Source organism: Ochotona curzoniae, unplaced genomic scaffold (assembly GCF_017591425.1).
Source record: "Ochotona curzoniae isolate NIBS_2020 unplaced genomic scaffold, NIBS_Ocur_1.0 scaffold_3835, whole genome shotgun sequence".
Taxonomy (NCBI): Eukaryota; Metazoa; Chordata; class Mammalia; order Lagomorpha; family Ochotonidae; genus Ochotona; species Ochotona curzoniae.
In genome coordinates this window covers 9,040,678-9,329,035 of record NW_024467114.1, presented here as the reverse complement: position 1 = coordinate 9,329,035, position 288,358 = coordinate 9,040,678, and the positions used below count along the sequence as shown (strand labels likewise).

Genomic DNA, 288,358 nt, shown 5'->3' with positions numbered 1-288,358 from the left:
GGTGGGCGGATGCACCTGCTTTGCTACAAAAGAGGATTTGCAGCAGTGCCTGGAGCTGGACTGGAGCCAGCGAAAAGCAAGAATGAGAACAGGTGTGTGTTTCCCAGAAGTGACAGAACCCTTGGCCATCCTAGACTGGGCTATGCGGAAGGGGTCAAGAGTGTCAGAAGTCCTGCCCACTGCCAGGAAGGCTGCGCTGGGTCTATGCTCTGTTCTCCTGAGACTGACCTTCTGGCTCTAGTCAAACATACCCAGTGTGATTCTGCCTCTGTATATTTCTGGCCAGTCTTGGCTCTGCTACCACTTGTCCATGACTCTCTCAGGTGCCGCTCCCAAGGCACCTTATCCAAGAGTGGTACCTGGTGGCCTGGCCCTCCCTTTCCTCTTCCAACAGGGTTTTCTAAAATATACACCTGATATACTATATTGCGCATCAACTTATTCTTTGGTTGTTTGTCTCTATCTGCTAGGAGGTAAACTTCAAGAAGTCAGGATTTCTTATTCCTGCCATCGTGTCCTTACTGTTTTGTTCACTGCTGTGTTTCTACAACCTGGAACAATGCATACTTACAGTGTTGACTGAGTGTGCGAATGAATGAGCACACAGGCTATGCAGAATTCCCGCTCCTTGGACAGGACAGAGAAAGAGGAGCAGGGAACAGTCAAGGTGATTGAAGAAGGCTCTGAATCTGTCAACTTCTCCCTGAACTGACTCGGAGGAAGCTTGTGTCATTAGGCAGAAAGGAAGCACGACACTCAATTTAAGAGTAAGAAAAACTCAGTACTTTGCACTTAGGTTTGGAGCATGTGAAGAAACTTGCCTGTTACCAAAATGTTAATGTTTACATATGCGTATTTTTTTAGAAAGGTTTTTTTTTTTTTAAAGATTTTTAAATTTTATACAGAGAGGAAGATCTTCTGTCAGATGGCTCACTCCCCAAGCATGCGCAATGGCTGGAGCTGAGCCAACCTGAAGCCGGGAGCCAGGAGCTTCTTTCCAGGTCTCCCACGTGCGTGCAGGGTCCTAAAACTTTGGGCCATCCTCGACTGCTTTCCCAGGCCACAAGCAGGGAGCTGGATGGGAAGTGGGGCAGTCAGGATTAGAACCAGGACTCATATGGGATCCCGGTGCGTTCAAGGTGAGGACTTTAACCACTATGCTACTGCGCCGGGCCCTATATATGTGTATTTTATTGTACTTTTAAAGATTGAGTTTATTTCTTCACCTAATCTGTTTCATTTGCTAATAATGTGTGTCTCTCCATGTCATCAGATTAGTTAATCTAGCAGGGAGTAACCTCATTCTTTTTTACTGGTTCTGTAACATCCTATTTGTCTGAAAGCACCATAATTTATTTAGTTAAAACCCTTAGAGAGGGAACGTTTAGCTCTAATTTTTTACTATGTCTCAGAAGACATCAATGAACATCTTCTATTCCACACAGCAAAATTCCCGCAAGCAGAGTTTCTCCGCGAGGGCTGCACTTCATGATAAGTCGCACAAAAGACAGCTTGTCTCACGTGAGATGCAAGCATGTTGACATGTTGACATGCTCAAGAGAAGGAGGCCACAGAGATGAACTGGATGTACCGAGGCGGGAAGAGACCCTTGAACTGAGGGCTGGGACCCAAGTGTCATCAGAAAAGTTCAACTTTTGTCTGGGAGGACAGGGAGAAGCTACCTCAAGAATGACGAGGACAATAAGCATCACGCAGAATGAGCTGGGTTGTCCCGGTGGAGTCCCCGCAGGTGCCTTCTCTCTTTGCATGCAGAGAGGCTCGAACAGACATTTACATGGCGAGTTCTTAGCGTGTGGTTTTCTTGGGAGGGGGTGGGGATCAGCCATCAAGCATAACAAAGAAAAAGAAAAGGCTTGTGTGTGTCCAGGGCGAAGTCTGGTCAGGACTAGAGAAGCAAGACACTGGAAAGAAGCAAGGTCATTGGCCAGGGAGTCACTGAAGCAACAGGGAGATCCAGACTGATTAGAAAAGAAGCCAGACAGAGTGGAAGGAAGAGAAGGGACAAGGGAATGGGCTCCTGAGATGGAAAAGGGGGAGTAGGGAGGAAGTGTGGGAGCTGGGAGAACAAGTCTGAGGTCAGACGTGGGGGCTGAGGGTGTCACGGCTCTCAGTGAGTGACCCACATGAGAACCAAGGACAGCTGGCAGACACTGGCTTTTTTCCCTATCCATTTGATGATGTAAAAACCAAGCTTAACTTGCAGGCTGTGCATAAACTAGTGTTAATCCAGATTGGCCCCTTAAACAGCTTGCCAGCACCTACACTAGGTTTGTGCTCAGAAAACAAAAGCATTTTCTATAGAGATGCCACTATTTGAACAAACCAGTTCGTTCTAGCCCATTGGAGCCAAATTGTCTCAGACTTCTCCATTTTAAAGATGACCTTTGGCCTAGTTGGAAATGGTGCCCCAGAATAAAGAGACACTGTACTTATAAGATAAACCGAGTCTCCACCCCTTACCAAACCAGGTCTGCAGTTTAAAAATGGATACATTTTTTTTTTTTCAGTTCCTTCTCCTAAAAGTCTTAGAAGTGCTAGAGTTTGGTCTTTCTCAAGACCATCTGTCACACAAGCAGGTCTTCCCATCATGGGAATTCCAGTGACACCACTCTGTTGAATGGATCCCAGCCTTCACTTGCTGTTCTTTCCCGGAAGGCCACACAGGGTTCATGCCTACACTAAAAGGGAATGTCAAGCTAAGGGCCCTTGTCACTCAGACTAGACAAGTGTGGTCTAGAAGTACCATCCGCTGCCACCTGCATTGTTTTAAAGTTCCCAATGTCCACTTTTCAGGCTGTTGCTGTCTTTCACTTTCAACTCTCTCATCCTAAGGAACAGTTGAATTGCAACGTTCAAAGTGACCTACGGGTTATCTTGTCTAACTCCTGGCAGTCTGGCTTTAGAAGACGGAAGTTCCTGGATCCCAACCCAGGATGACAGTCCAAGGAACTTGTGTTATTTAAGGTCGTAGTCAGCTCCGGCTGCTGTAACCACGTCCCACAGACGGGATGGTCCACGAACACCAGCAACGTATTTAACACAACTCAGAGACTGGCAAGTCCCAGGTTAGAGCACTGATAAACTGAATGTCTGCTGAGGGCCTGCATGGCCCAAAAGAGTGCATTCTCACTGTGTAGTCTTGTGGTAGAACACAAGATCAAAGTCCCTTGGACCTGTCTTATAAGGACGTTATATTAGTTCATTTTGCATCATTATAGCAAAATGCCTGATGTTGATTATTTTCAAAAGAAACAGACTCTGTATCATCCAGAACCCTGAAGTCTCAAGCACGAGGTCCCTGCCTCCTCTCAGCCCCACTGAGTGCCTCATGCCAGATGACGTCACGATGGAACTGGAAAGGGGACTTCAGGGAGGTGTTGACCTCCCTCTGAACAACCCCCGCCCGCCAAGGCCTGGTGTAGCCCCTCCCACCGGCAGTGCCCCTGTGACACAGTGACATAGCAAAGACCTGGCCTCCAACCACCTGTGCCTTAGGGGTTAGGGTTTCCACAAGGGAATGCTGGGTAAGCACACACATTCAGACAGCATTTAATACACAGCAGCAGTACTCAGGGTCCAGTCAGGTGAACACATCACAGGAGGTGTTTCACCAAACAGAATTTAATCCTGGGAACTGATTACACACATGTGGGAGGGCCAAAGAGGAAGATGGAGAGACCCAGACACAGCACCAGCAAACAGCAGTTCCCGCGTCAGTGCGAAGACACACACCACCTCCCACCGATGTGGGGTGGGAACGCCCTTAACTCTCCCAAGACGCGTACATATGTAAACTCCAGTACGCTTCCAAACATTCTGGATTTCAAAATCAACCAGAGTTTCACCCTTCTCCTTTCATCACTCTTAGGAGTTAGCCCTTGCCGCAGGTTTGGGATAGTGGGTCTGTGGGGTAGCTGCCCCCACCTTCACTTCCTTCCTCCTTTCTCTTCCTCTCTGTCTTCTTGTCGCTCTTTTACACATAGATTTCCTTTTTTTTTTTTGTTTTTAAGTTAAAACCACGTGTGTGGGGGGGTGGGGAGAGGGTACACGTTAAGGGGTTTTCCAGTATTTACTTTATTAAAAAAAAGGATTCAAGTTTTTCTCTAACTTTTAATGAAAGCCAAATGTTAGAAATGGTAATTAAATATTTACATTGAAGTGGATTGCGAGCTCTGCAGTGTAGCCAAGCTTGGCAACTTCTAAGAAATTAGAATGAGCCACACACACTGACTTTTGCTCTCCCCTCCTCGCTAAAATGCCATAGTGGCCAGAAAGCAAATCCATTCCACATGCCACCCTGGTTTCAGATCAAATCAATTCAGCACACAAAGTACTGCCCGACAGCACAGGACCACTGCCACAGGACACTGGCCGTGGTCAGTGGCACAGGAGGGCTTTGGACAATAGGAAAGTGGTTGGTGTTTAGGCAGTGTCTGTTCCCTGAGCTTGCACCAAGCTCTCCTTCATGTGGGGACACACCACACAAGTACACCATGACACAGGCTCAGTCCCCGTGTCACTGATGTGTTTCCAAAACTAAACAGAGAGGGAAAGGGGTCAGCAGTGTTGTGGGCTTTCTTTCTTGTTGTTGTTATTGTTGTTGTTGCTTTTTATGTTTTTGCTATGCTGGTGCCCATCTTGGAGCACCAGTTTTGGTCCTGGCTGCTCTGCTTCCCGTTCAGCTCCCTGCTAATATACCTGGTACTGCAGGGGATGCCACAAGTACTGGGGCCTTGGCCATCCACATGGGAGATGGAGCATCACACCCCTGCCCCGGCCTCGCCCCAGGATGCAGCAGCCATCTGGGTAGTGTACCAGCAGATCCACTCTTCCTTTCAAATAATTAACTCCTAACAAAAGGAGGATGGGCCCGGCGGCATGGCCTAGCAGCTAAAGTCCTCACCTTGAATGCACCGGGATCCCATATGGGTACCGGTTCTAACCCCGACAGCTCCACTTCCCATCCAGCTCCCTGCTTGTGGCCCGGGAAAGCAGTCGAGGATGGCCCAAAGCTTTGGGACCCTGCACGCACCTGTGTGGGATACCTGGAAGAAGTTCCTGGATCCTGGCTTCGGATCGGCATAGCATTGACTGTTGCGCTCACTTGGGGAGTGAATCATCGGACGGAAGATCTTTCTCTCTGTCTCTCCTCCTCTATGTATATCTGACTTTCCAATAAATAAATAAATCTTTTTTAAAAAAACAAATTTAAAAAAAAGGAGGAGAAGATACTTCTGTAGCTCATTTCTTGCTAAATGACTTTGTGTGAAAAATGCTCCCAGAGCACAGAAGCACTGTTTCCTACTGTCCCAAGGGAGTGAACCACTCTGCTCCAGACCTCTATCATGTTGGAAAGTTTCCATGCCCACTGATAACACAAATGTCTGGAAAAATATCCTTGGAACCTTCAGACAACCCTTTGCAATCCTGTAATGTCTTCTAAAGCAGATGGAGAAACGGCCAATGAGCAAGCCTTGCAGTGTTCCCCTGCCCACCCTGCTATGTTTAAGAGAGACCTGTGCCAAGAAATAAGTCTTCTCCAGAACTCACAAGGTGTTTGGAAACTGCCAAGCGCAGCAGCACAGAGAACAATGATGCATCATGGGGGAGCCATCTGCGTGGTGCGAGTGAAGTTTCTGATCCACGCCAGGGGCCTTGGAGTGGTGCTGGGCTGCAGTGTTGGTCAACGGCTTTCACACACGCTCTGTCCCAGGGACGCTAAAGGACAGCATCATTAGGAATCACTGGCTTTTGAGAACTAAATGACTGGTCTTCAAAACTCTAAGTTTCCACTGTTAGGGAATTATCTTTGTAGCTCACTAACTTTTAGTACCTTCCTTCGCCAAACAACTTTCATATTGTGTGGCAGAGTCAGACACCCAGGACTGCTACTTATTTCCTTTGTAAAGATTTATTTGGTTTATTTGAAAGGGAAAGTGACAGAAAAAGGGGGAGAAACAGAGCTCTCTCCTCCACTGGTTCATTTCCTAAGTGGCTGCAATGGCCAGAGCTAGGCCAGGCCAAAGCCAGGAGCTGGCAATTCCATCCAGGTCTCCCATGTGGGCGGCAGGTGTTCATCTTTGAGCCATCACCTGGTGCTTTCCCAGGCACATTGGTAGAATACTGCATCAGAAGCAAGGCAAGGGGGACTCACAGTGAGGTTTCAATATGCTAGCCTCAGTGGTTTATCCCACTGTGCCACAATCCTGGCCCCTAGCTTTAGTTTTCAATCTTCAAATATGATTTCCATCATGGTTGTCATTTATACTCATGATAGGAAGGACAGCCAAACCTCAAAATATCATCACTGTAGTAAATCCTGAAATTCCCACAGCAATTCATGGCCGGAGCTAGGACTCAAGGCTAGAGCTAGGTTAACTAACAAGTTGACAAAGAGATGCTTTAATCATACAATGAAAACGGCTGTGTTGTAGGTCAACATTTAATTAACATAACCTAGTGTGAAAGAGTGACTTCTGCAGCCAGAAGTCTGTGGTTCAATCTTGCTTTCACAGGTGACTATCTATGCAGCAGTGCAAATCCTGCTATATTTACAACCATTTCATTTGACTCGGAAAAAATGGGCATAATGATAACCCACCTTGCAGAAATTATAAATCCTTTGCAGGATTAGGATAATTCATATAACCTGTCTAGCACACATCCGGTGCTCAACCAACAGTAACTATTTTTTCAAATAACTCCTGTGAAACAAGGAACCTGGTGCATACAAAAGATACTTAATAAAATCAATCAACTGCTTCTTAATACTATTTGAACTACTTGCTTACATCTTGTTGGATTCTACCATTTAAATGTAGTTAAACTTATGATGAATTGCAAGGATAAGCCATATTAAAAGGAACAGAGTATCACGTAAATGCAGAAAAATACAACAAGAAAAATACAACATGAGCTCTGAGCAAACTGAGTTTGTGACAGAGCTTAAACCAGTTGTCCCCTTGCTTGTGACAAGCCAGGAGGCACAGCTCATCACCTAAACCAACAAGCTGGCAAAAGCTTTCATCTGGATGTAAAGGAACCACAAGAGAGGACCAAAGGCTGTGGTTCCCAGGAGACAGAGGGCCAGGAGGGAGACCTAGAATGAGAGAGAGGTGGGCACCAGCACTGCAACACCCATTGCTGAGCTGTGGCTTGTGACGCCAGCAGCCCGCATCAAACAGCTGCTAGCTGTTTGAGTCCTGGCTGATTTGCTTTTGAGCAAGCTTTCTCTCGCCCCCTCCCACACATTAAAGAATAAAAATTAAAATCACACAAATGAATGCAGTTTCTTGGATTATTAAGAACTGAACAGCCCAAGTCAAGAAATGGGCCATGTCCTACATTCATGAAGCATCTCCACAGGCCCCATACCAATTTCAGCATCCTCGCTCTTCCCAAAAGTAACCTCAAACGCACCTAGCACAGACAGTCCTCCTGTCTCCCCAGCTTTATCAGATAACAATGCATCTTGGCCCACTCTGGGTGAGACTTTCCCTTGCAAAAAGTATTGCTATATCTTAGTCACTTTTATTCTAGAGACTTCATCTGTTCATTCCTTTGCAGTTTGACTCTTGAGGACCTCCACGCATTTAGCCTGCAGAGTTCCCCATAGTCTAGGTTTGTTAACTGCATACCCATGAAGCAGTTCCATACTTCCTCTGTGTCCTGCACACTGACAGGTGGATCTAGAAGATGAATCAAACCCAAATTCACTGCCTTTTTCTAAGTCTACAGGGGGTGTCTATTCTTTCATCAAGAGATGCAGGACACACCTCTTGTAATGATGATGGTGCTTGGTATCTGTAGCTGTACATTGATTAGGATTACAAAAGTGTGGTGTTCTAGTTCTGTAACATTTCTTGGCTAAGATACTTTTTGAAAAATAGACTTCTTTTTGTACACTACTTAGCTGTGTGATTCACTCAGGAAGACAGAATTGGTTGATTCTTTCCATTTACCTACCAGTTTTCACATTAAATTGATTTTCTATCTCCAAATGTGACTGATTAGCTTACTTATTGTATATTACTATTTACGCATATTTGGTGGTCCTGACTGCGTTATCTATCAGGCTTTTCCTAGGTACATAGAGTGACTCAGATGGTCTTGTAGATGCCACATGTTACCAGGCAGGTACAAATGGAGCAACACTTTATTGGTTCTATCAGAAATTTGGAGCTACCTACAGTTGCTAACCCTTGATGATATTACCTTAACAAAAACCTCGAATCACAAACCTGGCCTTCAACTTTACACCACACAAAATGGCAATTATTTTAGATCCTGGAAAACACATAAAACCATTCAACCTGTAAATCTCCCCTCCCCCAGCCTGTGAGTTGTGGCAATCTCTCGTGTTTCTAACACAAGCCATGCAGCCAGCAGAGGGAGTATGAGTTAACTGACAAATTCAGCTGTCCAAGTTCTGTTTTCCTACTGGGGAAGTTCCTGACAATGTTTTGGAGAAAAGGATGATACCAAGAATAACACAGGACATATCTCTGCTATTTGATTGTCTCTGAGCTGCAAAGAACTTCCCTGATTCTTAACAGCAGTTAGGAGAATGGGCCCCGGTTCTCCTGGATTCTTCAGATTCTTCTTTGCTCAGAATTCCATATGTGGTTGTCCACAGCCTGATTGCTTGCTCACATGAAGGACTGGGAAGGAGGAAGATTTGATTATCGCCCTTTATAAAAAAGAAATCTTAAATAAAGATTTGTAGAGATGTACGAATTCCCCAATGTCACATCAGTTCAAGGGTGGAGTCAAAATTCAACATTCATGGTCCAACTCCCATTCATATGGGACCTTCATCAACAACAACTTTTTTCAAAGGAGCCGACATCACAAAAGCATTTTGTGTTCTTTCTACTTGTCTTTCCCTAAAAGGTCCAGCCAAGGCCAGGACAAGAGCTTGGGAATACAGCACCCCTGAGCAGGCCCTGGTTCCTTTGCAAATTTTCCTCTGGGGTCGGTGCTTTAATTTCCAATCAGTCTGAGTCAATAACGTATGGTTGTCAATGCCATTGTTGACTCTCACAATTTCTTGTCTCGACCCCACAGCTCTTCCAGCCCAGGGCTTGAGGTCAGTGGCAGGGGTTTTGATTTGAGTCTTTCTCTGTTTCCACAATAGGGCAAGTCAATATCTGTCCTGTATCAGTGAATTCTGGACTAAAGCTGATCTATCAAGGGATGCAGACAAATGAAGACCTTGAAGGATGGAAAGCAGGCTCTCTGGAAGTCTCCACTGCTTTTCCATTTCATTGAATCCACAGACTCCCGCTCGCTCCCCACAGAGCTCCCAGTTGAGCTGAATAAGAAAGAAAAGTCACATGCGAAGAATGGAATGCCCTGACAATATTTTTAGGCTGCGAATATACCAGATTCCATTCACGGAGTCCTGCAGGAGGTTTGGCCCATCTTTAGAGAGCATGCCACAACTCCTGCTTCTTGCAACAGATATGCGAATTTCTCAAGGACCGACAGTGATTAAAGTCAAAACAAACCAAGAGCTCTTTGCAAAGGACCTCTAAGGCGGGCTTTCCCTTGGACTTTTGTTGATACCTACTTTGGGAGACAGGATGAAAAACCACTGTTGAAAGTTCAAACCTTCCTCCATTTGAATTCTGCTCTATTTTGGAGATCACAGGACTACCACCATCTTCCCGAGGAGATAAGGGGGCACTTAAGAAACATTTTTTAACAGTTCATCATCATTTTTTAAAGAAATAAAGTTAATGCAAAGAGGAAATATTGTTTATGAAAATTTTCCCATGGAGACAAAGGTTGAATAAGTGAGGTAATGCGAATTTCCTGATGAGGATTCTTTTAGTGGTGGAGCTTGCTTTCATCAACCCCAAAGGGTGCAGATTTCCATTCGCCTTTTTATGCTGCCAGTCTAATCTCTGTGTACTGCATTAACAGACAGAGGTCTGCCTGGCCTCACACTGCTCTTCCCCAGGCCAGCAGCCTTCACCTCAGAAGGGATTTGACATACCCATTCCTGCTGGACTCATTTAGCTGAGTACAGAGTTAATGAAGTCAAAATCATTACTTCAGTCTTAATCTCAACTTGCCCTCCTATGTGTTTACTGAGCACACTGTGATTGCATTATAAATCCAATAGCCAGTAGGAGAAAAGGTAGGTTAGTATCTGGATGGAGACAGACTCAGTGCCCTAAAATCCTATCTCAGGAGTCAAGTAGGAGGATGACTGACTTTTCTTGGTCCATTTTGTCACAGTAAAATAGGGATAGTTGTTGCATCACTCCATAAGGTTCTTATAAGGACTTCATTTAATTTTGAGAACCCACTCTTCCTGACTCAATCCCTGCGGTGGGTAAGGCCGATTCCATCACCAGTTTTCTGGGAATGGAAGGCTGTTTGGGTGTGAATATTCATGTCACTCTAAAATCATATGTTAACATCTAATACAATATCAATGCTATGGTTTCAATAGCTGGGCCTTGGGAAGGTGAGTAAGTCAGCAGACTAAAGTACCTTGTGAATGGAACTGGTGACCAGGGAACTTGTTGACCCCGTTTGCCATGGGAGAATGGAGCGAAGGAACGACCTTCGAGGCGGAGCGAAGGAACGAACCCTCACGAGACACAAAGTCTACGAGAGCCTTGGTCTTGGTCTTCTCAGCCTCTAGCACTGGAACAATATATCCCCTTGTTGGTAAGACACTTGCTCTCAAGTATTGACACAGTAGCCTGAACAGACAGGGCATCTGGCTTCCATGTAAGTCCAAGCAAGCAGTTGACAGAGTGGCACACAAGACAGAACAATGATTCTGCCAAGAACAATGAGAAAATCAAGAATTCTTAAAAATAAAATTTGAAGTCCCGGCATGGTAGCCTAGCAGCTAAACACCTGGCCTTGTACACACAGGATCACATCAAGGTGCCAGTTACCTGCTTGTGGCCTGGGAAAGCAGTCAATAATGGCTCAAAGCCTTGGGACCCTGCACCCACATGGGAGACCTGGCAGAAGATCTGGGTTCCTGGGTTTGGATTGGCTCAGCTCCGGCCATTGCAGCCACTTGGGGAGTGAATCAATGGATGGAAGATCTTCCTCTCTGTCTCTCCTCCTCTTTGTATATCTTACTTTCCAATTAAAAATAAACTTTACAAAAAAATTGAATACATCTTAGTCACAAATGCACTTGAGATCTAGAAAACAGAGAAATGGCACATAGACTTGAGTCCATATGGCAATTCCTCAAAAATTCTATAGAAAACACACATGTTGGAAAAACTGCATGCACTTTAAAAATATTCTGCACAGAAGGACAAGAGGAGGCTTGTATCCCAATCCTGGAGACTCCCGGATCCTCACCAAGGACTATCAGGACAGGCACCAAGGGCTATATCCCACTGCCAAGGAGACCACAGGGAATTGGGCTGCCCTTGTAGGCCAAGAACTCTGAGGTCATCTACACCGTCTCAGATTTCCCACATGGGATGGAAGAAGCCCAGGTTCTTCTTCACAGGATCTAATGTCATCGGAACAACAGCCAGGAGCCTCGAGCAGACCTCTGAAACAGAAGAACAGTAAACTTCCTTCTGGACTTGGGAAGGGAGCTTTCTCTGGTCCTTACTGAGTTCCAACTTTGGATCCCCACCCTCTCTTGCAATCACCATCAGGGTCGCTCCGAGCCCTCCCACCAAAAAAATTATATTAGATAGACAGAGACCAATAAAGAAAGCTTAGAACCAGACAGGAAAAAGTCAGCTTGAACTCACATATACCTTATTAGGTAGGACACAAAGATTAGTTACTCCCCACTAAGGTATTGAAGATTTCTCTGCCTAAAACTGTTCTGTGCCTCAACTATTAACATATGCCTTGTTAGAGTTATGCACCAGTTCAGACTAGCCTAAAATGCACCAAGTTCAGTAAAAACAATGCTTCAATACTATAAACTGCTAAATATAAAAATGAAAATAGACATGAGACAGCTGAATAGTACCCTATAGCCATTTTAAAGTATACAGCAGCAGGTTGTGTATAAACTAAAATTGAAATGTCAATGAAGTAGTCACAGGATGTGGTTAAGAACTTGTATTTTCTAACATATTTGTTAGTCAATACCATGTCAATTATTTCCATAATGTTGTAAAATGTCGTTGATGTTATGTTGGGGCTTTTAATTGATCGGGATGATATTCTGCCAGCTCTGCCTTCCGACCAGAGATGGTCTCCCCGAGAAACCATTGAATTTACCTGGACAATAAGATGCTGGACTCTATGCATGACACATGCTTGCAATGAAAGAATCTTGACTGAATTTGAAATGTAATACAACAACAAGGTGGAAGAATCCACCATGGAGGAAGGGTATGGGGAGGGGTTGGGGAATCCCAGAGCCTATGAAACTGTGTCACATAATGCAATGTAATTAATAAAAAATAGGATATTTTCTAACAACAACTTGGTCCCTGCATCAGCAAGGTCTAACAATAAAGGCATGTATGTAAATAGACATGCAGCTAATAACCAGGCAGCAAAACAAAGCTGAACAGAACAACGGAAGTACCCAATGGCAGATGGAACCAGCAAACAGAAGATCAACAAGCAAAGAGAAATACTGGTAGCTCATAAGACTTACCAAACATTTGCAAGCATTCCACACAACCACAGGGTACACAATTATTTTTCTCAAGTGCTCACAGATCATTGTCCAGGATATGGTAAATCTTTAAAAGTTTAAATAAATTTTAAATGGTTTAAATAATGCAAAGTATGATCTCTAGCCACAGTTGATTGACCTTAGAAATCAGTAACAGAAGGAATTTTAGAAATTTCATAAATATGTGGTAATTAAGTAACACATTCCGAAATAATGAACAAGTCAAAGTAGAAATCAAGAAGGACAATTAGAAAGTACTTTGAGATGAACTGAAACAAAAATGCAACATACCAAAACACATGAAATGCGTCTAAACTAATGCATAGAGAGACGTCTACTATAGTAAATGCCTTTGTCAAACAAGAAAACTGTGGTAAACATACTTATTAAGATGGCGGTTCAGGGGCTGGCACGGTGGCTCTACAGGATAATTCACTGCCTTGCAGCACCAGTATCCCGTATAGGCACTGATTCTAGTGCTGTCTGTTCCACTTCTGATCCAGAGCTCTGGGGAAAAAATGCAGGATGGCCCAAGTGCTTGGGATCCTGCCCTGCATGGAAGACTTGGCAGAGGCTCCTGGCTCCCAGTTTCAGGTCAGCTCATCTCTGGCCATTGCGGCCATCTGGAGAGTGAACCAGCAGGTAGAAGACCTTCTCCTCTGTAAAATCTGCCTTTCCAATAAAAATAAATAAATCTGCAAAAAAAGATAGATGCTGGTTGGGAGGTTGATGTGCCCTGTCATTGTGTGCCCTGACATCTCAGCTCCACTGTCAAGGTCAGCTTCCTGCTAGTGCACTCCCTGAGAGCCAGCAGGTGTGGGGAGCTGGAGACCTGACCCGGTTCCCAGATCCTGACTTCAGCATAACTCCACCTCAGCTGACACACACAACAGGGCGTGAGCCAGTAATGTTCTCTCAATCTCCCTCACTCTTACTCCTACTGCCCACCACTGCCTTTCAAACTGAATAATTAAATAATATAAAAAGAAAAGCATCGATAACCTAACAAACTAGAAAAGCCAAATGAAGCCACACCCACAGGAAGCAGAGAAAATAAAATTAAGCACACACTAGAAAATTAACAGATACAACTGTTTAGCTAAACTAACCAAGAAAAAAAGACTGAAGACTCCAATTATTAAAACAAATAATTAAATAGTGGTTATTATTACCAATTTGAAAGAAATGAGAATGATTACAAGGGAATACTAGGAGTTACTGTATGAAAATAGATTAGATAACTGGATTGAGATAGATAAATGTTTGAAAGGGCACCAACTACTGAAACTGCTTTAAAAAGAAATAAGAAATCTGAAGGGGAAACATGTAAGTTTAAAAAAAAAGAAGAAAGAAAGAAAAAAGGATTAACAAACAAAAGACCCACCAGGAAAAGCCCAGATCTAGTTTTCTTTGCTTAAAAGTTCTATCAACTAGGGGCCCGGCACCATAGTGTAGTGGTTAAAGTCCTAACCCTGAACACACTGGGATCCCATATGGACACCAGTTCTAATCCCGGCAGCTCCACTTCCCATCCAGCTCCCTGCTTGTGGCCTGGGAAAGCAATCGAGAAGCTTTGGAACCCTGCGCCCATGTGGAAGACCTGGAAAGAGGTTTCTGGCTCCTGGCTTCGGATTGGCATAGCATCAGCCGTTGCGGCCACTTGGGGAGTGAATCATCGGATGGAAGATCTTCCTCTCTGCCCACCCCTCTATACATCTGCCTTTCCAATAAAAATAAATAAATCTTAAAAAAAAAGTTTTATCAACTATAAAGAAGACTTAATAGTAATCTTTTATAAAATAATCCAAAAACAGGTACAGGAAAGAGTATCTCCTAACTCATTCTGTGAGGCCGGTGTTAACCTGGCACCACACCAGACGGAGAAATTCCTGAATAAAGCACCAGAAAACCAAACTCAATAACATAGAAAGGATTATACTACATAACCCAGTGGGATTTATCAGAGGCATGCAAGGTTGGTTCAATATGCAAAAAAAACAATACAATACAGCATATCAAATCCATGTCATCATCTCAAATAACACAGAAACTCTATTTGGCAGAATTCAACACTCACAAGCGAAATACTCCAAAGACTGAAAATAAACCCAACCTGATAAAAGGTAAATACGAAAAATCTACAGCTAAGGCCATATTTAATGGTAAAATAGCTTGGGGGGCACAAGTCTCTTTCTATTCACATTTGAAAGGCTGTAAGACCTAGAACTGTTGAAGTCATGACTCTGGATTTTACTCTATCCTGATGAGACATTACTAGGTAAATTAGAAGGTCATAATTCGATTTATAATTTTTAAAAATCTATCTAGCTACCACTGAGACGAGGGCATGGTGGACCAGGGGAGGTGGACAGTTGAGAACTCTGGTACAATTAGATGTTCAAGGGAGACACTTGAGGAGAAAGACTATGGCATCCTACGAAAGTAGCAGTAGTAGTAGTAATAATTATAGTAGTCGTAATTTTAATAAAATAAGCTGAAAGCAGTAAAAGTTTTCAAAATAGCTTTGAGGGAAAAGCGAGTCGTAGGAGATTGAATGAGGAAAGGAGAAGAATCATAGGGGACTCCAAAGGTTTGGCAAATACAGCTGCATCAATAGTGATGACCTGCACTGAGAACAAAGTGGGATTGGAGTTGAGGGAGACAACAGTTCTATTCAGGGCACAATGCGTTAGATATCTATTTAATATTCATGTTGGATTGCCAAAAAGGGATTCATTTATAGACCAGAGGAGATGGACACGGAGATTTGAAAACTGGCAGCACGCAAGGAGTGTTCAAAGTCATGGGACTCAATGAGATTGACTGGGAAATCTATGTACAGAAAAGGGAGACGAGGACAAAGTCCCAGGGCACTCACACCTTCAAGCATTCAGGTGCAGAACAAAGTACAGATCACCAGGGAGACAAAGAAACGGGAAATCAAGAGTGTGGTAGCACCTCCTCAAGAAGGCAGTAGTGATCATGCTAAGTAGCAGTACTGAAAAGGAAAGCATGAGCACGCTGGGAGATCGGTCACCTTAGATGGCAGAGGGCTGCTGCCTCCTTGTCTTCACCCGTGGCCTCGTCTCGGTGTAAGGACAGACAGACCGCTGGTGCCTTTGCCTCTTCCTAGAAGCACCCAAGTGCTGTGAGACTGTGGCTCCCCTCTTGTGACCTCATTTTGCCTTAATCACCTGCTCCAGTTCTCTAAACCGAAGACATTGGAGGATTGGCTTCAACATATAAATTTGAGTGAGACACAAATCCTTCCAAAACATCAAGCAACTTCAGGTAACTCCTGGAAGACAATTTTTATATAGGGTAGTTGAGAAACAAGACAGCAATTCAAACCACATGTGGGCTTGAGAGAGCTAGGGTAATTACAGGACCCACGTCCCTGTGATATAAGGGTAACCTTTGACCAGGCTGTCTTTTTGACATGGGCCAACGAAGTAGGTCATGGGAAGGAAAAATCCAAGAAGAGAAGTCATGTTATGGATAGGCTGGCAGTTTCCATGGGTGAGGGAGAACTGAGAGTCTGCCTAATGGGACTGATTTCTGCTAACTAAAAACAAACTCCAAGCGATCAGCGAGCCAAGTGGAGAAGCTAGGTAACGAAGGGGTTCCTAAAAGGATACGTGAAGCAGTCGTTTGGAAAGGCTGACTAATAATACAGTTAGATTTCAGAGGTGTTGAAGTTCAGATCTGTGAAACTTAAAAGAGATTGGACCACATGGCTGTGGATCTTGTCCCAGCCATATCAGACATTGGCATAGGAGAAGCAGATGGGTTGACCAAGGCCGTGACCTTGGATGCCAAGTCCATCCAAGAAAGGGAACAAAGAACCAAGGCTATTCACAAAATAGAGGAGACAAAAATACAAGATACCTTGGACCATGTTTATGAAAGGGTGTGTGGAATGTTAAATTTATTGCCATGTCAACTAATGCCACTATAAGTGGTAGTACCTTAATTTTAAGCAACTGGTAGTGCACTAGTTTTAAGCAATCATTGATGTATTCCATATGTATTTTACACTGCAAAGTTTAAGGTGAACTGGAGATTCCAAAGACAAGAATCATGTGCAAGAGACTCTAGAATGCAATTTATGGTAACTCTCTTCCCTCACTCGTCAGCCGTTTTCATTTTGAAAGACTATTTTCCCCTCAGAGTTTAATATGTTGGATTCCAGACTGGCCCCAGTATACATAAGAGGAAGTGGGATTCTACAGATGAAATTTTGCCTTGGAAATTAAACTATGTCCAGTCCAAATTATGAGCTAAAATCCTGAAAATGAAAACCATTTCTAGCTTCCATGAATGCCCTAATCCTAAATTCTTCCTGAATTGTGAAGTGGAAAGTTAAATCATTTTGGTTGGAAACCTCCCTGTTCAATGGGTCCAGATTAGTACTCAGATGATGTCAGCAAATGTTACATTTTTTTCCAATTATGAAATGAATTATGGGGCGCTAGCATAACCACAGTCAGTCATTAAATAAAACTATTTTGGCTGATACATTGTTGTTCTGCCAGAAAACACAGGTGTTTTGTTTTTAAAGAATTTTTTTAAACATTGCTCTAAGAAAAGATTGCATTGAAAATCCTTCGGCACAAGCTGTAAAGGAGCATAAATTAAAGTGTGGTATTTGTAGATAGCTTGTGGGGCTGGGGGACGGATTCTGTTTGCACATGTGAAATCAACAGTTGCTTTATGCCCGAGGAACTGGAACATTTGGGCCAGGATGTAGAAGACATTGATATATCATCATGTATATTTAAACACTTCTATACGAGGAGTCTTGAGTTGAATGAAAGGCACCTTTTAAAAAACCAATTTTTTTTTTAATCAAGAGCAAGCTTTCTGGCACTCGTAATGTTAGTCCATTTTTTTTTTCCTATGATCATTCCCCACAGTTTCAAGTTCTTGGTCTGAAAAAGGTGGCCTTTGTGTCCGTCCATATCCAAAAAGCCCTGTGCCTGCAGAGCAGAGCTGGAGCACTGCTTTCAAGTGGAAGTCATTTTCAAGGGTGAAAGAACATGCAATTTTTTTTTCTTTACCTTGTCTAATAATCACAACGATAATCTCTAAACATTTTGCAATTTTTTGGTAATTAATTTACAGTTCTTTTTTTCCCCCTTCAATCTACTATATTCAATTGACATGTCGCTAAGTCGTTCCTAAATGTTGAAGCAGCTGCTTTCAACCGATTCATCCGAGGAATTCGATGATCTCACCCGTTCGATGACATCTTGAATCATGCATTAATGGCATGCTTCCGGAATGAAGCACTTTTCTGTTTCAAAATGACTTTTTGCCTCTACATGTGCAAGGGAATATGAATGTCACATATCTATAACCCTCAGAGCTCAAAAAATAATGCAATAATTAGCTTCTCCTCTTGGCTACAACTATGTTATAGATGAATAACACTATTGACAAGGATATCTTAACAAATTGTGCTTAAGAATGCATGAAGTTTTCAAGAAGTTCATAGAAAATGCACAGAATGAGAAACTCTGCCTGGATTTCAAACATTGGGTACTAAAATAAACTTATCTTTTAATTCCATTTTTCACAAACTTTTTGAACTCCTCTCAAATTCAACAGGGCTAAAGAACATGTTTAATGTGCTCTGAACTGGAGTCTCAGTGTGTGAACTGCCCAGGTTTTATTGCAGAGTTTCTGAATGCTCTCATTGAAGGCTGGACACAGAAATGGAGTTCTCTGGAAAGTTTCCCCTCACCAAAAATAATTTTGGATATCTCATTTTCAAAGGCAGACACATATGGAGATTGTGCTTTGAATTCCCCAGTGTCTTAAGAACATGTTTTAATCAATAGCATATTCAGATTGTCACATTATTTATTCACAATGTATGGAACCCATATGTGGAACAAAACTATTTTTTAAATACTGAAAGAACTTAAATTATTTGTAAAAAAAACTATTGTCTAGACAAAAGTAAAGTGTTCTGCCATGGTGTGGTACAGGAAGCTATGAATTAACCTATTAATAAGCTATGCATTAATTAGTGCTCAACTAAGTATTAGGAACAATTATATTTTTATTTTATTTAACTTTTTTATTATGATTATCAATTTATGATACAGTTCCATAGGCCCTAGGAGCTCCCTTATCCCCTCCCAAAATGCCCTCCCCACCTCACTAAGTTCCCATGTATTATTACTATACTATAGTTCTTCATAAACAGTCATATTTCCATCATGGTAGGCATGGACAACAGCATAGAATCTAGCATCCTATTGTCAAGATAGGGTAAACAGTTTCATTGGGAATCCATCTTTGATCTGGAAGTAGAGATGCATACTTCATTGTATCCTCACATCTGGATATGATAGTCTCCATCACACAGTTATTATACATCCCCTTAAATGAAAAGCCACAAAATAAACTCAACAACAGGAAAAAAAAGGGATTAAAAACTACATGAAAGTTAAATAACATGCTACTGAATGACTAATGAGTCACTGAAGAAATGAAAATCAAGAATTTCCTTGAAGAAAATTATGCTGCTGTATGATCTATGAGTCTGTGAAGAATTTAATGAAAAAGTGTTTTGAAGAGATGAAAATTAAAAAAAAATAAAACCCATGAGATATAGTTTCCACTGATCTTTGTTGGTGAGATGTGTCTCCTGTAGGCATCAAATAGATGGGTTTTGCTTTGTTTTTAACCCAGTCTACTTATATCTATGACATTTGATTGATGAGTTTAATCCTTTTATATTCAAGGTTAATATGAACGGGTGGTAATTTGGTCCTGTCATTTTAACAATGGGTTGTTAATTTATCTAGCCTTCTATTGTTATTTTACTGGGATGTTCTTCATATTTGCCTTTCATTTGGGTGGTGCTATTCCTTTCTCTGTCAAGAGTACATCGTGAAGTATCATTTGCAGGGCAAGTTTGGAAGAGCCATATTCTTTTAACTTTTCTTTACTGTGGAAGAATTTTATTTTATCGTCAAAGACAAAGGAAAGCTTTGCTGGGTACGCTACCCTGGGCCGACATTTTTATTGCTTTTAGGATCTGGGATATGTCACTCCATTCTCTTCTTGCCTATAGATTTTCCTGTGAGAGATCTTCTGTGAGTTTAATTGGCATTCCTTTATATGTCAATTGATTTTTTTTTCATGTGCACATTTAAGGATCTTTTCCTTATGTTCAATTGAAGAGAGCTTGATTATCATGTGTCATGGTAAAGATCGCTTTTGGTCAAGCCTGTTGGGAGTTCTGAGCCCCTCCTGGAGGTTGTTTTCCAATTTTTTCTCTAGATTAGGGAAATTTTCCTTTAATATTTCATTAAATATATTTGGGGGTTTTTGGTTTTTTTTTTCATTAAATACATTTGTAAAACCAGTTTCTCTTTCTGTGCCTTCTGGGACTCCCATAACTCTTATATTTGGCCTATTAATAGTGTCTTTCAATTCTTGAATACTATTTTTTAGCTTGACCCATCTCTGCTTCCAGCTTTTTGTTTGTTTCCCCCTGGTGACAGAAATATCTTCGAATTCTTTTTTCTGCTTCATGCATTCTATTTTGGAGACTATGCACTGTACTTTTAATTTGCTCCACTGTATTCCTCATTTCTAATGTATCAGCTTTAATTTGACTCATTTCCTGTGTGACATATTCCTTAAATTCCTTGAATGCCTGCTTTCCGTGCCTCTCATTGTTGATAAGAAGTTTTAAAGTAAGTGTTTTGAATTCTGTATCCCCCATTTTCTCGAGGTATTCTTCAGTTAACTCTGAGGTTGGCAAAGGGTTTTGCTCCTTTGGAGGAGAGTCTTCAGTAATACTTATAGTGCCTTTGTCTCTTTTGCTCTTGGTCATTGTACTTCTGGTTAGCAGATTCTTCTCCTTGGGGCAGGATTCTAAGCTCTGTCACTCACAGGTCTACATTTCTATTTTACTTATGGTGGTTGCAGTTTACTTGTGCCACTTCCTCCAGCGAGTTCCATGTCTGGGTTCTTATGTTAGATTTCCACCATGTGCCACAGCACCTGGTTCACCACTCTCTACCTCCTGTAATTCTGTGTTGAGGCTGCACCATTGTCTATACAATGTTTCTCCCTTTTCCAGTTCGAGCAGTTCACAGGATTAGGGGGACACCAGGTATGTTACATAGCTAGGTTATTGGTGGTGTTGATCTTGCCAGAACCTGATAGCTGTTAGGTCTGAGGGTCACATGGACCTATTCTGACTTGTCCAATGTCTAAGTTGGTATTATTTTCCTGTGGGACCAGGACACTGCACTGACCTCAGTGAGTTCGCTCCCAGATCAGTACATGCACAGCTCACTGTTGTCCCTGCAGTCTTAACACCTTTGCCACACTGTACAAAATGGTGCCTGATGTACCATTATAGAGTTCTTGGTCTGCTGGCCATCAGGTCTGAGAGCTACCCAGACATATCTTGGTGGAACTTGTAGAATGTCACATTCTTGCAGTTCACTGAGCCAGAAATGAGTTCACTCCCAGCTCAGTGCATGCTCAGTCCTGTCCCATAGCCTTTGTTTCTTTAGACAAAATGGCATCCGATTCAGCTCTAGGGGGCAGACTGGGCTATGAAATCCACCCTGTTCCCATATCACCAGTCTGGGACCTGCCACCCTGTCTCTGTTCCTGGTCAAATTAAACAGACCAGGATAGACAGTTCTTTGTTTGGGTTCACCTCCTGAGCTCCCGGCGAACGTCCCTTCCCACCTTGTTGCTGATGGAGTTCTGGCTGCTGGTGCAATCACATCACTGCTCACTGAATGACACTGGGGTATGGGTCACTGCAGCACCACACAGTTGTCTGTCAGTCTCCTGCTGTCATTCTGTCCTCTGCTATTTCCTGGAATGTGCCTTCTCTGCTTCACACTGGCTAATGTTTCTCTGTTTGAATGTGTCCTTTCCCTATTCTGCCATCTTGATTTCTTGAACAATTCTATTTAAATAAGAGGACTCAGGCCAGTGATCAGCCTTTATTCAACATTGAAAGAAAATACAGCTTTATAGAATAGTTCTACACAGAAGGAAATAAAGACATACACCAGTTATTAAGCATAAATATGTTGGTTAATATATTTCAAGATTCATGTTAAATAAATGATTAAGAAAAACCATTTATATAGGCACTTAATATAATATATACAAACACATATATGTCAGCTTTAAAAACTTTCAGTGTCCCCAAAGCTGCTTATTCACAAATGCATTGAATGCTACTGTCTTAGTATTCTAGAACATTCTTCGTGTATGATGACATTCTTGATGGAATGTCTTTTATTCTGATATGTGTTTCCAGATAATATACTTCGTTATTCTCCACTCAGGGAGGCAGGCTGTAGGGACTACATTCCCTTGGTTCCTACTGAGCAGGGACCGTCTCAACAGCCTTAGGGTTTTGTTGAGGAGCTACAAAGAAACAAAGTCCAGAAGGCTAAAGAGCTGTGATGGTGTGAACAGATGCCCTCAACATTCTAGGAAATTGGAGCTGGTATTTGGCACAGTGGTTAAGTCAGTCACCCCTAAGGATGGCTGCATCAGTAACAGAATGCCGGGTTCTAGTCCCAGCAACACTCGCTTCCCAACCAGTTTCTTGCTAATACACACTCTGCGTGGCTGCAGGTGATGCTCAAGTGTTCAGATGCCGGCACTCACCTGGGAGATCTGGCTGGAGTTCCAGGCTCTCGGCTTTAGCCTGACCGGGAATGTTGTAGGCATTTGCAAAGTGAGTTTTAAAAAAAAAAGGGTGTGTGTGTGTCTGCCTTTCAAATAAAAATGAAAATGAATCATTTTTAATCCTGGGAAATCTGGGGGAGGTGAGCACACATACCTGAGGATCTGATTTGCAACTGATAAGTTCAAGGATGAGAATATTTTCACAGAAAAAAGGTACAACAGGTCTCCAGGATATGTCACCAGTGTGCTAATAATCCCTTAAACAACCTACAGAAGAGGAAATCAGGCCTTAAAATGCCATAAGCTACCAGGTGAATTCTCAATGTGCGAGCTCACCTGTCTGATCCAGTCCTACAACACAGTCCCAGATGTGACGTCTCCTCCGTGCCCCAGCTCCGCAGCGCTCCATTCACACACAGTCACTTCCACAAAGGCGGAAAATCTGAATGGGACTCGGGCCAACAACCCCTTGGGGGCAGTGCTGCAGCCACACCACGGGAGCACATCCTCCTGACTCCTCAACCCCCTCAACTGTCACTTTCACAAAAAAAGATTTTCTTCTTTGTTCTAACCTCACAGGCCTACTTCTACCCTGGTCTCCTTTTAATTTCACTCAACAAGAAAAAAACTTCAAAAATGCCTTTCCAATGAAAAATAAATAAATAAATCCTTATAAGAAAAGAACATGTTTGATGAATTTTTTTAATTTTAATTTTAATTTTGAAGGCAGATTTTACAGAAAGAAGCAGAGACAGAAAGATCTTCCATCTACTGATTCACTCGCCAAATGGCCACAATGGCCAGAACTGAGTGGATTCAAACCCAGGAACCAGCAGCCTGTTCCATGTCTCCCATGCAGGTACAGGGCCTCAAGAACATAAGCCATCCTCCACTGTCCATGCCATAGTCAGGGAGCCGGCTGAGAAGTGAAGCAACTGGGACATGAACTTTTAAAAAAATTTTAAAACAGATACATCATGCTTAAAATTGTACATTCTCTCTTTTTTTTAATTGTTGTTAACATTGTATTATGTAATACAGTTTTATAGGCGCTGGGGATTCCCCCCACCCCTCCCATACCCCTCCCCCCATGGTGGATTCCTCCACCTTGATGCATAACCACAGTTCAAGTTCAGTTGAGATTCGTTCCTTGCAAACACATATCTAGCATAAAGTCCAGCGTCTTATTGTCCAGATAAGTTCAGTGGCCTCTTGGGGAGACCTTCTCTAGTCTGAAGATAGGGCTAACAGAGTAAAGATCCGGTCAGTTAAAAGCCCCAACAAAACCTCAGTATCAATATACAACATTATGGAATTAATTGACATAGTATTGGGTAAACAATATGTTAAAAATAATGCAAGGGTCTAATTCTTGAGTGTGCAGCTTTTCTTCCCTTGTAGTAGTTTACTAAAGTATAATAAACAGCATCTAATGGCAGTGTAAGTGGGGAGGTTGACCTTGAACATGGGCGATGTATCACCCACACGAGCTTCCTTTTGTAATCCCCTTTCCCTGCCCTTCCTTACCCCTTCATCTCCAGAAAACTTCTAATTTTTTTCTGTCGCTAAAGATTAGTTTAGATTTTCTGGACTATTTAACAAATAGCACATCAAGTATTCTCTCTCTCTTTTTTTTTAAGATTTATTTTATTTTTATCGGAAAGGCGGATATACAGAGAGGAGAGACAGAGGAAGATCTTCCCTCCGATGACTCACTCCCCAAGTGAGCGCAACGGCCGATACTATGCGGATCCGAAGCCAGGAGCCTCTTCCAGGTCTCCCACGCGGGTGCAGGGTCCCAAAGCTTTGGGCCATCCTCTACTGCTTTCCCGGGCCACAGGCAGGGAGCTGGATGGGAAGCAGGGCTGCTGGGATTAGAACTGGCGCCCATATGGGATCCCGGGCGTGCGAGGCGAGGACCTTAACCACTGCGCCACCGCGCCAGGCCCAAGTACACTCTCTCACACAGATTCTTTGGCCCATCACAATTATTCTGTAATTCACGCACGTTGCAGCCCCTGTGCATCAGCAGCTTGGTGCCTTTTATTGCAGACTGGCAACGCACTGTATGGATAAACCACAATTTGTTTATCCACTCACTTATTGATGCATATCATTTCCATTTTTCATTATTATAAATAAAACTGCAATCAATACCACATGTGTGTTTGTATACCAAGCAATTCCTTTTCTTTCAGGCAATTTTTTAAAAAAACTTTTGACCTCCAAATGCTATATCTCAGGATAGAATCACTAAGTGTATGAGTTGTGTCAATATTTCTAATTACTAAGTTGTTCTTCATAAAACTAAAAACTCATCAACATTTCCCATTTCTTTTCTGAAAGATTTGCTCATTTATTTGAAAGTCAGAGTTACAAAGAGAACTCATGTTTGTAGGTTCATGCCCAGCCGGCTCTAACAGCCGGGGACCAGCCAGGCAGAAGCCTGGAGCCAGGGGCTTCGTCAGGGTCAACCACGGGGGTGCTGCAATTCCCGACACCTGGCCATCTTCCACTGCTCTCCCCTGCCCACTAGCAGGGAGCACTGAGGCAGAGGTGGAGCTGCCAGGACATGAAGTGGTGCCCATAAGGGATGCCAGCAATACAGGCAGCAATTTTGCTTGCCAGCCCCAACATTTCCCATTTTTCAATTTCTCACCCCCACTCCATGCTCGCTGTCCTTCCCACAAACCAGTGTCACCTATACTAAACCAGGATATTGAAAAGCATCATTTCCTTCACTCCCGTTTCCAAACGTGCCTACAGTGTTGCCTCACAAAGAGCATTACATCTGCACTGTCCTGTCCACCGTCCCTATTTCAGTCCTGCCGCCTTATTTTCCTGTACTTCTGTAATAGTGAACTTGGCAACTGTTCCAATCTGTAACTGGCGTGCCTTCCTGTGCAACAGAATTTGGAGAGCTAAAGAATTCTCTTCTCTGACCCAGTGCAGTGGCCTAGTGGCTAAGTCCTTGCCATGTAAGTGTCAGGATCCCACGTGGGCACCTGTTCCTGTATAAGTGATCCCACTTCCCATCCAGCGCCCTGCTTGTGGCCTGGGAAAGCAGTCGAGGACAGCCTGAAACCTTGGGTTTTGGTACCTGTGTGGGATCTGTGTGGGAGGCCCAGAGGAGACTCCAGGCTCCTGGCTTCAGAATGGTTCAGTTCAGGCCATTGCAGCCACTTGGGGAGTAAACCAAGGATCTTTCTATTTATCCTTCTCTTTGTAGATCTGTTTTTCCAATGAAAATAAATGGATCTTTGGGGGGGAGGGGATGTGTTGTATTTGTAATCATTACAAAAAAGAATCAACTTCCCAAAGTACCCTGAATTTAAGATCTCTTGAATGATCTGGAATCCCTCAATCTATTGTACTCTTCTAACACATCACTTTACAATTGATGTCAGTGGCAGGACAGGCAGGATATTGAGGCTGGACTTGGTTAGAGAGGAGGCAGCAGGTGCAGCTCGGCCGTCTCCGGGTTGCTTGCACCGCCTCTGAACACCACACTGCCACATCTCCCTCTCTGCTTCGTGATTTTACTTCCTAGAAAGACTGTTTCTCCGTATTTGTCCATATGACTTTAATGAGGTGGGAAGTTTTGCATCTATGTGAATTATCAAGTAACTCTGGTATGCCAATATGCCAACCTCTGGATTTGCCAAGGTGACTATGTTGTGAATATGTTGTTGTATGTTCTTAGCCTGTTGGTAGCCAACTTCTGCTGCTATTGATCTCTCTCAAAGTCCTAGAAGCAAATCAAAAAGAAAAGCCTATGGAAATGTCTATGCACTGGTTTTCCCCAGGAATCCATCAGTTGTGGTGTCCACAGATACCTATTACAGAACAAGGAGAAATAGACATGACCAGAAGATTTTTTGGAACATAAAAAATTGATTCTTCCATCCAACTCTCTGTGACAATGAACTTGGCTCTTTTCTTCCTGTGGGAAGCTAAATCTCTTAAAATCCGGATACAGCGTCTGTTGCTTGTGGAATAAAAATTCATTTTCCACTGAAGAGTAGACAGTGTGTGTATATATGATATATATCTATATATATACATCATATATATGCACACATATAGTAGGAATATTTATGTATACATATATATGTGTGTATATATATATGTGTATAGATACACACACACACACACATATAGTAGGAATATTTAAAACCACCTACAATCCTTTTCAAATGAGAAGCCAGGAACCTCCAAAGCAGAAAAGACAATCCTACGGTGTTCTAGCACATTCATGACAATGTCTGTCCCCTACAAGCAACTAAGTCACTATTTTCACAATGTCTGAATTTCTTTCTTTTCCAACATTTTCAATCCTGGTAAATGATCTACAAGATCCAATTTTTAATTTGCTAATTTCAAAGCAACTGGATAATGGAGAGATATGGACGGTGTAAGCAAGAGCAAAACCCACATCGGCCAAATTTGGGAACCACATTAATCTTCTTAAATAACCACAATCTTAGGTTGGAGGGAACAAAGTCTAAGAAATTATTACAGAACAATGTAATTCATCTTTTCTTCTCTTTCCGCTGGGACTAAAGGACAGATCTGCTGGTTACTACTCAATGTATCTCACATGCAGAAAAGGGCAAATCTAAGACTTCTCTCATTTCACATATTCCTTGGAGCTTTCCACAAGGATTTCCAAGTATGTACTATTTCCTAACATTAGGACATAAAGTCTCTTGCTTAATCAAATAGGAAGTAAATCTGGGAAAGCAGTCATACCTGGTTTTATTATCTTGTTTTGTTTTCTACCATTCTCACTACCTGATTTTGGAGCTTTCTAATTACACAATTATAAAGACAAAATTTTTGATTAGTAAATCTCTCCAAATGGAGGAATTGGCACATCAGCAAGGCTGGTGGCTTGGAACTGTAATCCATGCAATCTATGTTCCATCGATCCCTTCCAAGTCAGGCTGGCATCCACTTCCAAGGACTGATGGACAAGGCACCATCAGACCCAGGTCAGATAGCAGTTTTTAACAGATATAACTACTGTTGATCAACTGGGTGTCCATGGAGACCGAGAAATCGGTTTGTTGCCTAGAGAAGTGGAAATAAAACCAAGTCATTTGGTGTCTATGTGGTTTCTATGAAGCTAAGGGAATTTTTTTGGCACCTGATAAAAATAAAAATGGCTAAAGCTACAGGACTCCCTTTGTTGATTATTGATCTTATCAAAAATAAGCTCTATGCACATTACTTCTAGAACATGAAAATATTCTAAGTGGAAGCATATCAAATTCTTGGGTTGTCTGATATATTTGGTTAGATTGGAAACCATTTTTAAAAGAGCGACCAGTTTATGTAACAAAACCTAATAGGTTAACAAGCACTTGGATTCATTACATATGGAAAATGTTCCTCATCTGCAAATGCAGTGGAGTTCCAAGTATGAAAGAAAAAGCTAGTCTTTAATAAGGGTGGAGCAAAATGAAACACCTATTCATTAATTCTATGGAAATATTTGTCACTCATATGTGGTTTAGGGAATTGGGTAAAAATAGCACCTTTAGAAGATTTTCTTCATCTGAGTATAAACCTTTATCTATCTGAGAAAATAAATATGAGGTAATAGTAGACAGGGTCCTGATAAACAGGGGATGCAGAGGTGACAGCTTGGCACACGTCAGCATTATTTCATAGCATCTGTTGGCCCACCATCAGACAGAAAACAGCTCCTGGCAGAGCTCCTTTCCCAATGAATGCACAAAATCAGGCAGGCCAAGAAAGGTGGCATGCATGAGTTACTACCGAAAGCTGGCCTGACCTCAGCTGTTCAGTGTTTAGGACAACGAATGCTGCTTTTCAGCTGCTCTTAGAATACTTAAAAGAAGTGCCTCTAAGTAAGGGACACAGTTCTTCAAAGTGAGTAATCACTGCTCCAGGCCACCAACTCAACACCACATCTTCAAGCATTGCAAAGTAGGCTAAACGGGGTTTGTCCACAAACTTGCTGGAGAACCCACAACGATCCATTGATTTTAGGTAAGAATAGTAAGAGGATGTGGACACAACTGACTGTAATAAATTCATAAATCACCAAAATTGCTCTGTAATTTTGTAGAAATCACAAGTTTTCTTGAAGAAATGCAATTTCATGCCTATTTATACATTACTAAAAACACAAGTGCATGTAGTTGGGGTGCACAGCCCAGTGATAAAAGAAAAGCTGACTCGACCAGAAACTGAGTCTCGGCCGTGAGTCCAGTGGAGCGAGAGGAAGAGGTCTTCCCCCCGTCTGTGTCTTCCTTCATTCTCCTAGACTGTTTCTGAGCTGTTTGTTTTGGCTTTGTGTCTGGAGTTTCAGTAAGCAAGAGGTCACAGTGAGGGAGAACACGGAGTGATCACTCACTCAGTTCTCTTCGTCTCCCACTCCATTCTCAGTCTTGCACTGCTAATGGGAATGCAAAGTGGTGCAGCATTAGACAAAAACAATCTGACACCGCCTCTAACAATTCAACATTTTACCATTTGATCACACAACTTTACCCCTGACTATATTATCTGCAACCAAACTTGTACACAAGTGTCTACAGCAGCGTGATTCATAATAGCAAGAGGCACAAACAGCTCAAATTTTCATCAACTGAAAGATAAACTATGGCAAATCATGCAATGGAATATTATTTAGTCATAAAAATGAAAAAAGGAGACAAGCCTCTGTTTATCATTAAGGTGGTGTAGCACAGTGGACCACCTCTTGTGGTGCCTACTTCCAATATCTGAGGACAAGTTAGCATCTGAGCTGCTCTGCTTCTGATCCACCTTCCCGCTGAGGTGCCTGGGGAGGCAACAGAAGATGTTGTAAGAATCTGGCCCCCTGCCACTCATGTGGGAGACCAGAGTGGAATTCCTGGCTCCTGGCTTCAGCCTAGCCCAGCCTTGGTTATTGTGATCAATTGATAGTGACCCAGCAGATGAAAGAGCCATCTCTCTTGCTCTCTGTCTAAAATGTAGATTTTAAATCAGTGAATTGCACAGTATGTGAATTCTATCCTAAAAAAATTACATTTGAATGTTTCTTAAAACTCAATCTCTATGAAATCTTAAAATCAAAAATTCTTAAGTCAGGAAAAACTGGAAAAATGTGTCATGAGTGTACTTCAAAAAGCTTGTGGGAAAGTTTCCTTATCTTTGCATTCTGTTTCTCCAGGAGTTTTTTGAAGTACCCACAGAAGCACTTGTTGAGATTATCTGGAAGACCACCACCAGATAGAAGAAACACCCATGCCTACCTCTGCTTATAATCTCATTCCTACCACATACAAAAGACAGACATAAACATAAGACAGCAAGAGTTATCTAAAACCCTGGCAGCACACTGGGTAATAAAAGGCAGACACACTCAGAGAGACTGTTCACAGCAGTCCGACCTGCATATGCCTCGGGAAGGGACGTCGTGTGGATCCAGCATACCACCCTGCTCCCTCCCCGCCATCAATACACAACATCACAGTCGATCCACAGGCACAACTTGCTATAGAACAACTCGTTGGAGCTTTTTACTCCTGCTGTGGGGCAATACTGTTCAAGCGATAGCTTCACAAAGGCTCGGTGCTAAACACAAAGTCATTAATTAAATGAAAACTAATGACACTGATCATAACAGTGATCCAGGCAATAGTTCAAAGTCTTCAAAGAATTAAGTCAACATAAATCTTTCCTGTATTGAACCCAAAGTTCGAACAAGACCATCCATCACATCAGGCACATATTGTTCATCTGACTGCTTTGTATTTGATTCCTCATTTGTCTCCATTTTGTTGTTTTAATAAGAATTTTAGGTACCAATAGTTAAAAATCTACTTTTATCACTATATATATATATCTATATTAGCATGACATTAATGATGGACCTCAGCACCAGAAGTCCATGTGAATTATTTTCCTTAAAAGCTTCTGCTTCTTTGTTAGAAAATTATATAGACAAGAGATGCAGCTTCTAGGTTTTGGCAAATATAATTAAAATGCTTATAATCTGAAACCATAGTGAAGCTAGATTTCAGAGGAAATAAGCAAACCTTCGTTAAATTGAATATTTGAGACTCATGAGTTTTTAAATAAGCAGAAATTAAGCTTTCAGGTTTAAGTTTTGCTTAAAAATATTCTTAAAGTGATTTTTCTTTGTTTATCATTAAGGAAGATAACCTAACATTTGTTTTATGACCTAGAATTTTTAAATATTTCAGGTTCATTTTGTAATATTATCAATCCATAAGTCCAAAAGAAACTAATAAGAAAGCATTCTTTGAAAAACATAAAGATTTAAGGATTTTTTTCCGATGCAGTATCTCTCCTTTCGCAACAATAGAATGTATAGCATTATTTAATTCATAGAAATTTTGTAGCCATTGGAAGTTAGTCCAGGTTTTGTCGTGCTCTTTTGGGAAGAAGTGAAAGATGGAGGAAGGAGAGGGGCCAACCACCTTATGTCCCAAGGTGGGATCCAGCCAGGTAAACTCAACGCTGGATTCCCACATTTTCAGCGAGTCACTGCTTTAGACAAATGACCGGTGCAGTGATGAGGGGAGACGAGAAAATGGGCGTGCTTCTAGTGCCAGACTGCCACAAATTCATAGCCAGTGGGAAACTGAAATGATGGGATCCTGTGAGTACACAGCCACAGTGAGCAGCGCCAAAGCCATGGGAGCCTCTAGGTAGTGGGAACTCCAAAAACACCCACAGTACCAGGGCCAGCTCTATCTGCCCAGGGAGTCATCCTGGAAGCCCATCTCATTGACTGGTAGATGTCAAGTGAGGACCAGTACCTGCAGGAGCCCCATCTCGGGCTCTGGGCAGAGCCTTGTCTGCTAACACTATCGTGAAAGATGAGAATGAAATGACATTTCAGATAATCACCAGATCTGCAGTGAAAAACCAACCAGAAAGGACAGCAGACACAGGATGAGGGACTCTGGATCCAAAAGCTAAAGCATTCGGCAGCATTGAATAAAGAAAACTGCAATGGGGAAACCATGAGTTCCTACATTACAACCCATAAAAACACTATGTACAAATACAGCATGGGAAAAGGGTGGAACAGTGTAGGGTGTGTGTGTGTGAGAGAGAAAGAGAGGGAGAGAGAGAGAAAGAGAAAGACAGAGAGAGTCAGGCTTAAACTGGCAACGACACAAAGAAGAAATAGAAGCAATGAATAAACCAAAGTGGCTGCCCTCACCATTAATCAAATCAGTCAAATAGGACAGTAATCTGCCAATCCACCAAGCTGATAAAATGATAAGCCACAGTCATCCTCAGTACCAACCCAAGTGTAGAGAAACAGGCATTCCCACATACGTCAGGTGAAAGAGTCAACTGGTAAGTCTTTCTGGAACAACTTGTATATTGGGAATCACAATGCAACACAAACTTCTAAAGCTGATAACTTTACTTTAAGGCCTTTTCTCCATTAAACAACTAAATAAATACTGAGATACCAGGGTGTTAATCACAACAGTGCAATAATACCAAAACGCGCACACACACAAGTAGAAAATGGACATACAAACAGTTTTTTATATCATGCTGCAATTTAAAAGATATTGTAAGAATCAATTAATTGAAACTAGTACAATGCAAATCAGGCGTATGGTCAGTTAACAGTGTTATGCTAATATCCCTATTCTGGCTTATAGAAAGTACTACAGTCGTGCAGCATATTGCCACTTGGGGAAGTTAACAGAAGAGTATACACAACTTTTTTGCAGTAATTTTTTCAAATTTTTGTCAATCTACAATGCTTTCAAAATAAAAAAGAGACCCAAAGGATTTACTGAAATGGGTTTTTGACTCAAAGAGGGTTCATTTGAAATCAGAAAATAAAACCCTAACTTTTATAAAAGATACATGTAATTCATGTGATCATGAAGATAGCAGCTCTGTTTTTGAAAATCTTGCTTTTTGGTTTACACATAGGAGCTCATTTAATTCTCACCACAACTAATAAGACAGATGTCATTTCCAATTCAGCAACGAAGAAGGGGAGTAGGAGAGATTAGACAGCTGTTCAGGTGACACACAGCTGGCCGGGACATGAGCCTATGCTGTGGGCTCAGTGCCCAAAACATCCACTGCCCAACATCATATTGTTTTAGTCTAAAAAGGTACGTCACCAAACCTTAACCACAGTTAGCTCTGTAGTGGAGACTGCTGGCTTTCTTGCTTACTGGACATAACAACAATACTTATTTTTAAAAAGATGTCAGTATTTTAGCTGAAAACAAGGTCAGCGCAAGTTCACAGGATGAAACAACCATTAATATCATGAAGTTTGGCCCAATGACAGAAGAACAGTATTTCAAATACAGAGATCATAGGAGTATTCAACTCTGCAAAGATCTACTACAACCTGAAATCAGATATTCCTTCCACTGGGGAGTCCCACGTTGTAGGTAAGGGACCCTGACATAAATATGGAAGGGCATTTACAGAAAACAATTCACAATGGTGGGATGATGAAGAGACACCCCAATATCGGCAGTGGAGAGAGCCATGGCCATCTGGCTGGACAGAAATACACTCAGAGGGACAACAGGACGGCTGTCTTAACAGTTTATCTTCCGGCACCGTTATGTGCTATGTCTATGCTTTATCTCAATTAACCTGCACCACAACCCAAAAGGAAGACCCCAGGACTATCGTCCCATTACAGAGTAAGAAACCGAAGCTGAGGGAGGTCACGCACACGTTAAAGATAGAGTGCAAGTCACACCTACCTGTGTGTCTGTCCAGCAAGCAAGGTGTCTCACAACGCCAACAGGAAAAGGGCCCCGGCTCATCTGTAGCTTCTCAGCTCCTAACGAGCAGAAGGAGACGCAGAAGGAAGAGCAGGTCAGCATTCAGATCTATCTCAGCAAAAGTCAAGGCTGCCCACGCACAGAGTGGGTCTGTCTGGAAGGTGACGAGCGTACCTCCACACATGCCTAAGCACAGTCGCCAGCACCCGGCAATGGGGTCCGGGAGAACAAGCAAGCAGGCCACCTCCCACGCCCTCCGGAGAAATTCTGTCGCAGGTGTCCTGGGGAAGGGTGATGTGGAGTGTGCGATTCCTTAGGCTCCAGGTGCTATCAGTGCCGCTGGGCCCCCAGCACCTGAGCCGCAAACTTGTGCCCCTCCGCAGACTCCCTGCCTCTCACAACCTCCATGAAGCGATAGGCAGAAAAAGCTGCCAAGCCGGGACTCCAGGCTCGTCTTTTGCTCGGTGTTTCCCATTCAAGCTCTCAGTCAACAGAGTTGTCTCTGAGTTTGCTCCATATTTTCAAGCAACCTTTGGAGGCTGGTTGTTTCCAAACTCCAGAGTTCACTAAGTCATTACCCACAGATCTTGTCGTGTTTGTTTTTAAGAAATCCATCTAAATGTTTGATTAAGAAAAATGGATAAAAACAGAGCACATTAAGTTATGAGATAAGAGTCTGATAAACCTCAGGATGTTCAGATTATTAGAGAGGAAATGTACTTTTCTCATTATGATTTACTTTTCAGCTGGCGAGCCCAATTTGGAAGGGGAAGTGGAAACGCTATTGTTTGCCAAGAACGGAGGCCCACACGTTAGGAGGTGGGCTTTGTTATTTTCTACAGTGGCTAAACTGTGTTTTAAGAGCTTTCAAATTCTGCTTAGGTTTACCTTAAAGGTGATTTGATTTATATTTTTCTTCTACTTTTTTTTTTTGAGAACGTCACAGTTGCTAAGTGCCATCAAAGTGGGGGAAAAACACCCAAAAATTGAAAACCAAGGAGGAACGCTGCTCCCGTGGCGTGCGCGCTTGCCCTCGGGCCCTGCAGTGCGCACAGCTGCAGCTGCTCAACCCGCAGCACGCCGGCCCCAACCTGAGTCGCCAACATGCTCAGCCAGGAAACCCAAGTGGCTTTTAAGGTGATAAGATAGAGTTCAGCTGCCGTGTTTTATGGCCTGATTCAGTCGGTGCCCCTTTACAGAGTGCCACTGGCTGGCCAACTCGAAACAGCCATAAACATTTGATTACGGAGTAATTTAATTTAATGATTTATTTAATCTTCAAATCACAAGAGACTGTTCTCAAAACACGTTGTTACCATGTTGACCCTTTACTAACTACAGGAATAATTGACATTGAAATACGGTTGGGAAAAAAATTGACAATGAGTTTCTTTATATAGGAAAAAGCACCTGGATGGAATTTTGGATTCATATTTTGACCACCCCAGACAACTGATATTTTTAAATATGTATATATTTCACAAAATGTTAAAAACAGGCAGCCAGCATTTCTATTTTCTTATCTTTCCTTGGTGTTTAGAGCCGACCAGCTCCTTTCTTCCATATCTTTATGTGGAATGTAGTACATCATTGTGAAAAGCAGTCACTTCACTCGGCTATCAGACAGTAGAATCTGTGACCTCCGTCTATATTTCGTCCCATTCAGCCTCTCATCTCCCTGTTACCCCCCACCTCCAAGACTCTATTTTAAGTTCAGATTGGCTCTCTAAAAAAACTTGTAGACATGAAAGAGGATACATAATGGTTGTCCTTCTGTGACTGGCTTATTTCACTGAATATAGTGACCTCCAATTCAACCATTCTTCTACAATGGCCAAGGTTTTGTCTTTGTATGACGTTAATATGCCGTTGTGCAGGTGTGCGTTTTCTTCATTCACTCACTGATTCTGTCTTGACCAATGTGAACAGTGTTGCATTGAACTTGCCAGTACACCTATACTAATAAAGTGATTTATCTGATTTATTTTATAAGCTGATTTCCTTTCATTTGGATACAGACCCAAAAGTGGGATACCTGCTTCATATTATAGAATTGTTTTTAGTTTTTTGACAAACTGCCCACCACTTTTCATAAGGGCTGAACTAGTTTGCATTTCCACCAAGCTGTACAGTTTCTTTTCTCCACATCCTTATTGGCATCTGTTATTATCGCTTCTCGGCCTTTGGACTAAGATCAAGTGTAGCATCTGCTATTATTATTTTTTTTGTCTTTTTGATAATAGTTATTCTAACAATTCTATGAAGAATGTCATTGATATTTCAGCAGGATTTGCACTGAATCTGTTAACAGCTTTGGACAATATGGTCATTTAAAAAAATATTAATTCTTCCAGCTTATGAACAAGAGACGTATTTCCATTTTGCATGTACATATCTTCCTCAATTTCATTCACCTGTGTTTTCTAACGTTCCTTGTTAAGGCCTTTGATGTTGTATAAGTTTATCCCAGGTTCTTTTTTTGTAACTACCAAGAATGGGATTTTTAAAAAGAATTTTTCAGCATATTTGTTTTTAGTGTATTAAAATGCCACTGATTTTTAAAAAATTCATGAATGGATATTGAATTTTACCCAAGGCTTTCTCAGCATCTATTGAGAAGAGTCACATGATTTTATCTTTCATTATGTTGATGTGAAATATTACATTTACTGACCTGCTTATATTGCTCCCTCCTTGTATCCCATTTGATCATGAGGTTCCTTTTGATTTGTTGTTGGATTTGATGAATCTGTATTAATCAAGGATATTAGCCTGATTTAGATCCAAGGCAAGGCTAATAGCGTATGAGATTTGAAATTTCTTGGAATAGTTTAATTATAATTAGTTATTCTTTACAAGTTTGGTGAAATTCAGCAGTAAAGCCTTTTGGTTCTGGACTTTTTTGTAGGGGTGGATGTGGAGAATGGCTCATGCCCAGTAATTAGCCTGTTCAGCTTTTCTGTGCTCCCATAGTTCAACATTTTTAAGCTATATGTATTCAGAAATCTATTCATTTATTCTAGATACTTTGAATTGTTGTTCTTTTTTATAATAGCGCCTAATCATTCTTTGCATTTCTGTGATATCAATTATTATTTATTTTTGCAAAAATGTATTTCTTAAATATTTAAATATTTATTTGAGGCAGAGTTACAAAGAGAAAAGGAGAGAGAAAAAAGAAAGAGATCAACTCTCCCTCCATCCACCTTCTCACGCCCCAGCCGTAGCATCCAGGACTGCTGCAGAGCAAGGCAGGAGCAGTCTCGGATGTAGGTGGCATAAAAGCTGCCCTGTACTTGAGCCATCTTTCACTGTTTTTCCAGATGTGCTGGTAGGGAATTGAATAAGAAGCAGACCAACCAGGAATTCAAACAGGTACCTGTGGGATTTCAGAATTGAGTTGGAGGCTTGACCCACTGTGCCAAAAGGCCATCTCCAAAAAATCAGCTCTTCATTTCATTGATCTTTTGTGCTATTTGTTCAGTTTCTCGTTTATCATCTCTCCTTCCTTCATGAAAGTTCTATGCTCTTAACATGCATTGTTACCTTGTTTCTTTGATATCTTTGCATTTTTTTGTAGCTACTTATAGCTATAAACTTTCCTTGTAGCACTGCTTTTGATGTAACTCATAAATTTTGACGTATTCTATTTTCATTCATTTCAAGGAATTTTTAAATTTCTCTTTTAATTTTTTTTTCAGAGACCCATTATACATTCAGGACCATGTTACTCAGTTCCATGTATTTAATTTCTAGAGGTTATTTTCTTGTTGACTTCTAGTTCTACTTTATTGTGGTTGGAAAAAATATTTTGTATGATTTTCATTTTCTAGAATTTTTGTGACTTGTTTTGGGACTTAGTATAGAGGCTATCCTACTATACAGTCTAAAGAATGTTCCACATGCAGATGAAATCTGCGGTTCTTTGATGGAACATTCTGTATGTATCTATTGATTCTGTTTGGTATGTGGCATAGTTTAACTGTTGCTCTTGTTTGATTTTTTTTTTTTAGGTCTGGATGATTTTTGGTAAAAGTAGTGTTGAAGTCTCCCACTGTTGCTTTTGTGGTATTGAGTACATTCATGTTAGATACATATATTTATAATTGTCATATATTCTTGCTGAATTAATCCTTCGGTCATTATGTAGCAGCCTTCTTTGTCTCTTTCAACAGTTTTTGAGTGAAAGTATCTTATCTGATAAGAGTATAGCCACTCCCTCTTGCTTTTGGTTTCTAATCACCTGGAATATTTTTTTTTTCACTTTCAATTTGTGTGTAGCTTTACTAGTGAAGTGAGATGAGTCCTATTTTTTAATTGACATAGACCATATCTTCTCATGGAGAAAGTAGTTCATCGACAATGCCATTATTTGTAAGAATTGACTTTGTCATATTGTTTGGAATGTGTTTTTCTGTTTATTTTCAACATCCTTTGCTTACACTTTGATGGGTCTTTGTGATGGTTGTTGTCTTTGTTTTGTGAGACACGTCTGGTGGCAGTGAACTCTCTCCGGCTTTGACACTTTTAGAAAAGTTTTATGTCATCAAACAGGTTTTCTTAAGCCTATAATCTACTCTTCAGCCCCAGGTATCCATGTAATTCCATTACCTGGTCACTTAATGATATCCCATGCATGTTGGAGGCTATATCCTAAATTATTTTGAATCATTTTTTTTTTATCTGACTGGACTGTTTTATATGATCTGTCTTTAAGTCCAAATATTGTTTCTTCTGATTGATCTAGTGTGTTATTGAAGTTTTCAACTGCATTTTAAATTTGAATGATTGGATTCTGCATTTTCAAGAATTTGGGGGGCTTCCTTCTTGTGATCTCTACCCGTTGGCTGAATATTTCATTTATATCATGCATTGTTTTCCTGATTTTACTCAATTATCTGTCTATAGTCTCTTGACCCTCTTTGATCATCCTTATCAACATTCTTGTGAATTCTTTATCAGGCATTTCATCAATTCTCTTTTCCTTGACATCTCTAAGAATGATGATGTTCCTCAGGAGACATCATGTTACCTAGTCATTTCCTACTTCGTTGTCCTCAAGCTGCTATTTGCTCATCTGAAACATCAATTAATTCTATCATTCTTAATGAAAGACTTTGGGGTACATGGATACAGATACTCGTTTGAAAGGCTATTCTGCTTTTACTTCCAGCTGGACGCTTTAATATAATTTCCTTGGATCTTCCTGGCCAGCAACTGACAAGAGTGACCATGGAGGCCGGGGTGCTGCAAGTCCTGGTAGTAGCCCGTGTGGCAGGATTGAGGGTCCCAGGATATCAGCCTTCACTTTCCTGTGTCTGGAGTTTGGGGATATCAGCCCAGATATCTCAGTTTTAGGGGCATGGTTGCAGTTGAAGCAGTGACTTGGTTGGGATTAAAGTAGCACCAATCGGAAGGTTGGCATGCTACAACACGGAGTTCTGTTGGAGATGATGAAAAGGTTCTGGAAAGAGATTGTGTTATTTTTATACAACATTGTGAATACCTTTTAACACATACCGTTATTCATTCATTCATCCATCCATTCACTAAAGAGGCAGAAAGAGATTGAGAGTTCTCCCATCTGCTGGTTCACAATGATGGGTCTGACCCAGGCCAAAGCTTTGAACTGAGCCCTTGATCCAGGTATCCCCCATGGGCAGCAGGAAATCAAGGACTTGAGCCAACACTACTGGCTCTTAGGACGTGCAATAGCAGGCAGGTGGGTCAGGGAGAGGAGCTGGAAATCAAACTCAGGCCCCTCCAAGATGGGAGGCAGGTGTCCAAGTGGCTTCTTATTTCCAGGCCAAATGTGCCCCACCCAGAACATTGATAATGCCACTAAACTGTACATTTAGGAATGCTTAACAAGGTCAGGTTTACATTGCAAGCAAAAGAAGGAAGGCCAAGTATGAAAATCCCTGGAATGAAAAACATCCATAGTAAATGGAACCAACCCAGCCTCCTGCTCAAAAAGGACCCCACTGCAGGGGGAAACTGGAGAAGGGCAGTTCCCATAAAATGTGGGTGTCCTCTGCAAGCACTTTGTGAAGAGCTCGCTGCTCTCTCTCAAGCCTTATGGTTACACAGCCACACCTCATGTGCCCAGGGTAGGGTCTCTGCAGCGAAATAGCTTCCATCAGGTCTTCCCCATACAAACCTGCTCTTCAAGTGCTATACATGTTTTCCCTCCGGCCTCTCCAGCCCCTTCCTAGCCCACCCCCATGATCTCGTTCGTCTGTGTGGTGTATGATGGGGGAGGGGGGGTTGTAGAGAAGAGGCCATCCAGTCCTGTAGGAACAGATTAAATCTTCCACTGAACATTAAGTTGTCAGTGCTCCAATTTCCTGCCTGGGGTGTATTCTATAGTCGGCAAACATTCTGTTGGTGACAAATGGCCGACTCCCTGTGGCCAGAGCCTTAGAGACAGCAGGAACCTCAATCAATAGGTGATTTCCCCAACTTCTCAGACTGGTCACGTTGCCTTTACCCGACAAGTGAATCCTTATCCCAAAGCCTCACACTTCTCACACCCCAAGGAAAGCCTCTTGCCCTTCAGAATCTCTCGCAAGAGGCAGTGTTCCCAGCGGTGAGCCTTTATTTGGCTTGGTGGTGCTCAGGAGTGCCTTGTAAAATTCTCACTCAAAGGAGAAGTGATGTTCAGAATCCTGCCTGGGGTGGTTTTACTGTTGTGAATTTGTTAGATTTAAGGGTGGATAGATTAAAGCCACAAGACTTTTTGGTACACAGAGTTATTAAGCCCCAAACATGGGCTGTGGCTGTGGAAAAATGAATGATCCCCAAATTATTACAAACACAAGAAAAGGAGGACATTTGGCGTGGTCGCATTTGTGTCATTCCTCCGGTTGCAGATGGCAGAGGGGAGAGAGCGCATGTGCTGCCCATGGAAGGGAAGTAATAGGAAACTTCTCTCTGGCTCCTTTTCTCCCGATTTACACAAGTTATTTGCCACAGGAGATCTTCATGTCCGTGGAATTCCAAGGTGATCTCAGGAAACTGTGTGAATTGCTCCTTCCCCAAAGACACTCCCTCCCACACAGGACGCCGGCCCTGATGCTGTAACTGTGTTTATGACTGATTTACGGAACTTTTCCTTGGCAGCCCTCACTGTTACTGTTAGCCGGTTACTATGGATCTTTCCACATGCCACTCTGGCATGTTGCATTAAAAATAACCTCCCAAGACTGTACAGAAGATGTAGAACAACGAGTTACAGTCACGGCTGCAGACTCCAGGCCCTGCCTTGGTGCCTGTATGCTCACACGCTCTCCCAAATGGGACCACAGCAGGGATTAAAAAAAAAAAAAAAAAACCTAGCCAAACACCTTCTCAAATGTCATCAAATGGCATCGTCATCTTTGTAAGTTTCCCCAATCAGAAGCTCTCAGAGGTCAACAGTGTGCCCAAAAGCGGTGGGCCAGAAGGAAGATGAAGGACACGTTAGGAGAGTTTATTCAAGGTACAGATCAAAGGCAGATGGATTTGAGCCCTGGCCCCTGCACTCAGCAGCCCGGTGGTCCTGGCAAGGTTCATCCATGATGACGCCAGCTCATCTGTACCAGACTCAGGGCAACATCCCTCCCAAGGGAGTTCGCTGAAGAGGAGGGAAAGTTAGGGGAAGACTCTTGGTTTAATACTCACACCTAAGAGAAGTTCAGTGAAGCGTTATCCCTCCAACACTTCTGAATATACTGAATAATAGATATTTGTTCACAGAGCGAGCTATGCTCAGCTACTTATGTACACGACTGGGGTGCTGCTCTTTATTATATACTTCCTTTTAAAAGAAAAAAGGTTTTATTTAGTGATTTTATTTAAGTTCAAACAAAAGAGACTGAGTGGTGACAAGAGAGAGGGAGATCTTCCATCTACTGGTTCACTCCTCAGATGTCCACAGCAGCCAGGGCTGAGCCTGGCGCCCCATCCGGGTCTCCTGTGTGGGTGGCAGGGACCCAGCCACTTGAGCCATCACCTCCAGCCTTCCATTAGCAGGCAGCTGGATCAAAAGCCAAGCGAGCACTAAACCCAGGAATCCTGACCTGGGCTCAGGACATCCAAGAGATCTTCTGCCACAACACCTGCCCCTAGACTATGCTTCTCAAGATCAGAGTTTCAGCTGATTCCTCTTTGTATTTTCCGCAGCTCCTTAGCAGGTGATACATTTTTATTGAATTACATGGAAAGGGAAACTATTATTACGTTAGGGGCAACAATTAGGGTGCATACCGATAACGAAAAGAAAAGAAATTAAAGAATTCAAGAGCAAATGAGATCCAGTGCCATGAAAACGCTGATGTTCCCCAAAACTAAATGAATCTACTGAATTCCGTATGAATTTAGAACTGGAACACTGGCTCAGGCTCCGTGAATTTACCACTAATGGTTCTCACCTCTGGCCTCACCCACGAGCCAGGCCTGCCCACTGCTCTTCAGAGTCTCTCCTCCAGGGCCAGGCATCAACCTCACGCCACAAGCAAGGGGTCTCCTGCCACCTCTGTGCCGAGTGACGCCAGTACCAGCGGGTGTGTGCAGGGCTGTAACATGAGGGAAGGTGAGTAGCTGTGTGAGTTCCATCTTAGTGTTTGGACAGGTGTGAACAGACCGGAGCTAGACGGGAGGGAGGGAGCTGCTTTTCCTCTCTCCTGTCACAAAGTCGGGAGTCGTCCTGGATCCTTCCGGGAGAATGGGATAACGTGCCAACAGGGTCCTGTGGCTCTGGGCTCCAGTCTGACCCCTAGGAGCCGAAGTGAGCATAGTACATCTGTGTGAGTGCGAGGGTGTGTGTGTCCACGTAGAACGCAGTTCCTGCTCTTCGAACGATGTCACCCAGCCAGTGTCACCCAGCCAGAGGTCACCAGGCACGCCCGTGGTGGAGCCAGATGGGCTGACCTGCAGTAAGAAATGACGCTCACTGGGGCAAAGCCACGAGGTATCTCAGCCGGAAGGAGTAAGAAAGGAGAGTCCGGGCTTCGTTGGGTGAATGACGGGGGGCCGGGGCGGGGGGAACAGCTCCAAACAGGAGGGACTTCATTTCAGATCAGATGTTATCAAAAAAGTGGGGAGGACTCCATGGTGAGGGAGTCAGGGCATTTTATCCAGGAAGGGAAGAATCGAGCCCGGATAAGGCTGTCGCTGGCCAAGCAACAGCGTCCCTCCGTCAGCAGGGAGAGAGGAAGTTGACAGTTTGTGGCTTAGACAATATTTATGTTTTGTCTGTGTCCAGACACGATTACAGAGTCGTCGTCTTGACCCATCTCAGTCACAGAGTGGGCTTGTCTGATGGTCATGTTCTGTAAGACTGTTTATGTTCTACAGGAGCAAAGCTGGACCTAGCTGTGCCAGCCAGGCCAGCTGGCACCAAGGAGGCTCACTGATTATGCTTGGCAGGGAGCGGGAGGCCAGGGCCTGCATGTCTTTCTCAAGTGTTACCAAGGTAATAAAAAAGTTGTAGACCAAATGGAAATAGATTCAGAAATCCTGACAAAGTCTGTTAAAGCTTCCAACAACCTCGGGGTATTCTGCCACTAAGGGTACTTCAACCTGGCATGGGTGAATGCCAGGTTCAAGACCCCCAGCACCACCCGTGGATGTGCCATACAGCCACATCCTTCAGCTCTGTCTGCTCAGCTTGCTCTCCATTGGAGGCATATGGCCAAAATCCAACCACACAGCAAATCCACGAGGTGGCAGGTCTGAATTCAAGAAGTCATCACCCAAGGCGTTAACAGCAGCATTGCATCGCATAAGATGAACTTCAGCAAAAATTTTTGTAACTCTTTAGACATAAATTTGAGAAAATCAGTACACTAGGATAAGACAGGTCTGGAGGAAAAAAGCAAAAGAAGAGGGGAAAATACCAATTTTGCTGACTCCGTTTTAGGGTCAGCAATTGTGCCCATCTGAACAAAAGGAATGTCACTCCGAACTGCCTGATTGGGAATGTAGAAGGTTTAATGATGAAACTGAAAATCTTGCCCATTTTGCCTTGATGTGACAATGTCTAAAATGTTGTGTTCACATCTGGGCATTGAGCTTTTATTCCCAAGGAATACTTTTATGGAAATAAAATTGTCCATCTGGTGGAGGTATCCTGTGACACTTTGATGCATGTGGGTAAGGCGTAATGACCAAATCCAGGCACAGAAGCTATGGAATTCTGGAGAGAGAAGAAATCACCCAATCACAGCCTTTTTCTCTCCGTTTCTTCTGCAGAAATAGACACTCAGTTTCAGTTGCCAGGCCCAGGTCAAACACCTCCAGCTGCTATGCTCTGGGTGACTGCTTTCCATTTTCTGCAGAAATCCTGAAATTAAACCAGGGGGGACCCATGTGCTCCTGTCTTCGGGGTTCTGTTGGCCTTATAAACTGTCACCACCTCTCTCAAGAAACAGATCCCAAGGAAATACAGCAATGAGGCATATATGTACAGAGTTCAAAGAGCTCATACAAAAAGGAAAATCAAAAGTATTTTGGTGCTCAAAATCAACATTCCTGGGTAGTTTTTGCCTAATTAAGTATTTTATGAACTTTTAGAAGACTTTATATGCGATGATTATAAAAATTATTTTCATCAAAATAGATTTTATTTATTTACTTTTATTGGAAAGACAGATATGCATAGAGGAGGAGATACACAAAGATCTTCGTCCACTGGTTCACCCCACTAGCAACCACAAAGGTCAGAGCTAAGCTGATCCAAAGCCAGGAGCCAGGAGCTTCTTCTGGGTCACCCATATGGGTGCAGGGGCCCAAGGCTTTGGGATGTCCTCTACTGCTTTCCCAAGTCACAGGCAGGGAGCTGGATGGGAAATGGAGCAGCTGGGATTAGAACCAGCACCCATATGGGATCCTGGCACGTGCAAAGACTTTAGCTACAGACCTATTGTGCCAAGCCCTGAGATTTATTTTTAAATGAAATTTCCCATGAACTTTTTAGTAAACCCTTCTGGTTTGGGGGAAATCACCAGAGAAAACTTTTTTTTTTCACGAGTTTTCAAAGCTCCTCCTTGCTGCCAGAACAAAATGCTGATATACATAGACCACAACCTGACCAGGTTAACAGCTCTCGGATTTTTATTTTTAAACCTATTACTTGTATTGGTTTCTAAGTTAAGAGAGAGACGTCCCATCCACTGGTTCATTTCTTAGATGCTTGCAGCTTCTGCCATCTGAGCCTGGGCTGGGACAAAGCTGGGAATCAGGAACTCCGTCTGTCTGGCTCTCCCACCCGGGTGGATCCAGCTCCATGAGCCACCACTGCTGCCTCCCACAGAGTTCATTAACAGAGAGCTGGAACGCGAAGCAGAGCTGGGAGCCAAAGCCGAGCACTTTGCTATGGAATGCACATGTCCCAACCAGAGTGCTCACACAAGGCCAAAGGCCCCCACTGTCCTAAGCTATGGAAGGGGCAATTATACCCTCACAGTTTGAGAAAGTTGTTCTGCTCATTTAGACAGAATGAACCGAAACAAGATGGGTGGATGGAAGCAGGAAAGACCGAGAGGCAGGCTGTAGAAATTAAAGGAGGGAAGCATAAACCCAGGAAAATTCTAATGTACACTTTAATAGATGAGTGTAGTCACCTATTAATAGCTGATACTACTCAGAGAGCTTTGGATGGGCAAATATTCCATCCCCTGTTTTAGAACGCATAGTGAGATCCTGAGGGCTTTGGCCGTAATTCATAGGGCAACAGTCAATGGCAACGCTCCCCTTTTTTTTTTGCTACAGTCATAGCCATCACTGATGGATCACAGCAATGAGAGCCACTAGATGTCGGACACAACAGCACCACAGGATGTGCAGAATTTTGGCAGATGAAGAACTGAAGTCCAGAAAGGTCCTTGTATTTTTTCAGGATGATCAGCAAATGCACAGCAGGGCCAGAAATGGAATTCAAGGCTGCCCGGTGCCAACATGCACACTCAAACGCAGATTAACTCAGCACAGGTGCAGAGGAGCATGGCCCCTGGACAGCACTCACCTTTTCCTTCACCATGGGAGTGCTGTGCCTCCCTGGGCTTCCCTTTCCACTCAACCATCCACATCCCAATCTGATGCTCAGTCACAGAACCAGTTAATCCATAGATCAGAACATGGCTGCCTCTCCTTTAAAAAAAAAATTTAATTAATGAATCATAATTATACATTTTCCTGGGGAACAATGCAAGACTGTAGTACATATATATAATGTATCTGGTCACATCAAGGTCATTAGCATTTTCGTTTTTAAAAACATTTGCCATTTGTATGTACTGGGAACCTTCAAACCACGCCCCCACCCTCACCCCATCCCCACTGTTTCTCCGTTCTTTCTGTAATTCTCTCAAATAAACAAAGCTTTTTAAATAAGATTTATTTATTTTAAGGACAGACTTAAAGAGAGGAATAGAAATAAGCCAAAAGATCTCCCACTGATTTACTACCTAAAAGGCCACAAGTGCCATGGCTGGGCCAGACAGAGCCTAGCTGTTTAAAAATTAGTAGAATTCATCAACAGTATAGCTAACTGATCTTACAGGGAAATGTTTCATTATGATCCAGTTTAGTAACTCATTACTGCTCTGTTCAGATTTTCTATGTCTCCATGATTCAATTTAATAATCTAGATGCGTCTGGAAATGTATCCATCTCCTCCAGTTTTCCAGTTTGCGACGTGCAGTTGCTCAGAACATTCCCTACCAATCCTTTGCATTGTTGCGATGTAATTTTATAATGACTCCTTCTTTTAGCTTTGGTTTTATTTATGTGAATCTTCTCTGTTTTTCCCTTGATTATTCTAGCTAGAGATTTGTCAGTTTTATATATATATTTTTTGAAAGTTTTATTTTTTTAAGGTTTTATATTTTAGTCCCTATTTTGTTTTTGACACCATTTGTTCTTTCTTTCCCACCACTAATTTTGGGTTTTACTTGTTCTTGTTTTAATAATTCCTTGACTTGCATTCCTAGATTTTTTATTTAAAACACTTTAGTTGTTTTCTTTTTATGTGGACAATGATGATTACAAACTTCTTCTTAGCACTGATTTTTCTATATCCCCTAGTTTTTGGTGTGCTGTACTTTAATTTTTAATTTAATCTTTAACTTTTCTTTTTTTTTAAAGATTTATTTTTATTATTTTTGTTATTGGAAAGGTGGATGTACAGAGAGGAGAGACAAAGAGGAAGATCTTCCATCCGATGATTCACTCCCCAAGTGAGCCGCAACGGCCGATACTATGCCGATCCGAAGCCAGGAGCCTCTTCCAGGTCTCCCACGCAGGTGCAGGGTCCCAAAGCTTTGGGCCGTCCTCGACTGCTTTCCCAGGCCACAAGCAGGGAGCTGGAAGGGAAGCGGGGCTGCCGGGATTAGAACCGGCGCCCATATGGGATCCCGGGCGTGCAAGGCGAGGACCTTTAACCACTTGCGCCACCGCGCCGGGCCCAATCTTTAACTTTTCTTTTGCTTTCTTCATTGACTCATTTGTTATGAAAGAACATTTTTTAAATTCCATATGTTTGTACAATTTCTAGAGACCCTTGGTTGCTTTTTACTTTATTTGTGATTAGAGAAGATACATGATATGGTTTCAGATTTGTTTTTTTTTTTACTAAGACTTGTTCTATACCTCTTCTGATGAATATTTCACATATAGATGAAAAGAATATATTCTATAAATGCCCGTCAGGTGAATTTGGTCCATACTATAATTTAACACTGATAGTTCTTTATTACTTTTCTTCCTCAAAAATATGTCCATTGCTGAAATTAGAATATGGAAGACCCCAACTACTGCAGCCTGCATTCTTTTGCTCCCTTTAAAGCTAACAATATTTGGATGCTCCATCAATGGGTACATAAATATTTATAACTAATATAGCTTGTTACTGAATTTATCCAATGATCATTCATTATGTAGCAACCCTTTTCATCTCTTTTTTTATAGTTTTGACTTCAAGCTTATTTTATCTTTTATAACTCTTCCTCCTTACTTTTGGTTCCTGTTTGTATGGGATGTCTTTTTCATATCTTTATTTCAATTTATACATGCATCTAAACTCATGAAGCGAGTTTCTTATTGGGTCTTGTTCTTTCAATTAATTTAGCCTTTTTAATTGAATCTTTTTGTTATTGCTGTTAAAGATTCACTTATTTTTATTTACTGAGAGGAGAGAGAGATCTTTCATCTGCTGCTCCACTCCCCAACTGGCTGCAACAGCTGATCCTCTGCTCCTTTCCAGGCCATCAGCAGGGAGCTGACTGGAAGTGGAGCAGCTATGGCTAGAAGCAGTACTCACACGGGATGCTGGCTCCACAGGCAGAGGATTGGTCTGCAGAGCCAATGTATCAGCTCCTCACTAAATCTTTTCCATGAAGATTTAAATTTGTTTATTTTCTACTTTATTACTGATATCCTCTATAGTTACTATTAAGCTAAAAACTTAATTTTGTTAATTTTTTTTCCGATTGTTCTGTGGCTTCCTTATTCCTTTCTTTCTGTCACATTGCCTGTTTTTGTAGCTTGGTGCTTTTCTGTAAGGATATTTTTGCTGCAAGCAGTATTCTGGATTCGTGGTGTTGTTTGGGCTCGTTTCAGGACTTTGAATATGCCATCCTGTTCTTTCCCGATCTTTAAGCCTTCTACTAAGAAATCTGCTGGTAGTCAAATGGGGCTTCCCTTACCTGTGAAGTGATGCTTCTCTCTTGCTGTGCTCAGAGTTGTCATTTTGCCTAAGACATTTGGCAGGTTGATTACAGTAAGCTTTTTGGTCAAATCTGTTTGGGGTCCTTCGGACTTGCTGGATCAGAATGTTCATATTCCATTTAAAGATTTTTCAACTACCGTTCCATTAAATAGGTATGTGATGTCTATTCTTCAGGAATGCACATAATGCAGATACGTGTTCACTTAATGATGTCCTCTAAGTTTTATGGGCTTCTTCATCCCTTTTTTTTTTTCTTCCTTTATTTTGTTTATCTGACTGGCATGTTTCGAAAGACCTATCTTCCATCTCAGAAATTATTTCTTCTGCTTAATCTAGTGCTATTTCAGTTCTCACATGGATTTTTTTATGACCCTTATTAAGTTCTGCAGCTCCGAGATTACTCTTTTTTTTTTTTTTTGTCTTTAGGATTTCGATCTCTGCTGATTTTCTCATCCCAAATTATTCTGTTTTCATTATATTGTTCTGTTTTCATTATACATGTTCTTTTGTGTATGGTTGAATTTCCTTAGAATCATTGCTTGAATTATTTTTCAGGCATTTCATGAGTTACTCTTTGTTGGTAGATGTTGTTATGGAACTGAGTTATTTCTGTGAATTCATGTTGTTTGGTTTTTCGTGCTTCTTAAGTCCCTACATTAATACCAAATTCATAGTGCAGCTCTCCGAGTGAAAGGTCCCTACAACTGTCTCACGATGCAGTAGGGTAGGTTAGGCTGCCCTGGTCCCGGGCTGCAGTACGGTCATGGATGTCAGGTAGTCAGCTGTAACCAACCTCGAGGGAGGCCCGGTGTGCGGACCAGTTCTCTGTAGGTGCTGCACTCCGGTACACGAGCAGAACCTTCCTCAGTCCCTGCACATCATGCGGGGTAGGGTCGCTCCGCAGGCTGGTGAAGACCAGCACAGCGCAGCAGCGGCAGGTGGCTCACCAGGTTTCACTGGCCCCGTGGAAGAGAGTCCCCAGAAGGCTCCACAAGTGCAGCGGAGGGACACTAAGCCATGGAGCAAAGGTTATCCCTGAGTCTCCAGCCGCCAAGCAGTGGGCTCACAGCCCGTGTCCTTATAGCGTTGTCTCACAAGCTTTAGGGGGGTTTAGTCTCACAATGCCCCACAGAAAGCACCAGTTGGAGGGAGGCGGGGTGCAATGCAGACTGGACTTGCCCTCTCAAGCAGTTCCTGCTTTCTGGAAGCTCCTCCATCTGAGCCCAGAGCCTGTAGACCGGGGCACTCCCCAGGAGCAAACCCTCAGATGTCTACAGCATTCATGGGCGCACTGAGGCCTCATGTCTACCTTCTGCTGGTTGGGAGAAGATTCTGTCTCACAGCTGACCCTGAGTAGGGCCCCAGGATGGTTGCCGCAAGGCCATTCCCTTGGGTCTAAGATTATCCCGTGTTTCCGTGTTGGGCAGTTTCTCCATTTCCTGTGCCCTCATGCCAACAGCCTCCCCAAAACCAGCTGAACAAGCAGGAGCCTGGACTTTTGGGAGGGTTGGGGCAGGGAAACATGACTGGCACCTCTAGTCAACCTTCTCAGCAGATATCTTGCATGTGCTTGATCCTTTCTTCTACTTAATAATTCATTTATTCAGTAACTGCCTCAGTATCTGATACACACGTACTTCAAAAGATTCATGGCAATGGAGTCAGACAAGCTTATGTGGATGATTCATTAGTAACAATTCATTCTGTATCTCAGAATAACTGATGTGAGTCTGAATGTCTCCAACACAAAGAAATGATAACAGAGTTGATGGATTGTGCTGGGTAATCTAATTTGGTAGTGATACATTTAATGGCTGTATTGAAATATCACAGTGCACCAATATTAAGTCTCAATTAAAAATATTAATTATTTTTAGGTACTACTTTACATCCTAAATTATTTACAATCCTTTCATATGTGGATTCATTAAAAAGTTCATAAAAAATGTATATAAGGAAGAAACTATACTGAATTAATGCTTGTTTTTAAAAATTTGTTTTAGGAATTTATTGGAATTGCAAAGAGACAGCTTTTTCATCTCCTCTTTCACTCTCCAAATGCCTGCAGCAACCAGTGCTGGGCCAGACCTAATACGTGAACCAAAACTCAACCCACATCTTCCACATGGGACAGGAACTCAGCTCCTGGAACTATCTCTGCTGCTTCCCACAGTGTGGATTGGCAGGAAGATGGATCAGCAGGGGGGCCAAACGCCACCCCAGGCATTCTAACGTGGAATGTGGGCATCACAATATCTTAAACAACAAGGTGCCAAATGCTTGCTCATATATTTATCTTCTACTTCCAGTTTTTTCATGAATTTTTTGAAGTGCCTTCTTGCATGCCAAACACTGCTCAAAATTAACTTCCCAAACCTGATGGCATGGCTCAATGGCTAATCTTCCTCTTGCAAGTGCCAGACTCCCATGAGGGCGCTGGTTTGTATCCCAGTTGCTCTGCTTCCCTTCCAGCTCCCTGCCTGTGGCCTGGGAAGGCAGTGAGGACAGCCCAAAGCCTTGGGACCCTGCACCTGCATGGGAGACCAAAAAGAAGCTCTTAGCTCCTGGCTTCAGATCAGCTCAGCTTTGGCCACTGCAACCACTTGGGGAGTGAACCAGCAGATGGAAGATCTTTCTCTCTGTCTCTCCTTCTCTCTGTAAATCTGACTTTCTAATAAAAAATAAACAAATCTTTAAAAAAAAAAGTTTACGCATTCTTCTGGAAGAGAGGTGGGAGGTGAATACATGGCTGTAGATGGATTGATGAATGGGTAAATGATAGAGATAAACTGACTTTCATGCCCATGGAACTTTTGGATTGGAGGATGGGGAGGTGAGATGGGAAGACAGCAAAAGCTGCTTGCATTGTAACGTAAGAATGAAAGGTGCCTTTACTTGCAGGCGCGGAGATTTGCAAAGTTCACTTCTTGAGGAATTTGGAAGCATGTCCTAGTCATCCTCCTCACTGCTCGTCTCCCACGTCCTAACATGTCTTCCTGCTCTCTCACTGCTATCCAGGATGTTGGCTGGCATTTGTCTCAACAGGCTTTTCTTTTATTTCCTAGTGATAAATGCAATCCATTTCAGTCATTTCACATCCTGGCAGTGTCTCTAATAGCTTTTTCATACAAGGAAATGTATTCCCCTAGATACCAGGGTAGTTGCATTTACTGTTGCTAAGGATATACAGTTAAGCTGTGCTCTAACCCTCACATCTATTCCTCATTCTTCAAAGGTCTCTGCACCCTGAGGGAAGCACAAAGGAAACAGCATGAACTTTTGCAGGCAAGCTGTCCTTGTACTCATGTTCATCTGCGTACTGACTACCTCAGTTTATCCAACCTCTCCGAACCTTGGTTTCCACGCGTGCAAAGTGACAACACTAAAGCCAGAAGCAGGCAAGGGTTTGGCTCAGTGGTTAAGACGCCACTGGAGATGTCTGCATTATCCACAGTTCTTAGTCTGAGTCCCAGCTCCACTCATGACTCCAGCTTCCTACGAATGTGCATCTTAGGAAGTAGCAGGTGATGGCTCATATACTTGGGTCCCTGACACCCACATGGGGGACCTCGGGCTGGCTCAGCCCTGGCCATTGTACATATGTGGCAACTGAAGCAACAGTTGTGAAGTCTCTCTCTCTCTCTCTCTCTCTCTCTCTCTCTCTCTCTCTCTCAGTGTATGTGTCCATGGTTTACAAAAAAAAAAGCAAGTTATTAAAAATCAGGCTTTCAGAATTGGGGAAACAAAATATTCAAGCACATATTCATGCATCACTGTCTGCCAGGTGAAGCTGCTAAAGTACTGGTGCCACACTGCTGATGTCATTTTGTCACCACCAGATGTTTTCTCTTCATCTTGTCCACTGCTCTTAAATTATCTTTCCAAGAGCATTGGGCCAACTGCACACAATACTTTTTTGAAAGGATGCCTTTAAAAAGGGTTCTGTTCCATCTTTATTCCCTCCTTATCCTTCCAGAGATTTCCTCCCCTCCTGCCTGACCTGTCTTCTTCCTACCTGACAAGTCTTTTCCTAAGTCCAGGTCCTACCTTTTCCTTTCCGTTCTATTTGCTTGCATGGGAACATAAGCTCCCCAGGGCAGGAAACTTGTCTTTCTACATATTTGCCAAGTACCGTGTGCATTTATAGACCTAAATAAATAACACATATTACATAGTCAGAAAGAACTCTCTCAACAAATTCCTCTGGCATTATCTCCAGGCTTTAATTGCATCAAATCTATGGACATGAGATGTGTAAACAGAGGGCTAACTACAAAATCATAAAATTGTCTTTTGTGGCTGCTCAACACTGGAAATAGGCCATCAGCATGGATGGATTACCAAAGGTGCTTCTTGTCCCCCAGTGCTTAAACGCTGAGTCTCCACTGCCACTCACATGAATAACCATAGTCAAAGGGGCAACCACAGGTCAGAGATGAACCCATACATTGATCTTCCCGCTGTGACATACACCACTGCCAAGCTACTAAAATCCTGCAACAGCTGTGTATGTTGTATCCTGGTTCTCATATGGGCCTCCCTTTGGAATCTTAACTAACATATATGCCCCTTGCAAGGAAATTTTCTTTCTATCATTACTTTCCTGCATCACTGGACACTTGTCTGGGGTATCATTTACTTTGACTTGAAAAGTCATAAAAACGATAGCTCCTCCCTGTTCCAGCCTGTACCCCCAAATCCATGTTTTGAAGCTCAGTGGCCAGTGTGATAGTCTTCAGGAGTGGACTCCAGGAAGGTTGTCCTCCAGAAATGAAAGTAATATAAAATCATAGACAAGCAGAAGCAAAGAAATTCATCACCAATAGAATTGCCTTTCAAAAAATGCTTAAGAGATAACTCATTAAGAGGAAATAATAGCTTACTAATTTGCAGTGTGAAAATAAATTTAAAGGACCCAGCACAATAGCCTACCTAGTGGCTCAAGTCTTTGCCTTGCATGCACCAGGATCCCATATGGGCACCGGTTCGTGTCCCAGCTGCTCCACTTCCTTCCAGCTTCCTGCTTGTGACCTGGGAAAGCAGTAGAGGATGGCCTAAAGCCTTGGGAATATGCACCTGCATGGGAGACCTGCATGGGAAGAAGCTCCTGGTTCCTGGCTTCAGATTAGCTCAGCTCCAGCCATTAGGGCCATTTGGGGAGTGAACTAGTTGATGAAAGATCTTTCTGTCTCTCCTCTCTGTAAATCTGCTTTTCCAATAAATATATATATATCTTTGACTTGAAAAAAGTTTTAAAAAGTTTTAAAAAGTTGTAAATTGTGCTCATTTCAGCGGCACTCTATATACATATATTTGTTTATTATATATATTTGTTTGTTTCTCTAGGGATCTAGGGATCTTCATACTGTTTTCCATAACGGTTACAACAGTGTATATTTGCATCAACAGTATATGAGACATCCCTTTTTTTCCCAAAGCCATGTTAACTGATGTTATCTTGTCTTTGTGAGTGTCTGGGCAAGCAGGTTGGAGGGGTTTCTCGTGGAGGTTTTGAGGTTTGGAGATGCTCAGCAGCCATCCCTGCATCAGCAATCTTTACATATCTGGAGAAATACTGGTCACTTTCCTTGTCCACTATTTATTGTATTGTATGTGCTCCTATATAAGTTCTTTATAAGTCTTAGATATTTATCCCTTATCTGACATATGGCTTGAAAATATTTTTCTCTATCCTTCAACTTTACTGAATTCATTGTAACAGCTTTTTTGTGTGTGTATCTTTAGAATTTTCTAAGATATGAGCGCATCATCAATATAGGCTATTATATTTCCTTCTTTCCTATTAGAATGTCTTTTCTTTCTGTTGATTCATTTCCCTGGTACTACATGCTGTTACTGAGTAAGCAGAAGTGGTGGACGCTCTGGGTCTCGCTCTCCCTGTCTGTCAGATAAGGGACTTGACTGGAACAAAGAAGCAGTAAAAACTGGAATCCTTGTTCTGATATGACAGAAAAAACTTCCAGTTTTTTCTAATTGAATGTGATATCAGCTTCGGGATGTTTGCTGTCTGCTCTCTCTGCCTTTTTTTTTTTTTTAACTAGATGATAATTTAACTTATGGCCTTCATTCTGTTTTCATGGCTTGATATATAAGAATTTCCCAATTTCCATTAGGCTAATATTAAACATATACCAGGCCTGGTAAGATGTAGAAGAATTAGAATATGAAACATGAAGATGTGGAAATTAGGATAAAACTCATGTTCAAGACAAAAAATATATCTATGAGCCATGAAGGATAATGTAAATGACAAAATCATGTGGGAAATTAGTAAAGAGGCAGAAAAATAGTGAACACACCCACATTCCACACTATATGACCTAGGTTTGGTACCCAGCTACTTCTAATTATACTTTCTTGCTAGTACAGGCCTTGGGAGCAGTGACAGGGGCTCAAGTGATTGGGTTCCAGCAACTGGTGTGGGAGGCCTGGCTTGAGGCTCCAGGGTTCAGCTCAGCTTAGCACCACGTGGCAGGCATTTGGGGAGCAAACCAGCAGATGGAAGCCATCCCTCAGCCTCTCCTCTCTGTAACTCTGGCTTCCTAACAACCACCACAAAGAGGCAGAGATAGAGATGAGCAACAGTCTGGACCACGGCTTCTTGTGTTTCCTTCTGTCATGGCTCTACCATCCTTCCTTCTGATACAACTTGTTACGGCTGTTGGGCAGGCTTGCCTGCGTTCAGAGGTCGTGAGCATGTTCTGCAGGTGATGATCGCATCCGTCATACACTCGCGCATCTGTGGTGGTACTTGGCATTTTATGAAAAGATGCAAAGGCTCCTGGTCATATTCACTTTCCAAAATGTAATGAATCTCTTGTCAGAAAAGAGGACTGCAATAGCCATGGTGCAGGGACACCGAGAACGTCCCACTCTGGGGAAGCTAGAAGCAAGTGTTTCTATTCAGGCACAGTTAAATGGGTGCCCAGCACAACAACATATGAACAAACGTAAGGGCCTATAGTGCTGTGTGTGTCCCCAGCAGAGAGAAGGCAGTTGAGAAGGAATTAGGCCAAAGATTCCCAGACTGAAGTCAATCAAGAAGATGAACCTGGTTTCAAGGTGGAAGAAGGACAGAAATTCTAGCTTTGACAATGTCATGCAAAGGGAAGCAAATACCTTCTGATAAAGTATATATGATTATGACTGGCTTCAAGATTTCTATTTGATCATGGGAAATGGCTGGATATTTAAATTCCTTTGCCTCAAGTCATATAGTGAGTTACTGCTACAGCCAAAATGCTGTGTTATTTTAGGAACAGTTTACATCATGAATCCCTGAAAGTATATACATTTTTTCAATCTGAGCAAGTACTCCTGGTTAGTTCTTAAACAACAGCACCAAAATTAAAATAGTCTTAAGAATCGTGGGGACTCTTGGGTGCAATGTTTAAGATGTTGCATCTCAGAGAACGTGGGTCACATTTCTGCTTCACACGTGACCCAACTTCCTGCTAATGTGCACATGGAAAGGCAACAGATGACAGCCCCAAGGACTGGGTCCCTGCCACTCACATGGGAACCCAAAATAGAGTCCCTGGCTCCTGGCTTCAGCCTGGCTCAGCCCTGCCTCTTGTGGGCATTTGGGGAGTGAACCAGCTAACGAAGGAGTTCTCTCTGTCTCCTCTCTCTCTGTCGTTCTTTCAAATAGCTAACTTTCACAAATAAAATCCTTGCTTCACAAATCTGTCAAAAGACAAAGCAAGCGGACTTGTTACTCCCTTACTCTATGCAAGGGAATCAGAGAGCATTTATTAAAAAAAAAAGAAGAAGAAGAAAGAAAGAAAGAAAAGAACCATGAACAGTATTTCCTGAGAAAGCATACAGACTTCCTGGCTGCACCAGAATTCTGCAGTTCTGGCCCAATTTAACTATGAAGGGTGTATGTATTTTGCCCATACCCTGAAATTGCAGGAACACAGGCCCTTCCATTACAAAGGGGGAGGAGGAGACTGCTTGTTCTGGTCTGTTGTCTGTCTAGAATGGCAGATGGTAGGTAGGTGAGTGGGCACATAGACATAGATGCCCAGACAGGTGCTCGGAGGTACGGCCACCGGCAAAGCCCCCCGAATGTGTCAGCCAAGCTGACAGATTATCACCTTGGCCGTCACACATCTGTTTCTCCCCATCCTGCCAGCTCCTGTAAATGGTAGCATTTACACAACACAGAAACATCCCCATGGGATGGCCAATGCATCCCTCTGCAGCGCCACAAAATGAGAAGGATCCAGAACAGAGAGAGGGGTAGCTGGTTTCAAACACTATTTAATTTGCCTTCCAGATCGCCGCCGAGAGCTCAGCAAACTCCTGTGTAGTACAGGCCTGTGTGGAGGCTTATATTTCCCACCTGTATTTCTTTTTCTTTTTCCAGCAACAGTCTGCTTTTGTGCCAACTCCTAAATAACCATAAATTTTGTTCTTATAAACCTTAATGAATGCTTGGCCAAGATGCTGTAACTATTGGCTTCTACATTGGAGCATAAATGGAAAGAGGGGAGGGGATAGAAATATGCACTGTGAAAACTGGATAAAATGGAAAAAAGATCACAGCAAACCCAAAGTCGCAATTTGCCTTTAATGTGAAGGAGGCCTTGTTTTCACGGTGTGGCAGCTTTCAGGGGTTTTAACCTCAAAGTGGCTGATCAATTTAAGGTAAGTGGCAGGCATTTGGCTCGGTTCCCAGGCTTTGCTTTGCGGCTCTGAGAAAAGAAAGGCTTCAGTCAGACGCACAGACAACAGGCATCAGCAGCAGCTCCCACATTCCAGGCATTTTAACACAGATTAGGTTGGCATGATTCTACTGTTTACTGAAATCTCCTAGGTGTTGCATTTTTCCCTTTCCTCGTCGCGCGCTTCTCCAAGATGGTTTTCTCAGGTCAGGCCCTTCCTATGCCAGATAGCTTGCAGGAGCGGGAGGGGAAGGGATGAGCAGGGTCAAGGCTTGGGAGGAAATTTTCCGCCTGAGGCGGATATAGGCACAGGAACTGTTTTACATGCATGCCTGGGGTGGGGGGAGGGAGGAGAAGATAATTTCCTTAACAAGGACAAACTTAATGCAGCTAGGAATGCCTCGGTGGGTTAACGGGTGGTTTGTAGTTATTCTTACTTCAGATTTTATAAGCATGAGCCTTACACATCTATTGAACAAGATTATAACCAGTATCCTACTTTTATTACAATTTTTCCTTTAATGCCTTTTTTTTTTTTTCCCAGAAGTGTTCATACGAAGTCTGGGGACCTTTGCCACTATTCCGTGTTCTCAGCAAAAGTCAATTTTCTTAATCCCTTGGACTCATATGCTAAGTGAAATAAAATTCATATTCTATGGACTAGACCTTCCGCCCCTAAATGTATCAGCTGCACAAAGTTGGCTATTTCAAACTTTATGGAAAATTTTGGTTTTAAAATATATTTTCAGGGTTTTTTTTTAAACTTTTTAATGTGTATTTAACTATTTGAGAAGCAGAGGAATAGATGGAGCTCCCATTCACTGACGCACTTCGCAAATGCCCATAACAGCCAGGACAATGGTGGAGGCCAGGAGCTCAAACCCTGCCACTGGAGCCTCTCTGCTGGTGGCCAGCGTCTGCATGTGCAGGAAGGGGCATCAGGAGCCAGCCACTCTGACGGGGATGCACCTGTTTTCTCAGCATCTCAAATGCCAGGATAGCTGGCCACCAGCATTTTTATAATATTTGAACATATGTTGACTTACTTTAACACACATATATTCAAGGATGCCTTTCTTTTGAATTATTTTCATAGCAGATTTCATCATTTTTTTCCTTTTTAAGAGTTGTATCGATATGAGAAACTAATACAGATTTTTAGAAGTTTTTTTTAATCTATGAAACTTTTCAAAGGTAATATTCAAATTTCTATAATCAGAAATACTTTCTTAAAATTTTATCAGTTGCGGTGTTTGGAGTGTGTCTGCTGCTAGTTGCACCTCTGTTTTCTCTCATCTCACTGAGTTGGAACACACCTTCCAGGATGGACTATTGCCCTAACAGTGAAGATGTTGCCTGGAAGACCTTCGTCCCGTGGGTATCAGAATGTCTAAGCTCAAATCTTGGCAGTTTGCTCACTCCTGCTTTCTGCCAGTGTGCACCCAGGGGTCACAGGGGACCGTCGCTCAGGTCTTGGGTCCCTGCCACCTCTAACCAAGGCCTGCATTGCGTTCCTGCCTCCCAGTTGCGGCTGGGCCAGCCTTGTTGTGGGCATTTAGGCAAAGAACCAGTGATAGCAGATCTTTGTCTCTGAAAGAAGAAAGAAAGTGAACTCTTTCATTTGCTTACATTTGAGCTGAGTCCCTGCCACTAGCCGCTAAAAAGAAAACAGGTTCGTAAATTTTCTGTCATAAATAAGCTACCTGTGGTTCCAGGGACAAGCAAGTCTGAACAGTCACTGGGCTACAATTTCATTTTCTATGTAAAGAGTTTTATTCTCTGACACCAGGAAATGCCCAGATGCCAAAAAACCCAGAGATTTTCCGATTGGGGTTGGTGCTGTGACATGATGGGTAAATGTTCCATTTGTAGTGACTGTGACCTACACAGGCCCCGGTTCAAGTCCTAGCTATTCCACTTCCAATCCAACTCTCGCCTAGCATATCAGGCAAAACACCAGAGGATGGCCCAAGTCCTAGGGTCCCTGCACCTGGAAGGGAACCCCAGAGGAAATTCCTGGCTCTTAGCACTCCACTCTGGTCTTTGGGGCCATTCAAGGGTTGAGCCAGTGGTTGAAGGATTTTTCTCTCTTCCCTTCCCTCTCTCTGTAACTTTGCCTTTCAAATAAATAAAATAAATCTTTTTAATTTTTTTAAAAGATTTTCAGCTTTAGAAATGCAATAGGAAGATGCTCAAAATTGGGGTGGAGCTAAGAGAAGCCCTATATTGGCAATGGTAATAAAAGCAGATGGATATATTCCACGGCCAGAGAGAAGAAATAAGTAACAGGTGTGAGGAAGTGGACAACTTGAAAATGTAAACTGTGCCTAGAAAGTAGACACAGGAAATACTGGCTAGACGCAATCCCATGTATCACATCTATCTATTCCACTTATCTTTTACAAGTTCTACAATGCACTATTTATACATACAACAAGATCTTAATGCATTGTCACCATGTCACTGGCTCCTCGATGAAGAAAGATGACACTCATTTGCATTACCTACAAGCCCAGCTACGCAAACACCTACATACCTACCCCAATGCTAGAGGCCTCACAGAGCAGAATATAGGATATAGTCTGGTTTCCAATTTCCAATGGATAGATAGTGCAAGTCCACACACCATGGTTGGCATGGGGTAATCTCTCTGTGCCTTTGTTCTCTTGTGATGGACATAGTAAAAATATCCCTATGGAAGGCTCTCACAGAGGCTGGGTGCTTGGCCTGACGCTCAAGATACCAGTTATGACACCCACGCCCTACATTGGAGTGCCTGGGTCTGACATCCAGCTCTGCTTCCAATTCCAGCTCCCTGCCAATGCAGAGCCTCGGAGGCAGCAGTGATGACCCAAGTAGTGAGGACTCTGCCACTCCCTGCACAACCTAAATGGAGTTCCTGGCTCCTGTTTTTGGCTTGAGTTGCCCTTGGCCACTTAGGCATTTAGAGATTAAACCAGCAGGTACAAGCTTGCTCTTCTTCTTTCTCTCTGTGCCTCTGAAATATTTTTTTAAAGAATTTCACAGGATTATTGTGATTAAATTACATGATGTGTACAAAAAACTTACCAAGCATGCTATCACTGTTAATGTTGGCTATATGCCCGTACTACATCTGTTTGCATTTGATCCTCACTGGGAGGCTTATTGCGTGAGTTCATTTCACATCACCGGTGCAGGAATATGGGATGTATATGTTGTATGATATTGTATTTAGCTGCTACTAAAAAAACCTCTCTGGGTAATTTACAAACAGAAATTTTTTTGCTGATAATCCTAAAGGCTGGTAAGTCCAAGATGAGGATGTTAACAGATGCAGTGTCTGCTTCATAATTGGTGCCCTTTTGCTATTTCTCTCCAAGGCAGAAGAGCCCAGTTAGGTCCCTTAAACATCCTTGGATATACATATATGTATAACATAAAAGGCACAAATTCCATGCATAAAAGCAAAAATCTCATGACTTAATTCCCCTATGATTCCATTTCTTAGCACTTTATCACATTGGGTATTGGGTTCCAACATAGATATTTGGGAGACACCCTGATTTAGACCATAAGAATGGGAAAGACTGGGTGTGTGAGTATATGTGTGTGTGTGTTCTTGTATGTGCATGTGTCAACATGCACACATGCCAACTTTATCATGTTTTTGGCATTCTCTCAATTTCCCAACTAGGAGATCTATCACCATCTTGGCTCTCCTCTCATCTTCCCACACTATGTACTCTACGAAGCGAAGGCAGAAAGCTGATGTACCATTCAAAACCATAACTGGTATGGGAATGAGAACTCCAGGGGTCAGTCTGTTCCTGCTTTTGTGCCACTAAGTAAATCTCTTCATCTCTCACAGCTTCAGCTTCTTCTCTTCTAATCAGCAGGATGTCACACAGGCCCTCCCACCCAGCAGGTAACACATGGCAGGTGCTCAGCACCTGTTGCTGGGCCCAATCACTTTTCAGGATATCATCGGCATATGCTTTCCTCTGGTCCCCTGGCCACCGGGGCCAGGCTCTCGTCCACTCTCTGCTGAGGGCCACACCACCGCCCCAATGTGAGCATCTAGTTTTCCTTGATCGAATCAGAATTGCACACTGTTATCAGACTGAAAGATAACCTCTCATTGTGTTTCAGTTCACTTGCTGGTACATTTGAAGCAAACTAACAAGAAACAGCAAACTCTGCTATTTCCTTTACATACTTCCAGATGTTGGTGCTGTCATTTCTGGCACCCTACACTAAAGCTAACTTAAATATTCTTCATTATTTTGTTAATTCACTCTCTCTCGACCCAGTATTTTATGTATCTTCCTTGAATTTTTTGAAGACCCTTATATTGTATTAGTCTTTTAAAATAAGTGAATGCAACAATGGTCCAAGATATCAGAGTTCAAATTCACAGGAAAAGGAGTAACTCAACTTTCTCATGCGATCATCAAATGCAGCAGTCCCTGATCTCTAAGATGAGCAAATGTGGTGCAACATGGCAAAACACCAAGCAGAAGCAGCTCCTCACACGCTAAAAAGCTAAGTAGATATAAGGTTAGGCAACCTCATGGTGCCAAGGAAGTAAAGCTGAAATTCAGGGACCAGCAAGGAAAAGAGGCACTAAACAGCATGCACCCCCTAAGTAGCAAGCGTCCAGAAACAGAAAAGCCACCACAAAGCACTGAGCATGGCTTCCGTGGGCACGCCAGAAAAAAATTCCCTATGCCCTGGGAAAGATGACATCACCCTCCCATAAAATTCTGGTAGTAGAAAGTGACCCAATCCTCGAGGAATCGGGGAGAAATAAACAAAACCTGAGGGAGACACTCAAGGAACAAACTGGACAAATGCACCAAGCCCTCGCTGAGACAGACAACAGAGTTGGTCTAATTTTACATGTATCCAATATTACAGCTGATCTATAAAACTACCAGTTTTTTTTTCACTGTCATAGAGGAGAATATTTACTATATTTTGGAAAGTCCATGAAAGACACTTTCCTTTGTGCTTGCCTGTATGTCATAGACCAGACTTTCATCACATACCCCAAGCAAAACAATAGAATGCAAACGATGAGAACTCAGGAACTGCTGTGAAGCTGGACATCAAAAAAGATTTATAAAGACTTAAAACAAGATTACTCGCTAATCCATTTTGCCTTATGCTTACAAAATATTATGTATGTATCACTTGGAATTAGTTTATCACTTCTTAATTAATTGGTAGATATTTTCAAATATCCTCAACTTTCAATTCCAGTATGATAAATATCAATAAATTTACCTCGTTAACCAGTTTCTTTGAAGTTCTCAATAATTTTTAAGAGTGCAGAGGGATTCTGAAACCAAAAAGTTTGACAACTGATGATTTGTACATTTAAAACATTCACAATTAAGTTTTCAGCAAACGCATTTGTTGATATGTCTATCACTATGTAACAAAATTGGTCAACTGTTTTTAAGTTTTATATCAAAATACAAATGATGAATTCTAATCACAGGGCAGGATGTTAGCCCAACAGTTAATTTGCACATGTACCACCATCTCAGACGGCAGGATTCAATTCCCAGCTCAGGCTCTGAGTCTAGCCCGGCGCCCCAACAGCCCCTGGAAGCAGCAATGATGTTTCAAGCAGGTGGGGTTCTGCCACCCACGTGGGATATCTGAACTGGGTTCCTGGTTCTGGATCCATCCAGGTTTGGCCTAGCCTCAGCCTATGGATAGAGAACCCACAGGTACAAGGCAGCTCACTTCATCCTTCTCCCTCTCCATCTTAAATTAAAAAAAAAAATCAAAGAATATCCAAAAACATTTTGAAAATTAGCTAACAGTCATCCAAAGTTTATTTTAAAATGACAGCAGCTTAAAGAATAGTGTCAGTTTACTGGCACTTCATCACATGGGGACCAGCCGGGCTTTTCTATAAGTCACGTTGGATGAACTATCCCACACCCTGCATGGCATTTGGTGCTCTGAGTATGTTGGATGTCGATCATTCTAACAGATGTGTAGCGGTATCTTGCTGTAATGTAAGAATCTCCAATGCCACATGCTGTTAGATGTTTTTCATACATTGCCATCTGCATATCCTCTTTGGTGAAGTGTGTACCTAGATTCTACCCATTTTGTAATTCATGTTTTTTTTTTCCTGTTGTGTTTTCAGAGTTCTTTGCAAACAAATTTTTTCATTAAATGTGTTTCACAAATACTTCCTCCTAGCCTGTGGGTTCTGTTCACTTTCTTAAGCTAGTGCTTTGAAAGGGTTTTTGAAGCAGGTTATTCTATGGTATTTTCTGGAAGCTTTATTGATTTATCTTGCAATCCATCTAGTACTGGTTTTTACATAGGTGTGAAGTAGGTGTGTTTTTGTGTATGTATCTACTACTATTCAGAACTCTCACTCATTGCTGGTTAGAATGCAAAATGGGACAACAACTTTGGAAGACAGTTGAAATTTTATTACAAAACTAAACATTGTTTTACCATATAAACCAGCAATCACATGCCTTAGTATTTGCCCAGATTAGTCATAAACTTCAGTACACATGAAAACCTGCACATAAATATTTGCAGCAGCTTTATTCATAATTATCCCATATTGGAAGCAACCAAGATGTTGTGCATCCTTGCAATGGAATATTTTTGGGCAGTATCAAGAAATGAACCACAAACACATGTGGAAGAATCTCACATACATACTGCCTAGAAGAAGTCAGTTTGAAAAGGACACGTACTGTTTATTTCCTACTATATGACACTGAAAAAAAAAAGGAAAACCACAGACACTATTAAGAGCCATGGTTGCCAGGTGTATGCATTGGAGAGACAGAATCAACAGGACATGTGCAGACACACAGGAGGTTTTATTGTGGCAATTGGCTCACATGATGACGGAGGCTGTGACGTCCTAGGAGCTGCAGTCTAGAACCAAGGGAGCTGAAAGTGTAACTACCAGGCCAAGACCCAAGTCCTGGGACACAGAGGGTCTTTATGCAGGAAAGACCCTAAAGTTTAAAGACCTAAGAATCAGGAACATCAGTACCCAGGAGCGTAAGAGGGATGCTCCAATTCAGGAGGAAATGGAAGCCCCCTCTTCATCTGCCTTTGAATTCTATTGGCCCCTCATCAGGTTCGATAACATTGGTGAGGGCTGATCTCCTTTACCAGGCCTACTGACTCACACACTCATCTTTTGCTCAGACACCCACCTGACCCCCAGACATAATGTCCTGTCGGCTATTGGGTGTTCATAAATCCAATCAAGCTGACACTTGAAAATAACTACCTGGGAAGTGGGAGGATGAATACGTAGAGCAAAAAGATTTTAGGGCCATGAAACTGTTCTCTTTGATAGTGGCAGATACACATTATGTAATAGTCAAAAATCTCCTAAAAATGACAAAGTAAGCCCAAATGCAAACTATGCATATTATTTCATAGCAATGTATCAATTGTTCATCAATTGTAACCAATGATTACTATTAATAGGACAGGAAATAGAAGGGTGAGGAAAGCATATGGGGAACTTCTGTTACTTCTGCCCAATGTTCCCCAAATACATAAGACTGCTTTTAAAAAATGAAGTCAACTAGCAAAAACAAAATATACTAGCCATAATAAGAATGATCAATCACTTGACTGACTAAAATTGAAAATTTGTGGGAGAAGATAGTTGACATATTTAAAGCCCACACACATAGACTTTAAACAATTTCTTACAAATCAGTAAACAGTGACAATGACTCATTTTTCCCTTAAAAGAGCAAAAAAAAATTGAGTATGCTTTTCATAAAAGAAGCAATCCAAAGGACTGATAACCTCAGAACAGTGTTGCGCATTGTTAGCTATCAGGAAAACACAGGATGAAATTCAGGTATCTTGAAATTATGCAAACCCTGGAGTGGCTACAATTGAGCAGATTGACAATAGCAACTCCTGATGAGGATACAGAACAATAGAAGCTCATCAGATGCTCTGGAAGCATAAAAGGTCCAAATCCTGTTGGAAATGTTGTTAACAATAAAGCTGAACCTATGCCCACCTAATGGCTCAGCTGCTCCACTCATAGGTGTAAGACACACACTCAATTGTGTGTACAAAGCAGTTTCAAGAATATTCTTAGCAGATCATGCTTCATAGCACTATATTAAGTGTAACGCAAATGTCCCTTGACAATACAACAGTTACAGTGTGGTATGTATTACAGTAGCACACTTTATACCAACAAAAAATATATTTCTACATGTATGTGAATGAATCAAAGAGATACATGTAGCAACAAGAATACATGCTATATAATCTCATTTATGAAAGCTTACAGTTTATGAGACAGTTAATTTGGGAAGAAGTAAGGATAGGTACTAGAGCAGAAGGTAAGCGTCTGTGGTATTAGCAGTATTCAGGTCTTTACTTTGTGTGATAATAAAACTAAACTTGGGATTTATGTCCTTTTGGGCCATATATTAAATTTAAGTACATCAGGGACAGGCGCTTGACCCAACAGGTAAAATGCCAGTTGGGACCTCTACATCCTATCAGAGTGCGTGGGTTCAAGCCCTGGCTCTGCTGCTGACCCTGGGAGGCACCTGAATGACTTGGTGGTTGGATCCTTGCCACTCACGTGAGAGACGTGGGCTGGGCTCTTGGCTCCTGGCTTCAGCCTGGCCTAGTCCCCGTTCTTGCAGGGTGAGTAGGAACTGTCTCTCTTCTCTCCTCTCCTTTGTGTTCCCCTCCCCTCTCTCTTACTGTGTCTCCCTCCCTCCCTCCTTTTCTCTTGCTCTCAAATTTTTTAAATGGGAAGAAAAAGATATTTGGTTGCTTTCATTAAAAAGTCATAAATTAAAGTCATGAGTCATAAAAGTCATAAAATTTCTAAATCACTCCTAACCCTGCCATTGCATTAAAGTATATGTGAATCTTGGAGCTGAGAGCTACTAATTCCTGATCCCTAAGATTCTAAGCTATCATTCCTAAGATAAATGGAAAGACCCTCCTGAACTAAAGACTCAACGCTACTACACACAATCCAATCTGCTTCTTATGTCCAACAAATTATTAACAGCAATAGATAATATCTTCAGAATACTTATTATATGCCAGACACCATCCTCAGTGCTTACATGAATTAACATAGGTAAGATCTCCCAGGAACCCTTCCAGACAGCCAAGTTACCTTATAGATGAGAAACTAAATTTTCCCAAGGTCTCCGAATCCATCAATATCATCAGCTACAATGGAAATAAACCAACATTTTGGCTAAAGCAAAAGGAAGTTGTCAGGACAGCCAGGGCACCCTGAATCTAATCATGGAGCTGGCCTTGTATTCCCAGCACCACAGCGTGCTCTACTGTACCACACCACTCTTCTCTGGAAGGCAAATGCAGGGGCCAATAGAATGGCCACAGCTCAGCTGGTGCTTGCAGAACGTCTAGCCTCAGCTTCAAGGTGCTCCTGAGCTCCCACCACAGCAGTTGCATCATGAAGCACAATTCATTCCCCCAACGGATGGAACAACATAAAGTGATGCACACACCTGCCAAATCCCAGGTCTAGAAAGTGGCAAGCAGAAGTTTGAAACCAGATGGCTGGGTTAGAACACCTAACACCTCAACAACTGTGTTGGCCATCTCCAAGTGTATCTCATTCCTTTTACCATTTTGCAGACCCAGTGAGGCCAAGGAGGGCAACTCCATCTCGTGGCACGATGCCATTTATCAGAAGATGGTGTGACTGGGAGACAGAACAAACCAATTTCCTGGGCCAGATGGGGCTTCCTAAAAAATCACCGGGTGCTTTCTGGCAGGGAGGACCTGATGTGACAGCTCAGCCGGGAGCCATAACTGCACCCTATGGGGCCATGTGGCTACATGCTGACTCAGAAGAGCAGGGTGGGGGCGGGGGAAGGCCTTGTTGAGTCACCAAGACCACATCCTGCCCCTCCCTTGTCTTTTCCCCTGGAAGCTGCCCATCCGTCTTGACTGTGAGCTCTCTGCCCCGAGAACAGGGCTCAGCTCTTTGCAGCCAATGTCTGCAAACCGAGGTCCTATTTTCCAGGAACATTTGGCTCTGCTTCTCTCGGTGGTGTGTATGTGTGAAGTCGACTATGACTAAGTGTGAAACTGAGTCTGTGCATGAAGCTGGGGGCTTCGCCCCGGTGTTGGTTGGTTTCTTTTTCACTGTTTGGCTGGCCCCACTCCATCCCTCACCGACCCAGGCCTTTAACAGATGGTCTTGGCTGATTTAAATCAGAAAGAAATTCCTCTTCTAAACGCGTAGGCACACCACACCACGTCAGGTAGATAAAGTCTTGGGGAAAAAATGGGTTCCTTCTGCAAGCTGCATTTGAGACATCAGCAGCAAAGATTGGGCAAGGGTTTCACCCCGCTGTGATTCATCTTTGAAAAATGTGTGGTAGGCGACTCAAAATCCACTCCTGCCCCCTCTTACCTTCAAATAAAGAATAAAAGGAAAGGTCAAGGGTTTTTGTTTGTTTTTGTTTTTTAGTTAAAGGCAATGGTAAAATAAGTATCTGCTGGGATTTTAAAAAAAAATTTGTTTGATTTCCATAGAAGATATATATGTGTATTTCAAAAGGCAATGGTTCTTGGTGCAGGAGATTTAAGGATTTAACACTTCAGATCAAATAGCCTTGATTAGCCTCGATCTTCTGTTGGCAAGGAGTGAATTGTAAATATTTTGATCTAATTTATTTCTAACAATTTTGATGTCAAGTTCTACAGGAAAGTATTAGAAATATTAATAAAAAATACAGAAAGCAAAATTATGCAATCACATTTATGTCAAGAAACAGAATGTTGCCAACACGTCAGAAGTCTCTCTAGTGGTGTTTTAAATGCAACCAATAACCAGATGGAAATAAAGCAGCAAACACACATGTTCGGTTTAACAGTGGTTCTCATCAAAGTCAACAACACTTCAGAAACCCCCAGAGCTCTGTCAGCACGGTCCTGCCTCCCCGGACCCTCACTCCTATCCACATATTTAAGATAATCATGTCCTGGGTATTCTCTAGGGCTTAACACACAGGTATGCAAACCTCTCCCCAAAAGTAGTTTAGTTTGCCACTATCGGAATTTTGCTGAAATGCAAAGCCAATACCTCTGCTGGTGTTCAGCTTCTTTGCCCAGCAGCACTGTTTAAAAGTCATCTGTGTTTATGCTTGTAGGGAACAGTCCACTCATTTCCTTTATTGCAGCTATTCTATTGCACAAATATATTATAAGCTATTTATCCATGTCATGCTTGTTAGACAATTGGGTTTCCATTTTGAGGTTGTTCTACGCAATGCTCAAGTATAGTGTGATGGGGTGGTGTATACAAGAGGACTCTTAAAAGTTCATGAGAAATGAAATGAAAAGGTAAAGTTCATTTTGGCATAAAAATTTTGAAGCCTATGTCATGAGGGAGGGGCCTTTGAAAAGTCCCTCAGAATGTATATCATGGGAAAAAAAAACCACAGGATTCCAAACATTTTTACACCAAAATTAAATTATCTGTAAGTTCCAGCTTTCCTTAAACTTTTTGAAGTACCCTCATATATGTGTAAGACAAAAAGAGAGAGAAACAAATCTTTCTAGCCAGAAGATCCAAGTTGAACTCAGGGAGTAAAAAAGCAGGAAATTTAGTTGGGAAACTTGGTGACTAACAGAAGTCAGAGAGAATTGATCTGTAACAATAGTTTACAAGAAATCTTGTTTAAAATATCCATAGAAACTACTAGGTTTCTAAATGAACATCTGAATATATATTCTCACCAAGGTTCATATGCACAACTGAAAATGTCCATTCCTCCATAGTTTGGCTAAATTTGATCTTATTTATCTTTTCAAATGTTTGCCAAAGTGATGAGTGCCCCACAGGAAGCAGCAGCTGTGATGGCGAGTGGTTGGGCTCTCATGTGGGAGACTCAGGTTGGGTTCTGAGCTCCTGGTTTTGCCATTGTGCTTTTGAAAGCTCTTAAAGTGCATAAAAGTTGAGACTTCTAACGAAAGTTCTGACATAACTTGGTAAAGATGCATTCATTCTGACAGATATGTTATGGCACACATTTGTGTTGTATTTAAGAATATCATCCCATTCTGACTCAATTTGGATAGAATAGTTGAGTCCATTCAACATCCTCTTCATCCACTTTCTTAAAAAAAAAATCAGAATTACAGAGAGAGAGGGAGATATAGAAAAAAACATCTGCCAACCACTGGTTCACTCCCAATGTCTGTAACAGCCAGAAATGGACTGGTCTGAAGCTGGAAACCAGGAATTTCCGAGTCTCCCACACTGGTGCAGGGTTCTAAGGCCTTGTTTTGTCCTCAGCTGTTTTCCTAGTCCATAATGAGGGAGCTGGATTGGAATTGGAGTAGCTGAGACCATATTGATAGGTTATGTGAAAAAAAATACCTGAAATAATCTACTAAGACTAGTTGAACTTGTAAAAGATCTCTGTCACATTGCAGGATAAAAGATCAATATACAAGCATCTATTCAAACAGCCACTGGCATTGCATCTAATTAAAAACTTTTAAACTGGGGCTGGCATTGTTACACAGCAGGTTAAGCTTTCACTTGCGGTGTGAGCATTCCATATCAACGTGCCAGTTTGAGTCCTGGCTGCTCTGCTTCCAAGCCACCTCCCGTGCTAGAGCTCCTGCCTCCCAAGGAACCACCGGGTTCCTGCCTCTCAGCTTCAGCCTGGCCGAGATATGGCAAGCTCAACCATCTGCAGAGCGAACAAACAAATGGAAGATCTCTCTCTTTCTCTCTCTCTCAATCCCTGACTCCCTTTCAAAACATAGCAAGTAATAATAGCAACATTTTATGGGCCCAATGTGGCTAAAAGTCCTCGCCTTGGACATGCCGGGATCCCATATGGGCACTGGTTCTAATCCCGGCAGCTCCACTTCCTATCCAGCTCCCTGCTTGTGGCCTGGGAAAGCAGTCGAGGACGGCCCAAAGCCTTGGGACCCTGCACCCACATGGGAGACCTGGAAGAAGCTTCTGGCTCCTGGCTTCAGACTGGCTCAGCTCCATCCATTGTGGCCACTTGGGGAGTAAATCAATGGACAGAATGGATGGAAGATCTTCCTCTCTGTCTCTCCTCCTCTCTGTATATCTGATTTTCCAATAAAAATAAATCTTAAAAAAATTATTTTATATATTACAAATGTTACCATGAATAAAGTGAAAACATAGGCTACAAAGTATATACAACTCAGTAATAAAAGGCATCCCAATTTTAAAATTTTAAATATCTAAATAGAAATTTCTGCAAAAATAAAAGTGAGCAAATGCCAAAAAGTGATACGAAAAAATGGTCAATATTATTAGCCCTTGCAGAATATACCTAAAATATATAATGAGTTAAACCACATTGCACCCACTAGAGTGTCTAAGATGTAAAAAGCAAACATAGGCAGGGTACTGTGCTGCAGCAAATTAAGCCCCACTTGGGATGCCTGCACCCATATCAGAGTACCTGAGATCCCGTCTCTGCTTCCAATCCAGCTTCCTGCCAATGTGCCGATGGGTCATGGTTCTGAGTCTGTTACCAACATGAGGGACCCACATGAATTCCTGACTCGCAGCTTTGACCTAGCCCTCTTTCTCTCTTTCTCTCTCTCTTTTTCTCATTCTCTCTCTTCCTGATTTCAATGAATTTTTCACATGACTGAATCAAGAGTTTTATTTAAAATATAGGATCTCTATTGCTATCAAAAAAGTGACCAACAGTGGAAGTGGGTATTTGGCCTAGCCATTAAGATGTTTCCTCCACACTGGAATGTGAATTAAATCCCTACCTCCAGTTGCTGATTGCAGCTCTCTGTCAGTGCAGCTCTGGCAAGCAGCAGAGATGGCCCAAGTGACTGTGTCCCTGCCATTCATGTGGGAGACCCGGACTGAATGTCCAACTCCTGGCTCTGGCCCTGTCCCAGTCGTGGTAGGCACCAAAGGTCAGCCTTGCATTTCCATCTTAGTTTCTTTCAGATAATTGTTTATTTCCCTTTTGGTTTTGTTCTGCAAACCACTATTTGTTCAGGAGCATGTTTTTAAATTTTGTATTTGTGAAATTTCCACAATTTTTCCTATCCTGATTTGTAATTTCTTACTCTTGTGATAAGAAATGATACTTGATAAAACTTTAACATTCTTAAATTTGTCCAGATTTTTCTGCTTGCCTAAGAGTGTGTATTCTGCTTCTATCAGATAGGATGCTCTATAACTGCCAGGCATATAGTTCAAGTCCAGCATTTCTGTATTAATTTTCTACCTGAGTAACTTGTCTATTGTTGAAAGAAATGAAGTTTCCTGCTATTGTTATACTGAAATTTCTCCTTCCACCAGCTAACATATACATTTTGCTTACATATTTATAGCTACTGTATCTTCTCGGTGAATAGTCTCCTTTATCATTACATGACTTTCTCTGTTTTATTTCACAGTTGGTGACTTGAAGTCCATGTTGACTTTAAAGTCTTGTAAGTCCATGTGACTTACAGTCCGTATGAGCATAGCTACTGCTCTCTCCTTTGGTTCCCATCTGCATTTTAATATTTGGAATCCATCTTTCCATTCTTTCACTTTGAGACCCTGTGGGCCTCCATCGCCTTGCTGTGCATTATTGAAGCTTCATTAGCTTCTTTTGGTTGCTGTTACAAGTCCATGACTCTTTGGAATCCTGTGTCTTCGCAGTGATATCTGTGTGTTTGACGAAGCAGCTACCTCCTCTGACGCTCACAGGTGTATTGCGCAGGGAGGGACTTCACTATTTCAGTCTGGCTTAAGACCTAGCTGGTGAGAGCCGTGTGCAGGGCGGCACTTACTGCCAGGTTCTCCAGTTGTGCTGGCTTGCTGTCTTTGCTCAGAAGTTGAATGGGGCTGCTGTTAGGATGGCACTGTTCAGTGAACCCATGGGCTGGAGTCAGCAAAGCTGCTGGCAAGGTGCCCCAGGTGCCTCTGAGTGTATAGACTCATACGCTGGATTCCCTGGCTAGGCAGTACCACAATCTGGATTCTGCAGCTGAAGAAGACTAGGCTACGTTCCCAGTTTAGGTACAATGCTTGCTGCAGGGCAGGTGGGTGCAGAGGTTGGGCCACGTGGAGATGCCCAAGTGATTCCCTGCCTAGGGGGAAGCTTTCAGATGAGTTCTGCAGCAGGGTGTAGTTGCTGTTCAGAGACCCGGTCAGGCAGGGTGAGCATCTGTGCTTTGTAGAACCATGTGAAGGCTGCCCCCTCCAACCTGGGTAGAGCCTGGAGACTATGGCATAAGGGAGGGTGGGCAGGTAGCTGGCCAGGAACTTAATACAGGTAGAACTTCCATCAAGGCTCTCCTTTCCTACAACAGAAACCATGGACCCGAGGACTCCTCTCTGCATGACACTGTGCCAGCCCTAAGGAAGGGCTGCTGCAGTCGGAAGATGCCCTTTCCTCCTACTCGCGTGGATGTGTGATGTGCTTTCTCTCCCCTAGTTCTGTAGGTTCACACCAATCCTCAGGCTAAGCTCCAGTTTGGGGATTTTTCACAAAGATGTTATCTGTGAATAGTTGCTAATTGGCCTCTGTGGGAAGAACTGAAGTATGGGACCACCTAAATCACCATGTCCCCAACTGAGGCCACTGAGCCTTTATATAAAGCCCAATTCGCTATTGCTTAGTCTTCAGCCCCAACTTCAATTCACTGAAACTAAAGCTCTATTCTCTGGGAGTTTGGGGAAAACTAGAAAACATCATACATTGAAATTCAGAATGGATTGACTTTCTAAACAACACTATAGCAAGTAGGCTAAGGACGAGCAGCCCCAATCTCCTTTGCAGCTGTACCATACTTCCCTCTGGATAGATTCTCAAGAAACAGTAACTGCTGCGTGCCCACTGCATGCCATGCACTGCCCTAGGTGCTGCAGACAAGAGGGCTACCACAGGGTCTCTGCTTCTGTGAAGTTCCCAGCTTGAAGGAAATCAAAGGTTGACAAGAAAGACTGTGTGCTGCGAGAGCAGGGAGGAGACACCGGGGTAAAGCTGAGAAAGCCTTGCGTGAAGGTGACCTTGAAGCTGGCTCTTGGAGAATGAGTAGAAAATGCCTGCAATGCTCTCTGGGCATTTTTCCCCTACATATGTAAAATTCCTGTTATGCTCTTCAGCCAGCGTTTATAAACATCCTTATCTACAAATAAAGCAGAATCAAATGAATGCCAAAAAAGGCAAAATATGCTATAAAGCCGTGCAGAGAATTATAAACACGAGTATGTAGTTGGAGATTTCTACAGGCATTCTTCAATGTGAATTTTTAAATAATACCAATAACCAGGAAAATCAGATATTGTTGGTCCTAATTTATCTGACAATACTATGGTTTTTCTGGTTTTTTTTTTTTTTGCTCCATCACATAGCAGGTTCACATCTGTGCTTCAGATTGGGCTGTTCCACAGGATCATTTCATTGAAATGACCCCCAAAATAGTTTATGCACCCTGATTTTAGGTCTAGCCAGATCTGATGACTCCTGAGTTATGTTTTTCTTCTCCTGAGAGAGTTTAGGAAGATGTCCCTAACTTCCTTTGGTAATCTGTCTTTTATCATCCATGGTCTTAGAAGTCATCTGGTAAGTGGAACAAAGTGGTATTTTCCTGTGTAATTACTAAGTACAAGCAAACTGGAAACCCCAAAGAGCAGGAGGAGATGTCTCAGAAGCTGGAATGCCTCTGAAGGAAGAGCTTCTCAGCAAATGGTCTGTGAGCCAGTTGTGGCCCCCAAACATCTCACTCCATCTCCGGATAAAGTGTTTTCATCTCCGTATGACTTGTCAAGCTATCACAATAGCCTGACCATTCACACCTGTGATAAACTGAAATTTCTTGTCATCTGAGTGGGAGAGGGCTGGAACCAAGACCATAGGAAGAAAAGTTTAAGTTTGAAGAAAAAAATTAAGAAACTCATAGAAGAGCAAATTTTCTACCCTTCCTCCTTGGACTTTATTTGCCAATATCTTCTTACACCTTCTGTCTGAATTAGCCAAGTACATTTAGTCCTTCTATATGTATTTAAGTGTGTGTGAATAACTATATGACTCTATTTAAAGTGTGTTTGCTAATCAATAAATATAATTTTAATTTCAACCCTACTTTGTAGACTTAGTTCTTAAGATTCTTGCTTTATTCCTTTACATTAAATGGGCCACTCCCCTCCAATACACATACACACCACACACACAAATACACAAACAAGAATTGGCTCTGTTATGCTAAATTTCATATAATTGAAGTACAGGTTGAATTCTGATAGCTGCTGCTGCTACTTTGTCTTCTTTGTCATCACCTTCATCTTCTTTGTTGATTTGAAAAGTAGAACAAGAGAGAGAGTGCGAGCGAGAGAGAAGCATCAAGATCTTCCCTCTGCTAGTTAACTCCACAAATGCTCATGACGGCCAGGGTTGGGCCACGTTAAAACCAGAAACCTTGAAATCAATCCAGGTCTCCTACACTGTAACAGGGGCCCAAATACTTGAGCCATGACTTGTGTCTGTGAGGGAGTGCATTACAGGAAGCTGGATCAGAGGCAGAGAAGCTGACACTGGATTCCAGGCATTCCATGATGGGATGCAGGAGTCCCAATCAACAGCGTAACCTGATGTATCATGATACCGAGCCCTACCGAATTCTCAGAGTGACATGGTAGTAGCTTTACTGGAGCCAGTCAAGTCACTAATCTCATAAAGTACTTTCCTGAAAGGCAGAAAACTCATCAGGTTAAGTTCACCCAGATTATTAGGTTTTAAGAATGCTTATCACACACAGAAGAAGAAAGGGAACTACATTTGATAATACATGACTGTGATAATCCCTTCACTGTGTACAAGTATAGAAAAACACTTGATTTATCACTTAAATATATAGAACCTTTAAAATCTACTTTGTTATTTGCAATTTGTCATTTTTGCCTTGAATCAGAAGAAATTCTATTGACCTATTATTTATTTTTCACTGATGTATTCCACAGCACATGGCATTTCTCATGTTCACCCTTTCAGATCTGATTTATCTCGAAAAAGACTGACTCTCTGGTCTTGGTTCTGAAGGTCTGGATCATTCTCACACTCTTCAGCCTTGCCAGCTTGAATGTTTCCTTCTTGGTCAAACCTCTCTGTGGAGTGAACCAGCAGATGAAAAATTTTATCTTTCCCTAGCTCAAGTGAAATAAAAATTTTAAAAATATTTCTCTCCTCTCATATCTTCCATTCACTGGTTCAATCACCAAATGGCTCCAATGGCCAAAGCTAAGCCAATCTGAAGCCAAGGGCCAGGAACCTACTCTGAATCTTCAATATGGGTGTAGAAACCCAAGGGCTTGAGCTATTCTTAATTGCTTTCCCAGTAAGCAGGGAGCGGGGGGTCAAAAATGGAGTAGCCGGGACTTGAACTGGTGCCCATAAGAGATGTCAGCGCATTAGGTAGGGAGTTAGCCTGATGCATCACATCCCAGCCTCTCCCCTCCCCTCCCAGGAAATGAACATATTTTAGAAAACAAAGCTCTCTTTTAGCAACTCTTTTGCCTTTTTCATTATACGGTGTTCCCTGCCTTCCCCTACTTACATTCTTGACTTTTACTTGACAAATCTGTTTTAAGTCCTGACTTCAACACAGCAACTTGCCACTGATCTTCCATCTTTCCTTGATTCTCCCATTCTTGTTTCTATGTGACCCTGCTCACTTCACCTTGGATCTCTGTGACTCAGGAGAGGGTGATAAGCCCTCCCCTGCTCCATATCCACACAGTGAAGCAGCCCTCCCATAAAAACAACCTGCTGTATGAATAAGACCAAATTTGGGGAGAGATGAGTGCAAAGTCTTTTATTCTCTCACTTTCTATTGAGGTCAGTGTCACATCCATGATAAAAAAAAAAGAAGAAGAAGAAGAAAAAAACCTCCATAAGAACTGCATTTATGAAAAGTAGGCATTTGAGAAGATGCTTTATTCGAAAAACACAATGCCTTGTTTCTTAGCCAAGCACACTTATTCTAAAGAGCTGGTATGCAATTAATGTATTTGGAACACATGACTGATTAAAAATAGCAGCGCTGTTAAGTTCTAACTTTGTTCTTTTGCCAGTTTTGAAGTTCCATGAGAGCAAAGGATTTAACGACCATGGTAGCTAGATAAAACCAAAGCTTACGTCTGCTCGCCTGCTTTGTCTCACTGAGTATGACCAGGTCTATATATGGATCAAACCAGGGGCCGCTACAAGCAAACAATTGTCAACTCACGTGATCCTTTAGGCCACCTTACACCACTTTCGATCTCTAATGCTCTTGGCACATTAGCTCATTTTACTAAAGACACTTATAAATAACAAAATTGGATTTGATAATAACAATAAAACATAATTCAGAGGATTCATTTTTTTAAGTTCTTTTTAAAGTTTACTTTAACCAAAACCCTATGCTTTCCCAAATTTCTTTTCAATTTTATTCTCTTGAATAGGCTTCCCTCCAAAGCAAATCTTGATCTGTGACATTTTATTATTTATTTGTTTAAATTTTCTGCCCATTCTTTTTTGTTGATTTTTATTTTTCATGATACCATCCCATAGGCTCAGGGGTTTCCCCTTCTAGCCTCCCCCATTCCTCTTCCTGTCTCTCTCCCTGCTGATTGCCCCTGTATTATTACAATAGTGATAGTCCATCAGCAAGAGGCACGAGTCCATCATTCTGCTATTAAGTGTATCCTGACATTGTGGATATAGACAATGGTAAAAAGCATCCTATTGTCAAGATATATTTACAGTTCCATTGTGAGTCCATCTTTTATTTGGGAGTAGAGATGCATGCTACTACACTGTATCTTCACTTCACTTGCCGTCTTATGTTGTCAAATTTGCACATGTAGTCCCAACTTTCACTATTCTCATGTTTGAGGAGCACTACCTTGCTGGTTTTCATACCTTCCCACTCCAACATAATTATATTATTATTATATCTTTGACTCAATGTCTCTGTAATGCACAAAACCATTCATTAGGGCCAAGCATCTGGCACGGTAGCAGGTTTGGGATGTCTACCTACATCCCATGTCAGAATGCCTGGCCTCAAGTCCCAGCTCTACTTCTGATTCTAGGCTCCTATTCATGCAGATCTTAGGGAGCAGCAGATGGCCACTCAGGGAATTAAACTCCTCCCTACATGGACCACCAGGATTGGGCTTCTGGCTTCTGGCTTTAACCTGGTCCAGCTCTGACTGTGTGAGCAACCAGTAAATGAACCAGGAGATAGGCCTTAAAAATGTCTGTCATCTTGGAGGCACCCTGAACTTCAATTGGACATCATCCCGTTTTTAGGAAAAGAAGTGTCTTGAGCGTTAAAAGCTTGCATTCCATATCTGTAAAATGCCAGTTTGAGTTCCAGCTTCTCTGCTTCCAATCCAGCTTCCTGCCAAAGTGCCTGAAAAGGCAGCAGATGCTGTCCCAAGGACTTGGGTCTCTAACATAGATGCAGGAGACCTAGATGGAGCTCCTGGTTCCTGGCTTCAGCCTGGCTCAACCCTGGCTGCTGCCGTCATTTAGGAAGGGATAGAATGGATGGGAGAGCTCTCTCCCTCTGTTGCTCTGCCTTTCAAGTAAATTAATATCTCTCCTTTAATATAAAATATACAAATCTTAAAGCCTGGGGAACTTGCACCATGGAGTTTACACCACAGAGATGAAAGTACTATCTCCTGCTGAAGAGTGAATTTTCTGCTCCTGTAAGGAGGTCTCCATGGCCCTGGAAGACAGATGAGAAGAACGCTAAGAAGGAACCTTTCTCCATCCTTCCCAGGACCCAAGCCAGAGCAGTAAAGAACAGAGGCTGAGGGAGCAGGGTCAGCAGCTTCAGGCAGTCTCACTATGGGTCAAAGCACAGCCGAGAGTTCAGGCAATCAGAAAGAGGTGTGCATGCTGCGACTGAAGGGAGGCCAGTGAGTCCCAGCATCCTCTTGTGGAAGTCCTCTCTCAGGACCTGCCTGCAGGGCATCAAGGACACTCCGGGGGCACACGTCTCTGCCACACACCTCCAAAAATCCAGCCCACCAAATCTCAATAGCTGAGCACCATCAAAACCAGTGAGATTAGGCTTTTGATCATGTTGAAAAACAGACTTTCAAAGAGGGAGTAAAATGAGAAGAAAGGGCTATCAACTTCTAGAATTAAGTGCAGCATATAATGTATTCAATCCACTTCAGAAAATAGTTAAGTATATGATGTTAAATATGTATATTATGTATGTAATAAGTATATACTTATGTTGCATATTTAATATTAATGAATTTTAATAATACCACAAAGCATGATTTGAGACCAAGAGAGTATGTATGTATATATATACATATATATAATACACTCACATACACACAGTTGGTGATGATTTATGTTACTGTGAGAAGATGGTGTTCATTCAGTAATGCACCTTACACTGGATGCTGTCTCAGGATCAAGGAGCATGGAGTCTCCCCTGTACCTCACTTGCCACAACCAGATCTCTTGGGCAGGTAGAGGCAGTGATGCAGGGCTGACTTGAGTCCCAATGTCATCAATTCTGTGCCAGTGAGATCAAATTCTACAACCTCTCAGGCTTATAATAAAAGCTCCTAATTTCTCGGGTTGATGGAAAGATTAAGTACACACACACAAACTGATTTAGACCATGCACTCCCTTCATGACGAATATGAAATACATGTTAGTTGTCAGCATCCCTAGACCTTTTCAAGGTATACTTATCTACTTAGCTTTTCTGTTCCAGATGTCTGATGATTTTTATAAATGTGCATGATCTATTAGAAAAGTTACCAACAAGGTCTTGCTTTTAATGTTAGTTATTGATTTACATACGAAAGTCTCTAGAGGACAAGAAAACATCTTCACAATGAATTTTGAACTCTCTATTTCAGAATGATTCAATAAAGTTTGTTCAAACTGAGCAGCGCAGCTGTGACCAAGGGTCTTTGAAAATAAGAAATTCCAAACTGTGCCTGACACACATCCACCTAATACCACATACACTGGTGCAAGGGGAGAAAATGAATGATTTGATGGGCAGCAATTATTGTAAAAGAAACACGAAGAGGAAAAAGTGGAATATTTAGGTACCTAGCAAGGATCGATGGAATCCAGCTGTGGAAAAAGATTCTAGAAGGGCGAGTTTCTGCACCAGAAAGAAAAAAGCTGCACATTTTCAACAAGGGAATGAGTGAGCGGCAAAGCCAGGAAGCCACCACCATCAATGGCCCATTCAGGGCAGTGGGAATTGCACAAAAACAGCATCTTCCCGCGGGGTCATAGTTGAGAATCCACGTTAAGGCTGCTACGAATTTACCGTCAAACCTCAGTGACTATCCTCTTCATGATGCTGTTTGTCTTTAAAAAGGTCTGTCAGTATTCCAGTAGTATACTGTGCTATGTTTAGGCTTCCATATGCTATGGGGACGGATGTGCAAAAAGTACATGGAAAATGCGCATCACAAAAAAATGCATGCAAAGTGTTCTGCATCAAAATAAACTTTTAATTCCACTTTCCACAAATGATGTGAAGTCTTTTTGTTTATTATTGCTATAAGGAAGTAGGGGTGGTCGGCTACAGCAATCTTCACAGGGCTGTGTATCTGTGTATCTTACGTATTTGGGGCACAAATCAACGATTCTAAATTACTTTCAACACATATTTAGATCCTGAAAAAGATCTGCACGGTGGACCTGTTGGCATCATCTCCTTAATAACAGAGTCCACAATATTGATGATGACAGTAACTGGCTGTCACTATCTCACTACCTTTCCTGCCTTTAAAAAATGCGTTGAGCTTCGGCCGTAAGCAGCCCGCCGAGGTGTTCTGCTCTAAAATGTGAGCGAGCAGAAAATGAAACTGACCCTACCCGCAGCCATGATTGAGATTTACGTTCCTTGACGCGGAACTGCAGGCTGCCAGGGACACACAAATCAAAAGCAGCTCATTTCAGATCTTACAAACGCAGAATGCGTGGAGGTCTTAAGCCAGGCTGCACACTTCGGAGGCGCAGACCGTCCTGCGAGAGTTCCAAAACTTCCTGTCTTCCCCGCCATGAAGCGAGCCTCTCTTGTTTATTTTCATACTTCCACTTCCTATCAAGTGTTGCTAACCAGGCAAATTCCGAGAGGTATATAAGCATTTAAATAAACTCACAGAGTCTATAATTACACATTCAATAACCCTCAACAAATTGGATTTTTAACATTTCTGTGGTTTTCAGTGTATTCCAATAGACTGGCAGAATTTCTATTTAAATTCCACTGCTTCTCCATTTCTCTAAGGGCATATGTAAAGGTAGATGTCTCTCTTGGAGAGCAAAATAATAACAAAACAATAGCACGACCTATCAAATACTTCATCAGTATGTATCAGTTTTCCTCCAATTTTGCAGCTCAGAGCTGCTGAATCTGCCTCATAAAGGAATTTATTTAAAATGTAAATGCTCATGGTCTTCTCCAGGCCTGGCATGACCAGGAACCCTGGTGACAGAGATGACTGTCGGTGGCTTCCCAGGCTCTCGGAGAATCTGCATGGCTGATATAGGCTGACTTATACAGTCACTGCCTAAATACTACCTGCTCTGAGCCTTCCATCAGAAGGCATTCATATTGATCTTCCTGCTCCATCACGATGCAACAGGATTTGTAGAAGAGTACAAGCAACCTTGGCATCCATCAGAAATGAATGCTTTTCCACATTTACAGTCATTCTAAAGTATGGCTGTAAACTTTATATGGAGAGATTTCCAAGACACATCACAGAGTGAGGGATACAGTAGGGTGCAGAGGCCAGCTTTGCACGTGGGTTAAGCTGCTGCTTGTTATGCCAGCATTCCATGTCTGATGGCAAGTCCTAGTGCTGCTTGCTTGCCTTCTAGTCCAGCTTCCTCCAGCACATGGGAAGGCAGTGGAAGACAGCCCAAGCACACGGGTTCTTCCCACCCATACAGGTGACCTTAGGTGGACTTCCTGGCTCCTGACATTGGCCTGGCGCAGGTTGTTGCAGGGATCTAGGAGAGTGAACCAAGGGATAGGAGCTCCTTTCCCCATCTCTGTGTGCCGGTGTGTGTCTTCCTGGTTGTCACTCCATCTTTCAAGTCAATAAATCTTTTTTTTTCTTAAAGATGTATATATATTTGGAAAGCAGATATACAGAGAGGAGATACAGAGAAAAAGTTCTTCTGTCCTCAATGGCTAGAGCTGAGCCAGTCCAAAGCCAAGAGCCAGGAGCTTCCTCCAGGTTCTCCATGTGGGTGCAAGGTCCCAAGGTTTTGGACCATCCTCGACTGCTTTCCCAGGCCACAAGCAGGGAGCTGCAAGGGAAGTGGAACAGCTGGGCTTAGAACCGGCACCCATATGGGATCCTGGCGTGTGCAAGATGAGGACTTTAGCCCCTATGCTACTGCACTGGGCCCACAAGTTAATAAATCTTTAAAAGTGAAGTGCAGAACTGCATGGTAGCTATGATTTGTCCAGTGAAAAAGTGATAACTTGTACATGTACATGTTTGCTAATAGAAGCATTTAATGGTCTGTCTGTACCTGTGAGTGTTTGCAAACTACAGCTAAAATTACTTATTAAACATATCTTCTTATACACATGTATTAATTCATCTTTGTTCTAGCATAGACAGCCATGAACTTCCAAAATTCCCATCTCCCCACAACCTGGACTCCTTTCCAGGAAGCTTTTCTACACGCCAGTCTCAGTTCCACCAGAAAGTAAACTCCAAAATTTCATTCCACCGGGCAAAGCTGAATCTATTCTGTGTATCTTGCAGCATCGTCACCTAAATGTAGCCCAGTCGAAGGACAGGCGAAGTTGCTATCGGTGCTGAAGAAGCCATAAAAGTCGTGGTACCTAGTTTTTCTTCGCCACTTTTTCCTTCGCCTTGTCCCTGATTCTCGCAGTGAAGACTAGACTCCAGGGGCATTAGGGAGCAAAGGCGATTCTGATGAAGAAGAGGGGCTGGGTTGGAGCCCAAAGCCATTGGCTTATTCTCTGCTTCCTGTGGTGTTTCTCTCCCCTTTCTCCTTGCTCCCTCCCCGCCACGTCCTTTCTCTCCATCCTAAAATGCCATTAAGACCTCCCAAATCCAAAATCCTCTATAGGCTGGTTATCAGAGCCGGGGGCTCTCCATTTAAATGCTTCACTGATGTAGACAAATTGCTGTTTAGCTGCGCAAACACCAGATGGATAATGGATGAGCTGTGATGTAGCCTCGCAGCCAGAACCTCCTTCTTCCAAACAGAGGACTCCCCAACTCCCCACTCTTTAAAGAATAGAAAAGATGAGCAAGGGAAAAGGAAGGGGGTGGAGGAAGCTTAGATAACCAATCCGAAAGTCCACTATGATTATGCAAATCAGGGTGAGCGGTGGTTAGTTCTATTCAAAGGGTTGTTAAAAATATTTCAAATAAGGGAGGAAGAGCAGCAGCTACATACTGAAAAGATGTGTAATTTCTGGAATATGTAAAATTTTGAGTGATTCATAAATAAAGCTTACCAGAGTGTAGGAAGCAGGATATGGGCTAAGTGGAGCTCTATGTACGTGTTTGATCATAGTGGGAAATACCCCATCACAGCACAGCGTGACTCAAGGTTTAAACAGAAAGAGGGATGTAAAGGGAAAAAATTCAATGCTAGTAGGTGTATTGGGTTGGTTGAAACAGTCCTAATTTGAGAAAGATCATTATTCTGACCCTTTGAAAAATTATTGATTTAAAAGAATAACAGAAAGAGTGAGATAGAGACACAGAAAAATCTTCCATCTGCTCACCGATTCACCCCTGAAATAACTGCAACTGTGGCCACGGGCTGGGAACTCTCGTTCAGCCGTCTTCCCAGGTGCGCTAATGGGAAGCTGGACCAGAGGACAAACAAACGGGACCCAAACTGGCACCCCTCTAAGGGATGTAAGCCTTGCAAGTGGCAGCTTTACCCACTGTGCCACGATGCCAGGCCCAAATCCCCCTTCTAAAATAAGGTGAGTTATTTAATATAATTAGTGTGGTTTATGATTTAAATCCTCTGAACTCAGTAGGTAACGGAAAGATCACAAAATAATGCAGCTTTATTAGCACATAGAAGATGGGGGTTCAGAGACCAGACTCACTCAAATCAGGCTTCCAAATGATAGCTAGAGGAAATTATCCGTGTCAACAGGTACATCTACAGTGGGTGTGCATGTTCTGTGCAAATCAACACAGATAGGGGAGTGTAGAATAGAAGAGAGCTGTTTATTATTTTTTTCCTGATATTCTCTTCCCCTATAACTTTCCCCAGCTCACCCTCCAGCCCACCCCAGCTGATCAAACATATGATCAACTTTTCCTGTGTCCTGTAACTTGGCAATTACAAAGGAAATACCAGCAGCGGACAGAGCTGCTACGCTTCTGAGCACTACGGGGATTTTCAGTATCACTTTATCATGGCTTTGGGCATAAATTTGCAAAGTGACTTCAGTAACCTTCTCTCTAATTCTCTTTTCTAATAAATGGGGTTAGTGACTGTAAACCCAAGGGGTGTGGGACGTTACACATTTATTGGCATTCCAGCGCCGTGAATGAGCACAGCCCATCACTCTGCATGTTCACTCTTCCCCTGCTGATCCCACATTCTCTCAGGCTCCACCACCCACAGGGCAGAAACCTGGTCCTTCTTTAGCATTTGAGATTTTTCAGTTATCTACAGAGCTGCAAAGTAATAAGCCCTTAATAAAATGTACCCAATATACAGATAGCTGAGACAAAAGTTCAACTTGACATCTAAAAATAACTCAGGTGCTGAAAATAATTCAAACTCCAAACAGTAAAAGGTTTCGGGGAACTGAGAGTTCAGTTAACACTGAATTAGTCCCTTTGTGTGCGTGTATCCCGGACACTTAGCTGGCGGCGATAAATACAGGAGCATCTGCCCTGGGTGCTCTCATTCTAGCAGATGATGCAAGAGCAAACAGCCTGCTTTAGTGTCACAGGTGAGAAGACCAGAGAACGCGGGGGGGGGGGGGGGGGGGCGTGGAGCTGCCCGTTCTGCCCAGGCAGTCAGCAAAGCCTTCCTTTAAAGACAGATTTGGGGCTTGGGGGAGTGTTCTTCATAGCAGACAAAGTGACTCTGGCTTTGTAGGAGCTGGGGCAGGAGGTGTATTGGCAGACAGACTGCTACAATCCAGATACAAGGACTAGCAGTGGAAGCGTACATGTTGTATTCTGGTAACATCAAAAACAGAACCATTATTTTTTTTAATTACTTTATATTTTTATTTGAAAGGTAAGTGTACAGAAAAGAGAGAGAGAGAGAGGTGAGAGAGAGAACCATCAGTGATTCACTCCCCAAATGGTCACGACAGCCAGAGTTGAGCCAATCCAAGGATGAGAAGTCAGGAGCCAGAAGCCCCCGGGTGCCTTGGAGTGTCCTCTGCTGCTTTCCCAGGGAGCTGGATCAGAAGTGATGCAGTCAGCACATGAACTGGTGTTCATAAAGGATGCCAGAGATAGCTGGTGGAGGATTAGCCTGTCAAGGCACAGCACCAACCCCAGAATCATTAATTTTGTAAGAGGTTGAAGCCTGCGGACAGGGGGAGTGGGGTCAGAGGTCAGTGAAGAGTAGTGCAATAGAAAGCAGATGGCCTGGGAGTTCCAAGGAAAGGAGAAACAGATTTACTAGGTACAGAAAATGCAGAGAAGAAAAGCAAGAATTACAGGTAAAAGGTTCACCTAGTCATTGAGGCACAGACGGGGAGCATCCTGGTGTGTGTAGGTGTCCATGGGGTGGGAGTCTACGGAGTAATTAGGAAACTGGGCTTGGCTGTGTTACGCCACACTCAGGAGTTTGGACCAATGCCTATCCCATAGGCAAGCTGCGAAGTAAGGGGTGGTCGTCCTAGGAACAACATGATCAGAGCTCGTTGCAGGAAGGTGACAAAGGAAAAGCCTGGATGCAGCCATGCAGGTATGAGGTGACCAGCGCAGATCCAGGAGGTAGTAACACGAGAAGAAAAGGGCAGAAGAGGGCCTTTCAGGAGGTAGAACAGAGAGCTGGAGGGTCACAGCTCTCTCTTGGACAGCCTCTTAGGAGGATGCTAAGTCCTGATGGAGCTGGGAGAATTCATTTTAACAATGTGTTTGTTCAGGCCCAAGGCGGTGGCTTAGCAGCTAAAGTCCTTGCCTTGAATACAACAGGATTCCATATAGGCACCAGTTCTAATCCCGGCAGCCCTGCTTCCCATTCTGCTCTCTGCTTGTGGCCTGGGAAAGCAGTCAAGGACAGCCCAAAGCTTTGGGACCCTGCACTTGCTCCTGTCTCCTGGAAGAAGCTCCTGGCTTCCGGCTTCAAATCAGTGCAGCTCTGGTCATTGCTGCTGCTTGGGGAGTGAATCATCAGATGGAAGATCTTCCTCTCTGTCTCTCCTTCTCTCTGTATACTTGACTTTGCAATAAAATAAAATAAAACTTTTTTAAAAGTGTTTGAGAGACAGATAAAAACACAGAGTCACAGAATTCCCATATGCTGGTTCACGCCTCAAATTCCCACCGCAGTGAGGACTGCAATGGGCCACAATCAGGGGTTGGAATGCAATCCAGGTCTCCCACTTGGCTATCAGCTCCTGCCTGCTAGGGTCTGCACTAGCAAAAAGGAATTGGCACGCCAACCCAGTGACTCCTAGGACCTGCCTATCTTAACCACCAGGCTACCACCCACCTCAGGAGAAGGAATTTGTGTTAACATTCCATAGGAGAGCACATGCCAGTTCCTCACCAGGTGTTGGGTTTGAGGTGCCTCCAGAATTCCTGTGAGCATTTGGAGATGCAAATCTTCAGAGCTGAGGTCAGATCAAGACCCAGGTATGCATGAAACTACCTAGAGGTTGGGGGAGGAGGAAGGAGGGGGAAATAACGATGAGAAAATCTCCAGGGAACCCCAACTTCTACAAGATGGACAGAGGGAGAGATGGGGGAAGAGACGAACACCTGGAAGGAGACAAGAGTCTAAGAGAAGGAAGTAGAGACGGAACTCAGAAAAGGCAGGCACTAATCATGAGTGAGGGACACATGGGGAAGAAGGCAAGAGAAGCAGCAAGCAGGGTCCTCTGCTGCCTAGCCTGGCCATACCCACTTCAAGGAGAGTGGCTGCAGGCGAGCAGAAAGCAACTGAGGATGAGTGCAAAAAGAACCGGGAGTCACTGGGGAAAAACAAGCCTGGTTAGCATTTGTCTTGAGAATCTGATGACAAAGGGGCAAGAGCCTCGGAAGAAAGGAAGCGAGCTCGTGTCCATCACTGCCGTTGACTGATCAGACATCTTGAGGGTAACGATGGGACAAGGACAAGCAAGTTGGGAAAGAGGGTGGATCTTTGGGGCTCAGCTGAAGTCTGTGGTTTGGGAATTTTTCTTCTGGGATGAGATGAAAGGTTATGTAAGGAGGGATGATATGGAAGTAGTAAGAAGGTTCAATTCGAGACGACTGAAGGTGAGGAGGAAGGAAAATCAAGAGAGCTGGGACCTGACATCTCTTTGGTCTTGGAGAAGCAGCTGATTGGGAAATATCTGAAAACACAGCAAAAGAAAATATGCTAAGGAAAATGTGATAAATAAATACCAGTGTCTTATCTGTTCCTTTGAAAACATCGCTTGGTTCCCTCTAATGAGATCATTAAAGTCTCAAGAAGGATGGTTAAGTATGGAACTTGGCCTGCACCTCTGCTACTGCTTTGGCTAATACTTTCCTTTAAACAATCTGGATGCAAACACTGGATATAGAATTTAAGTTCATTTGAAACAAAATATTCCTATATTTTATGTGTATTCTGCAAAATGAGAAATTAAATAAACGAACAAAAAATTCAAGGGCCACCGTGGGGCTTTCTGCTTGTGTGGGAGGCATGCTATTCCCAGAAGAGAACTGATGGCTCCCCACAGTCTGATGAGCAGTCCAAACCAGTGATGGCCGAGCATCGTGTGTGCGTGCACGGTTCTGAACGCACAAGCTCCTCTGCCCCTCCCTGATGTCACTGCTCTCCAGCAGCTCCTGAATCTCACTGAGACAAGACAAGCCAGCCTAATAGGTCCAGGAAACGAGAGCCCTCTGATCTCACAAGAAACTAGAGCCAGACTGAGAGAATTATCCAGCAGGCGAGGCAAGCAGCAACCCAAGGAGAACAAACATGGCAGGAGAGTGGGAAAGCAGCAATATCTTCCTTTGTAATCCTATGAACTTAGTTAACGTCAAGAAGGACTGAGAAAATAGTGCATCCCAAGGAATGAACAGGATTTAACCTCTTCTCAGTGATAACGCACAAGTAGTACTGCAACTGTTGAAATGATCGATGCTGCAGTGAGTGGAGTATTCACGATGGAAAGCACAAGAGGGTCACAGCAAATGTGAGACCACCTGCGAGCTGGCCCTTAACTAAAAAGGACAGATGTTGGCCAATGGCAGTCTTTACTGTTAGAATAAATCGTGTCTGCTAAAGAATTTTTGTGGGAGAAATTTAGTGTATTTTTACTAGGATATACTTGGAAGATATCATGTCATTTAAATACTATCTGCTATGCTTTGTAAATAAATCAGGCATCTTCAGGAAACTGGCTTTGCAATATCAGAGTATCTGTACATATTCTCTCACTATCTGGGAAGTTACCAGACCATTATTCACATGTCAGGAAAAGCACAGAAATGTATGGTCTTTACACTAATGTGAAAGGTAATTCAATAATTATATCCACTTTAGTTTACATACTTAATATAATTATAGTTTCAAACTCTGGTCCAAGATTATGACTCTATGAGTAAGATTAAACTACGGTCTTCTGAGAGGAAATATTGAGAATAATGCTGTGTTTTTGTTTTAATTTGTGGATGTAAAGGATTACTTTGAAAATGGTATGCTGTCTAGTTTAGCGGGCCTGCCAACTGGCTGTCTTCCTTGACATCTGTTTAAAAAAAGAAACAAACACCTCAGCTTATGATATTTGGGAAAGTATATCCTTCCACTTTCGCTAGATGTAAAACTAGGGAACTCATGAGGAAATACCACAGAAGCAGAGTTAGAAAGGAATCCATGTAGAAGGCAAAACAACACCTTTTTTCTTAGAAGAGAATATCTAAAATGATGAATAATCAAATCAAACACAAATGCTTGGGGCCAGTGCTGTGGCATAGCACACTAACCTTCTTACTGCAACAGCAGCCCATGTGGACAACGCCTACCTGGCTGCTCCACTTCTCATCCAGCTCTCTGCTTATGGTCTGGGGAAGAAGTAGAGCATGGCTCAAATCCTCGGGTCCCTGCACCCATGTGGGAGTTTTGGGAAAAGCTCCTGCTTCAGATGAATTTGCTTCAGATGGATGGCCTTTAGGGAGTGATTCAGCAGATGAAAGATCTCTTTCTCTGCCTGTTCTTCTCTGTAACTCTGCCTTTCAGATAAAAATAAATTAATCTAAAAATGTAAAGAAAACAACATTGATGAAATGAACCTGAGGAAATCATAGCTGGCATCTGATTCAAATTAATTCTGGTCCACTGAGGATTGATGTTTGAGTAATTTACAGGCCCAGCCTCACAATCCTGCTATCTCTAAATCTTTAGCCCATGCTGGTACAGTCAAGGACCACATAATTACTCCCTTGGGAACGTCAGTTCTCCACACAATCTCCATGCCAGTCCTGCAAATCCTCCATCTTCTCACCTCCTCCACTGCTTTCTCATCACCAAGCTCAGTTCTTTGCATGGGGGAAAGAATTCCTTGGATAACAGATTATACTGGGTCTAATCTCTGCTCTGTTTCTCAAGATACAATCGCTGCATCATCTCTATATGTTTCAAAGGCACTATGATAACCATCAATCTGGCATCCAATTCATATTTTATTTTCTTAAGATTTATTTATTTTTTCCTCTGCCATGGGTGCTGGCTGCCACTATTGCACCCGACATGGGTGAGAGGGTTTATGGGGCCTGTGGGTACAGGCTTTCAGGGGGCCTAGGGGATAGCACCAGCAGGGGCTTGAAGGACCAAAGGGAGCCATGACAGCCAGAGAGAGCCTGGGGATTTTCCCAAGAGCTTGGTCCTGCGAAGGTGAGGGGAGAGCCTGAGGTTAACGTGCTGGCGTGCTGTGCCAGTGGATCAGGCTTGGGAACTTTGAATGGGCTTGGAACATGAGTGTGCAGAGGGGTAAGGTACCAGGCCAGTACACATGCCGGGAGCTTGGGACCCTAGTGGGCAGGCAGAGTCCCAGGCTAGCACACCACCACCACACTGGAAGACTGGGTTTCAGAAGACTGGGCTGTGGAACCCAAGCATTCCTGAGCGCGAGGACTGTGGATTGCCCAGGAAAGTGGGTAAGGAAGGAGTGGAAGGGAGGACTCCTGAGAAAGTATGTTTCAGGTGAGGAATGACTTCTGAGGGACTCCCAATGACAAGGCCACTGTACTTGCAGGTAAGCGAAGGAGCTGAAACCAGGCTGTTTGGAACGGGACCTAGAGGACCTTTAAGGGTCAAACTGGTACACAAGCCCATGTGGGAGACCTGAACTGGACTAGTTAGCATCAACCACCACCAACCACCATTTACTAAAGCTAGGGACATACACTAAAGCTAGGGCTGGGGACCTGCCTGGCAGGGTTAGAATCACCTGCAGATGCAAGATCTGGGGCTGGGAATGGGGGGCAGATGCAAGATCCAGGACTGGGAGTGGGACTGGTTACCCCTCTGATGGGCTGTACCTCCCACTGCTGAGCATGAGAACCAGGGCTGAGAGAGAGCATGGTAAGACAGGTAGTGGCACCTGCCAGCATGAATGTGGTCAGTTGGATTGAACTAAGCGCATTGATGCGTACAAGACCTGAATGAGATGAATGGGATATGAGGCAGACTGGATCAGTCTGCTACACATACTGGCAGCTGGGGCTGGGGGCGGGCCTGGTGGGGATTACTGGGGGTCTCTCCAACAAGGCTGCAGTTCCTGCTGGTATATGTGAGGGCCGAGTGTGGAGTGGTCTGGCTTAGGCTGGAGACAGAACTGACCCAGCAATTGCAATTACCACTATGTACTTAGGCTGATATGGTGATGGACTGAGCCAAATTCCGTTCTGGCTAGCACACACAAGAGTCAGGTCTGGGATCACCTCAGATGAGGTTTCTTTGGGGACCTCTGCAACTGAACCCCTGGACTCAGCACTCCAACCACAGGGAGAATCATAGGATCTGTCGACTGACTGTGGAGTGCATGTGTCAGAGCTGGGCTAACTCAGTGGCTAAGATGGAGCAGTACAGGGCATACCCAGATGCATATGGAGGATATGGAAGTCCATTGGGGCCCGCAGAGGACATCTGGTATTAGAGGAGAGGAAAGAAGACAGAACAAATTGATAAACTACCCCAGCCAAGTGTTTATAGCAAATATCTGGGTGAATGGAGAATCTAAGGTTGACTTTGTCAGCCAATGGACCTTGGAAGGATTTCCTCATCCTTGGATCAGGAAAATAGACAGCATTTCAGAACTATCAAAACCACTTTAGCAGAACCCTTGGAGCATGCTCCACATCGGGGACCCTGGGATGACATTGGATGGCTGTGCTCCGTCCCTGGCACTGGGGTCGTTGGGAGGCTGGGTGCGGCTTCTCCCTGTATCTTCCCACTTCCACCAGTTACAGGAGGAAGAAAATTTGGAAACAATTTTCTCATTCCATTTCCCCTAATCCTCGACACTTCCCACCCTGATCAACTATGTAAACATCATCAAAAATAAAACAAAATATAACATTAAAAAGACATTTTAATTTTTATTTGAAAGGCAGATTTACATAGAGAGAAAGATCTTCTATCCTCTGGTTCGGTCCCCAAATGGCCACAGTGGTTGACACTGAGCCGATCTAAATCCATGAACAGAACTCTTGTAGGTCCAGGGTCCCAAGTGCTTGAGACCTTCTCCACTGCTTTCCCAGACCATAAGCAGAGAGCTGGATCGAAAGTGGAGCAGCCAAGACAGAAACTGGCACCCATATGGGATGCCAGTGCTTGAAGGTGGAGGATTAGCCTATTGAGCCACAGCACTGGCCCCCTAGCATCAAATTCTATATTTTGAAGCTTGAGATCTCTGCAGAAGTTCTATGACGACATATTAACAACCTTCTACAAATGTCCCAGTGCTTGGTCTAGCATCAACATATTACTAACATTCAACCAGAGATTTGTTGAATGAATGAATAAATGCCTATAGAACCAGAGATTTGTTGAATGAATGAATAAATGCCTATAGAAACTACTTTCTTTTTTTTTTAATTATTGTTATTTCATTTTGTGATGCAATTCCATAGGCTCTGGGATTCCCCCAACCCCGACACTACCTTCAATGCCACTTCAAGTAAGTGAAGTTATAAGAAAAAGATCATCCATGAAGAAAAATGTTTCTTTGGGGGAAGAAAGGGCTTTCTGCTCCTTCCACCCTAGCTGTTACTGTTATCTTCAACTCTAGTCTGTTCTATTCATTTTCAACACAATTTCTGTCCAGAGGTATTTGAAATAGGGAATCAGATACAAATAAAATTACTCTAACTTAAGTAGGAACAATTGGACCACACACACGATGTTTTAGAAAGTAATACATATTTTTAAGATTTTTTTTATTTATTTGAAAAATTATAGACAAAGGAAGACACAGAGAGAGGGAATGACAGATTTTCCATCCCCTGATTCATGTCCCAAATGGCTGCAATGGCTAGGGCTGAATTAGGCCAGAGCCAAGAGCCGGGAGCTTCTTTCATGTGGGTGCCAGGGGCCCAGGCATTTGGCCCATCCTCTGCTGCTTTCCCAGGCTCATTAGCAGGGAGCTGGACTGGAAACTGAGCAGTCAGCACTCTTGAATCACATACAAGCCTTAACTTGCTACACCACAATGCTGACCCCAAGTGTATATATCTTTAAAAAAAAAAGATTTTTTTTTTAATTGGAAAGGCAGATTTACAGAGAAGAGAGAGAAAGAAAAATATTCCATGTGCTGGTTCACTCCCCAAATGGCCGCAATGGCCAGAGCTGAGCTAGTCCAAAGTCAAGAGCCAGAAGCTTCCTCCGGGTTCTCCATGTGGGTGCAGGGTCCCAAGGCTTTGTGCTGTCCTATACTGCTTTCCCAGGCCACAAGCAGAAAGCTAGAAACCAAGTGGAGTAGCCAGGATATGAACCAGTGCCCATATGGGATCATGGCACCTGATACAAGGAAAGAATTTAGCCAACAGGTTAGCATGCCTGGCCCCTAAATGTTTATTTCTTAAACACACAATATACCTAAAGTTACATGTTTATGAAATCAGAAGGGGCACACAGACCAACAAGCCATCCTGATCACCAGCATTCTTTTTGCTGCATTCAGATTCCTAACAGCCTGGTGGTGATTGCTGTGCTTTTTTTTTTTTTTTTTTTTGAGTTTTTCAAATGTAGACGACCTGTGTGATGGTGCAAAATATGGCCACCTCCCACACTGTTCCTTGTGCTTTCCCACACACTGTTTTGATTATGTATACTACTTTAAATTTCTTATGATCTTTTGAAATATGTGTTTATAAATTGTAAATTCTGTTTTTCTGGTTTCTTCATCTATGATTTTTTTCCCCTTCTAATGTGGATGAATTCCAGGAAACCCAGAAACAATATCTGATGAGATGTAGGCAGAAGAAGGAGAGGACTGGCAAGTCAACATCTCCCAACGCTGGGCAAGGAAGATATTCGATCCTTCAGTGTGTTCAACAAATGGGTTTAATAATGCACATTTCAGTGTAAAACAGTTCACAACAGAAATATTTGCTACTCAGCCCATTTATCCTGGGAATTACACAACATGGACCATTTTCAATAACTCTTTTCATTATAATGATTTCCTCCTGCTGAAGCAGCAGCGACGTACAAGCCAGTTTGGTCTAGAAATGTAATATGCCAAGATACAAATGTATTAAGGCAAAGTTAGAATACATTTTGCTCCCTTTGATTCAGTATCATACGATCTTCCTCAATGTAATTTAGCCTTCATAAAACATCCTATTGGTTTTTATTCAGAATCCATACAACTGAAGAAGTGAAAGAAGCCCATGTATTTTAACGACATGGTAAAGTAGACTAGCAGACTGGAACAAGTGAAGGTATGTTTTTAAGAGACCGATTGGTTTCCATCAATTTTATAACTTAGAGACCTTAAAGTTCCTTTTGAATCACAAGATAACATAATGTGTAATACAAATTTGCATTTGATTTCATGTTGAAATATGTTAAATACATTTAGAGTATTAGCATAGCAACTTGTCCTAACGAAGAACATTCTAGAGATAGGCACTGTAATGTGGCAGGTTAAGTGACCACTTGCACTTTAGAGTGCTGGTTCAAGTCCTGGCACCTCTGCTTCTGACCAGCTTCCCACTAATACATCTGCAGAGGCAGTGCTGCCCACACAGGAGAACTGGACAGAGCGCCAGGCTCCTGGCTTTAACCCAGCACAGCCCTGGTTGGTGGGGACATTTGAGGAGTGAATTAGTAGACGGAAGATCTCTCTCTCGCTCTCCCCACCACACACACTTCCCCCTGCCTTTCAATCTTCAAGTAAATGAAAATTAAAAAGAGACTAATTAAAACATTGAATGAATGGAAATGTAAGTTCAGCCACATTATCAGTCATTCATTTACTAGTAAATGGTACTAACAGTGTTGAATGGCCAGCGTGCCAGCGTAATATATGTGCTTGTGTGTTTTTCCCTATCACCATGATCTATAGTAATAACCACCAGAGAAAGCATACTATCAAAACACAGAACAAGTATATAGAGATTTGTGGTAATTACTTCCCTAAATTGTATTTAGTGCTTAGAACTGCATGTTTTCCAAAGCTGCCTGAATGACAATCACATGAAGCACTGCCATTATTCATGGTTTTATTCATGGCTTTGTGCTCTCAGTATTTTTGACCACATTTGTCTAATTCTTGGGAAGCAAAAATTCAGAGAGCATTTATTTAGTGAGCATGAATTGTAAAGTACCATGCTGGACACTAATTGTATACATTAAAATGAATCCAGCATGCATGGTCCCTTCATTCAGGGAGTTTCTAATCTAATAGAAGAAAGGTGGGGGAGTGGAAACAACATGTTTCCACTGAATGTGTCTTTCATTCCTTCCTATATTCTCACCATCATTGGAGTTGAACTTCATCAGGCACCAAAGCAACTACATTATTTCATCACTGCCCCCTAGGAGCAGCAAGCAAGACAATTGGTTATGGTCGATTTTACGGTTAGCCCATGATTGTTGATAAGACAAGTCAGAGCTTTCTAAAGCAACAGACGCCGCTGGCATAAGCCACACATGGGATTACAGAACTGCGATGGCATTTCTGATCAACCTTGACAATGAACGGTCCCTGGTAAAGGGTCTCTGATCTCTAAAGAAAAGGTTGCTTAGCCAGGAAAAGTCCACCCAGGAAATGAGCACTGTCACAGGTTTGCTTCTGGGGGTTCTTTCCTCCAGAGTCCTGACTCGGTGAATGAGTGCTGACATGGTGAAGGAGGAGCAGGGGAACAAGAGCAGAAAGCAAGGAAAGGCAGACATTATGAGAGGGAGCAAAGGAGGAAGAAAGGGAAGGAGAGAATAGGACAGACTGAGCACACTAACGGCAAGGGCTCGGGGAGGGGGGGAGGTGCTGGCTCGGCTGGACACGGGGCACTTGAAGAAATAGGAGGGTCCAAAAACATACCTCTGACAGTTTCTGAGTAAGACTTAAAGGCAGCAAGGAAACTACACATGCACGTGCGTAGGTGAACAGCATCTCAGCCGCCAGGGAATAGCAAGGCGAAGGCTCAAAAGGCAGGGTGTGCTTTGGGGCTTTGAGGATGAGCAAGGAGTGTGGCTGTAGTAGAGGAGGGTATAGGGCAAGTACAGCAAAACAACAGAGTAGACGCAGGAGGTGAGGTCAGACCATAGGGGACCGCCAGAGATGGGACGATGTTGAAGGGTCTTGACACTGTGAGGGCTGAGCTCATCTGCCCAATTCTCTAAGGCCCGCTTGAACTAAGCTGTGTGGAGCAGGGGGAAGGGCAAGGACAGAAACTGGAACACTAAGCGGCAGGTTAACACAGTAGGACTGAATGTCAGATGAAGGTGGTTATGGGAGTGGTAGGACAGAATTTGTTAGGGGCTGCCCATTGGGCAAAAAGAGAGACAGGACTCAAGCTTGTTTGCTAGATGTTTTGAACAAATATCCAGATGGAGACAGCTGGAGAAATGAAGACACCAGTTTTTAAGTTTCAGATATCTGTTTCACATCTTTGTAGAAATATTAAGTATATAGGCAAGTGCATATGTCTAAAATTCAAAGACAGTAGTTGAAGGGTATCATAAATTTTGAAATATCTATATGTAAAGTCTTGATGCTAGATGAGGTTACCCGAAAAGTGAGAGTGGAAAGAGGGAAAAGGAAATCTAAAGACTGAGCCCCAAAACATACCAGTCTAGAGGTTGAGGAGATGAAGAGTATCTGACAAGGAGAGTTAAGGGGAGTGGAATCTCAGGGACAGTGCAGGAAGTGAGCCAAGTGTTCAGGATTCCTTGCTCTCGTTTCCCCCCTATTTTCTCAGTGAAATAAAAAGCAATAGCACCATGATCCTACGGAAAGAAAGAAGCTTCTAAGGCCTCTGGGAAAACAGGGAAAGGTAAGAGATAACGTGGAAAGCAAAAAGGGAATCGGCTGGAGAAATAGAGTAGTTATGAAGTCAGCAAGTGAGAAAATTAACAACAGGTAGAGCAAAGTAGAACGAAACAGGTTGAATTTATGGTTAGAGTCAAGGTGATGAATTCTAAAAGGATGATGGAAATCCATTTTTAAGTGCGCAGTACCCGGGAAGGTTTGATTACTCATATGGGAGTAAATAAGCTTTCAGAGGCACGATTCCACTGCTGATTGCTAACTCTTGGAAATACCTCCAGGTGTTTGGCAGAACCAAGAGGAAAAGCTGGCAATGCCAGACACAAGAACACCAAATCAAGAAGTGTCAGAAATGGCATGTCATCATGGTTAAGAGAGAAGAGAAGGTGGAAGAAGAATTAAAAATCAGTTTTAAAAGTGTAGGGCCAAGATGACTGCAGCACTGAAAGGGAAGATGATCGAAGGGTTCCACGGAAACAGTGATAGCAGCAGTCACCTCTCACCATGGAGGAGGCCTGGACCATACAGTGAGTGCCCACATCTGGGATGTCTGCCCTGCGCTCCTGCCAGGGAGGCAGATCTGGCTACATAATTTGCACGGCACAATCAAAAACAAAAATGTGGGACAACACATTCATCAACTATTAAGATGGTGTGTTATGGGCCAGCACTGTGGCAGTGTGGCATCCCTTACTGAAGCCCTGGTTAGAGTCCCAGCTGCTCCACTTCTGATCCAGCTCCCTGCTAACGTGCCTGGGAGAGCAGCAGAAGACGGCCAAGTGCTTGGGTCCCTGCCACTCACATGGGAAATCTGGATGGAATTTCAAGCAGAATTCTGGTTTTGGCAGAAGTGTAGGGACCACATGAAAAATAAGCCAGCAAATAGATTATCTCTCTCTGCCTCTCTCCCTCCATCTGTTTCTCTTTCATTCTACCTTTCAATTTAAAAAGTAAATCTTTTTTTTTTTTTTTAAGATTTATTTTTATTATTGGAAAGGCGGATATACAGAGAGGAGAGAGAGAGAAGAAGATCTTCCATCCGATGATTCACTCCCCAAGTGAGCGCAACGGTCGATGCTATGCCGATCTGAAGCCAGGAGCCTCTTCCAGGTCTCCCACGCGGGTACAGGGTCCCAAAGCTTTGGGCCGTCCTCGACTGCTTTCCCAGGCCACAGGCAGGGAGCTGGATGGGAAGAGGGGCTGCCGGGATTAGAACCGGCGCCCATATGGGATCCTGGGCGTGCAAGGCGAGGACCTCAACCACTTGCGCCACCACGCCAGGCCCTAAAAAGTAAATCTTAAAAAATAATAATTCAAAAAGATGGTATCTGAATCCATTTGTGCTGTTACCCAAGACTGGGTAATTTGCAGAATCAAAATTTCTTTCTGTGGGTTGGCAACCCAAGATGCAGGAGTTAGCAGGTTCACTGTGTGTTGAGCCCATGATCTCTGCTGCTCCCAAGTTGGAGTCCCCTCACTGCCTCCTCTGGAAGAAGCAGATGGTGTTCTCTCTCATGGCATCACACACACACACACACACACACACACACACACACACACGCCTCTCTTACAAGGGCATTAATCTCCCTGAGGGCGGAGCCCTCAAAATTTTCCAAAAGGCCCCACCTCTTAATACCATCACAAGGGGAGTGAAGTTTCAACATGAATTTGGGAAGGGACAAGTATTCAAACCACAGCAGCTGGTGATGGTGGAGCATTACCCTGAGCCCAGTGCCCTGTGCTGGATGAGAAGGGAGAAAAGCAGAACATCCTTAGAAAACAAAACAGCAGGGCCTGGCGGCGTGGTCTAGTGGCTAAAGTCCCTGCCTTGAATGCGCCCCGGGATCCCATATGGGTACTGGTTCTAGTCCCAGCAGCCCCGCTTCCCATCCAGCTCCCTGCTTGTGGCCTGGGAAAGCAGTCGAGGACAGCCCAATGCTTTGGGACCCTGCTCCCACGTGGGAGACCCAGAAGAGGTTCCTGGTTCCTGGCTTCGGATCGGCGCAGCATCGGCCATTGTGGTCACAAAGATCTTCTTCTCTGTCTCTCCTCCTCTCTGTATATCTGACTTGGTAATAAAAATAAATAAAACTTTTTTAAAAAGAAAACAAAACAGCAGTGGGCTTCTCCCTATGGCAGTTCTGGGCCTATTCTAACAGCCGGCTCAGGCCAACATGAACGGCTTCACGTGCTATTGGCTATTTGGCCAACATCTCACACTCAGTGGGAGCCCAGGAAGGCCAGGTAAACTCAGCTCTCCAGAGCTTCCCTCAACCACTTTGTCTTCCTGTTGAAGGAGACCTTGAGAAAGTAGCCTGCAGAGACGGGGTGGGAACGTTGAAAAGACTTTATTCTGCCTAAAGGTTCATCCTCCAAAGAGAGAGCGTGACATTCAGGAGAGGGAGAACAGGTGAGTACCATGTGGACTGGAAGAGCGCCAGGTGACTGCAGAGGTAGAACATTATCTGTAGGGCCTACATTGCCTATGATGCTGAACCTTTCATCCAACCAGCACTTCTGTGCACTGACTCAGATATAAGAAAGAAAAGTCCCAGGGTACTTTCAAGGAGTCCATTAACTTTTACAGTTGGAGTCACTGGAGGAGAAATTGAAGAACTATGGGATCGAAGCACTTGATGGTGCATGAGGAAAGAAATCAGGGAACTGGCTGCCAAGGAAGCTTCTGAGCATCTAAAAACAAGAAGCCGAGGAACCATGGGAATGTGGAAGCACCCCTGGAAAGCTCAGGAAGAGGGCGACTCTTCTAGAGAGAGAGCACAGCGTAGGAACACTGATTCTGTGCCATGCCGAGCAGATAAGGCAGCAGGCAGAGGAAGAGGTGATGACAAGCAGGGAGCCAGGCAGCACTTTAAGCAAGAGCAATGAGAAGGGTCCCCATGACCGCAGGAGAGTGACCAGTGAGGCAGCCAAGTGCCATGTTAAAGACAAATGTCAGCAAAGATTTGGGGTGCAGGCTTAAGGGGCACAATGGAGTGATCCTTGGGCCACATCAAAGCAATGACAAAAGGAATGAGAGAGGAGTGTGGAAGGAAAGGTGTGAGGAGAGGCAGTAGCTGTGGAGCAAGATCAGAACTGGTAAGACAAGCCCTCTGCCATTCCTCACACCCCCACACAGGATTCTGCCAAGGCCAAGGCCATGTCGTGGGTGTTCTGTGTCTAGGATGGCTCCTCCTGCAGTGAGCAGATGTGTCCATTCGATCAGACACGCAGACATGAGGCAGGTGTCTGGCCTAGAGGTCAGCATGCTTGTGCCCCACAGCAGAGTGGCTGGATGCAGTTTCCATGCTGACTCCTCATTCTAGGATTCTGGTAAAGCAAATGCTAGCAGACAGTGGTGGCAGTCGGAAGCATTCAGTTCTTGCAGCCCATGCAGGAGAACTGGACTGAGCTCTGGCTGTGTACTTCAGTCCTGGGCACTATGGGCATTTGGAAAGTGAGACAGCAGATGGGAGCTCACTCTTAGCTCCACATTTTTATTTTTTTAAGATTCACTCATTTTTATTGCAAAGTCAGATATACAGAGAGGAGGAGTGACAGAGAGGAAGATCCGCTATCCGACGACCCAGCCCCCAAGTGACCACAATGGCCAGCGCTGTGTCGATCCGAAGCCAGGAACCAGGAACCTCTTCTGGGTCTCCCACGTGGGAGCAGGGTCCCAAAGCATTGGGCTGTCCTCGACTGCTTTCCCAGGCCACAAGCAGGGAGCTGGATGGGAAGCGGAGCTGCTGGGACCAGAACTGACAGCCACAAGGGATCCCGGGGTGCATTCAAGGTAAGGACTTTAGCTGCTAGGCCACACCACTGGGCCCAAGCTCCACATTTCAAAAATAATTTTTAATGAAAAAGAGATAATGTCTGTCAAAGGGTTAGCTGTCCCTAAAAAAAAAAAAAAAGGTAGGGAATGTGAATTTGTGAAAGGGATGTTGACTACATACTAAGACTTCCTGAGCACCTGGTAAATGCCAAATTGACCAGCAAGCATTTACTCACACTGGCTTACGATGGTAAGCTATGGCATGAGGTATGTGGATGAGGAAAACAGGGAATCTAAAAGTTTAGTAGTCTAGCTCACAGTGGAACAGCTTAAAACCCATGAAACTCCTGTTCCAACTGCCCAATTTTCATCTTCTTGACCTTCTGGGAAGGACATTGAAATCATTCATAAGGCTGGACGTGACTGCCATACGTTTCAGTCGCAGCTCTCGATGGGCAGTGCTGGGGAGGTCTGAGACAGATGAAGCTGCTCAGATTCACAGCAAGCTGCCCTGGCCCTCCTTGCCCTGCTCCTGCCGCCTCACCGGGGACCAGTCGCTGCTGACCTTTATAATGGTTTATAGATAGGTCACATCTACCAGCATGATGCTTCATGATACCTTGGAGGATTTTCTGTAATCACCCAAGATTTCTGATTAGTTTAAAATCAGGGTCGGCTCTTGTATCTCACTTAGTTTTACACAAAACTGCTTCCCCATCTCTAATAACGACTTTCCTTAAAGTTCTCTTTTACTATATTCAGTCTTGGAAGTCTGGAGAATTAAGTGAGAGAGAAGCCATTATACTTCGCAGTGGAAATGCAAACAGCACTGTGCCGCTCACAGGAGCGATCCATCGTCTGGCATTAAGTGACGGATGGCAACAGTTGTGTAATGATAATGCCCGTAGAGCATGCTGCAAGGGGCCACACCATTTCCAAGATATATCTGCTACAGATATCATCCAACCCGAGCATCTCTTTCATTGGTAAAGACCTTAAAGCCCAGGGAATGCGTCCACGCACTGCCCACGGTCTCGCAGGCAGTTTGTGGACAACACCAGACTGCATTTTTCTGACGCCCTCCATTAGAGCTCCCTAGCCCTCTCTCGGGAGCATAACATTCTTTGTTGTCGTCTCCAAACTATTTCCATAATATCTTCCTGGTGATTAGTAAACCAACACAACAGGCATATACCCTGCAGGTAAGAGAGATTAAATGACTCATCTCGGAGGGTATGGTAACTATTATGAAAGAAGAGAGAAAGAATCAAAGTCTCCTGAAATACGAAGGGTATGACAGTTTAGATTAGCAATCTTTCCAGGGTCGGAATTATATGGTGTCTGATTTGTGCCAGCATCAGTGTTTGCTCTTTTAAAAGAGGATTCAGTGGAGTTCTCAGGCATAGGGAATGGAAGAGTTTATTTAAACATATTTTGTTTCAGATAGAAATGCTTTAAATGACCAACTCCTGCAACACTGCAGAAAACATATCAAATCGATCCAATGTGATTCTTTCCTGTTTAAGCAACATGAAACACCCATACTTAACTTTCAGATGTGATCCAGTTGTGTCCCACTGTTTTAGTCTGTCCTGCAGCTACTTGATTCAATGGTAAGTGGCCAGCTGCTGTGGCCAGAGGACATGGCCAGGAGCTGGAGAACTGTCAGACAGAAGCTAGCTCTGGTGGATGTTCTGAGAGAGGGACAGGGGGCTCAAGGAGCAGAGAGCAGAGCCTCAAACTCTTAGGCAGAACGCATGGCCTCAAGGGACTAGAGCAGAGGGAATTACCAAGGTTTTCCAGAAGAGCCGAGTGGTGAAATGACAGCAGGGTTTTGAGCAGAGACTTAGCGAAAGGAGGTGCAGGTTGAGGAGACACATTCCCGAGGCTCTCAAATGAGCACACTGATCTTTAAACTTCTAAAATGCTTTCCTGGCATTATATTTAAAACTCTAGTTTTTGTCCCTTGCAGCAAACAGAAAGGCATAGTCTCTAAGGAGAAGGACGGAACGATGCACAGCCAGCTTTCTAGCTGACAAGCCTTTGTTGGACATGAAATGCTTGTCAGTTACCACAGCAGGTAATGAGACTACAAAGATGTGTGTGACTTTGAACACAAGTCATCACAGGGTCTAGAAATCGGACCCTCTCTTCAATTCATGATGAAAACAAACAAACAAAAACCCCGGGGCTCCACAGAGTGACACTGTCATGTCCTTTATTCTAGACAAAGAATTTCATTCTCTATAATTTTTCAGGAGAAATCCAGGAGCCAACACAAAAGCAAACCACGTTGACTATAGATGCACATACTATGCGACCTCTTTTCATCAGAGAGATTTCCTTGCACAATAGGATGGGTATAGGATGCCATCCACAGAAAGAATCGGTCTGCCTGGACGCACATACCCAGCGCACCAAGGCTGCACCCTGTGCCTCCTCTCCCCCAAACTCAGCAGGTGCCACCAGCCTTCACCCTTGCCAAGCCATTTACTCAAGGTCCTCCCTCCACACCTCCTCTCTCCCACTTCCTACTTTCCACTATATCCCTCTCACCCACCCCGAGCTGTAGTTCCCCTGCTCCACTGAAGGGTCTGAAACATATAGATACCTTTCAGCTCCGCCAGAAGCAGCTCTAAAAACACAAATGCTGGGCCACATGGGCAGTCAAGAGGCAAATATTATCTTAGAAAAGAAATGTTAGGTACCAGTGAAAAATAGAGGTCATCACAGACGGAATGGAAATGAGGTGTTTCAGTGAAATTTTCACAATCTTTTACAACTTCATTTTCGTTGTTGCTTTTCTAATTGCTCAGGATTCTAACGAAAGACTCAACAGCATGTTCTAAACATGTCATAACAATACGCCAAAAACACACAGGTATTCACACACAAACAAACAGCAGAGGAAAAACAAAGATGGGATGTTTCATATGAGCATAGTACTAACATGTTGCATGGGGATAATTAGAGATCAGTAGAACCCATGGAAGCTTAATGTTCCAGAAGCTGAAAATATGTTTTTCCCTCCTTGAATGTTACAAGCTATTATCTGATATAATTTCCCCTGAAAGTACATATCAGGTAATTTCTAAATTGACAGAAAATAATTTATTTAGGAGACTGAATTTTAACAATTCCTAAAAGTTTAGAATTTTGTAATTCAAAAAGCGAATTTAAAGAGTTGAAATTTTCCCCCTAGGTTGTTTAACAAACACTAAAGTGAATATATATTTCAGAAAAATGCTCAAGAAATTATCTTGGAGGGTAGGAGAATGCATCCAAATGCATTTTGTTAGATTAGACTATTTCTATTCAAGAAATAGTTTTCATGGCAATTAGCGAAGATAACATTTGCACACAAATGCGAATCAGGCTAAAAAATAGGATAATTTGTTTCACAGTTAATAAACCATAAATGTTTTTGAATCAAAAATAATGAAAAATAATGAATGGGAGAATTTTACAGACAAAATTAGACATTTACATGGACCAGCAATTAAAATAATTGTGTAGCATAGTGTAGCAAAATCTCATTTCCAAGTTTCTGCAAAAGGGATTTTATAAATTCAAATAGATTGTATAAACCAGAGACAATTTAGAATGAGACAAGCACTATATACTTATTATTTTTAAATAAATTACCAGTTTCTTTAAAAAGCTTAAAAATGATAGGTCAGAGCTTTAGACTTTACTTTTAACTGAAAACAAAATTTTAAAGAAATTATGATCTAAAAATGTTCATAAGTGAAATACATTTCCTATGTGATACTAAGAAAACTTTCAGTGTTGCTACAATACCATATTTGGAATCCTTCAATTCTAACTCTTGAGATCTTGCAAGACAATCGTAACTGTAGACCATTTCAGATGCAGTATGAAAATACTGGCCAAGGTCATTTCTACTGAATGCTACATGCTTATTCATAGAAAACTTCGATTTTAAAAAGAGTCGGAATTTGGTTCACAGTTTATAAACTGTGCACAAATTTTGTTATGAGACCCTGTGACCCACAAAGGAAGTTATCCACAAACTAAAACAATATGGAATGTACTAATTTTATGTAATTCCTTATAAAATGTCCTTGATTCTCACACTTTAACCCATTGTGACCTCCGAGTAGGGTGAGTGAAAAACTGTAAACTAACATAAAAGAATCATTAGAAAAAGAAGAATGCTTGCATTGGCATTCCCACACAGAATTAAATAAAAATTTCAATGTTGCCAATCTACCCAAATGATCTAGTAACCTAAGTCATGAAATTTCTAACCAGGTAATGATTGCTGTCAAATTCAGTAATTAAAAACACAACCCAAGGTACAAAAGACACTTTTGTTCTCGTTTTAATTGTATTTACAGCTTGATATTTTTAAAATAAATTATTTACTCAAATAAATGTTTGCAATTGTGTGATGGTCCCTCTGGCCATTTATTAGTAACTATTTCTGGATTGTATCAACATGTTAATTACCAGCAAATAAATTTTGTTTGAAAAAACATTGATAAGCATAACTATCAAAAGAAAGGGCTCGCATTTGTGTCTCTAGGTTAATGCACAACCAATGATTTGTAGTACTCCAATAATTTATATGAACTTAAAAATCTAATAATTTGCATGCTTAAGTGTGTGGCATAGGAGGTGGTAGGCAGCTTTAGAAATATAAGCTTGTTCAGTAACAGGATTTTATTTCAGAAGATGTGATCTTAAACACAAACTGTGTTTTAGGAATTCCCTTAAGCTTCAAAACACAATGGTTTACTTTTATTATTTAAGAAAAAATTATCATGAATTTAAAAAAATGTTTACAATGTAAATCATCCACTTTTATTTCCCTAATCTTGCTTCACACTGTAGTTTAGGATACAATTTTATAAAAGTAAAAATTTGATCTGTGAAATAATGGCTTAATATTAAAAGCAAAAAGGTTTGTAGAGGCAATATTTCCAATTCTAGTAAATTTTGCTACAATATTTCTGCAAAACACTGGAATACCTACCTATTTAGTTTGGCTTCTCGGATAGTTAAGAGTCTCAAGTCTCCTACAGACAGATTTTGGGGGCCACTGAATTCTTTCAAAACAAGACAGTTATTTTATCTTTTCCTCCAATGCAGAGAATCTTCAAGATCTCCCTCTCCACCCCCGCCCCCAGCAAAACCTCATTTTTCACCTGAAATAATGACATTCAGGTTTTTCTCAGAAGGTGGACACTCACTGTCTGTCGGCATTCCAGCGATGCCTTTCGACCCAGCACCCCTTCCCCGCCCCCTTCGCGTGCCTACTCAGGCGCGGTCCTGCTATCCGCGGCCGACCCTACTACGCCTTGCTCCTCTGGAACACCTCGCTGCGTCCCCAGCCGTTTCCAACCACGTCCTAACCCTGAAGCCATGGTCCCTCGCCGGGGACTGTGGCCCACAAAGTGCCTGACAATTTGCAAACCATCTCCTTCGTCTGCAAAGAAGATAGGGCTTTGTGAGGCCGAAAGGAAGCGAAGGGAAACAAAACAAATGTAGCTCACGCTCCAAGTGAAAAGTGCTTGGAGAGATTTGTGTTTTCCTTTCTGCAAGGCACCCAGCCAGACTTGTGTGTGTGTTTTTTTCTTTTTAATAGATCAGAGTTATTTTTTTTTTCGGTCTGATTTTTCAGTTTCTTGGAAAATGTGGGCATTTACCACCCTCTCGGGCCTCTTCGCGCTGGGGCGGGCAGTTGGGTGCCCGTCCCTACCCCGGCTGCCGCAGCCCCCGCCTCGCCCTGTCAAAAGCCCAACTCCAGGCGACCCTGGGGAGGGGAAACTTCGCCGACGCCCGACGACACGTCCCACTCTTCCTCGACTCGCAGGATCCCCCAGCCCAGCCTCTCCGAAAGCCGGAAATTTTCACTTAACCGCCACCCTCCCCCCCGCCTCGCCAACACTCGGCCGCAGCCCCCCGCTCGCCCCCGACTCGCACTGGCAAGCTGGGGCGCAAGGAGGCAGCGAGCACCGCCGCGGCTCGGCCGACTCTCCTCCCTCCGGAAGGCTTTAATTTGCACACTTGCTCGCCGCCGCCCAGCCGCGAGTCTCCCCCCAGGCCCCCGTGGGTCCCGGGCGGAGTCGGCCTCGCGCCTCCCGGCCCCCGCCCCCTCGCAGCCTCCCCGGCTCGGGCCCCCCAGCCCCGGCCGGAGCCCCCCGCGGGCCCCCGTCCACCCGGCGCGCGGACGCGGGCGGCGCCCTACGCCGTCCCTCCGCCCTCCGCCGCCCTTGTGCCCACCCCCTTGCGGGAGCGAGCGCTGCTAACTCCTTCCCCAGAGTCCGGTTACCTGCTCCGCGCGGCCGGGGCCACGTGCGGAGGTCCGAGGGACACCGCAGCCCCCTGGCGAGGCGCCCCTCAGGTGAGGCGCTGGGAGTTCGGATCTGTGGGCTGCGGGGTGGGGCTGGGGGTTCCAGGTGGGGAGGGGGAGCTCCTAGGGCTTGCCGGGGTTCGAGGCCCGAATGGGGGTGGGTGGTGGGTTCGGGGTTGAGTTGCGGGGCGGCAGAGGCGGTGTGTGTGTGGAGGGGGAACTGTGCCCTGAGTCGTCTCTGTTAATTAACCCCTTACGCTCTGACATGGGGTCAGTTACGGGGGGCCGGTTTGGGGGAGATCGAGGCGTGGTTGTGACAGAGCGACACGCAGTCAGCGGGGAGCCCACCGACGCGAGGTCCTTGGCAGCGCCACGCACCCGTGCGCAGACACCCACACGTCGCCCAGCGTCTCCGAACGGAACTGGAACTCCTTGGACTCCGCGCTTAGGGCTGAGCGTGCAGAGCCCCGCGGGGCTCCACGCTGGAGAATGCGTTTCCGCACCCTTGGGCTCTTCCCCCACCCCACCCCACCCCACCCCGCTTCCACGAAAGCTCCCTTCTGCAGCTCGCCTCGACGCGGACCGGGGCTTCCACGCCGCCCGCCGTGAAAGAACAAATGTCCACGCAGGCTTCCTGCTGGCAGCCCCCCTCTTCCCTTCCCCCTCGGCTGCGAGGCCCCCCATCCCCCCCGATCAGCGCTCGGATCGCGTGGCCAGGCAGCCCCCTTGGAGCGGGGTGGGGGTGGGGGGAGCCCGCGCGCGCCCGCCCCGGGTGCACGTGGGCGCATCTGCGTGTGCGCACACACGGGAGGAAGCCGCGGTCCCCGGCCCCCCGGCCGCCGCGCTGGTGGCGACCCTCGCTCGGGGAGCAGCACATGAAGGATTTCATTGAGTGTGAAGACAGAGCCGAGACAGAAAGCAGAAGGAGGCGGCCGCAGCCTTTGTAGTCGCGGTGGAATGCGGAAATGTTGAAGCACTATGTCAAACTTTTTTGAAATGGGGTCAAGTCACATTCAGCCAGCGTGGGAAAGCAACAACAACAACAAAAAAAAAGTGGAGGGGGTGTGGGGGGAGGCCCGGCGAGCTGCCGTTTCCCTCGGGCCGGAGCCGCCAGTCCGGGGGGCGCGGGCTGGAGCGAGGGGGAGCGGCGGGCGGTGCGGGGCCGGCGGGCGGGCGGTGCGGGGGCGGGCCGTCCCCGCCGCTTCCTCGGCCGGCGAGCCGGGGCCCGGGGGAGGGGACGCGGCCGGGGCGGGCCCGGCGGCTCCCCCGCTACCTGTGTGGCCCTCGACCTGCCTCAGACCCCCTGCGCGGGCTCCGGGGGCGCCGGGCTCGCCGCGGGGCCGCCTGAGGGAGGTGCGTGTGAGGCGCTGCCCTCGCCCTGCTCCGCCCGCCGGCCCGGGAGGTCGTGCCGCTTCGCTGCGGGCCCGGAGGCGAGCGGGGGCCCGTCGCGGCGGGGCAGGTAATGCCGAGGTGTCCCGGCCCGGGGTGTGTGTGGGGGGAGTGCGGACAGGACACGCGGCGAAGGTTCGGCCGTGGCCGCGGCGGCCCGTGAGGTGGAGAGGGAGGTGTGTGTGGGGGGGAAGGGAGGCTCCTTCGGCAGCCGAGCGGGGAGGGCAAAGTTAGGGTACCCCCTCCGGCGCCTTGTTGCGCTTTGGGGGGCTCTGCCTCCCGGTGGCCCGCCGGACACAGCCGGGGGGGCGGTCTGTGAGGAATGGGGAATGAGGCGGCCGCCTGCGCCCCGCAGCCGTCGCACCGAGCGGTCGGGATGGCGGGTTTCGGCTCCGCGGGCGCAGCCCCCTCCCTCAGCCTCCCCTCGCCGCGCCCCCGGGAGGCGCAGTCCCGGCCGCCCCCGCCCGGGAAGCTGCTTCTGGCTACGGTTGAAATCGGTTGGAAATTGGGGGGCGGGGGACGAGTCGCGGTCGCAGTGCCTTCCTCCTTGAGGGCCATCCCCGCTGGAGAGGACCAGCCCCCCAGGAAGGCGACCACCCCTCGCCCCCACCCCCGGCATCCCACGTGGGGCGCTTCCCCGCCGGGGCCTCTCGCTCGCCCACCCTCCCCGACCAGATGGCTCGTTCTCCTGGCTTTTCCACCAGGGAGGTCTTCCTCCGAAGGTCGGCGGCCCGATTCCCTTCCCAGCTGAGCCCCCCCGCCCCCGACCAATTTAAAATGTGCGCGAGCCCCTACCAGGTCTCCCCCGTTAGAAAAACTGAGACTGGAAAAGAAAGGAAGCAATTTCCGAGCAGATGTCTGACCACCCCTTTCTTGCACACTGCCAGCATCGGGTTACAGGGTCCCGGGAGCCCCCACCCACATTCTGCGGGGCCCCACGCGGGTGGGCCCACAAGTCCCGCCTCGGCTGCAGCCTGCGCGCTGCCCTCCCCCCGCCTCCGGGGGTGGCACCCCTGCCCCCGCCCCATCCCACCCCGGCTCTGGCTGCGCGGCGGGCCCCGAGCGGCGCAGAGGGTCCCCGCGCCGGGAGATAGGTATAAATATGAAGCCGTGACATTGACGCGCCCGGCGCCGCCCCTCCCCCGCGCTCCCGGCACACTCTGGGCCGCTCGGCACGCCCCCTCCCGTTGCGCGGCGTCCCGCGCGGCGCGCTCATCCCGAGGGGCCCCTGCAGCCTCGCCGCGCGGACACGGCCCCGGCCCTGCGGGGAGAGAGCAGCCGCGCTCCGCTCCGAGGAGCCAGCAGGCCGGCGTGGGGGGCTCGGGCCGCGGCGCGCGGTAGGGCCGCGTGGGGGGCTCCGCCGAGGAGGGGAGGCTGGAGGGACCCCGAGGTTGGCTCCCAGGGCTCTCTGACTGTCCTCGCGCTCCTTGTCCCGTCTCTCTGCAGAAGTCGCAGAGGCTGCGGATCGAGACGCGCTCCGGTTAAGCAGACTATGTAATCGCGTGGCCGCGGGTGCGGAGGACTGCGCTTCGGAGAGGGAAGAGGAGGGATCGGCTCGCTCCCCGGCTCAGCAGGCGGAGTTTCGGCGCGCCAGGGTTGCGCCAGTCCCGCGGAGAGGTCGCTGCGAGCCTGCGCCGGCGACCGCGAGAGCTCCGGAGCCGGGGCTGCCGAGTAGAGCGAGTCCGAGCCTTGCGGAGCGCAGTCCCCGCCGGACGGGAGCGACGTGCAGGCAGCATGGAGAAGGAGGGCCGCGCGGACCAGCAGTACGAATGCGTGGCGGAGATCGGCGAGGGCGCCTACGGGAAGGTGTTCAAGGCCCGCGACCTCAAGAACGGAGGCCGGTTCGTGGCGCTGAAGCGCGTGCGGGTGCAGACGGGCGAGGAGGGCATGCCGCTCTCCACCATCCGCGAGGTGGCGGTGCTGAGGCACCTGGAGACCTTCGAGCACCCCAACGTGGTCAGGTGAGCTGGCGCATCTGCGCGTCCGGGGTGCGGCGAGACCCTGTGGCTAGGGCGCAGTGCGTGTGCTCCGGGGCCGCCGCTGGGGCCGTGCGGGGGATGTGGGTGGGTGCCTGCTCGGGAGACAAAACCACGCTAGTCCTCGCATATTTTTCGCGGCTGTGGGGAAGGGGATTTTGTTTTTCTTTCCTTTTTTTTTTTCCTTTGAGACTGCAAATGAGAGGGAGCAGGTTGTGTGATAAGCAAAAAGAAAGTTTTCCACTGTAGGGTGGAAGCCTGGTACAAATACGGTCTTCAAAAATGCAGAAACGGATAAGAATGTATTTGCTAATCACACCCACAGTTTCTCTGTATTCAAGTTGCACCATAAGATTGGTTCCCGATGATCCCAGGAGTTTCCGGCCAGTGCCTCGGGGCCCCCAAACTGTCACCTTGTGGTTGTCATGGCTGGCATAGCCCTTAGGCTGCCACTCTGAAGGCTTGGGTTGAGTCCGAGGTGTGGGGGTGTCAGATTCTGAACCTCCGGTCCCGCTCTTTGTTGGCTCCCTGGAGGAAATGGGGGGAGCAGCAGTCAGCCCTGGCCCCACCCGTGACTCCAGTCTCGCCATGTGGCCACCAGTGTTCAACGAAAGTGCGTGTGTGTTTTCTTAGCGACCCTGGAATTTCCCCTTTGTGCCGGGGCCGTGTGTGTTTGTATTATCCTTTTCCTTGTTAAACAGAGGTGCTGAGCTGCGGAGTCCGGAAGGAACGTCCTGGCAGACGCGGCTCATCCTGTCCGAGTGGGGGACAGGCCTTGGAGTCTTGATCCCCTCTTCTTACTCCTCTAGAAGTTCCATTCTGCAAATAGTGTGCCTACTGTGTGCACTGCTGATGACATGATGTAAATAAGCATGGATAAATATTTTTGTGAAAACCCAAACAATGAACATTAGTCACCCTGATGGAGAAACTGGGGCTGACCTTTGGAATGCCAAGTCCCCAGCCAAGTGTCCCCAGAACCTTCCTGGGAGGTTTAGCCTTCCCGCCTTACTCTGGGCTGGGTGATTTGTGTTGTGTTTTGTTCCCAATCCAGGGAAGGCAGCGGAGAATCATAAATACATAAATAAGGCAGTTAATGGCTGTGAAGAGAGGGCTCCATTGTACCTCTTCATCAGCTTATAAAGGGTAGAGGACAAAAGCACAGGAATCTGGGAGAAGACAGGCTCACGCACCTATTAAAGCAATAGGTTACCTCTCCACTGTGTGCTTTCATTGTTGAAAAAAAACAAAGGCTATTGCCTGGGGGTGGGTTTCCTTGTTAGTATCAGAGGCACACAGAAGGGGATTGCTAGCTTCCTGTGCAGTTCCCAAAGGGCAAATCCACCAGGAGACTTTTCAGACCCCAAAGATAACATCCTCTGATGCGAGGGTGTTAGCCGTGCTAGCCACCAGACACCATGGACCAGACAGGCTCTCAGCTAGTTGCACACTCCTGTTGCTGGGCTGGGGCCCTCCTCATCTTTGGATTCATCCTGCGGAGGCCAGTGTGTCTTCAGAGAGGTGTCCTGGAGCCACAGGTAGGATTCTGCATGATTGGTTTCGGGAGGCTGTGCCTGGGAAGCGACCACAGGATGCCAATTACTAAAGTCGTCTGTGAGTGGTGATGTGACCTTTTAGAGTTCATGAGCAAGGTGAAGGGAGATGATGTGTGTGAGTTTGAAACAAGCGCTTTAGGAACCTAAGAATGGCTGGTGGTCCTGCAGAAGTGGTGGGACCCCTTTGTCCTGGGCCAGGTTCCCAGCCTGTAGCAGTGCATTTGACTTTTTTTTTTTTTTTTAGGAACAAATCTTATTCAAACCCAGATTAACAGGCATTGGAGCCCGAGAAGGCACTTGAGTATGCAGTAGCTGGTGGTTTGTCCAAGAAAGCTGTCAATCATATACCGTGAAATTTGAGGAAATTATCCATGATGTCACCCTCCCGAGCTGCAGATCTCTGCTGTGGTTTCATTTCCTTGGTGTGTCTCCCACCTCTTGCTTGGGACAGCAGTTGGCGCCCCGTGACTGCCTGGCTAGACTGCTCCTTAACGGAGTTGAGAGGTGGTTTGTCTGTTCAGGCAAGGTCAGGAAATGGAAGAGAAAGGGAGCGAGGGGAAAAAAGAGAGAGAGACAGAGGCAGAGAAAGGTATCAGAGTTTGACCCCAGACCCGCAACTTGTTGCCCCGGGATTAGCTCTACAGGTTGATGCTTGGTTCTCTACACATTTCTTGAAAGGACAGATGCATTTCTGCGTGCCCTCCGAGTCATAAGTAATTGGTTGTAATTACAGGCCCTCCCCACAGATAGCTCAAGCTCTGCTTGAAGGAGCGTTACAAATATATTAGAATTTTTTTTTTCCTGAAAGTTGAAAATTTCATCCTGATGGACTTACTAGGAGTGCTGACGTGTTGCTGCCGGCAGCAGCACAGCCTGCGTGCGCAGAGACGGTGATTTGAAATTCCTGCTTACCTGCGTTTGATGAGTCCCAGGCCCAGGCTTGATTAGCCAGCTAGTGTCCAGGATGTAAAGCGACTCCTGTTTAACAGTTACTAATCCCAAATCCTAGAGCAGTTGCCAGAATCGGGTGAAGCTGTGTTGATTCTTTTCTGTCTGAGTCATGGAGAGAAATCGTGTGCTGGTCACTAGGTTGATTTCTTCCCCCAGGAGTGCTTGAGGGCCAGCTGTGTGCCAGGCACTGTGCCAGGCACTGCCCGAGGCTGGGATCACAGCAGCAAACAAAGCAGCAGGAGTTGCTGCACTGGGAGGCTTACCTTGGAGTGGCGTGAGCGGTTCCTTGTTTCCTCTTGAAATGTGCACCTGCCTTCCCTTTGGTTGTCCTGTTGGACTCCAGCAGCTTTTTAGAGCAGCTAATGTATGTTGATTGAGAAGACTAGGTAGGCAGGACACTCATCAGCATCAAATGTGTTTTTTGACGGTTGACTTTCTCTTTAAAGACATGCAGATCAGTCCATGTGAAGGTGTTGACCTGTGACTAATACGTATGAACAAGTGAGCTCCCTTTATCCAGCAAGTATTTAGGCAGGACTAGGAGACCAGAGTGCTGCGAGAGCCCCCTGGATACATCACAGCTTTGTGCTGCCACCCTCAGATGCCCACCTGTGGCTGGAGACATGATAATCTAGGGTCACGTGCCGAAGAGGTGCACAGCCGTGATGGATTGGCCCTGGGAATTCATTTTATTAGTTTAACAGTAAGCTGATAATTCATACTCCATTTTTTATTCTAGAAATTGATGATCATTGCATATCCATGGACAAATCTGTGATATCTCAGTGTTTAAATATGCTGAATTGATATCAGAATACTGCTTTAGTAGCTATCACACACACATACAGCTCAGTGCTTGTTTAAGGAGAATTTTCTAACTTTCTGGTTTTTTTTTTTTTGAAAATGCCAGAAAACTGTAGCATGAAGGAGAATAAAATTGATTTTCCCTAGAAAAACAGAATTGCTCATGACCAAGGTAGGAGAAATATGATGTGTTATTTGACTCAGTGCCAAGCCGGGTCTGCAGGTAGGTCTCCTTTGAGTAAAAGTGTTTTGTGAATATTACGTTTATGAGGACTTGTTTCAGTGCAAGCCAGAAAAGCAGAGCTTAGCTGTCCTGTTACACAGTGTAGGCAAGATGTGTTTGTTCCTTCACCTTCAGGATTGTTAGTAAATGCGGACTGTCCCTGCAGTGTTCTGCTCTGGCTCTGCAGCAAAGCCTGATGATTCCGGTGTTTGACACTTGTGGTTGTATTTGACGTGCAACTGTAACACGCTAGGGATTGGAACTTTTCTATGAGATCAAGGAGAGGGAAGCTTGTGTAAACTTTGCTCTGTTTAAAACATGAGTAGGGGTCAGAGTCGTGCACTGGGTTAAGCCTGTGATGCCAACATGCCATATGGATGTTCCTGATTCAAGTCCTGGTTTCTCCACTGTGTATCTGGCTTCCTGCTGTTGCCCCTGGGGATGAAGCTGCTGTGTCCTGGCTGCTGTGGTCCTCTGGGGAGGGAAACAGTAGATGAAGGATCTCTCTGTTTCTCCCTCTCCTTTCTGTAACGCTTTCAAATAACATAGATTTAAAAAAAAATAGTATAGGTAAATGAGTATATATAAAAACAGACTCTTAGAAGTAAATCACTCTGTAAATTGATAAAAAAAAAAGCCCACTTCACTGCTAATTTAATGCTTAGAATTGTTTTTAAAGGTAAAGGCCTAACTATACTTAGATACTCTATCATAACAGTGTCTTGAGTGTTAGGGTTGGAAGACATTTTGTAAATTTTTCAGCCCCTTTATGTTACAGATACATAAACTAAAACCAGCAGTCAGCAGCTTGTCTGTCAAGCCTTTTGAAAGTTCTTGACTTATTCTCAAATAAGCTATCCTGTTCTTAACTCTGAGTAACAGTTAAAGATTTCACTTAGGTAGAAAGTGAATGAAATGAGTGCATTTCTAGTTTGGAAAACATGAATTAGATGTGGACAAAGGTGATGACTTGCCAGGAGTAAATGATAAGTGAGTTAAGAAAGTTGCTGAAATGCCCCATAGAAAAAAATTAAGATCATGAATCTGCTAAAACTTTGCTTTGAACAAGTTCTTTTTTTTTTTTTTTCAAGATCTACTTATTTTTATTGGAAAGACAAATTTACTGAGAAGGAGAAACAAAGAGAGAAAGATCTTCCACCAGCTGGTTCATTCCCCAAATGGCCGCAGTGGCCGGAGTTGAGCTGATCTGAAGCCAGAAACCAGAAGCCTCTTCAGGGTCTCCCGTAAGGGTGCAGAGTCCCATGGCCTTGGGCCGTCTGCCACTGCTTCCCAGGCCATAAGCAGGGAACTGAATGGGAAATAGAGCAGCTGGGACATGAACCAGTGCCCATATGACATGTTGGCACTTACAGGTAGATTAGCTTTCGAGCCATGGTCCCAAGCTTGGGATTCTATTTATGCTCATTTAAATGGCTATCATTAAGTAATTCTATAATCATGAATTCATTTTAGACAGTGAACAGTAGGAGCAGTTGAAATACTGAGGATTTGTCTCATGAATGAAATCCTACATAGTTGAAATAAACACCCTAGTACTTGAAAATGAAGCGGCCTGTCGGTGTCCAGACATACGTGCAGGTGACCTCCACATCCTGGGGTCTGATCGCTGGTTGTTTGGCAGGAGGTGGCAAGTGGTGAGTGGCTCTGTTTCCGTAGGAGGTCAGTTCATTGTGGGCTTCCTGCTGTAGCAGAAGGCAGCACAGGTGAGGCCTGAGTGCAGGTGAGTGGGTGACTAATTGGAGAAGGTAGCGCGTGTGTGTGTGCGCGCACGTGAGTGTGTGAGGAAGGGAGGGGTGCTTCTCCAAGGCCTGAGCAAAGCAACACTGAAAATGGACACTGGTGGTTTCTGACAAGCTTACCCGCCTGAAGGTCGTCAGTTGACGGGGGAGCTGTGGCTGCTGTGTCTGCAGGGGCCGACAGGTCAGCACCCGGAGCGGATCTGTGGAAGAGCTCATGGGCAGTTAGAAGGTGACCAGTTTGTTGCCAGAGTGGACATCAGCTCTCACCTGAGAGGTGGCAGTAATGGCACAGCAGGGCATGTGGCAGGAATCTTTGCAAGTATACACCTGTAGTGGAAATCTGAACCTTCTTAACCTATCCTTTGCCTGAAATAACTTGCCGACATTTGGATGAGCGTCAGCAGGAAGCTGGAGCAGAAGGTGAGCTTGGACTTGATCCCAGGCAGCCTGACAGGCAGCATCCCCATGACAGCGGCATCCAGTGTGCCGAGGTGCCTGCCCCAGCTTGAGCATTTGCTAGTTGAAAGGGGTCTTACATTTGCCTTTGGTCTGTGAAGGGTTTGTTTTGTAGATAGGAAACAGAATGATTTTGTTATTAACTTGATCTTTGATCATATCCCCTTTGTAGGTACAAGGTAATTGAGGGTGATTGTGACTCAGTCAAAGCTTTGCAAGCATTGTTAGCACACCAGGGTTACCGATGTCCTTGCGTGCCAGAAGCAACTCCGTAAGATCTGAAACTGTTCACAGCTTAATGACTTTGCTCACTTGACAAGCACGGGTCTTTTATATCCATCAGTAACACAGTGTTCATAAACTAGTGGTTGACTAGGAAATATCTCCTGAGTGAATTACTTAAATAAAATAAATTACATTATAAACCACGTATATGAGCACTTTTCATCCCTCTAGAGTTCTGTGCATTAGTAAGCCTGTTTCTGGCTAACACTGATGTTGAGAGGATGACTGGGTATTCGTTTCATGTGTATACACATGAAGTCTGTTTAGTAAGTACTCACACGTATTTTAAACTCTTCCTTACTGTCCTTGTTTTTTAAAAAAAAAAGATTATATATTTGGGACCTGGTGCAGTAGCCTAGTGGCTTAGAGCCTTGCAAGCACTGGGATCCCAGTTCTAATCCCAGCTGCTCCACTTCCTATCTAGCTCCCTGCTTGTGATCTGGGAAAGCAGTGGAGGATGACCCAAAGCCTTGGGACCCTGCACCATGTGGGAGACCCAGAAGAAGCTCCTGGCTCCTGGCTTCGGCTCCACACCGGCTACTGCAACCACTTGGAGTAAGCCGGTGAATGGAAGAGCTTTTCTGTCAGCACTCTCTCTGTATATCTGACTTTCCAATAGTAAATAAATAAATCCTTAAGAATATTTTTGAAAGAGACAGAGATATTCCCCCTTCACTGGGTCACATCCCACCTGCCCAAAATGGCCAGGGCTGGGCCAGGGTGAGGCAGGCCTGGGTCTCTTACATGGGTGGTAGGGTCCCAAACACCGGGCCATCAGGAGCTGCTGCCTCCCCGGGCGCCCTGTAGCAGGAAGCTGCGCTCTAGAGCCGCGGTTGGAACACAGGCAGTCTCTCTTTGTTCTCCTTTTTTTTTTTTTTTTTCTGTACAGTTTATTATTTGAAAGAGTTACAGAGAGATGGGAAAAGAGAGATCGCCCCTCCACCAGTTCACTCCCCACATGGCTACAACGGCCGAGTCTGAGCCAGGCCCTGGCTGGGAGCTTCATTCAAGTCTCGTGCGTGGGTGGCAGCTAAGTCCTCTTCCCTGGCTTTCCCAGGCTAGGACCAGGTCAGACAAGGTCCAGGCAGGGAGCTGGATTAGAGGTAGAGCTTCCAGGACCTGAACAGGCCCCTGTGTGAGATGCTGAGTGCGCAGGTGCCAATTTTCCCTGCAGTGGCATCACATTGACTCTGAACCTAGGCAGTTCTAACAAGGGGTGAGGGCATCCTAAGCACTCCGCCATGTACCAGCTCCTGACTCTGCATTTTTTCCCTCTATTATTAGCATAAGTTTTGATAGGATTTTCTTGTGTTCTGCTTTTTTATGTTTCCTGAAGACAAATGTACTACTCTGTTTCTGCCCATGTACTTCCTTCCATCCACTTGTGGCTTTAATTAGGACCAGTGTTGTGGGCTCAGGCTCCTTGTGGCTCACAATAAAGTGACAGTCATCACTACTCTTGGCACCTTAGTGAGTTACTGTGATCACAGGAAATTATGTGTCCAATGACCAAGCATTTCCTAGACGTAAGGTGTAATTAACGAAGCCACTTCCTGCCCTCGAGTGGTATATAATTTCATGGAGGACACAGACTGGAACTTGGAGGGTCTGTGGAACTTGGTGATGGACTTTGGCCTTCGTCACACATGGAAGGTCTGGATGGAGCTAGGTGTTTCTGAAAGGTGTGTGCTGGGTTTGTAGTGATTAAAGCAAAGTGCGATTCGCACCTGGGCAAATCCAGTTGGAAGCCAGTGCCTGGGCTGCCCAGTGCTGCCTCCTGTTTGTTGGCGGACTGATTGATGGGGTGAGGGTCGTGAGAACATGTGTCGAGACAGGTGGGAGTCACGTGAAGCCCACTGTGTTCAGAGAAACGCAGAGGAGTCAGTCTCTGCTCTCTTTTTAAGAATTTTTAAATCTCAGCAGAATTATTCACTTTTATGTCACACATTGGAATTTCTCCTTGTTTATTTTCAGAGGCTGTGCTGTGGCATGACTGCCCTCTGACATTTAAAATTTGGTCCCATGTACGCTGTTTAAATCATTAAGACGTCCGCGACAAGGAAGTTCTCTTGAAAGAGCCCTGAACACCGAATTCTCTTTGCTTCCTTCTATTGCTAAGTCATGTCACAATTGCAGCATTAGGCATTCCTGATGGTTAGTAGAAGACGTTGACTTTTCCTAAAATGCTTTTATTTTTAGAAGGTATAAAGTATAAAGTTGGAAACAGTAACACACTTAGCAACAGAATAAGAAAAACAGACTACATTTCAAGGGCTGACTTAAACTTTTGGGTATTGGCTTATTTCAGAACTTTTTCATGGAAATCGAGAGCCTGGGTAGTTTGAAGTTGTGGATGCTGCAGTATACATTCCAACCGTGTAGAATCCCATGAAGAGGTCATTAAATAGCCTTGGGTGAAAAAAAAAGGAATAGTTTCTTGTTGAGCTATGAGAAACCAAGAGACATATTTAGGCATTGGATTGGAACAGACTCCTGAGGCTAAGCTAAGTGTGAAGTCCATGTACAATGTGTAGGTCCCATGAAGAACAAAGAACACTTTTTTTTTTCTTCACGCATTAAGGCACACAAAAAAGTTGTGACATCCTGCTTGGAATTACCAACTGTTGTAAGCCTATAGGATTTAATCAGTGGTTATTTAGTTAACTACTACCTCATTAGACTAGAAGCGGTGCCAGTTGAGTTTTCATCCAAGCGAGTTTTGCAAGGGGAAACTGTTTTAGACACATTTCTGTCTGCCTCAGATGGAGCTAACTCTGTGCGATGGCATGGATATCCAGAGCCCTGTGAGCGCACTGACCTGGTGAAACCATTTCCAGTCCTAGAAATAGAGACATGGAGACAAGCCTGAGAAGCAGCTCTGGTTATGAAAGATGCGCTAGGCTCCCCCTCCTCCTCCCTACACACATCAGTTGATATAAAATTAGGAGCCGCAGCTACCAGAGGGCAAGTAGAGGGTGGCATGAGTGTCCATGTCTCTGACAGTACACTCGTTAAAAGGAGAGATGAAAGTGGCAGAGGATGGGCTCTGTTGGAGTGAGAAAACCTGGGAGAGGTCCTTGGCTGACTTCACAGTCATCTGAAAGCAGATAGAAATCGTGGGCCTGGAAGGGCCCTAGTGCAGACACAGGGCAGCACCCTTACAATTCTCTAATTACGTGACCTTGCTGTCTGATGGCTTTTTCTTGGGGACTGTGCTGACCATCTCTCCCTGGCCCACTGCACCTCTCACTGGAGTATTTGTTGGAGATTTCCATTACCCATTAGAAGGTGTCTGCTTCCCGTTAGGCAAGCAGCTCCAGGAGAGAAGGGAATTTCATTCACTGCTTTGTACCCTGCCTCAGTAGAATAGTGCCTGGCTCCTAGTTCAGTAACTGTCAAGTCCATGACTAAGTGAATAAATAGTCAAATGGTGATCCAAGACTTTCTGCAGTAGTTTTATTGACAATAAAAATGTTAACACCAAAATTTAGTAGATACTTTATTTTTTCTGTTCACTAGCATTGCATTTGAAATGCTTTAGGATTATTCAGTATCTAATAATTATGATAGTGAATTGGATTCTGACTTAGACATTAGGAGTTACTTCAATAATGTGATCAGTAGGAGGTGAATTGTTTGCTTGCGAGACATTGCTATTAAACTACTTCAATTAATGTTTTCATTAAAGTGTGAACATAATTTTTATGTCAGTAATAGTAATAGTTTGATATTGTAAATTCTCATCCGTTTTTGCAGGTTTGGTTTAGATGTTTTAGTGGAGGTTTGAGGTCATGATTTCAGACTCTGTGGGCTATTAATTTTTATAAAAACATTGATGTACTTTAATGAGTTTATTGTGAGCTATAAAGCCCTGGTAGCAATGGCTATAACTTTCCTTACTTAGAAGGAGGCCTGAGTGGCCAGTCCAAAGATACGCCTTGCCATAGGACTGTACAGTCTGACCCTGACAGGCGCCTTCCTTTGCTTACAGCACTTGGTTGTGATCATCTCACGCACTGTGGTATGTCAGTTATGACCAACAGAAATGAGGCAGGGAGAGATAATGGTGAGTAGAAAAGAAAGGAAAATGTGTGATGGTTCCCATCAGTTGTCAAGGACAGGAGCTGGGAGTTTTTTATTTGAAGTAATTGCATTTTTCATATGAAAACAACTTTTGTGGTTAATACGATCCCATGTTTAGGGGTTGACCCTTCTGTGTTGATGGATTTACAGGGTGGGAAACTGAGGCAGAGCAGGATGCTAATGGCCCATCTCCACTCCAGGATGTGTGGCACATGAACTAGGAGTTTGGAACATCAATTGATGTCTCTACCCTTGATGGTACCTGTAGGCAGGTGTGATGTAGGCTGTACTTGAGTTAGGCAGTTGGTCAGGACACCCACAGTGGGCCTCTCCATGTGGCCAGGGATTTATTTCAGCATTACTTGTTCAGACTAGTTGGACATATTGTGGATACAGGCACTGTTAATTCTGCCACATTTGTTGAGCGTTAGTCTCCACTGATTCAAGCAGTTATAGAGCAGCTATTTTTAGAAGAAATACTGAAAAAAAAAAATTAGAAAACACCCTCTTTTTACTCATAATATTGCTATTTGATGATTAGTGCAAAAGGACTTAACAATTAAAAAAAAAAAAAGACACCTGTTCCAGCTGGCCTTTTTCCCAGCTACAGAGTTCTCTGTTTTTGATGCTTCTAACAGTCACCCCTAAAACTCTAACCCCCACATGTTGCATGCTAGGGTATTTAAATTTCAGGTACTATTTGTTGCCTTCTTTTCTGACAATTGAGTATTTAACTCATTATCACTACTTCCTATTTGTTTCTTGCACCTTTTCTGGATAGAGACATCTTTATTTTATAGACTAATTGTAAACAACAGCGCCAAACATCAGTGTTTTTATTCTCTCACTTTGGCAGTATCTCTTGTATCTCCATTTAGCCCGAGGAGAATATTTTCTCTCTAACCTTTCCTTTCCCTTTGTGCTTCTTTTTAATGTCACAATTTAAATTAACTGCTCTGATGTAGTTGTTGAACATGTGCATTCTGCTCTCCTTCTCTGCTTTGTGTAAGGATTGATCCTTGGGAATGGAATGGCAAAAACAGTGCTGACGTTCTTGTGCCTACATACAATACAGTGTTTCCTTCTTGGTAAACCTAACATTATAAGCCTACAAGGCTGATGGAGTCCTTCTTTCTTAAATACAGATGTAAGCACTCTCTTACTGTTCGTCATTTGTTTCAGAGTTTGTGCCATCTGGGGGTCTATGGTATGGCTTAGTGGGTTAAACAACTTCCTGTGATGCTGGCATGCTGGTTGGAACCTTGGATGTTGTGTCCACTGAGGGAATGAACCAGCCCACAGAAGCTAATCTCTGCACCTTTGTTTCATAACTTTAAGAGCAAACAACACAAAAAAACCCATGTCATGTTGTATTTCTTGTTTAGGCCATGATCTTGTACCATTTTGTTTTTCCTGGAGTTTATAATTGCCTTTATATTTTTTGCCCTGTTTGTTCCGCAGAAGTACTGTTAGGTGGTCTCTGGTGTTTCATGCAGTTGAACATTCTATGGAATCTTTCCAAGTGCATATTGACTTTATTTCATTTTAAAATATGATTTTTTCCTTTTTATTTGTTCAGATTTCTTTTTAAGGTTCTTCTGTTGGTCAAACATTCAGTCCTTCAGTTGGGACTGCTGTGTCTCTTACGTTTTCCTGTTTTATTTATTATTTGTTTCCCCTTTATATTTTTCTGCGTTATTTCTACATGTCAATTGAATTTACTACTTTGGCAATTTCAGTTTTGATTTCAAAGCCTCTTTTTTTGTTCTTTGTGTGTTTTTGAGTATCTTGCTCTGTTTTTTTGTAGATATTGCTTTGACATTCTAATTTTTATATCAGCTTTTAATTCCATTTTTCTGTGAACATTTAAATAATTATTTTGCATGTTTTAAATGGCAGAGAGACAGAGCAGACAGAGTTCTTCATCCCCTGGTTCACTTGCCAAATGCCTGCAACAGTCAGGCCTAGGCTAAGCCAGAGCCGTGAGCTAAGAACTCTATTGGGGTCTTCCCTGTGGGTGACAGAGACCCAAGTAAATGGGCCAACCTGCTGCGTCCAAGGATGTGTGCTAGCAGAAAGCTGGATCAGGAGCAGAGCCAGGACTCAAACCCCAGCACTCCGATAAGGAAGGAGGGCATCCCAAGCAGCGTCCTAATTTCTAGGCCAAACGCCCACCCTGTTTTTGTCAGTACGTCTTTGGTTTAACATTTTACTTTTCCTCGTGCTGGATTCCTTAAATGCCATGCTTGCTGATCTTTTGTCTTTTATTTATTTTTTTAACTGATTCATTGAGGTGTACCTGTATATGGTAAAGCATATCCATTTCAAATGGGTTTTGTCAGATTTCTGTGCCCGTGTCCCCACGGCCACAATTCAGATCTGAAATATTCCCATTGCTGCAGCCATTTTTCCAGGTCCCTGTGCGGTGCCTCTCCTGTAACAAACAGGATCTTGGGCTTTTTGCATTTGACTCTCATGAGTAACATTTTTGAGACTAATTTGTGTTCAATTTGTATAGTTCATTTTTTTTCTCTTTATGTGAAAGTGCCACAGTTTGTTTCTCATGTTCCTGGTCAGTTTTGTTATTTTCAGTTTTGGGGTATTTTAAATGATATCATTAAGAATGTTTATGTGCAGGTCTTTGAATTGTTATGACAAACACTCATTTCTTGCGTACCTGGAAGTGGATTACATACTGTATGGCAAATATATACTTACTTTTTAAAAAAGCTGCCCAACTTTTGCACACTGATTGTGCCATTTCTGCCATCAGTGTGTGAGGGTTTCATTTGGTTTGCATCCTTCTCAACACTTGGTAGTGTCATTCTTTGCCCTGTCAGCCATTTTGGATGGGATGTGAACTGATGACACGCTGTGGTTTGGGTTTGCGCTTACCTAATGACTGATGTGGTTGAACATCTTCTCATTTGCTTATTGGTTAGTCTGATACCTTCTTTTGGGAAATGTCTATACAAATTTTTTTAAAGATTTTTTTTTTAACAACTGAGTTGTATGCTAATCATTCTTTATGTACTCTGGAGCCATCTTGTTGGTCAGCTGTAGGGGTTTTTTCCCTACATTTTTGACTTTTTCATTTTCTTAATGGCATACTCCCCAAAATACTTTAAAGTTTCCAATTACAGCTTTTTTTTTTATACTTTGTGCTTTTTTTGTAATCTTTGCCTACAAGGGCATATGGAATTTTCCCTGTGTTCTAGAATTCTTTAACTTTTGTTTCTGTGTTAGTACCGTGCTGCATTCTGGCTATATCTTTGTGCCTGGTTTTAAATAAGAAGAGGTTTGTTTTTCCTATATGGATATTGAACTCTGCCAGCACCATTTGTTGAAAACACAGTGCTTTTGTCATTTTTAATTACCTTGGCAGCTTTGCCAAGAATCAGTTGGCCTTATAAAGTTAGGTCTGTTCTTGGATTCTCTGTTCCATCCCATTGATCCATGTATCTGTTTCTTTGCCAATGCTATGATGTTTTGATTACTGTGCTTTTCTAGTTGATCTTTGTGAAATCAAGTAGTGTTGGTCTCCAACTCTGTTCTCTTCTCCACAGTCCTTAATGGATCTTCTTTTTCCCTTGTATTTCCGCTTAAGTTTATCAATTAATATGAAAAGTCCCCTTGAGAGTTTAACTTGGATAACATTTAATCTTTATTGACATTATTGAGACTTCTGATCGCAAATATCGTAAATCTTTCTGTTGTCAGTCTTTAGTTTTTATGATAAAAGTCTTGTCTGAATTTTCTTAAATTTATCCATATACATTTCACACCTAATGGGTTCCTAATGTTTATTGCTAATGTGTAGATATAGTTATATGTGTGTGGGGGGGTGTTTTTTAGGATTGATTTATTTGAAAGGCAGAGTTACTAAAAGAGAGAGAGAGAGATAAAGATCTTCCCATCAGCAGGTTCACTCCCCAGATAGCTTGAAAAGCTAAAGTTGGGTAAGGCTGAAGCTAGAAGCATCTTCCAAGTCTCTGATGTAGGTGGCAGGGGCGCAAGCATTTGGGCAATCTTCTGCTGCTTTCTAAGATACATTAGCAAGAAGTTGGATCAGAGGGGGAGCAGCGGGCCAGCATGATGACTGAATTAGCTAATCCTCTGCCTGCAAGCACTGGCATCCCAAATGGGCAATGGTTTGTGTCCTGGCTGCTCCACTTCTGATTCAGTTCCCTGCTTATGGCCTGGAAAAAAAACAGTGGAGGATGGCCCAAGGCTTTGGGACCCCTGCAACCATGGGAGAGACCCAGAAGCGGCTCCTGGCTCCTGGCTTCAGATTGGTTCTGCTCCAGCCGTTGCAGCCATTTGCAATGTGAACCAGCAGAAGGAGGATCTTTTTCTGTCTCTCTCCTTCTGTCTGTAAATCTGCCATTCCAATAAAAATAAATAAATCTTTTTTTTTTTTTAAAAAAAGGAGTGAATCAGGTAGGACTCAAATCAGCACTGGGATAGTGGGATGCTGGATTGTTAGGCAGCATCTTAACCCTCTCTGCACACTGGGCCCTGACTTTGATTTATTTTATTTGTTTCGTTGCACTGACTGGTCCCGTAGTATGCAGCTGAACTAAAAGGGATGAGGTTCCCAACTTCCACAACCTGGAAGTGACCCATCAGACAAAATTGGACACTGCAGCTCACTCCCCCATTTTCCCACGTCAGGAGTCCAGTGCTGCACTGGTTTCTCGTGTACTTGCTCATTTCTGGTTGCCATGGCGGGCGGGAAGTATACACCTGTCTGCTTTGTATGTGCAGTTGTTTTTCTGAAGACTCAGTGAGTGCATGGCTGGCCAGACGCTGGGCTAGCACCTTTTCCTGCCTCTCAGCGTTCCTGTCTGCGGAGCCTTGTTTGGACTTGGGAACCTTGGGATGGGATTGCACTTCACAGACTTCACTTGGAACCCGTAGGAGAAGCCCAGGTTCTCCTTTAAGGTCTTCGGGCCAGGGATGGCTCTTGGGATGCTGAGTTTGTGCAGTTATTCTGTGTGGAGATCTGTTGACTCCCCTGGTGGGACTGCGCTTTCTCCACTTTAATCACACCTGCTGACTAAGTCCAGCTCCTGCTTCCTTCTGTTTCCCTTCATTAGCTCTAGCATGGTGATCTCTCTTCCAGAGGTGGGGTGGTGGTGTAGGAGCATGCCATTGATGTCACTGATTTGTGAAAGTGGTAGGCACATCCAGATGGATTATTTGATATTAAAAACCAAAGATCATTTTGAAGTAAGAAATACTTACAGATTTTGATTTTTAAAAAATAGAGAATTACATTCCATGATCCTGCATTCTCCGCTTTGGGGAGTCCGTTTCTCTTTGGTGTTTTCCTCCTTCAGTTTGCTTCTGTTTATTTCAGTCATCTAGAAAATTCACTAAATTCAGGTTACTTTTTCTTATTCTATGGCAATGTTTTTAAACTATGGATTTTCAACTTTCACTTCAGTAGCTTTTGAAAAAGAAATATTTGTGATGCATCTCCCATTTTGAACTGAAAGCCATGTCATGCATTTCTTGAAATAGTGATTTTTTTTTAAGATTTATTCATCTCCAAGCATTACAGAGAGAGAGAAGGAGATCTTCCATCCACTGGTTCACTTTGAAAGTAGCCACAATGAAGCTTCATCCATGTCTTCTGCCTGGGTGGCAGGGGCCCAAGCAGTTGGGCCAATTTCTCCTGCTTTTTCCAGGCCATTAGCAGGGAAGCTGGAACAGAAGTGGAGCTGCTGGGACACAAACCAGTGCCATGTGGGATACTGGCATTGCAGGTGGTAGCTTTGCCAGCTGTGCTACAGTGCCTACCCCTAAAATAGATTTTTTGAATAGTTACAATATCATTCTGCAATTCAGTTTGCATCAGTGATTGGGAGCCAGAAGGATTGCAGCGTGGGGCTGAGGTTGTGGCACGGTGGCATCTAAGTCTGTCTGCTCTGCTTCTGATCCAGCTCCCTGCTAATGTGTCTGGGAAAGCAGCAGAGGGTGGCCCAGGGCTTTGGGCCCCAACGAACGTGTGAGCATGGCTTAGGTTGCAGCCTCTTGGGGAAATGAACCAGCAAATGGAAGATAGTCTATCTCTGTCTCGGTCTATCTCTCCTAATCTCTCTATAACTCTGCCTTTCAAATAAAGTTTTTAAAAGTAGGGGGAAAATTTTTGCAAAGGTGGGTGTGGGGGTTGCAGGCTGAAAATGGCTCTTGCCCAAAGAACACTGTGCTTCGTGGGTCTGTCGGAGGGAGTGGGACGCTGAGAAGTAGCTGCACATTTCACCAGGAGTGCCAGGCTGGAGAGCAGCTGCTCAAGAAAGATACAGGGATCATTGGAGACCTCCCTTCTCCCTGTTTACTCACATTCCTCAGTTCCTGGGACAGTGGAGTCATCGGGAGAGGAGCCATAGTTGCAGAAAGAACATTGTCTCATTCTCTGACTCGTTGCACCTGGCTATCGAAATTCATTGTCATGCTCTGGGCTTTCATACTGCTAATGCAGCATCCCAAAAGCCAGCAGCTGGCACAAACTGTAACATGCAGGAAGTTAATTTGACATCATATTAGGAATGTTTGCCAACTGATGTTTCTTGAGGGAACAAACTGGAAAACACACACACACACAATAAGCCCACTATGGATTTATTCTTTGCAGGGATTTCCTGTGTCTGATCATTAAAAGGAATAAATGGTGCATGCGAATGAGCTGCTGCAGATTTAAGTGAAGCTTGTTGGTTGCTCAGGTTTACTCTCCATGGTGTGTTTTTAATGGAGACAGGAAGTGAAAAAAGCAAGCTCTGTGAGGTTTCTTTCTGTGAAGTCTCAGCCAGTCTTTTATATTTCCCATTGAGGCTTTGGTGACACAAAGTATCTGTTGCTGCTTGGCTGTTTTCAGAGAGGGAATTTCCCCCCATGTTCCTCATCTCCCCCAAAGAGCTGATTACGTGCTGGAAGCTGCAGTCCGTTGTGCACGCTTGTGAGGTCAGCGTCATTCTGGAAGCTCCCAGTGTACGTCGTTCTGAACTGTGCTCACGCCCTCATGGCCGCGTCCCCGCTGCTCTCCCTGCACTGTAAGGACACGATTCTGTCGCTTGTTTTCCCCCCTCACATTTGATGTGGTAGTTTGCATACAGCTGCAGAGTAGACAGTTACCTTTGAAAGGAACATTTGGCCGCTCTAATTTGATTAAAGAAAACCACCTCAATCATTTCTAGACTGAGAGCGTTTTCATTTTCACTTGGCAGTAGGAGTTGGGAATGTACTCAACTGCACTTAGATATGTGGGGGAGCAGTTGGGGAACAAAACCAACTGCTCCAGCAAAGAAAGCTTTGGTGCAATGTGTGTGCGCGTGCGTGTGTGCGTGTGTGTGTGTGCGCGCGTGTGTGTGTGTGTGTGTGTGTGTGTGTGTGTGTATTCCTTTCAGGCAGGCAGTATTAGATGAAATTGATTCCCGTTCTCTTTTACTCCTAGATTTTCTACGTGCTCTGTGTTCACCTTTATCTCCTTGACATGGTTATTTACTGATTCTCCAGCAGACTGATTCTGGCAGGGACAGGTTCCTATCTTAAAGTGATATGAAGACCTTGGGAGCCTTAAAATGTAATCTCTTTTACCCTCCTTGCACACAAAGAAAACCCCAAATTTTCAATTACTGTGGATTGCATGGGCTTTCTTGGCTGCTGGCCAGGAAGGTTAAAAAGGTTTTTTTAAGATCATGGGCCCCTGTGCAGGCCAGGGTTGGGAATTTAGTTAGAGCTGACTCGTGTGTGGGTTGTTTGGTAAGGTGCCTTGGGCTGCTTTTGTCCCAGCTCCACTCTGGGTCACAGCTTCCTACTAATACGCGCTGTGGGAAACAGCAGGTAAAGTTGATTCCAGTTGTTGGGTCCCTTCTGCCGATATGGGAGACCCAGACGAAGTTCCTGGCTGCACTGCAACACCTGCCCCTGCCTATACTTTTTTCTGCTGCTTCTTTAATAGACATATCTAGAGATAGAGACAAGCACGTAGAACTTACTCTGTGAAGCCGTGTTCTCTGTTGAGTGAGGTAAAGGCTGCCCGACACCTTGGCATGGTTGGGTTTTCTATAACCTACCCCAGGCCACTAAGAAAAGGAAGGGAGAATGATAGGTCAGAGGAAGTAGGCTCCTCATTGAGCAGTAAAAATGCTGATGTTGCATGGGCTCATGATGACTTAGCGCATCCTGCTTCGGCTTTTCAGCTGCGCTTCTGCTTCGTGGCGTTGTAGGACCTTGGTCCAAAACAAAGGTTTCAAGGAATTTTTGATTGCTTCTTCATCAACAATTTGGAATGATTTCTTCTTGTCTGTTTTTAAGGTATGAACTATTCCATTTCACTCCTGATGGGATGGATCCTTTTTATTCTAAAGATGTTAGCACTCTAAGAAGGTAACTTTGATTCCAGACTACAGATAAATGTATCCATACTTATCAGTCTTACTGCCACTGATTTGGTCTTGTTTTGCGTATAGTCTCCTGGTTAGAACAGGAATGAAAGGAAACAGGGATCAGCAGCACAACTTGAGCTGTAGTGTTTTTATTCCTCAATTTTCCACCCAGTCTTAGTGAGCAGAGAGGCCGAATGAGCTGGAAACCCTCCTGGGTCGGACGTTTGAGTCCCCCATTAGTTTCTGAATGGTGCAGCAGTGAGCGACTGGACACGCATGAATGAGTTCTGTACTTAGGTCTAGTCCAACTGGTTAGGCCCTCAACTTAGGAAGACCGAGCAGAGTTGGAGACAGAAACATTCAGAGGCACTGGAGATTTTGCCTGCCTGAGTGTTCCTGGGCTGTCTTAACCTTAATTATAGGTCATGGCTAAGAGTCTGTTGGTGTTGAATTCCAATGTATTCAACAGTTGATGAAGCCATTTTATAAACTCTGAGAGATGACCCAGGCTCAGTGTTTCTTTAGACATAGCTCTGTCATTATGGAAAACCTTAAACCAGCGGTGTGCAGGGGAGAAGCAACTGTGTGATGGGACAGCGCGGCTGTCCTTCACGGCTGTTAAATGTGCGGATGTCTTTTTGTCTTCACAATGGTTTCTGAGCGGCAGGAATTTCTGGCCGACTGCTCTCAAATAAGCAAAAGTAAAAGTTCGTGTAGAAAACATAGCCCTGACCTTTTTTTTTGCACGTGTAACCCAAATGAAAAGTTAGCTTTGAAGTGGAGTCTTGTTACGTAACCATCCTGCAGATATGCAGTGGTATGTATTCCTCTGAATGCCTTCCACTCAGAAACATTTTTGTTTGTTTTTAATCCTACCAGTTGAAAATGGATTATGTTCTGGTTGTTCATCCAACCACCCAACCTCAAAATACTTGAGAAGTGACATGAAGAGCTTAATTCCAAAGCATAAAAATTTCACAAGGGTTTTAACCATTGGAAAGTTAAGCATGGAATTTCACTTCGTTAATGACAAAAACAAGAAAAACAAAACAAAACGTGTAATGGATAAAGATAGAGTTTAAGAATGCAGTTTCTGCGAGGCAGAATACCTGTCCAGTCAACAGATCACTTTTAAAGAGTATTGAATGGTACTGAAAGGGCCTCATGTGTTTGAGGCATGTCTGAGGCACTCCCCCCAACCACGTGGCCAGCTCGGTGCACTCATCTGTGGCACCACACATCCCTGCAGGCAGTGGTGCCCAAGGTAGGCAGGTGCAAACAGAGATGCCAGAGATGCTCTTCAAGATGCCAGACAAGTGGTGGCATATGCTGAGGATGGCAAGCTGCTGATGCCTGCCCACAACAGCAAGAAAAGGGATGGTTTCCTCCGTTTAGGGCTTTATTCCTCCTGACTTTATTGATTGATTGATTAATTAATTTATCATTCGGCTTTATTGGAGCCGAATGACTAAGCATTCTGTATAGTGTGCTGTAGCAGGAAATCCTACTGAACTACCACCAAAAGAGCAAAATACTATGTGAGGCTTCTGACTTTTTCTTTCTTATTTGGGCTTTCTGGGAGACATAGGGACATCTTTCTGTTAACCTATTAATTAAGAAATAATTAACTCCAGTTAATAAGAATGTTCAATAGGAAATTGCTATCTCTTTTGAATATGGTCATTTACAACGAACCAGAATATGATAAAATGCATATAACACTAAAACTTGTAATTTAATTCTTTGTTGAACATTGAGAAGCTAGTTCCAGTATTATGCTTAATTGTAATCCTACTTAAGTGGCAATTAGGATGGACAGTGCCTGGATCTATTGGAGAATATAGTGAGTAAAATTTTCACTTCGTTATTAAACAGGGTGTTCTTCATGATGGTGAAAAGAGGCCTTCCATCCTATCCGTTGAAAAGCAAAGTCAACTGTAGTGTTATGCTTTGAGCAGCAATCAAATTTTACTCTTTAAATTGGTTCTTGGAGGGAAAGGTTGGGAGGCTGACGCAGTAGTAAGAGGGCCAGTGGGGTGTTTAGTAGGAAAATGAAAAGCGAATATAAAGAAGAAAATTCAGAAGGTTTCAGAAGGTTCATAAATAGCGAATGACTTCAAAAAACTAAGAGATCAAATTGAGGAAACAAATGATTCCTTAAAGTTGTAAACTGTCATTCAGTAGCAAGAACTAGAATGCAGAATTGCTGGTTCTGAGAGAGTATCTGTCTAGACCACATAAAAAGAAGAAATCAAGTTGCAGGGTGAGAATGGCCTGAAGGACAAACCTGAAGTACATGCAGAACTGGAAACATTTGGGCTCTAGGCTGGTGTCGTGGTGCAGAGGGTTAACCCCCAGCCTGCGTCACTGGCATTCTGTATCAGAGTGCCAGTGGGAGTACCAGCTGTTCCATTTCCAATCCATTTCCCTGCTGATGTGGCTGGGAGAGCAGCAGAAGATGGCCCCAAGTGCTTGGCCTTCTGCCACCCACATGGGAGATCCGAATGCAGTTCTTGGCTTTGACCTAGCCTAGCCCCATGTGCCACAGCCATTCGGGGAGTGAAGATCATTTTCTGTCCATTTTTCCTTCTGTCTCTGTCACTCTGTATTTCAAATAAATTGAAAAAAAATTAAGTTTGGTTGGGCTCCAAAATTGGCATAATGGTATAAATTACCATTTCAGTGTGGTTTATCTTTAGATATATATATCTTTATGTATATGCTTGATATGTGGCACAAAACCTAAGTAAACATGCATTTGTTCGTTCTCGTCATATTATGTTTTTTTGTGGGAAACTTAAGGTAAATTCATCTTGTGTTTATTCAGCTTTTGGTGTTATGGTGGAAAAATATGATGAAAGTCATTATGCTCAACATGCTCACAAGTTATTGGTGTGTTCCATAAGTTATAAACATTCTGTTGATTTTGTAGTTAGCTTTGTTATCAGAGACATTTTGTTGTACTAAAACAGGGGTGAATGGTAGTTAGAGTTAGATGATTGGGTTCTCCATTCCTCTTCACCCTCCTTAGGTTTTTCTGCTTTGTTTGAGGCCATAACTATTTTTTTTAAAGATTTGTTTATTTTGACTGGAAAGTCAGATCTACAGGGAGAAGGAGAGACAGATCTTCCATCTGCTGGTTCACTCCCTAAGTGGCCACAACGGCCTGAGCTGAGCAGATCCAACCAGGAGCTTCTAGGTCTCCCATGCAGGTGCAGGATTCTAAGGCTTTAGGTCGTCCTAGACCACAAGCAGAGAGCTGCATGGGAACTGGAACAGCTGAAATATGAACTGGTGCCGGTATGGGATCCTGGTGCATGCAAGTATAGGACTTTAGCCACTAGGCTACCACACCAGGCCTAGCCACAACCGTTTTTGCATTTAGTTACATATTGTTACACAGAGGCTAATCATAAGTGGTAAGGAGTGATAAAAGGAATGGTGAAACAATCAGTAAACAAAGGGGTCTACAACTTTTTAACTTTGCACGGAACTTTCCATTTTTATTTATTTCTGTGAGATGCAGAGGCCAACAGACCAGTGATTTACACCCCAAAAGCCTGTAGCTGCAGCAGCCTCAGGGCTAGGGGACACAGCTGGGAGCCAATAACTCAGTTTCTTGTATTAGTGGCAGGACCCCAACCCCTTGAGCTCTCGCATTGTCCCCTCCCAGGATCTACACCAGCAGGAAGCTGGGGTCAGTAGCCAGAGCCAATAGTCAGACCCAGGCCCTCTTGGAGGGACACAGGTATCTTACTTGCTAGGCCACAAGCCTACTGTGACAGAGACATTTTTCATAGACCTAGATACATCCTCCAGATACTTGGCCGAATTTGGGGGAGAATCTTTTTTTTTTTTCCTGTATATTTTATACATGCAAAGGAAAAATGCTAAATTTATTTCATAGTGAAGGTTACAAACATCAGTAAGACAGTATATTTTGGTTCTTTTTTTTTTTTTTCAAGAAGATGATTTTTACCTTTCTTTTAATTTTGGTGAGAAGAAAACAAAATGTACCATTTTAACCCTTTTCAGGTTGTTACATTATTGACAAGAACTCTTTCACAGCTATCCTTATCCCAAACTGAAACTGTATCCACTGGTACTTAACTCTGAGTTCTCCCTTACCTTACAAGAATGTAGGTGTCTGAGTGATCAGGAGAAGAAAAACAGGTGGTAATTAGGCTCAGTGTTAGGATGGAATCCAGCTCAGTAGGAGGGATTTCCCTGCAAGGAAACAGAGCTCTTGAAAATCTCAGGGCACCTGGCCTCCTGTGCAGGCCCTCCTGGACTCTGCTGTCCTGAGCAGTGCTCAGGGTTGGTCCTACTCCAGGTGTCTGCATGTCATGATATCTGGGCGCCTGAGGATTGTGAAAGCCACTCCAATTTGAACCATTGCAGCCTTTGGGACACTAAAAGCGTTCCTGGCTGGTAGGAGGTACAGATGTTAGCACCTGTCGGTTCTCAGCCAGGCAGGTGCTTGCTGACTTAAGAGGGAAGTTGTGTACTTCAGAGTGGAATCCTGGAGCTTCATGATGGACACTGTGATTGAGCCACTGGGGAATACCATGGCCAGCAAACCCAAAGGCAGCGTCTCTAGGGTTCCATGGTCACTTGACTTTCTTTGGGACCACGAGTAGTTTGAATTGATACAAAGTACAGTATTTTTATTTGTAGGCTTTTAGAGCTGATGAGTGAGCTAATCTTGCTACTCACTGGTGTGCTTTCAGAACCTGGAATTATGCAAATAGCACTATGTAACCAGTATTTCCCTGCACTCCCCCCACTGAAGATTACATTGTAGCAGTGGTCTTGAGCTGAGGCCACTTTCGTTCTCCCTCCCTTCTCTGCCAGGAGCATTGGACAGGCTGTGGACACATTTTATTTGGTGAGAGATCAAGGGTGCCATTTAATATAGCAGGTACAGGATAGCTCCCTTTCCCCCACCCCAATATTGTGTTATTGGTAGTGAGGAGGTTCAAAAACAGCAGGACAGAAGGACACTTGTTGACATCAGTTTACTGTAGGGGAAAAAAATCATAAAGGTCGGTGGTATCATTGGGGGAGACAGGGACCCAGCCGTCCAGCCCAGCACTGCCAGTGTTCATGCTTCTGTGAGAAAACATTACTAGGTGGGCAGAGGAGCGCAAGTGGGGATAACCTTTTCCCTTCATTGTTCAGTTGGCAGCCCCAGGGTGGCCAAAGTGGGTGAAATAAAAGCTGGAAAATGTGGGGTTTCCTTAGTATGTGGCCCAGAATTGGAACCCACGGAGAAGGGAGGGAGGCAGAAGGCTGTTGAACTTTGTGTATCAAATTTGTCAACGAGTTGCTTTTGAATCCTTCTCTGGACTTTGAGGTGTTTAAGAAAGACACCGATGCATCAGTCCCCTGTTAGGCAGCTTCTCTTTCCTGGAGCTCAGATACCCAAGAACGACTTCTCCAGAAGGGACACTGATTTTGGCTTACAGCTCCAAGGTGTGTAGCTCAAGGGTGCACAGCCACACTGGTCCCATGTCTGATGGAGGCTGGCAGTGACAGAGCGAGTGTGGAGGGCTGGTCACACCGGGAGCCAAGAAGTAATAGGGACCCAGGGACGGGCTCTTTCTCCTCCTACTGTAGAGAGCCAGAGTGGTGTCAACTTGGGCTCCACCCTAGCGTTCAAATCCAACTTACTCACTTCCCCAAGCTTTCACCTGCAGAGACCATCGCAGGGGCCAAACCCCACCCTGATCTCACTGGTTAGCATCAAAGTCTTTGAACTGTTCACGTAGGACTTTGGGGTTTAACCTTGTGCATGAGTCCCTGCAAGTGAACGCAAGAACCATGGTTGGGAAGATGACAGGCTGAGCCAGTTCATAACACCCATTGGTAGATCTGAGAACCAGGATGGGGTGTGGGAAAGGCCAATTCCAGGCACATCACCAAAAAGTTCACATTAGGACTGGGATAAGGCTATAGCACCCACCAGCCTGAGCTGGAGCTGAGGGTAGGCTGGGCCAGACCATGCTACAGCAAATACCAAGGTAAGGTGGGTTATGTCAGACAGGGCCACAGCACCCACTAGTACATGTGGACCCAGAAGGGGAGGAATGTGGGTCCAGTAGGGAGACTTTGGAGGGCTTCTGCTGGGTACTGCTCCCACTGGTGAGTATGAGAACTAGGACTGGGGGCAAAACAGGGTGAGCAGGGCTGCAAAACCTGTCAGTCTGCATGTGAGCTTGTTTGGGGGCGAACCAGGGTGGGCTGATTGTACCCGCTGCCTCATGCTTGATCCAGAGTAAATGCAGGCTGCAGTACCCAGCAAAGCAGCATCAGCTGGCAAGTTCTGCAACTAGGAGCAAATCCTATCAAGCTAGACTGCAGAACCACCTGGAGTGTGCAAGATCCGGGACTGGAAGTGGCCAGTAGGAAAACTGTGGGCACCTCTCTGATGGGCTGCAACTCCCACTGGTAAGCATGAGAACCAGGGCTGGGTAGTTCGTTGATTGGGTTGAGCTAGGCTTCAATACCTGTTGACATGTGTGAGAGCTGAATGGGATGTGAAACAGACGGGACCAGTTTGCTGTGCACATTAGCAAGCACAGGAACCAAGGCTGGGGGCAAGCTTAATTAGGGTTAATTGTAATTCCAACTAGGCTACAGCTCCTGCTGGTGAACGAGAGGGCTGAGTGTGCAGTGGGCAGTGTTGGGCTGGGCTATAGAATCCATTGGTTTATGTAAGAGATAAGGCTGGGAACAGAACTGACCCAGCAGTTGTAACTACTAGTATGTGTATAAGCTGACGTTGGAGGGCAGACAGAATTGGATTGGATCCCGTACTGGCTAGCACACACAAGAGTCAGGTCTGGGATCACCTCAGATGAGATTTCTTTGGAGAATCTGAACCACTGGACTCAAGACCCCAACATGGGGAGAATCACAGGATCTGGTCTGCCGTGGAGTGTGTCAGAGTTGGGACTCCTCAGTGGCTAAGATGAAGCAGTGCCCAGCATACCCCGATGCACGTGGAGGATATGGAAGTTCATTTGAGTCTGCAGAAGATATCTGATACCATAACAGATTAAGGAGGGCAGAACAAGTTGGTCAACTACCCCAGCCAAGTGCTGGCAGTAAATCTGGGCGAATGAGGAATCTAAGGTGGACTATGTCAGCCAATGAACCTTGGAAGGATTTCCTCATCCTTGGATCAGCAAAATAAACAGCATTTCAAAACTATTGAAATATTGAAACCACTTTAGCAGAACTCTCAGAGCATGACATCAGATGGCCATTCTCCATCCTTGGATACTGAGGGGTTTTGGAGGCTTCTCTTCTCCCTTCCCCCAGATACAGGAAGAAGAAGAGAAAAAGAAAATGTGGAAACAATAGTCTCACCCAGATTTCCCTAATCCTTGGCCTTCTCACCCTGATCAACTATATAAACATCATCAAAATCAAATTTAAAAAAATAGAGGGATGCTACTGGCATCTGCTGAGTACACTCCAGGGAAGCTGACAGACATCACCCATGCACAGGACAGGACCCCACAAGAGTTACCTGGCCTTGGAAGGGAACTGTGCCAAGGTTGGGAAATCCTAATTTATAGCACTGTGTGGGCACCTCCATTAGCATTCTTTAAGACCTAAGGGAAAGAGAGTATGAATTTTGGTATGGAGGATACAGTCACACGCTATGGTGGGAACTGCAGCTCTGTACATAAACCAGGGTAAAGTCTGCCAGTTAAAATGATATGTCACAGCTGCTTGCCCAGACAACAAACAGGAACAAGAGAGGACCCAAAGTAGAAGTTTCCCAGCACCAAATGCATGCAGTCCACAGTTGGAGAAAATACTACACTTTTATGAACCCAGAGGGCATTAATACTTTGTTACATCAAATCTTTGATACATTGAAATTCTTCCAGAAGGAGTGAGATTTCTATGAGAGTATTGAAGCCCATAGCCCTGCTTTCCCCAAATATTTTGAAAATGTTCTTGCATAATCTTTGATAGCTTTGAAGCTGTTAGAACTGTGTGCTTTCCCTCTTGAAGTTAACGCTGAGAAGTGTTTTGGCTGCACAGCAGTGTAGTGGACCGAACAGTACCCAGCAGATCCCAGGCCAGCACCCTCACCATTCCCTGCCTCAGCTTCCTCGTCTCCCAGAGACTAAGCTTGATGCCCCTTAGCTGTGGCACTTTGTGTTCTTGCACTTTCAAGTAGTAAAAAAGGTTATTTATGCAAAGTCATCTGTGCAAGAAATTTGAAGGCAATGGTTATTCGAATTTGTGTCTCTGAAACTTCAGGAATACCTCTTTCTAAAAAGGCTTAGTTCCCATGTTGAAAGAAATTCTTGGTATAAATAAAATTTATTCCCCGCTTCCAAACAAAATGAAGAGTGTCAAATAAAAGTTATAACTAATTCAAAATTGTCATTGTTCGCCAATTTTAAAAATTCTCCATTTTCTTTCTTTTCTTCCTTCACTCCTTTCTTATTCCTTCCCTCCTTCCCTTCCTTCCTTTATTTTTATTGGAAAGACAGATTTACAGAGAGAAGGAGAGACAGAAAAATCTTCCATCTGCCAGTTCACTCTGCAAGTAGCTGCAGTGGCCAGACTGAGCCAATTCAAAGCCAGGAACCTTGCAGGTGCAGGGTCCCAAGGCTTTGGGCTGTCTACAGCTGCTTTCCCAGACCGCAAGCAGGGAGCTGGATGAGAAAGTGTAGAAGCCGGGGCACGCACCAGCGCCCACATAGGATCCCAGTGCTTGCAGGTCAAGGACTTCAGCCACTAGGCCATCACGCTGAGCCCAGTCTTTTCCTAAGTACTTGTATTTAAGCACACAGGAAATATTTTGAGGATGCGATTGAAAAACAACAACAACAAAACACCAGCGTGTTAAGCAGTTACTTCTGGATTTGAGAAATTTCCTGTTGGTAAAGGTGAGACAGACACATGTGGAAGCTTTATCAAGGTCTTAAACCCACCATTTATTTTAGGCTGTGAAGAAAATGAAGACACTTATTTGTTGGCTGGAAAGTCAGAGGGAACCCTGTAGTTTTATTTTTCTATCTCCAGGAGAGCAGCTGAGGTACAAAGCAAGCTGAGATACACTTGCTTTTGTTTGAAGTGATTGGAAAGTGAGCTTGGGCCTATCAGTTTCCACAGGGACATGGGCAATGGGATGGCCTGGATTGAAGACTCATGGAGGGTCAGCCTGGAGGTGCCAGGGATGCCCAACTGCCAGCCAGCTGTCATTCTCAGAAGTTTGAAACTGTCTACACTTAGACTGGAAGGTGAAAAAAGTGAGGCTACTTGAAAATGTTTGTGGGGGCCCGGCGCGGTGGCGCAAGTGGTTAAGTCCTCGCCTTGCACGCCCGGGATCCCATATGGGCGCCGGTTCTAATCCCGGCAGCCCCGCTTCCCTTCCAGCTCCCTGCCTGTGGCCTGGGAAAGCAGTCGAGGACGGCCCAAAGCTTTGGGAACCTGCACCCGCGTGGGAGACCCGGAAGAGGCTCCTGGCTTCGGATCGGCATAGTATCGGCCCGTTGCGCTCACTTGGGGAGTGAATCATCGGATGGAAGATCTTCCTCTCTGTCTCTCCTCTCTGTATATCTGCCTTTCCAATGAAAAAATAATAAAAATAAATCTTTAAAAAAAAAAAAAAAAAGAAAATGTTTGTGGAAAAGTGGAATTGTAAGACTGTTCCACTGCAAGGGATTTCGGAATGGAAGCGTGCCTTTTCCATACAATGCGTTTTTCAGCTGAACTCTCCTTGGCAGAGTTGGAGGGGAGATCTCAGTTGCCTATCGCAGGTGCTGCTAGGAGGCTCACAGCTGCTTTCAGCAGTGCTAGCTTGCAGCATTCGATCAGGAGCTGGGTTTTGCTAGAAGGTAGGGATGAGGGGACCATTAACAGATAACTGAGAAGTGAGGTGGCACCACACAAAAGGGACTGTCAGAAAGTAAGTTGGGGGAATGCGATGTATTTAATTGAATGATTAAGCAAAGGGTTATTTCACACATATTGTTATTGTGGTTGGATAGAGCAAGCATGAGATATGGAAGAAGGAGCCAGAAAGGAGAGGTGGGGGCGGGGGGGACTGGGTGATCAATGAACAGAGTGAGATGATATTAGTAGACTGTGGAGGGTGTAGTGCAGGGAGAGCATGTTTGTCTCGGGGAGTGGGTCACATTGCTATAAAGTAAGAGAGAGGAGCACAGGAGGGGTGAGATGATTTTTTTCTATTTGAGGAGAGAACGGGGAGGAATTTGAAGCTCCCGGGGAAAGGTTAAAGTGTCAGGCAGACAGGATAGGAGTGGGAAAAACTGATTCTCAAGACAAACCAGTGTAGGGACAAGTTGTGTGAGAAGGGCCTGGGAGGACAGAATGCGAAGGGGCCCGCAGACAAACTCCCCCATGTGCATCAAGAAATGAAGGCTTGTGCCTCCAGGCATGCCTCACCGTTCATACACACCAGCTCTAACTAGGACAGTCAGAACTGAGATCCCTAGGAGTGCATTGTGACCACCATGGTGAACAGCTGCTTCTGATTGGGCACTTGTCATGACACTCACCTGGGTTGCCTGTGGTGCCTTTCTCCCTCTGTAATCTTAATGGATGAACTAGTTTTCTGTTTGGCAAGAAGCGTCCTCATCTTGTGTTCTTTGTTTCTTCGTTAGAATCTGCCATGTGTATTTTTATTTGGAAGGAGTGAATTATGAAAGTACATTTAAAAACTGTTATCATGGGGGCCGGTTTGCTGGAGTAATGAGTAAAGCTTACACCTCAGATGCAAGCATCCCAGATGGATGCTGAGACTTGCAAGGTGGGAGCCCTGGCTGCCCCACTCCCATCCAGTTCCTTGCTAGTGGCCTGGGAAAGCATTGGAGGTTGGCCCAAGTGCTAGGGCCCCTGTACTCCTGTGGGAGACCCAGAAGAGGCTCCTGGCTTATGGCTTCAGCATGGCTCAGCACTGGCCATTTTGGCCATTGGAAGAGTGAACCAGCAGATGGAAGACCTTTCTGTCTCTGTAACTGTCATCCAAATAAATAAGTCTTTAAGAAATTTTTATGGTTATGAGTTTTATAAAAAGTAGGATAAATGATCTGTAAAAAATTACAGAGCTTACGAAAAATTGGATAAACCTTCCTTAAAACATTGTTAGTTTCTGTTGAATTTCATTTTCACCAAAATGTCAACTTAGAACTGAAATGCAAAAAGATTTAATACAGTATTTTGACATGTAACATTTGAAAGAAGTTTTATTAGATCATCAAGCTATGAATTATTGAACATTGTTCTAATGTAAACAGTTTTTTTCTATTGTTTTTCTTTGAATTTCAGAAGCAAGTTGCATGCCATTTGCTTACAAGAAGATAAATGTATTACTCAGTAAAATATACAAAGATTTGGCACTGCATTTTTTCTGCTTTTTGTTAATGATGCTTTTGTTTAGTCTTAACATCAGACAAATAAAGTAAATTGGGGTTTGGAGCAGCTTCAGCCAGAAACAAAATTCTCTGTAACGGTGTTGGCATATTTGATGTGTACAGTTGGGTCGTCACTTGGGGAGAGTTGTTTCCAAGACTTTGGGCTGTCCTCAACTGCTTTTTCCCAGGCCACAAGCAGGGAGCTGGATGGGAAGCAGGGCCTGCAGGATTTGAACCGGTACCTATGTGGGATTCCGGCGCGTGCAAGGTGAGGACTTTAGCTGCTAGGTCACCATGCCAAGCTCTTAACCAGCATCTTAACCACTGTGTCCAACTTGCCCCTATAGATTTTTTAAAATTGTCTAGATATACAGATTCCAATAATTGTATTTTCCGAAGTCTGATGTTTACCCCTCCCCCCAAAAAAACACACTTGAATTATTTGAGGTGACATTGTTTTCTTTTTGGGTGGGATATACTTTTCAAATCTGTTTCAGCTTCCACTCGTATTACTTTTGTCTCCCTTTGATATCACTGTCTGTGTTTCCTGGTTACCAGTTACCATCTTGGTTACCACGTGTTTCTGCAACTAGTGGTCCTCTGCTCAGCTAACACCGATGTGTAAGACACGAAGCAAGACTTCCTGTCGACAGCTTGGAAATGCTGTTTGATTGACATCAGCGGAGTTGCACTTGGGTGGCTAATCCTTGCCTCTTACCTGCAAGTGTCCTTATTGCAAATAGATGAGATGAGCAGTCTGCACATACATTCTCTTTGCAGGATGCACATTTGGACATGCGTGGGCGTATTGATGTGTCAGGCGCTGGGCTCGAAGGAGACAGTGACTAAACTTTGGCTTCAGCACAGATGAGTCCTGTCATGTGACAGGTTGGCACTGGGCCTCTCTGGGGTATAGAATTCTCTCTCAGGAAGCTTTCCTGCCATAACTCCTTGGGAATGTCTCAGACTGTTCCAAGATTGCAGCGCATCGCTGCCCTCATTCTGTGACCTAGTTTTGGTCTATGGACACTTTGGTCTTGGCAAAATTTGCTGGGAGCTGGACTTCGCCCTGACGATTCAATGAACTCCAATGTATACTAAATGTAAACTGCTTTGAAGGCTGTGGATGGCAAGTTAATAGATTCTGGACTCTGCTTCTCCTTTCATGAGCCAGACATTCCTTGGATTGAAAAGTAGGTTTAAATTAAAGAGTAGCAAATTGCTTCCCTCTTTGGAAATAAGCAAAATCACCCTTCTGATAATAAAATATTTCTTCAACATGTCAGAACAGTTACCAGGGAGAAGAAACATGAGGGAAAGGAAGAAGAGCTCTTCTGAGACCTGCTGTTTAGGAAGAGGGGTGCATTTAATGAAAGGGCAGAGGCCTGGTGCCACGTGACTTGAAAATGATGAGACAAAGGAAAAACTGAAGAATGCCCTACTAGAACTTATATGACCACATAAATCTTGTCCTGTGGGAGGCAGTCAGTATTTCTAGCTCGCCTCTAATTGAGCAGAACACTCTCAGACTCTTGAATTGTCTTCAGAATTCTTTCAGGGGCCAAACCAACACCCCCTCCCCCCGAATCAACATCTTTGTTTGATTATCACACCTCTTTTTTAGACCCAAAAGAATATTACTCAGCCTGTTCCCCCACTTAATGTACCCAACCTTGGCTGAGACTGCTTCCAAAAATACAATATAGTCTCTTAGAGAACAATTGGAAGAAAATGTATTATTTATTTATTTGTTCATTCAGCAGTGGTGGCCAAGCTCTTCTTCCCAGTGGGTCAGGTATATTGGGATGACATGGGAGAGTCCTGGGAGGGAGGGGGTCACCAGCTAGACACTGATGACAGCCTATTGGATGGCATAATAAAGCAACCACGCACATGTTAGGGACTGTAAGAATTTCTGAATGGATAGAATTCAGTTAAAGGATGAGGACGGGAGTGAGCATTAGACCTAGCAGTTAGGGCACCCACATCCTGTGTGGGAATACTTGGGTTCCATTCCCATTGCCACCCCCCACTTGTGTTTCCAGTTTCCTGCCAGTGAACTCTATGGGAGGAGCTGGTGTGACTGGATCCCTAGTATTCGTATGGGAGGCCCAAGTTGAGCTCGTCACTGCTGGCTTTGCCCCAGCCCAACCCTAGCCATTGCCGCCATTTGGAGAGTGAACCAACTCATGAGAGCTGGCAGCCTCCCAAATTGTTATTTTGCTTGTGTCCCAAAATTCTAAGTATGTGAGTGATGGATATGACTTCCTAAAAGTCACAGACATTTCTCCAGAGCGAACTCATTAACTACTTCTCAGATTTAATTTTTTGCCCATTTTTCCTTTGGAAGTAGCATCCCCGTTGACCTTGCTGGCTAAGCCAGAAGGCTGAAAATTCATTCTAAACTTCAACTATTATAGCCTCCTACATGGTCAAATCTTCCGGGTTCTGGATATCAACTAAAGAAGCATTAATTTTCTAGGATATTCTGTTAGAAGTTGGAACGAAAAGCTTTTAAACAGTGTAGATATTTTGATTCAGAAAAAGTACATCCTTTGAGTTTTCCAGGCCATTTGTTAGGAATTTATTATAAGGTGATAATGAGTCAGTGTTACACGAATAGGGGAAATAGTTCAGTAAATTATATATAGGATATAATTTAGTACAATTATATACTGGGGGAGGTAGAATTTGTGAAAGCTGTTGGTACATGTTTGAGTTTTCCACTTGTAAACGTTATGTGAAGTCTGCAGAAACAGAAAACATGCGAGAAGAGCTTAGGGGATTTATCTCAGGACCTTCACTTGTCACTGAAGAACGTGGGTGCTCACTGTGTGTTTGCTGCGGGGTTCTTACAGATGTCTCCTGCTTGTTCTCCTCACCTCCAGTGCGATTGTCCTGCCACACACCTGCATTTGGCAGCCAGGATAACATTTCCAAGTGACAGATCTGGCCGTAGAATCATGGAATGGCCCATTGTGACGTTTCTTCGCTTCTTGCCCAATGCCCAGAAGATGTTTTCTGGATCTGTTAGCCTGGACTACCAAACCGTTCCTAAGTTTGCTTTTGTGTACTTTTCCATTCCAGCTCTTCTCTTGCCATTTTCCAAAATAGTCCCTCCAGCATGCCAGACCATCCACTGTTCCCTAAGTGTGAATTTTTCCATGTACCTGCTCACCTCTAGACATACTGTTCTTTCTACCAAGACCATGCCAAGGTTCTTTGGTTTATCTAGCAAATTCCAGAGTGTCCTTTGAGAGCCAGCTCCACAACCACCCCCCATGTAGTCACAGCCTTCATGTGTACAAGGCACATGTCATTTGAGGCCCCTGTTGGTCTGGAGCGTTAAGGAGGGAAAGGTTGGTGTGTCCTTCTGCCTTCCAGATCCTCTGACAGCTGAAGCAACTTCTTTGACATCGTATCTCAGGGCTTCCTTCCCCTGTTACTTTCAGGCCTGGTCCCACTTTTCCATCATCTGTGATGCAGTTGGAAAAATAAGGGCCCTGTGGTTGAGTTGTGCAGAAAGCCAAATCTGTTCACATTTTTGGGTGTTACATCGTGCCTTCTTTGTGCCAGGGGTGTTGTTGATGTCTCAGTAGAGGGTAGGGTGTGTTTATGTCTTTGGTTGGCAGCTTCCTGCCAGAGCTCTGAAGTTGTTGGAAAGTTTACAGATCCCTGAAAACCAAAGGTCTGGGAACACTGCTCTATCTCATGGGGTGGCACCAAGTCCCCAAAGCCGAAAGCCTGTGAGTCATCCCTGGCTCCCCTCCTTCCCCTGGTGTTCCACCCCCGCCACATTCAGACACTCAACAAGTTCTGCCAAGTCAACCTCTTAAATATTTCTGGAATCTGTACTCTCCTCTCCATGCCTGCTGCCAGGTCCTTAGGACAGGCCCTCTTTATTCTCCACCGTACAACTGCTCCAGCAGTCTCCTTGCGGGTCCACTTACTACTATTCCCTCTCTTATCTGTGCTGTCAGATGGAGCTGCTGGAACTTCACAGACTAGATACCCATTTTCTGTGGGATAAGGCTTGTGTATTTGTGACACTCAAGGTTTCTCTGAAGTAGGAGTTCTGACTGTTGTGTTTGCTTAAGTAGCTACTTTGTAATCTCTTCCATAATCCTTTTCCTTTTGCTGGTTGGGTACCCCTCTCTACTGCCCTTAAAATTCTGTGTGTGCAGGTCATGTGTGGTAACCTAGTAGCTAAATCCTCACCTTGCATATACTGGGATCCCATATGGGCACTAGTTGGTATCCAGGCTGCTCCACTTCCCTTCCAACTCCCTGCTTGTGACCTGGGAAAGCAGTTGCGAACAGTCCAAAGCCTTGGGACCCTGCACCCATGTGGGAGACCTGGAGGAGGCTGCAGACTCCTAGCTTCAGATCGGCTCAGCCCTGGCCATTGCAGCCACTTGGAGAGTGAACCAGTGAATGGAAGATCTTTCTCCCTGTCTTTCTTTCTCTCTGTAAACCTAACTTTCCAATAAAAAAATAAATAAGTCTTTTAAAAAGAAAAATGCTGTGTGCATAGACAAAAAAAAAGAGAGATGTGTGTTGATCCACAGCACAGTACAACATTTGCGGGAGAGTTTTGTATGCCTTCCCCATTAAAGACTCAGAATAACTTGAGAAATTTTGTTTGATCTTTTGGTCTTTGTATCCCTAGCAACTAATGCAAGGCATAAAAAATAGCCAACATTTAAATAACGTCTGTGGGTTACACACATTTTTTCAGAGCTAACGGTGAGATGTACTCTGTAGAAGGTTTCTCGACAAAACTGAGAGATGAGTACAAAGTGTCCACCAGGCATGAAACTAGGATGAAGACCCTCTGGAGCAGACCAGCCAGACGGATGAGTGCCTGAACTCATGAAATGTCAGGGCACACCGGTGGCAGGGCACAGCAGGCAGTGGCAGAACCTAGGACTCCTTGGTTGGATGGTAGCATGAGTGGCTAAGGAAGGTAAACCGTGTTCTAACTACTTTGAAATTGTTCAAGGTATTGACGCTGTGTAAGAGGTCACTGGATGTGGAGTTTGGAGAGAGCTGAGATTCAGCATCCTTCAGGCACTCTAGGAAGCTTGGACCATAAATGAGATCACTGTCATTGGTTGTCGGCCTGTGATGGTGGGGCTGGTGCTTTGGCGGGAAAGAGGATAGAACTGTGAAAGTGTAGGTCAGGGAGGAGATAGAGCCCTATGATGGTTTTGTTAATTTCTGCATCTTCACTCTGGCCGCTTGAGCAAATCATTCTTTAAATCCTAGCTTTCTCAGATCATTGTAATGGTTTCTGTTCCTTAGGACATAGTGAAAGGATTCGGTGAATTTGCACATGTAAAGTAACTGGGACCACCCCAGGTTCAAGATAGAGGTTCCTGGGTGGTAAATTAGAGAGGACATGAAGAAAGTTTCATAACAGAGAATTTTGAGGTGATTTCCCTGGGGTGACAACGAACACCTTCTGTTTGCAACAGTCTGCAGTGTTGGGAATTCATGCTAAGCTTTAGTAACACGCAGAAACAGAGCATTTTTCTTCACTGCTGCTGCTGCGGCTGTCACAAATTACGTAATTTTTCCATCTAACAGTTAACTTCTTTTCCTTTCCACTTAATATTTTGTTTATTATATTTGAAGTAGCATGTTTAATATGCATTCTATTTGAATGCTTATTGTTCCTCTAAAGGATTCAACAAATAAAAAATAAAGAGCCATACTTGAGCAGGACAGTAGGCAGGAGCTTTCAGCAATAATCAACTAAAAAGATACTCAATTTCACTCCTATAAGGTAAAATTTGAAATAGCTACAAAATCATTAGAACTGTAGAGGTTCATCATTCTTAATTTGACAGAATGCTGTATTGGCAGCAAAATTGATACAGGCATTTCTTTGTGTGTTGAATTTTTGAATTATATATTTATTCCTGGTGGGCCATTAACATAGATTTGCAATTATTGTATATTTGTATATTATTGTATATTTGTATATTATTGTATATTTGTCTTTTGAATCATGTCAGAGTACAGGAACACAGGCTTTTCTGTTGAGCCTCATCATTCCATGCCAGGTCAGTGGTCTTTCGTCACAGGCTTGAAGCTCACACATCCTGCCGTTTCAGCTGGAAGCACTTTCTTCAGCACTTCTTGCAGGACAGGTCTCCTGCCAAGAACTCCCTTCGCTTTTGTTGATCTGGGAGTATCTTGGCCCATTGTATCCATCTACTCCTGTAAAGATTTAAGCTCCGCAACAAGTGCAGCATACATGGTAACTTATAAATTTAGGTTACTGCCTAATCACAGAATTGAAAGTTTGGGGCTTTTGCCTTCATGTCCTTGGGAAGCAGAGAGCGTGCGGTTTGATCTGCTAGTCCACCCTCCAGACTTCTCCCAAACCTGAGGGGCCAGAACTTGAGCTGCCTGCCATGGTCTACAATATTAGGAGCTGAAGCCAAGATTCAAACCCAGACATGCTGATATGGGACTGGGGCATCCTAACCAGCCTCTGCCTTCTTTCCGCCTTTGTAAATTATTTGTTTCAAAGACAGAGTGAGAGAGACAGAGGGATCAGTCTTCATCTGTGTGTTCACTTCTCCAAATGGTCACAGCAGCCAGAGCTCGACTAGGCTGAGTGAGGCCAGGAGCCAGCAGCTCCATCTGCTTTTCTCACTTGGGTGATCTTAGCATGTCTGCTGACTGGTTCGCTCCCTCAGATTCTGCTGAGGTTGGGGCTGGAGCTGGAGCCGGGAATGTCATCCAAATTTCTTCCATCTGCTTCCCATCCAGCTCCCTGCTTGTGGCTGGGAAAGCAGCCGAAGACGGCCCAAAGTTTTGAGACCCTGCACCCGCGTGGGACACCCAGAGGAAGCTCCTGGCTCCTGGCTTCAAATCGAGGCAGCCCAGCCTTTGTGGCCACTTGGGGAGTAAAACAACAGACTGAAGATCTTCCTCTCTGTCTCTCCTCCTCTATGTATATCTGACTTTCCAATAAAAAAAAGATAAATCTTTTTCTAAAAGTTAATATGTAGCACTAGATTGTTGGCAGTAAACTAGTAAGGGTTGCCTGATAATTGCAGTGTAATATTAGCATATTGAGTACATTTAACATCTCTTACCAGATTTGGTGTATCTGCTTTCCAAATGCCATTTCCAAGAATCTTCTCTTTTAGTTTGCTTCTGACCTTCCTAAGTCATGTTTGAAATGTTCATTCACTAGATAAACATGTGTTGAACCCTTGCTACGTGTCAGACACCGTATAGGTGCCATGGAGAATTGAAAGAATGAACCGAGCAGCAGCAGCATCCCATATGGGCACCAGTTCAACCTGGCTGCTCTGCTCTGATCCAGTTTCCTGTTAATGCAGCTGGGAAAGCAGGAAGATGACCAGACTTGTGGGCCTCTGCACCCGCTAAGAGACCCAGATGCAAATAAATGTAAGGAAAAAAAGCAGAAGTAGTACTTACACTGTGGTGCCATGGGTTAAACCTGTACCTGTAGCATCGGCATCACACATGGTGCCAGTTCAAGATCCTCCAGTTCTGAGCTAGTTCCCTGCTAATACACCTGGGGAAGCCTCTCTCCGCCCCCCCCCCTTTGTCTCATGTGTTACTCTGCCTTTCAAATAAACAAATCTTAAAAGAAAGAATGAGGCAAAGTACCAAGAGCTTCTGCTCCATACAGTTGGTCTTCACTTGGCTCATCTGTAATCTCTGGCGTGCTCCTCGGGGGTGGGCCTTGGGGTCCCCCTACCCTCACCAAATGCTGCTCATTCTTTAACCATTCACTCCTGTTAGGGTCTGTTACATGTTGTCTTCGTTTGTTTCTGTTCTTCCCTGGCTCTGTGGGCAGCAGCAGAGCCACATCACTGCGTCCCGTGGCCGGGAACCCATCCGAAGCAGGCTGCTCGGTGGAATGCTAGTTTTGCTGCTGATCATGTGGTTTCTGTCGCCAGTGTTTCCATATACACAAATGGTACTATTTGTTCTACTTTCGATAGTTGCTGTGGTGCAGCACCTATCTTGGAAACTTGCCTACTCTGGGGGATTCCCATTTGGCCTATAGACCAGCTCTTTTGAGCAGGTACAGGCGGTGTGAACAGGTGCACAGAGGCCAAAACTGGGCTAACAGCAAATCTTGAGAAGCTGAACTGGGAGACTTCCCTATGAGCTCTCTCTCAGAGGTTGTAAGAAGATGATTTCGAAGTGACGGATGTTTTCTGGGCATTCCCTTGTCAGAAGGTGCATTCCCTTGCCTTTAAGCTGCGTGAACATGTAGAGGTGGGGAGGAGGGTGTTCCGAGCTGCTGCGTTTTTATGGCTGGCCGCTCCCGGCGTCTGGTTTTCAGCTCTAGGGAACGGGGCAGGAGTGTTGACCAGGGCATTCCAGACCTCAGAGCACTGAAATCAGCCCTCTGTCCGTTGCTCTCTGCATCTTTATACTATTTTTTAGTCTTTTTCCTTCTCTCCTTACTTCCTCTTTCCTGAGGAGCCCTCTCCAATTTGCATTCTCCAGTTTGTGACGTACCTGTCGTCTTCTTTTTTCTGAATAAAATGTCTGTATAGTTGGATCAGAACCCTCCAGTAGGAAACCTGGGCCCAAGCCTCGTGTTCCTATGGGAGACAGGAATTAATCTGATGGCAGCTGTCGATCATTTCTGCTGCCTGGAGTGACAGGTGATAGGAACTGTTTCAGGCGCTGTGGTCACTTGGAGGTCACTCTTGCCACTTGTGTGCTTGAGTTTAACTCCCTGCGTCCAGGATACAGATTTGAGGGCAGATGGTGGTGTACCTAAGTCATTTCATCATTGCCAAGTCGCAGATAGATGTCTTAATCAAGAGAAGTTTCTGTTTGTTGGTTAGTTTTTATTTATTTATGTATTTTCCTTCAAGTAATGAAAACCCATTTCTAACCAGGTGAGCAAGAAATGGCTTCACTGACTCTTGTAGTTAGTGGATCCTGGGGATGAGGGAGACCCAGGTGGGTCTGCTGCCTAAACCCTCGGCCTGAAGGGGCTTGCCTGCCGTCACTGTGCCGCCGCGGTCTGGGGTAGGTTCATTAAGGCTGACGCGGTGGCCGAGATGGTCAGCAGCAGCTGCAGGGCAGAGACTTTGCCAGTTTGGTAATCCCAGCATTAAAGAGAGATTTTACTGTCCTACAAGTTCTAGAATTCCCATGGTCCTGTCCATCCCCAAATCAATCATTGTCACTGTCTGTGCAGGCCTGGACAGATGCCAGCCCCGAGTCCTGCCTCCCAAAACGGCCTGGCCGAAGTGAGAGGCAGGAGCAGATCTTGCACAGAAGCAAGGGAGGTTTCCAGGGAAGTAGAGACAGCCTGAGCCCGTGGTGTCCCGTAGGAATGTGAAAGACGAGTTTGCTTGGATGTGTGGTATAGCGCGCATAGTATTTAGAAAATGTGTTTCTTCTGCAAAGGTGAATATCATTACTTGTCTTTTTAAAAATATTTATTTTGTTTTTATCTGAAAGAGTTATGGAGGGAGATCTTCCATCTGCTGGTTCACTCCCCAAATGACTGCAACAGCTGGAGCTGAGCCAATTTGAAGCTGAGAGTCAGGAGCTTCTTCTGGGTCTCTAATATGGGTGCCAGAGTCCGAGGACTTCGGCCATCCTTTGATGCTTTGCCATAAGCAGGAACCTGGATCAACAAGTGAAGCAACTGGGACACAAACTGAACCAGTGTCCATATGGGGTGCTGGTGCCACAGGTGGCGGCTGTTGCACAGTGGCTCTAGTCTTTTTTTATGTACAAATATCTTCCACAGCTAGATAGTAAAGCTCTTACAAACATTTACCACCCTACATTTGTTGGGGACTTTAAAAGAAGTATAGTGCCTACCTGTGGCAAAGACTTGGCTGCTGAAACTGATTTCCTTCTAGCATGTGCCCCTTGTTGGCAGGAAATACTTGAGGAGTTGTACCATGTGGTGTGGGTGTGGGCGGCAACCAAGTACCCACTTGGTGCAAGTGCTATACACTCCATGGCTGGACTTGGAGATGTGTGGGTGACATGACTTTGCTGCCACAAGCTGTAGCCAGATTGCCTCCTGGACTACAAAAGATGAAACTGGATGTGCAAAGCCAGTGTTCTTCTCTACTCCCCAGGCTGGCTCTGCTTCAAGCACATGTGGCTATGACCCTTGCTCATCTGTGCTGGACATCTCTCAGCTCTGCGATTATTGGATACAGGGGAGGCCAGGGAGGAAAGGACAGGAAAAAATTCCCATAGAATGTCCTGTGACAGGTCTGAGTTTAGTCATTCAATAATACAGATTTCCCTTTTGTTTTAACCCACAATAGAGAGGCAGCCTCATGTTTACAAAGCGTGCTGGTAGTGAGACCTTGGTCAGTATCATCTTTGGAATTCCCAGGCCGGTTGGATGTGATCCCATCCATGAGCCAAAGGCAGCTTGTCTGTAGGAGAGACCCAGAATACCAGTGAAAAATGAGAGCAGGGACAGGAAGCAGTTGTTAGGCATCACAATGGGTAGGATGCAGAGTTCTTTCAGGGAGATGTTTCTGCTCTGAGATAATTGCATCGCTAGGACAGCTGGGCAGCTGAGTGCTGCGCTCTCTCCCTGCCCTGCAGCCCGAGGGGCAGGACAATGAGAGAGAGCAAAAGGACTGACTTTATAGGAGAAGTCAGGAGTGCAGCTGACTTCATTGTGAGATGACAAGGGCCTGCCTTCCCTTTTTGGAGTGCATCTTGCAAAGCTCAACTATTTTCTAGACCTTCCTGAAAGCGGAGAAGCACTCTACTCTTTCTGAGCACTCCCTGGGTGGATGAACAGTGAGGGGTAATTGTCTTAGCCTCCGAAGGTTGTCAGCAGAGAGCGATGATGGTTTTCTTAGGGCACTGCAGTCTTGCTGATATTCTTTGCCAGTTCTCGGAACCACCACAGACGTTTCAGAAGATCTTCAAATGCTGGCCAACCCGAGGAATCCAACAGTTGGCGTCCTTGGCCATGTTTGTGTTCCAGAGGTTCAGAACTGGGTGGCTCTTTGGTCTGGCAGGCGCAGGGGTGTCGGTAGCCGAGCTGCATTCTCCCTGGATTTATCCCTAGCATTGCCAATGGATGAGTCCCAGTTGGCTGCCCATGACTTCGGTTCTTAGTGAGCTCAGTAGCTTTGTGTGACACTCGCTACCTGTTTTGCTAAACAAAGCGACTCTTACTTGGTTTAAGTTGATTTGGAAGGGGAAATCATAATAGACAAGAGGGCACCATACACTTTATGTTCTGAAACACCTGAAATTGAGGTTCATAACTCTGCATTTGAGGTGCATTCATCCCATCATGGCTAGTATTATTGTTCATTTGTACTGTGATAATGTAGTAACATAATTAAGGCAAACAAATATCTTGTCTTCGGAACCAGTGCTGGAGTCCAGCATTAAGGACTAGCAGATAAAGCCTGCACCTGCAATGCCAGCAACCCATAAGGGCATCGGTTCCAGTTCCAACTGTTCCACTTCTAATCTAGCTCCCTGCTGATGTCTCTGGGAGGGCAACAGAAGCAGAGCATGACCCAAGTACTTGGATCTCTGCCACCCACATGGAAGAGATTTCAGACTGAGTTTAGGCTCCTGGCTTTGCCTGGTCTACTCTGGCTCCATCTGGAGAGTAGAGCAGGAGGACTTTCTATGTGCAGCCCTACCTTTCAAATAAATGAAAGATATATATTATACATATATACATATAGATATATGTATATACACACACACATTTTAAAATTCGTATTATAAGGCTGGTACCGTAACAGTGTGTTAAACTGTCATCTGCCTCTCCTACAAAGAGTGTTTGAAGACTGTATCTATGAAGTGAAGCCATGGGGCCTCCTCCCAGGCCTGCTCAGGCCAGCACTCTCGGAGACAGGTGACCTTTGGCTCAGCAGGATTTTAGGGTTGTTGCTTTGTCCAGTTATGTCCCTATTGGAAGGATTAGTGGGTTTTTTAAAAAAATCACTGAAATATCTTCTATAAAACAAATGCCTGTATTGGAAGCTACCTGCTCAGTAAGAGGTGCAGTTGCTAACAGTCCTTACTGTCTTCATGTAGTGACCAACAATGTACTTTTTCTTGTGAAGGAAATGTAATTGTTTTAGTGCAGAATGGTTCTGAAAGTGGTAGTTAAGAACCACAGTTGCAGTGGACACAATATGATCCAGTTCCCATGTTTGTATTTGCTTTTAGTATATGCCATTTTGGGTTCCTTTGCTGTTTTATTTTATTACAAAAATAGAAGCAACAGACATAAAGAAACTTGATAACTGTGGGACTTGTTTTTCTCCTTCACAGGGGAGGAAAATTAAATCTGTCTGCAAAACTTTGCGTTTAAGGGAAAGGAGATGGCTTAGAAGCACCTGTGAATTGATGGCAGCCACCTGCAACCACAAAGCCAGTTGGCTTCCCAGTACCGAGCCCGCGCATGATCCAAGTGACACTTTGCAATAGTCTTGGACTTGCATGAGTTATGGCACTGTCTTTCATAAACTTATTAAGTAGAAATGTTTATCATAATGTTTTTCCAGAATAAATCACAAACAGGAGAAAATGTGAAATTTGAGAGTAGTTCCTAAAAGATGTTGAAATCAGAATATTTGGAAGTAAAAACTGTGAGAGAAAATTGAAATGGCCCATCACTGAGCCATAGCTTGAGTCTGAGAGTGCAGTTGTGGGACTGATGGGACTCACAGGTGCAGGGCTGCTTAGTGAGCCAGACATTATACATGTACCAGGGCAAGACTCCTGGGGGTGAGCAAGAGGCAGCCCTGTGGTTGTGTGAGGGGCTGGTGGTACGCACTTGAATTGTCTCGTTGAGGAGATTTGGGGTAGACATGGCGATTCAAAAAATTAATCCTTCACCTAAAAGTACTAGCATCTCATATGCTACAGGCTCCTGGCTTTGAATGGGCTCAACTCCGGCCGTTGTGGTCACTTGGGGAGTGAACCAGTGGATGGAAGATATTTCTCTCTGCCTCTCCTTCTGTAAATCTGCCTTTCCAAGAAAAAGTTTTTTTAATGAAAGACTCTATCATTTCATTAGCTCTTTCTCAGTATGCATAGGACACACTTGTTGAAAAACTTACAGCTTGTCAGTGGCTGGCTTTTTTTGGTTCTTCCAGGGCTTTGATAGAGTTCCCTGCTTCAGAGAATGTGCTATGGCTGCAACGAAAGGAAATTTTCTTCTTGAGCTTGAATGTGTGTTTGACTACTGAAGACTCTTTGTTTTGTTTTTAAAATTTAACTTTTGAATTGTGAGATAGTATGGTGAAAACTAGATTCATGCTCCAAACTTCATGATATTTGTTGGCTACTTTTTCCATTGAAGACCAAATAATTTAGCAATATGCTTTTCCCTTGCAAAATAAAGAAATGTTAGCATTTCAGTGCTAACATTGTGGAATGATCAGTTCAAGCTGATTAACATAATCATTGCTTCATTTTTCCATTTTTTGATGTGATAAAAACATTTGAGGTCAACTCTTAGCAATTTGAGTAATAAAACTCATTATTTTTGATTGCCATCATACTGCACTTTCATACTTGAAGATACTGCATATAGCCATTATTTGACAACTAGATGAAATAAATTAATTTCAGTCTTGGTATTTAGAATTTTAAAACAAAAAAGCTAGGCTCTTCCTAGGAAAATAATTTGACTGTCCAAGATGAGAACGCTCTCCTAGAAACTAAATTATCCAGTATTCTGTCGTACTTATTTCGCAGCCATGGTTGTGACCCCTTAAATGCCAAGAAAATCTTACATTTTAGATTCCAGAGTCCAGTATTCCCAAAAAAATACTCAACGTGGATCTAATAAATCTAGAACTGTAGACTGAGAAAAAAAAAAAACATTTTGCCAGGACTACAAGTTTTTAAAACTGTAAAACTGTCTCTGCCAACAGATTCTATCAAGTTATTTCCCAAGAAGTTTCTCCAAGTAGACAGGCTTGTGGTCGGATCTTTACTGTTCTATATGGTCTCCTCCTCTTGAATGTTCACCCTGATGGGAAAGCATTAGATCACATCAGATGGCGTTCTGTAGGACAACAAGCGGTGTCCAGCACTGGCCGAGCCATGGGTATTCCTGATGTGTGATGAAACTAAGGGATTGTGTGAGACCTACAGGCTACTTCTCTTCTTACTCATACCTACTTAATGTCTTTGTCTATTTCTTCTAGGCTGTTTGATGTTTGCACGGTGTCCCGGACCGACAGAGAGACAAAATTAACACTAGTGTTTGAACACGTTGATCAAGACTTGACCACTTACTTGGATAAAGTTCCGGAGCCTGGAGTGCCCACTGAAACCATCAAGGTACCAAGAATCCTCCTTCTACCTGGCAGACCGTGCACTGTGTTTATTGAGCAGTGGAATTCCATGCTAACTGAAATTGCCAGAAGTAGAACTGTTAGGCTACTCAATGTACAGTTTAAAATATCAACTGAGATAAATATTTTAGAATGAGATGCCTTTAGGTTCAAAAGTTTTTAAGAGTGGAGTGAAGTATTTTTTTGTTCCAGGGCCTGTTTAGATTTGTGTTTGTGCCTGATATGGCCCTAACTTTGGGAAGTATACTATAGTAGGTGTCGAAATCTTTTGCTGAAGATTGATGGTCTTTGAGGGATGTAATTTGAAATAGTGTTCATTCAGGAGCATATTTTATAATTGCATACGGACTTCAGGATATATCTGTTAAGTCTGAAATGCTGGTTATTCAGTCCTTCTTTTTCCATTTTTTTCTTATTTATCAAACGTTTATAGCAAACCTAAGTGCCAAATTCACAGTGATTTGTACACATTAGTACTCACTAAATAAGACACATTTTCAGATGACAACTTTTTTCAGAAATGACATCACCACACACATTGAGGATGTGAATCTGTGAGAGACATACTCAGCTCACAGTCCGCAGAGTAGGTGATCGTGTCTCTGGGCCGTACAGACCACCTGTGGTGGGCCTCAAAGCCGCATAGTAAATCCTTGTAAAATGTTCAAGTCTACTGAATGGGATCTTGTGCAGAAATCCCTGTTCAGTTGTTGGGCCAGGCCTTCCTGACTCCAGCTTCCTGGTAATCAGACCCAGCGAGACAGCACTGAAGGTACGTCCTGGAGTTCTTGCCACCCAGGGTACCTGGTCCCGCTGCAGCGTTGTGGCCATTTGGGGAGTAGAGATGGCGCTGTCTCTGTCTCTCAAATAACAATTTTTAGGAAGAGGCACAGGTGGAGAGCGGTTCTCAAAGTGAGGTAAGGGGGAGATGAGGGGCACGGCTGATACAGGGCTGGGGGTGCTGGTGGGAGGAAATCACCACGGATGCTGCTGTTGTGGGGTGGCTGGTTCGGGTTCTGAGTTCTCAATTTCCCACCTGTTCCCACGGTGGAGGAAATGTCAATTCATTCCAAGTGGAACAGAGTTCTCTGAAGGCTGTTAAAGGTCTTCAGTCAACAGGGTCAGTGCCTCTTACTGACTAGCTGGTGGAGAGAGCAGCTTGGGGCCAGGCTCTGGTTAGTTCATATTTTAGATGAAGCATCTGTGGATATTTCTGTAATAAAATGTAACCATGGTCATGTGAAGTATTACAGGCAATTAATTTACATGTTGGGGTTGATTGAACATTTTATGCTAAATCAGACAGTAATTAGAAGACCTTTTGTTTCTTCCATTTTGTTTTTAATTTTCTGGAGTAATTTACTGTTCTTCCTTCCCAAATATAAGCTTCTTTTTCAATGTGATGAGTGCTCCTTGGAAAGATTTTTTTTTTAAAGAACCATCAAATAGATAGGCTAAATGTGTAACTGACATAAATTTATTTTTAAAATACACTTGTGCTTTCTTCTTTCTGTGATTGACTTACATTTTAAGTAGATAGAATCTATCCAATAGGAACATGTGGCCAATTGCATTCTGACTAATTGAGGTTTTCAAATGCACAGCTATAGGACAGGAATATTTTATTGTATTGACTCATTGATGAGAAGTCATAATAACATGATCAAGCAAATACTGTTAGGACAGACAACCAATTGGAAATACAAAAATGGACTCTTGTATATAGAATGGTCCATTCTAGCAAGGGTTTTTCTGAATGCTCTTTTGCAAACATCTGTAGAATATTTACTTTGTTCAGGTAGGGTTCTTGGTCAGGCATTGTTGCACATAAAGCCAAATCAGGCATGAGGCTGCACTTAGGGCCTTTAGAACCTAAGAGATACCACACGCACAGAGACAGGTGGTCGCCATTCTGAATGGCTAGTAAGGGGAAACAGAACTACTTGCAAAATAAGCACAACTTGTGCTTCTTTGCAGGATGGAACCGGAATATTCCCTAAAATGTTTTTCACAGGATCAAAGCCGTAGACTTATTATTATTGACTTTGTGTTGCACACATTGGGGTGTGTCATATTGTGAAGATAATGATAAATGTGCGAAGTAGGTGAACGTGAAGTAGATAGGAAGCAGACAACCAGGGTAAGACTTCCTGCAGGATCACCCTGGGTCAGTGGTTTTCCCACCCTCCCGGCTTGTGCCCTGCTTCCTGTGGCCCTGACCCATGGGCTGTCCTGGTGCCCATGCGGGTTGTACCCTACCTTAGGTAGCAGAACTAAGCTAAAACTGGTGTGTTTCAGGTTGTCTTACAAAATAAGACAGGAGTTAGAACTTTGGGCCTGGTGAATTTACTTTCTCAGCTTAGAAACATCATGCTAGGTTTTTCAGATGCCTTTGAATGCCGTTTGTTGTCAGGAGATAAAGAGGACATAAAGCACGCATAACTCACGTGTTTGTGGAGGTTGATAGCAAGGAGCTGGTCGTTACTGCGCCGTGCTCTTGCCAGACTACGATAAAGAAAGTTAAAGGGATCAGCCCAAGCTGAAGTTGTCACCAGGAAGCATCGTATGAAATGGAATCACAGGTGGCTCTTGCCAGCGCATTCCCAGACGCGTAAAGAAGTAAACATGTATGTGCATCTTCTGGATGCCTCATCGTGTGCCTGCCCCTGCTTCCTCAGGCTGCCTCTTCCAGTCTTGGTTGGTGATGACGTTTGCCCCAGGGACCTCACTGACAGCTGTCATGTGCAGGAGCAGTTCCTATTGCTTTGCCTCCTGGGCTTCTCATTGACATTTCTCATTTTTCTTCTTCCTAATCCAGAATGTTGTCTTTGGATCTCTCTCATGGTGGAAGAGTCCAGTGCTGTCATTGCTTCCCTTTATTTAGGACTTTGGAGATTTCATACTGCCTTGCTTCTTGGGTTTTCACACTTAAACTTATGGGGCAGTAATTGACGTTTTCCTGGTGGTTGTTGTTTTAGGGTGCATGATTTAGATTAGCTGCTAATATAGCAACTGCCATTTCGGGGAGCTGTATGAAATGCAGGGACTCTCAAGTTTTTATTTTTCTGTGTCGGCCTACCAGACAGAGGGTCTGAGAGCCAGAAGAACATTTTGTCACCATTTTTCTCAGTCATTTCAGCTTCCGCTCAGAAAAGGAGCTAGGCAGTAGGATGTACATGGGGAGAAGCAGGCTGTCAAGGTATAATGCCCCTTCTTGAACCATTCATCTGATTCATCTGTGCTTGGGTTCTGCAGGACACATGTTTCCTAGGCAACTGTATCCATTATCTTATAAATCCTGGGAGAACCTCATGTCTTGCCTTGTTTGTTCTCTGCCCATAATGTGCTTGATAAAGTTGGCAATATAACTTTGCTGGTTAAGGCACCAGAAGGTCACGTGAAAGACGTGCAGCCTCTCTCCAACAGGGCAGGGCTATTTTAGTCCAGACCATATGGCCTCTTTTGATGATTCCATCTTGGAATAAAAATTCGATTTTATTCATGAGTCTCCCTGATAAATGAATCCTACAAGGCCTGAGAGGACCAGAAGAGCTCCTGTTTTATGTGCCCACGTCGGTCGTTTTCTTTGTGAATTAGATAAATTTCCGTTTTATCTTCAACTGGATGTTTCTTAGAGATTTCCGTTGGTTGTAATAGTTGCAGTAAGAGATAAGATGTTCTATTAGGTTTGTTTTACAAAACACAGACTTGCACGGCTGACACACACTCTCATTAGCACCTGGTCCCTGCCTCTGGGAAGTGTCTGTTTTCATGAGTCATATCTGCTGGAGTCAACCGTGGCTCTGAGGTCGGTGTGGGCTGCCCAGGGCTGGCCCACCTTTCTCCACTGGATGCTTTACAAAGTGACTAGCACAAGTGGGAAGTCTCCCAGATGGTCCTCTCTCACTCCTAAAGGAATCGAGCCATGCCCCTTCTGCTCCTGGTGGTCTTCACGTTGCCTGAATTATGAGCAGGTGATTGGTCTCATCTTTGCAGGACATGGAGCAAATTAACATGAAAATATCGCTTCTCAGAAAACAAGGCAGGCTTGAATGCCCTGTCACTGCTGGTCATTAGCCATCTGCCACCAGACACTCATACTCTGTTTATCACATTTGAAATTCAGAGCAGATGTTGCATAATAAAGTGATCCCAAAAGCAAGGCAAGAGACTCCAAGAGCACATACCCTACAACCAGGGTACAGAGCCTGGGAAGAGATTTTATTTCAAACCAACATCATAGCTGGATGAATTGAATGGGCTGTGTTTTTAAAAGCACACAGCAAATGTGCCCATGTGCACCTCCCTGGTGTTCAGTGCAAAATGCTTTCTAGAAGATGAGAAGAAAATGCTCCTGTGGAAGACACGTGAAAGGACAACTCAGTCAGATTTCTCTCACAAGCTAAGTGGGCAGTTGTCATTACCCCACACGCTGAAGTGAAGGACCTTGCAGGAGTCATGCCAGTCTGGGCTTCCTCTGTGAGCTGGTCCGTGACTGAGAGCAGCTTGACAGGCTCCAGATAGTCCGACACTGCAGTACTGTTGGGCCTCTCCAGGCCCCAGGCTTGCGGCCCGGCTTCTCCGTTTGTTGGTGCTTTGGTACCCAGATCCTCATTTCTCTTTGACTTCCTGGCCTTGTAACCCTTGGCTGTGTAAGGCTCTGCTCCAGCCTGAAACCAGGCTGTGTCTGCGTCTTACGTCGCAAGGTTCTTTCCTTTTACCTACATTGCCCTTTCCCGTTAAGGTAGTGTGTTGGAGGATTGTATTACAATGTTTACATAATTGATTTACATGTATTCTAGACCTTTACTGTGCCCTATAAAAGTGTATGGATTCAAATATATTAGTTGCTCTGCTTTGAGTCATTCTGGTTTTTTTTTATTGTTATTAACATTGTATTATGTGATACAGTTTTATAGGCACTGAGGATTCCCCCCACTCCTCCCATACCCCTCCCCCCATAGTGGATTCCTCCACCTTGCTGCATAACCACAGTTCAAGTTCAGTTGAGATTCCTTCATTGCAGTCATTCTGTTTTTTAAAACACAGAAATCCATATCTTCACTAGGAATATAATATGTATTCCACGGAAAATCATCTTTTGACTGAAGAAATGTTTCCCTATATGAACTGCAGCCTTTCCCTTTCCCTCTCACCCCCTCACGTGCACAGAGTTTTGACTTGGTTTGATTTGCTTGAGAGCAGCATCAGCTATATTGCTGAGCCAGAGTTAAGAAGTCAGTCTAGGACCTGGCACGGTGGCCTAGTGGCCAAAGTCCTCACCTTGAACATGCCAGGATCCCATATGGGCGCTGGTTCTATTCCTGGCAGCCCTGCTTCCCATCCAGCTCCCTACTTGTAACCTGGGAAAGCAATCGAGGACAGCCCAGAGCCTTGGGACCCTGCACCTGTGTAGGAAACCTAGAGGAAGCTCCTGGCTTCTGGCTTCGGATCGGAGCAGCACCGGCCATTGTGGTCACTTGGGGAAGGAATCATTGGACAGAAGTTCTTCCTCTCTTCTGACTTTGTAATAAAAATAAATAAATCTTTTTAAAAAAGTCAGTGTAGGTGTAGACCGAAAGGTGGATCCAGGGAGGGAGTAGCCACCGTGGCATGGCTCAAGAGGGCGAGGAGACAGCCCTGGAAGTGTTAGGAACTGAGGAGGAAACGTAGTGAGTGAGCCATCATAATTCGTACTCCTAAGCTTGCTGAAACCCAGATCTAAAATTCAGAAAGACATTAAATATTGACTTTAATCTTTCACTCAGTTCCTGGTAGTTTACATGATTTTCCATTTCCCCAATCAGAAACGCAAAAGGACGTAGCAGAAACTTCATGGAAAATCAGGGTCATCATCGTGACACCAGCATCCCCTGTGTGACGGGAGAGTGAGGCAACAGCCGGAACAGCTTGCTCTCTTTCTCTCATGCTCTCTCTCTCTCTTGCTCTCTCTCTCTCTTGCTCTCTCTCTCTCTTGCTCTCTCCTCACCTGTTCTGCTATGTCACTTTGCCTCTCAAACAAATAAGTAAATCTTAAAAACTAGAAAAAAAATTCATGGAAAATGAAGTTTAGAAGATAAACTTATTTTTATGTAGAAATGTTTAGAAATCCTTACCTGGTTATTTGATTGAATGCATTTTTCAACAACTTTTGAAGACCCCTCATACTTGGATTTCAAAAACTATTTTTAGGAAGGATGGGTAAGAAGTATCATTATGTTCATAAAATTGTATATGTGAAACACAGGAAATCTTTTCCCTTTATAGAAATAAATAAGCAAAACTTTGCAGCAAAATAAACTTATCTTTTAATTCCACTTTTCATGAACTGTTCGAAATATCTTGGTATAGTTTATTCTGATCTCTTTCATTGCAGGAGAAAACGTGGAATAACTAGGGAAAACCCCTTGCGGGGTGAAGGATTTAGGTAATCTAGATTTGAGTATTCTTCCAAAGAAAAATCCTTATGCAAATTTCCACCCTTTAGAAAAGCAAAGCTGCAAACACTAGGAAGGACAGAGCTATGCAAATTCTTAATATTCAAATAAGGCAATAATAGTTATTTAGTGGTTTGGCTTTTTCCTCATCAGGAAATACGGGTTTAAGAAAAAAAAAAGGTATCATTCTAAAGGTACCCTAGGACTGACTCACTAAAATAAATACTGACTCACAAAAGAGGCAAATAGCACTTTGAGTAAACTAATAGCAGTTAAGTTGGAATCTCTGTGGGAAACACTTCCTTACCTCAGGCTTTGGAACTGTTTCTACAGCCCCTTACAAAGTGACAGGAGTGTGTGCCCACCTTCACTCCACAGAGCAGGGAGCCGACTGACGCTCTGCAGAGAGGAGGGACCGTCCTTCCCTGGGCCCTGTGGGGTTCAAGCTCCCTGGCTGAGGATCTGCTAAATGTCAGTGTGCCTGAGGCTTCGCCCTTCTCTCTCTCCCTACACTGGCTGCTCTTTCAGGCCGGATTTTGTCATTGAGTGTGTGTCAATCTGCAGCCCAGCCTCTTCCTCACGTACCCGATGGTGGTATCCACCCAGCTATTTGACATCTCCTCACCAAAATGTTGGCTGACAATCCTTCCCCCAGCTCAGCCCTTTGCACATCTACCCCGCTACTTGAACCCCACAGATGAACATGGCTTCTTCGCTGTCCATCATAGCCTTCCTCCATTCATCAGTAAGTGTTTTGAAGGTTTTACCTGTAGTCATCACAAGTTTTAAGTGTCTCTCCTGCAAACGGCCAACCTGTCAACCAAACCTACATTGTTGACCCGTGTGGACCATCCTCAATGAAAGTTAGCAGCCCTGGTTTCCTATGAAACCCAAAGTCCTGTATGATGTTATACTGCCCTCCTGACTTGCCACTCTGACCTGCCCCAACTGCTACCCATACCCAGGCCACTGCCTGTTGGGTATCCTGGCTTGGTTTCCATGCTTCCAGCTTGGTGAGCATGTTTCCTCTTCCTTCTGTTGAGCGGAATCTGTACCCACCAGCTTGTCCTTCTCTAGCCACCTCAGTACGGTTTATCACATTAGACCACAGTAGCCTACTTGAATCTTCTAAACAGTACACAGTTGAAAGGATTTTAAAAACAGAACAAAACAACATTGTTGTTGGCTTCCCAAGTAGAAAGGAAGAGACTGAAACTCGGGGTCTTGCATTTTCTGCAGGGCCACCCCACTGCTTGGCATGTGGAGCACCTCGCCCAGCATGTTCCTAACTGCACCGTACACTGGCCTTCTGAATTAACTCTACAAGTGTTCTCATCAGAATTCTCATTCTGCAGATGAGGAAGCAGAGCTTTTAAGGACATTGGGATTAAAGGAAAACAGGCTGAGTTGTAGGTCACATTTCAGCACATCTGCTTGGCTCTTGTACATATGGGGAAGACACCAGAAATACCCACAGTGTAGCTATGTGTTTGCTTCATTGACTGAGTTTAGATAGCATCTAAAACCAGTAACTTATCCCTAGAATGCTGGCAATACTGACTTTACTAAATTCCAGAAGTAGTTCTCAAGGTTGTACTCAGCGAAATATATTTTATACTGAAGTCTAGGGAAGGGGTTGATTAAAGCTGTGAGCCTTTGATCCCACTCTTGTTTCTTAGGGATATGTATTTAAATGATAGTTAAGTAGTTGTAAATTTAAAAAAAATGTAACATGACTTTCCATAAACCCACTGCAAAGCTCTTTCTATCCCTAACTGTGAGAAAGATCTGCTGCTTACTAGTTCATTCCACAAATGACTATAATGGCCAAAACTAAGCTGATCAGAAGCTAGGAGCCAGGAGTTTCCTCTAGGTCTCCCACACGGATGCAGGGTGCCAAGGCATTGGACCGTCTCCTTCTGCTTTCCCAGACTACAAACAGGAAGCTGGTTGGAAAGTGGCGCAGCCAGGACAAGAACTGGTACCCATATGGGATCCTGATGCTTGGAAGCAGAGGATTAGCCAGTCGAACCATTGCACTGGGCCCAAGGGATGCACTGATTTTATATGGAATTCCACAGTTTAAAAATTGCCACTTAACTAAAAATGTGCAGTGTGCTAAAAATGTGCAGTGTTGTCTCTGCTAAGGATGACATTAGTGATAGGCACATGGAGAAGATACCCAATCAGTTTATCTAAGATAGAATTCTACTATTCCTAACCAAGCAGAATGATCAGTCCTTTCATTATGATAAAAAAAAAAAAAAGGAGTCACTGGTTCCAATGAATATTTATAGAATGAATAAAAATTTTTTCATAAAAAAGTGTAACAAAGCCTTGCAGACTCATCCTGCCAGTCATGAGGCTCTTGTCTCCAGCATATAAATGTTGTTGCAGTTAGTATTGTTCTGTTCTTGCTCATTCCCACTGTCCCCCTCTAAAAACACAATTCTCTGAAATAGCCGCTGGCATGGTAACATTTGCAAGCCACAACTTGCAACATTAACATCCTGCATCAGAGTGCCAGTTCAGGTCCGGCCTCCTCAGGTTCTGATCCAGCCTGCTGCTCGTATGCCTGGCTTCCACCTGGACCATCTTGCTATGTGGCTGTTTAGGGAATATCTCTTTATCTCTCTGTCTCTGACACCCTCTCGCCCCTTCTGTGTCTCTGTCAGTCTGTATTTCAAGTAAATAAGATTTAAAAATTCTATATAATGAGTGATCCCAGTGGCAAGTGAAATGAGGAGTGTTTGGCCTGATGAGGACTCATATTTAAATCGGGAACTTCTGGCTAAGCATGCTTGCACTGTGAAATCTTAGGAGGTTAAAATAATAATATTAATAATGATAATAATTTCTTGGATATTAGAAATCACCAAACACAACTCTAATCTCTGAAGACCTTGGCAACTACCATGTGAAAACTAACTTAGAAACTACATGAAACCCGGCAGATTTTGCTGCACAAGTGAGTTAGCATCCAGGAAACGACTGACGAAGGCTTAGGTAAACAGATGCTGTGCTTCTCCCCAGTGTGGTCAGTGAGTCATCCAGCATCTCCGCCAGCTGGGGCGCTCGTGTAAATGACAAGGCTGTCCTAAGTGACCTCCCACCAGCTAAGGTAACCTCAGAGAGGAGTTCTGATAAGTACCCTCTGGTGTTGCTAGTACGCACTACAACTCTTCTGCATTTTACTGTCTACACCCCTTTGGTATGGAAAACGTCTCCCTCAACATGCTGAGCTGACCGTACCTCGGGTTTTTGCTTCCCTGTACAATGGGTAGCCCCATTCAGACAGAGAGCTCTGATCTAACATGATCTGCATATGTAACACTTGCTCAAAAAAAAAAAAAAACCAATAAAGTTCAGTCTCTTAAGACGTCCTGTTGAAAACAGCGGGTCACCAATTAGGGAGGTGAATTAAAGAGAAGATGTGTAGGAATATGTGAATTCCAGTTACAGATTCTGAAGCCTTCCAGAAATCTGTCATTTTGGGGGGGAAAAGAAAGGAGTCCATCATGAGTTGACCTTTGAGAAATGCTTTTTGTTTCACGTGCACTAATGTTTTCACAGTTCCCTGTGGTCCGAAATTAGTCAACCATTACCAGACATGCAAGTGTAATTGGTCGGAATTCCTGTCCCTGTTTTACAGGTGAGGAACCAAAACCACATGACATTTCAGTGGATCTTGGTCTCGGGCTTTGCTGCTGACAGGAGAGTGACCCAACATGGTTCTCTCTCTAAGGCTCACTTATTAGAAATCATGGATGCTCAGAATTTAATTTGCCTCTTACTGTGATCTAATACCTTTAATAGATAATCAGTAGGTAGCTTTGTCGGTTTTTATATTTATCATTGTTCATGACTGTCCCTGGCCTAATTTGTCAATTTTCCTTTATTGTACAAAACCAAAGAAAGTATTTCTCAATCCACTGAGGTATGCTGGCAGCACTTGTGAACTGGACAGCTAAAATACAATGGCGCTAAGACTGAGGCATGAGAACAGCCATGGGATGGTTCATTATTTGTGATTGTGTTTGAGAACTGCAGCCTTACAGAAGAGATCTGCCTTGAGCATTCAGGTACCAATTGGTCTGGAAGTGGTCACCCTCCATGTATGATGCTCAGTGAAGATGGTTAACCTGAAAGGAACACTTATTTCAGTGCTGTGTCATTTGTTAATATTCAGATGTGATACACTAAGCTTTACCACCACATGTAGTTGAAATGTTTTGCTGGGCCCGAGAAGACCATAAGACCATCAGTGAGGGACCTGGGTCCCTCCCTCTACCACAGTGTTCCAGGTCTGGAGGGTGGGCTGCAAGCAGAGGGCAAAATAGGTTGGCGATCACAGGAGGATTGAGTGAATGAGTCACGGGAAGAACTGGGAGGGAAATACAGGTGCTGGGGTCAACAAAGGTGTTGTTTTTGAAGGATGTGAACTGTTGTGTCACTCACTCTTGATTTCCATTACGATCTTTGATTACAGCAGCGTATCTCAAGCTTCCAGTCTCTTAGTCTTCCAACCAGGTGTCAAAGATATGTTGACTTTTGCCTTAGGTAACAAAACTGTGTGTACCTAAATAAGCAACACAAGGGCATGACTAATTGTTTAGAATTTGTGTGAGGTACCTATCATGTATTCTAAATGTCACCCCTCTACTAACAGACTGTGGTGGGAGCCTCATTTTTGTGTAAGACCTTGATAAAAGCACTTGGGAGTTTAGACAAAAGCAAAATAGAAATTACATTAGGGTGAATGAAGAAAGGGCTATATCTCAGGAGAGGTTTGCGAGGCCTCACATCCAAGAGAAGAGCTTTCTACTCTATTTCAACTCTACCATCACTCTCACCACCACAGTGTCACAGAACTTTTTTACTTCATTGATCACCAAGTTCCATAATTAACATATGGTTTGTATTGATTTCTCAGGTTTCAAAGTAAAATAAATTGAGCTTTCTTCCACATTTAGAATATAGTCTTTTTTTTAAAAAAAAAAAAAAAGGAACTCTAAACAAAGACACACATTATTTGTAAGTTGGAGAGCAGCTGCCAGCGAACAGAAAGTTAGTAATGGAGTCAGGGGTGAAAGAATGGAGATCCTGTTCAGAGGTGACCCTTTGTACAGCAGGAAGTTCTCCTTAGAAAAGAGACAGCTGAGTTTGCTTGTAAATTTTGCTCGGAACAGGCCTGACTGGGTAGCACTTCGTGCTGCTTAAGGGACTGAAGGCAGCATTTATAGCTTGGAGTACAAAGCAAATGTCCTCCTTTAGAATTTGTCCAATGTCTAAATACTCTACAATTTGAAAAGGTGTATATGTACATATATATGTATGAGAGGGCTATTGCTAATTTTTAATGGATTGAGATGTATATATATATAAAATGTATCTATATAAACACAATAATATATCAGCAAATTTTTATCAGATCTGGAAGTAGAGTTTCCAGGCATAAAACAGAAGATGTCACAAAATAAACAATCTATACATTAAATAACCAAAATTTAAAATTTGAAATACTACTAAGTAAAACTTAAAAGCAAATGATAAAATATGCTCAAGAAGGATGTCAACATTTTTAATACCTTTAATATATAAAGCTTTCACCAATCAAGAGTTATCTAATTTAGATGTGGACAAAAAGCATAGACAAACATACACATATTTGTGGGCTTTTCTGAAAGATCACTGAAAATGCTTGCTATTACAACCACATGGATTTCAAAAAAATCTGCATCAAAATAAACATGTAAAATCAGTTTATGTATTTATTTGAAACGCAGAGAGGTGGAGACAAAGGCGCAGAGATCTCCCATTGGCTGATTCACTCCTCAGATGCCTTTGGAGGCAGAACTGGTCCAGGCCACAGCCAGGAACCAGAAAGTCAATATGGGTCTTCAGTGTGGGCGACAGGCCTTGAGATGTTGCCTGATGGCTCCGAACGTGTGCATCAGCAGGAAACGGAAAGAAGCAATGGCACCTCCCTGCATCTAAGCGTTTTGGCATGTGATATAGGCGTTTTAACTCTAACACCTCATCCTCATGCCAGCTCTCAGTTTACCTTTTGACTCCATTTTTTCATGAACTTTTTCAAGTGCAGTCATACAAAGAGTAGCAGGAAGATGTGTTGAAGAGATGTTTACTTTCATAAATAATAAGTGCACATAAAATGCACTATGACAAGAGGACTAAAGACACTGAAAATTCATTTAACAGAATACAAAGCTTAGAATTTTGAAGAATAATTGCCTGAACAATGGTAAGGGCCGTGTGTGTGTGTATGTATAAACAATCTCAGAAGGAAATACATTTCTTATACACATATTTAAAAACTAGCTGAAAATATACTAAGATACCATAGTGTATATGTAGTTGGAGGCTCAGGTATCAAGAGTTTGTATTAATGGTCTAAAATGAAAATATTCCACTTGATGTGTTAGACCATATGAAGTCATCCACAGTGGACTGCCCTTCACAAAAGCAGGTGCTTTGTAGGTTTCAAGCTTGTAGTATCATGTCGGAGAGGGTGATGTTCCTACTTCTGTGTCTTGTAGAAACCTAGCCTGGGAATGAACAAGAGAATCATTTCCTTTGCTCTTAGGCTGTGTGGTAGGAGGGACTTTGTAACTGATTTGTGTGCATTAAAAGCCTTCAGTGCATATTTATTGATGACGTCAGAAATATTTAAGGAGCAGAAAGCGTGGTTGATGTATTTTCTAATAAGACTGACACCATTGCTCTTACCTCTGTTTTCTCACTAGCATGTTACCATTGACGTGGATAATGCACCTGATGATAAATGAAAGCAGTTGCTGGCACCTAGCAAACTTTTTTAATGTCTGCATATACAATAGAGTTATCAGCTTGTCTTTACTTACAGGGATAAATATTTCCTTAACCGTGTGTGCTCTCAGAATTTTTGTTTACTTCAACTCACGGTGGGTGTTGAACCTCACAGAGAAGATGCTACATCCTTCCCATGCTGCAGTGCCTGGGCGGGATGCCCACGTCTGACTCCTGACAGCTTCCTGCTGACAGGGATCCCGGGAGGCAGTGGTGGGAACTCCCACCGTCCCCAGGGGAGGCCTGGATCACACTCCCAGCTCCGGCCCTGGCCCCACCCCACCTCTTGGGAACATTGGAGGAATTTACCAGTGAATGAGCACGAGTGTGCTCTATGTCTCCCTTTCTCCTACGCCTCTAGTAGTAAAAGACGATTCCCTAACAGTTGCAGAGTATTTGCACAAATAATTTGTCCAGAGGTGTTTGTTTCATTCAGCACCTGCTCAAAGATAAGGAATTAAGAATGTGGCATTGGTTTAATGAAAGAGCATCAGCTATCTCCAGCTTTTCTTGACATACATGTGTGTGTCCAATAATGACCGATCCACTCAAGGACAGTTGGGTTTCTTCCAAAGTAAAAGGAAGAAAAAGGGGAAGATGGTGCTAGGGAACTTGAATATATGTTACGTCTATTTTAAGCTTCCCTTCCCCTCCCCCACTTTAAAGCCTGTTGTCTTTTCCCTGTTGTGGCTTTTTGGGAATAGGATAATGAAAAATAGACCCACGTGGCATATATTCACTGCACAATGCCCGAGAGGACACATCACTTAAAGAAAGATCTGCGTTAGTGGCGCCCCTGTTGGATTTAGAAAACAGCCCCCTCCAGATGCGTTCGGAGGAGCTCTGTCTCCAGCTGAATCAGCTCTTTCATGGCTGCAGGGCTGCCCTGTGAGCCCATATGCAATCAAGGCATGAACTGCAAGGCAGCAGGCAGCAGACCCCGAGAATAACCTTGAGCTGGGCTACAGGAGGACCCTCTCTTACCAGGACAGAAACCACTGAGCTTGCTCTGCACCACCCAAAATAGTGTAGTCCTAGCCGCCGGTGATTGATGACCGTGTTGCTGGAGGAAATGGACTGGAAAATCGTGGCCTTGTGTTGTACTTGCCACAGGAAAGCCGTAACAGAGATCTCTATTCTTCTTGTTCTGATAAGAGGCCCAGCGAGCCATCAGGAAGAGCTGTGCAACCTGGAGGCATGTTGTCTCCAGCTGTTTGCAGGGCTGCCTGGATGGTACACGTGGTCACCACCAACCCAGACTCAACACGTGGACAAGCCATACTGTGTGTTCACCCACTACTGTATGACATTAGATCTGAGAGTGGGGTTTTTGGACAAGTGCAGATTAGCCCCTATTAGCCTAATAGCAGGTACTTTTTAAAAGCTTTCATGAAATTCCCTATGTAGGATTCTGTTAGTTTTTCTGCACATTTTGAATCACATATGTGCAGTCTGGAAAGAGGAAGGAGGCCAGAGATGTTAATAGCTGCAGCCAAATTCATCAAAGACAGTAAAGTCTTCACTAGTGAGAGGCCACGTGGGATGTGCCCATCAGTTCAGTCCTGCAGCTTCCCACCAGCAAGATGATCGCCTTGGTGGTGTGTGGAGTGTGTTCCCAACCCCCATGGCAGACCTCTTGACCCCCCAAGCCACTGGGCTGGGCTGCAGAGCAGCCCCACACCCTGTGGCCATCACACTTGAAGCCAGAGGGAATATGAGATTCTGCTCACACACACCTTTCATATTTCCGGCAGGATCAGTTCTGAGAGATTGCAGATCAGAATCCCCTTAATTAACATGTAAGAAAATGTATGAAGTCGAATGGACTCCTGTTTATTAAGGGTCCTAGGCATCTTTGAGCATCATTTGGACTGGAGTGTTTGAACTTCTATTACAGTATTACTTTACAATCAGGAAAGGTAGATCCTATAAGACTTCATTGGCAGTGAACATTAAAAATGGCTCAGATTGGCAGGCCAGGCCGCTGCCTGCAGTGCCAACATCCCACACAGACTTCTCAAGATGTGAGAAGGCACATGTTGCAGAGGCTGGGGCAGATCCTCCCTCTCCCCCTCCTGAGGGTGGAGGGTGTTTCAGGGGGTTGAGCTGTAGCTCCTTTGTGTGTGCTTGTGTGTGTGTTTGTATGTGCAACAAAAACTGAAAGAGATGCTCGTGCCTAGAATTTCTAAGCAGGGCAGCCCCACAGTGGGGAGCTGGAGGCGAGAGGTCCCTATGTTTTGGAAGGGACTGCTGGAAAGACCCTCCTGGGAGAGTCTTCCAGAGCCAGGCTTGTCTTTGGCAGGAATGGGGGGTCCCATCCTGACTTAGACCTTAGGTGGCCTTGGATGAGGTGTGCTGCTGATTCTGCCAGTGCTGTAGAGACTGGAGTCCTCCAATTTGCCACTCAGGAAAATAAACCAGCACATTAACTCCCAGCAAATGGCACCTCCTTGGTTTGAATTGGTCTGTAAAGCATTTTCCTCCTGGTTTGTGCGCACCACATTGTTTGAGCTCCTCTCATCACTGACCAGCTGGCTTGTTGGTGAATAGAGCTGTGGGCCCCTCGCCATGTTTCATGTGAGGTCTTGGCTGGGTGGCAGACAGGCAGCCTGTAGCCAGTGTCAGCAATTCAGGAGGAATTGGCACAGCGGTGTCCCCATTAATTTCTGCTTGTCACATACTGTCATGCAAGTTACACCAGGGAGGAAATGACCGTTAAAAAAAAAAAAGAAGGTACCCTTGTGGCATTGGGCACCCCCCCCCCCACGTTCCCTGAGGTTGGATACAATTAGCTAGCTCCACACAGACAGCTGTAGGCAAAGGACCTGAGGGAGGCCCCCATTGCACAGTGTCTTTCCTGTTAGCAAGGAGTGTCAGCTAGCAGCATGTGTCATATTTTAACCCTTCAAAGGGCTCAGTAAATGAAGGGGCGGCTGTGGTGCCGTGCTCTGCCGATCGTTATCATCCTAATGCCTTGGGAAATGAGCTCAGGGCTTCAGGTTTTTGTGCTTTTGCCGGGAGCACTGGGTGAGGCAGCAAATGATGCTCTTTCATCATGGGTAATTTACTGCCACGGCGAAGGGGTAGGCAGCAAGAAACCCCTCCTGGGCTCCAGCTGAAGTGGTCCAAACTGGCAGGCTCCACACAGCTCCTGGGTCCAGGGATTCCTCCTACCGACCCACGCCATCAGCACTTGTTCAGCCCTTGTTGCCCATGAACCACAGAGGCCCCGGGCAGGAGCTTTGGCTAGCAGGGATCCCTCCCTAGCAGAGGAGGAAAGTGATGCAAGAGAAAGAGGCTGGTAGAGACACAGAGGCTTCCAGAGGCCTGCAGTTTAGTTCCTGTAGGGATGAGCGTGATGAAACTGCCGTGAGCCCACTGGAGTGAAGCGCATGCTGGCATGTGGCGTGGGCATGTCTGCAGTTGAGCCCAGTGGAGTGAGGCAGTGCTGGCATGTAGTGTGGGCATGCCCGCAGTTGCTGATCGTCAAAGGGAGGCCTGGAGGAGGTGGTCCCGCATGAAGTCGCAGTGCGCTAATCCTAGAGGCAGGTTAGACAGCAAAGAGGCCGCAAAGAGTTCTCAGCCTATTTTAGCCTAGCATGCAGTATTGGCTTCGGCATAGTGTGCTTGGAGCTCGTTGTTCTGAAAACACGGCACTGTGTGTGGGGACTTGGAAAGGACAGTTCTAAGGCTGACCTGAGATGTCCCCTGTTGTCCACCTTGGACACAGGTCACACGTTGGAGGGAATAACCATACTTGAATTTTAACTCACTGAGAAAGATTCAGACACCTTTAAAATAATTGAAGAGGCTGGCACTGTGGCACTGCAGGTGATGCTGTCGCCTGTGACACCAGCATCCCAGATGAGCACAAATTCATGTCTGGCCGTACCATCTGTGAACCTTCTGGGAAAGCAGCAGAAGATGGTCCACGTGATTGAGCCCCCCTGCCACCCATAGGGGAGACACAGTGGAAGTTCATCGCTTCAGCATCTCTGTTGTGGTCATTTGAGGAATGAACCAGCAAGAGAGCTCTCTTAATTACTTCCATACCTCACTCCCAGTGAGGAACAGAGGCAACTACTGGGAAGAACACAGCCTGACCCTCTTCCATACAGAAGAGGTGTTAGAATCACTGAGTGTACAGGGATGGTGATGGTAAATGGAAGTGCTGTTTTGATTGTTCGGTGTCGTCTGACATGCCCATCCTACGGATTAAGACATGGAAGCTCAGGGTTAGGGAATTCTCTAAACTCTCACAGTGAAGCAGAGGAAGACCTCACATCTCCATCAGAGCCAACCCAAGCAGCAGCCCAGGGGACCTCCTCCTGTCTTGCTGCCCCCAGGAACTGAGAGAAGACCACAGAGCTAGCACAGAAACAAACAGGCCACATCACTTCCCACCATGACCCTGGTGGAGCAATAGATGCTATTTCTTTTTCTGTTCAAAATTTCTATTTGTTTGAAAGGCAGAGTTACAGAGAGAGAAGAGATGAATCTTCTTTCTTCTGGTTCATTCCCCAGGAGGCCATAGGAGCTGGGACGGACCAAGCCAAAGCCAGGAGTCAGGAGCTTCATCCGATCTCCCTTCTGGGTGCAGGGGCCCAAGGACTTGGGTCATCTGTTGCAGCCTTCTCAGGTGCATCAGCAGGAAGCCAGTTCAGAAGTGGGCAGCCAAGACTCGAAGCAGCACCTGTATGGCAATGCCAGCATTGCAGGTGGCAGTCCAACCCATCATGCCATAGTACCCGCCCCGAGATGCCATTTCTAAAGATGATCTTTTATGTCTAGTTTTAAGAATACGTAGTAGTATATAGATCTGGCAGAATTAGATACTGATAATCTCTTGGCTGCTAAATCCCAATGAATGAGCGAAGTGCGTAAGATGTGAGCCCCTGCAGACAGGAGCTCAGTGCCTCTTCGTAAGGCATCCGCTTGGCTCCTCGGGCCAGCCATCAGTGATTCCACTGCTACTCAGGCTGTCGAGCTCTGGCTTGAGGGCACTCTGCTCAGTTTAGGTGAATATTGAGTTGTGTAGTTTAACTCAGAAATGTCATGGTTCTCTGCTCAGAATTTAATTTATTCACTATAAAGTAGTTTTTAAATTTCAGCTAAGTGGAAGACTACAGAGAAACCAATTATTCTTAAAATAGCATTGTGTCCTCAGAACTGTTTTTGCAGCCTTGATTTCAGGATCTGTGCTACCATGTCGGGCTCACTTAGCTGGAGAATGAGGTGACTAGAATAATGCTAGATGCCTGGGAACAGGAATAGCAGAGAAAATACCAGCTCGGTGAATGATGATCAGCCAGTTAGACACAGAGCATTGGCTGGAATGCCATGGGAAGGCCCCGATCATTACTAACTGCTGTGGTATTTAGAATAACAGCATTGGGCACGATCCATTGCTCTGGTAGCCACGTGGCCATATGTAATTCCATAACAATTCTCTGAGCTTTGGTGCTAATTAATAGTTTCTGCATCTTGTAAAAATGGCATATTTCATCAAAAAGCACTTGTGCTCGAACATGCCAACTAAGAACCCAGAGGCCTTCGCTAACCTTCATTGAGATTATGATTGGGCTGATTTCTCATGGGAAAAGGTAGTTTCTCATTTTAGATCCTGAAGTTTCCACAGGCCTGGGTGCAGCGTTTCATTTCACTCCTAGCACTAATGACTCACTGCATTCTTTAGCCTAGAACTTATCTGCTGTTTATCCTCTGAATTCTGTGTCGTGTAGACACAAGCCTGCTGAATCAATACACATGACCATTTTCATCCACAGTGGGAAACTTCAGGTCCTGTCCTGCTGTGTGCCAAGTCTAAGGAAAATGAGGACTTCCTATATATACGTTTGTGTCTTGATTGTATCTGGATTTTTCAGAAGTTTAAATTCTAAGGAGACTTCTGGGAGCCTCTTTGTATTCAGTTGGGAAGCTGCTGTGTCCTGATTCTGCATTTGGAGGCAGCTGGCCTGAGTAGCTAATTAATGACTTGCCCAAGTTCACACAAGCAAAGAGCCAGGAGCTAGATTGTGACTCTTGCACAATCCATCAGGCTGTTTTCATCTAAATCACCATAGTAGAATTAAACATAATTTATATATCTTTGTCAGTGCTCATTAATGAGTAAGGCCTACTTACATAAATGTTCTAGCATTTCCATGCCCTCTGGGTCACTGAAGTAATTTAATTTTATAATTTTAATTATTATTAAGCCTTTAAGTGTATAAAATAAATTCAGAAATGAAATGGAGACAGATTCATTAAATTTTATTGCTATTAAGCCCCATGGTGTCAATGTTAGGATTCAGAAATAACTTTTTACTAGGTATCGGCTGTGCATTTTGTATTGGTTTTTGTTTAACACCTCTAAAATTATATTGAGAGTTTAGAAGAGTTGCTTTGCACCCATTCAGGAAAGGGGACACTATGCTTCTACTGAGTTGCAGCCCCATTTGTTTATGAGAGGGGAACAGAATTGCCTTGATGATTACAGCTGTTCTATTTCCTCCTGTGTGTGCTTGTTGTTGCCATATTGTTGTCATGGTGGAGGTGCATATCAGCATATTGGAATACTCTCCAGTTAACTTCTTTTTAGTGAAAAGATTCTGCCTCAAATTCTGGAAGAATGACATACACAGCTGTGAATTAAAACACAGCTTCAAGACTAAATTTTATCCTGAACGCCGCTCTCCTCAAGACATGAGTGATAATCTAGCTTTGACATTAGATACGTCCTTGCCTTAACAATTCTTCATATATTTTCTTATGTGACCTTGTTTTGTTTTTGAGGATAACACAGGAAAGTTGTGGGACCATTACAAACAGAATTTCAGTGTGTTGAGGACTTTCTGTTGCCTCGTTCTTCCGTGCAACTCAGCAGGCACTCGTGGAGCTTGTAGAGTGTTTTGTAGATAGCAGAATCTGTCAGTTTCCTCTCCGAAAAGCAGAAATGTCTCCCAGGCTGTCATTTCTGCCATTTCCCTCCAGGAAATGTGTCCCGCAGGGTGGTTCAGCTGGTCCCCCAGTGCTGCCTCAAATGCAGGGATGGTCTAATGAGCCATTGTAAACTCTCCCATTAAATCCATTTTCTCTTTCACTTCGTTTAGGCCAGGTAAAATTTTCCACTGTGAAAGCTGGATTTAAAACCACAGAAAGGCTTGTAAAAACCAGTTCAGATGCACTTGAAATCTACCTTGCAAATAAAGAACAAGACAGATGTTTGCAACCAGTGTGTTCCAGTTGTTCCATCAGGTCCCCAGAAATAGTCCTGCCTTCCAGCCTGAAGGGAACTTGCTGCTTTGTTTCACTCTCGTTCAGCAAGGTCTTGGTGCCATAAATTTTGATCACTGGCACTCTGCATCTCTTATTGAATGTGTAGATTCAGTCCATTCTCATTTTGCTGTGTTTTTGTAATTCGCTAAATGTCATACAGACCCAAGACAAAGTGAAATCCTGATCATTTGGGCAGGTTTTTATGGTGACAGCTACAAATTGGAAATGTGGACAAAACAAGGCTTGCAGGCATCATTTACATACAAATCCCGGAAAGTATGCAGTGTTTAGAGTTGGAAGACATGTTGGCATTCGTAGTCCTGCCTCCCCACATCCACCTGAGCAAGTGAGTGCTAGGCTGAAGGTCTTGAACCGTCACGCACTTGGCACCAATTCTGAGCCTGTCACCCAGGCCTAGTCTGTCCCAGTCCCATGGGCTTTCCAAAGGTCAGGGTATGGGTTTGTTCCTATTTGTACAGAACTGTTTCCTCTAATAAATACCTTTACTTAAATATCTTTTTATGGCATGACTGTTGCTGTACTTAACTTACACGTTCTTAAAATTACTCTTATTCTTACTGACTTAACCCAGGAATCAACAATACTTGTCTTCACTAGAACTCTCATTCTTCACATTTTATTCTCAATCCTACATCGACTTCCTTTGCCTTACAAAGGACTGCGATGATTCCTCTCTACCTGTTTCATTTTAGTAGCACTTGGGCCTCATCAGAGTTCTTGGCCTTTGCAGTTACTTCTCTTGGAGCTTCGCAATATGGGACCAGAGTGAGTGAGCTTTGTGTTACAGTGGTCAGGTGCTATTTGGGAAGCCATATTGCCATGTTGGAATGCTGGGATCAGGTTCCGCCTCTTGGTCCTATTTCTGTCTCTTCATCCTATCCGGCATTCCTGCTCATGCACCTGGGAGGTAGTGAATAACGGCCCCAGTGCTTGGGTCCCTGCTTCCTCCTGGGGAGACCTGGACAGTTTCCGGCTCTCTGCAGCAGCTATCTGGAGAGTTCCAGCAGATGGAAATCTCTCCTGTTTCTGCCTCTTTTGGCCACTCTGCTTTTCAAATAAAGTTTTAAACCCCCCTCTTGTAAAAAAAAAAATACATATATATTTATAGCAGTGATCAAACTGAAAGAATTAAAAGGAATGGTTCATTTTCTCGAGTCCAGTGGCCTGACAGTATAAAAGATGACAGTCATTCGCTTGTGTTCATTCTGGTTTCAGACATAAAGACCCATGTGGTCACAGTACAAGCCCAGTGAACTGCAACACCAGTGGCTGGCTAGTGTGTCTGTGAATGATACCACGTGGCTTCGGCATAGAAGCCTTGATAATTCCCAAGGTCCCTGGAACGTTCTCCCCAGAAGGCACTTCTCTTTGGTTCGGACTTGTGTTGATTATAAAACGTCTTTTTTTTTTTTTTTTTGTATTTCCTTCCACCTGTTGCTGATGAAGTAACAGTTGCTTTCTGAGTTGCAGTTAAAAAAAAAACTTGATTCTCTGGGAACTCAAATCCTATAAGCTTTCATCTGTAATTCTCTAAGTATAGAACACACTAAATGCTATTGTAAGCTTAGGGAATTGATTTCAAGAATTTTCCATTGTGTAATGAAACACTTAAAAAGTGAAAACCCTGGGAATTGTCTAGTATATTTCACATCTGTGCCTTTTCCTTCCCTTCTTAATGCAGTATATTTTCCTGATGGCAGCTGGCCAAATTGAAATGCTAATTTTAAAAGATTCTAATATTTGATGTATTTAAAATGCACCAGCTTTTTTTATTGGTGTGCCTTAAATGGAAACAAGAAAGTTTATCCAGGAAAGATATACAGTTTTATACTTAATATATTCTGCAGGCTTTTGTGCAGACTATCCAGCCTGCTGTGCTATATAATATGAACATATCTTCAAACACAGTTTACATGGATAGTTTAAGATTGGGGTAGGGAAAATCAAATACAGAGAGAAATAGCCACCATATAAGGGAATCCATGACAACTGCCAAGTGAGAGTTAGAAATGGAAAGTGCCGCAGAATCTCACTTTCATGATAAGTGACAGATTGAAAAAAAAAAAAGATTTCTTTGAGAGAGTTATATAAAAGAGAGAGAGACAGAGAAATCTTCCATGTGCTAGTTCACTCCTTAGACGGCCACAACAGCTGAGTCTGGGTGAAATCAAAGCCAGGAGCTAGGAGGTTCTGGTTCTTGCGGGAGCTTCTCCTGTATGGGTGGTAAGAGCCCAAGCACTTGGCTCACCTTTGGCTGCCTCTCCCAGGCCACTGTCAAGGAGCTGGATTGAAGGAAGAGCAGCCAAGACTCAAACCAGCCCCTGTGTGGGATGCTGCCATCACAGGCAGCAATTTATCCACTACTGCCACAATGCCAGCCTCAAAAGTGACTTTTGTAGGATCTTAAGGATGTTATTCTGAGATCTAAGTGACAACAGGTCACAAAAACAGAGGCTGGAGGTCCTCCTCCAGGTTTGCCAGTTGACAACTTGGGGAGACGCCTTGAATAGGTTGGGGACAACCAGAGAGAGGAGGATAGGAAACCGTTTAACAGAGAGCAGTGGACTGCAGCGTGATGGTGTCACAAACCAGCTGTGGGGAGAAGAACGGCCTGGGCATAGTGGCAGCTGTTGAGCAGGCGGTGGGCCCTAAACCTATGGGGTTCAGGGCAACTGCTCTGATTACAGTGTGCTCGTGTGAGAGGTGAGGGGGTCAAGCGCAGGATGGCCACAGCAGCGGTGATGATGTTGGAAACCAACGAAAGCTAATAGAGACTTGCTGGATTTGCTGGCACTCAGTGTCCCAAGTCTAGGAGAGGAGAGCTAGGTAAGTAGCCATGTCGATCTGGAGGAGAAGATGCTTACATTGCTTATAGTCTTGTTGGATTTAGCCTGGATTAGAAAATTAGATCTGAGGACACCACAAGAATCCATGGCTGCCACTGCTGAGCCCCCGGGGTCAGCTTTGAGGGATCCAGGAGGGGAGCCGAAGTCCTGGCCGAGGAAGATGTTCCACTGTTCAAGAGGGAGGGGAGGGATTGTATAAAAGAGATCCACACAGCCAAGTGGATTGTGGAGTCGGGGTGTTAAGAGATTGTGGGTCTGGTGCTGTAGTCTAGCGGCTAAAGTCCTCACCTTACAAGTGCGGGGATCCCATATGAGCCCCAGTTCTAATCCCCGCAGTCCCGCTTCCCATCCAGCTCGCTGCTTGTGGCCTAGGAAAGCAGTCGAGGACAGCCCAGAGCCTTGGGACCCTGCACCCATGTAGAAGACCTAGAAGAAGCTCTAGGCTCCTGGCTTCGGCTCAGCTCAGCTCCAGCCGTTGCAGCCACTTGGGGAGGGAATCAGCAGATCTTTCTGTCTCTGCCTCTCCTCCTCTCTGTATATCTGACTTTGCAATAAAAATAAATAAATCTTTTTTAAAAAAGAGATTTTGTGCATATAGAAAGATAACTGATTAATAAATACAAAAAGTTGTCCAAATCTTGCAGTAATCCAAGAAGTGAGAAGTAGTGTCTCTTGGTCAATTGGAGCAAGCAAGGACCAAGTTTGGTAATGTCATGTATTGGTGAGACTCTTGAGAAAGGGATAGTGTTATGTAGTGTTGGTGGGAGCACAGATAGGTACTACATTTGGTCTGCCATCTAGCAGTACCTAAAATGCATGCTTTCACGGACTGTCTTATTAGAGAAATCCTGGTATAAGTGCAAACAGAGGTGTGAATCAAAGTTGCCTATGGTGTTAATTCTGTTGGGAAAAGTGGAAGGAACCAGTTTTCATCAGTAGGAGGGATGCTGAACCAACTGTGACATGGTATGGAATTCTCTAATGATGGCTTAAGAGAGTAATATAAGCATGGAAGAAGTGGAGGCACCGTGTTGCATGGCAGGAAAGAACCAGTTTCAGGAATAGTAGTGCAGTCTGGTTCTGTGGATGTGAAGTGTATATATCTCACACAGTCCACAGAACCAAATATAGCAGCAAGCTCACAGTGGAAGTTAACTCTTCAGAAGAAACCAGAGTAATAGTAGTTGGTAAGTTTGCTACATTTAGACAAATTATAAAACTGCAGTGTCCAATTAATTGAATTTTTCACATAAGTTTTAAAAATGTAATGTCAGTCTGTTCTATGCGATATTTTGAACATGCTTACACTAAAGTATTATTTGTTGTTTGTCTGAAAGTAAATTTTAGTGGAGCGGCTGTTGTTATTAAACTGCTGGTTACAATTCTAGCATCCCACCTGGGCACCAGTTCGTGTCCTGCTCCCTGCTAATGTGTGTGGGAAAGTGGAGGTCGACGAGGTGAAGCTCCTGGCTGTGGCTTGGCCTCGCACTGGCTGTTGCAGCCATCTGGGGAATAAACCATCACATGAGAGGTCACGCTTCTCTCTCTTCCTCTGTCTCTCTTTCAAAATAAATAATTTTGTTTTAAAAAATTGTGTTTTTCAAGGTTTCTGGGTACTAACATCAACTTATGGCTGGTAAAAGAGGTTTGTATGTATGTGTCTGTACCGTGTGTTATTTTTAATTGAAGATTTCAGAATTCAAGAAAGTGAATCTTACCTATAATTCTGCCACTTGAAACACTTCACACAAAAAAGCAGAAATCTCTTCCTTTAGTTTCTCTGTGTCACACTCACCAGCAGACGGTGTAGCTGTGTCCCTTCCAGGCAGTTTTCTATGTGTCTAGGCTAGGATTATCAGATGTAACAAATAAAATAAGAACATCTACTTACATTTCATTTCAGAGAAATACCAAGTCATTTTTTGCATAAATATGTCCCACATATTACATAGAACCCACTAAAGCTAACAAATTTGTTTACTGTTTATCTGAAATTTAAGTTTTTTGAATACTGTTTATTGGAAAGGCAAAGAGATCTTCCATCCATTGGTTCACTCCACAAATTCCTGCAATTTTTTTTCTGTGCCAGGCTGAAGCCGGGAGTCTGGCACTTCGTCTGGGTTCCCTATGTGGATACAGGATCCCAAGCAATTGAGCCGTCTTCCATTGCTTTACCAAGTGCATTAGCAAGGTCTTGGATCAAAAGTGGAGCAGCCAGGGCTCAGACCAGCCTTCATATGGGATGCCAACATCATCACAGGTAGTGGCGAGTTGATGCCAGGCCAGGACAAGACCCGGCTTCCTTCCAGGGAGTGGACTTGGAAGTGAGGCTCCCAGCTCCTCAGCCTCCCTTCCTCCACTGCCAGATCCATAAGACCCTTTTAGCACCTGCCGCAAGAACTGGCACGTGGCACAAAGCTGGGCTGAGTGTCAGTGAGTGGTTTTGCTCGGTGAATTAAGTGATCTATGTAAAGTACCCCAAGAAAACCCATGTGCCTAGGATGCTGCTTTATTTATCTCACCCCACCCCACTGACAATTGCTTTTGTAATATCAAGAGGATCTAATCTGGGGAGAAAGATGTCACAGTTACAGTAGAGGATAAATTCTGTACCAGGACTGTGTTCGGAACTCTAGGATTATAGAAGTGGAGAACCAGGGTTAGCCTGTGAATGTGAAGAGAATGGTCTGGGATTTGGCCAAGACTTCTTTTCCTCTGGAGGGCAACCCAGAAGGAGCCAAACAGATGCGATGTATGTGTTAGGGTGCTGGAGGAGCTTCCCAGGGAAGGCGAACAGCACTGCGAAAGGGTAGAGCTGAGGTAGCACCTGTCCCCACCAGGGAGAGGGAACTGGAACCAGAGGTAGACAGACCTTGAGCATTCATATGCTTAGTGTGATAAGCTAAGGATTGCCAGGAGCAGAAGAGGACTTTGGTGCAAATCAGACTTATATTTATAAAGGTGTGTTTTATAAAGGTGTGTTGGCACCGTAAAGAAAAGGTTAACGACGTGTAATGCTCGAAGTAAGAATCACCTATGTTGGAATCACTGTCATGGTGCTCCAGGAAAGTTACCGGTGATGACAGGGCCAAAAAAAAGGCTTATTTCCCTAGTAACTGGGAGACTAGTTACTGCAGTGTGGATCATGAATATGCCTTGTGTTTAGATTGGGCAGAGAGGACTCTAACAAACCTGTTAGATTTCTGAGTCATCGTTTGGGTGACTGGTAATAAGAAATATAGGCTGAAGTGCAGGGTTTGATGGGGCTGAAGAAGTGTTGTCATTTGGGAACAGATTGAGATGACCGTGGGATAGTTTGGAAAACACTGCAAGAGTCCTTGAAACCTGGTGCACATGGAACTTGAGAGAGCAGGCCAAGTGTCATGAGTGAAGAAGCATCAGAATGTGAGCAGCTGTGGCAGCCTTGGCAAGTGAGAGAAGAAGAGGCGGGGCAGGATTGAGAATGCCATAGGCCTTGGGAAGCATCTGTGTAGAAGCAGGGAGACAGAGAAGCCAGAGAGACAGCCAGTGTTTGTGGAAGGCATTGAGGACAGCAGAATAGTGGTTTACCCAGAACAGATGCCCTGCAAACCAGGAGTGAGTAAACAGGAGGACCAAGCACCCCACCTCAGATGGGCCAAGAAAACATTGGAAGGCTGGAGGGGGCCCTTTTTTAAAAAGCCAGTTGGGCCTAGTGCGATAACCTTGCCCTGCATGCGCCAGGATCCCAGGCATGTGCCAGTTCGTATCCCAGTTGCTCCACTTACCGTCAGGCTCCCTGCTTGTGGCCTGGGAAAGCAGTAGAGGACAGCCCAAAGCCTTGGGACCCTGCACCCATGTGGAAGACCCAGAAGAAGCTCCTGACTCTTGGCTTCAAATCAGCTGAGCTCTGGCCATTGCAGCCACTTGGAGAGGGAACCAGCAGATGGAAGATCTTTCTGTCTCTCCTCTCTGTATATCTGACTTTCCAATAAAAATAATAAATAATAAATTTTTAAGCTGTAAGTTTCAGAATCCATAACACCCTTAAGCCCAGCTAAGAGCTTCCAGCTGTAGGGATACCTGTCTTCCCTGGTCAGTGCCAATTACAGTGTTACCCTGTGAAATTATTCTTTAAAAAAAATTTTTTTGTTTTCCATTTTATGATTTTTGGGGTATAGAGATTACACTTCCACTTAATCCGTCTGTTCTCCCACCCACTCTGTTTTCCCCCCATATTATTACAATACTATAATCCTTTGGCGACAGTCACAAAACTAGCATTCTGCTGTTTAAGTTAGTCATGGCATTATAGGTAAGGCAGTAGTAGAAAATCCAGTTCACATTGTCAAGGTGTGTTTGACAGTTTTGGGAGTTCTTCTTTTAATTGAGAGTAGAGATGTGTACTGCAATGTATCTTCACTTCCCGGTATGCTAGTCTCCATTCCGTAACTCATCTATGAGAATATATGTATATATATGTTTACCCATATTATTTGGTTTGCATGTTGTGTGAAGGTTGCCTCTATCAGAGAGAACATAGTGTATTCATTCTTTGGGGATTGGGTTAATTCATTGAGCCTAATGGTTTCCAGTTGGGACCATTTCGTTGCACATTCGTTGTTTTTAATGACTGAATAGTATTCCATGGAGTAGACGTACCAGAGTTCATTCCTCTTTCAACAGGCACCTGGGTTGTTTCTATATGTTTGCTATCGTGCGTTGTGCTGCTGTAACTATAGGTTTACAGGTCACTTTCTCATATGCAGATTTCACTTTCTTTGGTTATATTCCCAGCAGTGGGATAGCTGGGTTGTAGAGTAGATCAATTTTCAATTGTCTCATCTCTGTCGGTACTGACGTTCATAGCCTGCACTCCCACCAACACTGGGGTAGAGTACCTTTTTCTGCCCACATCCACACTGGCAGGTGTTATCAGGACAGTTTTATATGTAGGCCAGTCTCACTAGAGTTAGGTGGAAACTCAGTGTGGTTTTTATTTATATTTCCCAACTAGCTAGGGAGCCTGAGCATTTTTTCATGTGTCATTAAGCTATTTAAATTGGTTCTTTTGAAAGCTGTCTGCTCACTTCCTTCCCCCGTTTCTTCACAGGGTTGTTTGTTTCGGTGTCACTGAGATTCTGAAGCTCTTTGTAAATCCTGGCTGTTAGTGCTGTATCTGCTGTGTAGTGTGCAAAGCTTTTCTCCCATCCTAATCCTGTTGCTTGCTTCTTTGCTTTGTTGATTGTTTCCTTTGCTGTGCAGAAGCTTCTTAGTTTGTAGTTCCGTTTGTTTATTTTGGCTTTGACCAGCCTGTGCTTTTGGTGACTTTGCTGAGAAGTCTTCACCCATACCTGTATCTTGCAGAATGTCTCCTATGTTTTCCTCTGATCGTTGAATGGTTTCTAGTTGTCTGGTTGAATAGCTCTTCAGCCCTGTTGTGCCAAGCAGTCTCCTTTCCACCTGGCCTCTGCGCTCCCCCCAGCTGGAGGTGACCACCCAAAGCTGCTTCCTCCTCTAGACCAGGATCTTGGGAGTGAAGAGCATATGGTGGCCCTCCCCCAGCAACACATCCTGACAGTCAGCTTCAACTTCCAGTGTGCGCCACAGCATGAACTAAGGAATGCTGTGTGCTTCTCTGGAGTCTCCGAAGCAGCTGTGCTTGCAGCTCCAGCCGGAACAGACACTGCTCCCAGATGTGTTTATGGGGAGGAGCCTTGAGGACTGTCCTGGTATTGCTTTCAGCTTCTCCCCTCTACAAGGGCTTTGCTTTTCTGTCTTGAGGAAGAGGTACATTGTGGTAAGCAGTGTTTTATGACCCATCATAAAAACCCTTGTAAAGACTGTTTCTTGACCAAATGAAGCGAAGTGTTCTTTTCAGAGTCCTCAGCTGCTCCTCTCCCCCTCGCTGCATTGGAATGCACGCGGCTCAGCATTAATGGGTAACACAAGGAAATCGTGTCACACATGCTTCTGCATGTTTGCGAGGCTGGGAAAGCAACCAAAGGAAATGATAGAAGAAAATTCATGCTTGTTTTGTTTTGCCTTATTCAAAAGTAGCTTCTGAATAGATTGGGCAAAGTAACGTTTTATATTTGTGTTCTTAGCAACTGCAGTTATTGTCTTGTAAGGGCACCTGAAGGACAGTTTGAGAGAATCTCAGTGGCCACAGGGCCTCATGGAAAAACCTAGCTGGGGATAGGTAAAAAGCAATGTAGAAAACCTTAGAACGTCAGTTACTTAAAAGAGACGTGTCATGCACAGAGTGCATAATGACAAGATCTTGAAGGACTCTTCCAGATCTAAAATGTTGGTCACCCTTAGACCTTCAGAATTACCAAGTCAGTATAGCACTTGGTTTACTTGCATTTTAGCAGTGTATCTATTAACATGAGTACAGTTACACTGGCCTTAATGAGCATTTAAGAAAGGTACTGGAATAACCAGGGAGACTTGTGATATTACTGATAGTAGATGGCAGAGTTACTTTTTTGTTTTTGTTTAAGGACTTACTCTTATTTGAAGGCTGCAGAAAAAAAAGTTCTTTGATCCACAAATAGTCGCAATAGCCAGAGCTGAGCCAATCCTAAGCCAGGAGTTAGGATCCCCCATGAAGTCTCCCACACGGGTACAGGGGCCATCTTTTCTGCTTTCCCAGGCCATAAGCAGGGCGCTGGATAGGAAGTAGAGGAGCCGGGATGCGAACCGACGGCCATATGGGATGCCAGTACTGCAGATGGAGGCTTATGCCGTGGACAAGACCCCAGAGCCACTTCTTAATCTGATCTGATTACCCAAACCAGGAGGTTTCACACACTCTTTTTGACTCTTAACAGCCACCTTACAAGATTACAGATGAGGACATTGAGGCTAGGTGTTAGAGGACAAAGGTTGACTCACAGGCCCAAGCTTACCCACTGTCTGACCAGGGATTTGAGCAGAGCCCTCCAAAGATGGTTCAGGAGGGTGATCTGAAGACACAGACGGGACGTTGCTGGTCTCCAGATGCCTACACACTTGCCATTGTCTGCCTTCCTCAAAGCCTGTGCAAGTTTTGTCTCCCATGGCAGGTGCTTCCTCACACCAGTCCTACATGAGGCATGAGGCAGCAGCAAGCTAGGCAAGGGAACTGGCTGGGCTCTGTGAAGCAGTGAAGGGCAGAGGAGTGAGCTGATACAAGATCTGGTTTGCACATGAAAAAGGTCAGACTCCCAGAGGCTAAAAGAAGAATTTGAGAACTACAGAGCAGTAGGCAAACATTTGGTGGGCTGCACTGGAGGAAGAATAAAATCCATGCCCTGAAAAGGAAACACAGAATGTTGTAAAAGTCCCCATTTCCCCCGGGTTAATCTATTCAGGATTTTTGGATCAATAACAGCAAAGGGAGCTTTGAGGGCATGGGAACTCAGCGAAGTGATCCTAAAAATCACTCCAGACTCATAGACTCATGTCATGGAAGAATACCCAGGAATATTTTATGAGGAACTGAAAGAAGAAACTTTACCTGTCTAATGTTTAAATGTATTCTAAATATTTAATAATTAAAGGAGAGAGATGCTCTACCTGCACCAAGCCAAGCAGCGATAAAAGCAAAAGCCCAGGACCCAGTTCAGTTAATTTAGCTAAAATCTAGTTCAAAGTAGCACTTAAAATGGGTGGGCAATGTAATAACTGCTAAAAGTCTTTAGCACACTACCATTGAAAATTGAAAGTTTGGTGTTCAGTGTATTTCTTGATATGGAAAAGGTACTTAGAAAATTGTATTACTGCACCTGGCACAGTAGCCTAGCACCTAAAGTCCCCATTTTGCATATGCTTGGATCACATAAAGGGTACCAGTTCTGATTTCGGCAGCCCCGCTTCCCATCCAGCTCCCTGCCTGTGGCCTGGGAAGCAGCCAAGGATGGCCCAAAGCTTTGGGACCCTGTACTGACCTGGGAGACCTGGAGGAGGCTCCGGGGTTTGGGCTTCAGATCGGCACAGCTCCAGCTGTGGCAGCCGCTTAGTGAATCAGCAAACGGATGGAAGATCTTCCTCTCTGTCTCTCTCCCTCTCTGTATATCTGATTTTCCGATAAAAATAAATCTATAAAAAAAAGTTGCATTACTGATATTCCATTTATAAAAGAGAAAAGCTGTATATGTTACATAAATGGTGCATATTGAAATTGGGTTAAAGGCTAGCACCTCCCAGTGACCTTAGAGATACAGAAATTATGCAGGAAAAAGAGTGAGAGGGCAGAGAAGAGGTGGGCATTTGGCAGCAAGTAGTAGCAGGGAAGGGAATATGAACATTCCCGGCAGGGGTGCAGTGTCAAAGGAAGCAGGTGTGATGATGGGCAGCCGGAATAAAGTGGAAGCAAGTCGCACTTGGCTGGGGGAGCGGGTGTCCTACTGCCTCTGCCTTCCCCGACTCTCCAGTAGGCCTGCCTCTCACATTCATCTCAGGATCCGCTTCTGGCAAGTAGAAATTGGATTGGCTTGAGCCAGTCTTTACAGCGGGCAACCACCAGAGTTGGCTACAGCAGGCAAATAATAATAATATTTCACCCTAGAAAAAAAGAAAAAAATAGATTCTCTGTACATTACCCTCTTTGGATGGGAGGGAAATCAAAAGGGATAATTCTCAAAAGAAGGCATTGAGAGGAAGAATTGGTAAAAATGGCAAAGGTGTTTTGCCTAAGCATATCATTATAATTTCACTACAGAGAATGGGGAGATGGCCACACTGTGGTATTTAGTGGGGTTTTTTTTTAAGGTTTATTGATTTTTATTGGAAGGGCGTTGTTGAAAGCATCTCCAAGCAGTGTGGCTAGGACATTAACTATTTGGGTCATGTGCCAACAACCTAGGCACTTCTCCATCCTCTTGTTATGACGCAGTGCTGATCCTTGTATCCTGTGCTGACAGCTAGGGTTGCCTGCTAGAAGCTTCCATTCCTAATGACTTAGGGCAGTGAAGACGAGGCAGTGATTCCTTCCTCTTGCTTGCCTGCTTTAGTCACTACCTTATCTCTCAGACACGTTCTCAGACTTGCTGGAAATAAGTCATTTTTTGTTTTTGTCTTTTAGTTTCTAGTTAGCGGCTATGGATTCTTCACTTTCTCAGCATTATCACTGCTTCCAAAAAGTGGTTAATCTTTCCATTCTTGTATGAGAACACAAAATTTGATTAGTAAAATTTACACCAAAAGTCACTCTTACCAGGCTTCTTCTTGTTACCTTTGAATCACTCAAAATCCAGTGGTGCCCAGCTCAGCTCTGTCCCAGCCGCAGCTGTTATAGGGAGCTGGGAGGGAACCTGCAAATGGGAGCTCACTCCCTTCGCAACAAGAGAGGGAAGAGAAAGCTGGGTGAAACGCTTATTAGTTGATTTGTTTGCTTTGGTGGTAAAGGAGCCAGAAGCCCAGAGCTCAGCGATAACACCAAGAATCCACTACTGAAGTAGTACGCAGACAGCTCCCATGCTTTCCATAGGAGCTGACTGAGCCCTGCGCCCCACAAAGAGAGCCTCAGAGTCAGACTTGGTGCCATGTGGGTGTGTCCTGTGAGACACGCTTCCAGGCCACAGAGGCCCAAGTGACTGCTGCCTCATTGTGTGCTGCGCTATTCGGACCACACTTTGTAATGTAAAAAGGGACACTGTTAAAACTGTGTTTAACTTAAAGAGCCTTGCCTGGCCGTAGCTGACATCTCCCGGCCATCCCATCACTAGGGTTACTGTGAACTATGTGAGTCTGTGTGGGACAGATTTAGATCAGCATCTCAAGGAGCTAATTTAGAGTGTGTCTCTCACAATCCTGTAAATCGAACTAGGACAGACAATAAGCTGAAGTTCAGAGTCCTTTGAAATTCCCTTGATTAAAGCACTTCACGGGACTCTAAAGGAAAGTCTGTTTTTCTGAACCTTGTGTAATGCTGATTCGCTTGTTCTCTGTAATTGGGAGAGGGTTTCTGACATAGCTGAATTCATTTTACCTTTGAAACGAGGCGTCCCCCTGAACGGTGGTTAAAGACTGGGGGGTGTTCCCCAGGCCATGCCCATCATGGGACCACGGTGCTCATCATCCTAACTAGCATTTGAATTAAAGCAGTAAGACTTTTTAGACAAGATTTTTCCCCCCCTCTAAAAATCTAGTTATAAAGCAGAGTGACAGAGTAATAGAAGAAAAAGAGATTTTTCACATGCTGACTCCCCAAGTGGTCACAATGGCCAAGATTAGACTGGGCCAAAGCCAAAAGCCTGGTGCTCCATCCAGATCTCCCACGTGGGTACAGGAGCCCGTTTGGCACTTGGGTCATCTTGTGGTGCTTTCCCAGGTACAATAGCAGAAGGCTTTATGGGAAGTCAGGCAGCTGGGCCTGGAACCAGTGCTCTTATAGGGAATGCCAGCATTGCAAGTCACAGATTCATCTGTTGTGTCACAGTGTCAGTGCCTTTGGCAAGATTTTTTTCTCTCTTCTCGTGTGTGTGTGTGTGTGTGTGTGTGTGTGTGTGTGTGTGTGTGTGTGTGTGTTCTTCAACAGGCAGAGAGACAAACAGCTCCTATCTATTGGTTCACTCCCTGCACTATCCACAGTGACCATGCTGGGCCAGGTCACAGTCTTCTACGGGCCCCATGCAGGTCTTCTGCATGAGTAGGCAGGAACCCAGTTACCTGAGCCAGTAGTGCTAGCCAGCAGGGCCTGCATTAGCAGGAAACTACAGTCAGCAGCCAGGACCGAGGATGGAACCCCATCCAGTATGGAGTGCAGATATCTTAGCCACTAAATAACCCCCTTAAAATTTTGTTTTTCTGGTCGTTAATTTGGACCTAATCGGTTCAGAACTCTGCTGTATCTAGATATTGTAGGCTTAAAAGGAAACTCAGCTTTCTCACAACAATCCAAAGAGTGGTAATACCTGCACAGCACCACCTTAGTCCTCCAGGTACCAATGACATGGGGTGCGTGTTAGTGCAGACATGTGGGTTGGTGCTGCCTCCCCTGAGGTCTGAAACAATGTTTGCGGTTGATTCTGACCTATCTTAGCCTCTCCCAAGGAGAAATAGACCTGTACTGGAAGGACCAAAATGCTGTAAATGGTGATGGTGGCATATCCCAGGGAAGGAATCTACAACTGTTTCCAGTCGTGTAGAAAACATGCCATGGGAGAGGAATTTGATTCACAGTGGATTTGAAAGAGACTCAAAACAAGAGAATAGAATAATAGCCATTTTACTTGAATGACTATTTTACATATAAATATGATAATACATGTAATTTTTTTAAAAGAGTAGAAGAAATTTCTTAACAGTGAAATTTTTGAGCAATGGGATTTTGAGTGATTTTTCTTACTCTGGATTTCAAAAAACTTACAAATTTCTGTTATTAAACATGCAGGCACATTTTGTCAATTTTGTAATTAAGAATGCAGTACGTGCTTGTATAAATACACAAAAATAGCATACTTTTTTTTTTATCATAGCTCAGCCTTCTTATTCATTTTGATGCACCTTTTGATTAACTCATTCTTTCAAATTTTTGAGGTTTTGTACTTGGTGGCTTTTGTTCTCTGGACAATGCCATATGAGCAAGGCAGACTTATTCCGTGCTGGTTCAAGTGGGTTATGCCTTGTGTGTAGGTAGGCAGTTAAAGATGAGGAACCAGCATGACATTAGTTTAGGTTAGTCATGCTGTTAGAAACCCAGGCCTACTAGTTGCACGCATGCGTTTCCCACACAGCATATTTGCCCCAACAGAAGAGCGTTTTCTATAGCATTCTATGCTTCATGTTGACTCGTTTTTTTCACTGCAAGTTGTTCCACCCACAGTGGGTCTCCAGTCCTGCATGGCTGTGTACCTCCCCAGAGCAGTGTCCTCCAGGACTTGCACCTTCAGAAGCGTAGAAGCCAACCCCTGCTGCTCAGGGAGGCCTGCACCAGGATCTTCAAAGCAGCACATTTGTGTGGGTGCGGGCTTCCTCCCTGCACGTCCTTTGCAATGACCTTATCCATACTTGTTTGTGAATCTCTCTCCCCGGGAAACAGTGTTTGTCTCACAGGTAGTCATCCTAAGAATTACCAGCTGTTGAACATGTGTCAGGAATTGCCTATCCATTTGGCATATATTACTTCAATTTAAATTTGTTTTCCCCTGCCCCAACAACATTTTGTTTTTTGGGAAGAAGGAAACATCACTTTTACCATTCTCCAGGTAGAAAAACTAAGGCTTGGATTTCAAAGGCAGAGGGTGTGTGAAGCCAGAGCTCCCAGCCCTGAAGGAGGAGCCCAGGCCAAAACCCACACACATTTTCCCTGGAGGGGTGGAGGGTCACGCCTCAGAGCTCCCTGATTCTGCCTGTTTGTTTTTCTAACCTTCGTGGGAACAAAGCAGTCCCATCCTCCATCATGTACAACTTTCAAATCATGACCGACCCCAGATTGGAGAGGATCGTGGCCAGTGTCTTGAGTTCCTGCTTTCGCACACTGGTTTTGGGTTGTAGCTCTTGTATCTACTTGCATGGCGCCTCAAGTGTCAGGTCTGAAGGCTTTGCGCTTTCCGTCCCGTTGAGTGGTAGTGGGCATGTCTGCCCTGGGCTGTGGCCTGCTGCCGCATGCAGCTCCTTACACAAGGAATCTGATGAAGCAGGGTTTGTTATTTTCCCCTTTTACATAATCTCTTGTTCAACAAAAGGATCTAATAAAGGATTGTGTTGGACAGTTTTTCCAGGCTTTAGTGTAAATCAAACTTTTTTTTTTTTTGGTGCTATGGCTTTGGGCTAACTACCTGGTCTGCTTCTGTGAATCAGTTTCTTGACCTATAAAATAGCAGTGATGATGTTATTTACCTGACTGCTTCAGTGTGGTTTCAATAAGTTACTGTACAGCAGGTGCTTAGAAGAGTGCTTGACTGGGCCCGGCGCGGTGGCGCAAGTGGTTAAAGGTCCTCGCCTTGCACGCCCGGGATCCCATATGGGCGCCGGTTCTAGTCCCGGCAGCCCCGCTTCCCTTCCAGCTCCCTGCCTGTGGCCTGGGAGGGCAGTTGAGGACAGCCCAAAGCTTTGGGAACCTGCACCCACATGGGAGACCCGGAAGAGGCTCCTGGCTTCGGACCGGCATAGTATCGGCCCGTTGTGCTCACTTGGGGAGTGAATCAGCGGATGGAAGATCTTCCTCTCTGTCTCTCCTCTCTGTATATCTGCCTTTCCAATAAAAAAATAATAAAAATAAATCTTTAAAAAAAAAAAAAAAAAAGAGTGCTTGACACATAGTGACCACTTAGTGTTGGGACACTCTAGTTTCCTATACCATCCAGAACCTTTTTAAATTGTCCGTTCACCAATAAAATGTAGATCGAGGGTGAACCATTTTGTAGTGTTCTTGAGATTAGATGAGTACAGAGGTAGGGAAGGAGACAGACTGATTCACTCTGCCAGTATTTACCAGATGCCAACTGTGTCGTGCGTTGTTTCCAACATGAGCCTCTGTTCATTTTGCCCTTTGGTTTTTGTCTAGGATATGATGTTTCAGCTGCTCCGAGGTCTGGACTTTCTTCACTCTCACCGAGTAGTGCATCGCGATCTCAAACCGCAGAACATTCTGGTGACCAGCAATGGACAAATCAAACTGGCCGACTTTGGCCTGGCCCGCATCTACAGTTTTCAGATGGCTCTTACCTCGGTGGTGAGTGAACACAGCATCTTTCCATTAAACTCCATTTCTCTCTTTGAGCAACACTCCTAAGGCCCCCGTGGCACCCCTCCTAAGGTCCCCGTGATTGATTGGGAGAATGTCTGTGTCCTTTTCTCATGTAGCAGATGGGGATGCATTCTCGCTGGACTTGTGGACAGGCCGCATTGCAAAAGTAGCTGTTGCATCTCAGCTATCAGACAGCAGTCAGTTGCAAGTTACCAAGTGCTTTGGGCCATGACCAGCGGGTTCAGAGTTCTGTCTGTAATACCTGAGGAACACACGGCCAAGCTTAGGGCAGAGGGAATGCTGGGAACATGAGCCTGCGTTGAGAAGTGTGTGACAGGCTTCCTTGGAAGCTCCGGTGCCAACTGTTGAGGAGATTTCAATCTGCAGTGAACTCAGATGACCTGAAGACATAGCACCACCCTGCTAGGTAAAGCCTTCTTCCAGGAGAACAGAAACAGGGCCAAGGGCAAAGAATGATAGCTATGATATCCTGTTCTTTGTCTCATTCGGTATGCAAAACCCCAGTGGCCGCTGACCTTGGTCGGCTTCTCTTTCCCCTGGTAGTTCCGAGATGAGTTTTGCACAGAGCTGCACATAGACTTACAGAGGAGCAGCCCAGGAGTGTGTATGAATAACCCTCCTTTGCCAGAGACCTTTTCTGCAGGCAGTGGGTGATCCGTGCAGCCTTCCAACAGGCCATGGAGGGCCCCGGGCCCTGGGCTGGGTCCCTTACCTTAGGGAGGAGGTTGATGTAAAAAAAACCTTTGATGTGATAGTGGCTGCAGAAATACTGCCCTGGAAGATGTTAAATTAGACCTTAAAAGCAAAGACTCCATAGGGTCCAGCTTTGGCATCAAAACGACCCTCCAGCCAAAGGCAGCACTGTCCTGAGCTAGGGGTCTTGTTGAGAAAGATACGCTGGTCTCTGGGATTGTCCTGGTGGCTTAGGGGATGAAGTGGCTGCCCTTGGCACTTAGCATATAAAGTCACACACCGGAAACAATCATCTCCCCAAGTTTTAGGAATGCTCTTGTTGAAAAGTGGAGCTTCAGGGAGGAGAAGTGAGACCGAGAAGCTGCCTCGGGAACACATCAGACTTAGAGAAGTGTCCTGCTGTTCCACCCGACCCCGCAGTCAACATCTGAACACACCAGTTTAGGTGTGGAAGGCCGCTTACTTTCCTAATAGTATATACCTTTCCTAGGTGGAATCTCTTCAGACAAGTGCTGGGATCGTGTAGCCATGTTGAAAGATAAATGCTGCCTGTTTCTACTTTGCCCTGTAATCATCGGTCCTTTGGGGGCACCTGGGTGTTAGTTGGTGTTGAAAGGCAAGGTCTGCGCTCTAAGAGGGGTCAAGCCAGCGCTTGTATTCTTACGTAATCTCACCAGAAAGGGCCGAGTCTGTATGTTTCCCCGATGGGAAGGGTGAGGTAGGCTTTGGGCTTCCCTAGGAAATTGTTGCTTGTGTTGTTTGGGGGCCCTTGGGACAAGTTTGAATAGGCTCTGCAAGCCAGGCGGTCATCAGGGGAGCTGATGAAAGGAACTTGGTCTCCTTGGGTACATGAATGGAGGGAAAGATGAGCTGTAACCAAGCAGGACACGTCACTTAAATCTCCCCAGTGGGCACTAAGCACTGTGGAGAAAAACAGGAAGCCTCCTTAGTTTTTGTCTGCATGTGAAGATGGATGGTCCAACTCCACCAATTGTGTAACATTGGTGAATGTTCTTTTCTTGCTAGAAGTTGATGTGTTCAAATTGGAAAATTTTTGCAAAGACAGGTTATTTCAAAGAAAGAGGAAAGAGGGAAGGCATCCAGAAATCTGTGATTTTTCAATGTCTGGTTTGTACAGTGTGCTCTCTAGCTATGGGGTGACATAAGTAAAACACATCAGCAGCTGGGAACGGCACCAGCACAGATTCATACTTTACTTTGAAAGAGTGATAGTTGGAATTTAATGGCAGTAATAGAGAATGTATTTTGAATAGCGGACTGCATTTAAAAGGTTCTTTTTTTTTTTTTACTGTTTTACATTTTTCTACCTAAAAGGAAAAAAATAAAGGGATACGTTGGTTGACATACATATGGTGATATGAAAACATAGAACCTCAATTTTCTAGACTGAACTGGTGTGTATTTTTAGCATCTCGTAATGAGAAAAGGGTGCACTCCACTTCCTGGAAATACACATTTTTTTAGTAGGTTACATCATACAGGAACTGAGAGTCAGCTTAGTTTGTGGAATATTAAAGGAATTAGAACTTAACTGGTTGAAAACTGATACTGCACAGCCATAAGACATGACTCCCTCCCCCCCAAAAAAAAATCTCACCTACCTCTCCTGACTTACTAAGTCTCCTGCTACCTACTACAGAAATGAATCCTGGCCTCTTCCCTGCCCCTAGAGTAACATCCTGTTGAGACCATTCCTCAGACCACTTTCTGCCACGTTGATAACAGGTGTGTAAGGCTTTACTTCGCAGCACATGCTGTGTCTTCCTCAGGCCTAATGCACAATGATAGACACTTGGAACGTATTTTTGAGTGTGTGAGTTGACAAATACACAGTTCCGTTATAAGGAAATAAAATAAGGAAGGAGTTATTTTCCATACACAATGCTCTCACTTGGTGGTACGGACCCCTATCATATTAAACTGAAAAAGATTCAGGCGAACATAGACCTTACCACATCTGAGGCCCTGCTGCCCTTTGTCCTGATGGCTCGTTGGTAAGTAGCTGTGTTCACAGTCTTGAAAGTGCCCATGGTTGAGTGAAAGGCTGGTTTGAACCCAGGTTCACAGCTGTGCCCTTGTTAAAGGGCTAACCAATGAATTACACATGTAAAACAAACTTGCTGTGCAGACCAGAGAGCCATAGATTCCAGAATGTACCTCATTACTTAATGTGTAAAGTTCTTTTGCTTTTAGGTTTACTTATTCAGAAGGCAGAATGGCAGAAAAAAGAGAGATCTTCCTTGCGTTGTTTCTGTCCTCAGTGTCCGCAATAGCCCAGGCCAGAGCCTCCATCTGGAGTTTTCCACTGGGGTAGACTACAGGGGCTGGTCTGTATGAGCTGTCATCTCTGCCACCTGGGGTATCTGTAATAACAGGAGCTGGGTTAGAAGCAGAAGTGGAACTGGATCCCAGGCATTCTGCTATGGGTACAGCTGTCCCAAGTGCTAGTACAACCTGCTGCACTATGGGACCTGCCCTGAGGACATTGTTTTTAACTCATTATGTTTTAGTATTAAAGCCAATTTTAGACGGCGGATCATCATCTTCTAAGATAATCAGCACTCTGTAGATGAAAGAGTGTGAAAATGATTAGGCGCTTTTTATGTGTGTGCATCCATGTTGACATATGTATGTTTATATTATATTTTTGTGTTTGGACCACTGACAATGGCGTCTGTTCCTGGCTTCCTACTGAAGCATCTGCTTGTTTTCACATGTGAGCTATACTTCCACGAGAGTAGTTTGCAGTGCAGGTCATCACCTTCTAGATGATGGACTAACACTGCATGATTCCTATCTTTAAAAAAGAGAGAGAGAGATTTATATTTTTTATTGCAAAATCAGATCTACAGAGAGGAGAGACAAAAAGAAAGGTCTTCCATCCACTGATTCAGTCTTAAGTGGCTGAAACGGCAAGAGCTGAGCCCATCTAAATCCAGGAGCTAGGAGCTTCTTTTGGATCTCCCATACGGGTGCAGCATCTCAAAGTGTTAGACCATCCTCGACTGCTTTACCAGGCCACAAGCAGGGAGCTCTAAGGGAAATGGAGCAGCCGGGATACAAACCTGCACCAGTATGGGATCCCGGCTGATACGAGAGGCTTTAGCCACTAGGCTGTCGCACCAGGTCCTGCGTGATTTCTGACCCCAGGTGCACCATACATTATTCAGAGAAAGGCATCCTTTCTGGATCCATTGAGAAACTGACTATTGTAAACAAGTGAGCTTCCTTGGATGTCTTAGGGTAGAACCCCTGATATCTTAATCTTTATTATTTTACATTTTGTTGCTGCAAAAGGTCCTGTTACCCCTCTCAAAAAAGGGATGCACCTGGTTTATTGGCCTCTTGGGGTAGAACTTAGTTTAAAACAATCCTTTTAAGTTATTCTTGTAGATGGTACATATCACAGAGGGCCAAATGATTAGCTGGTCTCCATCTAATAAACTGGGAGGTGATCTCTAAAGGGTTTAGTGCCTTTCAGGTGCCTGACTTCACTGGGCTCTGACTATCAGGTGTCTTTATGGGATTTGGCTTGTTGCTTCTTAGTATACAATCCCACATGTCCTTGCACCCATTTAGACTAAAGATGGTTTATACCGATTCCTTTAAAGGCTACGAGTTAAATTGTGGTTGGTTACAACATAGGCAATAAACATAGTGCAGAGGGGCCTCTGACCTGGGTCTCACCCTGCACTGACCGTGGCTCAGCCTGTTCTGCCTTCATGGAGCCCAGAACTCAGGAGTTGTGGAAATAGGCCCCTGAAACCCAAACACTCTCTTCAGCCACACTCAGGCTGCTGGAATTCCCCAAGCCACTGTCTGGGTCCATCTTTCCTCCCAAGAATGGATTATGTCCTCACCCTCTGCAGGTGGACGAGCATTGCCCTGGACACTGTGGACCGGAATTTCCCAGAGTGTTGTATGAGTCCCCTTGTGGTTCAAGGAGAAACTGGAATTGTGTGTGGGAGGGGGGAAATCAGGATGCTTAGCTCCTGATTGGAGTTATTTTTATCAGGAAAGTCTCCCAGAGGCTGTGAAAAACCAACGTCTGCAGCCCATGTCGAACTGTCTTACAGTTTTGGAAAACCAAAGCAAACAGGTTACAGGGAGGTGCTTCCTCTTGTTTATACATGATATGTAAGTCATGAGTCATGCAGTTACATAATCTTGGTGGCAAGTGCTTTAGGAATACACACAGACCCAGCAGAATGGCTGTGAAGGATAGCTAAGATTATCTTTAAAATTATCCTAAAATCAACATTTCTAAAGTACTTCCCATGTGAGATGTAATGTGGGGTGCAACTCATTGTTGTCTGTCAAGATTAGGAAAATGGAGACCAACCCCTCGGGCAACAGTTTGGGTTTGGTCCCCAACTCTGTCAAAGTTGAGCCTTTGAGGGGAAGGAGAGTGGGCCTGTCAGCAGCAGCCCTGGGAGCGTGGGGGCCCATCTGTCTCTTCCTTTAGAGCAGAACATCTCTCTATCCCTAACCCTAACCATACAGCATGCAGGTGTGGGGCTGGGGTGGGGGCAGCGAGGAGGCTGTCACCTTTGGATTTGGTGTTTGGGAAACCGTTTATCAACTATTGAGTTTAAGTCTGAATTTGCCAGGCAGGTGGTAAATGGCAAAGAGAGCTCTCATGTTTTCTCCTGGCTCTTACCCACTTTCACTCTTTACTCTCCAGGGTCTCAGAGAAGTCCTGGGTTCCACACTGTTCAGGAGTCCACTTTTTGAGATCCATTTTAAGTCTTGCTAAAACTTCTGAACCATGAAACTACTTTCAGGCCACCCAGGGCAATGCCAGCGGTGAACATTTTCATACCTAGATGTGATTGCCAAACCCCTCCCCCTGCAATTAGGGCCATCACCACCCAAGATGGCCACCAAGAGGCCACCCACGGGAAGTCTGCACCCCAACATGAGGTCATTTCTTCCTCAGCCTCAGGAACCTCACCTCCTGGGCTCAAGTCCAGGACTGGCGTGCTTCACTAACTTCGCCTCTTCACAGAGCGGCCTCACAGTGGCTCCTCAGTGTATGTTCAGGACTATGACCTAGTTATTTAAGATAAATTATTAAATCGGCATTTTTCTCCCCAAATGGCTATGCCTAACCCCAACTTAGAGGAGAAAAAGCCACTTGTGCCGTAAAGGAAAAGTAGAGATGTTTTCCCATCTTATTAGTGATTGAATAAAGTAAGTGTGAATGGTGTCTCCTTCCCCAGAGGTCTTTTTCTTTTTCCAAACCAACTTTCCTGTCAGACGTGTTCAGAAAAAGCTTCCTCTCTGGAGACCAGCAGAGACAACAAATAAGGAATAACGGTGAGAAAAGTGTTGGTGAGCAACTCCACAGTGTACAAAAGGCCCTTCGGGGACTCTGGTCTTAATGCCACTGTAATGTCCAAACTTGCTTTATTTACAGTCCCTTAATGGATTGAATGTCACAAGTATTAGAAAAGATAGATTACTTACATCTCCTTTATTTTTGCTTTATTTGAAAATCAGAGTTTTGAGGGAGGAAGGAAGGAAGGGAGAGGGCAAGACAGATCTTCCAACTTCACTCCCCAAATGGCCACAGTAGTCTGGACGGCCAGGTCCAAGTCAGGAGCCAAAGGCTTCAGCTGGCTCTGCCATGTGGGTACAGGAGCTCGAGCGCTTCTCTCCTCCACTGCTTTTCTAGGCCCATTAGCAGGGAGCTAGATGGGAAGTGGAGTAGCCAGGACTTGAACTGGCACACAAATGGAATGGCAGCTCTGCAGGCAGTGGTTTAACCCACCACAGCACCAACCCAGAAGTTCATGAACACAGAAGGAATTCTGTGAATTCCACAAATTTTGATAAGCTGAAAGTGGTGACTTAGTAAGGTAAAGTTACAGATCAGAGAACAGAAAGTCAGCGATTTCTGGTCACTTTCCATGCACCAGGCACTGTCTGAACCTGAGAGATGATGGTGGTGGGGGGGGAACCATGAGGTCCTTGTGCTCCGCTGGGGATCCAGCAAGCCATCCCTCTGCCCCCCATGCCAGAAAGTGAGATGCCCATTGAGGTCACCAGCCCCCTCCTCTGGAAGCCTCCTGGACATGTCTCGTGCAATTTGCTGCCTGGTCTGTGATGGGCATTACCACGTGGCCATGTAAGACTGGACAAGATGCGGGAAGAAGGTCACCCTCAACCGCAAGAGATGCCTTCTTTGTGCCATTCTTGCCCCATGCATGCCATGGTTTTAGTGGAGAGCTGGCAGGACGCTGTGAGGAGGCTTGGGCAGCCCAGCAGCTCCCCCGGAAGCCTCCAGATGGCTGCCAGTGCATACTGAGTCAATAAGCCCGTAGCATTCTCAGGAGCATGATGGAAAAAAACCCCAATGCCCTAGTACAGGATGCACCTTGAGCCAGAAGGGTCCCCCCGCCCTCCGCTGCAGCACCGGCTCCCTGCCCCACAGCTTGCCATGACACAGCCAGGTTTGTTTGTGTGAAACCTTGCACTTGCCAGCCCATATGTCATAGCTAACAATGGAGGGTTTGTGCTGGTTTCATTTTCACTTTCACCAGTGAGGGAAGTGGAGCACAATGGGGGCAGTGCCCAGAGCTGGGAACAAGACACGTTTTCTTTAAGATGCCCGGGCATGGGGACCAACGCCAGGGCCGAAACAAACACCCCAGCACTCCAGCTGATAGATGAATGCGAGCCCCAATAACTGCTGAGAGCCCAGGAGAGAGCCAGCAGGTTCCCACTCCACAGGCGGCTGCTGCACGCCTGTGTGCACGTGTGTGTTTATGAAGTGCATCCGATGGCTCTTCCCCCTGTTTCTGAAAGATAGTCATTCTATCAACCCCTCCCCCGATCCTGGCACCTTCATAAGCTGCCGCCCTGAGCTTGTTCTCGACAAAAAAAAAAGTTTCCCAGCCGTGCTGCTGCCTGGTGTAGGTGGTTCCCAAGAGAAAGGACTGGACGCCCCTCGCCCGTTTGCTCCATTGTCATCGTGTGAGATAGAGCGGTGTCCGCCTCTCTCGTGGTTTTTCCTGTGCTGCCACATAGATACCCTGTGACACCCTCCAAACTTCAGAGGCGTGAGTCCAAGTCTGAGTGCCCAGGACCCAGCATTGTCCTCAGCCTGATGAGAACAAGTGCTTCGGAGAGATTTGCAGGCAGAGGGTTGCTCCACAAGACTTCTTCCAGCTTGTGCAGTGCTACTTTCTGTATGAGATGTTTGTGTTTAGAATATGTCGCTGGCTGAAGGAACCTTGGTGTCCCAGGGAAGAACTGGCAAGGTCTGTCACTGTCGCCGCTTTCATCACTGCGTGTAGTGCTCTGGGTCCTGGGCCAGCTCGCATCGGCATCGGCCTTGCCCATGGCTGATGTCCAGCCTTGTAGCAGGGGCTTGTGTTGGCTTTGGATGTTGGCTGCTGAAGGGTGCTCTCCAGGCTGCCGAACCCTGGCGTGCACTTGCCACTCAGCTCTCTGCTATCCTTCCCTCCAGGACTGTGCACACAGTGACATGGCTGCTCCCCGTGTCTAAAGGACCCTGATGATTTTTCAGTTCCTCATAAACTTGAATGTGAAACTTTACAGTTGGCTCTAGAGGAAGAACTGGCCTTCGGGCTTCAGAGAAACATCCAAGAGAAAGCAGTGGAAAGTGTAGGAGAATTTACTTTAGCGCTGCTCATATATTTATTTTGAAGCCTGGCAGAGTCTAAAAATGGGGCTGTAAATTTAACAGCTCAACCATAAAAACCCCAAAATAAGGGAGAAATGCTCTACAACTTCTAGGTTTGGATGCGAATATAAAATTACAAGATAACTTGGCTTCTGCCTTTTTTTTTTTCCAACCATATCCCTTCCCTCTTTCTTGGGTTTGTTTCGATCCTTCACATCTTAATGGCTCGTGACGCTTTGAATCATGCGGAAGGGTTTTCTGAGTTCTTGGCCCAGTGTCCTTGCAGCTTGGGGTGTCACAGTGGCGTTACATACTCTCTACACCTTATGTAATGCCGGGTGACTTCTGCGAGATAGGGCCCGCACATGATATCAGTTCTTGTGGGAAAATATGCTTCAGTGGCTTACTGGCACTGGCATTGGAATGTGGCATTTAAAAGTACCTTTTTACAGTGGGAAAGAATTCTGTCAAGAATAAACAGTCTGACCTTGTTCAATGGGCCAAAGTCTGTCTGTAACCTAGTTCCAGAAAACTAGCTTTTACTAGTTTAGAAAATGGCAGATGAGAAAAATGCTGCCAGGAAAATGCAGCTGGGAAAAAGGGACTATAGAATGTGGGGACCAGTCCCTAAAACCCTCGTATGTCTCCGGAAGACTTCCTTTACCCAGCTATCTGATTCCGTTTCTCCCCCTCCCCAACCCTGTCCCCCATGCAACACAAACAGCAGGGCTGCAGCCAGAAGAGCAGGTTTTCTTGTTCCTGGAAAGATGGGGGGACTGGCTTGTACCAGGGTGCTCCTGGAGCAGCTCCCAGCCTGGGGCACCATGGGCATCCAGAGGAGCAGTGCAAGTTGCCAGGTTCTTGCTCTTCATTGTGCACACATCTGTGTACAGCAGCCTGAAGCCCACCATATTCCCCTTGGTCTTACCATGCAGACCTCTCTGCCATGCTTCTGAAGCCATGCACCATCAGACGTTGGCTGGCAGGCTGTGACTGCTTCTGCCCTCTGCACCTGTCTGTAGGACATGGGTCAGGGGCCATCTCCTCCTAGAAGTCAGCCTGGCTTTCCAGGATGAAGCTGGGCATTTGCTCTTCTGAGCAGATATGCTCAGCCTATTGCAGAGTGCTGTTCCCATTTGTATCTGCCTCCGGTTTTCCCAGAAATGGATATTAGTGCAAAATGCCCATTTCAGCACTTAATGCACCAACATACGGACCCGAGATCCTTGCTCGGGTAGTGATTTTGGAGAATGTTTGTGTGGGTGGCAGGGGGGTGGCAATAAGGGTTTTCTATGTAGAGGGGGTTCAGGGAGGCAAGGTAGGACCAGGCCAGGGCAAATCCAGGAGCTGGGAGCCTAGTCTTGGTCTCATACATGGGTGACAGGAACCCAGGTATTTGAGTGGGGGCTGACTCCCATGGTGTGCATTAATGAGAAACTGGAACCAGAAGCAGGGCAGACATTCAAGCCCCTGCACCTCAGTATGGTATGTACATGTCCCCTCGCCAAGGGCACCAGATGCCTGCCCCTGGGGATCACTTCACATGGCCTTACCTTAGAAACCCAATGTGGTGATCCAAAAGCAAAACCAGAACGGCTAGCTGTAACACAGCTGCATGGGCAGGCATTGTGTAGTGCGTTGGTTCCTCAGTGCCTGGGGCTGGGTCCTGCTGCCACTTCTGATGCAGCTTCCTGTTGCCTGGGAGGCAAGAGATGGAGATGATGTTCAAGTCCTTGGCCCCGTCTCCCAAATGAGGGGCCTGGATGGAATGGAGCACCTGCTTCAAGGCAGCAGCCTGACTCAGCACCAGCTGTGGCAGGTGTCTGGGCAGTGAACCAGCAGATGGAGGAGTAGTTCTCTCTCTCAACTGTCACTGTCTTTCAAATGAATAAATCTCTTGGGGGACAAAATGTCTTGGGTAGCGATAGCTGTGTCTTCCCTGCTCAGCCAGGCAGTAGTGTGTGCCCTCACGATCCCGGCTGCTGCTTCGAGCACTGTGCTCACACAGCCGTGTTCTAAGCAGAGTATGCAAGAGCAAGGGCCAAGAGCAGTGTCACTGTCTCTTTGATCTGGAAAGACTTTCCCAAAGGCTCTCTTCAGACTTCCGTTTGGGTTTCACCATGCAGACCTGGGCTCCATGCCTACTACGCACTGTCAGGCTGTGGGTAAGTGTGTTGTCCCTCATGGAGAACAAAGCTAGGCCTGCCAGGAAAGGGGACAAGAAACATTGCATCAGATCAAACCCTCATTACTATAATGTGTGGACCTTAACCACTGTGCTGAATGGCTGCCTCTCTAAAGATTGTTTGTAAGAAGCAGAAAGAAGAATTTTGTTAGGGCCCAGCAGAATGGCTCAATGGCTAAGTCCTCACCTGCTAGTGCTGGGATCCCATGTGGGTGTCAGTTTGTGTCCTGGCTGCTCCATTTCCTATCCAACTCTGCTTGGGGCCTCAGAAAGCAGAAGAGGATGGCCCCAAAGCCTTGGGACCTTGCACTCACATGGGAGAACCAGAACAAACCCCTGGCTCCTGGCTTCGGATCGATTCCACTCTGGCTCTTGTGGCCATTTGAGAAGTGAACCAGCAGATGGAAGATCTTTCTGTCTCTTCTCTCTATAAATCTTATCTGCCTTTGAAATAAATAACTCTGTAAGAAAAAGGGGGGGTGGATTATTCTATTAAATTTCTTTCTTAGAGATAGTCTTTTTGTAGTGCTTACATAATATCTGTAATAGTGAATAGACATATTAATTATTAATATTGAATATCTGTAATATTTGAAAAGAAGTATTACTTTTACAGAATATATTTATAAGTGGAAATTGCCCCTGTAGCCAGTGAACCCTGATGAAGACAGTGAGGAAGCATGGTTAGCTCTGAAGCAGGCAGGAAAAGTTCCCCCAGGGATCTGATCTCGAGCCAGCCAGGGGGCAAGAGCGTGGAGAGATTCTGCTGGCCAGGCCAGGCCAGGGCAGGCTGTGCTCCAGGGACAGAGCCAAGGGTAGGCAGAGCAGCCAGGAGCGGGGTGGAGCGGTGAGCAGGGGTCCTGGGGGATTGGGACAGAGCCATGAAGATCCCTCTCATGTGGTGTTGCATGTGGCGCGGTAGGCAGATTTGGGGTGAATCACAAAATCACTGGTGGGGAGGCCAGAGTGAAGGTTGAAAGGAGAGCAAGAAAGAAACAAGATGGAACTGGAGAGAGTGAAATGTATATCCAGGAACAGTAAGAAGAAACATTTTTGCCAAGCTGAGCTTCAGGAGGAAAAAGAGAGAAATGGTATTCCTTTCAATGACAGAAGTGTCTGACTGTAATGTCTTCTGCACGCGGTGTTGTGGAGGATGAAGTCGGAATATTCATGCCACGCTGATGCTCCCGCTGTGGTCACCCCAGGGATGCTTCGAAAATTTACAGAACGGGAAATTGAAAGATGTTTCTTTTGTGAAAAAACATTTTTGAAACCCACGCAAATATTTGTTTCATGATATATCTTTCATATTCTTTTAGAGAATTCCTTTTATACGTGGTTTGCAAAATTGAATGCACCAAAATTTTTTTTTCTTTTAATTCCACTTTTGTCAACTTTTTGAAGTCCTCCCTTCGAGTTTAACTGACGGAATACTAATCAGATTTCTTCTGGTGTAATTGGCACTTCAGTTCAAAATGGAGGTGTCGTCTGACAAGGAATCTGCGTGAGACATCTCACTAAAGGTTGTCTAAAAAAAGGCTTCATGTTTCTCCCTATGGTGATTATAGTGAACATCCTAAAAAGATTTTACTTACAAACAGAACCATTTTCAAAACGTACCTCCTCTCTTCTGGACTTAAATGATAGACACTTTGCCTTGCTGAGCCACTAGTGTATGTCACCTGGTTTTGTTCTAATTAGCCACCTGTCATTCTGTTCTCCTTTCTCATCCCCATAATCCAGCTTCTGCTGAAGTTGGCAAATTACATATCTCACACGTGGTCATTACATGACTAAACCCTAATGGGCATTATGTCCTGTGAGCAGCCACGGAACACCATAATTCACTCTCCCCATTCGACAACATGCCCCTTGGGGGAAGAGATGTTGCAGCACATGTATTGTACTCACCCAGCCATCACTGGAAATGAGGGCATACTTGTCCCTCATAAAAGTCATACGCACTAGTTGCAAGCCAATTTGTGTGATCTCGATTTATGCCTGTGCTCCAGTCATGGTTCTGCTGGCCCATTCATTAAGGAAAACAAAAAACAACAAGAAGAAAAGGTAGTGTGGATTTGGTTTTCAAAATCAGAACCCCAAAGTGGAGTTTGAAGAAGACAGGTGGACAGGTAAAGAAAGGTGCTGAGAGTTTTTGCAGTCCTCTCCCCGTTGCTAACTACCCTGCTATTCCCACAGAACAAGTCTAGAAATTTGACATTGAGTGTAACTCCAGTATGGGTCTCTTCAGTTGGAGAATTCTGAACAGCTGGATAGAAATGTCAGCACTGGCTATGTGTGCCTCCCTCTGCCCACCACCCAAGCGACTGTACAGGTGGTAATCTCTGTTAGGAGAACACACTCAAATTCTTGGGGCCAGGTGCTGGGAGGAATGCCAGGTTTGGGAAGAGAAGAATTTAAATCATTTTGCCTGGTATTCGTTTAAGTACTGTATTGGTTTGGCTCATGAATGTATGCGTATGTATATTTTCTATATCTCATCAGGTATTTGTGAATACATAGTTCACACCCTCCCAAGAGAATAAGTCCTTTCTTTTCTTTAAACAGTGACTCCATTGATCCTGTCTCATAATTTCTTCCCTTGTTTCTCTCTTCCTTCCTGGCAAATGAGTTCTTAAACTGATTCACGTGTTCCTGGAATATCTCTTTTCCTTTCTACCTATCTTCAACTGTAGACAAAGAGACAACCTTCTGGAATCAGACCTTTTACTTGATGCTTATCTCACTGCTCAAGCTGGGTGGTTTTAAATAAATTCTTTACTTTCTCTGTCATCCAGGTTTCATCTCTGTTAAGATAGAGAAAATAGCAATATCTACCTTATTGGATTGTTGTGGGAATTGAGTGAATTAATACATGGTAAGAGGATGTTACTCAATAAAATCTTTGAATTGCATAACATCATCTTCACACTTCAATATGAAGACAAGAAAATGATTATAACCAGTGAAATCGATGCCTTACTATAAACCAGTTACTTGGGCCACTCTTAACTAGAGATTAGGTTATTAATATGTTTTTCCCCCTAGAGTTAGTTAGTTAGTTAGAGTTATGGAGAGAGGAGCAGAGAGAGAAATATCTCCCATTTGTTCCATTTGTAAGTTAACCCAAACAATTGGGCTAACCTCTTCGATTTTCCCAGGTATGTTAATAGGGAACTAGATTGGAAGTGGAGCAGAGGAGAGTCAGACCAGTGCCCATATGGGAAGCCAGTGCGGCAGGTGGCACTGTGTTACAGCACCTGGTTATTAACATCTTATGATTGCCCTTGTTTTTTTCATTATTATTGTTCATTTCCCAAAGGGGGAAATGCTTAGTATTCCTGAAATGAGTGTGTTGAGATCTTCCTGTTAACAGTATTAAGCAATGATGACAATATTGAATATGTTATTCTTTTTTTTTATGATGGGGAGCATTGTGGTGCAGTTGATTAAGCTGTCTGCTGGGACACCCACATCCCATGTCAGGGTGCCTGGGTCTATGTCCCCTCTCCACTTGCAGTGCAGCTTCCTGTTATGCATCCTGGGAGACAGCAGATGGTAATGAATCAAGTACGGGGGTCCCTGACAGTCACCTGAGAGACCCAGTAGAGTTCCTGACTTCCTCCTGGCCCAACCCCGGCTCTTGTAGATCTCTGGGGAGGAAACTAGTATGTGGAAGGTTTCTCTCTTGCACACATGCTCTCTTACTGTGCCTTATAAAATATATGCTTTCAATGTAAAAGGAGAGATTCTCTATATATGTTTATTCTTTGCAAGGTAGTGCACATCCCTGTTCTTGGACTCCCCTAAATTAAATACACAAATGGAAGACAGTTGCAGACTGCTCACCAAGAGTCCACTGGGTGTCTTGCATGAACCCCGTAGCTTCACCCAGCGTCTGTCTGCACGGGGGCTCCCGGCTGTGGAGGGCAGAGCTGCTTCTCCAGGCCTCATTCCATGCTGACTTCCGCCTTGTTGGCAGACAGTTTAAGGGGACACAGAAGAAGCTGAATATACACGTTACAAAACAAACCTTCAAGAGCGCACTCATCTCCTTGGCCACCTGCAGGGTAAGCGCTAGACAGAGACGAAGCAAACGGTGCACGACTGAAAAGCTGATGGTTCGTAAGTCATAAAAGTAAAACCCTGGCTGTAGTCCAGATGGGAATTCAACCCTCTTTCTATACTAAGTCATTTTTTTATTCCAGTTACTTAGGAAGGGGGGTGTGAAGGGGGAAGAGGTGGTAGTTAATATTCAGAAAGTTTTATTTCCCAAATAGGTTAAATTCTTCCCTGGTAAATAAGTGACTCATTGTACCATGGATTAGGAATTATAGTCACAAATAACATACACTTCTTTCCCATAGTCTACTTAAGATGTGTCATGTAAGAACTCTTCCAGCCATTAACCTTTCAAGCAAATTAGTTAAAAAGAAATCGCTCAACCTTACAGCCCAGCCCTTGTATAACCTGCACTATCTTGTTGTGTTCTACAAAGCCATACCAGGAATACCCCCCTCACCCATTCACAAGAGAAGTTTCTTTAAACAGTAACTCAGTGACATATCCAACCTGCCACTCTGGAAACGTGTATGTAGTGTTTCATTCACTTGCTTACTCTCCAACTTAGTCTTTAAGAACATTTGCTGGGCATGGCACAATAGCTCAGTGGATAAAATCCTCGCCTTGTGTGTGCCGGGATCCCATATGGGCACCAATTCATGTCCGGCTGCTCCACTTCCCATCCAACTCCCTGCTTATGGCCTGGGAAATCAGCAGAGGATGTCTTAAATCCTTGGGACCCTGCACCCATGTGGGAGACCCGGGAAGAAGTTCCTGGCTCCTGGCTCCTGGCTTCAGACCAGCTAGCCTCTGGCCGTTGCAGTCACTTGGGGAGTGAACCAACAGACAGAAGATCTTTCTCTCTTCCTTCTTCTTTGTAGATCTGACTTTCCAATAAAAATAATAAGTAAATCTTTTTTTGGAGTTATCACTCTTATAGATTTATTTATTTTTATTGGAAAGGCAGATTTAAAGAGAGAACAGAGAAAAATATCCTCCATTAGCTGGTTCACTTCCAAAATGGCTTAAACAGTTGGAGCTGGGCTGATCTGAAGCCAAGAGCCAGGAAATTCTTCAGATTCTCCCACATGGGTACAGGGTCCCAAGGCATTGGGCCACTCTGCTGCAACAAGCAGAGATCTGAATGGGAAGTGGAACAGCCAGGACACACAAGCTAGCACTCATATAGGATGTGGCTCTTGAAGGTGAAGGTTGGTTGGTTGGTTTTAATATTTTCAGTCGTTGCTTAAATTTGTGAATGTGAAACCCCCATCCATGAATACAGAGCCAACTCTGTGTCTAAATATGTTCTTAATTACAGTAAACTAAATAGACAAAAGTTACTAGTTAAAAGATTCAAGTTATGAGATTGGAGTTTTAAAATATTTATCTAAAACCAACTTTTTGCTTTTTCAAGGAGTACCTAAACTCTGCTCTCTGGTGGTGGGAACATGAGGTAATGCTGTGCTGGGCAGAATAACTTGACATTAGTGATCCAATATGACAGGCTTATGTTCTAAGACCCAAATTCTCGCATTTGTGCACTAAGAGTCGTAGTTAGCAATGTTCATATCAGCATTGTTGTGCTAATCACAAAAACAAAAATCAGAGGAATCCAAATTTCCCATACCCATTCAGTTGAGTCTGCATACTCACTCACAGGATAGAATTAGGAAGCAAAAATGAAAATGGATGTGTGATGGCTACCAGCTGTACAAGCATGAGTGAATCTTAGAAATCAGGTTGGGGGAAAAAAAGTGGAAGAAAATAACCCAGTGCAATGAAAGAAGCATGCGGAGGGCCCTACGTGTCCAGATAGCCATGACAGCCCCAGAGCTCAGAGTTATGCTGTGTGGTTTCTGCTGCCAGCGACTGGAGACTGGAACTCTGTCTCTTGCAGGGAAGAAGGGTAGTAAGCAAGCAGGGCTGCTGTTGTGCCGCTTCCTTTGCTACAGCAGTTAGCGCTGCAGAGTCCCACCTGAGGACAGACGGTGGCCAGCTGTGAGCCCAGGTGGGCCTGGAACGCCCTGTCCTGAAGCATGGCAAGGATGGGCTGTACCAGTATTGAGGACAGGGCATTCTTGTCAGGGTGGATAGTCATTGTGGAGGCCGCTGGAAGGAGGGAGTTTGGCCCAGCTCAGAAAAGCAGGGAGGTCACTGTGGCTGTCAGCAGAGCCAAGGGGAAAACAGATTGGTGTGGGCTGAGAGGGGGAGGTAGCCCCCCAGGCCGTGAAGTGCTCTGGGAGACCCAGTTCTGTCTGAGGCTTCATTCATCCGGCCAGATGAATGAGATGTTAAAATATTCATTACGCACATACACACTTAGGCACGCACACAGAAAAATGTAATGATGTCGTTATACAGAGGATTGGAATTGCTGGTTGTATGCTTCGTGTTATTAATGAAATCATGTGAAAATGTGTTTTTGTGTTTGCAGTTGTGATTTTGTGGTATGTGAGCAAAACAATAAGTATCATTAGTTATTATGCATAAAAACATGATTTGTGACAGTGTTAACTCAGTTGGGCTTATTGCTATCCATAAATGAATTGACTGAGCCCTTCCAGGAGATTCCAAGCTTCAGACCCTTGGCAATATTCAGATAGCCATTGGAAAAAGAGCTACAAAGAGAAAGAGGGAGAATTTACATCCTAAATGGCCACAAAGGTTGGGCCTGAGCCAGGCCAAAGCCTAGAGACTGGAACTTCATCCGGGTCTCCCATGGGGCTGGCCAGGGCCCAAGTGCTCAGGCCATCTTCCGCTGCTTTCCCAGTCACATTAACAGAGAACTGAATCTGAAATGGATGAGCCAGGATTCAGAGCTTGGGCCCACATGGGATGCCAGTGTCACGAGCTGCAGCTTACCTGGCTGTGCCATGGTCTTATTTGAGCATAAAAATAAGCTATTGTGAGTGCAGCTAATGGACTTCATCTACCCCGTACCATATCGTGGGTCAGGTGGCACTGGAGTGACCACGGGCGTTCTGAGGCCCAGCTGAGGAGACATTGGGTTCGTTTGGCTTCAGGGTCAGTTTTGCCTCAGCAGTTCTGCAAGACAAATTGCATTGGCCCCGGAGGATGCTCATCGATGTCTGGAGGGAGGCACTCTGCTTGCCACTAGGAGAGAAGCATGGGCGGAGGGATGGGAAAAGTCCTGGGTGCTGAGTGACCTCCTGAGGTGCCTGGCACAGCTTCCTGGGGTGCACAGTTCCGTATGCCACAGTGCACACAGTGAGAAAACCCCCAACATGGTTACACAGGCTACACTGTTCTGGGAACTCACTCCCACAATGCTCTCCTGAGGGTCAGAGGTCATTTAACCATCCAAGGTCAGTGCATGGCAGAGAAGAAGCAGAGCTTGCCGCATGCAGGGCCAGAAGCTGAGTGTGGGTGAATTCTCCAAGTCCTGTCTAAACAGAAGGAAGTTCTTTCATGGTGACAGTGTACTGGATAGGGAATGATGCTGTGACATAGTAAGCTAAGCCTCAACCTGCAGGGCTGGCATCCCATGGAGGTACCAGTTCAAGTCCCAGCTATTCTACCTGTGACCCAGCTTCTTGCTAATATGCCTGGGAAAAAAAGTGGGAGATGAGCCAAGTCCTTGGGGCCCTGCACCCATATGGGAGAGCCAGAAAAAAGCTCGTGGCCTCTAACTCCTAGCTTTGGACTGGTCCAGTTCTGGCCTTTGGGGCCATTTGGTGAGTGATTCAGCAGATGGAAGAGCTCCCTAGCTTTCCTGTCTGAATTTCTGCCTTTCCAATTAAACTAAATAAATCATTAAAAAAAAAAAAACAGTACTAGATAGTGCAACATATTGACTTATAAAGCCATGCATTTTTCCTTTTACCAGGAAAGAATCATCCAAAATAGCCTTTCTCGGAATTCTCACCTGGCTGGGCTAAAACCTGTGCAGTTGCTTACAGACAGTGAGCACATGGAAAGTGGTATTTTTGTACTGTAACTATCAGAGTACATTTGGACAGACGTGTTATCTTCCCTGTTCTTTCTGTAAAAAATATCTTAATGGTTATTAGCAGATAAGAGAATATGTGGGCAGAAAATAAGGTCAGCACATCATTTATTAGTCAAAATACTATTGTCCCTGCTTCTGTGTTTTGTGATTATTTTTTTAAAATTATTTATTTAAAAGGGAAGGGGAGAGACCAAGAGAGATCTTCCGCGTGCGGGTGCCCTCCACAAATGACTGCAGTGACTTTAGGCTGGGGAAGTCTGGAGCCAAAAGCCAGGAGCTGCTTCTGAGTCTCCTACCTGGACATAGGAACCCAAGCCCTTGAGTTATCCTCTGCTGCTTTGCCAGACTGTAAGTAGGGAGCTGGATCAGAAGTGGAGCAACCGGGACTCAAAATCGCATGCCCAAGTAGGATACCAGCACCACAGGTGGCAGCATTACCTGCTATGCCGTGATGCCTGCCCCCATTTTGCGATTTTTGTGTTACCAGTTTTTACAAATGGGTAATGGGCCAACATCCCATATGCATATCAGTTCAAGTCCCACCTGCTCCACTTCTATGCTAATATGCCTGGAGAAGCGGCAGAAAATGCTCCAGGTGCCTGAGCCCTGCCACCCACATGAGAGATCAGATGGAGTTGAGGCTCCTGGCTTACCACTGGCCTTTGTGGTCATTTGGGGAGTGCATGAAAAATTGTGTGTATGTGTGCATGCATGTGACTCTGCCTTTCAAATACATAAAACCAATCTTCACAAAATAGAGATTATAAACTTTAAGCTTCACCAACCAGGGACCTACTGCTGTTTTTGATCATCTGGATGGGAGCTCCCCTGGCTGCTCATCACACCTGCTTATCACGCCTGGGTGTGTCTGTTCACAGCCTCACTTCTGGGTCTTCAGCCTTGGAGGCCCAGTTCATGAGGCCTTCCACTGTGATGCCTCCTGCCTTGTGGTTCCGTGACATCTCAGCTGGCACAGTACAGTCCGCACCTGCTGTCTTCCAGGAAGAAGCTTTCAAAGGACCAAGGATTCCCGGTGGGATTGGAGAGGGGTGAGGGAAAGGCGTGATGAGCAGAGCATTGGACAGTTCTGCCCTTGGCCCCATCCGGTCTGTAACTGAGGGGGGCAATTTGTACTCTGGATGCCCCAGCCCTTCCGTGGGGCAGGCAGCCTTCTGCCCCCGTCACGCTGTGGCAGTGGGTCTTCTGGACCCTGTCTTTTATTTCCTTGCTGACTGTGATGTCTGCTTCCTGCTTTCCCTCTTCCATGTCCCACTCCTCTCTGCTGAACGTCCTCGTGTCCATCTGTGGAGGTGGTCTTGGATGCAGCAAGCTCGAGATGTCCAACTCAATGTACTCCCTGGAGCCCTAGACCCCAGTATCCAGCTGGACATCCTAAGTAGTAAGCCCTGCCCATCATTCCCTCGTGGGTCCCTTGAGAAGACCCATCCTCCCTGCCAGGCACCTGGTCACCCAGCCTCGAAGCCCAGGAAGCTTCCTGGATTCCTCTCTCTCCATCCAGCCTCATTGTTGCTCCCTGTGCCTGTCTTCTCCTTACCACACACTGGATCCCCTCCCAGGGTCCCTGTGTCCCTGCAACCTCTTGAGCTGAGCTCCTGCCTCTCTTGAGCATCTCAGTTGGTATTCCACAAAAAAGTGCCTGAAATGCAGATGCAAAGTTTGCAGGTCTGACATGGCTTCCCTGCATGAAGCCCTCATTGCCGCCTCCCCAGCCCTTCGGGATAGAAGCCAGTTTCCTTGAGCTTCTTGGCCCTGGGGCCCATGCAGCTTCCGGCTGCTCAACTTGTACCCCAGCCAATTCCTCTGCCCGTGCTGCTGGGTTCTTTTCCCCTGTAGTTCCTAACACATGCCTGTCTCTCCCACTTACTGTTCTGCTTGGCGGGTGGACATTCTGTGTACAGCATTTGCTGACAACCGGATTGTACAGAGCCAAGCACCTGCCAAGTGCTTTCTGTTCTTAGATCATTCCATTCTCCTGTTGCTCTGTGAACTGCACACCTTGAGTCTCCCATTGGATCCTTAGCCAAGGTGAGAAGGTTCCTGAAAGAGGAGCCAGGATTTGAGTGTGGCGTTTGCCTCCCGTGACCTCTGGCTGGTACAGAGCATATATAGACACCTGGCCCTGCTCAACTGTGAGCTGCTGAGGGCAGATAGGGTGTCTTCAAGCATCTCTGCATCATCTTTGTGGTCAGAATGCAGTGCCTCTCCGGTGTGCCTGGTAGAGTATCTGTGAGTGAATGCATGAACCGAAGGATGCTGTAAATGGCTCATCACTCACATGAAAGTGAGACTAAGACTGCGTAAGGTTGGTAAGGGTAGTGTTTCTGGTTCACCCACTGTGAGAATTATCCCTGAGGACGTAAGAAAAAGTAAAAATGCTGCCACCACCTTTGAAAACAGCTGGGCTGGGCTGAGAAACTAAAATAGTTAAAAAGAACTTCAGTATTGAGCCTTGGAAGCCATTTTCATGCCTGTTACCAGGGAAGATTATTAATATTTATGGGAATGCACTTATCTGCTTAAAGGCTTCACCATGTGCGAACGGCTAACGGCATCAGCAGTTTAATTATTGACCTAATCAAGATGTGGAGCAGATGGACTTCCTAGTACTTTGAGAACTGCTGGCCAGTGCTCATGTGAGCCCGACTTTGCAAGGGATCATTTAGGAATGAAAACTCTCTCTCCAATGCTGAACTAGTCCATCAGGACAGGTTCAAGTGGAAGGCAGTCCTCCCAACTCCAGTGAACTTGGCATGAAGGTGATCCAGCTTACCTGTATCGTATTTATGCAAAAGGAAGATTTCCGTTACGGTTGTACACGCCAAAAGGATATGCTTGCAGCATAGGAGCTGGCCTCCTGTGGATTCTGCAGTCACCCTCATGCATAATCCTTGCGTTGTGGCCTCTGGTGTTCTCTGTAAGAACACCAAGCTTATTTCATAAACACCAGAGCCAGCTCACCAGTCCCCTCCCCGCCCCACCTCTACACTACCACCAGCACCAAGTAAAGGGTTATAACTGAATGGGGGGGGGGAAATTAATTACATAAATATTAAGAGGTTACTTATTTGTTATAACATTGGGCCACAAGTTGACTAATTAAAAGGAATGCAGCTTGGAAAGCTGCCACTGACACAGGCTGAAGCCATGATCGTGCGTGACAGGCCCCGGGGACAATGGTGCGGCCCTTAGACCATCCCGCCGAAGCCTGCTCGGCTGAGTCCCACCGACGACAGGGTGGCCTACAGGCAAACAAAATGGTTAAACAATACATAATCGCGTTTTTATTTGGTATTTCCTGCGAGGCTGTACCAGTTGGCAGGGAGTGCACTGTATTTTTTCCTTCGGCTGTATTAATTGTTGACCATAGCTGGCAGAGCCCCAAACAGGGACAGATAAGGAGGAAAATGGCATCTGGACATTAAAGGCCCAAGTGTACTGGGGGGGAAAAAAACAAAAAAATTACAGCATATATCAGGAATTTTCCAGCTAACGATGTGCGGATGTGGTAGCGCGAGAGGAGAAAGAGCCAAACTGAGCTTGCTTTGTTTGCCGAGAGAGGCCTCCCCGTAACATTCCTTCTAGCTGTGCATATTTTGGCTTCATTTGTACAGTTTTAACTTTATACTGTGTGTGGAGAAGCCTGATAATTCCGTGGGAATCATTCAGGTTCTCGGGGAGCTGTTCTTAGTTACTTCGAAGCCGTTTCAGAAACCCTGGCTAAGCTGAAAACTTTCTTTCAGGGCCTGTCATTATTGTAAAAGATGGCAACAATTATTTTCTTTGATTTCACAACAGTCTGATTTTTTTTCTTTTTAAAGGTTCATTTATGAAAGCAAACAGGAAACAATGTCTTTAAAAGCTTGTACTAGGGGTGATGGGAATACAGATACTATAACCTGGAAATAAATTCTCTTCAACTTGTTTGTAAAACATGAACATTTGGGACAGGGATAAGTCCACATGCTATTTTTAGATTCCATGTAAAATGTGGACGTAAGACATGAGTCTTAAATGTATCACAGCCTCATGCCCTGCAATGGGAGTCGTTGGTGGCTGTTTGAATTCAGTAATGCGATGACCAGCCTCCCCACTAAACCCTTTGGGGTCCCTGATAATAGTAATTCTAGTTCTCCGCCATGGGCAGAGTCACCAGCTCCTACAGGTGACCAGTTCTGGGACTTGAATGTGATGTAAGCACCGGTGTGGTTTTTCCCTGGAACATCAGTTAAGAGGATGGAACTCCTCTCCCCAAGTTTGAACACTGTTGACGCAAAGGACCAGATGTATGGGAAAGCAGGATGGAACCTTGCCTCCTAACAGTCTTCTCTGCTCTTCTCTGTGGTCAGCCCCTGGGGCTTCTTGGGGCTTCTTTGAGCTTCTCAACACATTCTTCAAGTCAGTGTCTGCTTCAGAGTTCACTGTTATTTCCTCCATCACCGTTGACTTCCACAGGAGATGGCGAGGAACAGGTTGTTGGGTCGGGAATGATTGCCACGATTACCACTAATTATCCTTAGAGCAGCTGAAATTTTTTTAATAACTCTTTCCAGAAGTTTTTGCTAAGATCCAGTTACTAGCAGAGAAGCACTGGAGATGGGCACCCTCTTCCCGAGATGGACTCCTGACTGCAGGGTTTGCATGCCTGATGACGTTATATACAGGCTGCCTGGTGACTCAGAACCCAGAACTTTGTCTCCAGGTACGCAGAGCAAGTCCCCTCTTGCTATTGTCCCCTGTTGGATTGAGCGATTTTCACAAGGCTCGATCTTAATGACTTGGTTACATTTGCCCAGGTAGGCTGTGTTTCTCTTTTCTCTCCCTGATTGTTAACCCCCTTGAAGACAGGAGCTACATTAAGGAGCACTCGCACATCCTGCACTTGGGCACTGCACACAGTTCAGCACCCCAAGCTGCACTGTGTTGTCAACAGAAGGTTCAACAGTGTCTTAATGGTGACAGACGTGTACCGGCCCCAAGCGTGTATGAATACAGCACACTTGCCAGAGCATTTGCTGAAATAGACAAGAGCCCCTGGCGTCAAAGTAAATCTGAGGTTCTGGAAACATACTGAGGCCTTTAATAATATCACTGAATTGTGTAGTAAGGAGTACATGAAACTTAGGCGTGGGGGTAGGGCATGCAGTTTTATGAGAGCTTCCCCACATTAGGAATAAAGGCTTATTAATCCTCCCTCATGGAAACAATACCAGCAACCACCATCGGCCAAGTGCGCTCAGCGGCCACTGCAGGGCTGGAAAGCTGGGTTTTCATTTTTACAATGGGCGTTTTCTCCCGGGTTGCTTTTTAAGTTGGGCTGTTAGCAATTTAGCCTGTCTTTAATTTTAAGCACCATTCTTGTAGTCAGGAGATCCCAATAGGAAGCCCCACTCGAGCAGCCCTAGCCGCTCATTGGCTCACTGGGAAAAAGCATTTCTGCATAGATTGGATGCTTCCTTCTCCCCTGGAGACCAAATATGCTCATGTTTCACAATCCCCTGGTTTGTGAGTGTGAGTCCATTGCCCGAGGCAGGAAACTTTCACCTGGTAGAACACAGTTCACCTCAGAATCCAGACCAGGTGCCCCCGACAGCGCACGGAAGGCACTTTGTTGGTTTGGGTTTTTTGGTTTTTTTGTTTGTTTGTTTTGGTTTTTTTTGCCTCTTCCCTCAGCCCAGGGTTTCTGAGCTGCTCTAGCCAAAATCAGAAACCGATGTGCCCGAGAGAGAGAGAGAGAGAGAGAGAGAGAGAGAGAGAGAGAGAGAGAGAGAGAGAGGTGTCCTTCAAAGAAAGGTATTTCCTTTGTGTAGCTCCAGTGCACTCGGGATCCAAGGGGTTAACCTGAGAGCAGCTTTGAAAACAGAGGCGAAGGTCACCAGCGGCTACAGCAAAGACTTTGAAAGCCTGCCTTCCCCACCCAGGGGACTGTAAACATTGGCTCCCGGCCACCCGGCCCACAGCACAGAGCTCCTCTGTGCTTCCAGCGTATAGGTTTGTGCTCTCCGGTGTGCGTAGCTGCACCGATCCCGGAGGACACAGCCCTGTGGGTACCGGGGTAGCAAGCCTGTCCCACGAACGTACAAACGGCAGATATGCTTGTTTGGAGCGTGGCTGCCCGCTCTTAGTCAAAAGAATGTGTAGAATGCTGTCACTTAATCAGCACCCAGAAGAGCCCTTTTATCTGCTATTTGTTAGTAACTAGCAATATTGGCCTTATCTCTTTGTCCTTTCCCTGGATCCTGTGCTCTGCAACGGGAGAACTCCCAACATGAAAGCACTCATTACCCTGAGCGTTGCTTCTTGTTTTTCTTTTTTCAAAACTCTGAGATCCTGAATCACCAAGCAAAGCAGTTCTCTCTGCCCTCCTGGGACCAGAGTTGGGGAATATGACCACCTCGTGATGCTGTCAGTTACATCTGACTCTTCAATAAGAAGTCTGTTCCAGCGCAGCTTTCAGTCATAGCAGTCTTCATCGATTGGGTTGCTTGAGGCTGGAGAATCTCCAGAGATGCTTACATACAGCTTGTATTTCTTCCTCCAGAACTTTTTACCTGAAGGGAACTGATGTCCTTCTGTCTGAAGATAATTTCGAGTCATTTCAGACATCATCTGATCCAGTATTTTTCTCTCTAGCAGTTGCATATTGCAGTGGATAGGGACAGAAAGGAAAAGTGGCCTATTGACTATTTCTTTTTGCTGTTTAGAAGTGTTTCAAGGGAATCCATATAGAATCTTAGCCCTATCTTCAAAAATGGCCACAATGAACATCCTCTCTAATAGATTTGGAAACATGCCCACAGAAAGCCCAGACCCCTGGCCCATGTTCCCGTCTGAAGGCTGCTGCTGAATTCTGAGCCGCCCTGGGGACAGACTCCAGCCAGTGCCAGGCTGGATACCCACACACAAGCGTGCCTGCTCACCAGCCTGCAGAGGCAGCACTCAACAGAGGTGACCTTGCCTTTGGCCTCTCTGTGACTCGGAAATGTTGGCCAGGTCTCTTCTGGAATTCTGGTTTGGCTTTAGGGAGTCACACATTCTCTTGAATGCTTACTGCTGTGCCCAGTTTGCAGGTTTCTTTATCAGATATCTCGTCTTCCCAAGTTTCCTTCCCAGAGAATGCGACCAAGCATGCAGCATTGATTTTTCCCAATTTGGGGATTCTAAGGCTGGAAGGACCTTAGAAATAATCTCATGTGGCTTCTGGATTGTAAGTTAGCGAAACTGAGGCCTAAGGATATAAATTACTTTTTCTTGCAAGATGATAAATACATGGGGTGTGTTTATAGTGTGCAAACAGGGATGTGTCTGGAATGAAAGCCCAGGTTGGATACATCTCATTCCAGAACTCTTTCCCTCCATCTACCTGTGGTTTTCACACCTGCTAACAGTGTACAAGGTCAGTGCATGACCAGAGATGAGGTTAGTGGATCGTGGGCATATCCCAGCCAGTAGGAGTTGGCCTAAGTGATGATTCGCAGTATACACGCAACAAGGAGAAAAGGTGGGGAGGGTTTTGGCTTTCACTTTTTCCCAAGGCAACTGGCATCTGACTTGTCTGTCCTTCACCTTAGCACCTCGCCACCCCCTGAAGTCTACTCTAAGTGTCTTAGAATTCTTATGGAGTCCCCCTTTTCTCCTCTCTGTTTGACAGAGCAAGGTTGATTTCACATTAATTACAGCAGTGATTGCGACATGAAGGCTAACCATCTGACCAAAGCTGTTCAGAGAGGCTAATTCATAGCACGGTGTACTTTTAGGACTGCAGGAAACAAATGGAATACAAGCATAAATCTTCCACCTGAGGAACTGAAAAGGAATTGTTTCGACAAGCTTCCATTGTGCTTAATTGGTTTTTGAAGACCAGTGTGACAAATACTCATGAAAAATAAGAACACTGTTACACAACGAAAATTTCATTAGAAAATACCTATGTAAACTAGGAGACAGGAAAGGTTTAAAATGACTGAATTAGAATACAGAGAATGAAATGGAGAAAAAAAGAAGCCAGAGTCGGTATCATTACCGCTGGAAACAGGCAAGCCTCTGGCAGAACTGATCAGGAAAAACAGAGTCATGGTAAAGGACACATCCGTCCACTCTGCTGCTGCTGCTGAAAAATTCTTCTTCTGGAAGAACTCGTGGCATGCGAGACAGGAATGTATCTCAAGCCAGGGACACCCCCGTTTCTACCTCTGTCTGTGTCTTCCCATGAGCCTGGGTAAGACAGACGAGTGTCTCATACAGTATGTATATGTTATAGGCTTGCCTAGCAGCCAGAGAGAGAAGGTGGGGCAGCAAAAAGGGAGCACTTGGAATTCTGCGAGGCAGACATGTCTGGCCATTGCAGTCTCGAGTTGCTGTATGCAAGCGCTGTGCACGGCCCCTGGCTTTGGCATCAGAACTCTCAGCAGCAGAGGAGTGTGAAGTTGGCTGACCCCACTCAGTCTAGAGGCTTGCGGGCTGCAGGTCAGTCAGTGGCGATACAAATACCAACAGAGAATGGCATGAGAAAAACACCTACAAAGAACGTTGGTGAGGGAACACTAGGAACAGGGCAGACACAGAGTGAGTGCAAATGCTGGATATTCTTTCTAAAACGGTTTTCTCAGAATCCTCCCCATGTGAGGAAAACCATAGAAAGCGTCAGTCCTCTCTGCAGTTGCGCCGAGAAAGGAACGCGTGGTAATATTCCCGAGGGCTCTGGGTTCCTGTCATAGAAGCTCCCATTCTCATAGCAAGTGGCAGCTTCATACCCGTGGGAACAGCGGCAGGCGCATCCTGTGGTCGCCATGCCAGAGCAGCCTTGGCCACTGACAGTAGCAGCTGCTCTGCTGAGAGGCTGCCCCTCCGCTGGGTTTTGCTACGGGACCTATTTTACCCCAAGTCTCTTATGGCCCCAGCTTTGGGACAGGGAAGTTCATGGTTCCAGTCCCATAGGTCCCCTTGCAGGGCAGCTGGCTCGTTGTCCCCTTGGACCTGTGGGTGAGAAGGTGCGGTGGAATGACTGCCCTGTTGCCCACATGTGCAGGCACCGCGGTGCTGGGTGTGTGCACGTGGCTGTTCTCGGAGGAGGTGGACTCCCTCTGCTGGCCTCGGCTGTGAAATGCAGGTGTGCCATGAATACACACGTCCCTGCCGCTGCTGGCCTAGGGTGTGGATGTGCCTTGCCTTGGGTTTTTTTTCCCCCCCAAAGTGTAAAATTGAGCTTACAGTTGGCTTACTCTTATTCTACATATTAAACTGCCAAAGAATCCACAAACGATTTTATATCCCTTGTGAGAACGATAGGAAATTCCAAGACTAGTACTGATTTGATAATTAAGAAAGTCTGGCATACAGATTTATGGTATATAATAGGTACTCAATAGATATTTATTAGTTTCTTGATTGCAGTCATATTTTTATTATACCCAGACAGTTTGTGTGTACTTTGTTGTAGAAGTAATAAATCACCCATTCTGTTTGGTGAAGTCATCTGTGTTCCCATAGCACTTTCTCGATTCCTTATTATGGTCCAGCCACACTGTATCACAGTTATTTCTTTTTTATATTTGCCTCACTGGGCTATGAACTTTTCCAGAGAAGGCCTGGTGTATTATCTATCTTGATAGCCTCAATCCCTATCCTGCTGGATTGGTTATCCAGTAAATGTTGGTGAATTTAAACATTACACTACAATAAATGCCTCTTCAAATGATGTGCAAACAGCCAGAAAACTTACATAAGGAGAACTTTGTCATGTTGCTTTCACCATGAAGAAGTAACTAAAATAGAGAAGGTGTCCATTCAGATCAGCCGCCACATGCAGGCCATAGCGGCCGTGCTGGCCGGTGGGAGCCCTGAGACTGAGCTGGCGAGTAAGAGCTCTTTGGCTTGCTTCCCAGGTTCCCAGGTTGTTTTCTAAATGGAAATTTAAAAAAAAAAAAACTAAAGTAACACCTATTTTTTTATTTATTTATTTGGAATGAGTTAGTTCAGCACGTGAAGGAACGTGAATTTATATGAACCAGCAGAAACTGCATAGGTTCTACGGCTGTAGCTCGGTGCTATCCTCACTGCCAGCACCCATGATAGCACACAGTAGAGAGTGAAAACCCACGTCCCCAGTGGTCCTTCCACTCTGGTGGCCTGAAGGATACCTTGAACTTGGGTTTTCGTTGTGTGCTTTGGCATTCAGTCACAAGGCAGGTGTTCGCCTCCAGTGCTTGCTTGAGGCAGACAATGCTAGCTCTGAGGCCAGACGATCAGCCTCTCAGTGGAGGTGCTTGCCTCCTGTAGCAGAGTGTGCGGCTCTGGCTCTAGCTCCAGACTCCAGCTTCCTGCAAACACGGTCCCTGAAGAGCAGCAGCAGCAATGCCTCCAGGAATGAGGTACCTGCACCATGTGAACGAACCGGCTCAGGCTCCCAGCTCCAGGCTTCGGGGATTAACCCTGGCTGTCGCAGGCATGTGAGGGCTGCACCAGCAAACAGGAAGCTCAGACAATCTGTCCTTTTGTCTCTCTCACTCAGTAGCTATCTGCCTTTCAAATAATTTCAAGTAAAACTGAAATGCTTGCAGGCAGAAATCTCACTCATTATAGCTATCAACTAGAAATACTTATCAGAGAAAACGATATCTAAATAAATTCTAGTGTGTTATTGCAACAGAGTATTACACAGCGGTGAAAAGACACAAACTATCGTTAGGTACAACAATATAGACAGTTTATACTTATTGGATTGTGCAAAAGAAGCCAGACAGAAAAAAAAAAAAAAAACAAAAAAACCCTCAGGTTTTGTGAAATTCAGAAACCAGCAACATTAACCTGGCAGATTATAACTCAGAATTAGGGGACTCAGTGGTGTTCATGTGAATGTGCATGTACTGACACGAGATACTGTACCAGGTCTGTGTACAAATCTGTCAGTAGAGGGCTAGGCACCAGGGTATGGCTGGACCGGCTTCTGCCTGCAGAGCCAGCACCCCATGTGGGCACTGGTTCAACTCCCGCCTGCTCCACTTCTGATCCAGCTCCCCACTGTGGCCTGGGAAAGCAGCGGAGGATTGCTCAGGTCTGTGAGGCTTGCGCTCACGTGGGAGACCTGGACCAAGTTCCTGGCTCTTCACTTCACATCAGCTTAGCTCTCGCCGCTGCAGCCATCTGGGCAGTGGACCTGTGAATGAAAGATCTTTCTTGGCCCTCTGTCTCCTTCAGACAAATAAAGAATTTTTTTAAAAAAAGTTAGTTTGTTCTGATACAAGATTTTGAAATCCATACATATGAAAGCTAGAAGTTCATTAAAATGCATATCATGAAAAAGAGTATGCATGTGTTTGAAAAAGTTTTTGCACCAGAGTAAACCTATTCTTTGGTTCCATGTTGGTTTTTTTTTTAAGATTTATTTATTTTTGTTACAAAGTCAGATATACAGAGAGGAGGAGAGACAGAGAGAAATGTCTTCCACCCAGTGATTCACTCCCCAAGTGACCACAGTGGCCGGTGCTGCGCCGATCTGAAGCCAGGAGCCAGCTCTTGCAGGTCTCCCACATGGGTGCAGGGTCCCAAGGTTTTGGGCCATCCTCCACTGCTTTCCCAGGCCACAAGCAGGGAGCTGGATGGGAAGCAGGGCTGCTGGGATTAGAACTGGCACCTATATGGGATCCCGGCGCTTTCAAGGTGAGAACTTTAGCCGCTAGGCCACAGCGCCGGGGCCCAGTTCCATGTTTTGGTGGGCATCTTGGTTTACTCTTGTTTCTGCATGCTGGTATTTTTGGTTGATAAAATTTCAGGAGATTCCTTTAGGTATGATGTATAGAATTAGCTTACTACCTTTCTTAGGAGTTCTAAAACATCTTTCATACCTTCAGGAAAACCCGAAGAAAAAAGACAGGTGGGGTTTTTTGTTCTTGTTAGATATATTTGTCATTCGTTTGGAGTTTTTTGTATTGCTGGCATCTGGGGGGCGGGGGTGGGCATAGGAAAGAAGTTGTTTATCAAAGACGTCTGTTTTCTTGGCCAGGCACAAGTAAAGTCAAGAGCCGCTTTCTGCCGGGTAACATTCAAGTTTGTGGAATTAACAGATAGAAACAGATCCCTATGGTCCCATCACAGGGCAGCAGAGGCTGTGAGAGAGGTGGTGTCATGTGTGTGCTACTCCCTCAGAACATTCTAGAAGGCTTCCTCAGTGGGCATCCCTGGCTTGTACTTCTGCCACACCTGCAGTGCAGGTCTGAGAGTCCTTTTCAGTTGCTGAAGGATAGTGAGATTCCTCTGGGCTCTGCTGCCGTCCGCCTCCCTGGGCCCGCACTCAGAGCCGCATCAGCTTCAGGGATCCACCTGGTCACCAGTTTCTGGAAGGCAGCAGCGTTCTTTGAAATGTGTATGCAGGGAAAGGTGATATTTCTTTGTATTCATCCTGACGCCCCCGCCCTGCCCCGGGCCCCGGGGGGCTGGGCGAGGAGCAGTCCATCCGCTGCTTGCATGTTTACCGTGGGGCTCTCCTGATAGCGGATGTACCTAGAAATACTCGCGGAGTCCCTGGTATTGGTGTGGTTATTCCTAGAAACAGACATTTTCAGAGCTGCATTGTGGCTCACCGAGAGCCGGCGAAGGTGTGTGCATTCTGCAGTGGCTTTATTACCAGAGCTCCCTTCCCTCTCCTTCCTGTCACCTCTCTGCTCACAGAGATTATCATGGGCTGCATTGTCAGTGTGATTGAAAATGGCTAAATCAGTTTTGAAGGTATAAAAAAAAATTAGGTATAGGAAAGCCATTTATTGTTTTAATTTAGATCTTGTGTTATATATTTGAAAGTCAGAGAACGAGAGAGGGAGGTCTTCCACTAAGTGTCTCCCCAAGGTCCTTCATTGAACAGCCTGGGATGGGCCAGGCCAGAGTCAGGAGTCAGAGTCAGGAGCCAGGAATTCAGTCTCCCACATGGGGAGTAGGGACCCGCTACTTGAATCATGAGTGTCAGCAGGGAGCTGGGAATGAGAGGGTAACCCGAATTCACACCTAGACATTCCACTCTGACTTGCCGGAGGCATCTTCACTGCTATTCCATAACTCCCATTCCTGGGGGAAAAATTTTTTTTGAAGACTATGACACATGTTGCATATCAGTTAGTGGAGGCTGATGGCATCAAGGCTCCCGCCTTGGCTGTCCTCTCCCGCTGGCACAGCTCTCATCCTCTTGTGCAAATAGGAAGTCGGAATTAACCGGGGAGGGTGAGTTTAAAGAAGAGTCCAGCTTGGTGAGCTGGTTAGATGGGGATTTCAGAGCACAGGCTGGAGAGAAAGGACAGCTTTGGACACTGCGGTGTGTGTGTGGGGGGTGTGCCCCACAGGGAAGAGTGCATGGGTAGGCTGTGCCCTTCCTCCTGTCCACACAAACATGGCCCTAATCCCTGGAGTGGTGACCATCTTAGTGAAAGCCTTGAATGCCATTTTCCTAGAAAGACAACTTCCTTCATTCTTACACGCTTATCTGGTAAACCTGCATTGCTAAGGAAATGTTGACTGTTGGGGGAATAAAACCTTATTATTATTATTATTATTATTATTATTATTATTATACTTGGGCGTAAGACCAAAAAGTAAGTATATAAGAAGACCTGAGTGCAGGTCTTTGTGCACTGAGGCCTTGCACCTGGCCCAGGTGAGAGCCACCTGGCTCTCAGGCCTGCCTGGGCCGCCTGCCCGTGCTGCTTCTCAGGTTGGAGTAGATCATGAGGTCTACCTGCTGGTGTGCCCGCCGAAACAGCACAGAAGGCAGTAGGGAAAGTCAGGTGGTACAGCAGACCATCAGCTCAGGAGACATCCACTTCCAGATGTTGACATCAGACCCCGAGTACTTGGGGAGGCCCAGATGGAATTTCTGGTTACTGGCTTCAACCTGTCACAATGTCAGCTACTGGGGGCATGTGGAGAGTGAACCAACCAACAGAAGTTCTCTCTCTCTCTCTCTCTCACTCTCTCTCTCTCACTCTTTCTCTCTGTGCAGCATTCAGCCTTTCAAATAAATACATAAATCTTATTTTAAAACAGTGAGAGCCATGCTCAACTCCAAGTCCATGCTCCCATCCTGCTTTCTCTCACCCTCGCACAAACCACACAGCCACCTGGTATGCTCTTGGGCGTTTGTATGCAACCGGTGTGAACATGAGCAGGGTGGCCCACTGCTGAGCCCCCCTCTCCACCTGGTGCCCCTAGAGCTCATACATGTCCTTACAACAACCCTCAGGAGGAATGATGAGCTCTGCAGCTGGCCAGATCCGGCACTCAAAATGATTTTCATTTCCTACTTATCTTTGAAGGTTAAAGGAATGTCGGCAAATATTTGCATGGTTTCTATGGTGAAGGCAGCGCAAGATCAAGTATGTGATTGTTTAGTGTCAGAATCAAAACTGCACTGCCCGGGACTTCCACGAAAAGGGTGCGTTTGTGACTTGAGACAGAGTAGACGCTCGGCAAGTGGGAACTGCCTTAAGTTTCATAAGTTCAGGGTTTCAGCAACGTGGCATGAAAGAGAACACGGACTCTTCGGGCATTTGAAAACTTCATTTTATAAAAATGAAATGTTCCTCCTACTCAATCAAAAATATCACCCAGTGACCCCAGGTAGTTTTGGTTGACAATCAGGGTGCCTGGAGTGGATCTTGGGACACACTGTGGGTTGTGAATTCATCCAGGACAGACTCCTCCCCCCAACCAAGGGACGTCATTTCTGCTCTGTCACCCTTGATTCTGCTGTCTTCTGGCAACCATGCATACGTGGGGACAGAGGTTTATTATATGCCTGCTATGCAAAGTTCCACAAGGTTCTGGGTTGTTAAGCCAGTTAAGTTGGCCTCTGCTTCCTGAGGGCTGGCGTCAGTGTCAATGGGCAGGAAGTACTTGGGCAGCAAGTAAGGAAGACCCAGCATGACGGGCTTCGGTGGAGCACTGCATGGAGTGAAAGGGTCGTGGGGTAAGGGTCACAAGCAGTGTGAGTGAGTGGACAAGAGATCATCCCCCAGAGAGGTGTCCGGGTTTGGGAAGACCAAGGCCAATTGCCGGAGGGTGGAATGAAGGGTTTGAAGCAGGAGATGGATCACCACAGCTTCATGTGCTATGGCGAAGACGGACTGGGAGGAGGTAGAATGGTGGGCGGGGTCTGGCAGTCGTGTTGACAGTAGAGAAGGTAGGGAGTCTGGGTAGGTGATGATGCTGCTTGCTCCAGGAGGAGGACTAGGCATGCATTTGGAGTTTACAACAGCTGTGAAAGGAGTTCAAGAGTCAATGGGAATTGCCAGTTCAGAACCTGTGTGTGGCCCTGGGGCTCACCTCCGAGGGCCAGCTGCCCATGACTATATCTGCCAAGAAAGCAGTTCTTCAGAGAGCACCAGACAGGACCACAACATTGTAGCCTTACTAAACAGCCTAACGGTGTGCACCCCCACACGTACAAATGCACAAGATTGTCCTCCAGACAACTGACTTGACACCTTCCTCATTTGTATGCACGCTAAGACCAGCATGGACAGGATACTGACATGGTGAATCGACCTGGCCACAGACAACAAGCCTTTAGACAGATCTGCATTGACATTGGCAAGGTGAGACAGCCATGTTGGGGTCATCGTCCTCTCTCCCCAGTTGCACCCCACAAGCCCCTGGCCCCAGATGGCTGCCTTCACCCACTGTTTCCGTTCATTTGTCCTGTGTACCTCCTCAGAGTCCTCATGGGCTCAGCATCCCCTGGCTCATCCCCGGCTCCCTGTGGATACTGCACACCACCGAATCATCATCAGACAGTACAGGGGACGAAGCTTGCCTCTGTCCAACCTCAGCCCCACCACGGGCAGGTCCCTGTGGCTCCTCCTCATGATCAGATAATGACTGTGGCCGGGAAACGAGAGGACTGAAAGACAAATAGAAAGGGTCAGATGCGATGGGAGTTACCGGATGCTGACAGGAAAGCCATCATCTCCAGCTGGGGAATCAGGAAAGGCAGGATGTGAAGCGGACTCTCAAGGACAGTGGGAATGGACACAGAGAAGCGCGCCAGCAGTGGCCAGCTGCTGGGGAGGCAGCATGGAAGTGGGGGCCAGGGCGTCCCCTGCAGGTGGTAGGCACAGCAGACCAAAGGCAGGGACAGAAATGCTGCCACAGAGTCTCAGCCATTTTTTGTCTTGTGTCAAAACCCTGGGCCTTGGGTCACAAGTGAGGGCACCTGAGATGACTCCATTATTACTGGTTGCAAAGTACCTTGTGTGTCACCTAATACTGGTGTTGCGCTGTTCATCGTTTCTGCTTCACTGACATAATAATTAGAAGATGGCCGCTTCACAGAATTAATTCTGGAAGTGGAGCAGCAAGGATTTGATCCTGTGCCTGTGTGGGGTTCTGATGTTACAGGAGGCAACTTAACTTGTTAACTGTTGCTAGTTTTCATTTTCACTTTGTAAAACCATGTTAGTTGCCTGCAGGGATAGAAGGATAGATATTGGAGAGTGTTGTCTTGGCCTTATCTACAACAGGTAGAGATTAGGAGACAGCTTAGAAAGTCTTCACTTTAGCAAACTGAAGACTTTGAAATATTTCAAGGGTTGAGGCCAGATTCCTCATAAATCATTCTCTGCATCTGCACTTGGATCTGCGTAGCTGGACCGGGCCCCAAGAGCAGACAGCCACTGCTTCCCTCTGTGCACTCCGTAGGTGATGGCTGACCCGGAGCACAGCATGGAGACCCAGCGTAGAATGCTGCATCTTCCTCACCATGCTGCACTTCGTGGGCTGGAGGCTCTCAACTCTAACAGGTTCTGGCCTCCAGATGCCCTCTGACAGCTCAGGAAACTGATGAGGCTTGGAGAAGTCACCCCTAGGCCAGATTCTTCATCTGTGAGCTGTGCGTGTTGTTAGTCAGGGTCCTGACAGGAAGTGGGTGACACATGGAAGGTGGAGATGGAAGGACTTAATGCACATAACCTGTGACAGCAGAGTCAGAAAGCTCAGGAGGTGGGGCTGTGGTGAGCCCCTTGGTGGCTGTGGCTGACCCCTGACCAGCCTGGAAGGCAGAGCGGAAGGGGTGAGCAGAATCCAAAGGAGGAGTCCAGGGAAGAGCTGTCAGGGACCTAACAATGTGCCCTCTCCCCTGCCTGTCTGGACTCCTGCTGGAGCTGCCCCATGGCATAGGGCAGCTAAGGGTCTGCCCTCCACACAGAGACCCCGGAGAGATTTACTCTTATAGCCTTGTATGCGATGGGGGTGAATAGGGTAGGATCTCCAGTGTTTCCAGGCTCTTGGTGAAAGGGTATGGGAATGAAAGACCGGTAAGTAGAATATTAAGTGAGCGGTTTACCCTGTCATGCCGTGTGAGTCAGACTCGGCCTTGGCCCCTGCTTTATCTGAGGCTGCTATTGAGCTGGTTCAAGAAATTGTGCATCGAGATCAAAGCAGTTAAACAGATACATTGGCTTGTGTAAATATCCTTGAACTCCTCCCCCTGCCTTCCGGTCCGCCCCCTCTTGCCAACTCCATTCAGCACCTCTAGAGGCTGTTAATATGCATAATGATTGTAAGAAACGCATCTGCTTTGGTTCCAGCTGGCTCCAGCCACCCAACTCTGCCCATAGTTCCCATTGTAATCTCTGCTTGCTAGACAACTGCACGGTCATCGCTGTAGCTGCCTTGTTGTAGATTCTAAGTGTTGGTCTTTCTGTATTGCATTCATGGTCGCCCTCAGCATGTTTGTAACTTGGAATTTACCATTCCATTTTGGTATTTTGAGGATAGTTAGAAGGAGTCCACCCGGTGTTGAAAGCTGTCTTTACTCCATGTTTAGAAGCCTTGGACCGTTCTTTATCACTGTTATCTCCTTATAAAGCTTTCACATAAACATCGGTGGACTTTAGCTTCTGTGGGACTTACTCTGGTTTTAAGTTAGGTAAGGAACTAGACCAGATTATTTCACAGGCCTTAAACAACATTGCTAACATTTTCTTTAGACAAATGTGGAAAGTGAAAAACTGTATTAAATATAAGCATTGTAATCAACCTACTCTTTTTTTACAGTGATTTATACAAAGACCCATGCAAAAATTTTATCCATGTAAATGAGGTTTCAGTCTTAGCTTTTGCTGGGTCACTAAATGGGAACTGACAATAAATGTCACAGCATATAGAGCACCGTCAAAATTCAAAACGGGTAAACCATTTTTTAAGAAGGTCATTTAACCCAAAACAACAGCTGACTTTGTAAGAAATCTATTAATGTAATTAACAGATTATTACTAACATGAAGAATAATCATGGTTATTATTAATAGACATTTTTAAAAGCATTTGATGAAAATGCACTCTACGTTTTGGGTAGTAGCAACCTTTTACAAGGAATGTAAGGGAACCTTGTAAACATATCAACATAGTTTCTGTCACTGTGATTGCTTAAACATTTATTTGATAATCATCAGAGGCAGCACAGACTAAAAGACTGAAGATGAAACTCATCAGCCCTAGTAAAGCTCTTTTAGGATCCAAAATCCATCAGTTTCCTTTGAACCGCTTACTCAGATTAAACACTGAGACTTAGTTTTGAATTGGGGGTGAGAAGATAAATGCACAGCCCCACGGTATCTGTGCCCAGCCAAGAGGAACTTGATGGACAGTTTGCACCTGCACTTTTGTTTACAGTGTGTCAGATGAGCAAAGAAGTATTTCTTCAGCTAGAAATATTAATAACACAGACATAACTCATGCACGTAAAAACTACAGCCCAGAATAAAACACTCTATCTTTTTTTTTTTTTAAGCCAAAAAAAAGAATGTCGTTTTGTCCAAATATCATCCTAGGAATGGTTTCCTTAAAATCATTCCTATACTGTTTGCTAAACCCTTAGTACCAATGAACAGTATCAGCTGACATCAGGGCCATGCATGCCCTCAGAGGTGAGCTCTGTTACAAGGTGTGATATTCAGGAGAGCAGTGGGTTTAGGGCACTGATGACCACAATGAACCTTGCAGGACACGGAAAATAGGGTAGGTGCAGAAGAGAGAACTAGCTTCCCAGGCTAAGGGAAGAGTGTCAACAAAAGTATGGAGATAGGCATTGTTGGGTATATGTTTGTGATCTGTCTGTGCTCAAACCTGGCCAAGGATGATGGTTGCCTGAAGAACTATAAAAAGAAGAAAAAGGAGAAATCCAAGGCTAACCATTGGAGATCTGATTGAGTGGGATAAGGTAAAGCCCAGATATCCAAGCTTTTCTAAAAACCCATGGCTGTCTCTCTTCATGGTCAAGGTTGTCCATGGCTGTCATATAAGGGCACAGTGTATGGGAGAGTGCACTGTGATGTATTAGAGCCATGAGTTGCAAAGAGAGCGGAGGAGAGAACTTCCTCTGCTGGTTCACTGCCCAGATGGCCTCAATAGCCAAGGCTGCATCTGTGACTGGATCACATTTTTGAGATGAAGGATCATTTTACAGTTGGACATTGCTGTATAAGCATCTTGCTCAAAATCTGCCTCCATTGCCTGGACCTAGTGGGCCAGTTCTGCTCTGGGTGATGTCGGCTGGAGCTGCGGTCATCCTGAGCATCGAGTTCCAGTTGGTTCTTTCACCTGGGGCTCAGCAGGACCTGTCCACAGGGGCATCTTCCTATACTGCCCACAGCATGGCCACTGGGTTCTACAAGGAGGCATCTCAAGAGCAAGCATTTAAAGAGACCCCAGGCTGCAAGGTTTCTCTGACATTCCTTGGTTCATCTCAGACATGACTTCTGCCACATGTTGCAGTGGGTCAGGTCAACATTCAGCCCAGCTCAGATTCGGCAGATGATGGACTCATTCCCTTCCTTGCTGGGAGGGACAGCCACTGTTTTAGTTTTATTCCTCCAGTGTGAATGCCCCAAATAAATCAGAATCAGAATGAATAAGGCAGAACTTAAGGACATTGGATAGATGTCATTAACAACACAACTGGGGATTGGTATTGGACTGTTTGGGATGTTGCTGCTTGGGACATCGCTGTCTACTACCTGTATCTTAGTGCCTGATTTGAGTCCTGGCTGCTCTGCTTCCAGTCCAGCTTCCTGCCACTGTGCACACTGGGAAGCAGCAGATGATGTCTTGGGTGGTCCTGCTACAGAGTGAGTTCCAGATTCCTATCTTTGTCCTGGCTTGGGCCCTGGCATTGGAGGCATTCGGGAGAGTGAACAAAGGCTGGAATGTCTCCCCTCTTCTCATTTATGGTGTGTCTGCCTCTCCCCTACTCCAAAAAGACCTACAGCCTTCACACGCCGTGCTCCACTGCTATCCACCGGGCAGCAAGCACATTGCTTCCCCTATCGCACACTGCTCTGTGTTAAGTGGAGTTCTTCTCTCCAGGATCCATGCCTCTGCGTGATCCAGTAGCCCATGGTACAGAGACAAGGTTCACACGTGGTTCTTTTCCTCATAGGAGGAGAGTCCATCTTGATCTCCCAGGATCCTAATCAGAGCAGCTTCACCCTAGTTACTCTGTGGATTTCAAGTTGCCTACAGTGGCCCCTGGAGTCATCCTCCAGTTCCCCAATGATGCAGTCCTGGGAAGTAGACTGGAAGCATTGTCATCACCTGTTGTCCAACATGTGATTTTTATAAACCCCTTAAGAAAATGTGTAGGAACTGATGCACTATTGCATAATGTAGCAGTGCTGGCAACCCATAGGGTGTCAGTTCATGTCCTGGTTGTATCGCTTCCAATCAAGCTCCCTGTTTATGGCCTAGGAAAGCAGTGGAGGGTGGCTCAAGTCCTTGGGACCCTGAATGCACATGGGAGACCTGGCTTGGGATCAGCTCAGCTCTAGACATTGCAGTCATTTGGAGAAGGAACCAACACATGGAAGATCTCTCTGTCTCTCCTTTTCTCTGTAAAATCAGCCTTTGAAATAAAAACAAATAGATCTGTTTAAAACAAGTGCAGTTTGAAGGGAAAACTGAGTTTAGTTTATTTGATTGATATTTCTGTTTTTGTTTTCTGGAACACTTTGTAATTTTGCCCTCCCAATAAGATGCGGTGTCTGCAGTAAGAACTCAAGGGTGGGGGGCCAACATTGTGTCCTGCCGCACCAGTGAGGAGCCCTGTTGATTGACAGCTTGAGTCACAGTAACGTTGTGTGATTGACAGGAGTTGCTCACCTCACAGTTGAAGCATCTGGGATTCAGGGAATAACCCTCAGTAACTCTCGCCTCCTCTACCCCTGCAGGTCGTCACGCTATGGTACCGAGCTCCAGAAGTCCTGTTGCAGTCCAGCTACGCCACCCCCGTGGATCTCTGGAGTGTTGGCTGCATTTTTGCAGAAATGTTCCGCAGAAAGTAAGAAGCACGTTTTCTTTATGAAGCTTCATTGCCATGGCATGTTTGTCTGTTGTACCACCTGCTCTGGTTGTCCCCTCCAAGTCTGGTGTCACTTTGGAGTGGGCCTTCCTTCTCAGCCTTCACAGCAATTTTGACGGGCTGTACTCTGTGAATTCCCACCCCACTATTCTTGTGGTTGGCATGGTGTCTGTGGGCAGTGATAGACCCTGGGGAATATGAGGCATGGGGCTGTTATGGAGGTAGGCGATTTTTAAACAGAAATTGTAATGGTCAGAATGGTAGAGGAAAGGCTATTGAGGCCGGAAGACATTAGACAGGGAACATGGAGGATATTCTCAGACTGCTGTGCTAAGGAGAACCTGAGTCTTTTCCGCACTGTTGGACAGCGGTAGAACAAGCAAGTAGGAACCGCAGCAGTGCAGATGTGTACTCCCCAGAGGGGGACCTGTCTGTTAAGACAGTTACCTGGAGAGTGGGCTTGGGGTTGTGTGTCTTTCCTGGGTGTAGAGGATGGGCTGGACCACCACACACTGGCACCCAGAGACTGAGCTGACTGATTTCCAGGGCCCCTTGGAGCCTGCAGGTCTGTGATTCATTTGTTTGATTTGCAAGTCCCACGAAATAGCCAAACAATACAATAAAGATCTGCCAGGAGAATAATCCATACCTGGGTACTAAGTTCAACCCAGTCAAAATTAAACAGAATACCTAACCAAAATCTAATCTCTCTTCTATGCTTTCATTTCCGTGGGAAAATGTGATTGGAAAGTGGAATATATCCCCATGGATGTGCTGTGTTCAGAATCAAGTTCCTAAGAAACTGAGAGTCCATCTTTGCTTGTGTGTTTGGGCCAAGTGAGGTTTTGTGCATCTAATAAAAATATCCAGAACTCAGCCAGTTCATTTGTTATAGTGGGATCATCTCATAGACATGTGTGGGCTCAGATGTTTAATGTGGACCTACTGTGTGTTGAGGATAATATTCAAACACTATCCTAGATCACCTTTTTTAGGAGGTGTGAAGGTGGAGTAGTAAGTTTATTTGTATAACATCAAGTAGCTAGGAAGTAGCAGGGGTACAAATTCAAACGTCTTCTGAGTTCCATCCCAATGCTATTCTACCACAAAAGTGGGGATGGGGAAGAAAGAGTAATATGGGACCTGGCCATGCTGTTTATCATGTAGGCTGCAGTGGTAGTAATGAAAGCTTAGTCTTTAATCAGCGCATCAACATCGCTTGGGCCCTGGGTGGAAATGCAGGTTCCCAGGCTCAGCTCATCTCACTGACCAGAAGCCAGTGGGTTGTAACCGAGCAGTGTGATTTTGACAAGCCCTTCCCTTGAACCTGATAATGTCCTGGGAGTAAAAGTGGGACTGCAGTGCCACCAGGGACTGGGCCATCTCCAGGAGACAGCCACTCCCTGGAGATGCTGACTCACCACTGGGCCGCTGCCAGGGGTAATTCTTTCATCTCCTGTATTTGAAAGGTAGATTTCCCCCAGTGCGCTGGCTCACTCCTCAAGTGCCCCCAGCAGCCTGGGGACACGCCAAGCCCAAGCCCAAAGCTGAGTATTCGGTCACTTTGGAGTGGCCCCACATACTTGAGTCATCGCCTGCTGGTGGTTCCTAGGGTGGATACAAGACTTGAACCCAGTCACTTCAGTATGGGATGTGGATTCCAGGCTGATGGCTTGAGTCCTTGGGCTCTTCTGTCCATGTGGAAGACCTGGACAAGGTTCTGTGCTCCTGGCTCCAGCCTGGCCCAGCCGTGACCATTGCAGCCATTTGGGGAGTGAAGCAAAAGCTGTGTCTCTCTGTACCTCTCTCCTCTTCCTCCTTCCCTCTCTCTATTATTCTGCCTATAAAATAAATAAATACATCTTTTTATATATTAAAAAAAATTTAATCTATATTTGTGCCCAGAACTTGTCTCACATGTCATCAGCAGTAGAGGCGATAAACTGGAAACCTTCTAACAGGAGCTAGCCTGCCAGTAACTCCCTGGGTGCCTGCTAGGACGCATAGTCCTGGCAGAAACTGGAGGTGATGCATACCCCAGGAGGTCATTATCCCAGGCTGAGTGAGGTGCTGTGCAGAAGTACAGTGTGCTGCAAGCAGGCATGATAAGAAGTCTGATTTTGAAGGGTGGACATCAGGATGGACCTTCCTCGGATGTCCCATCCTAGCTGCTTATATAAAATCATTGGAGGGAAATCGCTGTTAGGCCCTTGTAGCTCACCAGCCTCCATAAGCCAGGAGATGTGGAGGAGCCCAGATACCTGGGACAGGACTTGAACCCTTCCGTGTGCACTCCCACACAGCCCACACTCAGGGCGGTCTATGGTCCTGTGTTTCTAGGGAATGAGTAAGAGCTGTGTACAGCCAAGGAGGTCCCTGAGAAGCTCATACAAGTGACTGGTCAGTGATCTGCCAGGGCCAGAGCCCTGTGTGGCCCACTCTGTGGTGTTTCCGCCTTGGCTGGCATTGGGCTGTGGTCCTTCATCTGAGCTAGTTTCTGCGTCACTGCAGTGTAGCAGCAGCAGCTGTACAGCAGAGAGATGAGACGTACATCCCGTGTTGAGTAGCTCTGCTTTTTAGGGTCTCCAGTGTTGGACAGCTTGGCCGAGTCTCTATCCCGCGATGCCTTCTCTTCTAAATTAAATACTTAGGAAAAAGAGGCTCAGTCAGGAGTGGCTTAGGGCAGATGGCTGGCACAGAGTCAGAGCACCATCTGTCACTGTTCTCTGGGCTTAATGATGGCCCACACTGACCTCCAGACACCTTCTACAAAATGGATCAGAGCTAGATTATTTTGCCTTCCTCCTTAAACATGTGGTGGCTAATCCATCTACTTCTGATTGAGTTACATGTGAGCACTGGCACATGTTGTTATGAGCTTGAGCAGCAGCCAGCTTTTCGACTTGCATGATGGGAGCAGACAGGTGTGTGCACAGGCTAGATTGGTTTCTAACTCATGGCAAGAGGAACTCATGGTGTTCATTGTCCAGGCATCTACTGGTTGTCTTGTGATCCTGGCCAGAGCTGTTATGTGTGGTTTGAAAGTAATGGGGTTTTCCAGGTTACAGCAAAGTCGTGAAAAGAAAATACATATTTCAAAAATAAGACTTGCCACTGGTTCTCTGAATGTGGAGGTTGTGGTAAACAGACAGTAATTCTTAGAAGTTCCAAGTTGCCAGCTCTGCTGATCCTTAGTTAGGAAATGCCAAATGCTACCAGAGGAACATAACAAATACAGTTACTGTTAGCAGGAAACAGAAAGGCTTCGTGGTGACACCGCACCTTGTCTGCTGACCTCTGGGCTGTCGTCATTGGTTTCTATGAGTTAAACACCCAGTAGCTGAGAAGTGAAATTGTCCTTTGTGGCACAGCGGTCAGCTAGCAAATGTCTTTAAAAGGTCACAGCATGCCTCACCAGTTTTCCCATTGGGTGCTGCCTTTATCTGAGCAATCTGGGTAGTGACTCCGAAGAGATGAGGTCCTCACCACTGATCTGCACACCAGGACACCAGGAGCACGCTCCCAAGAGATCAGGTCAGAACAGGGGTCAGGAGGCCAGGACACTGGGAGCACACGCCCAAGAGGTCATGACAGAACAGGGGCAGGAGTCCAGGCACAGCTCATATCAGAGTGTACAAGTCTTGGGCCCTCTGCCTCCACTCCAGCCTCCTGCTGATGCACACTCTGTGAGGCTGCAGGTGGTGGCTTGCATCCCTGTGTCCCTGGCACCCATGTGGGATACCCAGATGGAGTTCCAGGCTCCTGGCTTCAACCTGGCTCAGCCTCATCCATCGTAGCTTTAGCAGAGTGAACAAGTGAATTTAAGATTTTGTTCCCTCCCTCCTTCCTCTTCTCCCTCTTTCCCTCTTTGCATCTTAATCACTTCTTTGCCTTTCACATAAATCTATTTTTTAAAATTCTAAAGGCAACATCTCCCTGTAGACTTCGTATCCTCCCTGAGAAGGGAATCGCAGTGTTCTGAGCCATCTGCTGCTAGCAGCTTAATCCTGACAACACATCAGCTTCCTTTGGAAGGTATTGTATGAAGAAGAAGGGAGAGAGAAATCTCCCATCCTGTAGCTCACTTCCACAACAGGCAGGGCTGAGCCGGGCTGAAGCCAGGAGCCTGACACTCCATCTATGTGTCCCACTTGGGTCCAGGGGCATAAGGAAGTGGGCCATCTTTTACCACTTTGACAGGTGCGACCATAGGGAACTGGATGCCATGCCAGGATCCCAGACTGCAGCTTAGCACACTGTACCACAAGGCCAGCCCTCAGACCAGTGATTTTGTTGTTGATTTTTTAAGCATTGAACCACCCCCAGAGGAAAGAAGTGTTGTGAGTGGATGTGCTTGCACCCAGGAGTCCTGCCGACTCCACAGCCACACCAGTTGGCTAATGTTATCCATCTCCCTAACCAGTGCTTAGGCAGTCAGGGACCACCACCACACACACCTCTGTGAGCTCAAGGACATCACAATTCAATACGAAAAAGCTCTGCCTACGGACAGAAGCAACGGTAGCTGTGGCACACGTACCCTCTTGACTTCAGGCTTCTGGGGGTGAGTCCCGTGGAACATCCATCCTCCTTTGCTGCCCGCCGTTCCTAGGTCCCACCCAACCCCACCTGAGGTCCCTGAGGTTTTGTCCATTTCTATGCCTTCTGACTCCTTCATGGGGGTGTTTAACCCTCAGCCTGGGGGCAGTAAGCTGCCAGACTGGCTCCCTTTTTCCACCTGTGTACCTGGGCTCAATTACCATTCCTGTCTGGCACCTTTTTCCAAAAATGTTTTAAAACCGGTATAGGATTCTTGGCCCTCAAAACTTGTCCAGTGAAGACTCTGGCTTTCTTCTGGCCTCAGCATGCGCCACTCCCTCGCTTGCAGCCACCAGAGAAGGCCTGCTTCCTTCTGCCCTGAAGCACATCTCAGCTGTTCCCTAGAACCCCTGCCCTTCTCTCACTCTTACACCCCTGGGCCCACCACCTCCTCACTGCCCAGCAGTCTCGAGCCTCAAAGCTGCCTCTCCAAGGAGAGAGTGAGCCCTGCCACCTCCTGCCCTCACAGGGCTGCCTGCCTGGCGCTGTCTCAGGGCACCCTTCCCAGGCACCTGAGTGGTCCAGCTCCCTGTGAATGGCCTGGGAAAGCAGCAGAAGGCTGGAAAGCCCAAGTGCTTGGGTCATTGCACCCACATGGGAAACCTGGAAGAAGCTCCTGGCTCCCGGCTTGGGTCTGGCCCAGGCTTGTCTGTTGTAGCCATCTGGAGAGTTGTGAACCAGAGGATAGATCTCTCTGTCTCTCCCTCTCTCTGTGCAACTTTGACTTTAAAACTGTGTTCATGGAAAAGGAGAGCAGGAATACTCCCTGCTCCTCTGCTGTACCCCCTGAAGGCCTGCATGGCTCGATCTGAGTCAGGCCGAAGCTGGGAGCCAGGAATTCAGTCCCGATCTCTGTGTGAGTAGCAGGGATGGAACCACCGGAGCCATCGAGCCTGCCTCCCAGGGGGCACAATCGCAGGAAACTGGAATCAAGAAGAGTCAAAAGCAACCCCAGGCACTTGAGTATGGGATGCAGGCTTCCCAAGCAGCATCTCAGTACCAGGCCTAATGCCCACCGCTTCAGCAGCTTTTCTGAGCATGTCATTGTTGCTGAGGAGTTTGCAACCCTTCTTGCTCTCAAGCTGAGCTCTGATGGATGCCAGTCTCTTCCCTCTTGTTTCTGTTTTGGCCTGCTGTAATTTAAAAGGGATTCCACATCAGGTCATTGGCAGAGCTTGACCATGGAGCTGTGTGACTGCTACACCAAAATCTTAATTGCATACTTCTAGAGAGTTAGACCAGCAAGATACAGATATGCAAAATAACATCACTAATATCTAGTGAACATGAGAAATGTGAGTTTATGTGCTCGCTTCGGCAGCACATATACTAAGAAATGTGAGTTTATCAGACATTAATTCTTCAACTCTCACGTTACACTAAGAGCGATCTGAGCTTAAGCTAGGCACACTTGAAGTGCTCAGGAGTCAGTTTTACCTACTGGACAGTCCAGTGACAGCATTAAGTCGCTTGTTATTTACTAGACAGGAGAAAGCAAGAGCCCCTGCCTCTCGACCCTGGACTCATTAGCTTCTCATCCCTCCATCTCCTGTGTCACCAGCAGAAATTGCAGTTGCAGAGGGAAGGACCAAAGTAGGAGATCTAGAGACCACTTCGCCTTTTGTTTTAATTAATGTATTATTGTAAGCCAGAAAAGGAACAGCAGAGTAAAATACGCATATTGTTCTGTGCTCCATCCAAAACCAGGGGATAGCTGGATACGCCTCCACATCTTCATTACGAATTCGTGTGTCTGTGTGTGTTGATGAATACGTATGCACATCTGTACATTTCAAAGAAATGGTCTTACACTGTGTTCCCTCTGCATACTGCCTGCTACTCATTTTAAGATTCTATCATGTCAGCACATAACCTTTTTACTTGCAAGAAAGAGAAAACTCCCATCCCCTGGCTCATTTTTGAGATGCTGGCAGTGGCCAGGGCTGGGCCAGAGGACTGTCACATGGTGGGGGCAGGTCCATATGTGAGCACTCACTGTTGCCTATTAGCAGGCATTCCTGCATTAGCAGGAAGTCGGAGCTATGAATCAAACCCAGGGACTTAGATGTGGAGCAGTAGCCTAACTGCTGAGCTGGCAGCTTACCCATCTGAACACCTGCTCTTTAACCCATTTTTAAAACTGTCTGATTGCTTCAAAATGTAACTAACTTCTTGTTGCTGGGCATTTAGGATTTTTTTTCTTTTTTATCCTGTTAACAGTATTGCAGTGAAATCCTTTCCCAGGTGTTGCTACACAGTGAATTCTAGAAGCAATATTAAAAGGCCAGGCAGCATGCATATTTTTTTAAATTCTGCTAGTTGAAATGGACTACCCTTGAAAAAGCTTCAGCTGAATTCTACTTTTAGCTTAAAGTGGGAAATAAGGTTAAGATTTTGTTAAAAAGCCGTCAGGACTGCATGTGTAAATCTTGGCTATCTCTTCTGACCCTTACAAATAGTGCCAAGTGGGAGCCATCAGGTGCACATGGTCCTTTTGTAGAGCTGTGTTGAGCTTGCTGATGTACGAGAGAGCTCTCTGAGCTCTAGAATTCACTGGGCTTCCTTTTCACCAGCTGGGGAGTGAGAGGGAGCGAACCAACCTCATGTCATCCGTTACGAAAGGCCTATCTTTGATCAAGTCCTGAGCAGTTTCGGACTGTTTTTTCTCAGTTCACAGCTCCTGCCACAGAGCTGCCCGAGGCTGGGAGAGGGGGGTGTGGGGGCAGGTGGAGGGGTGCACGTGTAAGGATACACTTGCCCGCTATCCACTCGGGATCCCTGCACCTCACCTCTCCCACTGGTTCGCCTCCAGAGCTCATGCATGGTGACTTCCCACTCGGCCTGCGGGTCTCCTCCTCAGAGGAACTGCGGGAGCCCCTACATCAGCCACTTCCTCAAGGGAGGAAGAAAATCACACGAGTCACTTCCAGCCTGCCAGACGCTCAGACCCACGCAGCCACATCCTTTAACCATTGAGGCAGATGAAAAAATACTCGGTTTGAGGCAAGAAGCCACTCACTGTTTAATTATAAAGCACTGGCACAGAACAGAAATATTTTGTACATTGAAATGCCAGATCCTCCCCATCTAAATCTCTGGTCAGTGGCAAACTTTTCGTTTCCTTTTTCTCATGAACAGGAGGTACTTCCCAGCCCCACACCATAAAAAAATATGAGGCCTGCCCAAAATCGTTTTAGCTGGAGCTTGACGCTGTGATCTTGAGTTGAGTCTGGCCTTGGTTACTTCCTCAAAGCACAATACAGCACTCAGATTTGTTGTTTTATAGTGTTCATGCCATGTGCTAGACAATAAAGATGCTAAATAACACAAGTGATTTCAGATAAATGTAAATGCCTGAGGTTTTATTGCATTCCTGCATAACTTCCCACGAAACAGTGCCAAGGCACTAAAATACAACCAATGGTGGAATGTGGTTAAGGAGTAGGCATTTGGTGCAGTGATTAAATTACTGCTAGAGACAGCTACCCTCCATGAGAGGCCCATGTCCACCTGCTGGCTGCACTTGCACTCCAGCTTCTTGGTAACACACACCCTGGGAGGCAGCGGTGACGGCCCAAAGGTTTGCTACCACCTGCAGCGTGACTCCTGGCTGGTGGAAGTACTTCAAGAGGGAACCAACCAGTGGGAAAGCTGTCCTCCAATAAATAAAATAAATAATTCATCTGAAAAAGAGTAAACTCTTATGTTTAAAATGAAAGGAAAGAGTACAGCAAAGATTCTGCTTAATTCTCGAATTAAGATGGCTGGTTGTAGAGGCAATCTGCAGGCAGCGGCGTTGGCCCGTGGCTGTGGGAGAGTGTGATGCCCGTGGCCTGGGCTTGGTTGTTTTGCACTAGAACTCTTGCTTCACATCTGGCCTTCTTGTAGCTGGAGAAGCTGGTGGCTGGTACTGAGTACTCGAGTACTGAGAAGCACTGGGCATTTTTTACTTTGAAATTTTTTGTAAAAAGTTCCTGGTTTCCTTTTGTCCTCTCCCATCATCTCCTTCCTCCTCTCCCCTCCCTTCACGTTTCCTTCCCTCTCTTCTTCTCTGTCCCTCACTCCCACTCTCCCTCCCTTGATCATAGGAAATGCAAACATTCAGCATGGTCTTCATTGTTGACCTTACTAGGTAATACAGGTTAGTCTTGGGTTGGTGGTTTATTGCCCCCGTCTTGCTTGCTAGGTGCAATCTGTGTGTTTGAACTTGCTTCAGATAGGGTTAAGAGATGTTGGTTGCTTGGAGGTGTACACGCGCACACACATGATGCGTGCACACTGGCACTTGTTAAGGCGAGAACAGAAGATGCTGTATACATTAAAATTGTATTTACTTGCAAGGGACCATTTACATGTCAGATTTCTAGCAGAAATTAGATATTAATTCTATTACTACGTCTGCTCTTATTGCTAGTATAAAAATAAAAATGATTGGGCCTGGCGCGGTGGCGCAGTGGTTAAGGTCCTCGCCTTGCACGCCCGGGATCCCATAGGGGCGCCGGTTCTATCCCCGGCAGCCCCGCTTCCCTTCCAGCTCCCTGCCTGTGACCTGGGAAAGCAGCAGAGGACGGCCCAAAGCTTTGGGACCCTGCACCAGTGTGGGAGACCCGGAAGAGGCTCCTGGCTTCGGACCGGCATAGTACCGTTGCGCTCACTTGGGGAGTGAATCATCGGACGGAAGATCTTCCTCTCTGTCTCTCCTCTCTGTATATCCGCCTTTCCAAAAAGAAAAATAATAAAAATAAATCTTTAAAAAATAAATAAATAAAAATGATTTCATTTTCAATATTTTGTTTCTATTTCTATTCCTAAAAGTTTTAGTAGGAGCTTGACCAGGCAGAATACAAGGAAGTGAGAGACAAGAAACTGGCTTAGCATATAGAGCTGAAATTGAAAAACTGTGCTAATGAATATTCACTATAAATGTAAACATATTTACACATAAACATATGTAAGGCCGCAAGAATTGCTAGACATTTGCTTTTAAAACCAGGGAAGAGATCCAAGCAACAGGAGGCTGCCAAATGTATTGATGCCGTTACCAGCCGTTTGCTTGTAAATTTGATCTCTGTCGCCAGTAGGGCATCAGACCACACCTGCAGAAAGGGGCCAGGTTCAGGAGGTGAGAAGGGTTAAGGAATGTGGCAGAGACTGGAGAGCAACCTAAGGGGAAGCACACTCCATACTGCCGTCTGAGAGCTGCAACCCAGAGGGCCTGTTGCAAACACTGCAGAAAGTGATGCCTACTTGGGTTGGCGACACATTGTCTGGTGGATGACTCCTCTTAGAAGAATGAGTAAGCAAAGTGAACCAAAAAAAAAAAGTTGTAATTTTTTAAGAACTACTACTAAACAAGGCAAAGTAGCATTATCCAAAAGACCAAAAATAAAGATAAATTCTGAAATCAACTATTGAATGCAGTCAGCAGAAAATTCTTAAAAATCAGTAAATTAACTCAGAAGAATGCTAGGCAGCATCTTCTGCAAATCAGAAACGAAGCCGCGAGAGCTGCACACTGCACAGTGTGACAACAGCAAGTGGTGGCGATGACTCAGATGTGAACTGCAAGAGAGCCGAGCAGAGGGTACAGCTCCAGCCTAAGTCAGGGCCACAACATGCCCTCAGTGCCGGAAAGGACAGTATTGGAAGCTGTCACAGGCTGCTAAGGAAAAGAACAAGCACTTTGAAATTATGAGAAAATGGCAACTATAAGAGATAGATACCAAAAATCTGGTTTTGAAATACAGGTTTTTTTAAGATTTATTTTGTTTTTATTGTAAAGTCAGATACACGGAGAAGAGACAGAGAAGAAGATCTTTTATCCGTTGATTAATTCCCCAGTTGGCTGCAACAGCCGCAGCTGTGCCAATCCAAACCCAGGCACCAGGAGCCTCCTCCAGGTCTCCCATATGGGTGCAGGGTCCCAAAGCCTAGGGCTGTCCTCGACTGCCTCCCCAGGCCACAAGCAGGAAGCTGGAGATGGGAAGTGGAGCTGCCGGGATTAGAACCAACACCCATATGGGATCCTGGCACATGCGAGGTGAGGACTTTAGCCACTGGGCTACCATGCCGGGCCCGAAATACAGTTTTCAAAACCATGAAGAGTGCCTGGCATAATGGCTCAGTTGGCTATTCTTCACCTTAAGAACACCAGCATCCCATATGGGCACTGGTTTGTCTCCTGGCTGCTCCACTTCCTATCCAGCTCCCTGCTTGTGCCCTGGGAAAGCAGCAGAGCATGGCCCAAGTCCTTGGGACCCTGCATGTAGTTTGGAAACCTAGAAGAAGCTCCTCCCTGGTTCCTGGCTTCAGATCAACTCAGCTATGGCATTGCAGCCATTTGGGAAATGAGCCAGGGGATGGCAGGTCCTTCTCCACCCCACAGAGAAATGTTGGAGTTTGCATCGAGAAATGCACACGCCAACAGGAATGCAAGAAATGTGTTTTTACACCATACAAAAAGGAAAGAGTGTCAGGCTGGCCTCATACTGTTCACCGAAAGCCAGGTGCAACTAGAGAAAATGCCACAGCCTTGTAGGGAAAGAGTTTTTACGGACTTGCTACTTGCTACTCAGCTGGGTTGTGTTGAATGGAGAGTTTTGAATAGTTCAGTGAATGTTGGTAAGTTGAATGCCAGAGATGGGCACCTCGAGTCAAGGTGAAGGTGTATGGAAAGGAGCCCTTCGAGAATGAAGCACCCTGCAGTGCAGGACGGGGAAACACACCCACCACCCCGCTCGTCCCGGGCTGGCTGTGACATCAGCAGACCTCGCCTGTCGGTGCTGGCCATAGTAATGACCCCCTAGGAATGTGGTCAGGTTAGTATACTTTCCACAGCAGCAGCTAGATGAGGCTTTAAAGCAGATAATTTCATTATGAATTATTAGTGCTTATTATGAGAATAGGCCTATAATTGGACTTCAAAAATTCCCCTTAAGAGGCCCCAGGCAAGAAGGTACCATCAGACTTTAAAATCTAATTAAATACGACTAAAATTATGTTTCATTTTAGCCCACCTATGAGTAGAAAGTCTCTGATGACCCAGAAGGGAGAAGGAAAGAGTAAGGCAAAGTGGAAAAAAAAAACCCTCAAGATGAAATGAAGAGGGAAACAAACACGAGATAAGAAAGAATTGTAAAGACATCAAATGGAGCTTGCAAATCTCCATCCGCTTGGAAGGCAGGCAGCTTAGGGCGAAATGTGTTAACATTTGGAAAACAGGAAGTGATGCCAAAAGGCACGTGGGGTTAAGGTGCAAGGTGTGTTCCTTCCTGAATAGTTTTGTTTTTCCCATTCTCTGGGAAATTGAATGTCTATGAAAAGTTATTGAAATGGTCCAGCATGAGTGGAACTGCTTAGCAGCCAAGGGCCTATAATAGGAGAGTTCCTGGCACAGTACTCCTGCTAGGAAGAGAGGATGCCCAGTGTTAAGCTACTGCTGCATGAGTGTCATTCACATTGCTGTGTCCATCTCTTACCCAAATGTTCACACATTTGCAGACCTGTTGGTCAAGGACCATTGCCCAGAGTACACCAAGCTTCCGAGAGCCCTTGACTCTCTCCTGAGATCCAGGGCTTCCTCATGATACAGCAACTCATTGCTTACCAGATGGCCTGCCCATGTTCTTCCACTGGCATTGTGGCCCAGCAGTTAAGTTGCTGCCTAGAATGTCCACATAGCACGTAAGAGGGCCCAACTCAAGTCCCAGCCCCTGCACCTCAAACCCAGCTACCTGTTGACCTGCATCCATGGAGACAGCAGGTGCCACCCACAGGAGTGACCTGGTCCAGCAGGTGCTGCAGGGAGGGACCAGCAGATGGAAGGTCTCTGTTTCTCTTCCTCTGCCTTTCAGGTGAAATAAAAACAAATGATGAAAGGTGGTTGTGTTAGCCGAGGCTCTGTGATGTACTCCTTGGGAGTCCTTGGCTGTGATGCCGCCCTGCGCTGCTGGTGGCAACTTCTTGCAGCTACCACGTGAAGCAGCTGCTGGTCTGGTGCAGTTCTCTCTGATCCCTATCCTGTTATCTGCTCCTTAAAGGCTTTGGGGAATATACAAAACATGCACTTTAGTGTCTGGTTCTGAGACATGGCTCGTGTTGTTGGTTTGGGGAGGCGGCAGATGCTTTGTGTGACTTTCTGTGTGTGTTGTTTTGAGATAAATTGAATGTTATCGCCACAGCTATAATATAACTAAGATTATGAACTTTAAAATAGAATATTCTGGATTATCTGAGTAGACTGAATCCAGTCAAAAGAGCCATATTAGTACAAAAACCTTTTCTCAGGCTGGAAGCAAAAAGGATGTGACAGAAGGGAAAGTCACTGGGTGTACGAGTGAGTCCATCCTGGAGATGTGACTCACTCTGGGAACCACCCTTGGGCAGGCAAGGCCCCAGTTAACAGAGACCCCAGTCTTGGGATCACTTCTAGCTCAATTCCCTGGATGAGGGAGGAGGTGGCTTGGTCTCCAGGCTGCAATGTGGCTCTCCTGTCGGCCCGTTGAATGCAGGACCCTGACTTCTCACCTGCAGGCCATGAGATGACTCGGCAGTGTTGTTTGAGCCATCAGATGCATGGCAACTGGTTACAACAGGAAAAGAAAATGAATGTACCAACATGTAACATAATGGCTACAGCAACAACAACAAAACCACACAATTCAGAGTTGCACACTCAGGAAGCCAAAGGACTCCCTAAGAGGCAACACACAGCACACAATCAGGAATATCCCAAAGCAGTGCAAGTCGGGAGGGAAGCACAGCATGTATGGGTATGGATAGCTTTTTTGATAAGAAAAAGATATTTTAGAGGTGAAGCATTTTAACAAAGCCTGCTTGCATGGAGCCATAATTAAGAGGGTGAGTGTGGTGGTGTCAGCTAGTCATTCCTGTACTTGAAGTCAGTACTGTATTGTAGCATCAGATAGGTGAGAGGAAGAAATCATGCAAAGGGGAGAATGTTTTGGCAACAGGTACACGCTGTCCTATTTGTATTTTATTTCTTCTGGCACAACTGTAAAATGCTAGACAAGGCTTTCAGGAAGTGTGAGTACAAGGTCTGGGTGTTACTTTATGATTGCTGGGCTACTTACACAAGGAGTCAGCTCAGCTAGAAGGCACAGGAGGTTTCTTGGTAATCGGAACCACAATGGAAGTGAGGAAGTCCGCTCTGAGATGCTCTGTTCTGAAGGTTAGTTGGGCACGTGGGTTGACCCACCGGAAACAGATTGCCTAGGTTGAAATTCCAGCTGTTGTGCTCTCTAGCTGTGTAGCATTAGCAGTTCCTTGACTTTGCTGTACCTTCACTGTTGTTAATGTTGCCTCTGGGCTGGATGACTATGAGAACTGAGTGTCCACTGTTCAGCAGCACCTTGCACATAGGTTAAAAGCAGTCAGTGTAAGCTGTAATTACTCATGTTATCTTTCCTGAAAGATATGCCTGAAAATAGGGTTTTATGACTCCTTGGACCCAAGAAACAATTGAGCCCAAGAATCCCCCCAAATGCAGGTGCCTAGCCGTCCCATGTCAGAGAACCCAACATCCAGTCACCTACCAGCCTCTTATACCCTCCAGGCCAACTCCGCCTGTTCTTTACATAGTGAAGGTATGACAGATAATTCTGACATGAAAGCAATATCTTCTCACTGCATAAATCTGCATTTTTTACTTACCTAAAATAGACAAATTTCATATATGTCACAATATAGATTTAGGAACCTTCCTGCCCGCATTCCTTACCCCTCCTCCTTTTGCTTCTTAGTTTTATAACTGCATGCTTTCATTTCATAATCAAATCCCAGAATATCACTCTCACACCTACAGGTTACATTTTTTTGTGCTCTGTGTATTAGTTTTCACGTGTAAGAGAGTTGTCCATAATCCAGCGTGTGAAAGAGCTAATTTGTAACGTGATGTTTATAGCAGTTCAATTCAAAATAGGAATCAACCCAGATATCCAATCAATAGATAATTAGATAAAGAAAATGTGTTATATGTACACTGTAGAATACTACTCAGTCATAAAAAAAAAAAAGAAATCTTGTCTTTTATAACTAAATGGATACAATTGGAAACCAATATACTCAGTAAAATCTGCATTTTTAAGATTTTGCTTGAGCGGCAGAGTTACACAAAGGAGAGTTAGAGAGAGCTCTTCCAGCTGGTTCACTCTCCACATGATCGTAACAGCTGGAGCTGGGCTAGTCCAAAGTCGTACCGGGAGCTTCCTCATCTCCCACACAGGTGCAGGGGCCCAAGCCCTCTGAAGCTGGATCGAAAGTGGAACAGCCAAGACGCAAATCAACACCTATGTGGGATGCCAGCCCCAAAATCTGCAGGCTTTTTTTTTTTAACACTTCAAAGAACATTTCTCTATCTGCTATCTCATAGTGTTTAGTGAAATGATGATAAGCACTTTGTGAAGTGATCTGGTCAAAACAACTTAAGAAAAACTGATTTAAACAAAGATTTCCTTACAAGAACTCACCAGAGCCTCTATTATTAACGCAAAATTACAGTTTCGAAAGATAGGTCACACATTGCTCCCCAAACGTATTTGACTTTGGAACATTATAAACAAAATCTGCCTCAAAATTTCCTGGATATCCAGTTAGGAAAACAGCTGTCCTAAAATAGGAGCATATTTTATCAAGATTATTTATTAATTTAAGACTGTTGTGAATCGTATGTTGACGTCAAAGAGATTGTGTAACTAAAGATCCCATAGATAGATATCCATAGGACGAACAACAGGTTCGGACTGAGCCATCTTCTTCTCATCTTGTAGACTTAAAGTAGCCCTTCTTAGGTACTTTTCCTGAGAGTCCTTCTGTGGCCATTGTAAAATGACATGATCAGTGACTTGGCTAAGACTGAGTCACCGAGTCTTCTGGGGTCTGTTCTGTGATTAACAGGGCCGTTTAGGAATGTGCGTTTACAGCCAGCAGCATGTATTGAGATGACAAGTTCTGTAAGGTTAGTGCCTGCTCTGTGAGCACCTGCCCTTCTATGATCCTAATCCTATAATCCTCTCTCAAATGTTAGAGATTGACCGCTGGGTTTGATGTTCAAGATTGATAAACACCGCTACGTCTACTCCTGTTGGTTTTATAGACTTCACCTTATTCGCCCACCTCTGGGTCTTAATCTTAACTGAAAAGTGTTTTGGTGGTTGACATACGTAAAGAACTTGGAAGGTTTTGACATTCCTCTATTTGCAAGTTCAACAACTAGTTTGCCACAGTTTCCTGGATACTAACAGAAAACAGAAGACAAAGGACATCGTATTACAGCAATAGCAGTAGCAAGAGCAACATCAGTATTTGCATCCGCTCCCTGATTCTTACAGCAAATTGAGAAGAAGGTCAGGTGATAGCTGCACACAGTGTATTTTATTACAGAAAAAAAAAAAAAAACACCATCTCAGGGAACCCAAATCTTCGTTAATAGACAGTATGTGGGCCTGGCCTTAGCCCCAACAAGAGCCATTACTAGGTTGCAGAGGAAGCAGACCCAGTATGCTCCAGAGACCATCTCCTCTTCAGAGGCTGTCCACTTGAAAATTCAAGCTGGGAAAAATGCAGTTAGGACCTGTATTACCAACATCTGGAACCACAAGGGACCCATACAGAATTATCTCCACACAGGCAATAGCTCCCACCCAAATTCCTAATGGCATCGTTATTGTCACAGAAAGGGGTCTCAGTTTTGTTGCGTGTGTCCCAAGGTCTGTGGCCAAATCTGGAATAGTTAGCTGAGTGTTAGGTACTAATTCTTTTTTTAATTACTTGTCCTGGAAGTTAACCTCATAGGAGTAGGTACCTTTGCTTTGTTTGCTTTGTTTGTCTGTCTGGCACATTGTTAGCATTCAGTAAGGATCTAGAAAGCAAAGATGTGAATTTCCCGTGTGGTTCTCATTGGCACAGTAAGAGCATTGGCCTTGGTGTGCAAAATCAGCAGTATGATCAGTTTCTGCATAGGACAGCTTGCCGTGAATCCTGGAGTTATCTCCTTGGAATCTCCCATCCAGCTCCCAGCTCCTCTCCTGGCTGCTCCATTGCCTCCTGCTACTTTCAGAGAATATAGTACTTCCTCAAAGAAGTCTTCCTGACCCGGAATACAATCACTGCCTTCTGGTATTCCCTCTCACTGTACCTTGGCTGATTTGATCATCTTCTTCATGGTAGTACTTACCACAGTTGGCAGTTAAACTTGTTAGTGGTTTGAAACCTGTTTGTCCCATCATTATGAAACTAGGGGCCAGACCACCTCTGTTTTGGTCACCAGTGTATAAATAGGGCATATAGTGGCCTATTTATATAGTGTATAAAGCAGGGCATAAAGTGGCCCTTGGGGCCAGTACATGGTGAATGAATGAACACGGTAGCGCCTGTAGCATGCTAGTTGTTCTTCTAGCACCAAATAGACCACGTGTATTCTTGGGTCCTTGTCTTCCTTAAACATGTTTTACTGTGTTTCTCCCCAGTCACAGTCTCAAGATTCGGTCATCTTTGGTGGTTACCATTTTTTTACATCATGTTCCCAGGAAGCACTCTCTTGGTTAGAAAATTTATATTATTTTACTAATAACCCAGACAGTGTAAACATATTAAATCAATGCTGGTCTCATAATTATTCTCTAGGGTAATTCTACTATTTATACTTACATATTGGACAGGTTTGCATCATAAAGACGTGTAACTTGCTGAAACTGACTCTATAAGGAATTCTTTCAATGAGGGACTGGACAAGACTTTCAGTCTTTGAAAAGTTTAGAATATCCTCAGTATCTTACTTGAGCAAATAAGTAGGGGCTCGTTTGACGTGTGAGCATGTGGCCATGAGTAAACAGGATCCGGCCATGCATAGGAGGTAAATGCTAACCCTTCTGGTACAATTTTTTTTTTAATGATAGGACCTTTGGAAGTTGCTATTGGGAGCTTGGCTGTAATTCTGGGGACTCCATGAAGTTAACTCTGAACGGAGTTGTGGAAATGTTTGATCAGATATTTTAAGAACAATGTTACAAGGCACAGGAAGAGGGGTGTCTTTGGGCACTGGGGGACTGTAAGACTAGCACACGGCCTTTATGGCTGCTTTTCCATGCAGTTAAACAGCATACAGAGGAAGCCACACCTTCAGGCAAATACAGCTGGGGTGAAGGAAGCCCAAGGATGGAGCCATGCTAAGGAGTATCCGTGCAGTAAATAAACTGAAGGAAAGGCTTGGAAGGTTACCCAGTATACTCATACATTCCAGCTACAACCAGAGATGAAAGGGAAGTGAGAGGCCTGGGAACAATGGGAAGGAGTGTCCCAACCCCCGTGACTGTGACTGTGTTTGCAGTAGGGGAGGAGCAGCAGGGCTGCCCAGATGGCAGGGCCCAAGTTAGAAGGAGGCATCTTTGCCCAAAGACCTCTTGGGGAAATCCTGTTTGTGCCGGTGGCTTCCCTGTAAGGAACGCATAGTTTCTGGTGCCTGGTTAAAATCTGATTATCAAGTGCACTCAGCAAGCCTACAGTTGCATCTAGGTTGATGCTGGGGACAGGCTTACATGCAAAGACTGGTAACAGAATATCTGAAAAACAAGATAAGCTTCATCTTTTTGCCTGTATGCATGTGTTAGGGAATGGTGGTTTTGATGGCCCTTAAAACGCAAGAAAGGCCAAAACCCTCCGATGTCACTTCTTAGGCATGGTGTGACTTCATTCAGAGAATGAGGAGAGGGTCTGCCTGGCCGCTGGCCCATGAGGATACCTAGAGGTTGGGCAGGGCAGCCTCAAGCCCCAAATCAGCCTGTGGCGTGACAGTCTGGGGGCCTACCCTGCCAGCCTCACGTGGGACAGACCTGATCAGTTGGCTTGGCACTTGGGAAAGAACAGGTGGGTATGTTTACCAGGTGCTGTCTGGGACAGAAAAAAGTTCCCGTGCCGTGGAAGATTCTGGAACACTGTATGGTCCCCATAATGGGAGACTCACAGGGTGAACCTTCCCAAACTGTGCATGTGATTGAATGTGTTCCTCTATGCAGAATGCATAAATCGGGAGCAGATTTCCTAAGTTTGTCCTGTGAGAGCCCCAGATTGTCGTCAGTAGTTGGAGGAAAGAACATGATAGAGAAGAGACAGGTCTGGCAGCCGGCTTTGAGCAAATGAAGGTCGGCCCACTGTTTGAGAGAGAAGTGACCCCTTGTTAGCTGGAACTGTTCCCCCAGAGGACACGTAGGAGCTGTGTTGTAGCTGCCAGGGAAATGCCTTGCCTCTCCTTGCAGTTTAGTGCTTAGGAGGGTGTGGGAGACTTGGCCAGTGCTGCATGGAGACACCGCTGGGGTCACTGTTTGGTCCAGGGGTTAGGACCTTTTACTTTCTTTAAAAAAAAAAAGATTTATTATTATTAATACTTTTATTGGAAAGGCAGATACAGAAAGGAGGAAAGACAGAGGAGGACCTTCTGTTCGATGGTTCACTCCCCAAGTGGCTGTAACGGCCGGAGCTGAACCAATCTGAAGCCAGGAGCCAGGAGCTTCTGGATCTCCCACATGGGTGCAGGGTCCTAAGACTTTGGGACATCCTCTACTGCTTTCTCAGCCACAAGCAGGGAGCTTGTGGGGAAGTGGGGCCACCAGAACATGAACTGGCACCCATATGGGATCCTGGCACGTGCAAGGTGAGAACTTTAGGCACTGGGTTACCACGCCGGGCTGGGGTTAGGATCTTTGATAGGCTGGCATCCCACATTCGCATGCCTGGGTTCAAGTTCTGGACATCCTTGAAGACAGCAGGTGTTGCCTAAGCTGTTAAGTCCCTGCCCTCCACAGAGAACACCTGGATTGAGTTCTGGGCTCCTGGCTGTGACCTCGCCCAGCCCTGGCCGTTGCGGACATTTTACAAGTGAGCCAATAAATGGGAGAAGATGTGTTTCTCTCTCTCTTCCTCCTCCCTCACCTCTCGCTCTCCTTCTCACTCCCCCCTTACTTTTTCCTATCCTTCTCCCTCTGTGTATGTCTCTCTCTCTCTCTTTCCCTATTTGCCTTTCAAATAAAGTTTGTGAGAAAGAAAAAAGCCCTGAGGCTTTCACTTGGCTTCTGCCTTTGACCACTGCCCAGGCAGAAGTGATGGGGAAAAAGGCGGACCCAGCTCTCTGCGTTGACCTGCCAGTCGCCCCTGGAGCCCCATGAGGATGGCCAGTTTAGCCTTTTGTTCTGGGGACCCTCTCATCATCTGCGCTAAAGCATATAGAAGATGAAAGAAACACGCAGTACGCTTGGCTGAACTCTTTGGAATGCAGACTTCCCTCCTGCCCTCATTCTGAAGTGACTGTTCTGTCTTAGACAAAACTCACCGGTCATAGGCCACCTGACGATGCTCTCATGGCAAGCATCCTTGTGCTGTTTTGAGCAGGCTCAGGAAACCATTAGTGATAACTGCCCAAGACTGTGGCATGGTGGCTGCTCTGCTTCACAGAGCCCCAGTCATAAAGCACCCTTGAAAAGTTCTCAAAAATTCCATCTGTTACCCAAGCACCCTCCTCGGGCCTACCCCCTCTGTGGTCACCTTTTACATGAAATGTCCCCCCCTTTCCTGATCAACCTGTTGCTCTCCACAAGGGTACTCTGATTTTTCCTTGCCACTGACTGAATCAATGTCTTCCTCCTTCTCCCTGACTTGGCAGGGGCCAGGACCGTGGCAGCCTTACTGTTTCCTTATTGCCTGTCCTCAATACAGCAAAGCGTGTCACCCACCCCACCTGTGCTGGATGAGTGAACGAGCTGTTGGAATATTATCTAGCAAATGTGCACCAAGTTCTTCGTCTCACAGCCCTCCTCACTTCCTGTCTTAGAATAGACTGCAGCAATGGCCGGCTGAGTGGCAGCATCGCCACATGCGTTTTCTTCTTGGGATTTTGGTTCAGCCTGAGCCTGCCATTCACAGAAGGCTCCCCAGTCATGTTGGGAGGCTGCAGCGTGGTGACGTGGTTGCAGGAACCAGCTCCGGGCAGCCACGGTGTCTCTGTCTCTTCTTAGCTGGTGGAGGATGACTCATTATTAACCATCCCTCAACCTCAGCCCCCTCAAGCGTAAAGTGAGGGTATTAATATATAGCTCCCACGTGGTGTTGATGTGAGGTTAAATAGAACAGTGTGTATGAAGCATTTCGCCTGGTCTTTTGCATTGAATGTGCTGAGTAAAACCGAAGCACTGTTGCTGCTACTTGCATTGCTGAGTGCCTCGGTGTCATTCTTTCCAGAACAGGATGAGGGTTGGCTTCTTGCCAGAGATAACAGAAGGATTTGGAATCAGTTAGGCTTGGGATCTGGAATGCTGGGATTCTAAGCAGAACCTCGGGCTCAGGGCACAAAACGTGATCTTTGGTCACAGCAGTCTGAGTGGCATGACCAGATGTCTCAGTGAAATAATGACTCATCGTCACAGCTCCTTTGGTCTCCCCGCCATGCTAACATCAGACTTGGGGTCCAGCAAAAGGCCGAGCTGGTAAGGGAGTTGCAATTCAAGGCATTAGGGTTGGGCATTTGGCACTGTTGGGGACACCCGTATCAGATTGCCCAATTCAAGTCCAGGCTACTCCACTTCCGATCCCGCTTCCTGCTGATATACACCTGCAGTAATAGGTGATAGATCAAGTCCTTGGGTCCCTGCCGCCCACATGGGAGCTCTGGATTGAGTTCTGAGCTTCTGACTTCCACCCTGGCTGTTGAGTGCATTTGGGAGTGAACCAGTAGATAGAAACAAGATATTCTATTGCGGAGACGGGGGGGGGGTGGTTTAGTGCAAGAAGTCTGCTAGGAACTTCTGCACTGACTTGAAGAAGAAGGTTCTGGGGGCTCTGCTTGTCCTTGCCCGCTTCCTGTGGAGCCTCACTAGATGCCAAGCTTAGGCCCCAAGTTCCCCAGGGCAAGTCTCGCTCTGAACCACAGGAAGAAATACCTCAGACCAGCTCATAGGGAAACTCCAAACAGTCATCAGGAAGAAACTCAAGCACAGATGAAGATGATTGTGTCTCACCATTCTTCTATGCAGCTTTCTGAGGGAGGAAATGGGAGAGGTTTAGCTATGAGACATTGATTAACTGTACAAAATGTACTTCCACTGTTCCCTTCCCTGTCTGTGGCTGTGTGGCTGGCTCATTGGTCTCAGTCAGGAAAAGAGCAGTTAAGCATTTGATCATTTCCCTCCCCTGGACACAGATGCCTCTCGCCTGGGCTCGCAAGGCAGGTATCTCCTCCCTTCCCATCTCCGAGATGGACTCCAAGAGAAAACCATGTTCTTGCTGAACCACATAGTCAGCCTGCTGGACTTTTTAAAACTCCCTCAGTATAAAATACATGCATGGGCCTTGTCATGTGTGCGGCTTGTTTCCGCACAGGCAGTGCCTGCTGGTTACTGTATAGCAGAATACCTGAGAGGAGTGTTGCAGGAAGAAAGGGGGTCATTTCAGCTTGCAGTTTCAAAGCTTTATGGTGGGAGGGCGGGGAGTCTCACTAGTTTGACGTCTTCTGATAGCATTCCTGCTGGCAAGGTCCGAGGCACACGTAGCATCCCTCAGCAGGAGCACGCTCTGTCACTTCTCTTACAAAGCTGTGATATTACCTCTGAACATCATGTTGAATTAAGCTCCCTCTTCCTCCACAGTATAACATCTTAGGAACCAAGCCCCTTAACACATGGATCTTGGAGGAACACCCAAAATACAATCTAATAAATTATTGTAGATATTTTGAAAATTTTACTTATTTTTATTGAAAGGCAGATATACAGAAAGAAGGAAAGACAGAGAGAAAGATCTTGCATCTACTGATTCACTCCACAAATGGCCTCCATGGCCACTGCAGAGCCAATCTGAAGCCAGCAGCCTCTCTGGTTCTCCCACGTGGGTGCAGGCTCTCAAGGCTTTGGGCCATCCTTCCCAGGCGACAAAGAGAGAGCAGGATGCGAAGCAGATCAACCAGGACACAAACAGGTGCTGGTCCCTGTAGAATGTTTTTAAATGAGGGAGAGAGAGAGGCATTTGGGCTAGGGGTTAAGACGCCTGCATCCCACATCAGAGTTCTGAGGTTCAAGTCGCAGTTCCTACAAATTCCAACCCACTGCTAATGCAGACCCTGGAAGGCAGCAGGTCATGGCCCAGCTAATTGGGTATCTGCCCTCCATGGGAGGAACCTGTGAAAAACTCGCCCTTCAAAAAAAATTATTCTATTTGAAAGGCAGTTATGGAGGGAAAAAAGAGAGACACAGGGAAAACATCCTCCATCTGTGCTTGTTCACTCCCCAGATGGCCACACTGACCAGGACTGGGCTAGGCCAAAGCCAGGAACCAGGAACTCCCATCAGGATCCTCCACTGCTTTCCAGGCACATTAGCAGGGAGCTGGATGGGAAGCGGAGCAGTCAGTGGCTTAACTTGCTACAGCACAATGCCACCCTCTTGTGACTAAGGTTCCTTGTAACTAAGGTTGTCTGCATTCTCACAGTGACCTCTGAGGTGAAGATTGTTCGAGAGCCTCAGGCCTTTCACACATGCAGCCTGGTTGCCTCCTAGAAAGATGGTTCTACTTTGTTATCCCAGCAGATGCTTCTGCTAATTGCCTGTCATTCGATGCATGTTTAGGAAGCAGTTTAGGATGGGTTTCTGTGAAACCACCCCCGGGTCCCGAGTCATCCAAGACTGCAGACCACTCTAGCCTCTTGTTTCCACGGAAGACGAAATCTGATGACCTCTGTGAGGTGTGGCATCTGCTGGGTCAAAGTAAAAGAGGACCAAGTCTGTCCTGGTCTTGGGGAGCCACCCTGCGAACCTCAAGCCTCCAGAGGGGCCTCTTTCCCTTGGGTGTCAGATAGGGTCCAGAGTGCAATCCACGTCTCCCACTGCATGGCTGAGACCTCAGTCCTTGAGCCGTCCTCACCCTCTCCGGGATACACATCTTAGCAGGAAGCTGGACTGGAAAGTAGAGAGCGAGCTTGAATGCAGGCACTCCAGTATGGGATGTAGGCAGCCCAGGCAGCATCAAAACCCAGGTGTCAAATGCCCACTCCCCGCCCCCACAACTCCTTTAGGGATCCTCAGCACCCAGGGGCACCAGCCTCCAGTGTGCTTCCCATTGTGGGCATGGAAAGATGCCGGACGCATGTACCTTCCATAGGCAGCCGAGCAGCGTGCTCTTATGCTAGCTGATGCCCATAGCAACCCTGGTCAGTAAACGTAAACCCCCAGCTCACCAGAGCAGGGTCGTGTGTTATCCCCTCATCCCTGCGTTCTACAGATTGTAAGGGAGAAAGCAGAAGAAGCTGTTGGGAAGCTGAGCAGCCAGGAAAGGTGTATGGGACCCTGGATTTGTGTGTGCTCCCCCTTCTGCCTTTCGTGGGCCAGCATGTGCTCAAGCAGTGACGGTTGGGCTGGCTGAGAGCCGTTAGTCAAATCCAGTCACAGTGCTCCTCTGTGGTTGGAAACGACTGTTGAAGCTAGTGTCAGGCTGTTTCAGTTGTGGTTTTTCTCCCAGCTTCCAATTGTGCCAGGCTTCCAGTGGGAGACAGAGAGGCTGTGGTAAAGGAAACCGTTGATAAACGAAAGAAACCAGAAACTGTCACTACCCATAACAACGAGACAACAGCAACAAAAAAATTTCAGAAAGGCGGGGCCAGGGTGGAGAATGGACAGAGGGATGGTAGGCCGTGCTGGGAGCCTGCAGAATGCCTGCCGTGGTCAGCCGGAGGCTGTGTGGTGGTGCCCTGGACACTGACAAATTTTCCAGCGAGTACCAGAAGGCTAGGAGCACAGAAGCCACACTCTGAGGGGTGCCTCTCAGAGGAAGTGAGTGGTTGGTGCTTCACTGTGGCGATTTTTGTCAGTTTCCTAACAGGTACCTTAAGCCAGGGAATCTGGGGGTCTCGTCAACAAGTTGTCAAAAAAGAGCTGACCCCACTATTGAATTTTCCAGAACCAATGTTCAACATCATTCCTTCCCTTCATCAGCTGTCAAAAAACGCCTGCTGCACATGAGACCTGCTCAGCTACGAGTTGGTCTGCTGTTCACCTTGTTTCTTTGAAGAACTTTGCACTCCCCACTGAGACTCCCAGATGCTTTTAAATAACTTGTAAGGAGAACCTTTGAACAGGGAGTTCAGTGGCTCCTGAAAAGGAAAAGGAGATACGGATCCCCAGTCGCATCCAGGAGCTGAACAGAGTGCCTGAAGCATCTCCTCTTAGCGTCGCCACCAGGCCATCCATTCTCGCACAGGCCAAGGGTTCTGCACTGCTTTTTTGTTTTTAACTGGGAAGTCAGATATACAGAGGAAGATCTTCCATCCATTGATTTACTCTACAAGCGGCCACAACAGCCAGAGCTGCGCCAATCTGAAGCCTGGAGCATCTTCCAGGTCTCCCACGCAGGTGCAGGATCCCAAGGCCTTGGACCATCCTCTGCTGCTCTCCCAACCCACAACAGGAAAGCTGGGTAGGAGGTGGAGAGCCAGGACACAAACCGGTGGCCATACTGGATGCTGATGCTGCAGGTAGAGGCCTAATTTAGCCACAAACAGTGTCAGTTTTAGGGCCCAGCGCAATGGCTCAGTGGTTAAATCCTCACTTTACACACTTGGGATCTTATATGGGCTCCAGTTCATGTCCCAGCTGCTCTACTTTCTTATGGCCTGGAAAAGCAGCAGAGGACAACCCAAAGCCTTGGGACCCTGCACCCGCGTAGGAAACCTGGAAGAAGCTCCTGGCTCCTGGCTTTGAATTGGCTCAGCTTCAGCCGTTGCAGCCACTTGAGGGGGGAGGTAGGAATTATCAGACAGAAGCTCTTTTTCTCAGTCTCTCCTCCTCTCTCTGTAAATTGCCTTTCCAATAAAAATAAATAAATCTTTAAAAAAAAAATCTTCAGTTTTGATAGAGGTCTAACCTGTAATGAGACAGTCTCTAGTATATAAGAAATACCACAATGGAGTTGGCATTTGGTGCAGAAACTTGAGTGTCCCAATTGGGGTCAGCCACATCCCGTGTCAGGGTGCCTGGTTCTAGTCCTAGCTGTGATGTTCCCCTTGTACCCGGGAGGCAGCAGGTGGTGGCTCAAGCGCTGCCCTTGGAGGAGACCCATACGGCGTTCCCATCTCCTGGCTTTAGCCTGGCCCATCTCTGGACAGTGGGGAGTGAAGCACTAAGTGGCTAAAAGAACTTCCTCTCTCTGTGTTGCTTTACCTTTAAAACAAGATTTTTTTTTAAATCTTAAAAGTATGTATGGCAGATAGAAAGCCATACCTCTCTAGAGAATGTGTAAGGTAGAGGACCATAAATAAATATGATCATATACCCTTAACTCCATCCTTATACATTCATCCATCTCTTAAATAACCCCAGGGTATAGATACCAAATGTGATCTTAATGCTTGCTTTATAGCATAAAGTGTAAGTGCTCTCCGATGGGTTGTGCTTAATACAAACCCTCCTGAGCCCTAGTAAGGTGAGAATAGCAGAGCCTGTTTCAGAACTGTTTGTAAAGATTAGAAAAATAAGCATTGCCTCTAGAGCTTTTTAAGATGATTTATTTATGCATTCACTTATTTGAAAGATAGATTTTACAGAGAGAGGGCTATCTTTCATCCTCTGGTTCGCTCTCCAAATGACCACAACAGCCAGAACTGGGCCAAGCAAGAGCCAGGTCTTCCAGGTCTCGCACTTGGGCCATCGTCTGCTTTCGCAGGCACATTAACAGGGAGCTGGAACAGAAATGGAACAGCCAGGACACAAACCAGCACCTCTGTGGGATGCCAGCATCACAGGCATGACTGTACTCGCTGCGTCGCAGCACTTCCCCCAGAACTTCTGCTTGGGGGCAACATGCTGAATCCCAGCTCCCTAAAAGGCATGTGTGGTCATCCTGGCACCCCAGGATGTAGTTTTTATTGTGTCTCTTCTTTAAGCTATGTTGGAAATGGAGAAGTAGAAATTCACAGAACTGTTACCACTGGTAAATAATCTTACTGCTAATCAAGGAAATGTGCATTCTGACAGCAGTTTATGAAGTCAGGGAGGGGGAGTGTATTTCATTTTCTGCTGCGTTTCTGATGCCTCAAGCAGCGTCTGACAGTCAGAATATATTCTGTGCTAAATCAAATGAGTGCAGGACAAAGTAGCAAATGCGAGCAAGCCATGCAGTCTCTCAGGACCTCCGTCTCATAGGTATAAGGAAGAGCTCCCATGCCAGGGCAGTGAGAGCGAAGGGGAGATTGCCACAGCTGAGCGGCTGCCTGCCATGCATGCAAAGGAAGCACGGTCCCTCCCCGGCCAAGTTGGTCCTTTCCCTGACTCTGTCCTCTGCAAATCTTCCTGAGAGGTTGTTGGTAACAGCCCAACAGAGTGTCACAGGTAAATTAAATGGAGAGACTTGATTCCCAGATAGAGCCAAAACAACAGCAACACTGAGTTTTCCTTGCACACTGAGTCGTAACAAAGCAAGGAAAGGAAGCCTTGGGACTGGGAGTGGGCTGTGTAAGGCAGCATTCAGCAAAGATGTGGGACTAGGGAATATGGGAGTTCATTGTATGTGCTACTGAGAGAAGAGACAGAGAATTCCATCCGCTGGTTCGCTCCTCCAATTAGCCCTAACAGCCAGCGCTGAGCCAACCAGAAGCCAAGAGCTTCTTGTGTGACAGCCTCACCTGTGTAACTCCAGGTGCTTATGTTCCTCAGCAGCAGCGACTGCTGCAGAGCCCCCGTGTGAGATTTCTACATTCGTTCCGTCTGAGATGCAGAAGCCAGGGTGCCAGGTTTTGAGCAGCTGAGCAGAGTTCAGTGGCCTGCCTGCACTTGGCAACTTGTTCATCAGTTTCAGAGCCAGCGTTGAGAGCTGGGTCTCCTGCACCTGGCTAATCCTCCTCTCCATTGCCCACAGCTAACAGCTTCAGTCCTGCTCTGAGGAGGTCTGAATGGGATGCACAGCCTTGCCCTGGTCTAGGAAAGATACTGCTACCTGAAAGACTGGGGTGCCAGGATGACCATGCACACGCCATTTAGGGAGCTAGGATTCATCATGTTGCTCCCAAGCGGAAGCAACAATAAATCATGCACCAAAAATACTGCCTTGGCTGCTAAATTCTGCTTAGTAGGTGGTTTCCCAAAGATGATCCAATACAGTGAGTCATCGTCCTGAGTGCTTCCTCATCCACTGTTCCCCTTTCTTTGATTGACCCTGGGTGCTTTTGCTTACTTGCTGCACAGCCCCAAGAGCCCCCTTCCAGGGTCAGGATCATCTCATTGTGAATGTGAGACAGGCTTCCCCGCCTGCGCCTTGCACCCCCTTCCCTTTGGCTTCCACTTTTCAGATTAAAATAATGCGTGCTTCAGGAGAGGTATCAGATGCAGGCTGGCAGCTTACCCCGAGGTGCTAGCAACTCCAGGGTGGAAATCCAAAGGGTGAACTTGATTGAGAGCCATGAAAATTAAGAATGACGAATGGCAGGAGATTCCACTTCCTCAGAGACACATGAATAAAGGATATAAAGATATAAAATCATTCTAAACGAATGCCATGGCTTTAGGCAACTCCAATCCAAAAACCCAGTGGGATTTTTCTAAAAATGCACTCATAGAAACAGTTAAACTGATGAAAATAAACAAGAATTTTATTGTATCTAAAAAGAAAAACAAAAGCTATGAAGGGAAACTTGTGCCAAGCAAAAAATGTAGTTTGCAACCTTCATTGCCCGTGGTGCCAGGCGGAAGTGGCAGTAATGGAGAACCAGAAGAGAGACCTAGATTCAGGAACTGATGTAATGGCATCTCAAGTCACAAACCTGGGAAGACAGAATGACCTCTCCAACAAATGAGGCAGGGTCACAGGCCCACTAGTTGGGGAAAACAGCAATCCTATTATTGTCATCCTGTACTGCAGTGCAGACGGCACGGCTTCAAAGCCGAGTATGTGGAATGGAACCACAAAGGAAGGAAGAAAGTAGAGGAAATAGTCACACCCAAATGGACCCAGGCCGCCGCAGCCTTCCAAGGTCACTAGGTGGGCAGTCTGGGTGCCCACATCCCACAATGGAGTGCCTGGTTCAGTGCCCATCTTCAATTGCAGCTCAAGTGATTGTGTTTCTGCCACCCCGTGGGAGTCCTGAGTTAAGTTCCCAGCTTCTGGCTTCAGGCCAGTCTGGCCACCGTGGGCATTTGCTTATCAGGAAATGAAGACACTATGAAATTAAAAGATGTCTTTGTTGAATCAGAGGACTCTTAGAGTGAATTTGAAAACCACGAGCACACCCTATTGTAGTAGAACTGCCTTGATGGCTCATACTGAATGTGGGCAAAGGCTAGCTGGGTTCTAGAACATAGTTCAGACAAGAGAGGATGACTCTGAGATCTTCCTTTCCGTTCACATATGCCTTGTTCAGAGGCAATTAAAGGAAACTGCATGTTAGGCTATAAATACTGTTTGTCCACGTCGATACTTCCATTTCCTAAACTGAAACCCTCACTGACCCACAGGGAGAACCAGCAAGCACATCCTTATGGCCTGGGCTTCCTCTGATGAGTCAGCCCCAGTTGTCAAACACCAGCTTTTCCTTTGTTTGCAGAAATAAGGTCTGTGGAAGCACACATATCTGAATTTGCATCTTTCGCACACCCAGTGTGTGCAACATGAGAAGTTACGTTCTTCAAATTTTACTGGGGAAAAGAAAATTCTTGTTCGAGTGAGTCTGTTCTGTGTAGATAATCTGTGAAATTCCTGAGGAATGTTGTGGGCATTGTTTCCGGGACTGAATTGTTGGGTTATCACACATGATTAGATTCCACCCAGAACGTGCTGGATAGGAACGGCTCGCCACGCAGCAGTCCCTACCACTCAGACAGGAAAAAGAAAAAAAAAAAACTGTGCCTAATCTCTGCTGTGAGATGCAGGTGAAAATGTTGCTGCAGATCATGTTTTCAAACACGTCCTTGGTCCTTTGCTTCAGAAGGCTGGAGTGAACTTGAGCCCGGCTCGCTCTCTCATCTCTGTGTTATGCCCGGACCAGGGCTGCCCTGGCATACAGTACCATAGAAGCTTGTTTCAGAAAGGGAGGATCTGGAGAGATACAGGCTTATCTGCTTGTAAATGAAAATCACAAAGATTTTTTTTTTCCCTCTTACTTTTCTTCTTTTCCCAGAGTTTCTTCAATGCCTAGGCATTTTACAATCAGCAAAATATTCATTATTTTTAAAAATACTTACTAGCCCTGAGGTGGGGTTGGCCCTGAGGCTGATACCACCTGCAGTGTAGGCATCCTGTAATTTGTGCCAAGCTGCTCCCCTTCCCATCCAGCTCCTGGCTGATGTGCATAGAAAAGCAGCAGAGGAAGGCTCAGGTGCTTGGGCCTCTCCTACCACATGAGGGACCTGGATAGATGAGTTCCAGGCTCCTGGCTGCAACCTGGTCATTCAGAGCGTGAATCGTTAGATGAAAGACATTCTCTCTCTCTCTCTTCTCTCTGTAACTCCAAAAACTCAATAGATTTTTAAGAAATAAAGTAAGTACCCACCCATCATTAAAAATGCCAGTGCAGAGGCAGGCATTAGTCTAGGAGTTTAGATACTGGTTGGTTAGTAAGCCCGTGTCACCCTTCCAAGTACCTGGCTTTGATTCCTGACTGCAGCTTCTGCTGATACAAATCCTGGGAGGCAACAGTGATGGCTCAGATCAGTCCGTTCATGTCATCCATATGGGGAGGCCTGGAGTGAGTTCCCAGCTCCTCCTGTCGCTGGCTGTTGGACACATCTCTTTCTCCTTTCCCTCTCAAATCCATGCAGTAAATGAACCCTTTGAAGAGCTAAGCTGGCTCTTGGTTCTAGAGAAACATGCTGATTTTGTTGGTTGATACTCCACTAATCTGTCAGTAGGAGCAACATGTAAGCAACAACACTGACACGCCAGAGCCAGAGCTTCTATTTATGTGCTAAACACATCGTGTGTGTGTGTGTGTGTGTGTGTGTTTCATTGGGGGTAATGAGGTTGATTTTTCACTGTTGGGAATATTTTTTAACCAATGATTGCATCCAATTTGAGGATAATTTTTATCACTTGTTAGACTTTGTTAGTGACTTAGGTTCCCTTTTTGAACAAAACTTTTTGTTTGCCAGCAGGCACTTCTATTTCAGAAAATGTGTAACGATGGTTCCCCCTCCCCCAGTCAGCCTTGGAAAGGTGTCATTGTGCTGACAGCTGGCTGCTTTTGCCATTCCAGCTTCTGCAAGCATGTGAATGAACACAGAGGCTGCTACACCTGCAGCAGGAAGCCCAAGATTCCCTTTGCCCCCACCCCAAAAGAACCACCCGACCATGGGCTTGGGGACTACAACAAGTGGTTTTGAAAGCTGCGTTTTGCAAACAATGATGTGTGTTGTGTTTACTACTGAGATATTTCTGTGAGATAAACTGCCCTTTCCATCTTCTGACCTGGCATCCTGCATATTTCTTTGAAGTCAGGCTATCAAGAAAAGCAGGCGCGACTTACTTGGCTGATTCTCTGTGGCACCTCAGACTCCTCAATCCACCTCTAGCCTGTCACTCCCATCAGAGGGAACAAGTCAGATTCTCTGCATGCAGCTTACTGCGACATGATGCACGCACTGGTAGCTGCCTTTGAGAGTGGTTACTTCTTCCAACTGCTGCTTTAACCCTGTGGACTAACGTCGGGCAGTGTTCCATTCCTGCCTAACAGAGAGGAGGCTTGTAGTTGTACAAGGTGGTTTGCTGATGGTAAAAACTTTTTCAAGATATATGTATATATTATTGGAAAGACAATAAGATGAATGGGGAAGAGACCTTCCATACATTAGTTCACTCCCCAAATGCCTGTGAGTGCCAGAATTGAGTCAAGCTGAAGCCGGGAACCTTAAGCTCCACCTATATCTCCCACATGAGTGCAGAGGCCCCAGGCCTTAGTCCATCTTCCACAGCGTTCCCAGGCGCGTTAGCAAGGAGCTGATGGGAAGTAAAGCAGCTGAGACTAGAACCAGTGCTCATGGGGGATGCTGCTGCCAGAAGTAACATCTTAAATTGGGATGGGGGTAGCCCATAGTGGTCTAATTCTATGTTATAGCAACAAGTTCCACGGAGGAGGAAAAGGAAGCCAAAACCTGTCCAGCTAGGCCATTTTTCTTGCTAGGTTTTAAGACATGCTTATGACAAAAGGAAGGAAGGAGAAAAGAAAAGAAATGACCCACCCCACTGAAACAACAAAGAACTCTTTTTTCTCTTTCTCTTTTTTTTTTTTTAATTTTATTTTATTTGGGATTCCCCCCAAATTCTCACCCCCCAACAGGCCTTCCCCACATTGCTACAATTGTATAGTCCTTCACAAAGAGTCATAATTCCGTAAGTCCCTTATTTAAGTGTTCCCTGACATTGCTGGTACAGACAGTGTCAGACGGTCCAGCATCCCATTGTCTACACATTTCCAACAGTTTCGTTGGGAGTCCATCTTTTGTTTGGAAGCAGGAATGCATGTTGCCTTGTACCTCTCTTTTCTCTTTAAAATTCCCTCTTCAATTTCTTGGGCTTATGAGCAAGGTACCCACCACCCTCTTCCTTCTTGAGATAGTAAAGTTTTCCACAGTGCTGTGGGGTTTTGTAGCACTAGAACTGTAACTGTCCTGGGCAAACGGCCTTGGTTGGTTACTCTGTTCCTGCCCATCTCACCCCAACCCTGCCCTTCTTGTATTGAAGAACAAGAGTGACGAAGGCTCCTTCCAGAGGAGGAGGTCCCTATGAACGTTTCCTTGCTGTCCCAGGAAGGCCACATGAAGCAAAGCTAGCAGCTGAGAGACAGAACGATGTTCCAGTGGCATGAAGAGGATGTGAGGACGTCCACCTGGTGGGGTGGCTATCTCCACTTGACAGTTGTTCCCAGGGATGGTGGTGATAAGCCCAGAGCCCAGACCACCCCTGATAACCTATTTTGAGTCCTCACTGTGTTGTCACGGCAGTTTGTACCCAGCCCAGCTTAAACATGTGAGTACAGCAGCTAGGATGACCACAGGGGAGCGGCCCAAACTCTGAGCTCTAGGAACAGGTGGAATCCAGCAGCCAATGCCCATAGCACTGAGCCTGGGCTGGGAAGGCGGGTGGTTCCGCTGGGAGCCCCAGATCTGTGCTTGCCCCCACTCATTTAGTAAGGCGTCATGTGTAGGTTGCACCCTTATGAGTTGCAGCCTCGTAGGTGTGCATAGAGTTTTGTGTCTGATTGTAAAGCTGTTATCTAGTGCAAACCACTTGGCCTGAGAGTCAGCATAGAGGCCAGATGCAGTTAGGACCTAGCCTGCAGCCAGCTTGCTATGCTTGGTCGTTTTCTTTCCTCATCTTGAAATGGCTCAGTGGAGTAAGAGTGTGAGATCCTGCAGGCCACAGGAGAGGAGAGGAGTGAACAGGCTGATGAGGCAAGGACAGTGGTCAGGAAGTCCATCCAAGGAGTGCTTGGTCCTGGACTCTGATTCTGTCACTGAGTGTGGGTGTGCCACCTGGTTCTGCACGTGCAACGGCATTCGGTAAGCGTGGGGCTCCACAGTGGGATTTGTGCCCTTGTGAGGAGGGGCACTGGCAGGCTTACTACTTCCCTCCCCAGTCATGGGAGGACGCAGCAAGGGAGAGAACCCTGGTACAACTTCTGAGCTGGCGAGATATCCTGCCGATCCCCCAGCTTCTCACCTCCCAGCTGCTGAAACTGCGGGACTTGGATTCCAGCTATTAGAGTCTTCTGTCAGCTGCCCAAGCGACTCAGACAGGGCCGGGCTGCTGAGAACACAGCCTGTTGCATGACGTAAGCCCCGAAGAGAGGTGACTGGCTCTGGCACCTAGCATCTGTTGGAGTGATGAGAGATGACTTTTTCATCTTAATGACCACTTAGTATTTTTTAAGTCACATGTAAAATTGACTACGGCCAGGCGTTTGACCTGTTGTGACGGCCACATCCCAGCTGTGCCTCTGATACAGCTTCCTGCTAACACAGTCCCTGGGAGGCAGCAGCTGGGCACCCCTGCCACCCCCAGCCCTGGCTGCTGAGGGAATGAACCAGCAGATGGAAGATGCTTCTCTCCCTCCCTCTTTCTCTTTCCTTCCTACCACCCTCCTTTGCAAAGACGCGCATTATTCTTAATTGATTCAGTAATTTTGGTGAGCTCTGGTTTAATTTTTGTTCTTCATGCTGAGTTGAGAGGCTGGCATGAGGGGGTGCCCGCCTCTCCCTCTGTCTGTCCACTTCACAAGGAACTTAGTCATAGTTCAGTCAATATGACCTCTCTCTGGAGCCATAAATTATTCACATCTGGTAATAAGGACAAACTCAGCTATTTATTTTTTAAGAGGATGACCAGACTCTTGGTCCCTCCTGTGTGGACAGGGAGGTGTGAAGCTTTCCTGGAAGCGGCTCCTCCCTGCTTTGCCCTGGGAGGTTTTCCTTCTGTCGCCCCTTTCGCTGCCTCCTCCCAGCCTCCCCTCCCCCGGCCTGGCCTTCTCTCTCACCTGCTCTCTTCCTGCGCTTAGCAAGGGGCCTTTCTCTGGCCTGCACACACCGTCTGTCATCCTGGACTCTGTGGCCTTTGCCACACCTTTTCTTTCTTTGTCTTCCGGAGGAGCCCAGGCCCCGCCTGCATACCTGGGTGAAGTAAGCCCCTGAGGGCCAAGGTCCTGATCTGCCTGCCTGTGGCTCCTGGGAGGGTTGTGGCAAGGGTTGAGTTTTAGGAGAGGCAGCAGCAGCAGCCAGCCCCGAGTTTTAGTATCCTAGTGCAGACCAGTGAAAGCATGCATAGCCACAGTGGTGTAAATGCGATACTCTCCTGGCTCGTGGGTGTGTGCGTCTGTTCTTAAGTACGAGTCGCCTAGGGATGAACAGCGAGAGCTGTTCATGAGAGGACTGTCCCTGAGGGATGCAGGGAGAAGTGGCAACCATTTAGTCCATTCTGAGGGCCACTGGTGCCCACACAGGGTGGTCAGGTATGTGCACTGGCCACAGGAGCGAGTCACTGTCAGCCCTGGTCTCAGCTCCCAGGAGCCGTTGTGACACTAGAAGCAGGTGTCAGGCAGGTGTTGGGCCGCAGTGACTCAGGCTGCCTCTTCGGACACCCCCATCTGCTCTCAGAGTGCTCGTTCCTAGGAGCTTAGCTGTCTAGCCCTGTAACATCTCTGGAGTTGACGGCCCTGGCTGTGGTGGGCGTTTGTGGAGGACACCAGAGGCTGTCTGTCCTCTGTTTCTCTGCTCCCCTGTCTCTTTCTGCTTCTCCATCTCAGGGGCCAGGTGCAGGCACCCACTCGACCTGTGCAGGATCCAGTCACCTCCTTATCCCACCACCTCGGGGGTTGCGACTTCAGCGTGCAGACTGCACGCGGACCCAGGCAGTACAGTTCCTGTGTGCAAGGCACCCAGTCAGCTAACTTCTCATTCTGTAGTTTGCCTGCTCCGTTAGACTCCGGTATGACGTGGTCTTTTATGACTGACTTCTTTAGTTTCAAGGATGATCCTTGTTGCGTCAGTGCCTTATCCTTTTGATGACTGAACAATACTCCTTGTAGGGCTGTACCACGGCCCGTTTGTCCGTTCTTCATCTCATGGACATTGGGTTGTGGACACTATGTGCTAAGTAATTACTGCTCTAGATGCTCACATGTTTGTGAGGATGTGTTGTTGGTTCTCTTTGGTATCGAGGATACATATATATTTTTATTTGAAAAGCAGAGCAACAGAAAGGGGTGAGGGGTGTCAGCTCTTCCATCCTCGGGTTTATTGCCCAAATTGCTGCAACAGCCCAGGCAGGGCCAGGCCGTAAGCCAGCAGCTGGGAATTCCATCTGGTTCTGGCATGTCAGCGGCAGGGGCCCAAGTACTTGAACCATTTTCCTCTTCCTTCCCAGGTGCATTAGCAGGAAGCTGGCTCGGAAGCAGAGCTGTGGGACTCAACTGTCACCCTGATAAGGGATACAGATGGTGCTGACTGCAGCATCACCCGCTGCGGCACAATGCTGACCCCTTGTGGATGTTTTTAAAAGTTCATCAAGGGACTAGCATCACCTAGCAGCAAAGACTGCGTTAAGGTTGTCCACATGGCATGTCAGAGTGCCTGAGTTGGATTCTTAGCCTGGATCCTGACTCCAGCTTCCTGCTAATATAGACCCCGGGAGGCAGCAGGGATGACTTGACTCCTCCTGCCACGGGAGCCACCCGGGGCAAATTTGTGGCTTCCAGCAATGGCCTAGCCATTGCAGTTCTTGTGAAAGCACACTGTAGGTGGACATGCTCACTCTGTTACTGTCTTACTCACTTTCTCTCTGCGTCTCAAATATTTTAAGGGTCTTGGAAAATGAAACGATTCTTGTACAGGGGCCAGTGATGTAACAGTGTGCTGGCTACTCCACTTCCTGACCAGCTCTCTGCCTGTGGCCTGGGAAAGCAACAGAGGATGGCCCAGGTTTGTGGGCCCCTGCACCCACGTGGGAGACTAGAAAGAAGCTCCTGGCTCCTGTCTTCGGACTGGTCCAGCTCTGGTCGTTGACACCATTTGGGGAGTGAACCAACAGATAGGAGCGTGTGTGTTTTCTCTCTCTTTTTCTTCCTGATATTCTGACTGTCCAAGTAAAATAAATAAATCTTTAAAAAAAAAAATAGAGGGCCTAGCACAACAGCCTAGTGGTTAAAGTCCTTGCCTTGCACCGGGATCCCATATGGGCACCAGTTCTAATCCCGGCAGCTTCACTTCCCATCCAGCTCCCTGCTTGTGATCTTAAAAAGCAGTCAAGGACAGCCCAAAGCCTTGGGACCCTGCACCCATATGGGAGACCTGGAAGAGGTTCCTGGCTTTGGATTGTTTCAGTTCAGCTCCAGCTCTTGTAGCCGCTTGGGGAGTGAATCAGCGGATGGAAGATCTTCCTCTCTGTCTCTCCTCCTCTGTATATCTGACTTTCCAATAAAAATAAATTGAATCTTTTAAAAAATAAAACATAGAAATCAATGCATTTGAATAGCCTTAAAAGAACTCAGAAAATGTATATTTTGAAACAATCATGAGTGTATTTCAGTTTTATTTCACACTTTTGTATTATAAGGTACGTTTGAAGCTAACTTATCCTCCAGCATCCTTTCCCTCAACCCCACCTACTTCGAGTCTGCTGCTCCTTCCAAGTTACACTCAGTCTTCCTTCGGTGTCTTTTCCTCATGCCCTGCTCCTGCCCGGTGCCCTCCGTGGCTCCGCCCCATCCCCTCTCTGACACCACAAGCCCCTGCCACGTTAGTCTTCCTAAAACCTGCTTCGGTTTTGCTGGTCGCAACAGTCAGACAGAGTAGCCCAGCTGCCTTCTGCTGGCTTTCCTCTGTGTGAGGGTAGGTAGCTCACAGTAACTCCAGACTCTCCAGGAAAGGTTAAATGGTGGGCTTCTGTTGCCCACCAGGAAATGCAATAAACTGCTCTACCTGCTGATCATGCGTCCGTCTGCTTTGTCTCAGAGGGTGGGGCGGGGGAGAGGATGCTGTGTGTGTATTTAAATTTATAATATGTTTTCAGAAATATATTACATGTCAATTTCTACTTTAGTATATATTAATATGTTACAGGTATTTATTTTATAATATCATGTGTATTTAATGCATCATATCTCCATCTCCCAACACCAGCTGCAATAGTGTGTACTTAATGGGTGATCACTCAATTAATGTTTACTAAGTAAATCCATTAACTGATTTTCTGCTTTATCTGGGTATTTGAATAAGTGGTTATTGAAGGCGATAACTTAACTTTTGTAACTCAACAAATAAGTCTAGAACGGGACGTGGAAGCCAGTGTAAAATAGCAGATATTTCCCAGCACGATATTTTTCAGAAGTTCACTTTATGGACGTGGAAAATTCCTCTGCTAATCTAGAAAGATAGCAGCAACAGCGTAACCTGAAGGTCAAGTGCAGGTCAGAGAGGTGCTGAGCCGGGACCCAGGCCTGCCTTGTCTGTTGAGTACAAAGGAAGTATTTCAGCTCAGTGAAATCTTTCACCTTCCATCATGCATGAATCATTTCCTTTCTATAACAGACATATCAGTAGACACTTCTCACCTCCTGGAAAACATACCCTGCCTCTTAAGGCTGATTTCTCCTGCTCATTAAGATTGTGAATGAAATGTAGACGCTGTTTAAGTCCTTCCCTTAAAAAGGCGTATAATCTGAAACTGAGTACCTTTTGTAATTGGAACTGAGGAAATTCACCTCACTGATAAAGTCTGTGAAGGCCTGGTGGGCGAGTTTTTGCAAAAAAAAAAAAAAAAACAAGTGATATGGCCAATTTAAGAGTTTAGGAATCCCTGTTGGAAATCCTGGCCTTGTTCCTTTATAAGAGCTGTGGTCCTTCTTGTAAGAGCTGCAATGGTTAGAGAATATTCAGTGAACCCAGAGGAAAGGCTGTGGGGGTTAATGGGGCGGGGAGCTCACCATTCAGCAACAGACAGCCCTGCTTTATTGTTACAATGTGGAATATGCCACAACATCATCTATATGTGTATATGCCGTGTCCACGAACCTGCGTGGACACGCACGTTTAGCTCCTGATAGTCAGTCCACTCACATCTGGGCGTTATGGGAAAGGGTACACATATTCCTCATCTCACTGACTTGGTCCTGTCGGGTATACGCAGCCTTAGCTCTGTTTTACGCAGCAGGCCACTAAGGCCCACGGTGGTTGAGGGGCCATCGCGCAGGCTTGCTGGGGGCACAGGGCACAGTAAAGGAAGGATGCACTTCCTGGGCAGGCCGTCCCCGGTCAGACGTCCTGGAGAATCTGCATGCTAGCTGCCAGGAAGGAAAAGAGGCACGCAGTGTTGAAACTGCACCTCTTAGATCCAGGGAGGCCCAGAGAGCAAAGCTTGTCCCAAAAACTACCGAAAAACCGTGCCTGTGTGGGATGAGGCCCACCTGCATCAGAAAGAGGACAGGTGGTGGATCTGCTGCCCATATCCCATCCCATCCTGAGAGTGTCCCTAAGAACTTGCAGCAATGTGCGGGTTTAGGCTGTTTCCCTCTCCCCCCAGCATCATCAGATACCTTGGTTTCCAAGTGTGGCGTGCCAAGGTCCTCTGACTGGCACTGTGTTGTTACCTGGGAGTGGAGGCAGTGTTCAGAGAGGCAGGAGGGCTGATGCAAGACAACATCATGTCCATCCTCTGGAGAAAAAGGAGGCTTATGTCCTGGGTGTAGGGTCATCTTGTTAGACCCAGCAAAGGCCTTTCACACATGACGTACGTGCTCTACACCAGAGACGCTCCGAACGTCCTGCCGTGGGCAATGTCTGCAGAACCATAGTACTGTGTGTGTTCTGTCAGTCTTGTGAAGCAGTTACACCGTCTTATTTAAAGATGGTCTTGGTCAATATCATCTTTCCATTTTATTTCATCTCCCCCAAAATATGCATATCATAGAAAGAAATATTTTTGAAGGCTTCGGGTTACTACTTGCCAGAGCAAGTCCCCGAGGTGGCATACGTGACATGCTGTGGCTGGGCCCAGTCCCTGCGGCAACGAGAGAGCTGCCTGGCTGTCCCTCACTGGCGAGCCTCCACCTCATTGCTGTGAGGCAGGGTGTCATCTCCTTGCCATCTTCAATCTTCCCGCACAACTCCTGGGAGAGACCCGGGGCCTCCAGGACCTGTCCGGCACGAGTGTTTCAGTCTTAGGTTCTCACTTGCCTCCGCTCTCCTTCCAGCTCAGCTCTCTCTCATAAAGAACTGCCACGTCCGACTCGTTTGTGTATTTTAGCTGAATCATTCCTCCAATTAGAGAAATATTCAGAGCAACAGATTTAAAGGCTCCCTCCCATTAAACCCAAATATCATCGGAGAGTGTGCTCCTGTTTATCTACTTAAAATGTTCCATAAATGGTAGGAATTTCAAGTAACTTAGCCTAGGAAAAGTGTGCATTTAAAGTAGTCTGCCTTGGGCCCAGCGCAATAGCATAATGGTTAAAGCCCTCACCTTGAACACACCGGGATCCCATATGGGCACCAGTTCTAATCCCAGCAGCTCCACTTCCCGGTTTCCGTCCAGCTCCCTGCTTGTGGCCTTAAAAAGCAGTTGAGGACGGCCCAAAGCCTTGGGACCCTGCACCCGTGTGGGAGACCTGGAAGAAGTTCCTGGCTCCTGGCTTTGGATTGGCGCAGCACCGGCCATTGCTGCTCACTTGGGGAGTGAACCATCAGATGGAAGATCTTGCTCTCTGTCTCTCCTCCTCTCTGTATATCTAACTTTCTGGTAAAATAAATTGAAGCTTTTTTTAAAAAAAAAAAGACTTATTTTTATTATTTTCTTATTGGAAAGGCGGATATACAGAGAGGAAGATATTCCGTCCGATGATTCACTCCCCAAGTGAGCGCAACGGCCGATGCTATGCCGGTCCGAAGCCAGGAGCCTCTTCCGGGTCTCCCACGTTGGTGCAGGGTCCCAAAGCTTTGGGCTGTCCTCAACTGCTTTCCCGGGCCACAAGCAGGGAGCTGGAAGGGAAGCGGGGCCGCCAGGATTAGAACCAGCCCCATCTGGGATCCCGGGCGTGCAAGGTGAGGACCTTAACCACTGCGCCACTGCGCCGGGCCCAATAAATTGAATCTTTAAAAAAAATAATAAAGTAGTCTGCCTTGTTTGGCTCCCAGTGGTCAAGGCCAAAGTGTTTATTGTGCAGTGCTCCCTGGAACTCAAAGCTAACTTCACCTGTGCTTCTGTGAGCTCCATGGCTGTCCACCTGCCAGGACAGAAGGCCTGAGCCTGGGCACCTCCCCTCCTAAACACTTTCTAGTGGTTCACACTCACAGGGCTGGAGGGTGGGCCGGGCAGCAGGCAGGTGGGACTAGACTTCGTGTCCGGCAAGGACGGATCCTCCTGAATGCATGCGCAACGTGGTGGAAAGGAGGAGATGGATGGACGGATGCCATCTGTGTTCTCAGGGCGCCAGGCCCATTCATGAGGGCCATCCCTGAAGGGCCCCTCTTCCTGCTCTCGCACAGGGTCATGGGGTTCAGCCTGTGCCTGTTGAAGGGACCCCAGCAGTCAGACCAAAGCAGCCAGGCGTCAGGATGTTCACGGAGAGAAGAGTGTCAGTCAGCCTGGTAGATCACCTTGTTCCTTGTTAAGGAAGAGCGTGGATTTAAAGATGTTCAAACACTTGCAAAGCAGGCTGGGTACAGGATCCCAAGGACTCCAGCAGCATATGAGCACCCAGGCCTGTTTTGTGCTGCTCAGGGTCCCCGCGCCCTTATCCCCCCGAAGTTTGACCAGTGACTGCCAGAGTCCCACAAAGTCTGGGTGATCAAAACACTGTGACCTGGCTTGAATTTTAGACTTATTTATTTTCTTGCGAAGTCAGATATACAGAGAGAAGGAGAGACAGAGAAGGAGACCTTCCATCCGCTGGTTCACTCCGCAAGAGGCTGCCAACAGCCATAGCTGAGCCAATCCAAAGGCAGGAGCTAAGAGTCTCTTCTGGGTCTCCCATATGGGTGCAGAGTCCCAAGGCTTTGGGCCATCCTCTCTATTGCTTTCCCTGCTTGTGGCCTGGCTTTGAATTGGCTCAGCTATGGCTGTTGGCACCCTAATGTCAGTGAAATGCAAGCAGATCCTCACCACAGGAAAGGGATCGAGTGGTTCAGATAGAGGGGAGTTCCCGTGTGCTGCTTCACTCCCGACAGGCCTCTAACGGCCAGGGTGGGGTCTGGCTGAAGCTGGAAGTTACCCGGCTCTCCCACTGAAGTGAGGGGAAAGCAACTCTTTGGCCCATCCCTGCTGCCTCCCAGGATCTGTGAGAATTACAGAGAGAGATGAAGAGATAGAGAGATCTTCCATCCAGTGGTTCGCTCCCCAGATGGCTGCACCAGCCTGGACTGGGCCAGGGACCAGGGGCATCTTCCTGGTCACCCACTCGAGTCCAGAGGCTCAAGGATTTTTGCCATTTTTCAGTTGCTTTCCCAGGAGCATGTTCAGGGAGCAGGATCGGAAGTGAGGAGCCACAACTTGAACAGGCAGCAGTTGTGGGATGGAGGCGTTGTAGGCAGTGTCTTGACCAACTATGTGACAGCATCAGGCCTGAAAGTAGACAAGTTGACACTAGACTAAACATCTGCCCAAGATGTCTCGATTCTCTGCCTCCTGCCCATAAGGAACACTTGGCTCACTGTTAAGCCCAAATAATGACAGATGTAACTGGCATATAACCTGGTCCTTGTCTAAAAACCTGTCTTTATTCTTCTAGGCCTCTTTTTCGCGGCAGTTCGGATGTGGACCAGCTAGGAAAGATCTTGGAGTAAGTACCACGTGTCCTCTTACACCAACGGCTGTAGCACTGTCACGCTGATGGTGCCTTTCCTCTGTGGTTCACATGAAACCTTTCTCTCTTGTCTCTCACCCACGCGGCTGCTGCAGACAGCGCTACTGTTTGCGCGGTGAGTGGGGAAGTGGCAGCAGTGTGCTGCAGACCCCGTGGCGCCGGGCGTGCGCCCCCTGCTGGGCTGCTGCTCCTGCAGATCTTCCCACTGTTCCTCTTTCTTTGCTTGGTTCTGGAATTGAGATGGTTTGTCTGCTTGTGGTCCGTTCAGAAGCACCCACCATCAGAGGCAGGCTGCACGGGGGTCCCCATGGCCAATTGCTCTTGGTTCTGTGTACCCGGGACAAGGAAGCATGCTTCACACGCCCGTTTTTCCTTGGCACATCCAGATGGGGTTTGGAGGTTCTCCGAGGCCTGCAGCCTGCAGGAGGTGCCTTGCACAAGGCCGGGCTGGGTGTCCACGGAGCCCAGCACACAGAAGGTGCTGTGCGACCACGTTGTTTTTCTGAGTACCTTAACGTCTCCACCTGTGGGAAATGGAACTGACGTGTGATTTCCATACGACCTCTTCCCGTGCACAGATCCTGGGGGCCCTCGGGTTTGTTGCTGGAGCTGCTCAGTGCCTGACAGAAGCTCTGTTCCTGCCTGCGTGTTTGTGCACGTGGGGCATGCGTGCCTTCATGTCTAGAATATAACCAGGGCCAAGCATGCAGCATGGTGTTCTTTGTGTGTGTGAGTGTGTGTGTGCATGCACACGTGTGTGTTGGCCAGTCTGTCAGAATGCGGGGCGTAGTCAAGAGAGGGTGGGAGTTCTGACCATAAGCAGAGCTGATGGCTGGCCCAGGAAATTGCCTAGGGATCCGGGTGGTTTCTGTGAGACTGGAAGCCTGTAGGACTGCCACACAGTGCCGCTGCAAGAGAGCAGTTGTGTGTTAGCAGCCTGTGTGCTGGCACACAACTGCTTCAAATGGGGGACCATCCTGGGAGTGGTGACTGCGGCCTGCCCCAGCCCACCACCTTCGAGGGCCAAGGGCCAAGTTCTCACCTCCAGGGGTTCCTAGGTGCGGGGTAGCTGCCTCGGCTATGGCTTCCACTTCCATACCACCCTGGAGGTGGACAGAGTCATCATAAGGCCTCCTGCTTCACTAACCAGGTCAGGGATAAACCTGGCCCCTTTGACTTTCCCCACGAGAGTTGAACAGATTTCATGTGCACAGGATCCCGAAGAGGGCACCCGGAACTCCAGCCACACCAGTGGCCAACTGGACAAAAGCCACTGCCTGTTCGGCCAGGCTGACGGCTCCCGGGCAGTTAAGTCCGTCTCCAGCATTGGCACCTGTACTTAGCACTGATACCGCCCCTTCACACAGGAGGCCAGGGCAGTAGACCAGTCAGAAGGAGCATCCGTCCAACACACCGTGTGATTCCTCAGGAAAGCCAGCCCTGTCTTGGTCCCTCTGTCCCAGTGTGCCGGCTACCAGGGGTTGCAAAGCCCTGTGTGTTGCGGGCCTGCATATCTCACTTCCTGGTTTGTGGTACCATTCCATGAAAATTATGTTCTGTTTTTCTGAATGCATTACCTTGCCAAAGACTAGGGACAGTCCCACACGCTAGTGTCACTTCTCTGCACGTTTTGAACCCTACCAGCTTTTCCAGGGTGCGTTGTCCTTTCTAAGGTCTGGATTCTCCTGTGCCCAAACAGTGGATTTTGACGCAAAGCCTTTCTAATGAGGCTCTGAGCATTTCAGCATGCCCCCTGTGGCGGCTGTGAAAGTCCTGGCCAGTCACGAAGCTGAATTTTGTTTTGAGAGGAAAGCCATGTTCGCACCCTCTTACAAGGAGACACAGCCTGCCATATCCAGAAAGATTTAGAACTTCAAAGAACAGCAAATACTTGCAAAGTGAAACACTGCTTTCAGCCTGTGACATTTTAGTGAATTTTTCAGAACAGCGTCATAATTAACTAGAAGTGAAAATACTGGATTTGGAGTAAGGACAGCTGGGCTCACTGTGAGCTCCGTGACAGAATATGCTGTGTGACCTTGCATTTATATATTTTTAGATTCATTTATTTTTATTTGAAAGGCAGAGACAGAGAGAGAGATCTTCAGCCCACTAGTTCACTCCCCCAAATGGTGGCCATGGCAGGAACTGAAGCGATCAGGAGCCAGGCGCTTCTTCCAGGTCTCCCACGCAGGTGGCAGAAACCCAAGGACATGGGTCATCCTCCGCTACTTTCCCAGACCGCAAACGAGGAGCTGGATGGGAAGTGGGCCAGCCAGGACCTGAGCTGAACCGGGGCCATAAGGAACGCCAGCGCCCAAGCTGAGGATTGGCTTGCTAGGCCATTGCACTGGCCCCCGTTTTAGAGTGAAAGAACTGCACAGAAGGAAAAGGAGAAACAGAGATACCTGAAGCACTGGTTCACTCTCCAGACGCCCACAATGACCAGTGCTGGGCCAGGCTGAAGCCAGGAGCCTGGAGTTTCTTCCTAGTCTCCCATGTGGGCGGCAGGGGCCCAAACACTTGGGCCATCTACTGCTGCTCTTCCCAGGCCACTGGTAAGGAGCTAAAAGCTGAAAAGGATTCAAGGACAGTTTTTCGATCTTTAGTAAAAATTCTTTTCTTCCTGTTCCCTGTGTTATTTTTTTTCTAAGCACATACCTGCCATTCTTTTCATAATTGATAGTGGCAGTTTTGTTTTTTTTTTATTCCCATTGTAGGCTTTGCTGTTAGGCATATCAGTGTATGTCTCATGCTGTCATTTGTGTCCATTGATTCCAGTGAATATGGGCCTCTTTATCTCAATATTGTGATGCTGTCCAAGGTCACCCTCTGCCGCTCTGTGACAGGGGCAGGTGACAAGGGCATCTGACCTCCACAAGTGAAGCCTTGGACCTGGCCTTTCCAGCACAGGGGAGCACTGCTTCCTGGGCCGTGGTCCTAGTGAGAGCAAGCCAATGAGCAGACTCTAACGTACGCCGGAACCACTCCTTACCCAGCAGTTCTGATAACAGCATGCCCCAATGCTGAAATAGCTGGAGATTTTCTCTGCCTTACACTGTTTTTTTTTTTTTTTTCCTTTTACTTAAGAGTTATCCAGGGCCTGACGCAATAACCTAGTGGCTGAAGTCCTCACTTTGAGCGTGCCAGGATCCCATATGGGCACTGGTTCTAGTCCCGGCGGCCCCGCTTTCCATCTGGCTCCCTGCTTGTGGCCTGGGAGAGCAGTGAAGGATGGCCCAGGGCCATAGGACCCTGCAGCCACGTGGGAGACCCATAGGAGACTCCTGGCTACTGGCTTCAGCTCAGCTCAGCTGTGCTCTGGCCGTTGCAGCTACTTGGGGAGTGAATCGGCGATCGGAGGATATTTCTCTCTCCTCCTCTCCGTATATCTGACTTTGCAATAAAAATAAATAAATCTTTTTAAAAAGAGAGAGTTATCCAGAGTCAGATACAAATTCTCCCATCCTTTGATTTTACTTGTTCAAGCCCACTTACCCACCTGTTCATTCATTTTTCTTTTTTTTTTTTTTTAAAGATTTATTTTTATTATTTTTTTTCATTGGAAAGGCGGATATACAGAGAGGAGAGACAGAGAGGAAGATCTTCCGTCCGATGATTCACTCCCCAAGTGAGCCGCAACGGGCCGATACTATGCCGATCCGAAGCCAGGAGCATCTTCCGGGTCTCCCACGCGGGTGCAGGGTCCCAAAGCTTTGGGCCGTCCTCGACTGCTTTCCCAGGCCACAGGCAGGGAGCTGGAAGGGAAGCGGGGCTGCCGGGATTAGAACCGGCGCCCATATGGGATCCCAGGCGTGCAAGGCGAGGACTTAACCACTTGCGCCACCGCGCCGGGCCCACATTCATTTTAAATAATATATAATGCATACATTGTGCAGGGCCACAAAACTTACCAGCAATTCCAACGGACCTGAAGTTACTTGTAAACAGAACAGAGGCAAGGTGGTGATTCTAGTGTGCTAGGGAAGTGTTTCCTCTGCCTTGGGGTTAGCAGCGTTCTTCCTGTTAGCGATAACAGTAGATAACGTGTTGGTGTTGAGTGTGTGTTGGGCACCATGCCACACCGTTATTTGTTTCCACTACCACAGAGTCTCATTATTGCCAAAAGTCATTGCCGTTGTGGTATTCACAAAGGTACCGAGTCATTTCTTCTTACCTGCCAATAACAGTTTAACCCAAGTCTGCCTGCTTCCCAAATTAGTTGGGTTTTGTTTTGCTGTTGTTTTTTTTTTTTTTTGAGTGTTTGTTTGTATGTTTGTCACTTGCGATTCTCCACCTTTCTGATCCCAGAAAAGTTTTCAGAGAAAACATTGGTCTTTTAATTTATGTTTTGCTCACTCTGGCATACAAACACTTGCTTTATGATATAGTTGAGACTTAAGGCAGAGGAAGAACCTGCCCTTTAAGAGACCTCATTTTTATTCTGAGATTCTAATGTAAATAATGGCTCTTTGGAGAATTATTATTTGGTCAAAAATGCAGCCATGTGTTGGTAATGCATGTTGGAGGAGCATTCTACCGGGGCTGGAGTAGCCCCAACACTCCTGGGCACCAAGACCGCCATGCAGGCCTCCTGGCTGGAACAAGTGCTGGGCTGCTGCCCCGGCAGGGCTGACACCCAAGGAATATACCCCTCCATTCCTCCAGTGTACCAAACATTGAGTCATTTCCTGTCCCTGTCCAGCAAACCCGACAGTTGTGTTTCCCCTATGCCCCATGACCACCCTGTCACAGGATCTCAGAGTGGAGGGATCCTGGGCCCCCAGGCCCCACCTGCCTGCCCCCACCAAACTGCCATTCTCCACACTGGGGTGAGCAGAGGGTGTTGACATTGAGGCGAGTGCTCATGGGCACCTGTGGTTCTTTCCTAGTGTCATTGGACTCCCGGGAGAAGAGGACTGGCCCAGAGACGTGGCTGTTCCCAGGCAGGCGTTTCATTCCAAATCCGCCCAGCCAATCGAGAAGTTTGTGACCGATATTGATGAGCTGGGCAAGGATCTCCTTCTGGTAAGTTGGCATGGTGCCACTAAGAGACCTGCCCAGTGTGGTGGCTCAGGTGTCATGCAGCTGCTGTTCCAGGTGGCACCTGTGGGGCCATGGAAGACCCAAGACTGCAGTGCCCCCCTTAGGTTGGCTTTCAGCACCTGGAGTGTTAGTAGTTCCAATGTGGAAATTTCCTCCATAAACAGCATTATTACATGAGGTTTTTAATATTAAAAGCCTCCTTCTTCTTAAAGAGACAAAAGGAGGAAATCCACTCATCTAACAGTATTTCAAGGTTTCCACATGGAGACTCTCACCCAAACTCCCATCTGGCTGCAGAGTTCTCTCTCTCTCTGCTGGCACCACGTGCCCAGTGTGGAAGCAGCTTCCAGGTAGCCCTGTAGGGACACATTCTGACATCCAGACGGCATCCCCACATCCCTCCTCTCCGTCCTGTGCCCTGCCTTGGATAACATCACCACCTGATTTCCTCTTTCTCGGATTCTGGAGGGACAGAACTCAGGCTTGCGGCTCTAGAATTCTGCCCCCAGGGTAGGTGTTGCGGTAGAGCTAATTCAACCTCAGCTTAGAATGCCTGCAACCAAAAAGGCAATGCATGGAGTCAGGTCCCACCTCTACTTTCAAGCCAGCTCCCTACTGAAGCACCTTGGAGGTGGCAGATGATGATGCAATCACTGGAGTCCCTGAAACCCACATGGAGTTCTTGCTGCTAGTCTAGACCTAGCCCAGCCCCACTGTCCACCAACACTTGGGGAAATAAAGTAAAAAAAAAAGTCTCTTACCCCCTTATCTGTCAATCTAGCTCTGCCTCTCAAATAAAAATGAATAGGAGTCTACATTGTGGCCTAGTGGGCTAAGCCACCACTCATGACATTGGCATCCCTTATTAAAAGACTGAGTGCAGTCCCAGCTGCTTCGCTTCCAATCCAGCTTCCTGCTAATGTCTATGGGAGGCAGCCAAAGATGACCTAAGTATTTGGACTCCGGCTTTGGCCAGCAGTAGTCCTGCCCATTACAACCATTTGGGGAATGAGCCAAAAGAAGATTGTCTTTTTTTCCCTCTCCCCCCTTGCTTGGCAGGAATCCAAACACTCAGCCACTGCTTCCCAGGTATACAATGGTAAGAAGCTGTAATCAGGAACACAATCTGGGATAGGGAAAGCAGACCTGCCAAGCCACGTCTTTATCCCTTAGCTCTCCCCAGAGTCCAGGTTTCGGCACCTTCATTCAGTAGTTACCCTTTGCTCCTGAACAAGGGGCCACTCACTGACGGGTCAAGTGGCAAGGTAAAAAGTTAGGAGGAAGCCTATGACTTGAGCACTGCAATTGTTAACACCTGAAGACTTGACCTTGTGACTGTAGTTGTAGGCATGTAGCAATGAGAACATGTGCCATGGCTTGGAGAGGCCTTCTGGGTGGGCCCAAAAGGTGTTGCCTTGCCCCAAGAGGTGGTGCTGACCCCACTTTTTGGAGTGGCTTGAAAGACATGCTCATTCCAGTCGTGAATCCAGCCGAGACCATGGGAAGAAGGTTGTGCCCTCAGCTGCTCACTCACGTGGCCGGCTCTCACAGCAGTCACTTCTGTTTTGTCTGTTGCAGAAGTGCTTGACCTTTAACCCCGCCAAGAGGATATCTGCCTATGGTGCCCTGGCTCACCCGTACTTCCAGGACCTGGAGAGGGGCAAGGAGAGCCTAGATGCCCATCTGCCATCCAGCCAGAACGCCTCTGAGCTGAACACAGCCTGAGGCCCTCCAACTGCCCGGAGCCCATCATCTGGAGGCCACCTGCTGGCTGCCAGGTCCCCAAGCACACCCCGCAGAGTTGACAAGGACGACTGTTCCCAGGCCTGCGGCCACCACCTACCAACCAGGCTCTGCTCCTCCGAGAAAACCACCTAGTTTACTGTTCTAAAATCAATGCAAGAGTGATTGCAGCTTGATGTTTGTGTGTCTGTCTGTCTGTCTGTCTGTTTCAAGAACCTGGAAAAACTCCAGAGGAAGAGAAGCTGCTGACCAATTGTGCTGCCATTTCCTTTTTCTGACCTTTAATGCTGCCCGATGTGGAGTGGGTTTCCAGGCACAGCTGACTAGTGGTGTCACCGGCCTGCGGCTGCTGGGCCTCACTTGGTACTTCCAAGAGTGGCGTGTATGAGCACGTGTGTGTGTGTATGTGTGTGTGTGAGAGAGAGAGAGAAATTGGTTCAGTGATTTCTTAAAGTGTTAACTTTTTGTAAACAGCACCAATACTTCAATTATAAAGACTCAAGGTGATCAATAAGTAACAAGCCTTTGCTCACCAGGACGGTCTCACCGTTAGGGTCTGCTCGGAGGACAAAGTTGAGCCTGTGCCCTCACGTTCTCAATGTTTCCCTTCTGGCCAAAAGCGGTCCATTTGCTAGTTGTAGAGGAGAAAAGTTTTATACACACAGCAAAAAAGGAAAAAAAAATTATGTTGTAAGAGACCTGTTTTTTAAAGCATGCTTTCTATTTACTCTTTGAAAAGCTGGATTTACTCGTAAGCCTATTTTAACCTTCTCTTATAGTATCATACCTTTTATTGTTTCTTTTGGAAAATATCCTAGAGGCTTTTTTTATTATTATTATTACTTGTTATAGTTTTAGAGAGTGTACCTCAAATAGGTTTTTAAAAAATAGGTAAAGCCCTTTGTTTCCTGACCTGAAACATCATTATTACCTTTCTGTTGTTAGTTGTGTAGGTTTGGGGTTTCGGGGTTCCCTGCTTGGGTTTGAAGAGTAGCTTCTTGTGCCTCTAGAGACAGAAGTGCCTTCAGCTTACCCCAACTGGGACACTGTACTTGCCACCAGGCACTGCCTTTGCTTGCAAAGTGTCCCACCTGCCCGGCCCAGCCCAGCCCCTGCAGTCCCAGTGGCTACTACAGAAATGATGATGGGTTGCTGCCACTGCCTGCTCTCCGGGAACCTTCTCGGCTGCACAGCTTGAGGCCATGGCTATGGCCTCAGTTGTACACATCCCCGGAGGACCCCTGGGCTCTCGCTGGCGCAGGCTTTGCCAGGCTGTGATACTTCTGCCTCGTCCCCAGGCACAGGCATCATTGGTCACTAGGACTTGGTGTTTGGCGTTTTCGTGGGGTGCTTTATCCGTGAAGTATCTGGGAGAGCGTCTTTGCTGTAGGTGCTAAGCTGTCTCTTCATGCCGGGCTGCGCTTGGTTCTGCTGCCTGGTGTCCGCCCCGGCGCCCTTTAGGGCCAGCCTGAGCTGGGCCAGCCTGAGCAGGGCCTTGTAAACAGCTTTACTCGTTTGCTCTACCCGCCATAGGGTCCATCCCATCACTGCCTTGTGCACAGGCAAATGTGGTCAGTTGACATGGACAGTATCTGTTGGGAAGCTCAGCTTCCTTGGCTTTCTGCCTCATCTTTTGAGAGCACTCAACAGTTACATCATGTTTAGAGTCAGGATTTTTCAAAGAAGAGACAGTACTTCTCTCAGCAGAAAAGGAAAAAAAAATGTTTCCTGATGTTGTGTATGCCCTATCCAGCCTTGCTGAGTTCTTCACAGCTTTCCTTCATACAGTACTGCCTTGAGCAAAAGGAGAGAAATCAGGGGCCTCTCTTTGAGCTGGGGTCGGGAGCCATTCTTGGTTAATGCAAGATAAAGGGAAAAAATAGCTGTAAGAATGGTTTCCAGTCCCTTCCTCTGGCCACACCTGTCAGCTCTGAAAATGCTCAAGATGGTCCTACCCAGGTTGATGTGCTCCTGGTCTCGCCCAGACAAGTGAGTTCCGCCTTTGCCTTGCTCGACAGTCACAATGCTGGGAGAGTTTGGCTGGGGCCTAGAAGTGGACTTATCCACATCACTGCACCAACTCTCCTGAGCTCTCTGGGTGGTGTCCATGCTTAGGGCGATCATAACTTGAAATTTTGCTTCTGCAGAGTGTTTTCCTAAGTTCACTAAAGATTAAGAAAAAAAGCAGCTGTTCTAAACTGGAATTTTTCAGCATTCTTTAGGGTTTAAACAAGTAGAGAGCTCAAATTTTATTTCCTACGTTCTACTTTCTTGGCTTATCTCTTAAATAGTGTTTGTAAAACAAAAACAAAAACAAAATGCAAGCGCAGATGTCTTAGTGTTAGGAATGTGGTCTTCTGACAACGCTGCCCAAAGGGGCATTGTGGCCATTTATTCAGAGTCTGTCGCAGCTCACCTTTATCGTGGCTGCTGCCCATGTGCCCCCTACAGCTCCCCAGTGCCGAATGCCAGGCCCTATGCAGGCAGCCTTGACGTGAGAGCCCATGCAACACACACGTGATGGAGGAAGAACTTAGGGAGTCTGCAGCAGTTGACTGAGGGCCACGCTGCCCCTGGGCAGCTTCTCACGAGTAAAAATGTGGTGACCAGCCAAATCACGTTGGAATGCCAGACCAGGAACCACTGCGTAGGGTAGGATCGGCGCAGTGCACAAATCAAAAGAACCATGTCCATTTGGTGATCATAAGTTATCAGAGGGCAACCCAGAATTCCTGAGAGCTTGGGAGCAGCCGGGTGGATTGGAGCCTCCCACTTTTTTTCTCCTTTGAAGCAGGTGGGAACCTGTCCACAGGAAGGCCCAGGGTGTTTTCACCTGCCCTTCTTTCAGGAAGCACTTGCTATGAATGACAGGCTTTTCATTTATCCTTGGTGAATGCCTAAAAATCATTCACACTGATTGAGTAGAGAATCTCAGCTTTGCAGTTGTAAGTAAAAATGAGAACGGACCAGATGTTGATCTCTGAGCATGTTCCTGCTCGGGGAAGGATGGATAGTTTGCGGAGTGTGGCACTGTCCATCTTGACAAGTAAACACACAGTACCCAACATTTGGAGCTTCAGATGATGACCCAAGCTTTCGTGGCACTGCAGCTGCCTCTCTTAAAAGTGATGCCGGTCAGACTCACGAACAAATTGTCCTCCCATCAGGCACATCAGATCATGTGAGCTTCCTGATAGCATAGACACATTAAAATGTTCCCTGCAAAGACTTGCTGTTCAGTGCCAGCTTGACTGTGTTTATGATCCGCGCATGAGGCATAGCTCGAGTCTTTCAGAAAGTTGACCCTAGGGAAGAACAATGCTAAAAATGGATTGCCTGCATAGTTGCTAAATTGTGTTACTACCGAAATTGCAGAATATTTACCTGGGAAAGAATACTGAAAGATTCTTCCAACTTCCTAGATATGGATGGATTTCAGCCAACTGCATGCCTTACGTGGTGACTGATAATAAAGATGCTGTGTGATTTCTAAATCTTCAAAAATTTTTCATAAAGCAGCGGGCAACTGGAGCAAATGCAGATGTTCCATGCACAGAGCAAAGTAGAGGGCATACTTTTCGTTATCAGACATATTGTACAAATTTATCATAAACTCAGCTGGTGACTGTGGACTTGGTAAGCACAGTTGAGCATGCTGAGTGATGTGCGCTGTACTCATGTCACTAGGAGTGCTGGCCACTTGGAGCGGTACTTGCCACACAAGCCCTCAAGGGGGCCTTGTCATAGCACGAGCAAAAGGCAGTAGGTAAAGCCTATGCCACCAGGACTCTGGACAAATGGCAAGCCCTACCACAAGTGGGGTACATCATGCACACTAAACACAGTCAAGTTTATCATTCAGAAAGTCCTTTTGGGCTCCTCTGAGCCTTGGAGAGTTAGCAGTGGGGGTTCCCTGGAAAGCAGGAGAGAACAACCTCACCCTGTCATGCTCGCTGGCTCCCTCTGAGCATCCGGGCATCTTCAGCTGTGTGGTGGGGCACACACGCTTAGACCTCACGCATTCCTCACAGGTGCCGATCCACTCCACGATGGGGCTCTTCTGTCCGCCTGGACTTTGTGCACCTGAGCCCTCAACATGAAAGTTGCATCTTGCCAGTGTCTTTTCCCTTAGTCAGATTTTCTGTTGTTTGGGGTTTTTTTTGTTTATTTGTTGCTTTTTTTTTTTAATGAAGTGCCGATTACCTTTTCAAAACGTTCTCTGCTTTGTAGCATCCTTGGGACATGCACTTAGAGAAACCAAAGGGGTGCTGTCACCAAGCTGCCTGAAAGTCAATAAGCTTTTTTCGGACACCTATTTAAATACAGTTACAGCACTGTTATGAAATTCATGCAGTAGAAAAGGGAAATCATTTTTCTTTCTTAAAAAAAGCTGAGATGGACTTTGTATATTCCAGTAAATTCCACAAGGTGGCGTTATCAGAGAAAATTTAAAATCTGAAGAAGGCCCTAAAGAAGCAGTTTATAAGACTTGGTTCTAATGATTTCTTCTGCATGCGTGTAACTCTTGCCTAGCACTTATTTAGCTGGGTACGCAGTAGTTCTCAGAATGCTCTAGAACTTTGGTCTTATTAACTAGATTCTGAATGGTTGCAGTTACATTCTACTGGTGAATAAATAATACACTATTCTGACCTTTTTGGTGAGTAAAGAAAATGCACTCATCATTTATTCAGGATGGCTGGAGTGTCTTCTAGGTTAGGACAGGCTTTTGTACCCTCATCTGTGAACAGGATGGTTTGGTTAGGGGCATAAAGCTACTCCAGTGGCCCCGGTCAAAACACCCCCAGCTGCTGTGTGCTGCTCTCATGCTCCCCAGAACTTGGCTTTGCAAGGCCGGTTTAACTTCCCAGTGCAGGGTGACTAGTCACCATGAAGTCAGCAGAGCTCCTCGTCAGGAATGGCTCTCCCCAAACAGCCCCGAAGTCCTTACAGAGCCAGGAATCTGTAATTGTCTCATTTGTATAATCACATGAAAACTCGCGGAGAAAGTATTTGTTTGGTCTTGACAGGATGTGAGCTGAACAACTGAGGATCAGCCCCTAAGTAGATCTTTAGCTTTCTCTACTCTGGAAGTTTGAAGCAAATCCATATATATCCTTGTAATTCACAAGTCGGCCGAGAAGCTCGCTCCTGCCTATCCCGTCCCTCCCCACCAACTGATGTAAGCTAATTTTGGAAGCTATGCGCTCTCTCCACAGTGAGTTTAGAAGGAAGGAAGCCAAGGGCTTCCTCAGACATGGCTTCGGAGCGCTCTGTCCCTCTGTGGCGGGCACTCAGCCCCTGCTTGGCCTCCCACGCCAAGACCGGCCGGCTCGGCTCTCAGTGGAGACCAAGGCTCACACCCCACCAGCAAGGCAAGCTCTCTGCCCCCGCCCGCGCCCACTGCAGTGGTCCTCAGTGTGTAAGACCCCAAGGGAGAAGCACACCCTTTGCTCCTGTGCTATTAAACTTGATTGCCCCCTCAACCACCATCCTGAGGCCCCTCCCGCCTCCCTGCCCGGCTCCCACGGGCCCTGCTGCTGTGCTGACAACACCTGGTGTGTCTCCTGTACGTGGATGAGTACACTCAGCCCCAGAGCTCGGGTCTGGAGGGCTGGTGGCCGTTGCTTGGGGACGCCGCCTACCTGCCGTCTCAAGCTGTAAGCTCAGCCTCATTTCTGTTCTTGGGTTTTTTTTTTCTTTGAAGAGAATATGTATAATTACAGGAGAGGTGTTTTGTTTATTTTTAAATTTTCTGTCATTCTACATATATGAGGGCAACAATATGCCTGGGAAAGGTTTGTTAAGTCTCCTGCTCCATCTTTGGTTGGCAAAAGCTCCTCCCTGATTAGCTTCCAATGTCTTTGTCAAGTAATTAAAGGTTTGCAAGCAAATTATCTCATGTGGGATTGGCTAGTCGGGAGGATGCTCCTGTGTGCCACCTTTGCTCACAGAATGCATTAGCCTCTGCCCTCTGACTCATACTCCTCAGAGGGGCACAGGACTACGGACAGACTGCTGACAGCTGGCATCCTCACACCCACCAGCAGGGTAGGGCCTGCCACCAGTTCATTTCCTACTTTGGGCTTCCAGCTATGTGCCCTGGGGGCACTTGGGTCACTTGAAATCTTGTTAGGTTTTACAAAAATGCAATAGCACCGGTTCACTAGCAGTGTCAGCAGCGGTCACCTACCGCCCTGCATGTGACGTCTAAACCTGAGGAATGAAGACAGATTGTGTCTGGAGAGTTTTCTTGAACCCCCCAAGTACATCATGCATGTTTTGCGTGCTAATTCTCCGTGGGCTGGCAGCATACATGTGTGCATTGTAGTCCCTCATGTACTGACTGACTCTCCTGGGGCTGTCACAGAGATGTCACCACACAGAGGAATCGCGTCAGGTGCCCTAGGGCAGCACTTAACACGGGGGCAGGGAATGGTTTTTCAAGGTTTTCTACATTTGCATAAATTATTCCTATTATTATTCATGTGTATTATTTATTTCTGAATCACACTAGTCCTGTGAAAGTGCAACTGAAGACAAAAAAAAAATATATCAGGACCCGCATCTAGCAAGGTTCATTCTCATGGTCTTGGTGGAGCTAAGCTAACAAAATCAGGCTGAACCCCCAAATAAGCTGCATGTGTTTGACATGATTACTAGATTTTAAGTCTGTAGATGTAGTGTTTGTGGTGTCTAGGTATTTTATCACTATGTAAGTAAAGGACTTTGTAGTTGTTGCTTTTTTCAATTATGCCTATAGTATAGTGTGAAAACACAGCAAGCTTATATATATACATACACATATACATATATACACATGTACTAGAAATAGAGAAGCATTTTAGAAACTGCCTTAATTTAGCACTTGTGCCCAACGGCCAGCAGAGACTGGTACCTGGGCGGGCCTTGTGATGGCACGTCTGCCTGCCCAGTGGAGCCCATGGGGGTATCACATGCAGCTGTGGGAACGGATAACGCCAGGGAGTTGTGCTGTGGAAGCAGAGCTGGGCCCATTGTGCCTTGCAGCTTCCACAGTGTGTCCACTGGAGAAGTCCTAGGTTGGTGTGCTTCTGGCAGCCTGGCTGTGCACAGACGCAGCCCCCTCTGGTGGCATCGTCGACAAAGGGATTCTGGCAGCCAGCCGTTCCCACCACCTCAGAAGTTTGCCACACTGGCAGTGTCCTAGGTTTTAGCTGAAGGTTAAAGGGCAAGTGTTTGGATAGAAAAGCAGTATGTGTTGAGAAAAGCACACTGCCTGTTCTTGTGGAGCGCAGGTTAGAAGTCGAGAGCGTAGGAGGCTCATCCGCTCTGAGATGCATAGAAGGATGTGTTCACTGTGCAGTGGGATAGTTTTTTCTCTGATGCCACAGGACCCACTGAAAACTTTGATTTTAGCAAGGCAGTCGCACACAGTAAGCTTTATTTTTTTTTTCTTGACTTAAAAATATTTTAAAAGTAAAAAAAAAAAACTTAATTTGAACATTTGACTTGTTGGCTTCTGTGTTTTAGAAATATAGAGATTGTGCATGTCAGATGCCTACTGACTTACCAATGACCAGCAAACCTACCCCTGTGCACCTGTCCCCTGTGCAATGCCCCCCTCCTGCCCCTCCGCTGAGGTGCTCACTGCCATTGGCCTGCCACTGCCATGGCCATGTGCTGCTCTCCGTCTTCTGCTAGACTTGGGGCACTGAGGACATAAGAGATACTTTAGCCACAATGAGCATGCTTGTCCACACTTGGCAGCTGCCCACACTGGCCTCCAGCTCATCACGCCGATCAAGAGTCCTTGGGGCCAGTGCTGTGGTACAGTGAGTAAAAACACCCCTGCAAAGCCAGCATCCCTTATTGTCAGAGCGCCAGTTCCAATCCAGGCTACTCAGCTTCCAGTCCAACTCGCTGCTGGTGTATCTGGGAAGGCAGCTGGAGATGGCCCACGCACGGGTCCCTGCCACCCAGGTGGGAAACTTGAATGAAGCTCCTGGCTGATCCAGGCCTCGCTTTTGCTGCCATCTGGAGAGTGTTTCAGCAGTTGGACAATCTCCCTCTCTGTCCCTTTGCCTGTCAAATGAAAACATCTTGAGAGAGAGGGACGGTGCCTGCTGGGAGGCACCGAGTGTGCTCATGGTATCCCTCAGAAATGACCCTCCAGCATCTTGGTAGGCATGTTGATTTTTAAACCAAGTCATTCTGCAGAGCATTCAGCTCTGACTGTGGTACCAAGCAAAAAAAAAAAAAATTAACCCAGACTAGAAACCACATTCCAAGCTGCTGTCTCCCTGTCCATCTGCAGGCTGTACTTTTACTGTATTTCTTCATACTTGAAACTCATTCTGCTATGTCAGTATCAGGGTACAGACTTCCAAGGGTGCGTGTCCTTTCAGGTGCATAATGACCCGTTCCGTTGGCGCGTTTCACTGCCGCGTGCTCTGTTTTGGTGCCTTGGGTTCCTCAGGTCCAAGAGGCAGCGCGGGCAAGCGCTGCCGGGACCACGGGCTTAGATGAATGCTGCCAGATGACTTGGTATCCACTTGTGCCTTCCCCTTCTCTCTCCACAAGGTGGAGCAGGACCACACCTGCCCGGCCACCTGACTGCCCTTCCGGACAGGCCACCTGTAGCACAGAGATCTTCCTCCCCACCCGGCTGATGTAGCCTTCAGAGAGAAACGGCCTTGGGTGTAGATGGCAACTGTGGAAAGGGCCCACTCCTCCATCCTCCCCAGAAGGCTCCCCGGAAGCCACACTAGATCAGAGCCCCCCGGGTGGAATATTGTCGTCCCATACTGCTGGACGCAGATCAGAATACCTAGACTCTCCCCGCCTGCAAAGGAGGCCTAATTCAGGGCTGCTGGGGCCAGAGGGAGCTGCTGCTGGCCACGCCTCCTCACTGGGGCAGGTGGGGGAGGGGAGGATCTGCAGTGGGGATTCTGTCGCCAGAAAATGCAGAGTGTTGCAGATCAATGATTCTTTGCAAACTGGATGTCTTACTGGGTGCTAGAATGCAAATTTAGGTATTTATTGTCAAATAATGGAATTCATTGTTTTTCTTTTTTTCAAAATTGTTGACATGTCACTGTCCATTGTGTTCACTTATGTGCAAGCTAAATTGAGTGAAGCAAAAAAGAAAGAAAATGGTTTGTACATTTGTCATGCCTTTTGTATTTCTTACAATAAAAATATTGGTAGGCAATAAAAGTAATAAAACAGCAAATTTTACACTGCTTTCTCGGAGGTGACTTACTCTCCTGGATGTTTTTATTTTTAATACAAAGTGAATCTGTAACTGAAGTAACATTGTTAAAGATCAAATATTAGCGGGCCTGGCACGATGGCTACATCCTCACCTGACACACGCTGGGATCCCATGTGGGCACCAGTTCATATCCCGGCTGCTCCACTTCCCGACTGGCTCCCTGCTTGTGACCTGGGAAAGCAGCAAGGACAGCCCAAGGCTTTGGAACCCTGTGGGAGACCCCAGAGGAGGCTCCTGGCTCCTGAATTCAGGTGGGGGGCGGTCAGCTCTGGCCATTGTGGCCACTTGGGGAGTGTACCAGTGGATGGGGAATTTTTATTTCCTCTCTGTGAATCTGCCTTTCCAAGAAAAATGAGTAAATCTTTAAAAACAAAAAGATCCATATTAGTGGAACATGTAGAAAGCTTGAAGAG

The 288,358-nt window shown here is 45.5% G+C and overlaps 1 protein-coding gene, 1 long non-coding RNA gene and 1 pseudogene across 6 annotated transcripts; 2 read left to right on the top strand and 1 right to left on the bottom strand.

Annotated features, from left to right (window-relative positions):
- Positions 1–35,285: 35,285 nt before the first annotated feature.
- On the top strand, positions 35,286–35,431 carry LOC121145938 (annotated as a pseudogene).
- Positions 35,432–105,277: 69,846 nt separating this feature from the next.
- On the top strand, positions 105,278–284,649 carry CDK6 (cyclin dependent kinase 6). Of its 5 annotated transcripts, none has more exons than XM_040964675.1 (8): positions 105,278–105,363; positions 108,148–108,662; positions 152,786–152,921; positions 189,838–190,005; positions 229,850–229,959; positions 271,826–271,876; positions 276,793–276,928; positions 278,525–284,649. In XM_040964675.1, exons 2-8 carry the CDS (start codon positions 108,436–108,438, stop codon positions 278,669–278,671), a joined length of 975 nt encoding a protein of 324 aa, XP_040820609.1. In that variant the 5' UTR covers positions 105,278–105,363; positions 108,148–108,435; the 3' UTR covers positions 278,672–284,649. The 5 variants fall into 5 exon arrangements, with proteins under 5 accessions (XP_040820609.1, XP_040820607.1, XP_040820610.1 ...); XM_040964673.1 differs by lacking the exon at positions 105,278–105,363 and adding an exon at positions 106,624–106,771; XM_040964676.1 differs by lacking the exon at positions 105,278–105,363 and adding an exon at positions 107,941–108,038.
- On the bottom strand, positions 246,063–259,900 carry LOC121145660. Its single transcript, XR_005882062.1, has 3 exons — positions 259,800–259,900; positions 251,523–251,619; positions 246,063–246,147 (listed from the first exon to the last, which is right to left on the bottom strand). It is a non-coding gene; the product is annotated as an uncharacterized LOC121145660 (long non-coding RNA).
- Positions 284,650–288,358: the final 3,709 nt, after the last annotated feature.

Bases quoted from the DNA above. Each gene is read 5' to 3' on its own strand.
- CDK6 (XM_040964675.1), top strand. From the start codon at position 108,436: ATGGAGAAGGAGGGCCGCGCGGACCAGCAGTACGAATGCGTGGCGGAG. The intron at 271,877-276,792 runs GTAAGTACCACG...GTTCTTTCCTAG, and splicing joins CAGCTAGGAAAGATCTTGGA to TGTCATTGGACTCCCGGGAG. The intron at 276,929-278,524 runs GTAAGTTGGCAT...TGTCTGTTGCAG, and splicing joins TGGGCAAGGATCTCCTTCTG to AAGTGCTTGACCTTTAACCC.